This window comes from Rana temporaria, chromosome 4 (assembly GCF_905171775.1).
Source record: "Rana temporaria chromosome 4, aRanTem1.1, whole genome shotgun sequence".
In the NCBI taxonomy this organism is placed as follows: domain Eukaryota; kingdom Metazoa; phylum Chordata; class Amphibia; order Anura; family Ranidae; genus Rana; species Rana temporaria.
Window position 1 is genome coordinate 76,180,021 of NC_053492.1, and position 288,358 is coordinate 76,468,378.

Sequence of the window (288,358 nt, forward strand, 5' to 3'; positions counted from 1 at the left end):
TTTTGAGGGCGTACCTGTCTGGTTAAAAAACTGTATGGTCTTGGCCACTGTGCTGCAGCTCAGTTTCAGGGTCTTTGCCATCTTTATGTAGAGCAACAATTCCTTTTTTCAGATCCTTAGGGAGTTATTTGCCATGAGGTGCCATGTTAAACTTCCAGTGACCAGTATAAGAGAGAGAGCAATAACACCAAAATGTAACACACCTACTCCCCCATTCACACCTGAAACCTTGTAACATTAATGAGTCACATGACACCAGAAAGGGAAAATGCCCAATTGGGCCCCATTTGGACATTTTCACTTAGAGGTGTACTCACTTTTGTTGCTAGCGTTTTAGACATTATTGGTGGTGTGTTGACATTATTGGTGGTGTGTCGAGTTATTTTGAGGGGACAGCAAATTTACACTGCTATACACTCACTACTTTACATTGTAGCAAAGTGTCATGTCTTTAGTGTTGTCACATGAAAAGATATCAAATATTTACAAAAATGTGAGGGGTGTACTTACTTTTGTGAGATACTGTAGGAGCAATTCTTTTTTCAGTTACTAGTCAGGTTGCTTTAACTGATATTAAATGCGGATCTAAACTCCTCTCTTTCAAGTTAATATAATAATATTCACGTTTATACAATAGTAAAAATACAATACAATAAGAAAAAAAATCTCTCTCACATCTGAACAGTGTTTATAAACACTTTGTCAGATGTCCATTTTTTCATAGCAGTAGCTGTAATAGCGGCTGTATTTACACAACAACCCTCAGCTGTCATTTTGACAGCTGGGAAAAGCGAGAAAATACAAAAAGAAGGGAGTAGCAGCAGGGCAGAAGGATGGGACATTCTAAACACAACCTGTGTACTTCAGTGTAGTTTTTTTTTTCCTGGTGTCCAATACGCACAACTGGTTAAGAACCTACTTTTTCCATTTATTTACTTTTCAAAGAATTGGCCAAACCTCAGGATATGTACTCAAGAAAAAAATAAAATAAAAAAAATCCATCATGGCCAAGACATACATTTTCTTTTATAAACTTCATAAAAAAATACATAATGAATTGGAAGAAATTGATCAAATCATCTAAAACACACATAAGGAACAAAAGAGATAGAATGACAATAAAAACATTAGCAGTTCTGTAGTAATCTCAGTTTCAATCTTTCAGACAGTGGCAGAGGGCTGTCTACAGAAATGATAGAGTCATCACCACTATCCTGCTCGTCTTGTGCCTTTGTTGAAGACTTGCACTTAGGACTCAGAAAGAGATCTTCTTTATCAGAGCCAACATCTTCATTGGACAAATAAACAGATGCTGGTGTGGTGGAAGCCATTTTGCTCAGAGGAGCCATTTTTTTAGTGCCGACTGTCTTGCTTTTTGCTACAGGTTTACTTTGCTCGTCCTCATCTTCACTAGACAATGCAATTTTATGGCAGACGGTCTTCTTTGGCAAGGCTTTTTCCTTAGCTTTGAGTGGAACATTGTTAATTAGGCTACTGTCCGATAGATTCCTCACTGGGGCAAGAGTAGACTTCTTCACAAAAGAGAAGGTTTTTGTTGTGGGGCGTTGAAGCACTTGAGCGCTGTTGCTGGTTCCGGCCAATTTTGTGACCACAGTATTGTGAGTTTTACTTTTTTGAGGGCTTGGCTTTTTTAACAACTTGATATGTCTTTGTACATTTTCCTTTAAATTGTCACAGTTATTTTCAGAAATACATTTTTTCTGTTGATGTTTATCAAGGACTTTGGGTACAGGTACCAGAGAAAAGTTCTTCTCATTGAGTTTTTGTGGGTTCAAGTCTACAGTCTGTCTGGCATTTTTCAACAGTATTCTCTCTCTTAAAGGTAACTTTTCAGTGTGTAAGATGCTAGGAGAATCAAGATTAAATGCAGGCTTCTGATCAGCTGTATCCTTGAGGCTGGGCTTACGTGGTTCTTGATTGCTGTTCACCAAAGCTAGAATTTGTGGCTCAGGAGCAACTGCCTTGTCCTCAGAACCATGCGCCTCATTACAGCCCTTACGAAATTCTGTTTGAGGCGACATACCAAATGAGGTGGCTTCCCAGTCAATGCTACTCAAATTTAAGTCTGAAATCAGCGATGAAATATTGGGTGATGACACCAGGGGTTCTTCTCTACTGCTTATTACTGGGGAAAAACAAGGATTAGGACATGTCTCTGTGTCACCTTTAGTGAATAAAGATGCTGTCAAAACATTCAAGCCTGTCTCATTGGGTAACACTGTCAGAGGTGGCCTAGATGATTCTAAGGAGAAGAGTAAGCCATGCGAGTCCCCAGGGCATTTAAGACTGATGGGAGGTAAGGGGACATCGTCAACATTTAAGACCGGTGCTTGTGAGGGTGGTGACTTTTCCAACGCTGGAGTCAAGCTCATTTCAGACAAAAGAGAAGCGACATCATCCATGTTAGGAAGGACCTTGGAAGTTGGCTTGCTTTTCTTGCCTAGAAAACAAAATATTGGGAAAAAGAAACTAAATAAAAACTTTCTTGTATAATCAAGAGCCTGTTTGTCAGTGGGAACAATCTGAATATAGGCCATTTCATTAGAAGAAGACTTTGCTAGCATAAGCAAAAAATCTGTCCACAATGGCCGCCGGCACGTCTGAGCCTGCAAATAATGGTTTCTCAGTATAATTGACCAGCCTCTAAAGTGATGCAGAAAATGGATGACGGCAAAAATGTGCTTCTTGAGCCCATTAGCTCAGCTACAAAGTGTCAGGAGTTTTATTGGATGAAGGTAGCCACAGTCTAAAAGCGAAAATAATAGCAGGCGCTCAGTGCAAGTACCTTCAGACATTCAACATCGAATTTTTTTTACTGCAAATAGTCCATCGCAGTCTGGCAATTTCCTCCTAACGTCACTGATATTTCAGCATTTTAAAATCGAATAAACACAAGCAGACAGAGGAAGAGGAGCACTGGAGTGATCTGAGGGCTCCAGACAACTTACTAAACTAGACATTAAGAAAATACAAATGCAAAAAGGGAAATGTGAATCTGTAATAGACTGATCAGAATGTCATGTTACTAGTTTACTTATATAAATAATGGGATTATGCACCCCAATGTAAAAAAATAGAGGAATTTATTTAGTTTTTAAAGCAGACTTGCATGCAGTTTTGCTCATACTTATGAATCCCATGCATACATTTTACATGCTAGATTAGAATAAGTTTCCAAGCAAAGCTCTCATCCCTTATAAATCAGAATTGTATTCACCCAACTCTGCCCATTGTCCCTCACCAAGGATACATCCATAAGTGACACCCAGTGACCCAGCACTGCAAGCAGCCAAAAGGAAGTGTCTACATCACGGCAGTGACATGTACAACCCAAAAATGACTGGTTTCCTCAGTGATGACAGACTGCTCTAGAACTGACTTGTAATGGGACCATAGATTTAGAAAAGTAAAAGGCGCTTTTAGTTTAAATTTTTAATTTTAAAAGGAACATTGTTGTTAGTGGGGAAAGGTACTTCATACCCAGAGTTCATCTTTAAAGGCCAAGTTCACCTTGAACTCTGGAAGATTTTTCCCCCTTAATGACCAGGCAATTTTTTAAAGTTTAAACCAATGTGTGTTTTTTTTTGTGATAATGAACAAAAAAAGTCCAAAAATTCAGAAAAAACCCAACCCAATATTTTCTACTTTCTGCTATAAAACATATCCAAAAAAAAAAAAATTTCCTTCATAAGTTTTCGCCAAAATGTATTCTGCTACATGACATTGGGGGGAAAAAAATTCAATAAGTGTATATTGATTGGTTTGAGTAAAAGTTAAAGCATCTAAAAACTATGGTATAGATCAGGGGTGGCCAACCAGTGGCCCGGGGGCCACATGTGGCCCGCGGAGCCCTCTGATGTGGCCCGCGACCTCCTGCTCTGGAATGGTGGGTTGGCAAGCCCAGATCGCAGGTTGCCGGCCCGCCATACCACAGCATCAGTGTTGTGAATGAAGCTGGTGGTAGAGGGAAAAAAACAGCTGCAGAGCCCCATAAGCCAATGCTTCCTCTACAGTGCCAGCTTTTGCCACAGGTGGAATCTATGGCAAAGTTCAGCTAACCCGCAGGATAGACGCAGGTGCACTACGCTGCACCCGCGGTGTGGGTAAACCGAAGCACATCAGTGTGAAAGCAGTCTTAGGTCCTTTTCACACGATCAGCCCGACCAAATGGGACCCTCAATTCACCTCTATAGAGCGACAGATGTCCATTTACGCCCGCCTACCTCAACAGAAGGGAATTCGTCCCCTTCCATCTGGGCGGATCGTAGGGCCTATAGTGTAGCCGTGACCTGTCATCCGCCCGCTCTGCTCATTGTGGCCCTCGACTGGTTACCAAGTTGCTTAAGTGGCCCTTGCTCTTCAAAAGGTTGGGCACCCCTGGTATAGATACTGGCATTTTTATCTATTTTATTTTTTATACTACTAATGGCGGATCCGTGACTTATAGTGGGACTGCGAGACAGTCTGACACTAACTGACGCTGGGGAGGAACCGACTACCACTGACACTAATACAGGAATCGGTGCTAAAAATATACACTGTCACTCTACTAATGACACTGGCTGGGAAGGGGTTAACATCTAGAGCGCCCTGTGTTTTTTTACCTACATAGGGCTCTCTTCTGTCATTTGCTGAGCCAATCAGCGGGTGCCGGCTGTAAATCATATTTGCAGGTAAAAACTGTGCATGTATTATTTTTAAAACAGGAACCTGTAAAGTATTGAACCCATCAGCAGATTGTGGGTGCATTGTCAGGCTCCTGCAAGGACGGTCTACAGTTCTGTGTCCATACCTCTATAAGAGCCGACATTTTCAGAGCTGTAGGCAGTGTAGATGAACTACGAGCTTCTTCAATTAAAACGACAAGTCTGTCTGCTGTGGTGGACAGGGTCACCATATGGGACACACACTTCTCAGTTTTGAAGACTTATATGCAAGTTATTGGCCATACAAAGTGTATGGGGGCCTGTGTACTTCCCTAGGGAACATGTATCAATGTAAAAATAAAAACTATATAACAATATAACAATATATATATATATATATATATATATATATATATATATATATATATATATATATCTTTCTCTGGTTGAGGGGGCTAGACACGTGTTTAATTTAGTCATTTCTTTCCATGATGATTTTCTATTACATCATACTATAACAGTGCACTATATGTGTATTTTACTGTTCCTATTGTAGCAGCCTGCTGCCCCTGTTGGGTTGACGCTGCTTTAAATTTAGAAAGGACTCTGAGTGTTAGTTAACTCAGACATGTATAATTTGGGCTAAATATGGCTTTTGTTTCAGCCGTGGCTGTGCTGAGAGTGACTACCATTGTTTGTCTGGGGTGTTACCACCCAGGCCAAGGGTGGCAGCAGCCAAGTCAGAGTGATATTGGGTGTCCCCCCTCGGCAGCCAATCAGTGGGGGTTGGTTGTCCCGTTGTGCATGCTGGGGAGGGGTACTTAAGGAAACAGACGCCACGGAGCCGAGGTCGTCGATCCTTGGTCTGTCGTCCCACCATCTTGTGGCCTTGCTGGCCGGGGGGTGCCTGATCCTGCAAATCAGGCTCCAGGACCACGTTGGTCCGGGGTTGTGATCTGTTGAGTAGGCCCAGTAAGCAGACTAGGTTTACGGTTTCAAGGTGATCCTGTGCTGTCCGTCCTGGAGGGAGGAAGCTGCTTGATGAAGGACCTATCTTGGAGAGGACCAAGCTGGAGGCTGGTATCTCGGGAGAGGCCTGGAAACTTCATCGAAGGATGCACCATGTACTGAGAGGCTTGATGTGATCGCCTATCAGACTTGAATTCTGCAGGAATTAACCTAAAGAGATCCGGTTGCTGAATCCTGAGCTAGGTGATTCTGGACCGAAAGTGTCTCAACTCAAAGGAAGGTCTGTGGCAGAGACTGTACTTTGTTCCGTGCACCACTCTGGTTGCTAGGCCGGTGAGAAAGTCCTATATGGGTGCGCAATACCCACTCTCACTAGAGTGGAGACGAAAGCCGTGTTGCTGGAAGCAGAAGTGTTTCTGGATTGAAATCTTGCACCTGAACCTATCTACTTGTTACCCTTCCACCCTTTTTCATCCACTTCAAATAAATCTTAGAAAAAGAAGTGTAAAGTGTGGACATTGAACTTTCTCAACTCTCATCTACCACCCTAGATGGCGAGAAGATAGAGGTAACATGCCGCCCGAAAATATCCAGCAGATCCTTCGGGGGAAGTGCTACACTATTTTATTCTAAACTTTTTCATCTGTGATGTATATGCAAACATGCTATGTTCTTTTCTTTGGCTTGCAAAAACTCAATAAAGTTTGTTCACTGGTTAAGAAAAAAAAATCTCTCTCTCTCTCTATTAACCACTTCATCTCTAGAAGGTTTACCCCCTTCCTGACCAGGGCATTTTTTAACGTGAGGAAGATAGTAGGTCGGTCAAGTAACAGACAGATATTTGGATGCAGTTTATGGATGAGGTGGGAAAACGTAGAGTAGTATACAAAGTGTGTTATGTTATATAGACATTTCCCAGACTTACTTTTCTGTTTTAGCAGCTCAGCCTCCAATCTGTCTTTTTGGAATAACTCTACAATATCGGGGTAAGCTGCTGTGAATAGGCATTCATCCTCAATGGTGAGTAATGGAGCATTAGGTGGATGATCGTCAGGAAAAACAAAGCTGCCTAAAAGTGGAAGAAAGGATTCTTATATCAACATATATATAGATAATTCTAATAAATGCCAACAATAAAGGATGTTGAATGCTGTGCTTGTTAAATATATTACCATATCAGTTCTCTGCAAAGTAAATAGGTGACATCAGCCACAGTTATTTTATCCGTCTCAGAGAAGAGTCAAAATCACTACAGCCAGTGAGAGCAGCCGGGTAAACAAAAATAATGCTAAGCTTTTGAACTTTGTGAACCTGAAGTGAAAAATATTTCCAGATACATTTCTTATAAAATTAACTGACTAATCAATACCCTGAACAAGAATTACTATTTGCCTTGAATCCTTCCTTAAAGCGGAGGTCCGCCTAAAAAAATAAATTATTAAAAGCCAGCAGCTACACATCCTCGGTGAGGGAATCAGGAAGTGATGCATTGCGGCTTCACTTCCCAGTTCCCTACTGCCCATGCGCAAGTCGCGCTGCACGTCCTCACTGGTCCCTGCTGTCTTCTGGGACCTGTATGTTTCCCAGAAGACAGCAGGGGGGGGGGGGGTTGAGTGGCGTAACCCCCACAGGGGTCTATGCCCAGAAGTGGGTGCAAATACCTGTATTAGACAGGTATCTGCACCCCCCTGAAGGGTGCCAAATGTGACACCGGAGGGGGGGGGGGGTTTCCAAAAAGCAAAAAAATCAGTAAAAAATTATTCCTTGCATACTGGGAGTAGCTGGTGCCATTGTCTCATCAATTTTTGTGTCAAATATATTCTGCAGCAGGCAGAGGCCCCTCCTGATTGATGGGGCTGAGCTGTGGAGGTCCCAGGATCCCACCGGATGGAGAACAAACGAGAGGAGGGGCTTTGACAAGCCTACTTCAGCTCAAGTCTGTTTACCATGCTTGCAGGCATTTTATCTTTTACTTTTAATTTTTTAATTTCTATTCAGACTTGTATTCACGTTTTATTCCTTTCCCTCTGCCCTGGTACCTCTGTTTACTTCCAGTCCCCTAAGCCTGATTGAGGGTCTGAACCCTCATCAATGGTATAGCAGGGGGATACGGTAGAGGCGATTCATTGTTGTTTGAATTCATATGACATGGTTGCAAAATGACGTTTCTTACTCCCCCGATACGATCCCCCTGGTTTGTATGTCTCAGAGTAACTCCCCAGACGGATATAAGGGAACCGAAGGTGGGTTCTCTATAAGTGTTGTATTTACTGCCTGTATGCTTCACATGGTTTTTCTTTTTTGTATGTTATATGCAAAATATCTTCAAAATAAAGATTACATAAAAAAATATATATATATTCTGCAGCAAACTTAAAAATACTGTATTTATCGGCGTATAACACGCACCCTAACTTTAAGAGGGAAGTTTCAGGAAACAAAACTTACCACAGCCCCCTGCGTATAACACGCAGGCACAGTTTACCCTCTATTTTCAGGGTAAAAAAGTGAGTGTTATACGCCAAAAAAAAAAAAAAAAAAAAAGAAAAAACAGTACTTGCCCAAACTATCACCAATACTGCTCAGCAGGCATCTCCTTGACATCAGGCTGTCTTTCCTCGAGTGTCCCGGAACTCCTAAATCCAAGGCTGCTCTTGTGTGCCTGACCCCTACCTCCTCACTGTGATAGCCAGACTCAGTAGTCATTATTGAGCATTAAAATGGGAGGGGGAAGGGTGAGAATCTTGACCCAGGAAGCGGTTACTAGAAAGTTGTGGATAGAGGTGAGCTTTAGGCCCCTTTCACACTTCTACAACTTGTCCCACGATTTGGGACTGCAAAGTAGCATGACAAGTCGTTCCTCATGATTTCCAATGACAATCATTCATATTCGTGCCGACTTCAAAGTAGTCCCTGCACTACTTTGGTCCAACTTTTCGAGTTCAGGTTCATAGACCAAGTCTCCCTGAAATCGTGGCCGCGAAATCACGGTAAAGTTGCGCAACTTTGAAGTCGTGGTAGTGCGAAATGGGCCTTAATGTTTTCGAATACTGCCTTGTAAAGTATGTTTTTCATAGTTAAAAAAAAAAAAGGAAGAGAAAAGACCACGGGACCTTTCTGAAGTACCTCCTAGGTTGCATGTATTAGTAGCCGAGAAACTCAGCTAAGATTAACCCTCACATTTGATTAGATAAACTCAGTACTGGCGAGAGGCGTGCATTACTGGCAATTCTTTGTGGATCACAGATCCAGCTGTGATCAAACTCAAACTAGAAACATAAGGCAAGTGTAGATTTCTGGTAAGGTGGAGGTGATCATTTATAATTACAAGTCAAGTGCCATCAGGAGATTTTTCTTATCGCCTCATGATGGTTCATCCATCTTCTCTTTCTTACACAAACCTGGTTTCACCCATTCAATTTCGTAGCATGGAATCCCATTCCTGACTCTTGTCTTCATAATTCTGAAAAAGAATAAATTAAAACAATGTTATTACCATTAACATATGAGAGGATATGAAATTCTTTTGCACTTTTTAAAAATGTTCTTAAAAGTTAAACTCAATATATAAAATAAATGCTAATAAATGAAAAAAAAAAAAAAGTAAAGTACTTAAAATGCCACTAGTATAAATACAGTGGGCCAGATTCTCGTACCTTTGCGTCGGCGCAACGTAACCCGTTTACGTTACACCGCCGCAAGTTTTCAGTGTAAGTGCCTGATCCACAAAGCACTTACCTGTAAACACATCCGGCGCAAGCCCGCCCAATTCAAATGGGGCGTGTACCATTTAAGTTAGGCGCGCTCCCGCGCCAGACGTACTGCGAATGCTCAGTTTGGAAATTCCCGCCGTGCTTTGCGCGATGTGACGTCATTTTTTAGAACGGCGACATGCGTAGCGTCCATTCGTATTCCCGGACGTCTTACGCCAAAACAAAAAAAAATTGAAATTCGACCCGGGATCGACGGCCATACTAACATGGCTCGACTAAAGTTAAGCCATGTTAAAGCAGGTGTAAATTTGCGACGGGAAAAAATTACTAGCGACGACGTAACGAATGCGAAAACCGTCGTGGATCGCCGTAAATGCTCATTTGCATACCCGACGCAGGAAAACGACGCAAACTCCACCCAGCGGCGGCCGCGGTATTGCATCCTAAGATCCGACAGTGTAAAACAATTACACCTGTCGGATCTTAGGGCTATCTATGCGTAACTGATTCTATGAATCAGTCGCATAGATACTCAGAGATACGACGGCGTAACTCTTCTGTGAATCTGGCCCAGTATCTTTATACTACAGGCAAGTCTACAAATATCTATATTTGGCTTGATTTCACCCTTTTGTAAACCGCTGTACAGCTACACTCAAACTGCAAGAGGGAGGGACAACATCAATAGCAAATCAGGTGCTAACTAGAAACAAGCCGAAAGAAAGAGAGAGCAGAGAGATGACCTAATCTATTTGCTGCTCCTTCACTGACCAGGCTGTTTGTCTGGAGTTCAGTTTCATGGTATACAATACTAGTATTGATTGGTTGCCATGGCTGATACATCCACATTTTCTGTACTACAAGCCAGGACTAGACGGTGCTATAAGTAACAACATCAGAATATCCCTAATAAGTGCTGAAAGTTTTCTTTAAAAGCCATCAGTGATATTCAGACTCCTGGGATAGATCTGACTCTGCCCGAGGTCTGTGAGGAGGCCTGTAATGCTCTTTACCTGGTCGCCTGAAGCTGTGCATCATGTTGCCTGCCCGCTTTCCTCTCTTGCATGTCATGGTACGTCAGAAGGCCCAGAATCTTCTCGCAGGCATAATGCTTGGGCCACTCCATCCTCTCCAATGCAAAATTCTAGGAAGTCACAGAGCAAATACTAAAATAACATATTACAGGATATGGATTATACAGGGCAAGTAAAACTACTTTATGCTGACCCCCAAACCTAACCAAGACTTTAACCCTTGCAGTGCAGGGGCAGCCTATTCTTCCTTTCCCTGGGGTTCAGCTTTAAAGTGTTTGTTAACTCTCCCCCCCCCCCCCCCCCCCCCAAAAAAAAATCCAGATTATGTTTCCTCAAAGCATGTTATACAGCACAGTGCTTTTGCTGTGTCATTTGGAACCCTGTATACCCTAAAAACCCAACTGATCCTGCCTAGCTATACCCCCCCTCTGCAAACTGACCACGATAATCATGGCTGCCAAGCCCTGACATTGTGGTCCGTCTGGGTGCTTCTGTCATCCGCAGCCCTGCTATCAGCAGCTCTTCTGTGTCTGTCTACTATGTGCTCCCCCCTCGTACCTGTGCCCCGCCTCCCCCCGCTGCGCTCATATTGGATAATAAATCTTCTCATCCCCTCTGTATCATAACATGTGTCCCTGTATAATGTAAACAATCCACTTACCTGTATAAAACACAGCTCCAGGCACTTAGATGATTGTCGGTGTGTTCTCTCTCTCCCCAGCCAATATATATATATATATATATATATATATTATATATTATATATATATATATATATATATATATATATATATATATATATATATATATATATATATATATATATATATATATATATATATATATATATATATATATTTATATATTGTGTATTGTACATTCACATAAAGCATATATTGGACGTAGCTTCTAAGCAATAAGCATTTGAATATTTTCAGTACAGAATACAATCCACAATCCGATATACATTCGAATACAGAAATAAAGAAAAAAGAGGAATGAATTCAATCATACAGAGTATAGCCTACTATACTCTGTATGATTGAATGCATTCCTCTTTTTTCTTTATTTCCGTCCATGGTAAAGAATGATGGTAATAATGAACTGGCTACGCGTTTCGCAACCTTTTGCCACTCATCAGGAGCATAAGGGATGAAGGGGCAATTTTTTCAGATCAGTGAATATCAAACACAACACAAAATCACTGTAAATCTCCCTTGGTCTGGGTCTCCATGCAAGATCTCGCCTCATAGCATTTGAATGATCATGAGAACAGTGAGGAGTCAGCCCAGAACTACACGGGAGAATCTTGTCAATGATCTCAAGGCAGCTGGGACACCATAGTCACCAAGAAAACAATTGGTAACACAATACGCCGTGAAGGACTGAAATCCCTGCAGCGCCTGCAAGGTCCTCCTGCTCAAGAAAGCACATGTACAGACCCGTCTGAAGTTTGCTAATGAGCATCTGAATGATTCAGAGGAGAACTGGGTGAAATTGTTGTCGTCAGATGAGACGAAATTCGAGCTCTTTGGCATCAACTCCACTCACATTTGACACCTTTCAGGGGGAGGGGGGTGCAGATACCTGTCTGAGACAGGTATTTGCACCACTTCCGGGTTCTGACTCCCGCAGGGAATCCAGCCTCGTCACCTCACCCTCCGCTGTCTTCTGGGAAAAACTGTTCCCAGGAGAGAGCGGTGACCAGCGACAGCGCGTCGCGATCCTCACGCATGAGCTGTAGGGAATCGGACTTTGAAGCCGCAAAGCTTCACTGCCTGATTCCCTCCCGGAGGATGGCGGCGGAAGCAGCCAAGGACCGAGCGATGCCTCGGCTGCTGACATCGCGAGCGCACTGGACAGGTAAGTGTTCATTTTTTAAAAGTCAGCAGCTGCCATATTTGTAGCTGCTGGCTTTAAAAAAAAAAAAAAAAAAACGGTGGAACCTCCGCTTTCATAAAAGGTTTTCTACTCTAAAAGAAAAAAAAAAGGGAATAGGGAATCCAGCAGGGTCTGCTGTCAGATTGCCCAAATGGTGACTGAAGCCGATTGGCTGCAGTCAAATTTTTTCCACCCAGCTCCTTAAATTTCTAAATCGACTTTTGCCAAGCCTGGTGGTGTTGGCAGGGAAATCAATGGCTCGAATTTCAAAATCCCATGTATGGCCAGCCTAACTCTGAGAACCTTTGCCCTATTTTTCATGTGTACAGAGTGTATTGCAGTAAGCTGGATTACAACCAAGTTCTCTCCAGGACACATGAGTATTCGATCCCCAGGTGGAGGTCCCCTTTTTCCTCTCGTATTTCTGCTGAGCTGTGCAGCCAGGTGCTGAGTGGAGGAATACAGAATATAAAATGTGTTCTTTCTCCTCTCTGTTTACAGCAGGATACTTCCACTACTTCCTTCCTAGAGGCATGGGAATTCTCTGATGTAGTTAATGATATTCTGGAAATCTAATTATAAATATTAATAATACTTTGCAACTAATATATTCCCAGGTGCCTTATAGTACCATATAGAGTAAACATGAATAGTTTAACAGTAGAGAATGTGTGTCGAGGCAGAAGATATAAGAGCTCTGCTCCATTACCTAATAACTGATAATCATGTTTTCAAACCATGTTCTTCATCTTGCAGGAGCAGTTCAGCCAAAAGTTGTTCTTTAGTTATAGGTGAAGACTGGTGAAACAGAGCAAAGATATACCTGTGCTCAAATCCCTATAGCTTGTACATGAACCATCAGGTGCTAAAGAGGTGTGGCCACATATTAACACTACAAATTCTAGATGAACCCTCTGCACACTGCTGTACACCCTTTCCAGAAAACTATGCAATGAAAAACAGCCGTAGCATCTGCAGTGGCAGAGCAGAGTAGGACTGGCAGGAAGAGGAATTTCTTTGACGCAGTTAACCAGCTTAAGCATGTATTGCAATACGTGTGAACTAAAACCCCTGTTTTTCATTGCGTAGTTTCCTGGAAAAGGTGTATAGCAGTTAGGGATCGATCGATTATCGGTGCAACTGATATACTTTTTCAGAAGTATCGGTACCGGTCAAAAAATTGACCGAGATTACCGATATTGCTTCAAGGGGTTTGCTTTATTGTAATAACAAACGATGTGGCTCAGCAGCCGCTTGGCTGTTATTACAAGTAGCAGGAAGGGACGTACCCCGTCGCTCGCCTGTCCTCTCCCGTCCCATCGGGAGGCCCGAGCAACCAGCCGGCATGTCCGCTGGCTAGCCAAGGACCCAAACAAAGCCAATGCTTTGTTCGGGTCTCGGATCTAGTAACCAAGAAGCGTTGTCATGACATCCCTTCTTGGATTACTGGCATCGGCGCCAGTTTTAAAAAATATAGTATTCAAAAACGCTGATCTTGACGTTTTGAATACTTGCAGAGGTACTCCATAAAGAGTACCTGTCATTGCCTGTCACAAGGGATGTTTACATTTCTTGTGACAGCAATAACAGTGCTCATTAACAAAACATGTAAAAGGAACCGTGTACATTTTTATTTTTTTTAAACCACTTGCCGACCGCTGCACGCCGATATATGTCGGCACAATGGCAGCGAAGGTTCACTTTTTGTGTGAACCTCCACTTCAAGAATTTTTAAGTTAGTTTGATCTACTAAAATTGGAGCACTCGGAATCTGGTGCAGCTGTGAATGGAAACCAATCAGCTTTTAACTTCAGCTTGTTCAATTAAGCTTTGGCAATAAAACCTAGATGCTGATTGGTTTCTATGAAAAGTTGCAGCAGATTTTGCACTCTCCAGTTATAGTAAATAACCCCAAATGTAAGAAAAAAATACAGATTGTCAAAAAGTGCACCACAAATCATATACAGTGTACAAAGGATATCATATAAAGAAAAATACACTTACAAGCCTCAGAGACAAGGGCCCAGATTCAGGTAGATTTGCCCATTAATTACACCTGTGCAGCTCAGCTGAATTGCTCTGCACCGGGGCAATTTGGCAAGATTGCCACCTGATTCAGGATGCCTTTTGTGTGGTAATTTGCTCCTGTGTAAAGCAAAATTGAGGGCGCAAGCGAAAGTGGGTGTGCCCCTATGCAAATGATGGTCTGTCCGCTCAGCAGTGGCTTGCGCCCGGCGCACGCATGCGCAGTTCGACCGCTCCCGTGTGCGCATGCGTGCAACTGCGCCTGTCCTACTTTCTGGGCAAATCCTGCCCACCTGCTTGCACTGAGCAAATAAATAGGGGCAGACCTGCGCAGGTCCTGTGCAAAATTATATCCTGCTTTTTCCACCCCCCCCTGAGCAAGGTAATTTTGTCCTTTATTGGAGATGGCACCTCCTCAGAGTAAAAAAAAAGAGGAAAGCAAACTTTAACTCCGCTGAGATGGAGGTAATGCTGGCGGCACTCACTCGCCATACTACTGTGCTGTATGGTGCCCAGCAGAAGCACACCACCGTAGCCCAAAGGAGGGCTATCTATGATGCCATTACTTTGGACATAAATGCCCTGGGCAATGAGGAGAGGACCTGGGAGGACATTCAAAAAAATCTGAACGATATGCGTCGTAGGGTCCTGGATAAGCTGGTGATTATCCGGAAACATACCAGGGGCACGGGAGGAGGACCAGCCTGCCCAATACGTTTAAATCCGGAGGAGGAGATCATATCTCAAAGTTTGTCGCTGGAGCAGGTGGAGGGAGTTCCAGGATATGACTCCACTGTTGGGGACTTGGGGAATGGTAAGTGTGTTTTATCTCATATTTGCTGTGTATCATGGGAGGGGGTAGAAGTGAACATATGAGGGGGTAGAAGGGAACATGTAACAAGTGTGTTTTATCTCATATTTGCTGTGTATCATGGGAGGGGGTAGAAGGGAACATGTGACAAGTGTGTGGCTCCAGCAACATGTGTTTTTTTGTGTCATCCACAGATGTTGAGGATGAAGCTGGGCCGTCGTCGGCTGCAGGGCGACCCACGCCATCCCCACATCATCAGGTGGTACAGTCAACCCCCATGGAGATACTGGCCATGTTGGTGGAGGAGGAGAGTGAACATAGGCCAACTATGGAGGAGGAAGTGGAGGAGGAGTCTATTGACCTCCACCTGGAGGACTCTGTCTTCCTCCAGGAGGATCCCACCATCCCCGACCTCCCCACCACCCCCCCGACCATCACGTCATCCCCCTTCAGGGCAAGCCCCTCCAGTGTCCCTCCCTCCAGTGTGGCCCCCTCCCCTTCTCCCTCACTACGGGCCCCAGCCTCTCCTCCCAGGAAGGCTCTTTGCAAAACGAGGGGTGTACCCTCCGTCCTCTGAGAAGGTCTGCAGGAAAAACAGGGCCGGCAGACCCGCCATCTAGGGGACATGGTGGGTGATTTGAGGCGGGTGGCGGTCAGCCTGGCATCCTCCTCCTTCTCTGTGCAGCAGGCCCTCACCCTGCATGCTGATCGCGGGGGAAAAGAGACACCGAGAGCCTGGAGGAAGTCAGCGCAAACTGTGGAGCCATGGTCACCTGCATGGTAGAGCAGCAGGATGCCACCGCTTTGCTCACAGCGGAGGTGAGCAGGTTGGCAGGTGCGGTGGAGGCCAACCCTGCCGCTGTGCGGGAGGAGGGGAGACTAACCCGGCGGCACCAGAGGAACACTACCACCCGGCAGCTGCGGATGTTGGCACAAACCAACAGCGTGCTCACCCTCCTGGCCAACGCCATGGAGGGCAGACAGGCACCACCTGCCAGGAGTGAAGAAGTAGGGGTTGATGCTCCTTCCCCCCCTCCATCCCCACCCCATGCTCCATCCCCACCACAGGCTCAACCACGCCGGCTGAGGAGCCAGGGCACCCTTGGCACGAGGATGTCTAAAAAATAAAAAAATATTATTTTCATGTGCCTTTTTTTTTTTTACATATCCCTTGGTGCTCAGATAAGGAGCTTTTTCTATTTAGTTTGATTATGCTCATATGATTTTTTTTTTTGGGATATTTATTTTTTGCTCAGATTATGAGCTTTTATATTTTTTATTTATGCTCAAAGTTTGAGTTTTTATTTTATTTTGTAGTCCCTACACACGGTGAGGAGTGTATACTACAGTGTGACTGGTGTGTGAATGGGGGGGGGGGGGTGTCACTCCTGCTGGAAAAGGGGTGTCACCCTCTGCCATGTGAAAGGTGTATGAATGGACAGCAACATAATTGGAGCCTTGACGCGGCGTTGCTGCTCCCTAATACCATGGGGTATCCTTGGGTCTAATCCAATTTTGGGTGCATGTGGGGTGTGTGTGCTAGGGAACACAGTGGTGTGCACGCGTGCATTCTACTTGTGACATGATTAATGTGTGTGTTTAACGTGCAAAAAGACGTTCCACGAGACCACTCCTGACTGCTCTTCCCTCAGTAGATCGGGTAGAGTTGCTTGGGCGGGGGGTTGTGTGGTTCAGGGGTCAGGTCATCACGTATGTCAATCTGCAGGCCCCTTCTCTCGGCAAAGTTGTGCAGAATACAACATGCCCTGATGACCTTGCATACAAAGTTTGGGGAATACAACAGGGTCCCCCCGGATTTATCCAGGGCTGGACCCTGGACTTAAGGATGCCAAATGTGCGTTCCACCACTGCACGGGTACGTGCGTGAGCTTCATTATATCTTTCCTCTCCTGGGGTTTGGGGGTTCCGGAATGGGGTCATCATATGGGGTCCCAGTGCATATGCCGCGTCACCGGGAAGAGAAAAGACAGGAGGATGTTAGTCATGCATGTGCCCCTCGTGATGTCTGCATCATGGGGGGGGGACAGTCATACCTGACACCCATGTCACTCACCAATCAGCCAGCTGTCCCCATACATGTTCTGTTCAAATTCGGTGGGGATGGGGCTCTGACGGTAGATGAAGCTGTCATGACAGGACCCGGGGTGTTTGGCACGGACATGCCATATGAGGCCATGGGCATCCATTATGACCTGGACATTGATGGAATGCCAGTGCTTCCTATTACAGTATATATGCTCTAGGTCACGGGGGGGGGGGGCGTAGTGCCACATGGGTACAATCAATGGCCCCCACAGTGCGTGGGAATCTGGCAATTTGATAGAAATCTGTGATTGCCTTCTGCCGCTGGACCTCCTAGGTGGGTTTGATGAACTGGTGGGACATGCGTCTCAGGATTGCGGGGACAACCTGGTGCACACACCTGCTCATGGAGGATTGGGACATCCCAGCCACCATTCCACCTGTGCGCTGAAAAGATCCACTTGCCAGGAAATGCAGGGTTGCCACTACCTTGACCAGTGGCTGCACTGCATGTCCACGATGTGTCTGGCTGGTGATGTCATCATACAGGATTGTGGCTAATTCCAGGATGACTTCAGGGCTGAATCTAAACATGCGATACACCTCCAAATCACTCATGTCAAAGATGTTCCTGCGCACTCGGTATATCCTCTCCCGTGCCCTCCTACGAGTCGGTTCACTCAGTAGTATTGCTAGAACCATGGCTGCGCCTGGCATGTTGGCACACAGATGTGAGGTCCAGAAAGTGTGGGTGCTCTGCTTGTTCAGCTCGTCCGTATTGGTGCTGCTGTAGTTGCTCTCCAGCTGACCTGTGGCCATCTGTTGCTAACTTGCCCCTGCTTTTATAATGTGCAAGTTTGCCCGGGCCGAACAGCTTGCGCGCTTGTTGTGCAAACTGCGCCTCACACGCGCAGATTTTTGAATCAGCGTTAGTTCCTCATTTGCATATTTGCTGAGGGAAAACAATGAGAGCGCAAGTTGCACCCTGTGCAAAAATGCCCATTAATTGCGCCGGGGCAGAGAAACTGCGTCCCTTGAAAAATGCCTAATTTCAGGCTTAGCTTGTTTTCTGGGTCATCCGCATATTTGCCTGGGCGCAAATCTGTACTTGCGTGGCGCATATCGCGATTGCGCCCGCGCAAGTCGTACCTGAATCTGGGCCAAGGTTATATAAATCACGCAAGTTGAAGGTATTTTAGCAGCTGTGCATGGTAACCAATCGGCTTCTAACTTCAGCTTGTTCAATTAAAGAGTAACTCCACACTTGTTGAGAAAAAAAAAAAACATTCCTCCTGGGTGATCTATGTACAATGCAAAGATTTTAACAAACTTTGTTGCAGATTCCTACCTCTTGTTGTTCTGAAGAAATAGCCGTTTGTCTGTGTCCATGTGCATCAAGATAAAAAGCCTTCTGTGTGGAGTAGCCCACTTAATACTCACCTGAGCCCCATCTCTGTCCAGCAATGTCCATGAGGGACTCTGCCATATGGGTCTCTCCTGATTGGCTGAGACTCAGCAGTGGCGCCACTGGATCCTGTTGCTGTCAAAGTCAGTTAGCCAATTAGCGGAGAGAGGGGGCGGGGACGGAACCGGGGCTCTGTGTCTGAACAGACCACAGGGAGCTGTGACTCGGCTCGGGTGCCCCCATAGCAAGCTGCTTGCTGTGGGAACACTAGACAGTGTGGGAGGGGCCAGGAAAGCTGACGAGGTACCCGAGAAGAGGAGGATCTGGGCTGCTCTGTGCAAAACCACTTCACAATGCAGGCAAGTATAAGACCCAGTTCACACTGGGGCGACACGACAGGCGGCTCAGCCGCCAGACGTGTCGCGTCCCATTCTATGCAATGGAACCGTTCTAATAGGAGCAACGCAAGTCGCTCCGACTTAGAAAAAGGTTCCTGTACGACTTCGGGGGCGGCTCGGGGGCGACCTGCATTGACTTCAATACAGAAGTCTTTTTGCAAATCGCCTCTGAAGTCGTCCTCAGGACGACTTGCAGAGTCGCCCCTGAAGTCGTTGCGCTGCTGTGTGAACCGACTCTGACGATTGTTATTTTTATGGAAAAAAAAAACGAGACTCCATGCATTAACTGATAAGAAATCACCAAACACCAATCGTTATAGGATGGCAAGGAGGAAAGTTTCCACCTAAGGAGAATTTCTTTACTAGCGTAGAAAGAGGCATAAAAGAGTAGCTACTTTATCATGTTTTTGAAAAGGAAGAGCATAATAAAATACTCAAGAATTGGACAGGGGGGTCAAGTAATATAGATAAGTGAAGTGCTTTGAACATTCTAGTGGCGATTTGACCCCAGTAAGCCATTCCACACTGTTAAGTGTACAATAAGGAATCTATTGATTTTGCTCATTCAGGATGCTAGGCTGAACAAACAAAAACTGTATGCGTGTGGCCAGCTTTAGATTTCTCAATACCTGTATTTCTAGGAGTTTTCCCAGGACTGCACTCCTTCAATAGGACCAAGAAAAGAATCACCAAAAATAAAAAAATGTTAAAGAAAAGTTTTTTGCCAAACTGTAGGAGTAAAAATGAAAACCAATCAACGTATTCTGAAAAGAAAAAAAAAAGTGGAATTCTGACGCCTTGGAAATAGAGTCACCGAAAAAAAGCCTGGAGATATCTCCTCCTAGAGAGCTTACCATGAGCATTACAGATATGGAGGACCCTGATATTTAAACCTCTCAACATTATGATATAAAACACAAAGGCAGAAAGCCTAAACTGCAGGTAAAAGTCTATGCCATTTCGATAAAACCATCCTCTGACTGACTTCATACAAAGTTACATAGGACTGTATAGATCAATGATAAGACAGAACCATAGTGGGACCATGAATATAGTTGGAGTATGAGTAATTCTCTGAGGTGATGAGTGCACTGGCTTGTAGTATCCTCCTAGCACTTGAGCAAACCTAAAGACAAAGGAAAGCCGGCAGCTCGATCTTCTGCAATGAATACATTGATAAATCTAGGTGTGGTACAAATTAATACAGGGCTTGCGTATTTCGGCGTGTGGGCTGTTATATGGCTATGACTAAGGGTTCATGCTGAAATGCATACTCCCTGTATTATTTAGTACCACACTTGGATTAATCAATTAATTAATTACGGAAGATCGAGCTGCCGGCTTTCCTTTATCTACATAGTCGGACCCTGGTCAACTAAGGACATAAATAAGCTACCATAGCCTGTATGGCTCAAAGTAAAAGGGCAATAAAGAGACTTATTGAGCCATCTTTTTGATTCAATTTTTAAAGTGGTTGTACATCTCAGATATGAAATAAAGCATATCCCCCTAGAGTGTGTACTTGCCTCAACTAAGAGCACCAAGTTATTTTTCTGTCAGCTGCTTTGTTCCTCTGCTATCAGCATGAATAATTTCTGACAAGTTTTCTCTGACACCAAGAGAAAAATAGTGATAGGGGGAGGGATCTCCAGCAGATTGAAAGCCTCAGCTCTGTTCCTGTGTGCTATGTGAAGGGGGGGGGGGGTGTCCCTTCCATTCAATCAGCTCTCAGCCGTGCAACTTCAGCTCTCCACCCCCTCTTTTTTTTTTGAACCCGCAAACAAGCTTAAAAAATTCTGCACTTTGACAGGATGAGAAAAGAGAAGACTGCAGATAGACAGGTACAACTTATGTAGGAGAATTTGTCAACTTTTTATGTATCATCTGAGGCCAGTCACTTCCCTGGGTATACGTAAGGGTTCACAGCCACTTTAAATACAGCCGTATGTAGAATTTGTGCATATCTATTAAAGAAAACTCTTAATGAAGTCTTCAGAGCAAGCTTAAATTCTATAGCCTCACAAGAACATGAATAGGCTGACTTAGATCTGAGCTGTGGTGGAGATATATTGATCATCACTGCAGAAGTATATTAGCATGTTGTGGGTCAGTAGTGAAGAATTTCAGCTGGGCATTTTAATAAGTTTACCTGGAAGCAAGGTAGACTAGGCCGGACCCATCGGATCACCTTTGATAATTTGTCTTTGTTTACAAGGAATTCCTGGATAACCTGTAATATTTAGGAAAGAAAATTGAAAGCCATATTTTCTCCATATTAATAACTGTGGTATTGACAGGTTGGTTACTCTACCTCGTGGTAAGGAAAGCCTTCACGTTTTCTTGCCTTCCTGCAGATCATAAAACAAAGATTTTCACATAAAAGGAATAATAGATAGTGGTAACCCTGCCCTGCTCTCATAGTTGAAACATATAAACACACACATACGTCTTAAAAGTATATTCCAAGGGGTTGTTCTTTTTTTCTTCTTCAGACTTATGCCACTCACATGGGCAACGGTAATCATAGTCATGCGGCTCGCAATATCGATCGCTGGCACACAGACTGCATCCTTTCCGCTGGTGTTCCTTAGCTGAACCTTAAAAAAGGAAACACAGCAGGTTTCTTTTAACCCAATTCTTTTTTTTAATGGTATTAAAAGGCAAAACATAAATTACATTTAAATTTAGCTTTTGCATTTTGGGGGATATATTTAAAGAGACCGCATTGCAAACACTTGGAGAAAAAAAAAAGCACAAAAACATTAAAAGTACAAATGATTTTTCTTTACTTGCAACGTGCCTTTGAACTTTCTAGAAAAGTTGACTTGTCCAGATGAGTCAATTCCCTAGCACCGCCCTTGTCTTGTATCCTAGCCCTCTCCGCTTCTGGGAGTGTCTTATTACTGTCTGTGCTGGCCTAGCTCCAGGGGAGAAGCAGAGAGGAATACTATACGAGTGTAAGTTGAGTGACAGCTCTGAGTTGTATTTTTTAGGGCTGCTGACTAGAGCTGGGCGATCCCCCCCCCAAAAAAAATAAAGATAAAAAAAAAAAAAAACAAAAAAAAAAAAAACACTTGAATAACGATTCGAATCAATTTTTTTTTTGATGGACACCGCGCCGATCCTGAGGAGCTGCGGGCAGGAGTTTTTAGGCGAGTCTGCGGCTTCGGCCTAGTCCGCGGCGTCCAGCAGTTGGATTATGCCTTCACATTCTACTGCCCTCAGATGTCTCTCTCTGTCTTTATTGCTTCAACAGAGTCCTGAGAAGAGACTGTACCCATTTGGCAACAGATGCATATTACTGATAAGCTGGCCATGGATGGTTCACCAACTGAAAAAAAAAAAAGCGAACAAACAGATTCCTCCTTTCACATACACACACGAGGTGGATGGAGAAATCTCACCACACTAGAGCTGCACGATTCTGGCTAAAATGAGAATCATGATTTTTTTGCTTAGAAGGTAGATCACGATTCTGTCACGATTCTCACGGCGTAACATCATCTTTCACATTAAAACAAAAGAAATTCCTTGACCTTGGACCGTTTGCGTTCGCCTTTTTCCGGCGGAAAGTTACCCCTGCTATATGAGGGGTATGTGCGGCGTATCCTATGTTAAAGCGGGGGTTCACCCTTAGAGGGCACTTTCCCCCCTTAGATTCCTGCTCGTTTTCTCTAGGGGAATCGGCTATTTATTTTAAAATATGTGCAGTACTTACCCGTTTACGAGATGCATCCTCTCCGTCGCTTCCGGGTATGGGCTTCGGGAATGGGCGTTCCTTCTTGATTGACAGTCTTCCGAGAGGCTTCCGACGGTCGCATCCATCGCGTCACGATTTTCCGAAAGAAGCCGAACGTCGGTGCGCAGGCGCAGTATAGAGCCGCACCGACGTTCGGCTTCTTTCGGCTACGAGTGACGCGATGGATGCGACCGTCGGAAGCCTTTCGGAAGACTGTCAATCAAGAAGGAACGCCCGCTCCCGAAGACCCATACCCGGAAGCGACGGAAGAAGATGCAGCTCGAAAACGGGTAAGTACTGCTCATATTTTAATACAAATAGCCGATTCCCCTAGACCGAACGAGCAGGAAGCTAAGGGGAGAATTTTTTTTTTTTTTTTACAAATGGGTGAACCGCTTTAAGTATGGCCGTTGTTCCCACGCCGAGTTTTGAAATTTTGACGTCGTTTGCATAAGTTGTTCGCGAATACGGCCGGACGTAATTTACGTTAACGTCGAAACCAATGACGTCCTTGCGACGTCATTTGGAGCAATGCACGCTGGGAAATTTTGCGGACTGCGCATGCGCAGTTCGTTCGGCGCGGGGACGCGCCCGATTTAAATATTACACGCCCCCTACCTGCCGAATTTGAATTTGGCCGGGGGATTTACTCTACGCCGCCGCAACTTTACAGGCAAGTGCTTTCTGAATAAAGCACTTGCCTCAAAAACGTGCGGCGGCGTAACGTAAATCAGATAGGTTACGCGGATCTAAAGATCCGCGTAACCCATCTGAATACGGCCCATAATCTCCATCATAGCTATCACTTCTCATAGAGGCTCTCATGGGCAAGGTGCACCGAGACAGATTCTGGAACTAAAAAATTCAAGTTTATTACCGGAACGGGACTAGAGGGTAAACCTTTCAATGGGGAAACTTGTTCCAGTGACAACTGTCAAAAGATTTCCCTTTCTTTAAAAAAAACTTTCTTGTATGTTTTTTGGGACATGAAGAGAAGGAAAAATCTTAATAGAACAGATGCAAAAAATATAAATCAAGCAGAATAAAAAAAAAATAAAAAAAAAAAATGTGGTTTTAGCTATACTTTAAATGTTTCCATACACAAAATTTAGTAAGAAAATCAAGCTCTCAGATGGTGATCAGACAGCCTATGAGATGAATCATGGAAATGTTTTAGCTCGGCACTTACTATGCAGATCATTAGGGAATTAGCAAACTCTTGTTCCATTAGGAATCTATGAAGATGTGACAAGCGCAATCTATTATCCAGGCGTTCCATAACAGAACGTAAACAACTCATTTCCAGTCCATAAAACATGGCAGAGGATGCGGCTATATACCTGGATGACAGCAGACAGAACAGTGAGCGGTCTTCTTGGCAGATTTAGGGGCAACTGTGGGATCATCAAACTGCTTCCTCCACTGGTAAAACCTGTGAAGAAGAACATCGTCATGCCTTTGAGCAAGCTGGAAGCAACCAATGTAATCAATCATTCCTAAACTCTGGCATTATCCAGACTTAAAGGAAACCTGTATGGCCAAATATGTAGGTTGCCATTGGGGACCTTTCATTTCTAATCAAGTGTTTCTGGGCTATTGTGCTGACCTACAAACATATATACCAGTGATGGTGAACCTTGGCACCCCAGATGTTTTGGAACTACATTTCCCATGATGCTCATGCACTCTGCAGTGTCTTTGAGCATCATGAGAAATGTAGTTCCAAAACATCTGGGGTGCCAAGGTTCCCCATCACTGATATATACAGACTTCACATGCTAAATGCTGGTTCCAGGTCAGTGACTCGGGTGTTACTGAAGGAAGACACAGCCAGCGGATTAACAAAAAAAGTACAGAAATCTAGCTTTTCTGGTCTGCATTCTAGGTTAGGGAACCAAAATTCTAAAGCTACACTCAGTCAAATTACTAAATACACAGATAAAATACATATTCTTAGATTGTAAGCTCTGACAAGCAGGGTCCTTCGATTCCTCTTGTACTAAATTGTATTGCAACTAGAAGGTCTGTCTTCATTTTGTAAAGCCCTGCACAAACTGCTGGCACTCTATAAATCCTGTATAATCTATATATATATAAAACTCAACGTGTGTGTGTGTGTGTGTGTGTGTGTGTGTGTATGTATGTATGTATGTATGTATGTATGTTCCAGCATCACGTCCAAACGGCTAAAGATATTAACATGAAACTTGGCACACATGTTACTTATATGTCAGCAACAAACATAGGATAGGTGGTTTAACCCTTACCCACCCCCATTTGCCATGGTCGGGGTTTTCCTTTAAAGTCCCATTCAACTCTATGGGAAATACATGTTACTTCATAACTTCCAAACGGCTGTACATATTTCGATAACACTTGGTCACATGTTACTTATATGTCCACTTAAACTATAGGATAGTTAATTTATCCCTTAACTACCCCCATTTGTGAGGGTCGGGGTTTTTGTTTAAAGTCCCATGCAAATCAATGGGAAATGTATGTTCCCACATAACTTCTGTACGCCTGGAGATATTTCAATAATACCTGCTACACATATTACTTATATGCCAAATAAAAATATATGACAGTTAAATTAACCCTTACCTACACCCTTATATAAAAGAAGGGTATATTTATATTACTATGATTTTCCTCCCCAAAAGGTTAAGATAGGAAGACCGGGCAACGCCGGGTATTCAGCTAGTAATAATAATAAATGGGAAAAGTTTTACCTTCCAATAGGATTTGTAATTTTGACTATTAAAGTCCTGATATGTGCACAGTTCAGCCAGACCGTAAAGCCAGATTTTTCCTTGGGTTCACACACACTTTAAACCAGGGTTGCCCAACCAGTGGCCGCAGAGCCCTCTGATGTGGCCCGCAACCTTCTGCTTTGGGATAGCAGGTCTGCAAGCCCAAATCGCAGGTTGCCGACCCGCCATACCAGAGCATCAGTGTTCTGAATGAAGCCAGCGGTAGAGAAAGCAAGTAGCTGCAGAGGGAGCAGAGCCACATAAGCGGATGTTTCCTGTATAGCTCCAGCTCCAGTCACAAGCGGAGTGATACCAAATGCTATCTGCCTGGGACAGCAACAGCAGGGGATACCTGAATGAAAGACTGTTATTAAAGGCAAGTTTATCACTAAAAACTGTGTATATTTGGGCATATCTGTTCTGCACTGGTCACTGGGCTGCTTTCAAGCTGATCCGCAGGTGCAGTGCAGTGCACCTTCGGGTTACCTGCACACAGGTCATAGACTTCTGTTACCTGCAGGTTTGGTGTGCTTTCAGAAAGTGCAAAACACCCACAGGATATAATAGATAACAATGGCAAAGGGCAGCTAACCCAGGAAAGCCACAGGTCCACTGCAGCACAGCAGTGTGAAAGCAGACTTGGGCCCATTTCATATGATTGGTTCAACCCACACAGACCCTCCATTCATCTCTATAGAGCGGCAGATGTGAACAGACTTGTGTCCCATTTGCACCCACCTACCCCCAATCCAATCCATGAAAAAACCCAGAAGGGAATCCGTCCCCTTCCATCTGGTTGGATTGGATGGGAGGGCGGTGTCCGTGTGCGCTCTGAATGTACAGAGCGGACACAGATCTGTCTTCCGTTCGCTCCACTTATTGTTGCCCGTGAACGGTTACCAATTTGCTTATGTGGCCCTCGCTCTTTAAAGGGTTGGGCACCCCTGCTTTAAACAATACTAAAGTTGCTAAAAAATAGTTCTTTAGCTTTGCAAATTTAGTTGAGCAAGGTTTTTATATTGAAGTAAGGCCTTATGCACACAGGGCATCTGTTTAGCCTTCTGAACCATATATTACAAAAACAGTAGGTATTATTTGAATTTAAAGTGGTTGAAAATGATTTGTTTCTATAGGAACACTCCTGAAGGCATGCTCACAAGTCTCGCTGTCTGTGTCTATTGACACAGACAGCAGGACTCCCCCCCCCCCCTTACTCAATCATTGGTTTTGATTGACAGCAGCGGGAGCGATTGGCAGAGCAAAGACAGAGAGACCAGAAAGTGAGGGGGGGAGAAGAACTGCCTAAGCTTATATACAGATTTCAAATGCTGCCAATTGCTGTACCCCTCAGGAATGTTTTAGGAAACTGAGAACGGTTGTACTAAAATATATTTGGGCACATAAGCGACCAAAGGATCTCTTACACAGTGTTAGCGAAGGGGAAGAAAAATGGGGGACTAGCAGTACCTGACTAAGTACTATCGGGCAATTATCTCACAATTAGCGGATTGGATACACAATAGAGAAGCTGGGTGGGGATTTAACTGGCACAAAGTAAGGTTAAGTTACATAAGATGGTATGGATTCCAAGAAGAGAGAGAATTTGCTAAAAGTACAAATTTAGGAACACTTTTAGGGTATGGGATGGCCTTTATAGGCTACTAGCTGAATACCCGGCGTTGCCGGTCTTCCTATCTTAACCTTTTGGGAAGGAAAATCATAGTAATATAAATATACCCATCTTTTATATAAGGGTGTAGGTAAGGGTTAATTTAACTGTCATATATTTTTATTTGGCATATAAGTAATATGTGTAGCAGGTATTATTGAAATATCCCCAGGCGTACAGAAGTTATGTGGGAACATACATTTCCCATTGATTTGCATGGGACTTTAAACAAAAACCCCGACCCTCACAAATGGGGGTAGTTAAGGGATAAATTAACTATCCTATAGTTTAAGTGGACATATAAGTAACATGTGACCAAGTGTTATCGAAATATGTACAGCCGTTTGGAAGTTATGAAGTAACATGTATTTCCCATAGAGTTGAATGGGACTTTAAAGGAAAACCCCGACCATGGCAAATGGGGGTGGGTAAGGGTTAAACCACCTATCCTATGTTTGTTGCTGACATATAAGTAACATGTGTGCCAAGTTTCATGTTAATATCTTTAGCGGTTTGGACGTGATGCTGGAACATACATACACACACACGTTGAGTTTTATATATATATATATATATATATATATATATATATATATAGATAGAAGTGGGAATATAACGGACCTTTAATTACACTAATAGACACAAATTATTTTAAACCCAGGAAAGAAGAATAGTTGTATTTTGTTAAATGGGCAAAAAAAAAAAAAAAAAAAGGAGGTTATACAGATACAGGATGTGATGAAGGGAAATACAATTTTCACTTTTTTTTTTTTACTTAATTAAAAGGGGTTGTAAAGGTATAATTGTTTTTCCTAAATAGCTTCCTTTACCTTAGTGCAGTCCTCCTTCACTTACCTCATCCTTCCATTTTGCTTTTAAAATGTCCTCATTTCTTCTGAGAAATCCTCACTTCCTGTTCTTCTGTCTGTAACTCCACACAGTAATGTGAGGTTTTCTCCCTGGTGTGGAGTGTCGTGCTCGCCCCTCCCTTGAACTACAGGAGAGTCAGGATGCCCACTAACACACAGCTCCTCTCTCTATCTGCAACGTAGAGAGCGTCCTGACTCTCCTGTAGTCCAAGGGAGGGGGCGAGCACGACACTCCACACCAGGGAGAAAGCCTTGCATTACTGCGTGTAGTTATAGACAGGAGAACAGGAAGTGAGGATTTCTCAGAAGAAATAAGGACATTTAAAAGCAAAATGGAAGGATGAGGTAAGTGAAGGAGGACTGCACTGAGGTAAAGGAAGCTATTTAGGGAAAAAAAAAAAAAAAAATTGGACCTTCACAACTCCTTTAAGACAAAAATTGTGAAGTTTGCCATTGAATAGATGGAGGTAAACACAATTATTGCACTTTTCACAGCCACTTCCACAACCGCTACAAGGAAAAGAAAATCTGAGAGCAACAGAGAATATGTTTAGTTCCCCCTAAGCAAAGCAAAGTATATCTTAAATATATAATATACTGGTGAACAAAGTTTTATTTTTATGTGTTTTTTTTTTGTAGGGTGGGCAATAAATTTGGGGCGATTGATGGGTGTATTCTAGAATTTAGATTTATATGGATGTATTTGATATTGTTGAAAGAATAATAATAAAAAAAATAAAAAAAAATCCCTAACAGGAAACCATCCACAGAGTTTGCACGTTCTCCCTCTGTATGCATGGGTTTAAGTTTCTTCCCACACTCCAAAGGACATGCGAGCAAGTTATTGGAAAAATCAAAAGGAAAAAACAAAAAGTCTCAATGATGCCAACAGAGAACAAAAAAAGTCCCAACAAAAACTTCTATTTCTTCTTGTTTGGCAAGTTATTGGCTCCTGTCCAAATTGTCCCTAGTATAATAAAGTACATTGTATACATACACACACTCTGGGCACAGTACCTCTTTACATTACACCTGACCTACACAGGAGGGGCTATGGAAAGAAAAGGTGTACATTAGGGTGTCCTTTTATGAAAGTGCGGTAAAATACCGCTTTTCAGTTCTCAGTGCCTGTTTATGAAGCTTTGTAGATCGGTTCTCATGTTGAGATGAGGAGCGATCTACAAACGGCTGGAAACTCCTGAGAACGGCTTCTCTCACTATAATCTTGCGTTATGTAGCGGGATTACAGTATGAGGAAGTGAAAAAAACAAAGGTTGAACACGAATCGGCACACATTATACATCACATATTAATAAAATAATAAAGTTACATTCCCACCAAACAATATACATTAACCTAATTATTTAAAAAAACATTGTTTTTATCAATATTTAAAGCTCATACATGTGCCTATTTAAATGTGAATGGTGTATAGCAGGGGTCTTGAATTAAAATTCAAGGAGGTCCGGTCACTAAAATTTTCTTTGGGCCGAGGTCCGAATCTCAAGTCCCCATTTTTCCCCATCACAGCGCCCCTTTATATCAGGTGCCCCCATCACAGCGCCCCTTTACATCAGGTGTCCCCATCACAGCACCCCTTTACATCAGGTGTCCCCATCACAGCACTCCTTTAAATCAGGGGTCCCCATCACAGCATCCCTTTAAATCAGGGGACCCCATCACAGTGCCCCTTTACATCAGGGGTCCCCATCACAGCACCTCTTTACATCAGGTGTCCCTATCACAGCACTCCTTTAAATCAGGGGTCCCCATCACAGCACTCCTTAAATCAGGGGTCCCCATCACAGCACCTCTTTACATCAGGTGTCCCCATCACAGCATCCCTTTAAATCAGGGGACCCCATCACAGTGCCCCTTTACATCAGGGGTCCCCATCACAGCACTCCTTTAAATCAGGGGTCCCCATCACAGCACCTCTTTACATCAGGTGTCCCTATCACAGCACTCCTTTAAATCAGGGGTCCCCATCACAGCACCTCTTTACATCAGGTGTCCCTATCACAGCACTCCTTTAAATCAGGGGTCCCCATCACAGCACCTCTTTACATCAGGTGTCCCTATCACAGCACTCCTTTAAATCAGGGGTCCCCATCACAGCATCCCTTTAAATCAGGGATCCCCATCACAGCATCCCTTTAAATCAGGGATCCCCATCACAGTGCCCCTTTACATCAGGTGTCCCCATCACAGTGCCCCTTTACACCAGGTGTCCCCATCACAGTGCCCCTTTACACCAGGTGTCCCCATCACAGTGCCCCTTTACACCAGGTGTCCCCATCACAGTGCCCCTTTACATTAGGTGTCCCCATCACAGTGCCCCTTTACATTAGGTGTCCCCATCACAGTGCCCCTTTACATTAGGTGTCCCCATCACAGTGCCCCTTTACATTAGGTGTCCCCATCACAGTGCCCCTTTACACCAGGTGTCCCCATCACAGTGCCCCTTTACACCAGGTGTCCCCATCACAGCACCCCTTTACATCAGGTGTCCCCATCACAGCACCCCTTTACATCAGGTGTCCCCATCACAGCATCCCTTTAAATCAGGGATCCCCATCACAGTGCCCCTTTACATCAGGTGTCCCCATCACAGTGCCCCTTTACACCAGGTGTCCCCATCACAGTGCCCCTTTACACCAGGTGTCCCCATCACAGTGCCCCTTTACACCAGGTGTCCCCATCACAGTGCCCCTTTACATTAGGTGTCCCCATCACAGTGCCCCTTTACATTAGGTGTCCCCATCACAGTGCCCCTTTACATTAGGTGTCCCCATCACAGTGCCCCTTTACATCAGGGGTCCCCATCACAGAGCTCCTTTACATCAGGTGTCCATATCACAGCACTCCTTTAAATCAGAGGTCCCCATCACAGCACCCCTTTACATTAGGGGTCCCCATCACAGCGCTCATTTACATCAGGCATTCCCATCAGAGTCCCTCTTTACATCAGCTGTCCCCATCAGAGTCCCCCTTAACATAAAATGTGCCCATCAGCGTGCCCCTTAACATAAAATAAGGGTCATACTGATGGGCACATTTTATGTTAAGGGACACTCTAATGGACAAGTTTTATGTTAAGGGACATCCTGATGGGCACATTTTATATGAAGGGGCACTCTGATGGGCACAAGAAAATGTGCCCCTTAACATAAAATCTGCCCATCAGAGTGCTCCTTAATACAAAAAGGGCCCATCAGTGTTGCTCTTAAAATAAAATATGCCAATCAGAGTGCTCCTTAACAATAAATGTTCCCATCAGCATGCCCCTTAACATAAAATAAGGGTCACGCTGATGGGCACCTTTTATGTTAAGGGGTACTCTGAGGGGCACATTTTATTTTAAGGGGCATGCTGATGGGTATATTTTTAATGTGCACACTGATAAGCATATTTTGTTAAGGGGCACACTGATGGACACATTTTGTTGTGCCCATCAGAGTGCCCCTTAACATAAAATATACCCATCAGCATACCCCTTAAAATAAAATGTGCCCATCAGAGTGCCCATTAACATAAAAGGTGCCCATCAGCGTGACCCTTATTTTATGTTAAGGGAAATGCTGATGGGAACATTTTTTGTTAATGGGCACTCTGATGGGCACATTTTATTTTAAGGGGTACGCTGATGGGTATATTTTATGTTAAGGGGCACTCTGATGGGCACAACAAAATGTGTCCATCAGTGTGCCCCTTAACAAAATATGCTCATCAGTGTGCACATTAAAAATATACCCATCAGCATGCCCCTTAAAATAAAATTCGTCCATCAGAGTGCCCCTTAACATAAAAAAAAGGTGCCCATCAGCGTGACCATTAATGACAGCACAATTACAAAAAAATCTGCCCATTCGTGACAACTAATTAACTTGTCACATACCTTGCATGCTGCGCGATAAGGAGAGCCCGGGAAATGCGAGCAGCAGGGGGGCGGGGCGCGCGTGACGTCACGCCCCAATCTCGCAAGGAGAGCCAGGAGTGGACCCGCATGCAGCAGGGGGCGGGGCACGCACGTGACGTCACGCCCCTACCTCGCGGCCCGTGACTGCTTGTCTTCTCCGCTCTCAGCGTCACTGGTTGCTGGGGAAACCCGCGGCCCCAGCAAACCAACGCTGAAATTTAAAATGATAATGGCGGTCCGGGCAGAAGCGCCACCCGGGCCGGACTCGGACCGCGGGCTGCCATTTAGTGACGGCTGGTGTATAGTATATGAATGGAATCCCACATATGTAATGCAGCTATACACCATTCATATACATGAAAAATACATTTATAATCATTTTTTTTTTAATAAAGTATACAAATATAAACCCGTATAACTGTAATAGAACAGTCCACGTGTAAAACATTTTAGGGTTTACAATTTTTTTGTTACCAATAAATTAGAAATGATATAAAAATGACTTTAATAGCACTTTAATGCAGGTAGAATTTAGAATACATATACATATACATACACACATATATATATATATATATATATATATATATATATATATATATATATATATATATATATATATATATATATATACATACATACACACACACACACACATATACATATATATACACACACATACACACACACACACACACACACACACACGCACATACACACACACATACACACACTATAAATTCCTAACCTGATAATTTTGGGGTGTGTAATAGTGGGGAAAATGTGTTCTGACTGTATGGCTGCTTAACATCAGCTGAACATGTTCTCAGCTGATTACCTCAGCTTCATAAACTGTGTATGACCTGAGATCAGTGGTGAGAATCGGGATCGCCGCTGATCTCACTTTCATAAAAGGACACCTAGGTGCCCTCTTTGATATAGATGATGCGGTTTACATTTAGGATTCCATCTTACCTCTGTAGCACACTCTCTCCATTCAGAGACCTGATGAACTTCAGTGCCATTTCCCTTCCAATGCCAGGCAAGCCCTCAAAGAAATAAAATGTACACACATTTTAAAACGACTCAATAAAACAAAATAACAGAAATTGTAACCAACAATGACAACAGTGTAGGTTATGGTGAGGAGTGTGTCATTTTCTTTTACAACTACATAGACATCAGTAAACAGATCTGCTGCACATCAGACAAATCTGATTACTTTCAATCCCAATTCTGAAGACAGCGCCAGTAAGGGAGCCCAAATTCAGTCAAACAGTATCAGGATTTGCCCGATCCAACACAAACTGCAAATAAATAAAACCATCTATACTAGACTCTAGAGTTTGTCGGGATGTACCAGGGAGGCTCTCACCCTGACTGTATCCCGATATTGCGATTTCTGTTTTTATCCACTATAGCACTACCTAGAGCTTGCATGTTCTCCCTGTGCCTGCGTGGGTTTTCTCCAGGTACACCAGTTTCCTTCCACACTCCAAAGACATGCAGGTAGGTTAATAGGCTCCAGATTAAAAATGGCCCAGTATATGTATGAATGAATGTGAGCTAGACACCTTAGATTGTAAAGCTCCTTCAGGGCAAGAACTGATGTGAACGTATTTTTTAGAATATATATATATATATATATATATATATATATATATATATATATATATATATATATATATATATATATATATATATATATAATGTGTAAAAGTGCTGCGCAAATTGACGGTGCTATACAAGTACCTGTAAAAAAAAATTATAAACAGTATATGTTATATGCAAATACCTTTTATTCAATGAAATTTATGCATTTATACTATGCACCCATTAGTATGTCATCTCTGGTGTCACTTGGATGCAACATTAGTCACCCATATGCACTTTCCATTACTTTCTAGAGTACCCCAGGACAAAAAAGTATTGCAAATCAACAACTTAAAGGAACACTAAAGGTTCGTTTTTTATTAGATCAATCGATTGCTGTAAGCTAGAGCATTTAAATATCACTTACCTCGTTTTTCCTTTTGACTTCCAAAATACAGTAATCCAGGTTTGAAAATGCCATTTCCTGTCACTCCTCTTCTTGCTTTCCACCAGCATTTGAGACGTTTTTCATGGTGGAAAGCAGAATGTGCTCACCCCCTCCCTATGACTACAGCCCTGCGTGAAGATGCTCTCTTATCCCTCACAGGCATGGAGGCTAAGCATAATGGGAACTGTAGTTCCCATTAGGCCGTGATGTAGCAAGAATGAATGCGCACCGCAAACCAGGAAGTCAGTGAGAATAACGATTCAGGAGTGATGGAGGTGAATAAAACAGATCGATTTCAACAGGTATCAAACTAGTTATAATGCAAAACATTACTTTTTACTTTATAAGCTACTGTCAGACTTTAATTTAAAAGGAAAATATTTTTGTCTTTACAACCCCTTTAAAGTGGAAGTCCATGCAAAAACTAAAATCCCTGCATCTATAGACACCACCGATCTAACACTAACCTCATTAGCCCTGTAAAAAAATAAATAAAAATTGTATACATACCATTTAACCCAACCCAACCGATCTCCAGCAGTGGAAGCTCTGCAAAAGATATGGCCGACAATGGCTGTGAAATGAATGGGAAGTGACGTCACCCATAGACTTACTATGGGGCTTCCGTTGTCATTGGTGTCCTCTGCACCCACCTCCACAGCGAAGCTGCGGCTGACAGCTCAGCATGGGATCCAGTTGTATTGGTTCGGAGCGGCTTAAAAAAAGGTATGTATACTCTTTTTTTATATACAGGGCTAGAAAGGTTAGTGCTAGAACGCTGGTGGCTATAGATGCAAGAATTTTTTTTTTTTTTTTTATACCTTGGAGTCTGAACTCGGCACCCCCCACACACGCAAGCCTCACAACTGGTCAATGCACTCGGCAAAAACAGACAGTGGCTGTAGTAAGGCTTGGCAAATGAGAGGCCAAAAGCATTAGCCTCTAAAACATGGCCTTACAGTGCCTTGAAAAAGTATTCATACCCATTAAAATATTCCACATTTTGTCATTTTACAACCAAAAATGTAAATGTATTTTATGTGATAGACCAACACAAAGTGGCACATGATTGTGAAGTGAATGGAGAATGATAAATGGTTTTCAAATTTATTTACAAACATTTTTTAATTTTGGAAAAGTGTGGCGAAGAATAAACAATATGTGTATAAAGTCCACAAATTATATGTTCATCAATGAAATTGAACATATAGAACCTCCACCAAAGTTTCAGTGTGTAGATACGGAAAAAGCACATCACACCACCGCGCAAACAATCCGCTTACCAGAACAAAAACGTTATGGGCATGTAATCAAATAACGTGCAGGTCAATGGCAATCGCACTTCCAACAGAGTGTACAGGTGAAAACAGTAATCCACAGGCAGCATCAATGATGAAATAACATCTCGAATGTCATGAAGGTCCAAAAGCATACATTGCGTTCATCAGCAGATATATGGTCATAAAATGCAGAGAGGAAACGACAATAGTGAAGCCCGTTGGATAAAACCAATAAGCAATTTATTGTGTGGTACTTACAAACAGACAGGTAAAAAGGGCATCAAAGAATATAAAAATCCGCGGCTCATAGCGTACTTGTGTCGGTCAGCCTTACACGTTACATCCTATGGGGATATCTTCTGCCTCTGAGCTCATCCTGCAATGTCTATTGTTGGATTTTGACGCTCTCCATCCATACCACAGGAGTCTGATAAACTCCCCATTTATCTTGTATATGTTGGGTAAGTTCTATTGCCATGTACCTCTATCCCTCTGGGAGAATCATCAAGTCTGAGATTATTTAACCACTTAAGCCCCGGACCTTTAGGCAGCTAAATGCCCAGGCCAGGTTTTGCGATTCGGCACTGCGTCGCTTTAACAGACAATTGCGCGGTCGTGCGACGTGGCTCCCAAACAAAATTGGCGTCCTTTTTTCCCCACAAATAGAGCTTTCTTTTGGTGGTATTTGATCACCTCTGCGGTTTTTATTTTTTGCGCTATAAACAAAAATGGAGCGACAATTTTGAAATAAATATCCCCCAAAAACATATAGAAAAAATTTGTTTTTCCTCAGTTTAGGGCGATACGTATTCTTCTACCTATTTTTGGGGGAAAAAAAAAAAAAAAATCGCAATAAGCGTTCATCGATTGGTTTGCGCAAAATTTATAGCGTTTACAAAATAGGGGAGTTTTATTGCATTTTTATTAATTATTTTTTTTACTACCAATGGCGGCGATCAGCGATTTTTTTCGTGACTGCGACATTATGGCGGACACTTCGGACAATTTTGACACATTTTTGGGACCATTGTCATTTTCACAGCAAAAAATGCATTTAAATTGCATTGTTTATTGTGAAAATGACAGCTGCAGTTTGGGAGTTAACCACAGGTGGCGCTGTAGGAGTTAGTGTTCACCTAGTGTGTGTTTACAACTGTAGGGGGGTGTGGCTGTAGGACTGACGTCATCGATCGAGTCTCCCTATAAAAGGGATGACTCGATCGATGCAGCCGCCACAGTGAAGCACGGGGAAGCCGTGTTTACATACGGGGAGCGATCGCGATGGGGCGGCTATAAACGAATAGCCGCGCAGTCGTCCCGGATCGCTCCCCGCGGGTATCCGACCCCCGCATGTAGCCCTGACCCGCGGAAAGGCAGGGACGTACCTGTACGCCCATCTGCCTGTACGTGCCATTCTGTGGACGTACATATACATGCGGCGGTCGGGAAGTGGTTAAACAGGGTCCATTGCATTTGGCTCTGGATTTTTGATTTCCAGTGTTTCCATATTAATAAAGTACTCTGATGCGCTCCCGTTATATTGTTTATTAGTTCTGATATTTTATGGATTCAGTTTTGTCTTATATTTGTATGTCTTAATTGTACATTTTCTCTTTTGCAGTTAATATTTGCCTTGCTGCTCCTGCAGAAGCATCTAGCGAAACATGTAGAGACAAACAGGCACTTTATAGTTACATTTAGCCCTATATGTAAAATTGTAATATTTTGTTGATTTTATATGCATAATTTTGTACCTAAAGCAGTGGTTCTCAACCTTCTGGTGCCGTGACCCCTTGATAAAATGTTCCAAGTTGTGGGGACCCCTAGCAGTAAAATTATTTTTGTAGCGTGGGTTGTTGGCCCCCAAGGCAAGACAAGTCATTTGCACCCCTAACTCACGGATATTTAGCGCTCTCCGAGTCCCTTCCACTCACACAGTATTAAAACCCCTTCTGGTACATTTTAGGATGTACCACTCTTTGTTCTGATCTATTTTCTTTCCCTTTTATCCCCCTCTATCCTTATTTCTTGTTTTTTCCCCCCCATCCCTCTCTCTAGCCGTCTTTTTCTTGTTCTTTGTCTTCCTTCCCCCCCCTTTTCCTTTCCCTTTCATGTATTCTCCATTTTTATTGCTTCTCTTACTCCTTGGTGGGGGGGAATGGGATGAGTACCAATACTGGTTGGAGTTCTGATTACTGCAGCCAACTTAGGTGCTCTTGATCAAGGTCATCTGCTGATCTGAGAACTGTAGTGGGGACTTTTAATGGCACCTATCACAGGTAGGGTTAGTCACTGTGTCTCTGGCTTCACCGTGTCTCCGACTTTGTGCATAGCTCCTAACTGTCCCTGATTAGGAGCAATGTCCCTTTGTCCCTAATTCCTCCTCATTTGTCCCTCATTTTGGTCTGATCCATATTGATGTATATCATGGGTCTTCAAACTATGGCCCTCCAGTTGTTGAGGAACTACAATTCCCATCATGCCTAGTCATGTCTGTGAATGTCAGGGATGTGTAGTTCCGCAACACCTGGAGGGCCGTAGTTTGAGGATCCCTGATGTATATAAAATGCATTTTTTATCCATCAAAAAGTTTTTCAGCACCAAACCTTTCATCTGTTTTCTAAATTGCTGCAATTGTAAATTCTAAAAGCCAATATAAAGGAATAGTAGTGGTTAAAAAAAAGCACTTGTGGGATTACCCAATCTTATCTTTTTGTACAATTCTCCTTTAAGGGGGTGTGTCCTATGCCTGCATACATTTGCCGATAGGTGTCCCTCATTCTCATCTCAAAAAATTGGGAGGTATGTTTGTGGTATCTTGTAGCAGTGACACATATGCTGAAATCAGGAGATGGGGTCTCCTCCAGCCCCTTTCCACTTCACATTTCTCACCAGTCAGCTGTCCTCTAGTCTCTGCCCCCCAGCTATGCTGTGAACTGAATGGGCAGCTGCGCCGAGTATGAGTGGGCGGCCGTGGGCTCCAGGGACAGCCCTGCTGGGTGGCCGCAAAAAGACTGGAAGAGCGGCGCGGGTTTCAGAAACAGACATGGGTTTGGTGACCCCTGGCAAATCATCATTCGACCCCCCCAAGTCAACTTGTTTACTCTTTTTATACCTTTGATATTAAAATTATACATTTTTACTCATTAGTGGCACCACAAAAATGCCCCTTCCTACTCTTCTACAAACTCTTCAATTGGGATGAGGTGCCTTGATCTCTTGTGCTAGTGTAATTATTCTTATTATTTCATGGGCAAAGTTTGGCATGCATTTGTACTCAGCCCCACCTCAGTCAATACTTTGTAGAACCACCTTACACTGCAATTACAGCTGCAAGTCTTTTGGGGATGTCTCTACCAGCTTTGCACATCTAGAGAGTCACAATTTTGCCCATTCTTCTAATCAAAACAGCTCAAGATCTGTCAGATTGGATGGAGAGCGTCTGTGAACAGCAATTTAAGTCTTGCCACAGATTCTCCAATTTGGATTTAGGGCTGGACTTTGACTGGGCCATTCTGACACATGAATAAGCTTTGAGCTAAACCATTCCATTGTAGCTCTGGCTGTATGTTTAGGGTCGTTGTCCTGCTGGAACCTCTGCCCCAGTTTCAAGTCTTTTGCAGGCTCTAAAAGTTTTCTTCTCAGATTGCCTTGTATTTGGCTCCATCCATCTTCCCATCAAATCTGACCAGTTTCCCAGTCCCTGCTAAAGAAAAGCATTCCCACACAGCAAGATACTGCGACCACCATGTTTCACGGTAGGGATGGTGAGTTCAGGGTGATGTGCCGTGTTGTTTTCCGCCACACATAGGGGCAGATCCACGTACATCGGCGCATTTTTGCGTCGGGCGTAGCCTATCCAAGATACACTACGCCACCGTAACTTACTTTTTTTTTTTAATCCTCAAAGAATTTGCGCCGTAAGTTACGGCGGCGTAGTGCATCTTTGGCGGCGTAAGGGCGCGCAATTCAAATGGATGTGATGGGGGCGTGTTTTATGTAAATACGTCGTGACCCGACGTAAACAACATTTTTTTTCAACGGCGCATGCGCCGTCCGTGGGGGTATCCCAGTGCGCATGCTCGAAATTAAAACGGAACAAGCCAATGTTTACGACGGTGACGTCATTCTACGCAAATCCCTATTAGCAAACGACGTAAAAAAATTCGACGCGGGAACAACGGCCATACTTAACATTGAGTACGCCTCATAATAGCAGGGGTAACTTTACACTGGAAAAGCCGAACGCAACCGACGTAAAAAAATGCGCCGGCCGGACGTACGTGGATCCCCGTAACTAGCCAATTTGCATACTCAAAGCGGAATTCGACGGAAACACCACCTAACGGCCGGCAGAAAAATGCACCTAAGATCTGACGGCGTACTAAGACGTACACCTGTCGGATCGATCCCAGATGCAGTCGTATCTTGTTTTGTAGATACAAAACAAAGATACAAAGCGGGAAATTTAAAATTACGCGGCGTATCAATAGATACGCCGGCGTAATTCTTTTGTGGATCTGCCCCACAGTGTTTTACTTTTAGGCCAAAAAATAAAATTTTGGTCTCACCTGACCAGAGCTCCTTCTTCCACATGTTTGCAGTGTCCCCCCACATGGCTTCTTGCAAACTCCAAATGGGAATTCTTATGGCTGTATTTCAACAATGGCTTTCTTCTTGCTTCTCTTCCATTAAAGCCAGATTTGTGGAGTGCAGGACCAATTCTTGTCCTGTGAACAGATTCTCCCATCTGAGCTCTGGATCTTTGCAGCTCCTCCAGAGTTACCATGGGCCTCTTGGCTGCTTCTGCGATTAGTGCCCTCTTTGCCCGGCCTGTCAGTTTAGGTGGACGGTCATGTCTTGGTAGGTTTGCAGTTGTGCCATACTCTTTCCATTTTCAGATGATGGATTGAACAGTGCTCCGTGATGTTTTTTTTATAACTTAGCACTGCTTTAAACTTCTCCACAACTTTACCCGTCTGGTGTGTTCCTTGGCCTTCATGATGCGGTTTGTCCACTAAGGTTTTCCAACAAACCTCCGAGGGCTTCACAGACCAGCTGTATTTATACTGAGATTAAATTACACAGATGGACTCAATTTACTAATTAGGTGACTTCTGAAGGCAATCGGTTCCCCTAAATTTTAGTTAGGGGTATCAGAGGGGCTTAATACAAATGCAGGCCACAATTTTCAGATATTTGTAAAAAAAAAAAAAAAAGCAATTTATCATTTTTCTTCCACTTCACAATTATGTGCCACTTTGTGTTGGTCTATCACATAAAATCCCAATAAAATACATTTCCATTTTTGGTTATAACATGACAAAATTTAGAAAATTTCAAGGTACTGTAGAAACACCGTTTTTTCATTTAGCCCATAGGCTGAGCTAAAAAAAAAAAAAAAAAAAAAAAAAAAACATATTTCTCCATCTACACTAATCATTGCGAATTGATGAATCTTGAGCTCTGGGTATTGTATTTGGAATACCTGAGCACCAACACCTGGCTGTCAGAATACCTGATTGGATGCAGGCACTGTTTGAATGGCAATTTTATGGCCGGCTCCTTCGATCTTTCAACTAAGGGATGTCACGCGGAAGGGTGCCAACAGGAGCCAACTTAAGAGCAAAGTGTGGCAGCTTAATTAGAACGGTAAGAAATTCGCTCTCTCTATGGACAGCTTCAGCTGAAGATCTTTAAATAATTTGGGATTTTGTGCGGAAATGGGGCAATGTACTAGCAAATGCTGACTTCATAGGTGAAAGAGGTATTTGCATAATAGAGAAAACAAGGGAGCTCCACAAGTTTAAAGGGTCACTAAAGGAATTTTTTTTTTTAGCTGAAATGACTGTTTACAGGGCATAGAGACATAATAGTTAACTGATTCCTTTTAAAAATGATTAAAAATAGATAAAAAACAATCATATAATGTGCCTGCAGTGTAGTTTCGTTTTTGCTGTTGTTTGCTGGTTCTCTGATGTACAGAGAGTCACTAGAGGGCAGTCAGCCAATAGAGAGCAGGGATACTTTGTCTAAAACTCCTCAGCACCAATCCAGTTTCGTTTTACACACAGTAATCACACCTCCTTGATTAGTGACCACCGTGAGAAATCTCCCAGTACTGTGGTTATCAGGAAACAGACAACCAGGAAGTGTCCAGAACAGAGAGGATTTACAGCAACATCAAAGCAAAAACGAACAATGAGGACATGAAACCAGGACTGCAGTAAGGTAAAGGAAGCTATTTAGCTAAAAAAAAAAATTCCTTTAGTGACCCTTTAAGTGTGTTGGACTTCAGAATTGTATTTTGTGCAACAACCACTGTATTTACTAGAGATATATTCTTCAACCAGTAGATTACAGTGTTTATAAGTTTTAGCTGCATTAATGGTATGTCTTTTCTCTGAATAAAGTTCTTGTTTCCTGTCAGCAGTTAAGCAGCAAAGCCCATGTGCGACTGTCTGTTCTGTAGGGTTATATACAGAGGCCCAGGTTCAGGTAGGACTTACGCCAACGTATCTTCTTATACGCCGCGCAAGTCCACGAATGCGCCGTCGTATCTATGCGCCGTATTCTTGAAACCAAATACGCCTGAATTCTGGCTCCATCCGACCGACGTAAGTCTCCTACGCCGTCGTATCTTGGGTGCATATCTACGCTGGCCGCTAGGGGCGCTTCCATTGATTTACTCGTCGAATATGTAAATGACCTAGATACGCCGATTCACGAACGTACTTGCGCCCGTCGCAGTAAGCTATGCTGTTTACGTAAGGCGTACGTCCGGCGTAAAGTTATCCCACCTAAAGCAGGGGTAAGTCATGTTAGGGTATGGACGTCGGAACAGCCGTCGTATTTTACGTAAGTCGTGCGTGAATGGGGCTGGGCGTAGGTTACGTTCACGTCGTACGCATTGAGCCGTCGTATCTTATGGAGTATATGCGATGTGATTGCACGCATGCGCCGTTTGTTCGGCCATTCATTTACATGGGGTCACGGTTAATTTTAATACAACACGCCCACTACCTTCCTAGTTTGAATTAGGCGGGCTTACGCCGGCCCATTTACGCTACGCCGCCGTAACTTAGGGAGCAAGTGCTTTGTGAATACTGGTCTTGCCTCTCTGTTACGTCGGCGTAGCGCATATGAGATGCGCTATACCCGCTCAAAGATACGCCGCTGTCTGTGAATCTGGCCCAGAATTTCTAACAAAGTGACCGAGAGGGGCATATTGTTACATGTCAGTGGCAGATTTCTATCAATAAAGGAAACCTTTGCTGACATTGCAAACTTCTTCTGAAAATACTGATTGCCAGCATGTCATAGACTTTATTATTTCCTGAGGCACTGAGCCAAAATAGTAAGTAAATCAAAACAGCTTATTTTAGATCGACATTGAGGACTCTTTTTCATCCTCAAGTGACAGTGCTGAGTTCCTGAGCATCCAATCACCAGACACCAGAGCGGTCATGTGGGTGGAGGAAAATAGTCTCATGCTCCCACGGTACTTGAAAAATTGGGGTTGATTTACTAAAAACTGGAGAGTGTAAAATCTGGTGCAGCCCTGCACAATAGCCAATCAGCTTCAGCTTGTTCAATTAAACATTGACAAAAAAAATAACAAATGGAAGCAGGTTGGTTTGTATGCAAATCTGCACCAGATTTTTGCACTCTCCAGCTTTAGTAAATCAATCCCATTGTGTATTTTCTGCACTCCCAGGAGCCAAGTAGAGCACATGTATGTGAAACTGGTGGTCCCAATAGGTTGTTTTGACCTATGTGGGCAAAGCTCATATTCAATAAAAGGGATCAGTGCTATTCTGAAATCTGAACAGCAAAGTAAGCCTGAACGATAAAAATAATGCCACCAAAGAGATTTTATTTTTCCTCCACTACTTAAAAGGACTCTAATAAACACAGTACATCTGTACTAATGAACTGAACAAAGTGATTTAATTGGGATTTCTCAAACATTAGCAGATAGGAAGTGCTCAGGAGTCATTAACACTTGAGAGCAGTCGGATGGAAAGGTGTTGCCCATTTAGCACAGGTATGACAAACAGCAGCAAATTGGAGCCAGATGTCACCAAAGCCTCTGTCAACCTTCTGCTTTATATGGGCAAGAACTGGCAAAACATTCACATTAATGACTCCTGTCTGGGAGAGAAGCTACCGCCTGTTCCCAGCTACATCCAGCGGGCAATTCTGCTCAGGGCATGATATTACTGAACTGATCTTATTACACTAAAAGGATAGAATGTAAGGAATTGTCAGTCTATTTCTCAGCTGGACACAACTGCACAAGCAGCACGCTGATATCAGCTGAATAATGAAGCAGAAGAATAATAATGCAAACCACAAACAGTAAATGGCAGTTGGATGGATCACTTGTATCACTAAATGTGCAGAGTCAAGCAGTGGATGAGAATGGGCAGACTTCCATGGCATACAACAATCATTTTAAAAAACAACAGCAATCAATTGAAAAAATAAATCAGTTTGGCTGGATGACTATTTCCCTGCCAATGATTGGCTGTGTTGCTTGCTGCTATTCAATTCCACAGATTTAACTTTCAGCAGCTGGTCTAGCATAACAATTTTATACGATTGGCTGCGCTCATTTAAAGCCCAACTGAACTTTTAGTTAAAATCAGCTCAATACATTGGACCTGCCGCAAAACAAAAAAGGCGTAGGTTTGTGAGATGGGGCCTTAAAAAGGAGGCGGCTTAGCTGCTGTTTTAGCACCCCCCCCCCCAATCGCCCACCTAAAATCTACAATACAGCTGCTCATATGCCATAGTCGCAATGCAAGAATTATGAACAAAGCATATCTCTCTCTCTAGTGTGTACTTATCTCAATCCAAATCCAGAGCACTTAGCATTACAGGGCAGCAGACAGAAATGATATCTGACGCCATGAGAAAAACAGGTCACAGGGGAGGGAGCTCCAGCACACAGCATGTGATTGACAGTCTCAGCTATGTTCCTGTGTGAAGGGGGGGGGGGGGGTGCCTCCTTCCATCCAATCAGCTTACAGAGCTCTCCTCACTGAGCCCTGCAGTGTGTAATTTCAGCTCTCCGCCGATGCTTTTTGACAACTCAAACAAGCTTGATAAATTCTACACTTTGAAATGATGTAAAGGAGGTAAAACAGGTAAAACTTATATAGGAAGATTTGTTTAATCTCTGTGCATCACCTAAAGCCAGACACTTCGATGGGTATAAGTAGGGTATAGGGTTTACAACCACTTTAAAAAGGAGAATATATAATCACATTGCAATGTGTGAGTTTCAGCCTATCACACCCATGTATACAGAGACACTAAACCCCAGGCTTATGTGAACGGAGCCAATCTCCAGGTCATGGCTGTCAGGAATAGATCAAAAACATTATTTGCCAACGTGTGCAAGGTGCTTAACATTAATGCTTGTATGTCTTAAAGGAGGGCATCGCAAACACCAACATCATCTACACAAAAACTAAAAATGTTCTTTAAGAAGAATAATCATTCATGTTATAAAATCCAGAGTACAGTTATGGCCTCTCCGCCACATCAGAATGCAAATGATGAGTGGTTATATTAAAATAAAAAAAGGAGACATGGTCTTTAATAGACTGTATCAAGAGATCTCATACAGTCTGCGTATTTCTTATTTTTTTCCTTCGTTTTACATCAACTCACTTTTGGAACATAATCACATCCCAGGAGGATTGCCATTGCAACTAGTGACTCTCGGTTCAACCCCAGCTTATCCTTAATGGCAGATGCTTCATAACAATCCACATGAGGATCCTGCAATAAGACAAGAAGAACATAGATTAGACTGTACTTGGAAATAAAAAGAAAAGATATATTTTTACACCAGCCATGTAGGTAATGGAAGGGGCCGGGGGGGTTGAGGCAATCGCGCAGCACGGCCATCTTAAAAAGAACACACACACACAGCCTTGAAAAAGTATTCATACCCCTTGAAATTTTCCACATTTTGTCATGTTGCAGCCAAAAACATGAATGTATTTTATTGGGATTTTATGTGATAGACCAACACAAAGTGGCACATGATTGTGAAGTGGAAGGAAAAACAATAAAATGATTTCAATTTTTTTTTTTACACAAAAATATCTGAAAAGCTCGGCGTGCATTTGTATTCGCCCCCCTTTACTCTGATACCCCCAACTACAATCTTTGGAACCAATTGCCTTCAGAAGTCACCTAATTAGTAAATAGAATCCACCTGTGTGCAATTTAATCTCAGAGCTTGATCTATTTTACAAAGAAGAATGGGCAGAAATGTCACTCTAGATGTGCAAAGCTGGTAGAGACATCCCCCAAAAAGACTTGAAGCTGTAATTGCAGTGAGAAGGTGGTTCTACAAAGTATTGTTGACTCCGGGGGGCTGAATACAAATGCACACCACACTTTTCACATATTTATTGTAAAAAATTTGAAAACCATTTATTATTTTAAGGATAGATAGAGATATAGAGAGATAGATAGGGTAGATTGATAGATATATTAGGGCTGTCACTGATTACAATTTTCATGTTCGATCAATTTTTTTTTTTAAATCGACCAATTTCGATTAATTATAAACACACATACAGATCCAACTACTTTTAGCTGATCTCCTTGCATTGCAACTCTGCATTAGTCAGTGGTAAATGTGGTATACACTATACACAATAACCCGACACTAATTTGTTTCCACAATCCATGACAAACTTCACAGTTCACACAAATACGTTTTGAATTCAAACTGTAGCACTGACGCAAGTCATTTTTTCTCATTAAACTTTAAGAAAAACGTAGAAAGTTAGTTTAACTTTAATTATAGAACGTATCTAGTATATTGACTGTCAGTCACTTTATAATAAGCAAGTAGGCATCACTTTAGCCAGTCACGCAGACATATCGGAGGGTTTACATTTTCTGGAAGCAGATATGATTGCATTTTATTGACAATATACCCTGAAGAACTGAACAGTCTTTCGCACGGAACAGATGTTGCCGATACACAAAAAATTGTCAGCACAAAACTGCTTAGGACAGGAAACAATGGTTATTTTTGCCCCCTTCCCCTGATGGAGCATGGTGCATCCTCCTGCTCCACAGATGCAAAAGTACCTCAATGGGTGCAGTTTGCTCGCATCCAGCAGGGTAAGTCTCACTGTCCAGGCTGTCCGGTGACGTCAAGAATTTTGATCGATCAAAAAAAAAAAAAAAAAAAACCGAGGAATTAATCTTTAATTTCCCCAGCCCTAATATTTATATACATTTTTTTATCTACATACATACACACATACACACCTATATATAAATCGGCATCATTTTTTTTCTAATCATATATTTTACTAGATCTATTATGAATTCCAAAAATGTATTTTATTCTTCTCTCTTAGGCTGGGTTCACACTGATCCGGCCGCAGGTCACAGCAAGGCTTCTGGCGCTTCCCTGTTCACTGGTCCGGTGCAAATCAGGTCTGCATTTTTTGCACCTGAAAACAGAGCCAATCCTGACTGTGGCAGCCCTGGAGCTGTGCGAACCGATTCCATTGCAAGCCGGTCACACTCTCCTGTCATGCGAATTGAATGTGAAGAAACTCGCATCCGATTCGCATCAGTGTGAACCCAGCATTAAAGCAAATGCACTGAAGGTATATGAAGAATGCTATTGTAAACCTGCCCTTTTTATAAATACTAGTTGCCTGGCTGTCATGCTAAACCAGTCTCTTCAGTTTTTCAGAGGCTCAAGCCTAGAACAAGAATCAAGTTAAAAATACTCAGACTTCATTCCAATTTCCCCAATATGAAACTTTTTACTGGGTCAACGTCTCAAAAAGCACTGAAGCCAGACACAGCCAAGAAACTTGTATTTTTTTAAATTGAATCCTCGTTCCTCCTGTATAGGTTACCTTTAATTAATGGTAGGTAGCATTTGCTTTGCATAATATATAGAAAATGGGTGTAACCCTCAACATGCGCAAACCAGACAAAAAAAAAAAAAAGATATAAACCAATTTATGTGAATAAACTAAATTACAATATATACAAATTTTATTAAAATTATTAAATGAAGGTAAATATGCAAGTGTGTATATACAATGTAAACCTCTGGAGCTGGCCATTGTAAGGTAAATGGCAGCCTAAAGGACGGTGAAGCAAATATTATTAACCACTATCACAGGATGCTCAAAGAAAAACAACCCTAATAAAATACAGAATAGATCAATAAAGGGCATCAAATCGTTTTTTTTTGTGTGCAGAGCCACTAGGTGTCTCCAGCCAAATTTAATTAATGTTTCCTTATGGATTCCCACACCAATAGTGTATATTCAGTGTCTTCTTCCGCCAACATTTAAGCACACAGCCCACTCGCCAGATATATATGACCCCATTACAAGTAGTCACTAACAGCATTTGAATAAGGGAATGCCACTCTCAAAATGGTCCTTTTAACCGGTCTAAGGAGCTGACCCAGGATGCCACATCTGCTACTAACCCCTGATCATTTCAGACGTTACTGACGAAACGTGTTGGTTAGGATCTGCATGACACGTCACTTCCACCACTGTGGAACGCAGGTGAAATGCAAACCGGCGTCCCTGCTTTTAACAAGCTGTATCTGTTTGTCAACATTGTATTTGCAATTCTTTTATGCGTGTATTTTAATAAACATTCCAAACTGAACTAGAGAGGCATTTTTTCCCCTTTCTGCTTTCCTGTGCGAGACTTGATCTAGGTCCAGGTATATGAAGGTGTAGAAGCATTAGTGGCTGATGTGGCATCCTGGGTTGGCTCCTTGGACTGGTAAAGAGGGCCATTGAGAGTGGCATCCTCTTATTCAAATGTAGTTTGTAATGGGGTCATATATATCCGGAGAGTGGACTGTGAGCTTAAATGTTGGTGGAAGACGACACTGAACATACACTATTGGTGTGGGAATCCATAAGGAGACATTGGGGTTCATTTACTAAAGGCAAATTCACTTTGTACTACAACTGCACTTGGAAGTGCAGTCGCTGTAGATCCATGGGGGACATACAAGGAAAATAAAAAACAGCATTTTTAGCTTGCACATGATTGAATGATAAAATCAGCAGAGCTTCCCCTCATTTCAGATCTTCCCCCTCAGATCTACAGCAACTGCACTGCCAAGTGCACTTGCAGTGCAAAGTGGATTTTCCTTTAGTAAATCAACCCCATTGTTTGCACTTGGTTGGAGATTCCTGGTGGCTGTTTAATGGATACTGTCGAAAAAAATATTTGATGCACTTTATTGATCTATTTTGTATTCTATTAGAGTTGTTTTGATTAAAGCATCCTGGGAGTGTGGTTAATTATATTTGCTTCACCAGCATTTGCTTTGCAAATCAACCCTTCACATCGTGGACAGCACAACGACTTAGTGATCAGCACTTCTGCTTTGCAGCACTGGTGTCCCCGGTTCAAATTATGATCAGTACCGTCTGCAGGGAGTTTGTATGTTCTCCCTGTGCCTGCGTAGATTTCCTCCCCATCCAAAGTTGTAAGTGAATTGGCCCGAATGTGTGTGTACATATATGGTATGTATGGGAGATAGGAACCTTTGATTGTAAATTCCTTGGCAAGGACAAATGTGAATGTAAAGCACTACCTACAACGATGGTGCTATATTGTAAATTATATATATATGTAAAAATCTCTCTATATAGATATATACTGTAATAAAGCTAAAGTTTACAGATGAATGCTTGAAACAACTGTATGCAATGCAAAATAGCTACTTAAAAGGGGTTGTAAAGTCTCATGGTTTTTCACCTTAATGCATTCTATGCATTGAGGGTGAAAAAAGGGATTTTTATTAACAGCTTACCTGTAAAATCCTTTTCTTGTAGTACATCACGGGACACAGAGCAGCATAGCCATTACATATGGGTTATATAGTGTACCTTCAGGTGATGGACACTGGCACTCTCCGACAGGAAGTTCCCTCCCTATATAACCCCCACCCATAGTGGGAGTACCTCAGTTTTGTAGCAAGCAATATGCATCCCAAAATTCCCCATAAGAGGGGTGGGAGCTCTGTGTCCCGTGATGTACTACAAGAAAAGGATTTTACAGGTAAGCCGTTAATAAAAATCCCTTTTTCTTTATCGTACATCACGGGACACAGAGCAGCATAGCCATTACATATGGGATGTCCCCAAGCAATGCTCCATGAGGGGAGGGAGACAACCAGAAAAAAACAAACAAGAGGTGCCACCGGACAAGAGGAGATTAAACTGCGGCCCGCAGTACCGCCTGCCCAAAGGCTGAATCAGCGTTCCTCCTAACGTCCATTTGATAAAATTTTGCAAATGTGTGGACAGATGACCAGGTTGCTGCCCTGCAGACCTGAGCCATAGGGACCTGGTGATACGCTGCCCAAGAGGCACTTATAGCTCTAGTGGAATGAGCCTTAACCGATAAGGGTGGACTCTTCCCCTTCAGGCCATAGGCCTGAATAATCGTCTGCCTAATCCACTTAGCAATAGTGGCCTTAGACGCTGCCTGGCCCTTCTTGGGCCCTTCCGGCAGAATGAATAAGACGTCCGTCTTACGAATCTGGGCTGTAGCTTCCAAGTAAATCTTTACAGCTCTAACTACGTCCAAGGAATGTAGTAACCTCTCTTCCTTAGAAGAAGGCTTTGGAAAAAATGATGGAAGAATCACATCTTGATTAAGGTGAAAATTTGATACCACCTTAGGCAGGAAGGACGGAAGCGGCCGCAAAACGACCCTGTCCTTATGCAATAATAAATAAGGTGCCTTACATGACAAGGCTGCCAACTCCGACACCCTTCTGGCAGATGCCATGGCCACCAGAAACACTAGTTTCCTAGTCAAAAGGACCAAAGGAATCACGGACAAGGGCTCAAAGGGCTGCCTTTGCAAGGCCGATAGAACCAAATTTAGATCCCAAGGATACAGGGGAGCTTTAATCGGGGGATTGACCCGAATAACACCTTGTAAAAAGGATTTCATTAAGGAATGGGCAGCCAACGATCTCTGGAAGAAGACCGACAAGGCAGACACCTGCCCCTTGATTGTGCCGACCGCCAAACCTTTTTCCACTCCCAACTGTAAAAACTCCAGGATTCTCCCAATAGTATATTTGCGGGGATCCCATTTCCTAGTTTCACACCAGGTAATATAGGCCTTCCACACCCTATAGTATATTAACCTGGAAACTGGTTTTCTTGCGTTTATAAGGGTAGAAACGACCTGCCCTGAAAGGCCTCTGTTTCTGAGAATCAGGGACTCAGCCGCCAGGCCGTTAAATTTAGGGCCTGTAAGGCAGGGTGGTAGAATGGCCCTTGTGAGAGGAGGTCCGGACGTAGAGGGAGGACCCAAGGCTCCTCTACGGTCATCCTTTTTATCAAGGAGTACCAAGGTCTTCGGGGCCACGCTGGGGCCACTAGAATCGCTGGCTTGCGTTCCCTTTGAATTCTGTGAAGAAGACGGGGTAGCATCCGTATTGGAGGGAAGGCATAGATTAGCGCAAACTGATGCCAAGGACACACCAAGGCATCTGTCCCGCAGGCCAATGGATCCCTCGTTCGAGAGACAAAGTTTGCTACTTTGGCATTGAATCTGGACGCCATAATGTCCACCTCCGGAGTACCCCACTTCCGGCAAATGACCTGGAACACTTCGGGATGGAGGGACCACTCCCCTGGGGACATCTGTTGGCGGCTGAGGAAGTCCGCTTGCCAATTGTCCACCCCGGGGATAAAGATAGCTGAGATGCAGGGGACATGGGCTTCTGCCCATGAAAAGATCCGATCTACCTCCCTTTGGGCTGCCTGACTCCTGGTGCCACCCTGGTGGTTTATATAAGCTACGGCAGTGGCATTGTCGGATTGTACCCTTACTGGGGAGCCCTGCAGAACCTCCGTCCAGCCCAAAAGAGCCAACCGAGCTGCTCGGATCTCTAAGACATTTATGGGTAGGGCTGATTCTGCCCTTGACCATTTCCCCTGTAGGGTTAAATCGTCTAGGACTGCACCCCAACCTGATAGGCTGGCGTCCGTGGTTACTATCCTCCATGAGGGGGGATTGAACGATCTTCCTTTCAGAAGATTTTTTGTGACTAGCCACCAACACAGGCTCTGCCTTACCGCATAGGGAAGGGAAATGGGAAGATCCAAGGCCTGGAGTCTTTTGTCCCAGGCCGTGAGAATTGCTCTCTGTAGCCTCCGAGAATGGATCTGGGCATAGGGCACTGCCTCGAAGGTGGCCACTAGCTTTCCCAACAGGCGCATGCAGAGGCGTATAGATGGCCTTGTGCTGCTTAGGACTATGTGGATTAACTCCTTTATCGAGTCCACTCTGGACTGGGGCAGGAAGATCCGTTGTTGTCTTGTATCTAAAATCAGACCTAGATACTCCAACCTTCTTGTGGGCTGTAAAGCCGATTTGTCCCGGTTTAGAACCCAACCCAGGGACTCTAGGCAGTTTACTGCTAGCAACACTGCCCGATTTAGACCGGCCGCTGAGTGGTCGACTACCAGAAGATCGTCTAGGTAGGCCATGATCAGAATGCCCTGTTCCCTTAGGATGGCTAATACGGGGGCCAGGATCTTCGTAAAAACCAGAGGGGCCGTGGCTAGTCCGAACGGAAGAGCCACGAACTGATAATGCCGATAGTTTAGGGCAAAACGCAGATACCTGTAATGGCCTGGGAAAATCGGAACGTGCAGGTATGCGTCCTTTATATCGATGGAGGCCAAGAACTCCTTTCCTTGGAGGGCGGCCACCACCGAACGAATGGACTCCATTCGAAAAGACCGGACTCTTAAAAAGCGGTTTAATAACTTTAGGTCCAGAATAGGCCTGACGTCGCCGTTTGGCTTCGGGACAACGAAGAGGTTTGAGTAAAACCCTTGTCCTTGCTCCCCTGCTGGTACTTCCATAATCACTCCTTGAGACAGGAGTCGCTCTAGGGCGGACAGAAGCGATGCCTGTCTCTGAGGGTCGCCTGGAAGTCTTGACATTTGAAAGTGAGGAGGGGGGAACTCCCGAAACTCCAGCTTGTACCCCTGAGTTACTGAGGACAGAACCCATTGGTCGGTAACTTGGGCCCCCCACAACTCCGAGAACAACCGGAGTCTTCCCCCCACTCGAGAGAGTGGGGGCGCCCCTTCACAAGGCTGCCTTAGGGGCAGCCTTAACCGGCTTACGGTTCCACGGTCTCTTGTTCCCTGCAGCTTGCCCCTGGGGCCTGTTTGCAGCTGCGCGTCCAGGAGGCCGTCGATACTGCCTAGAGAATGAGGGCCCTGGAACTGGAGAGGTTGGGCGCTTAAAAGAGGGACCTCGGAACCTTTTCTTAACCGGCAAAAGGGTGCTCTTACCACTAGAGATCTTTTGAATATATTTGTCAAGATCTTCTCCAAACAATCACTCTCCTTGAAAGGAGAATCCTGTAAGGAGTTTTTTGCAGGGGGTTTCTGCAGACCAGTTCTTTAACCAAAGTAATCTTCTCATGTGGACCAAATACAGGGATAGGCGGGACGCCTGTTGGATTGAATCCTTGATAGCGTCTACCGCGAAACATAAGGCTCTAGGTAGATCGGCTAAGTCCTGAGCCTGTTGAGCCGGGAGGTCCTTTAGGGCCTGCTTGGCCTGGTCTTTTAAAGCCTGGCAGACGCCAATGGCAGCTACAGCTGGCTGGACCACTGCCCCCGCTGTGGAAAAGGATGCCTTTAGTAAGGTCTCAAGCCTTTTATCCACAGGATCTTTGAACATGTGAATATTGTCCACTGGACATGTTAAAGCTTTATTGACACATGATATGGCTGCGTCAACAGTGGGGACAGCCCATTTTTTTGAAAACTCCTCCTCTAAAGGGTACATAACTGCGAACCTTTTAGGAGGCAAAAAAATCCTGTCTGGCTTAACCCAGTCCTGAAATATCAGGTCCTTTAACAAAGGATGGACCGGGAACACCAGGTTGGCTTGGGGCGCTTTTAGGGAGCCCAATGAGGACACAGCGGAGGCCAGAGGCTGAGGCAAAGGCATTTTAAAAGCTGACCGCACCATATCCGTTAAGGACTGAACCCACAATTTTTCTGCGTGAGAAGCTGAAAAAGGTTCTTCTATAGTAGAATCTTCAGAACCCAAATGGTCCAGATGATCCTCAGCCTGGTCTCCTGTATCTTCCAATTCCTCAGTGGAAAGGACATCTTCCTCAGGAGATTCAAACCTGGGAGACGGGGACCTAGCCCGCTTCTTCCCGGATAAAGAGGCCGTAATAAGAGCGGCCATCCTCTTTTCAAATCCACCCAAGGTGGAGGCTAACATCTCTTCCGTGACATAGGAAGGAGTTGGTTGAATAGGGCCCGCCATAGCACCTAGCAACCCCGATGGCTCACCCAGGGCAGCAACCTCCGGATCCTCCGGGGAGGTAGGGGCAGGTGGATTCTGGGAAATATCCTCCGAGCCCGATGGGGAACCCTTCGGCTTTTTAACACCTTTAGCATTTTTAGCGTTCCCTGCACCCTTAGGAGCCATAATAACAAATCTGAGATACTCCGCTAATATACAACTAACTGTAATAGCTGGAGAAAAACACACATTTAAATAAATGAGGAAAAAAATTTAGGCTAGGGTAATGTTAGACAGAAACTAAACTTCCCAAAACCTAACAAGAGATAGCAATATTGAGCCCCAAGGGCTTAATCATATCCTAATATTGCTTCCCTTAATGCTGGGCTAAGAGAGTACCAAATATTAAGTACTCTGACTGCTACTTAGTACACCGGCTTTTCAGAGAAAATATGAGCTTAAACAGCTCTTTAGCAAGGTGTGTACAAAAAAACGGCCACTAGGTGTCACTGTGTCAGCATAACATAGGCAAACCTATCCTGCTCAGCTCAGCATCGCTGCTCCGTGTCCCTTCACAGCCTTCAGCAAACTGACAGGCTAAATAGTTTTTCCCTCTAATGTACAGAGGGGAGGGAACTCCCTGGGCGTCCCCCGCCCCTCCACGCAGCGTCGGCCTATAACAGTGCGCGCGCACGCGCGCGCGCGCTCCCGACGCCGCTCGCAGGAAGCAGATCCATGTGGGGAGAGGAGCCCGGGAGCTGCTGGAGACACACAGACATCAGGAAGTAAGTAATTTAAACCTGACATGCTCCTTTTTACATTTCATGGAGCAAAACACCTTGTAGCAGCAGCAGCAGTCTATTAGCCCAGCCAGAGGAACAGTATACCTGGGTGTTTGAGCCATCCAGTCATGCAGACTTTGTGGTTTCTCTTTTAGCCCATGCACAGAGGCATAAAAAAAGGCTTTTCCCCAGAGTCCCCTGTGGGGAGCCCACTGACAAACCAAGTTCCGTAGGCCCCCCGCTTACCTTTCCACGCCGCAGGGTATTGCTCATGCAAGAGGCCCAATCTTCCCCCTTCACCGTGGGTATGGTCATAGACCTTCAGGGACCGGGGTCCAAGTCAGGAACACCACACACCTGAGCCTATACAGCACTACTGGCAGCAGGTATTCATAGGTTAAAAAACCCAGTCCTGGAACCCAGAGTCCAGCCCTCCAAGGAGAGGCATTATAGGCAAAACCCCATCCACGAATTGGGGCCCGGGTACCGTCCACTTTGGCTATGAAGCACCTTGGACGGATCCGGTCGGCTGGCCCTGGTCCCAAGGACAAACTGCAGGCACAACCTTCAACGTGCACCAACACCTAAGACACTGGCGAAAAAACTGAGGTACTCCCACTATGGGTGGGGGTTATATAGGGAGGGAACTTCCTGTCGGAGAGTGCCAGTGTCCATCACCTGAAGGTACACTATATAACCCATATGTAATGGCTATGCTGCTCTGTGTCCCGTGATGTACGATAAAGAAATCCTGTGCTTCAGCGAACACGAACGTTCCAGTGACTAGCACAAGCCCAGTGGCTCCAGTCGTTGTCTCGGGTCCTCATTGGATAGATTGACAGCAGCAGGAGCCATTGGCTGCTCCAGGGAGACCCTGCCTAAAGCTGTGTAAGGCCCCATTCACATTGTAACGCCGCGTACGCGGCGTATTTTGCAGCGATTAGTTTACTTTTTTTTTTTCACAAAGAATTTACATTGATGTCTATGGCCGAACGCCAATGCCGCCTGAAAAAAAGGGTCCGGGACTTGTTTTCAGGCGGCAGGCATACAGCGTTTATGAGATGTGAACCATCTCATAGACATCAATGGAAATTCTCCCCTCCAGCGGCACGAGCGGCACGCTTCAGGCGTTTTGTCGCCTAGGTGTGAATGCAGCCTAAGGGGCCCCAAAATTTGTGATGGCTGCCCTGCCCGCACAGGTTCCCCCATGGAAAGCGTCTCTCTGTGGGGGCACTTGAAGGGCCAGGAGCGCCGACGGGGCACCCCAAAAAAGGAGGATTGGGGCTGCGCTGTGCAAAACCCTTGTAGTATATGTTATACAAATATAACATGTTTGTTATCTAAAAAACGTAGCAGAATTTCCAACCACTTCCAGTCTAAACTTGGAGGCCACAGACTGCTGACATTCTTCAATTTGTGATAGATTGTGAGGCATTATGGGTGCAAAAATGGTGACAGTCATTGGGCACCAGACACTTCCTGGATTAAAAAAGAGGACGTCTTTTAACAGTCCTTTTTATATTTTGCATGGGAAAGAGGGTTAGGGCCAGGACACCCTTAAGTAGTTGCAATTTTAATAGGCAGACACAGAGACTTCAATAGAAATGCAGCTGTACAGGGAAAGGCCCCAGCAAGGTGCCACTTCTGCATGTGCAGGTTTGCTGTCCCCCATGGCAACAGTGTTTAACACTTCCTGACGCAAAGTTCAACAGTTCTTTCAGCTTTACTACAATGTCCGCTTATAGCTCCTCAGCCCCTTGAGCTCCTAGTCTCTCACAATACTTCGGCCGCCGCTGGGTGGAGTTTGCGTCGTTTTCCAGCGTCGGGTATGCAAATGAGCTTTTACGGCGATCCACGAAGGTACGCGCGTTCGTTACGTCGTCGCTAAGTTAGGCCTGCTTTTTCACGGCTTAACTTTAGACGAGCCATGTTAAAGTATGGCCGTTGTTCCCAGGTCGAATTTTAAAAAAAACTTTTTTTTTGCGTAAGACGTCCGGAAATACGAAAAGTACGTTACACACGTCGCCATTCAAAAAACACGTCGGGGCGCCTGTAATTTCACGCAATGCACGTTGGGAAATTTCCTAACGGAGCATGCGCAGAACGTTCGGCGCGGGAACGCGCCTAATTTAAATGGTACACGCCCCATTTGAATTAGCCGTCTTTATGTTACACCGCCGTAAGTTTACACACACGTGCTTTGTGAATCAAGCACTTAAGAGGAAAACTTGCGGCGGTGTAACTTAAAGACGATACGTTACGCCGCCGCAGTTCTCTATGAATCTGGCCCTAAAATCTTATATAAAAAAAAAAAAAAAAAACACTTTCAAATATTTATGTAATTCCAAAAGTAATTTCCATATTTTTACAGAAAATCTGCAGCTTTCATTAAAATAATGAGTGCCATAAAGACCATTGTTCAGGCACTCCCCGTTATAGGTTATGAACGTTCTGTCCTCGTCTTCCACTTGTGCCCTTCCGCTGTCACCTGGGCTTCCAATCGAGAGTACAAGTGGCCAATGGGGACTAGGAATTGCATTCCGGCGCCTGGGCTTTTGTTAGCAAATTCACTGTTGCAGGGACATACCGGGACATACAGTTCTGGGCACCAGACAGGTAGTTTGTTTTTTTACACTTAGTCCTCCTGCAGGCAAGCAGCCAAAGCTCACTTGTCAGGTGGAAGTATTTGGGTGTCTTCGCTGCCGCCCGATTGCTTTCCACACAAGTGGGTCCTTTAGACCCTGCATGTCTCATTGAAGAGAACCTGTCAACAACAAACATAGGGGACGTTTTGTTCCCTATGTGATGAAAAAAAAAAAAAGTTAAGTAAACATACATTTAAAAATAAATAAGTTACACCCTGCAGTATCCGCTGTAACTAATCTTGAGAATTACATTATTTTGTAATATTGCATATACATATTTTGCAATAAAAATTAAAAAAAGTTACACCCAAGCACATAAAATATTGATGTGCACAAACTGTCTTAACTTTTTTTAGCTGGCTCTTGGATTCAAAGCAAATTTGTCAAGTCCTGCCATACAGCCATCGCTGGAGTGCATATGGAGAGGAAGCGATTGCGTGAGATCAGTGGCAGTAAGATGCAACAAAAGAAAGAAATTATGAAAGTATTTTTTTTTATTTTTTTAAATGGAAATTATATATTATACCTAGTGCCTACATATTCAGTTAGGGATTCATTGTAAGGATTATTAACAAATTTTGTTGCAGATTCCTACCCATTTTCTCTCTGAAGGAATAGCTCTTTGTTAGGTCATGTGTGGTGCAGGACCGATTCTGAATGGGAGTGACTAATTCATTACAATCAGCTAATGCACAAGGCAAATTTTAAACTGAATGACTTGTTTTACAAGGTAAGGGTTCACATATACTTTAAAATTACAATTTGGCTTGTGAAGCAATTGCTTTTCTTTTGGCTATGTTTTTTACTTGCAGTGTTTTTTATTAAAAGACGATACAAAACAAGAGAAAACAGGCACCAAACAATTTCAAGTACAGTCAAAACCATAATGATCTGGCAACCAAAAAAAATAATAATTATGCAAGACCAGTAGTTGAATCTCAGGATACATGTCAAGATGCCAGACTAAGGCCACTTTCACACGGGCGCCTCCGTTTTGCAGAATCCGCTTGCTCGGTGGGTGGATCGCTCCTGTAAGAGAACTGCTGTTCCATGTCGGGCGCACGCATGTGCACATGCTATGGCTAATAAAATTGTGCACAGGAGAACAAGTTGCATATGCGCCAATGCGCATAAGAATGTGCGCACTGGCAGGAGAATTTCTACAGTCCCCATTGGCACCAGACGGCCTACTCTGGCTCCTGCTCAGTGCTGACTGGTATCCATCCATTTCCATGCTCCCTGCTTGATATCTGTTGCTGACCTGGCTTACCACTGACCTGACCTTGGATTCTGTTTATGCTCTTGATTATCGGTTTTTGACTTTGGCTTACTCTTGACCTTGCTCCTGTTCGATGCCCTGGTACCCCGCTCGCTGCTGACTCCAGCTATCTTGCTGGCCACGCTTCCATCTCCTGTTTAGCTCCTCATTACCTCAAAGTGCTGGCTGTCCCTCAACCCAGCTCCAGTGGACACAGTGTGTGCCTGTCTCCAGACTAAGGAGAACCCTGGCAAGCCACGTATCCTGAACATGCAAGCCTGGGGGACTGCCCCTTTAACCTCAGCTGAACTACTCTGCATCGTGGCAGTTTCTGACCTGATGTTCTGCCTGAATCACTGAGTCTACAAATCCTGCCACAAGCTCCGCACTCATGTTCCTCCTGTCCCTTGGCACAATCTGTTGCACTCTCAGTGGGGCTTGGGCTGGAGATACAAGAGAGGCCGACCTGGTCATTTCAGTCTCCTACCAGGTATGCGACAGCTCTGCTGATCCCCATTGAGCAGGCGGATGACGACAGGTCCATCTCCGCTCACTGTGCAGAGTGGAGACGGACACAGTCTCCTCTATGGGGAAATCGAGTAAAAACGGACTGCCAGTCCGTTTTCATCTGATCCCGTTAGATCTGCCAGATGGATGGAAAATAGGATCACCATCCCATCTGGATTTTGCGTGCAGGATTGGATCAGTAAGCGGTGGATGTCAGCGGAAATGTCACCACTGATATCTGCCGCTCCATATGGAAGAGTGCAATCAGGTCCACCTGAATAACTGACAGGCGGACCTAATCAGACAGCCCGTGTGGAAGGGGTCTTATGCATCATACACAAAACATATCTCCAATGTTCAGCAGTAGACTAGAAAGAACCAATCTAGCATAGTTATTTGGCTATAATGTATATAGCAAAGTGGAGTTACCCTTTAAAAAGGTGTCAACAAGAGATGTCATTTTTGTAATTTTTTATTTTTTTTTATTTGGTTAATGAGAAGGCACGGTCAGTAAAAATAGAAATGGGAGGAATATGGGATTGGTAGACAATGGAATTGAAGGATGCTACCTGCACTGCTGAAGTGCAGCACCCATGGACACAGATCATCACTTGATCTGACATTATATGGACAGAATATCCATCGGTCATCTCATATTTATGGATAAGCTAACCTAGCTAGTTCTTGCAGAAACCAATTCTACTGAATGTGTGTTTGTGTTATGGAAATAAAATTGTAATTTACACTGGCAGAGACAAGAAAGAGAAGGACTTGGTGCAATATTAAGAATTCATAAGATAACAAATGTGCCTTTAAACCTCAGATATGTACATAGCAACATTGCCACCTACAGAGGGATAAGTGTAATGTTTTTGTATGATTTATGTCTTCATGCTCATCAGTTGCTCCACATTACTTTACATATTTAAGTATAAATGAAAAAGTAAAAAACAAAAAAAAACAAAAACAAAAAAAAAACAAAAAAAAAATAGAATGCTGCTAGCCAGGGAGAGTTCTGGTTCAGGGGGTACCTCTTCTTGTTAGAGTTGATTCATAAAAGTAGTTTAGTTTAGACAAGCAGGACATAAATCTCAGCCAGGACACTATCTGCAATGTGTTTGCTTGTACTCAGTGCATGTGAAGGTTTCCCACATACCAAATACAGGTTAGTAGGTTGATTGACTCCGATCCAAATTAGCCCTAGAATGTGTATGGCTGCATGTGTGATGGGGATCTTAGGTAGTAAGCTCCTTGAGGGAGACAGATGGGAATGCAGAGTATGTAAAGCTCTGCATAAAATTGTAACACAAATAAAATAAATACATTTTGATATACTGTATATACACTGCTCAAAAACATTAAAGAAACACTTTGAAAACATATCAGAGCTCAACAGGCAAAAATCTCATGCTGGATATCTATACTGATATGGACTGGGTAATGTGTTAGGAATGAAAGGATGGCACATCATTTGATGGAAATGAAAATTATCCACCTACAGAGGGCTGAATTTAAAGACACCCCGAAAATCAAAGTGAAAAAATTATGCAGCAAGCTAGTCCATTTTGCTGAAATTTTCATTGCAACAACTCAAAATGGTCCTCAGTAGTTTGTATGGCCCCCAAGTGCTTGTATGCATGCCTGACAACATCAGGGCATGCTCCCAATGAGACGACGGATGGTGTCCTGGGGTATTTCCTCCCAGATCTGGACCAGAGCATCACTGAGCTCCTGAACAGACTAAGTAGCAACCTGGCGGCACCGGATGGACCGAAACATAATGTCCCAGAGGTGTTCTTTTGGATTTAGGTCAGGTGAGCGTGGGGGCCATTCAATGGTATTAATTTCTTCACCCTCCAGGAACTGGCTGCATGCTCTCGCCACATTGTCGTGCACCAGGCGGGACCCAGCAACCACTGCACCAGCGTAGGGTCTGACAATGGGTCCAAGGATTTCATCCCGATACCCAACGGCAGTCAGGGTGCCATTGTGTAGCATGTAGAGGTCTGTGTGTCCCTCCATGGATATGCCTCCCCAGACCATCACTGACCCACCACCAAACCGGTCATGCCGAACGATGTTACAGGCAGCATAAAGTTCTCCACTGCTTCTCCAGACCCTTTTACATCTGTCACATATGCTCAGGGTGAACCTGCTCTTATCTGTGAAAAGCATGGGGCACCAGTGGCGGACCTGCCAATTTTGGTGTTCAATGGAAAATGCCAATCGAGCTCCACAGTGTCCGGCAGTGAGCACAGAGCACACTAGAGGACGTTGGGCCCTCAGGCCACCCCAATGAAGTCTGTTTCTGATTGTTTGGTCAGAGACATTCACACCAGTGGCCTGCTGGAGATTATTTTGTAGGGCTCTGGCAGTGCTCACCCTGTTCCTCCTTGCACAAAGGAGCAGATACCGGCCCTGCTGATGGGTTAAGGACCTTCTACGGCTCTGTCTAGTTCTCCTAGAGTAACTGCCTGTCTCCTGGAATCTCCTCCATGCTCTTGAGACTCTGCTGGGAGACACGGCAAACCTTCTGGCAATGACACGTATTGATGTGCCATCCCGGAGGAGTTGGACTGCCTGTGCAACCTTTATAGGGTCCAAGTATCGCCTTGTGCTACCAGCAGTGACACTGACCCTAGCCAAATGCAAAACTAGTGAAAAACAGTAAGAAAAGATGAATAGGGAAAAGAAATGTCAGACACCTCCACCTGAAAAAACATTCCTGTTTTGGAGGTCGTCTCATTGTTGCCCATCTAGTGCACCTGTTAATTTCCCCCTATCCCAGGAGTTCTGATTCAAAAGTGTTCCTTTAATTTTTTTGAGCAGTGTATATATTTGTATTAAATAAAATTGGGAGTATTTTGTAACCACTTTAGGATCAGACCTTTTCTGGCACTTTGTTTATATATAACACAATCAGTATTTTTTGCTAGAAACCATCTTAGAACCCCCAAACATTACATATCTTTTAAAAGCAGAAGCCCTAGAGAATAAATTGCTGGGTGTTGTAATCGTTTATGTTATTTGCGCTGTGGTTTTTCAAAACGCAATTATTTTTGGAGATACAGATTTTTTTTAATTGTAATGCAAAAACACAATACATGACCCGTTTTTTTTTTTTTTACCAAAAAAAAAAAAAAAAAAGAAGATGTTGCACCGAGTAAATAGTTACCGAACATATCACGCATTAAAATTGCACGCGCCCGTGCAACAGCGACAAACGTGTTAAATTTAACTATCCATAAAGCCATTACAGGTTACGTTTAGATTTACACAGGAGGTCTAGTGCTAGATTACTGCTCATGATCTGACATCCGTTGTGATACCTCATGTGTGGGAGGATAGCAGCTTGCGTGTACGTGGGACTAACGTGTGTGTGTGTGTGTGTGTGTGTATGTGTTCACCTTTGTGCGCAAGCACTTTACATTTTTTTTTTTATTATTTAATTTTAAACACGGTCGCTTTCATTATCTATTTATTTTCATCACTTTTATGGCTGTCAAGGCATGTAAACATCCAAGTACTCTTTATGAAAGGATCTGGGGTCAGATGTTATGATGTCATCTCTGAATAAAGCTTTGAACCCATTCTGGATATCTTTGGTGTGCTGGTGGCATACTTTTCATAATTTTGCTTAGGCTCCCAATCACGTGACCGCTGTGAAAGCCCATTTAAGGGGTCCACAGCAGCCACCAGAAAAATAGGTTTAAAAAAAAAAATTGCAACATATTACACAAATATATGAAGAAAAAAAAAAAAAAAAAAAATTGTAACAGTGGCTAAAAACAAAACATTAGAAAGTACAGTGTGAACCACTGCTGCTGTAAAGCTTAGAGCGCCATCTAGTGTAGTTAAATGAGAGCTTCAATTTATACCAAAAATGTTTGAGTAGAGCCGTTCTGAACAAGAAAACACATACAGTACTTTACACAACTTTTTTTAGAAGCCAGGTGGGCTGACCATATGGCAAATTAGCTCCCAATAAAGAAAGCCAGAAGGCCTTATTCACATGGAGTCTTTGGTGCATTTCTAAAGTGGGTAAACACATGAATGGAGAGAGTAAATGTTTGGAACAAGGCCTATTCATGCCATTCAGTGCTTTGCAGTATGTCATGCCTGTTGGACTTTACTGTAGTTCCTTTATTAATACAATGTTTCCTGAATGAGGCCCTTGAAAATGTAGAGTGTAAAGGAGACCTCATTTACTGTCTTGGTCTTCTCTGCTATGGAAGTTGTGCTGTGTCAGTTTTGCTCTGAAGAAGCAAGCACAGTGCCTTGAAAAAGTATTCATACCCCTTGACATTTTCCAACATTTGTCATGTTACAACCAAAAACGTACATTTATTTTATTAGTATTTTATGTGATAGACCAACACAAAGTGGCGCAATATTGTGAAGTGGAAGGAAAATGATTTTAAAAACTTTTTACAAATAAATAAATATGTGAAAAGCGTGGTGTGCATTTGTTTACAGCCCCCTTTTCTCAAATACCCCTAACTAAAATCTAGTGGAACCAATTATAAAACAAAAGGTTTGAGCATGTACCCACCCGCTACCTCTAATGATATCCCATATGTACTCAATTAGTCACTTCCACAATTAGAGGAGTCACTGCCGTAGCCAATACGATGCATACAAAACAGAAGGGTGTTATCCAACAGAGGGGTTAAGAATGGTACCTCATTGTGTAATTTTTTCACTCCATACTGAATCCATGGTCCATTACTGCCATTATGTTATACCCCAACATTATGGGTCCCATCTTCATCGTGGGCTCTCAGTTTCATGGCCAGGCGGTCCCATCATATATACATACAATTCTCTCCTTCTCCCTCACCTCTTTATATGTGTCTCCCTTTTTCTCTTCCCCTTCTCTCCCTTCTCTGTCTTCCCCTCTCTCTTTATCCTTGTGGCATGCACCTCCATATTTATATTATGCCCGCAGTGAAGGGCAGTATGAGCCTCAGTATCTGTTACACAAACCTAGATTTCAGTATGGGCATTCAACTCTAATAAAATTCTATGAAATCTCATAGTGCTCCTCTGTTTGTTTTTGGATATTGCTTACGCTTAAACCCTACCTAAGGTAAAGAGTGGATGCATGTATATTCATGTCTCCACATCTTACTAGGCAGAGAGAACTGGGTCCATTTGCTGACATAAGTGCCTAGGGATGCGCATTCGCGCATATACGTAGCAGTTTTAACTCCCCGCATACATGTATTATTGTACAACTGCGGTGGTGTTTGTATTGCAACAGCCTACATATATGTTTGTCCCTCGTTGCGTAATGTTGTGTCAGGTCTTCTGTGTACTGGAGGAAATGTTTTTAGGCATTATACTAGTAAGCACCACAAGTCTATTCCCCAAACACTCCGATTTGTTTTTTTCTTTATCACCGATAGGGGACAGGCGCGCGCTGTCCAGACGAAGCTACGCACCTACGTTGCGAAACGCGTTGACGTCATTGGGCGACGGACGCCACCATAGCAAACGCCCTCAGCATCGCGGGAACCGAACTGCCTTTGAAACCTGAGGAATCAGAGGAGGAGGAACAGGCACGCATGGACTGCAATACAGGGCAGTGACCCCCGACCTTACCCTCACAGCTACAAGGCACCTGCACTCCCCGCAAAGCATTCAGACGCGCCACCCTATGCGGAAGAAGCGAACCGCAACTCATTATACTACAATAGGCAGCTTCTTAAACAGCTGGTCTCTCCTGCATTAAAGGCTGCAGCGCGCAGACGTATCTGGAGGATCGCAGACGCTGCCAGCAGCAATTTTACTATGCAGTGATGGGAGAACATTCCAATACAGGGTAGCCTTGAATTTATCTATCCAGCAGCGGGTAAGATCGTTCCTTTCTTACTTATATTGTATCTTCAATAGGAACTCGGGGGCCTACTCATGCCCTGCATTTGAGAAAGAAAAGTAACTCTGATGCTAATTAGCATAATCACAGGAATGATTTATAGTGCCTCATTCTAAGTTCCCTCCTCCTACTCCCCCTAACTGGAAATCATAGGAAAAAATAAAAGGGACTACATTTGTTTTGCCCCCTTTTTTTCCCTTTTTCCTTGGGGGATTTCTTTTCCTCACAGGTTGTTACACCTACAAAGAACTGTCACCCTCATTGGATGCCTCTTTTTTTTACCACAATCGGGTCTTTTTTTGAATGACAGGATCTTTGTTACATACTACTAATATTTTTTGGCAAGCCCCCTCATCACACGGTGCAGCCATCACCTGGCTCATTCAGTTCCTCCTTGCAGGGCCATTTCTGATCATTCCTTATAACTAAATCTCTTGGTAATTCATTTGGTCGATTTTGGCCAGAATCCTCAGCAGAAATGCTCCACTAGGCGTCCGGATCGCCTTTACTGTTGTTTTTATGTTTGTCTATTGTCTGTGTTTACATGTGGTACCTGTGTCACACCTCTACGAACCACGTTCTTTAGTGTGGCATTGACCGGCCTTATTGGTAGGTTGTTTAACAGAGCTTATTAGCTCTGTTGGTATTTATGTCCTTTTGATATCCCAGTCTATTTATATTTTGTACCATTTCTATTTATCAAATAAACAAATATTTTATATTAATACTTGCGTCCGTCCTTGCCATAGTAGCCCCCTTTTGTTGTCCCCAGAGGTACCATTCTTAACCCCTCTGTTGGATAACACCCTTCTGTTTTGTAGTGGAACCAATTGCCTTCAGAAGTCACCCAATTAGTAAATAGAGTCCACCTGGGATTAATTTAATCTTAGTATAAAATACAGCTGTTCTTTGAAGCCCTCAGGTGGTTTGTTAGAGAACCTTAGTGAACAAACAGCATCATGAAGGTCAAGGAACACATCAGACAGGTCAGGGATAAAGTTGTGGAGAATCGCAATAAGTCTATATCAATTGGTTTGCGCAAAAGTTATAGCGTCTACAAAATAGGGGATATATTTATGGCATCATTATGATAATTTTTTTTTACTAGTAATGGCGGGGATCAGCAATTTTTAATGGCACTGCGACTTTGTGGAGGACAGATCGGATACTTTTTTTGGGACCATTAACATTTATACAGCGATCAGAGATAAAAATAGCCACTGATTACTGTATAAATGTCACTGGCAGGGAAGGGGTTGAAGCTAGGGGGTGATCATGGGGGTTAAGTGTGTCCTAGGGAGAGATGTTCCTGATCACTAGGAACAGCAGATCTCTCTACTTCCCTGGCAGAATGGGGATCTGTCTGTTTACATTGACAGATCCCCGTTCTGGCTCTCTGAGGAGCGATCGATCACAAGTTGCTGGTGGACATCACATTCGCAAATTGGCTCCGGCGTCGTGCCCCTCATAGCGACGCTATACACCTACTGCGTTTCGCGCAGGGGAGCCAAGCTGCCGCCGTATAACAAAATCAGCTGATCACGTGGTAAAGGGCCCGCTGAGATTAGCCCTTTATCCTGCTCTGCGATCAGCCGAGTCCAAAGAACTCAGCGATTAAAAAACCATGGCGCACGAGAAGAGGACGAAGTACATGGACGCCCTCCCAGCATTTGAGGTCTGTGTTGTAGCAGTCATTCGGCTATAGCGTGGACGTCAAGTGGTTACCCAAAAGAAACAAAAATAGATACAAAAACCTCATATACCTAGAGTCGATCTATTCTAAAGGAAGGCAAAAAGCCGTAAGGCATGGTCCAGAGAGTGAGACAAAAAGTAAATAAAAAATCCTTCACAATTCCCAAAAACAATTGGATTTGCCCAGCTCTGATAAATGTTGTTATAACCTATTAGGGTCATACTGTAAGCTTCACAGCAATTGTAAAATGAACGAAAAAAGTCATACCCATGCACATTCCATACCTTCACATTCATGGTGAAATTTCTATAAACGGTCTGCGCTCCGTAGAGGAATACATCTCCATCGTTGGTAATACATCCATCCACGTAGCCCTTGGCATTGAGATAAGCACACATTGCTTCAGCTTCCCCAGCTGCTTGAACCCAAGGGACACCCAGGCAGTCCAACATACGGAGACACTACAGACAGACAGTACAAGGCAGATTGTTTACCATAGAGGTCCAGTCACTAAAATTCTTGACTTAATAGGGCACAAGTCAGCACTAGCAAATCACATACCATTGTTAACAAAGAGTTACATCTTTATCGAAGCAAAGAAAGAAAACTGCCGCTCCTGAGCTTTAGGCAGACATAAAAGACACACCAATTAATTTATTCATTTTATTGTATTGTATATATATGATTCAACTAGTGCAAGAACCCGAATCCACCTGGATCTCAGTCTCTTGTATTCTCCTGCACAGTGTTCCTGGAAGAGGAAGAGGCACTACTAGGAGACAGATATTCTACATGCACATGTGCCAACAGGGAACATGCAGACAGGAGAGAGCAGTGCGAGTAGATTGGTACACTCTCACGCTGTGGGCTGTCCAGGCTATTGCTTAACCACTTAAGCCCCAGACCATTATGCAGCTAAAGGACCTGGCCTCTTTTTGCGATTTGGCACTGTGTCGCCTTAACTGACAATTGCGTGGTCGTGCGACGTGCCTCCCAAACAAATTCGACGTCCTTTTTTTCCCACAAATAGAGCTTTCTTTCGGTGGTATTCGATCAGCTCTGCGGTTTTTATTTTTGGCGCTATAAACCAAAATAGAGCAATTTTGAAAAAAATAAATGCAATATCCCCCAAAAATAATTTTATATATATATATATATATATATATATATATATATATATATATATATATATATATATATATATATATATATATATATATATATATATATATATATATATATATATATATATATAAAAATGTTTTTCTCAGTTTAGGCCAATACGTATTCTTCTACATTTATTGATTGGCTTTGCGCAAAAGTTATAGCGTCTACAAAATAGGGGATAGTTTTATGGCATTTTTATTAATATTTTTTTTTTTTTTTTTAACTACTAATGGCGGCGATCTGCGATTTTTATCGTGACTGCGACATTATGGCGGACACTTGACACATTTTTGGGACCATTGTCATTTTTACAGCGATCAGTGCTATAAAAATGCAATGATTACTGTATAAATGACACTGGCGGTGAAGGGGTTAAACTGTAGGGGACGCTGTAGGGGTTAAGTGTGCCCTAGTGTGTGATTCTTATTGCAGGGGGCGTGGCTGGGCGTGTGATGTCAATGATCGTCGTTCCCTATGATAGGGAACAGACGATCAGTGACAAGCCACCAAGAACAACAGGTAAAGGTTTGTTTACACTTACCGTATTTTCTGGCGTATAAGACGACTTTCTACACCCAAATCATGCTGCCAAAATAGGGTGGTTGTCTTATACGCCGGGTGCAGAGGCCGGCCGGGTGATCGGTACCTGTTAAGGAGGCCGCCGGATCGAGGCGAAGCCCGCCGGGTGCTCGTTACTGGGTGAAGACGCCGCCAAACCCATGCCTGGTCCCTCGGTACTGCTATTGCGGCCGTCGGGTGCTCGGCAATGCTGTGTATACAGTGCACGCCGCTCAGCCAATCCTAGCGGCGATGCACTCTGTTGCTGGATGAAGCCTGCTCGGATTGGTGCGGCGCAGGCTGATGATGTCACAGCCTCTGCCAATCCGAGCAGGCTTTGCATCCATCAACCATCTAGTCAAATGCATTGCCTGCCGTGATTGGCTCAGCGGTGCACACTGTATGCACACAGTAGTCACCTATAATGTATTTTTTTTACAAACGGTTTGAGCTTCTTACATCTTATACACATAAAAAAAAAAAAAAAAGAAGAACGAATGTTGGCAAAGCTCTGAAAAGGTACAAGATACTATATCTAATTACAAATGAGCAACGTTTAACCTGAAATAATGTCTGTATATTTTAGGGTATTAACATATTATACTGCAGTCTTCTACTACAAAATCATTATTATCATATACTGCAGTCTTCTACTACAAGTATGAAGTCCTACATCAAAAGTTTTATGGTACCTTTAAATCAAATCTGATGTTTTTTTTTATGTTTCTGATTTTTTTTTTTTAAATGGTGGTGTTGTCTCGGAAGGGGGTAGTCTTATACGGCGAGTATAGCCCAAAACCCAAGTTTTCACTGGAAAAATAGGGGGTCGTCTTATACGCCGGAAAATACGGTACCTCTCCCCATTCTTCAGCTCTGTGACCCGATGACGGGACACCGGCGCCGATCGGGTCCCGGAGCTTCGGACCGGGTCGCAAGCGCGCCATGCTCGCGACCCAAGGCTGGGTTCTTAAAGGGGACGTACATGTACGCCCTTGTTCCCAGCCGTGCCATTCTGTCAATGTATATTGTTGTGCGGCGGTCCACAAGCGGTTAATGTGGATCTTTAGTGGGAAAAAGTTGCTAACAGAATAGACTTCTACTTCTTACATGCCTGCTAGAGAGTTCTGTTACCGCCGGGAAAACCAATCGTGTGTACAAGGCATTAGAGTGTACAATGTGCTGCACTTGTGCAGGTCAGTGTACAATCTCAGCATGGGGAGGGATAATGCGTGTCAAGTCACCAACCTGCATGTACAGTTTGGCAAAATTACTGAATAGACAAATACAAATAATTTGGCAGGTTGAACAGAGTCTCTCTCTCTCTCTCTATATATATGGACTACCCCCATGTATGTATACAACACACACTACTCATTTACTCACTTGTCATCTCTCGCCTTAACTATTGCAACTCCCTTCTCATAGGCGCACCTTTTCATAGGCCACGCCCTCTTTAGTCTATCATGAATACTGTTACCAGACTCGTCTGTCTTACCAACAGCTCAGTTAGACACTGCTCTCCGCCAATCCCTCCACTGGCTTCCAAATTGCCCAGCAAATTCAATTCAAAATACTAACAACGAATACAAAGCAACTCACAACCCTGCCTTGAGCTACATCATCAATCTCATCTCCACTCCTCTCCAGTCCTCCCAAGACACTCCTGCTCTCAAGCTCCCTGGTCACTTCCTCCCATGCCTGTTCTCCAGAGCCTCTCCCGTCCTCTGGGACTCTCTACCTCAGTCTGACCGGCTAGCCCCTACTCTGGCTGCCTTCAGGCAATCCCTGAAAACTGCTCTCTATAGGGAAGCCTATCACGCCTCCAACTTAAGCAAGCCATACATGGAGCAAAGGTCTTTCCTGCAACCACAGTGTTGACAGGGGAAACCCTCCGGCCGAGCCATTGTGTTCTTCTGGCGGGAGGTAGGGGAAGCTGTTCCAGCCAGGAGAAGACAGTGATTTACTGCTAGCGCCTATATGAGCCTCCAATGATATTTAAATGTAAAATATGGTAGGCTGGTTGTACCAAAGTTCATCGATCAACTTGGTACATTCAGTGGATCTATATATGGTTTGAATATCGGTCCGTTAAGCAGGTTTCGAACTGTCTATGGATGGCCTAACTGAACTTTTATCACCTCTATCAGCTTTTCCACCAGTTATAATCTTTTGTACTACTTGCCCCACCCTATTAGATTGTAAGCTCTTGTATTTTATTGTAACTGTACTGTCTCCCTTTATATTGTAAATCACGGCACATACTGTCGGTGCTACATAAATCCTGTACAATAATAATTATCAGTGTACGCTGGTACATTAGCTTCCAAATTGCAACTCATCTTGTTCATAAACTGAAGGGGGAAAAAAAAAAGTTAAACCAGCAACACAATAAGCTGTATGTTCAGGCTAAATCTATGGACTGAAAAGGTCAAACGACAGGTAAACCCTACCACATATTGCTCAGCAGTGTTCCCAAAAGCCAAATAAAGCCAGCTGCAGATATTAAGAGGATGTAAGAAACGTGAATACACCGCTCCTAAAGCGCCGCTGCCCATTGAAATCGCAGCTGTAGCTGCGCTTTTAAACCTTTTTCGGCCGCTAGTGGCTGAAAAGCGCCACAAAAACTACGGTAAAGCGCCGCTAAAAATAGCAGCATTTTACCGCCGACGCCCAGGCGCTGCGAGTGTGAAAGGAGTCTTACGACCAAGAGACACAACAGAAAGTATGCAGAAACCTCCTGTTAAACTGGCTGTGACAGGTACAAGTATTCCCATTGGAACTGTACATTTGTGAATCTTCATCACTTTCTTTCCGATGACAAGGATCAAGACAGATCTGGAGGGTCAGTTATTCCTGCCAGAACACAGACAGCAATATAACTTTATAGGAGGTTCCAACCCCTCACTACTCTCTCCTAAACGTAATAAACATCGATCTGTGTTCTGTTGAGAAGGTTCACCTTTGCTTTCACAGAAAGTGAGAGGAAACCTCTACAAAGCGGGAGGAGTTCCCCCTCTTAGACAGCTGTCACTTGAAAAGGTGTCCCCATCGGAAGATCTAACCCTCCCTCTTGTTCTGGGGACAACAGTAAAGATTTGGGACTTCAAATCACTTTCTGTCTCTGTGACGACAGTCACAGGACAAAGAGAAGAGGACTCTTCCTAGAAGGTATACAGACACGAAAAAAAACTTGACGGATTCTTTTCAACTAAAAAAAAAAAAAGTTGTGGCTACACATGCATTTAATTTAGCTGACTAATCCAAGATGTGAACCTAACCAACATCCCCTGTACTATCATACCAGTTAAATTCAACTGTTTTGTCATTGGCAGTGCTAAGAATTTTTACCAACATAACAAAAACTCTGTGCCAAAGAATCAGCATCAAAATGCCCATGCTAAACGTAAAATGACATCTCAAGTTGGCAAATCTGCACATACCTCCTTCAGGACAGACTTGAAATAGGAGCGTCCTGGCCTGGATGTAACTGGCTTATTGGTTGGGCCGTATCTCATCGCGTTCCTCTTGTTCATAGTGTCAGCTTTAACTTTTGGGGCTTCTCCTTCTGTCACAAAGACCAGCTTCACGCCCATTAGGTTCAAGGAGGAGACACGGAAAAAGACATTCCTGTTGGAAACATAATTAGGAAATGACATGTCCATTTTGTTTCTTAGATATGCTCGGGAATTTTATTAAATCAATGTAAATAATCCTGTCAATGCATGTACATTAACATTTTTTTTTATATAAAAAAAGGGTTCAGTCTCCAAACATACATATATACACACGAAGACAAAACAATTTTCCATTTACCTATGCAATCTCCGCTTTTATTAGTATACCAAGACTGCACTTTAATAGCCCTGTTACCATGCAAGCCTATCAACCTGCTCAGGTGATGACGTTTTCTCTCCAGTGGACATGCTCATGACAACCTTGCCTGAATGACACTGACCATCATGTAACCTGGAAGACTGAGGGCATCTAGTGGCAGAAAATAAGTACTTTTTTTTTTTTTTTTTTTCAACAGTTATCAAACCATCAATAAGTATTTTAGTGCAAAAAAATATACACACTAAAATGTATTTTAATGCACACATACACAAAATATACACCAATTTTCTGAAAATTATAAAAGATGAGATTGTATCAAGTATGTTGAGACAAATCTGTCCACCTGCAAAATGTACGTACATGCATCCTAGGTTTTTGTATTGTTGAAATGGCTGTAAAGGCTCAAAGTTTTTTACCTTCATGCATTCTATGTTTTTTGTGTGCAGAAGCTCCCTAATACTTACCTGAGCCCCATCTTGATTCAGCAATGTGCATGAGAGCAGTGGGTCTCTTCCTTCTCATTGGTCGAGACAGCAGCTGGAGTCATTTACTCCCGCTACTGTCAATCACAGCCAGTGCGGCAATAAGGAGAGCCGGGACTGGCCAAGCAACGCTTTATGTTTGAATAGAGACACAGAGCAGCAGCTTGGGAGCGAGCCTGCTCGGATGCCCCCATTTGAAGCAGCAGAGAGAGAGAGAATCCATTTAGGGCCTCTGTCTGTTTAAAAGCCATAGACTCTGCTGTGATTGGTTATAGCAGACTAGCAGGTTCAGGGCCAAAACGTGACAACAAAATTGTGCTGAAGCAAATCACAGCAAAGATCAGGCAAAGTGAGTGTGCACATGTAAACCCTGAACAGGCTGGACGATGTACATCTACATGATCCAGTCTGCCCATGCCGCCCTGCTGCAGTAAATGTACTGTGACCAGGTGGCAAGCGGTTAAATAGGTACATTTTACTATGGATTCCATTATATAATTAAACCTCTAAAACCAATTGTTGTTAGATCAACAGCTTGCTGATCACACCAATGTTCAGTGAGCTGTAGATGTGAACATTGTTTCAGGGGGTCCTCAAGATATAATTTTTTTTTTCCCCCCAAGGGTTCCTTTGAGCTAAAAGGTTGAGAAAACCCTGACCTAGGAGACGCATCTAATGACAGGTCACTGTACCAGGCCACTGCCAGTACCATATGATTGCTGTGACCAATCACAACAGTAAAGGACAATTATAAACAATGAATGGTTGCTTTTCATTGTGTACAATTGTCTTGCTAGCTGTGATTGGTCAAAGTGATCACATGGTACAGAAAAGGGTCAATCACAGCCCATGTGTACCATAGTATTAGCAGTGGCCAAACACAGCTAATCACAACAATACACACTGAATGAATACATTTCATTCAGTAAAAATGGTTGCTTATGACAGTAAAATTCAATGGTATAAGCCGGGGATATGCAATTAGCGGACCTCCAGCTGTTGCAGAACTACAATTCCCATGAGGCATAGCAAGACTCTGACAGCCCCAACATGACACCAGAGTCAGAAGCATGATGGGACTTGTAGTTTTGCAACAGCTGGAGGTCCGCTAATTGCATATCCCTGGTATAAGCAATAAAAAAATTCTGATCTCTTCCCCTTGCATGACAATGCAATTGTCACTCAAAGCCGAAAATTGTCCTGGACAGGAAGGGGGTGAAAGTGCTTGGTATTGAAGTGGTTAAACGTTACCTAAGATGAGGTTTGGCAACAACTCCAATCATCTGCTTTACAGACTGAGCTTCACAGACCCAAATACTCAAATCCACTGCAAGAGTCTTCCCACTGAGGCTCTGGAGAGGGACATGCTTCTTCACCGGCTCCAGGACCGGCCATAATTCATGAACACCCATCTTGATGAGTCACTCAGCTGAAAACAAAAAAGAAGCAAGTTATCTAAACTGACACTAATGCATTCAGGAAAAGTAATGTACTAAGGCAGCACTGGCACTAATGGATGACTAGCAGCACCATGTTTCAGAGCATAATTCTAGATGGGTACTGCAGCACAAATGTTGATGCAAACACAATGCAGTAACCCATTGAGAAAGCAATGCTGAATATGAGCTGATAATATGCCTCGTATAGTAGCACCCGAGCAGCATTGCACTGAATGAGTCAAGAGAAAAACGCTCTTAGACATGAGCCCTAACAGTGCGAATAGCACTGCAGTGCACCATCATGTTACGGGGTACCATGACTTGCATTACCACAATACATAAACGTGGATGTTTTTTTCAGGTTTTTATTACTGTCTGTCTCTCAGTTGGGGAGATTCCCTCACACATTTGTCCCGATGATCACTTTCACCAGGACTAAAAACGTAAGGGAAAATCCAAAACTGGAACAATAATTAGGGGTGAACCGAATGGAAATGTTGCTGCGTAAACCGGAAATGAAGGATGCACCAGGCCAAAAACCAAAACCGAAAATTACAGTTTTAAAAAAAAAATGTTTTTATATAAAAAATATTGTATTATATTCAACTTTTTAATATCAATTTAAATTAATATGAATTTATTGCACTAAAGACCAACAATGAAGGTCAAGAAAAATGCAGTTCGCAGTCTCCAACCATCTCTTGCATCATGTCCGCAGTCTCTAACCAGGACTGGGCATGCCAGCGTGACACTCCTGCAATGGGTGGTACCCAGGGCGGACACTGTTCCCTTCCGGTATCGGCCCAAAAAAAATTAAATTAAATTAAAAAAAAAAAGGAGGGTTTTCGGACGATAATTGTCAGCAGCAGAAATTTCGGTTCAACTCCAACAATAATGGAGGGAGTCTCACAAATGGGATACTTGTTCAGTGATAACCATCTACCACAGCATTTCCTATCCTTTTAAGAGATCTCCTCCTGACCTGTTGTGTTACAATAAAGGGAGTGAAGTAAAATCTCCAAAACAGAAGCAAACCTTTAAAAATAAAAAGCATTAACAGAGGTTTTGCTACCTACCTTATAGAAATAAATAAAAAGCTTTGGCTCGTTTTTGTATTATTTATAATCCGTGGTGGTGCAAAAACCTAAAAAAACAAATAAGAATTAAAGTGGAAGTCCAGTCTAAAATTTAAACCCTGCATCTATAGCCACCAGCATTCTAACACTAACCTCTCTAGCCCTGTAAAGAAAAACCTTAGTTAGACTTACCGGTAACGGTATTTCTATGAGTCTTTCAGGACAGCACCTGGAGAGAGCGCAGCTCCACCCAATTCCCAGGAAACACTGCAGTCAATGCTATAACTTCCGCCCTCTTCCACCATGGCCTCAGTTGTTCACGAGTACCTCCGGCCACGCTGAAATTAGATAAGCAGAACATAGAAACTACACACATTAGCATATATATATATTATCTTTAATAATAAAAGGGTGGGTTATCGGTGCTGTCCTGAAAGACTCATAGAAATACCGTTACCGGTAAGTCTAACTAAGGTTTTCTCACCTCGTCTTTCAGGACAGCACCTGGAGATGATAACCGAGTACTTACTCTAGGGTGGGACCACCGCTTGCAGGACCTTCCTGCCAAAAGACTGCTCTGACACAGAGAGCAAATCCATTCTATAATGACGAGCAAAGGTGGAAAAGCTTGTCCACGTTGCCGCTTTACAGATGTGTTCTGGTGAAGCTCCAGCCCGTTCTGCCCAGGAAGTTGCCACCGCCCTAGTAGAATGGGCCATTACTCCCGGAGGGGGATCCAAACCTTTAGCTTTGTATGCCTCATGGATAGCCATGCGTAACCATCTAGCCAGAGTACTTTTGGAAGCCCCATGCCCCTTGCGGGATCCTGAAAACAGAACGAAAAGCGAATTCGCCTTTCTGTACTCGCTAGAGACCTCTAGATAGCGTCTAATGCATCTCCTGACATCTAAGGAATGGAATTCCCTCTCCTTCGGACAAGAAGGAGTTGGACAAAAGGTAGGTAACACTATTTCCTGCGTCCTATGAAATACTGACACTACCTTCGGAAGAAAACTCGGATCAGTTCTTAATACTACCCTATCAGGGAAGATTGACAAAAAAGGCTCCAAAACGGAAAGCGCCTGAAGCTCGCTAATCCTCCTCGCTGAGGTGACCGCCACCAAAAGCACCAATTTTAAAGTTAGAAACTTTACAGAGGCGTCTACCAGTGGTTCGAAAGGTTTTTGAGTCAAACCCCCCAGGACCACTGATAAATCCCACTTGGGGAAAAATTTAAACGGGGAAGGCCTAGCCCTGGCTAAGGCCTTAAAAAATCTGATGACATAGGGCTCTAGAGATAAACGTCTCTCTAGAAACACTGACAAAGCCGCCACCTGTGCCTTCAAGGTGCTGGCTGCCAGACCCTTATCCATACCGTCTTGTAAAAACTCCAAGACGGAACAAGTATTCAAAGGAGAATAATTTTTACCTTCACACCAAGAATTGAAACCCTTCCAAGTCTTGAAATAGATGGCCCTTGTGACCTCTTTTCTGCTACTAAGTAGCGTATCTACCAAACGTTTGGACAAACCCTTTCTGCTAAGAATTAGCTCTTCAGTAACCAGGCCGTGAGTCTTAACCGACTCACGTCTGGATGAAGTAGAGGACCCTGAAAAAGTAAATCTCTTCTGACTGGCAAAACCCAGGGATCTTCTACTGTCAGTTCCAACAGACTCGAAAACCAAGGCCTCTTGGGCCAGTACGGGGCTATCAGGATCAGAGTAGTCTTCTCTTCCTGAAGCTTCCGTAACACTAAGGGAATGATCTGAACCGGGGGGAAGGCATAGCACAGGCGGAAGGGCCAGCGTTGAACTAACGCATCTAGACCCTCTGCCTGGTCCATTCTGTTTAGAGAGAAATAAGCCGGAACCTTGGCATTGGACTGGGCCGCGAACAGGTCTATCTGAGGAGTTCCCCACTTGTTTACTAGCTCTTGGAAGACCTCCGGGCATAAACACCACTCCGATTCCAGAACCCTCGTCCGACTTAAAAAGTCTGCCAGCAGGTTTAGGCTGCCTTTTAGGTGTACTGACGATAGGGAAGCCAAGTTCACCTCTGCCCAGGACAGAGTCTGTAAGGCCAGACTGAGGAGTACTTTGCTTCTCGTGCCCCCCTGTCTGGAAACATACGCCACTGCTGTGGCGTTGTCTGACAGAATCTGGACATGTTGGTCCAGAATCAGCTCCTGGAAGGCCCTTAGCCCTAACCAAATGGCCCTGAGTTCCCTCCAATTGGAGGACCTTCTGGACTCTTCCCTCGTCCAGGATCCCTGTGCCATCTGCCCGTTCAGGTGAGCACCCCATCCCCACGAACTTGCGTCCGTAGTTAGGACCCTTGTAGTGAGGAAGGACCAAGACAGACCTAGGCGCATATTTGCCTGGCCTCTCCACCACCAAAGTTTCCTCTTCACTGAAGACGGAACTCTGAATCTCTTCTCTAGGGATTCCCCATGGGTCCAATTCTGAAGGATCACCTGTTGTAGGCCCCTTGAATGGAGACGAGCCCACTGCACCGCCGGAATGGCGGCCGTGAGTAAGCCCATTGTGGACATGGCTGAGCGCACAGAAATCGGCACATTCGTCTGAATTGTCTTCACCGCAGCCAGAACTTTCTCTATCTTTTCTTCTGGTAGAAAGATTTTCCCCTGAACAGTCTATAACGTATCCTAGAAAGACTATCCTCTGAGAGGGCACTAGATTTGACTTTTCTTTGTTCAGGATCCAACCGAGCCCTTCCAAATGAGCCTGGGTCCTCCTCAGGTCCAGGAGAAGCTGCTCCTCCGACTTGGCGAACAGCAGGAGGTCGTCCAAGTATGGAATTATAGAAATCCCCCTGAGCCTTAGGGGTGCCAAGGCCTCTGCCACCACCTTTGAAAAGACTCTGGGAGAGGAGGAAAGGCCGAATGGGAGGGCTCTGAATTGAAAATGTCTCACTCCACTCTCTGTTCTGATGGCTAGACGCAGATAGCGCTGGGAGGAAGTCCTGATCGGGACGTGCAAATAAGCATCCCTTAAATCTATTGATGCTAGAAAGCACCCCAGGGGAAGAAGCTTTCTCACCGAGTATATAGAGTCCATGCGGAATCTCTTGTACCGGATAGCTAGATTCAGGACCTTCAGGTTTAAAATTAACCTGAATTTGCCCGACGGCTTCTTTACAAGAAATATATGGGAATAACAGCCCTCCCCCTGTTCTCTCTGGGGAACTGGCGTAATCACCCTCTGTTGGAGAAAATCCTCCACTAATGTCAGCATAGCCCGAGACTTCTCTTGCTCCCTGGGCAATTGGGTCACATAAAACCGCGACGGTGGTTTTCCCGAAAACTCCAGTGCGTATCCCTCTGCAATCAGTTTGAGTACATACGGACTGGACGTCGCCTCTGCCCACTGTGGAAGGAAGGCTTGGAGCCGACCACCCACAGCTGGGAGACCGTCACTGGGGCTTAGCAGGTTGGCTGGGGGAGCGAAACAACACCCCAGGCTTCCCGCGGCCCCTCTGGGACCGCCAGGGTCTACCACCCTGACCTCTTTGTGCCTCCTTAGGACCCTTGGCTTGGAAAAAAGGACGAAAATTTTTCTTGGGCCCCGAATCTACCTTTTTTAAAGGAAGAGCCTTCTTTCTATCCGCCGTCCTATCCAGGACGGTGTCTAGTCCTGTGCCAAAAACCAAGTCTCCTTCAAAAGGTAACCCACACAGTTTCAGCTTAGAGGCTGTGTCCCCCTGCCAGGTCTTAACCCATAAGGCCCTTCTGGTTGAATTTATCAACGCCGAGGATCTGGCGGAGAGCTTCACGGATTCAGCCGAAGCATCCGCTATATAGCCTACCGCCTTCATAAGGACTGGAAAGGACTCCAAAAGCTCTCTACGAGAGGTACCGGCCTCGATGTGACCCTTAAGCTGATCCAGCCAATGCTCAAGGTTTCTGGCCACCACAGTGGATGCCATAGCTGGTTTAAGATTAATCAAGGAGGTATCCCAGGCTTTTTTGAGCAGGCTATCTGCTCTTTTATCCAGGGGATCCTTAAGGGCACCTGTATCCTCAAAAGCTAGGTCCGTATTGCGAGAAACTTTTGAGAATGCTGCATCCAGTTTAGGCCTTTTATTCCAGGCCTGCGTTGGATCCTCATCGAAAGGAAATCTCCTTTTCAGAGATTTAGAAAAGAAGGGTGCCTTCTCTGGGTCCTTCCATTCTCTTTTAATTGTCTCAGACAATACTTTATGTACCGGGAAGGTACGATGTTTTACCTCATCCAAACCCTGGTACATCCTGTCATGCAAGGACAGCTGAGTCGCATCTTCCTTAATGTTTAAGGTAGAATGAATTGTCCTTAATAGGTCATCAACCTCCTCTAAGGACAGTTTATAGCGTGAGGAAGAAGTATCCCTTTCTTCTTCATCCTCCGCCTCTGATCCTGAAACCATATTTTCAGGTTCCTCCTCCTCGGACTCACTGTCTAACCTTCTAGATGTGGAGGGGGTACTGGCCCTGGCCTTAGATCCTTTAGTCGGACCCTTGTCCAGGAAGGAGCGAAAAGACTGGAAAGTCTGGTGCAACTCCTCCCTAAATGAAGAGAGCAACTCCCCCGCTCCCTTAACGGTGGGCTGCTCAGAGGCCGAACTAGTAGAGGCTTCCCCCCTGACAATCTCTGCAATACAAGTTTTGCATAAAGGTTTGGTCCAGTTCCCTTTAAGGGAAGCTTTACAAGTAGCACACCGCTTCTTGGAAGGAGGAGGTTCTACCACTTTAAGTTTTTCTTTAACTTTCTGAAACGACACAAAAGGACAACAACGCTATGTTTAACCTTTGTACGCCAGCCAACAAATCACACAAGTGCACACAGCTAGTGAACAAATAAAAACCAGAACCCATCACCGCTGTACCAGAAAACTACACGCACCCACAGAAGTGACTAGGGTGAGTGAGGCAGGCTCCCCTCCCCCGAAGGGGCAGAAAAGAGGGACATAACAACACCCTGGTACATTGACCCTCGCTGGGTCTCCTACCTGGGCCGGGCTGGTGCTTGTGGCTCCTGCTCCCGCCACCTCCGCTGCGTCTTCTGGCTCCATGGTCCCAGAACTCTGCGGGCGTGCGACAGCTTTTTTAAATCTCCCGGGTTCCTCTCGCCGCTGCGAGACCCGAAAATAGCACCGCCGAGGCTCACTCCTCCTCCTGCGTTCCAGGCGGCCGGAACCGGAAGCCGCCACGCGCCGCCGGAAGTCCCGCCTCCACCCGGAAAGGACGTCACTACGCCCTCCGCTCCGGAACCTCGTACGCCGGAAGAACGGCACCTGACCGCCCCCCCCGCAAGCTACGATGCCCGGACTAAGGGAGCGGGACCTCCAGCAGCCTCTGTCCTCGCCGGACCGAAGAGGAGAAGCACCCGACCTTCACCCGCGCGTCAGGGGAGAAGTCGAGTCCGCCTCCTGGAGGATCACCTCCTAACACCTAAAACACCGGTATGCTCAAACAAAATCCACCTTCCCCGCCTGGGGAGAGAACAGCACACCCCTGGTTCCCTGCAGCGCTTCCACCATGGCCGGAGGAAACACTACAACAGAGGCCATGGTGGAAGAGGGCGGAAGTTATAGCATTGACTGCAGTGTTTCCTGGGAAGTGGGTGGAGCTGCGCTCTCTCCAGGTGCTGTCCTGAAAGACGAGGTGAGAAAAAATTGTATACATACCTTTTCTGCAGGCGATTCGACCCGATCCCATACTGAGCTGTCAGCCGCAATGTCTCTGTAGAGGTGGGTGCAGAGGACATGTCTGACAAAGACGAGTTCTCTGCACCCATGGTAAGTCTATGGGTGATGTCGCACCCCATTCATTTTACAGCCATTGTCAGCCATGTCCTCTGCAGAGCGGGTCGGATTGCCTGTAGAAAAAGGTATGTGTACTCATTTTTTCTTTACTGGGCTAGAGGTTAGTGTTAGAATGCTGGTAGCTATAGATGCAGGGATTTTAGTTTTAGCATGGACTTCCACTTTAAGTGTACAAAACAAACATACCTTGACCACACACACACACTAAAAAGTGCACTTAAGGTTGTGCTTTATCCACCCCCAAAAGGGGGTAGGATCAGTCCTTGATCCCCAAATGGCACAAGGCTCCTCACAGGGACATAGGGTTCCACTGGTCCGCCTAGCCAGAAGGCCTGGCAGACCCCGTTCTAGGTCAGCCAAAGCTGACCATCTAATACTAGATCGAGGGGGTCTCCCAAAAAAAAAAAAAAAAAAGACCCCCCTCCCCCCAGGGGCAAGGGAGGCAGGAACCCAAGGGGCACACATCATCCCCCTAGATGTCACACCCTCCATCTTAGTGAGAAAAATTAAATAAAAACACAGACACACACACACAAAGTGACAAAACAGTGGATATAAAAGAAATAAGTGGCTGTGCTAGGCCCCGGGGCCCGATAACAAACATTGCCACAGACTTAAGCCAGAAGGCCTATCCCTAAAAGGCACAGTGCATAGAAAGTGTTTGGAGCTGTGACCATGTGGCAGTTCATACAACGAGGTCCCGCACCCAAGGACGACCTCTCCCAGGGGGCACAGACACTGCGGACTCTCTGCCTTCCCAGCCCATGGCCAGACAAGGTAGATCTACTCAAACCAGGAGGAACTGGGCCTATCCAGCTTTTCCAGAGGAATTACTTCTAATCCCAGACAGCCTAAGGGTGCCCAGGTTTCTGTTTCAGCTGGTATTAGCCTTCAGAGCCCCCCATCATACCAGCAGGGATACTACTGTAGCTACTAGCTAATCATTCCAGCTCCATCCAAACCAGAATGGCAGCACAGCACCCCTACTGGTCACTGAAGAACAGTTATACTTGATCTTAGCCAAGCTTTGTGCTCCAACAGCTTACTATAGGTGCAGAGTGAACAATGAAGGCTGGAAATGAAGATCAAAGGCCAGCAAGATGTGTTTAAGAAACCAGCATGCTGCAACAACCTTCTTTATAAATCAACCACTTCCTACACTGCCTTTCTAATAGTGACAACAGTGAACAATGTCTGCCTAATTTGAACCTGATTATAGTGGTGCAACGAAATATCGGCTGCTGAAAATTAATCGGGCAAAACTGTGTTTTTGGCATGCGACCGAAAGAAGAAAAATGCCTACAATGGAGCGTCGAAAAAAGGGAAGGGTCCATCCTCCCCTCCCTCCTCCTCACACAGAGCGTGATCTCCGTGTGCCACAGAGCCAAATTGTCCAGGTGGCAGCAGTTACAATGTCCCGCCTCCTATGATAGACGGCATACTGATCCAATGGCGGGACACTGAATCAGTGTGACGTGATCTCAGGAGGCGGGACATTGTTACTGCGACTGGCAAGTTCAAAACCGCTGCATCCGACGTGCACTGGTAGAGGCTGCATTGATCTCTTGCATCGTGTGTGGAGTCTCTGACCATCTCCTGTATCATGTCTGCAGTCTCTGACCATCTCCTGTATCATGTCTGCAGTCTCTGACCATCTCCTGTATCATGTCTGCTAGAGGTGCACCGAATGGAAATTTTGCCAATACTATTAGCAGTGCGTTTAAGTAAGAGATTGCAGACATACAAGAGATGGTCAGAGACTGTGGACATGATACAAGAGATGGTCTTGACCTTTCTTGCACTAAAAGGTGCCAATAATGGCCAACAATAAAATCATATTATTTATATTAAATAAAAAAGTTGAATACAATTATATATAAAAATATTTTTTTTAAACTGTAATTTTCGGCAAAGTGCATCCTGCAGATTTGGCACCAAAACTTCCATTCGGAGCCCCTCTACCAGATTACAGTCTCAACAAGGGCTGCATGGGAGTGGGTGACAACACTGGACAGCAATTTGGGAGACAGTTGTCATCCCATTACAGAAAGTACAAAAAGAAAAATTACCGCGCTAAATACCCTAAATAAGCTGCAACTAAAAAGTGGTATACACACCAAGAGTACAAGAAAGAAAATGTAGTTGCGCTGAAAAATAATAAACAATACATATAAATTGTGTCAGTGTCCAAATATGTAATCACAAATAAGGCGAGTTCGATCTGAAACCACATAGGCGATGAAGGTCCTATTATTCAAGGTTATCCAAACGAAGAAGTGCAATAAAATTATTCCACATGTGAGTCAACACTGATAAACCACCACCGACAGAAATCACCATAAGGGATGCAGGCTTTCCAGATGGCAAGCATAACCAGCTTGCGGCTGTAAACCCCAGCCCGGGCCTTGGTGAAGGGACTGCAGCATATACCGGTACACTATGGATCCTCCAGGCAACCGTTGACGATAGTAGAAACCCGGAAAGAACAAGGCTCACAATAGTGAAGAACCATAAGATCAGAGGTGAATTTAATAAATAAAAAAACACTTACAAGAATGTTACTTCATAAAAGCATGGGATAAAATTAGTTAAGCCGGCCGGCTCATTCGAAAACCCGTCCACACATGACCGTAACGTCACACGACAGCACGTCTCCTCTCCCGACGCGCGTTTCGTCACACCAACGTTGTCGTGCTGACGTGTGGCGTTACGGTCCTGTGTGGACGGGCTTTCGAATGAGCCGGCCGGCTTAACTAATTTTATCCCATGCTTTTATGAAGTAACATTCTTGTAAGTGTTTTTTATTTATTAAATTCACCTCTGATCTATTGTGAGCCTTGTTCTTTCCGGGTTTCTACTATCGTCAACGGTTGCCTGGAGGATCCATAGTGTACCGGTATATGCTGCAGTCCCTTCACCAAGGCCCGGGCTGGGGTTTACAGCCGCAAGCTGGTTATGCTTGCCATCTGGAAAGCCTGCATCCCTTATGGTGATTTCTGTCGGTGGTGGTTTATCAGTGTTGACTCACATGTGGAATAATTTTATTGCACTTCTTCGTTTGGATAACCTTGAATAATAGGACCTTCATCGCCTATGTGGTTTCAGATCGAACTCGCCTTATTTGTGATTACATATTTGGACACTGACACAATTCATATGTATTGTTTATTATTTTTCAGCGCAACTATATTTTCTTTCCATTACAGAAAGTGCCTGAATATTGACCTTCGTGGCAGAATTACTAGCTTATATTTTTCATTGGGGTCCAGTCACACTATATGCGTTGGGCCACACAGAATAGCTTGGCCCAATGCATTGACAAGTCAGAATATAGAATAATTGGATCTAAGGTCCTCGAACCAGAGAACCAAGAGGAGGAGGGGGCCAAATAGGACTATTACGGTACTGATACAAAAGGTAAGAAGTGAAAGTAAATATTTAAAACAAGAAATACATTTTATTTAAACACAGACAAAAGAAAATACAAAATTAAAATGGTGATAACCATCTACAAAACCAAAATAGAGGTCCCCAGGGGGGGGGGGGGACAGCACGATGGGTTGAAGGTTATGACAGTCTCAACTAGTTTCACGGTGTATACTGCTTCATCAGGAGCAGATCTAAAAATTATTAAACAGTGAATCAATAATTGAATTAAAAAAAAAACAAATGGGGGAACATCGGGCTGACCTGTTTACCTAAAAAAGTCCCGCCAGGGTAGAAGAGCGGGCACAACCAAACAGAGTCCCGTACAGTAGCCAGGGGGGACACGTGTGGAAAGACCTACTTGTCTATTGTATAAGATATAAAAATATATGAATTAACATCTCCAGAGCCAAACCTAGAGCAATTAGGGATTGTGTAACACACATGATCACAATCATATATTTTTATATATTATACAATAGACAAGTAGGTCTTTCCACACGTGTCCCCCCTGGCTACTGTACGGGACCCTGTTTGGTTGCGCCCGCTTTTCTACCCTGGCGGGACTTTTTTAGGTGAGCAGCTCAGCCCGATGTTCCCCCATTTATACATTGTTGTTGTTGTTTTAATTCAATTATTGATTCACTGTTTAATCATTTTTAGATTTGCTCCCGATTAACGCGTATACACCGCAAAACTGGTTGAGACCGTCATAACCTTCAACCCATCGTGCCGTTTCCCCCCTGGGGACCTCTATTTTGGTGTTGTAGATGGTTATCACCATTTTAATTTTGTATTTTCTTTTATTTGTGTTTGAATAAAATGTATTTCCGGTTTTAAATATTTACTTTCAGTTCTTACCTTTGTATCAGTACCGTAATAGTCCTATTTGGCCCCCTCCTCCTCTTGGTTCTCTGGTTCGGGGACCTTAGATCCAATTATTCTAATCTCAAGGCTGATAATCACAGACCCCCATTGATTATCAGCACAGCCCCCATCAGATGTACCCATCAGTGCCCCATCAATCCCTACCAACATGCCAATCAGAGCCCAGCAGTAACAACTGTCAATACCTCATCAGTGCTGCCTAACAGTGCCCATCAATGCCACCAATCCCACATATCAGTGCCACCTGAGTGCCCGTCAGTGAAGGAGAATACAACATTTTATGACAAAGAAAAAAAAATAAGTTTTATTTCAGCCTTTGTTTAGAAAAAATAATAAAAACCCCAGTGGTGATCACATAACACCAAAAGAAAGCTCTATTTGGGGGAAGAAAATTATAAAAATGTAGTTTGAATACAGTGTAGCATGGTCGCACTACATGTTTATTTAATATCAAGTGGCAGCAGAACATGATATTACAGACATGGTACAAGGGATGGCCAGAGATGTCGGGCGCGCTACGAGGGATGGCCAGAGACGGCGTATGTGTGGTGGTCAACTTTCCAGATATTGGGGTTCTCAAATGTAGCCCACTACATACCCAAAAGGGCCAAACCGAAAAAAAAAACAAAAAAAAAAAACTAATTTTTTATTATCTGAGACAACAGACACATGATATTTCAGACACGGTGTACAAGGGATGGCCAGAGACGACGGACGCGCTACAGGAGACGGCCAGAGACAGCGGACGCGCTACGGCCAGAGACAGCGGACGCGCTACGGCCAGAGACAGCGGACGCGCTACGGCCAGAGACAGCGGATGCGCTACGGGGGACGGCCAGAGACAGCGTACGCGCTACGGGGGGCGGCCAGAGACGGACGCGCTACAAGGGACGGCCAGAGACGACGGACGCGCTACGGGGGGACGGCCAGAGACGCCGGACGCGCTACGAGGGACGGCCAGAGACGCCGGACGCGCTACGAGGGACGGCCAGAGACGCCGGACGCGCTACGAGGGACGGCCAGAGACGCCGGACGCGCTACGAGGGACGGCCAGAGACGCCGGACGCGCTACGAGGGACGGCCAGAGACGCCGGACGCGCTACGAGGGACGGCCAGAGACGCCGGACGCGCTACGAGGGACGGCCAGAGACGCCGGACGCGCTACGAGGGACAGCCAGAGACGCCGGACGCGCTACAGGGGACGGTGGACATGCTAGTAGTTGTTGGAGACTAGGAACATGCCTCAGGAGACTGAAGACATTACATGAGACTGATAGAAGTCATTGCTATAACAAGGCAATAAAGAAACACAGATTAATGTCTGCAGGGGGCCATACAAATAGTGACAAAGGGCCACATGCAGCCCCCAGGTTTGCACAGCAGAAGTATACCCAGCCATGATCACAATGTGGACACAGACTAACTAATGGACATAAACAAGTCCTCGGGCTTCCAGGACAGGCACTACTATACACATTATACATAGGTGTGTTTCCTTTATGAACATCGATCACAATGAGACACACAGTGTATGACAGACCCGCTCACCTTCCAGCGGGACACACACAGCCCAGACCCCCGATCACAGTGTCACTCAGTCCCCTCTTCTTCCTCATTCGCATTGTTTATGTTCCGGCTTCATGACTTCCCGCCACACTGATTTGAACGGGATGACCTGTCAGGCCACTCAGTTGTACTTCCGCCAGTGCAGCAACCCCACTTCCGGCAGGCAATCACATGACCGAGGACGTCATGTGTGAGCGCTCTATAGATTGCGGTGAAGTGGATTTCTTGCAGTGGTTGGGGACAGGTGATGTCCCGCTGATTCTGCACTGTGATTGGTCATGGTAGAAGAGTAGATAATAAAGAGTCTCCTGTATAAGGCTTATTTCCTGCGAATAGGATCTATATACGTCCATGTTCTTTGTATCAGTGTTCTCCTCTATAATCCCAGACAGCAGTGTGTGGTGGGGGACAGAAGAGCCTAAACACATCAGATCAGAAGAGTGTCCCCAGAAATGCGTTTACAAGGGGGACAGATTTAGGCACCTGCATGAGAAACACGCAGAACAAGTCCTTGACCCTTTTTCACAAATGCACCTCACTGAACTGCGTTCTGCTGCAGCACCATGCAGTTTGAAGCATGCGCCAACGCACATGTCTAGCAATGCTTGGGAATAAATGGCAGTACCGCATACCTCCCAACATTTCAAAAATCCACTGCGGGACATCTTGTTGGGGGGGGGGGGGGGGGTTGCCACGTATCTCAGTTGTTAAGCGGGGGGTTGACGCGATCGAAGTTATTCAGCGGGGAAGGTTGCCTACCTGTGCACACAGCCTGTCAGGTTCTCCTCTTCTCTTCAGCTGCCGCAGACCACACAGCGCTCCGCCCCGGTAAGGGCATGTCTCCCCTCTGACCTTCTTCTTCCTGTGCGGGAAAATTAACCCCTGCGCGGGACTGGGAAGATGCAGTCTGTGCGGGAAGTTCCCGCAGAATCCAGGCGGGTTGGGAGGTATGGTACCGCCTGTGTGCTAAAGAATGGTGTGTCTCCGGGAAGTGGGGAGAGGATACCTGTAAAAATACAGGTATCCCCCCCCCCCGAAGGGTGGCACTGGAGCAGGGAGGAGACACTTTAAAGCTGTCAGCAGATTGGTCTCTAAAAACTCAGCAGTGCCTAAAACTGGAGATCAACTGAACATGTGTAGAGTAGGATGAGACAGTGTGTTACTGGATTTTAAACACCTATTTTTAATGTTTCCCATAGCTATACCCGCAAAAGGGGCCAGCCTGAAGTCATCTTTTTCTTAAATAAAGGGCCGGGACGCAGGCATTAGGAATTTAGTAGTAAACAGTGCCTGTGGTCCAGTGCTTGTCTTCCCGCCGGGGCGGCTCATTTGGATATGGAAGCCAGCCGTGGTTTCCTGTGGAACCACACTCGGCTTCCCACTGCGCATGCCTGAGCTTGTGCAGCACTTTCTGAATGGTTATGCAGCCTCCTGGGACATGTGCTGTGTTTCCTGAAGGCTGCAAGAAGGGGCGGGGCAAGGGTCGTCCTCCTCTCCTAACCAAGGATTGGGGAAGTTGGAAGAGGTACAGATAAAACCTGCAAACCCCCCCCCCCCCCTTTAACTTTCAGCTTCCGGCACTGCGTCGCTTTAACTGAAAATTGCGCGGTCGTGCGACGTGGCTCCCAAACAAAATTGATGTCCTTTTTTCCCCACAAGTAGAGCTTTCTTTTGGTGGTATTTGATCTCCTGTGCGGTTTTTATTTTTTGCGCTATAAACAAAAAACAGCGACAATTTTGAAAAAAATACAATATTTTTTACTTGTTGCTATAATAAATATGCCAATTTAAAAAAAAAAACACATTTTTTTTTCTCAGTTTAGGCCGATACGTATTCTTCTACATATTTTTATTAAAAAAAAAAAAATCGCAATAAGCGCAAAAGTTATAGTGCATACAAAATAGGGGACATGATTATTATTTTTTATTATTTTTTTTTTTACTAGAAATGGCGGCGATCTGCGAATTTTATTGGGACTGCGACGTTATGGCGGACACATCGGACACTTTTGACACATTTTTTGCGCCATTCACATTTATACTGCGATCAGTGCTATAAATATGCACGAATTACTGTATAAATGTGGCTGGCATTGAAGGGGTTAACACTAGGGGGTGAGGAAGGGGTTAAATTATATTCCCTGCATTGTGTTCTAACTGTAGGTGGAGGGGGGGTGACTGGGGGGGGGTGACCAATCTGTGTCCCTATGTACAAGGGACACAAATCGGTCTCCTCTCCAGAGACCAGAGATGCTGTCTCTGTGTGAGCCGGCAATGAGAGATGATCTCATATGTTTACATATGAGATTATCTCTCATTGGCCGCACAAATCGCATCGCAAACGGCCACTCTGATTGGCCGTTCGCGGCGATCTGTAATTGGCTGTGTCCAAGGGACACGGCCAACACAGTTTCCCCGCTGCGCGCTCTGAAGCGCGCACGGGGAACGCCCAAAGGGGCGGACGTCAATTGACGTCCTGTTGGATATTCAGATCCGCGCTGTAGCCGTCATTCGGCTATAGCGCGGGTCTCAAGAAGTTAAAGTAGAGTCACCTTCTACACGTATTATGTTTACCCTTTATCTCAGAAAATAAAGACCACTGAGACAGGGAAGTGCCGGAAGACGGCGAGCGGGCAGGAGGGTCACAGTGGCTGCATTTGATGGGCACAGTGGCAGCGTTTGATGGGCACAGTGGCAGCATTTGATGGGCACAGTGGCAGCGTTTGATGGGCACAGTGGCTTAGGGTTGCCACCTTTTCTTCAAGCCAAACCCGAACACTTTAGCGGCACAGGGCACGTTTTTTTTCGTAGTATACACAATCGGATAATAAAAGACCTGGAGCACCTTTGGGTGCCTCAAGGACAGTGGTATCGCAGCGCGCTGCGGCAAACAGTGGGTGTGGCCAAACTGCTCTTGCTGACATCGTGGCTCCCCCTCAGTGATGCCAAACCTGCCCCCAGACAGCGGCCCGCATCTCCCGAATGGCAGCAGATTTTTGTGTGACTACCTCAGTTACTTGGGGAGCCACAGCCCAGTCTAAATAATGTGTCTGGGTTTCAGGCAGACTGAAACCCGGACACAAGATCCCAAACCCGAACTGTCCGGGTGAATCCTGGACAGGTGGCAACCCTACAGTGGCTGCGTTTGATGGGCACAGTAGCTGCGTTTGATGGGCATGGCACAGTGGCTGCGTTTGACGGCACAGTGGCTGCGTTTGATGGGCACAGTGAAGCTGCAAATGATGTGTTTTTTTCCGAATTTGTTTGCACCCCCCAAAAAAATTGGAGCATCAGCCGTCACTATCTCTAGAACAAGAATAGGAGAAATCTCAAATGGGGGACACTGGTGAGTCCTGGTGAGAATCAGGAATTCCCCTTTTATAACTTCTGTGCAAAAGGAAGTTATAACCCTCTATTATTCTCTCTAAAATTGAAAAAAAAAAATTTGACTTCAGTTTAATTTTAAACGTTCATAAACCATTCAGCAAGTATGGGTCAATGTGGTCTCCGGTAAAATGGCGCCCGGGCTGCAGACCTCCTCTGTCGAGTGGTGTAGTTTTGGTGACGGGAGGAGAGCTCTGCCTGACTGTGTCACGTGATGGAGGAATGGTGGGCGGGACGCAGAGTGTAGCGCGCCCGGTAGTGGCGCAGTTCGGGAAGGTTTGAATGTAGTGAGAGAAGTAGCGGCAGTCACGTGACAGCGGCGGGCCCCCGGTGTGCCGGGAACGTAACAGGTAAGTGACAATATGAGCGGACCGGCCATGTATGCACACTCTGCGAGCTCCCTCCCCCTTTTTGTGTCGGTAGTGTTCTCTCCGGGGTCGGAGGAGCTGCGTGAGGAAAACAAGCTTTATTTATAATAAACATTACCTCAGAGGGGGACAAGGTGGCTGACCTCTCTGGCGCCTGTGTTGTGTGTGGTGCATTTCCTTCTACACAAGACTGCATATAACCAGTTTGGGTCCTACTGGATTATTTTATGCTGGTTCTGGTTCGGTGACTCGGGGGTCCATCACACCGAGCCACCCAATCAGATCCAGCGCTGGGTTCTGCCATTCCTGAAGGGCGACAACGCTCGCCATGAGCAATTCTCATTCCTCCATGGGCCCCGTCACCCCTGAGCGCTGCGTCAACTGACGCTGGGACGGTCTTCGGGGCAGAATTGTGCATTTTAGGCTCTTAAAAAAAGGCTGGAACTCCCCTTTAAAGTTTATTAAAAGTCAGCAGCTACAAAAAGTGTAGCTGCTGGCTTTTAATAAACAGACGCTTACCTGCTCCACGGCTCCAGCGACGCGAGGGGGGGCGAGGAGCGGAGCCCCGGCCGGCGCGTCGCTGGAGCCGTGGAGCAGGTAAGTGTCTGTTTATTAAAAGCCAGCAGCTTTTAATAAACTGTGGGCACCCGGCAGTGACAGCTTTCGGCTTCACGGCCGGGCACCCACTGCGCATGTGCGAGCGGCGCCGTCCGATTGGACAACCGCTTGCCTACAGGGAGGGGCTGCAATAAGGCTTTTACGTCAAGTAAATAGATACCAAACGTCTCAAGTCTAAAGGCCCGTACACACGGTCAAATAATATGAGGTAAAATTTCATCTGCCAATTTTCTGATCGTTAATATGCTGCTTTTGACAGCCGATTACGAATTTTCGTTAGACAAAACTGGATGTGCAGGTTCCAAATTATTTGTTCTTTTCATTAGTACGGTTTTCTGCCCCAAAAAAAAAAGAAAAATCTGAAGAGCAGGATTAGGCACGCTCAGAAATGAAAGAACACAAAACAATTCAACACATTACATCACTTCTGACTTGAAATTTTCTGATGGTGAGTTCCCTCTTCACTTTCGATTTGAGACTAATGCCCCATACACACGATCGGATTTCCCGTCAGAATAAACTCTGAATTCTGCTCAAGCTGTCTTGCCTACACACTAAATTCCGACCGTCAAATACGGTGACGTACAACACTATGACGAGCCGAGAATAATGAAGTTTAATTCTTCCGAGCATGCATGTTTTTTTTCTCCGTCGGAAATTCCATACAGAATTTTTTTCCGTTGTGGAAAAAAAGAGAACATGTTCTCTTTCTAAGCCTGTCTGGAAAAAAGTCAGATGGGGCATTCACATGGTCGGAATATCTGATGAAAAAATTCCGTCTGACTTTTTCCATCGGAAATTCTGACCGTGTGTACGTGGCATGACATCCAACAAAAAACTGACGCAAATTCATTCAATAATCTGACTGTGTGTACAAGGCTTTAGACCCCCATACACACTATTCGATTTTCTGCAGATTGTTGTCTTCAGATTTACCAAAACCTTACGGGTCTGCCTGATTGCATACAAATTTAAACTCCTAAGCCCCATACACACCATCAGATTTTCTGCAGATTTTTGTCTTCAGATTTACCAAAACCATATAATATGAGGTCAAACCTTAGGAGTTTCAATTTGTATGCAATCAGGCAGGCCCTTGCACTACATGGTTTTGGTAACTCTAAAGACAAAAATCTGCAGAAAATCTGATGGTGTGTATGGGGCTTTAAGGTTTGACGTCCCATTATATGGTTTTGGTAAATCTGAAGAGAAAAATCTGCAGAAAATCTAAGATGTGTATGGGGCCTTAGACCTCATGTACCCAGGGCATTAAAAGAGATGTATGTGTTTTTTAAGAATCTTGCTTACCTAGGTGGATTCTGCATCTGCCCCCCGGCGCCTCTAAGACTGATAATCAAGCAATTGGACACTGCTGATGGCTCGGTACTCAGAGATCCCCGAGCAGAGAGCTGTAGACTGTCAGTCAGCGGCTCTCTGCTCTGCCCCCTCCTCACTCACTGGAGTGCTGGGTTGTGGAGGAGGCGGGAATGGCAGTCTCAGTGGCTCACTGATATGCTGAGCCAGGTGTCGGTCCAGGCACTCAGTGGATCGCTGATAGGCCGAGCCAGGTGTCGGTCCAGGCACTCAGTGGCTCGCTGATAGGCCGAGCCAGGTGTCGGTCCAGGCACTCAGTGGCTCGCTGATAGGCTGAGCCGGGTGTCGGTTCAGGCACTCAGTGGCTCGTTGATAGGCTGAGCTGGGTGTCTGTCCAGGCACTCAGTGGCTCGCTGATAGGCTGAGCTGGGTGTCGGTTCAGGCACTCAGTGGCTCGCTGATAGGCTGAGCCGGGTGTCGGTCCAGAACTCAGTGGCTCGTTGATAGGCTGAGCTGGGTGTCTGTCCAGGCACTCAGTGGCTCGCTGATAGGCTGAGCTGGGTGTCGGTTCAGGCACTCAGTGGCTCGCTGATAGGCTGAGCCGGGTGTCGGTTCAGGCACTCAGTGGCTCGCTGATAGGCCGAGCCGGGTGTCGGTCCAGGCACTCAGTGGCTCGCTGAGCCGGGTGTCGGTCCAGGCACTCAGTGGCTCGCTGTTAGGCCGAGCTGGGTGTCGGTCCAGGCACTTAGTGGCTCGCTGATAGGCTGAGCCGGGTGTCGGTCGAGGCACTCAGTGGCTCGCTGATAGGCTGAGCCGGGTGTCGGTCCAGGCACTCAGTGGCTTGCTGATAGGCTGAGCTGTTTGTCGGTCCAGGCACTCAGTGGCTCGCTGTTAGGCCGAGCTGGGTGTCGGTCGAGGCACTCAGTGGCTCGCTGATAGGCTGAGCCGGGTGTCGGTCGAGGCACTCAGTGGCTCGCTGATAGGCTGAGCCGGGTGTCGGTCCAGGCACTCAGTGGCTTGCTGATAGGCTGAGCTGGGTGTCGGTCCAGGCACTCAGTGGCTCGCTGTTAGGCCGAGCTGGGTGTCGGTCCAGGCACTCAGTGGCTCGCTGGTAGGCTGAGCCAGGTGCTGGTCCAGGAATGTGGGCGGAGCCGGACTCTATGGTGGTGATGACGCCCGAGCCTGGACTGGCTCTGTGATGTCAGCAGACAGCGGACTTCAGCCCGCTGTCTGCTCAAAACGGGCCACAGGAGTGCAGAACGAACTACACTCAAGCTTTGACTGTCCTTTAATAATGTGGCTCTTTGGCTGGGTTCACACTTATGCGATTTAGATGCGGGTTTCCCCAGATCCTATTCGTGTGACCACGCAGCTCTGGGGCGGCTGCAGTCTTTGGCTCTTTTGTGCGTCTTTGGCTTTGTTTCAGGTCCAAATTCAGGCGCCTGAAATGGGGAACAGGGACGCACTAGACCTCCTGCTGTGACTCGCGGCCGCAGCTAGTGTGAAATCAGCCTAAAGCCTCGTACACACGTTCGGATGTCCATCGGACAAATCTGTGAATTTGTCCGAAGGGCGCTGGCTGTTTACTTGTTCTGCATACACACGGCAGAACATTTTCAGCCAACGTTCACCAAACGACGTGGTTTTTCAGCTCTTTATCGCCACTGTTTGGGCAACTTCTGCTATTGTTGTCTGATGTTTAGCATTGGTTCTGAGAATGCGTGTTTGTACTTTGGATATTAGTCTGACAACAGTTGTCCGATGAAGCATACAGACGTTGGGATTATCCGGCAAAATACGTCCGTCGGAATATCCAATCGTGTGTAAGGGTGAGGGCCTTTAGAGACATTTTATTTTGTGTTTTTATTTTTATTTTTATTTTTTTTTCTGATACCTAAATGCCCCTCTATGTTAGTCTGTGTCCTTGCAAACACAGGCATTTAGAGGTAAAAATATCAGGAGAGAAGTGTTTTGCCATAAAAAAAACATCAGATGCAACTATGCGCACCTGAATGCTAGGCATAATTAGCGATTGAGGTTTCATTGATTCCTATGGCCAGAATAAATGTAATATGCTATTAGCCATTTGCTGCCTGTGCTATAGCTGGAAGACTGCCACAGCGGGGGGAGGCTTACTTTGCCGGGAGGGGGTACATGGACATCCTCCCTTGATCGCGCTGCCTGCATGTCACACTCTGTGATCACCGAGCTCTTAGCCCCCGTTCACACCTAGGCGTATATACGCCTGTAGTGCGACGCCGCTGCAGCCCCGAGACGCCAGAGGGATGATTTAACATGCACCTCTATGGAGATGGTTCACGTCCCGGACCTTTTTTTCAGGCGGCGTTCGGCATAGGAGATGTGAACCATCTCCATAGAGGGGGTGAGGCTGCATTCACAATCGCGGCGTTTTGTCGCGGTACAAAACGCCGCAATTCGTGGGACAAAACGCCGCGATTTTGTACGCCGAGGTGTGAATGCAGCCTTAGGACTCGACTGATCACAGATTGGGGTAAAGGGCCAATTACAGCAGCCCTTTTCCACATGATCATCTGTGTCCAATGACAGCTGATCACGGATGTAAACACAAGCTTTTCTTTCCTCATGCTGATAGCTGATAACCAGCTTGTGTTAATGGGACATCAGCACTTATAATTGGGGCTCTGATTCTCAGTGCAGTCCCACCAGTGCTGCCAATCATTGCTCATCAGTGGGCCTTGTCGGCGCACATCAGTGAATGAGAAAAATTACCTGTTTGCAGAACTTTATAACAAACTGACAATTTTTAAAAAAAAATTTTTCAAAATTTGTAACCTTATTTGTTTAGCAAAAAATAAAAAAAAAACCGTGGTCATGAAATATCACCAAAAGAAAGTTCTGTCAAAAAAAAATTAATTTGGGTAGTGTTGCATGACCGCACAATTGTCATTCAAAGTGCGACAGCGCTAAAAGCTGAAAATTGGCCTGGGCAGAAAGGGTGTAAAAGTGCCCAGTAGGCAATTTGTTAATGCTTTTTCCTCCCCTGAAGCACTTGTGTCCAGGGGATGAATAAAAACGTCCTATGTGCATGAGGCCTTAAAATTGCGCACACCCATGTAATCAAAAAAATACTCTGGTACCCAAAATTCTCCATGGGCCACACTTTCAAAGTATTTATAGCAGAAATTGACACATTTAGGATTTAGTTAGGACTAGTTTGTTTTTAACTACCAACCGGGCACTTTCACCCCCTGTGTGCCCAGGCCAATTTTCAGCTGTCACACTTTGAAAGACAATTGCTTGGTCATGGATCACTGTACTCGGTGTTGTCAATGCATTCTATGCATTAAGATGAAAAGCCTTCTGTGTGCAGCAGGCCCACTCGGCCCCCCTAATGTTTTCGGAGCCCCATCTCTGTCCAATGATGTTGAGGTCCGAGACTCTACCTCCTGATTGGCTGAGACACAGCAGCGGCACCAATAACTCCTGCTGCTCTCAATTAAGGATGAGCTCCAGCGTGTTCGCATGGTACATGTGCAGAGCCCGCCAGAAGGCCTGCGCTAATCACAGCCAGGGAGACATTTCCCAATGCTCGGCTGCAGAAATCAGGAAATGTCTCCCTGGCTGTGATTAGCACATCGCCGTGCAGACCTTCTGGCGGCTCTGCGCGTGTACCATGCGAACACGCTGGAGCTCATCCTTACTCTCAATCAAAGTCAGTCAGCCAATCAGGAGAGGGGGCGGGGCCAGGCCACAGCTCAGTGTCTGAATGGACACAGAGAGCTGTGACTCGGCTTGGGTGCCCCCATAGAAAACTGCTTGCTATGGAGGCACTGGGCAGGTGAGAGGGACCAGGAGCACAGAAGAGGCGGATCCAGGTTGCTCTGTGCATATCCACTGCAACAGAGCAGGTAAGTAGAACATGTTTGTAAAGGAAAAATAACAATCAGTTTAAGAAGCATGTACCTGTATATGCAGCTGAGGAACTGCAAGTCTCAGCTCCAAGGAGAATCGTTTTGTATGGGTTTATGTATAAAATACATATATGGTGTCTATCATTATAAGTGAAGTATTCAAATCTTACCCAGCTCAATTAGTAAGAAATTAAAGTGATTGTAAAGCCTTGTCTTTTTTCCTAAAAAATAATAAACATGTTATATTTGCCTGATCTGTTGCAGTAGATTTGCACAGAGCAGCCCAGATCCTCCTCTTTTTGGGTCCCTCTTCTGTGATCCTGGCCCCTTCCTCCTGTTACGTTCCCCCCACACCAAGCAGCTTGCTATGGGGGTACCCGAGCCGAGTCACAGCTTGTGAGTGAGTGAACAACTTGTATAGCGCAACAATTGCGAACTGAATCGCCTCTGGGCGCTTGGTATCCCTTTTACTTTTGTTTCTCCCTCAGAATAGGTGGGTCTTAAGTTTTTTTCTGAAGGCCAGGTGATCAATTTCCATTCGGATGTTAGTTGGTAATGCATTCCACAGGCGGAATGCAAATCGACGTTCTCCTTTAGTCTTGTAGTGGGCTTTGGGGATTTGTAGTCATTTTTGGTTGGTTGATCCAGGGCTCGACAAATCCCGGGCGCCAGGTCGCCATGGCGACTAGAAATGGGGCCCTGGCGACTTGGCTTGGAAGGGGGGGCAAAAAAAAAAAAAAAAAATATATATTTTTTTTTTTTTTTTTTTTTTTTTGAGCTGGGGCCATCTGGTGGTGAGCCGTTGGTATTACAAGTTATTACCACCAGATGTGAGCTGGCGCCATCTGGTGGTGGCCGTTGGTATTACAAGTTAAGCATTACAAGTTAAACAGCAATTCTAATGTCATTTTTCACTATTTTCACTGCCATCTTCTTCCCTCTAATTAGAACCCCCAAACATTATATATATTTTTTATCCTAACACCCTAGAGAATAAAATGGCAAACGTTGCAATACTTTCTGTCATGCCGTATTTGCGCAGTGGTCTTACAAGCACACTTTTTTGGTGAAAAAATTACACTTTTTTGAATTAAAAAATAAGACAATAGTAAAGTTATCCCCATTTTTTTTTTTTATATTATGAAAGATAATGTTACGCCGAGTAAATTCATACCCAACATGTCACGCTTCAAAATTGCGTCCGCTCGTGGAATGCAGACAAACTTTTACCCTTTAAAATCTTCATAGGCGACGTTTAAAAAAAACTACAGATTGCATGTTTTGAGTTACAGAGGAGGTCTAGGGCTAGAATTATTGCTCTCGCTCTACCAATCGCGGCGATACCTCACGTGTGTGGTTTGAACACCGTTTACATATGCGGGCGCTGCTCACGTATGTGTTCGCTTTCTGCGCACAAGCTCGTCGGGACGGGGCGCGTTTTCTGGCTCCTAACTTTTTTACCTGGCTCCTAGATTCCAAGCAAATTTGTCAACCCCTGGGTTGATCTAAGCACTCGATTGGGGTTTTGTTGTTTTATTTTCTCACATAAATATTGGGGCGCACTTCCATGTACACGTTTGTGCGTTAGGCATAGGGCCTTAAATGTGACTCAGCTTGTGGACATAGAGTAACCTCAGGTAAGTATTAGGGGGACTGCTGCACACAAAAGGCTTTTTATCATAATTCATAGAATGCATTAAGATAAAAAAAAACTTCTGCCTTCACAACCACTTTAAATGTTGATTTGGACATTTATGTTACGCTCAATAAGGGAATTTTATATTGGAGAGTGCGCAACTTTTAAAGCAGTAGTAAACCACAGAAAAAAAAAGAAACTAAGAACCTGCAAGACAATTGCATCATGTGCTAGTATGCATCGCATACTAGCACATTATAAAATCTTTATCTTAGAAGGAAGTCCTGCAGTGGCGCCCGGTCACTGCTGAAAGAGCTGACATGTTCCCTCTGCGTTTCTTCCAGGATCGCTGGCTCTGGCGATGTCAGTTGCCAAAGCCGCAAAAACGTCACTCCCGCGCATGCGTGTGGGAGCTGTCCGTTCCGGCAGGCAGGCTATTGTACAGATTTACTGTTCTCGCCATCCCGGAGTTATGCTTCTACCTTCTGTTCACACTATGAAACACACAGGAAGACGCTGTGTGACACGCATGCAATTCACTGTGGTGAGATTGGAGCCCATCCATTTAAAAGTAGTGCATGCACCATGTTTGGAATGCACTGGAACTGAATCGCATGGTACTTTTATGCCATGCAGTCCAGTGCAGGCAAATGCACTGCTTTGATCTACATTTGGGGTGGCTTTACCATTACATTAATACCGGCTGGTGTGCTTTTTGAACACGGTGTGGGAAATGTGCACAGATCGTAAGTTAACAGCACCGTGTTCTAGTGTGAACCCAGCCTTGCAGGGATTGTAAACCCTCACTTTGTAAAACAACTCATTTGGTTTAAAATAAAATAACTGTAAAATAGAAATGAAAGACAAAGCATTTGTGTAAAGAAGCATACAGCATCGGTCCACCGCTGGCTCTATGACTGAGAACTGAGTGATCAAACACCGCCGATCGCCTGGTTCTCGGAGCTTCGTGAGCAGAGAATTGGTAACTGTCAGTCACTGCTGTTTGCTCTGCCCCCCACGCTCACTGAAGCGCTGAGCTGTGGAGGGACGGCAGGCTCTCAGCGGCTCATTGAGAGGCTGAGCTAGTCGCTGGTTCATGCATGTGGGCGGATCCCGACCATATGATCACTATCTTTCCCCATGTTTCTGGACCAGCTCTGCTTCAGCCTGCCGTCAGCTGAAAACGGGTCACAGGAATGCAAAACAAACTACACTCCTGTGATCCACAGGAGAAGTACAGCCAAACAAGCTTTGGCTATACTTCTATAATAGAAAAGCAGAGGGACTGGCAGGAACACCAGGGATTTCACACAAAGGAAGCAATACAAATAATAGAACAGGATCTTTGCCAATGTGCTAAAGAAATGTTTAACCAAAATACAAATAATCTTTGTTACTTGAAAGCAATGTTGCAATATTCAGTGAGTAAACCTCTGGCTGACTCAACAATATAAGGCAATGGGGATTACAATACCTGTCAGTTTTTTTTTATTACTGTCTGTGTGTGCCCCAGTTAAGGAGATTACCCCTCTATATTTTTCCTGTTTGCCAGTGTCATTAAAAGTAAAAGAAAACCCCAAATTTTGCGTTGTCCCAGAAAAGTAATAGAAGGGAAACCTTGGGTTCCCCATTGCAGGGATCTACTCTCACTTCCTGTTTGGCTATAGGACAGGAAGTGGGGGGAAATCTCTGCAATGGGACACAAATGACAAAAAAAATCTGACAAGGGTTATAACTCTCCCTTGCTTTATCCAAAAAGTACTTATAGTTCTAATTTAAAACTACATTCATTATACTTTCATAAATCATACTTTAACCACTTAAGGACCGCCTAACGCTGATATACGTCGGCAGAATGGCACGGCTGGGCACAATCACGTACCTGTACTTGATTGTTAAATGCCCAGCCGTGGGTCATGGGCGCGTGCCGATGGCCCGGTCCGAAGCTCCGTGGCCGCGGGACCTGCGGACCCGATCGCCGCCGGAGTCCCGCGATCGGTCCCCGGAGCTGAAGAACGGGGAGAGGTGTGTGTGTGTGTGTGTGTAAACACACCTTCCCCGTTCTTTTTCCATCAATCAGTTTTTATTGAGTTTATCATAAACATTGAAAGACAGTGTGTACATTGTTTACAGCAGGGCTCGACAAATCCCGGTCGCCATGGCGACTAGAAATAGGGTCCTGGCGACTTGGCTTTGAAGGGGGGGCCAAAAAATAAATTAATACATGTTTGTAAGCTGGCGCCATCTGGTGGTGGCCGTTGGTATTACAAGTTAAGCATTACAAGTTAAACAGCAATTCTAATGTAATTTTTCACTATTTTCACTGCCATCTTCTTCCCTCTAATTAGAACCCCCAAACATTATATATATTTTTTATCCTAACACCCTAGAGCAGTGATATGCAATTAGCGGACCTCCAGCTGTTGCAGAACTACAAGTCCCACGAGGCATAGCAAGACTCTGACAACCACAAGCATGACACCCAGATGCAGAGGCATGATGGGAATTGTAGTTTTGCAACAGCTGGAGGTCCGCTAATTGCATATACCTGCCCTAGAGAATAAAATGGCGATCGTTGTAATACTTTCTGTCACGTCGGATTTGCGCAGCGGTCTTACAAGCGCACTTTTTTGGGAAAAAATTACACTTTTTTTAATTAAAAAATAAGACAACAGTAAAGTTATCCCCATTTTTTTTTAATATTATGAAAGATAATGTTACGCCGAGTAAATTGATACCCAACATGTCACGCTTAAAACTTACGTCCGCTCGTGGAATGGCGACAAACTTTTACCCTTTAAAATCTCCATAGGCGTTGTTTAAAAAATTCTACAGGTTGCATGTTTTGAGTTACAGAGGAGGTCTAGGGCTAGAATTATTACTCTCGCTCTACCAATCGCGGCGATACCTCACATGTGTGGTTTGAACACCGTTTACATATGCGGGCGCTGCTCATGCATGTGTTCGCTTCTGCGCGCAAGCTCGACGGGGCGCGTTTTCTGGCTCCTAACTTTTTTAGCTGGCTCCTAGATTCCAAGCAAATTTCTGTTTACAGAAATCCGTTGACATTTCAAAATACAAATATAAGGCTAAAATATAATTTAACAGGAAAATCTAGATCACAAATCATATGTTAATAAATACATTGTAATAAATACATTCACAGGAGTCACCAATACCATACCCCCAGGAACCCAACTGGGGATCTCTTTACCTTCCCGGAGGTATGTCACAGGCCACCTTCCCCGTTCTTCACAGGGGCGCTGTCATTAACCACTTCCTTACTGGGCACTTAAACCCCCTTCCTGCCCAGAGGACTTTTTGCGATTCGGCACTGCGTCGCTTTAACTGACAATTGCGCGGTCGTGCGACGTGGCTCCCAAACAAAATTGACGTCCTTTTTTTTCCCCACAAATGGAGCTTTCTTTTGGTGGTATTTGATCACCGCTGCGGTTTTTATTTGTTGCGCTATAAACAAAAATAAAGCGACAATTTTGAAAAAAATATATATTTTTTTTACTTGTTGCTATAATAAATAGCTCAATTTTTTTTTTGTTTTTTTTTACATTTTCCTCAGTCTAGGCCGATACGTATTCTACATATTTTTAGTAAAAAAAAAAAAATCGCAATAAGTTTGCGCAAAAGTTATAGCGCCTACAAAATAAGGGACAGAATTATTATTTTTTATTATTTTATTTTTACTAGTAATGGTGGCGATCTGCGATTTTTATTGCGACTGCGACATTATGGCGGACACATCGGACACTTTTGACACATTTTTGGCACCATTCACATTTATACAGCGATCAGTGCTATAAAAATGCACTAATTACTGTTTAAATGTGACACTAGGGGGCGAGGAAGGGGTTAAATGTATTCCCTGGGTGTGTTCTAACTGTGGGGGAAGGGGGGTGACTAGGGAGGTGACCGATCTGTGTCCCTATGTACAAGGGACACAGATCGGTCTCCTCTCTCCCTGACAGGACGGCAATGAGAAATTATATCATATGTTTACATATGAGATCATCTCTCATTGGCCGCAAAGATCGCCTACCAAACGGCCACTCCGATTGGCCGTTCACGGCGATCTGTGATTGGCTGTGTCCAAGGGACACGGCCAGCACAGAAGTTCCCCGCTGCGCGGGAACGCGGAAAGGGGCGGCCGTAAAAACACGGCGCCCCAGAGAAGTAGAACCACCCTGCGGCTGTATATAGTGGTACGGCCGTCGGGAAGTGGTTAAAGGGTCACTAAAGGAAATTTTTTTTTTTTTGCTGAAATGACTGTTTACAGGGTATAGAGACATAAAAGTTAACTGATTCCTTTTAAAAATGATTACAAATAGATACAAATCAATCATATAATGTGCCTGAAGGTTAGTTTCACTTTTAAACTGGTTTCATGTTCCTGTGAACTAGAGAGACCCACAGAACAAAAACAAACAAATCCAGGGCAGTGTTTTGTTTTTAAAATGAATCGGATCGGTTCTGTTAAGTTTTAGACACACAGTAATGACAGCTTAGACCTACAGTGAAAAGCTCCCAGTACTACGGTTATAAGGAAACGGACAACCAGGAAGTGTGGAGATCACAGCAGTTTTACAGCAACATCAGAGCAAAAACGAGCAATGAGGACATGAAACTAGGACTGCGGTAAGGTAAAGGAAGCTATTTAGCTAAAAAAAAAATCCTTTAGTGATCCTTTAATCGTCTGTTCCCTGATATAGGGAAAGGTGATCAATGACATCACTCGTCCAACCCCGCCCCCCTACAGTTAGAAACACATGAGGTTACACTTAACCTCTTCAGCGCCCCCTAGTGGTTAACTCCCAAACTGCAAGTGTCATTTTTACAGTAAACAATGCATTTTTATAGCATTTTTTGCTGTGAAAAAGACAATGGTCCCAAAAATGTGTCAACATTGTCCGATGTGTCCGCCATAATGTTGCAGTCACGAAAAAAATCGATTTAAAAATAAAATAAAAAACTTAATGCAGGCAATGCATTGAGGTTAAAAAAAAAAAAAGAAGTTTGTTTTCAGAAACACTTATGTCCCTTCCACTAGCTGTTCCCCACCCCCAAATACTTACCTGAGTCCTCTCTCATAGCAGCGCTGTACCCAGCTGGTCTGTGCTCTCTTACTGCTCTCACAGAACAGACTGAGAGCAACTGCAGCCATTGGCTCCTGCTGCTGTTAATCAAATCCTGTAAGGGAGCAGGGGGCGTGGCCTAGCCACACTGTGTTTATGGACACGCATAGCCTGGCTTGAGAGCATGCCCACACATGTGCCCTCATAGTTTACTATAAAAGCACAGGCAGGAGAGGAAAACATATTTTATTTTAAAATGAAATTATTAAACCCAAAATCAAAACTGTATAGCAGTTTACAAACTGGGCTGTGTTCATTTTTCTTTTAGGCTTTTTTCCCCCCTCCATTTTCCCCTGGTGATCTGGCCAATAACACACCTCCTGTGTTGGTGTCCCCCACTCTGGATGAATGAGCACAGGAGGCACCCGTGGACAGAGGCATTGTCAGTCTGGAGTGAGGGAATTTTTAGAAGTACTAGAAAATGTAGATACACTAACAAATTGAAGACAAACTGCAGCTAATACTTTTATAATCAGTTACAGCAAACATTTTTTTTCCTTTTGGGATAAAAGTTTTCCATAAATGAATACAATCCGGTCATTTTAAGCACTCCTGCCAGTGTTAAATGGTTTCTCATCCCTGTAACCGCAACAGAGCTTTTCTGTTGAAAAACATATAGAAGGAAGACAAAAAAAAATATAGTACAGCCATCAGATCTAAGAATTGGTAAGCTGCAATATAATTATTATTATTTATACAGGGTTTATATAGCGCCAACAGTTTCCGCAGTGCTTTACAACATGGGGGCAGACAGTACAGTTACAATATAATGTTTGCTTTTAGGTTTCTTACTCCATTGACTACTTGCCGCCTGCCCACAGTAAATTTACTGTGGACGAGCAGAACATGCAGGCCGGACAAGGTACCTGTATGTTTCCCGCCATTCTTCCAGGTTCTATGCACGCACCCCTGCCTACCCGTGCTGTGATTTGACATAGCAGAAGTTTGGCAGCAGATTTCAGCCAATGATTTGGGCTGAAATCAGCTGTGTCCAATCACAGACAGTATTTACAAACACACACAACTGTGTGCATATGATCAGCGATCTGGCTACTCTCCCTGAAAAACTGAAAGAAAACAGCCAGATAGTAAAGTAAAATCAGCGCACATTACACATTGTAAGGCACACAGTTAACCCCTAGATTCCCCCTAGATGTTAGCCTCTTCCCAGCCAGTGTCATTAGTACAATGTCAGTGTACAGTATTATCACTGTGTCAGTAACCCTCCCAGATAGTGTCACTCTAAAAGTCGCTGATCACCGCCTTTACAGTGTAGTGTCTATAGCTGTGTAAATTCCAGTATATATACCATATTTTGTAGATGCTATTGGTTTTGCACAAACCAATTAAAGTGGTTATAAAGCCTTACAGACCACTTTATGCTACAGGTAAGCCTATAATAAGGCTTACCTGTGGCTACTAGGGTTGCCAACTCATCCCTTTAAAACAGAACACATATTAATTACACAGGTTCTGTGGCTGATTAAGGAGGTAATTAAACTCACTTGGTGCCTTATTTGCATTAAATTAGCCTCAGAACCTGTGTAATTAATATGTGTTCTGTTTTAAAGCGATGAGTTGGCAACCCTAGTGGCTACCCCGGATATCTCCTAAACCTGTACGATTTGGGAGATATCCCCTGTCCCCTGCATGTCCCAATGTAACCAGCACATATGCACTGGGGCAAACTGAAGCAATGGCACATATGTGCCGTTGCTTCAGTCCTTGTGTCGTTACCAGCGGGTCCCGTGTGCATACACCAGACCCGCGATACCCAGAAGTAACCCCCGGGAGAGATGACACTGCCGGGGGGAGGGGGGGGAGACAAGGACCACTGTGGGAGCTTCGATGTCAGGCAAGTAATTCATAATGAGCTGGTATGCTACATACCTCCTCTGTGCAGTTGGTTTTGCACAGAGTGGCCCTGATTTTCCCCTTCTGGATTCCCTCAGCGGCGCACCAGGTTCCTTCTCTTCTTGAGTGCCCCCTTGGAGAGCCGCTCTCACTCGGGGCACTTGTGCGCTCCCGTGTCCTGCTCCTGCGCTGCTATCAATCTATCCAATCGGGACCTGAGACACCGGCTGGAGCTGGTGTGCTTATCCCCGTCACTGGAAAGACTGAGTTCAGGTAAGTAAAGGGGGGCACTGGAGGGCAGCTGCATCACAGGAGGTTTTTCACCTTAATGCATAGAATGTATTAAGGTAAAAAAAAACAAAAAACACAAGGGTTTACAACCCCTTCTAAAATAAAAAAACCTTCTGCCTTTAGAACCACTTTCAGCTCGTTCAATTAAAGTGATTGTAAAAGATCACCTTGTGAAACAACCCATTCAGTTTAAAATAGAAATGAAAGGCAAAACATTTGTGGATAGATATAAAAAAAAACATATAAATACCTTTTCTCCATTTTTTTTTTTTTATAAGTGATCGCATGCCCTCTGTTCTCAGCTGCATAAGAGCTAGGGGGAGGAGAAGCAACAGTACAATGAGCTTTCCAGTGAACGTGTGTGGGGTGGAGGGGTTTGGCTCAGGACAAGTCTGATCATTGGAGAAGAGCAAACTGAGTTCTCAGCACAGCTAGAGAACTGACCAAGCTGTGCTCTCCTGCCTAGTGTGGTAAGTTTTTAATTGGAAAGCAATGGGACTGGCAGGAACACTAGGAATTTAACACAAAGGAAGAAATACAAAGAGAGCAGGATATTTTTTTCATACAAGTACATGGTGCAGCAGGCACATATCAGGAATATGAAATGTTGGCGTAACCTACTCTTTAAGCTTTGACAACCAAAATCTGGAAGCTGATTGCTTTCTATGCACAGCTTCACCAGATTTTGCACTCTCCAGTTTTTAGTAAATTAACCCCTAGCTGTCAATTCTTACACCAGCACTTGCAGTGTACTTTGGTTGCTGCTGGCTCCTGCTCTTTTCTGAGTTTCCAGTCTTCATAGGAAAGGGTGGACAGTGCAATCTCCAGTCAGTCTACCAGCCTAAAGTTACACATAAACCCTCCTATCGTTTTCAGCCAAGGAAGCTCCCATCTTTGTCTCTGTTTAATCTACAACTGCCATTATGCTGCATGTAGAATGTGCCTTATTTTCTTTCTTTTTTTTTTACAGCAATGGGCAAAAGAAAGGAAACCAGCCCACTGGGTGCCTCTGGACACGGTAAAAGAGCAAGGCCAGATGATGATGATCAAGATTCTTCTTCTGGAGAGGGGTCTCAGGCAGTAAGTGCAAGCTTTTATGTTTCTCTGCTCAATTGCATATAATGGCGTAAGGGTCAGTTGGTATGCGAGTTTAATTTATTACAGAAAAAAAAATCCCAAAGGTTAATTTTGTCATCACAATAAAAACGTGATCCTAAAGTATAGTTTTTTGTTTCTTTAACAACCTCAATACAGGGCACTTTCATCCACTTCCTGCCCAGGCCATTTTTCAGCGCTGTCACATTTTGAATGACAATTGCACGGTCATTCAACACTGTACCCAAATGAAATTTTTATATTTTTTTCCCCCACAAATAGAGCTTTCTTTTGGTGGTATTTGATCACCTCTGCAGTTTTTATTTTTTGCGCTATAAACAAAAAAAAAGCGTAAATTTTGAAAAAAATGCAATATTTTGTACTTTTTGCTATAATAAATATCCCCCAAAAATATATAAAAAAAAAACATTTTTTTCCCTCAGGTTTGGCCGATACGTTCTACATATTTTTGGTAAAAAATATCACAATAAGTGTATATTGATTGGTTTGCGCAAAAGTTATAGCGGTAACAATATAGGGCAGGGGTGCCCAACCAGTGGCCCGGGGGCCACATGTGGCCCGCGGAGCCCTCTGATGTGGCCCACGACCTCCTGCTCTGGGATGGCTGGTTGGCTGCCATCCCAGAGCCCAATGTTGTGAATGAAGCCAGCAGTAGAGGAAGCAAGCGACTTTTCAGAAAGTGCACCACTGCTGCAGGATATAATAGACGTCTATGGCAAAGTGCAGCTAACCGCCGGGCAAACCTCAGGTACACTGCGCTGCACCCACAGTGTGGGTAGACCGCAGACCATCAGTGTAAAAGCAGTCTTAGGCCCCTTTCACACGATTGGTCCAACCCAATCGGACCCTCCATTCACCTCTATGGAGCGGCAGACTTTTGTCCATTTACAGCCGCCTACCTCCAATCCAATCTGTTAAAAAAAAACAGAAGTGGATCCCACCCCTTCCAATCCGATTGGATCAGAGGGCCCATAGAGTAGATTGGGGGGTGTCGGTTTTGCATATGCAGACTGGACACAGACCTGACAACTGCCCACAACGCTCATTGTGGCCTGCGACTGGTTAATAAGTCGCTTAAGTGGCCCTCGGCCTTCAAAAGGTTGGGCACCCCTGATATAGGGGATAGATTTATAGCATTTTTATCATTTTTTTTTTTTTTTTACTAGTAATGGCGCGATCTGAGATTGTTATTGTGACTGATATTCTGTCGCACACTTATGACACATTTTTGGGACATTCACATTTATGCAGCGATCTATGCTATAAAAATACACTGATTACTGTATAAATATGACTGGCAGGGAAGGGGTTAACACTAGGGAGCGATCAAGGGGTTAAATGTGTTCCCTAGGGAGTGATTCTAACTGTGGAGGGAGGGGACTGACTGGGGGCAGTGACCGATCGGTGTCCCTATGTACAAGGGACACACCATTGGTCTCTTTTCCCTGACAGGACGTGGATCTGTGTGTTTACACACACAGATCCATGGCCCTGCTCAGTTATTGGGCATTCGCGGGTGAAGACGTCATATGATGTCCGGACAAAACGAGAGCCTCATCGTCCCACCAACGTATGACGGCAGGCGGTAGGCTAGTGGTTAAAAATAACAAACATGTTATAAGTACCTGCTCTGTGCAGTGATTTTTGCACAGAGCAGCCTGGATCCTCCTCTTCTCAGGTCTCACACCGGCGCATAGAAAGCATTAAGACCCCTTTCACACTGGGACGATGTGGGCGTTTGCGGTAAAGCTTTTCAGAGAAGAAAGGGTTAAAAGCGCAGCTGCCAAAACGCTTCAGCAGCGCTGCTCATTGATTTCAATGGCAGGGGCGGTTTAGGGGAGCTTGCAGGACTCCCTCCCCCCCCCCTGTCCTGCAAGCGTACCGCCCCAGTGTGAAAGCTCTCAGACTTTCAAACTGGAGAGGCTTGAAAAGCGCTTTACAGGCGCTATTTTTAGTGCTAAAATGCCTAAAAAGCACCCCAGTGTGAAAGGGGTATAAGAGAAAAAGAACTTCTGCCTTTACAACCATTTTAAGCCTGATACACACAAGTATTTTTTTTTTTTCTCGTTCAACCCAGCGGGCTGAGCGATAAACTGAAGTGTTCAGGAGGAGACCCCAAACTAACAATCCAATATTAGAACACAATAGCTCAGGGGAGGAGATCGCTGTACTGACAGGTGGATGGCTCCCCCGCCAGAACATACTGATCAATGTTTTCAGTCGTTGGCTGAGAGCATTGATCGGTTGCTGATCTACAGACCTATTTATTTTTTTGGGCTACTTTCACACTGATGTGCTTTGCAGGCGTTATAGCGCTGAAAATAACGCCTGCAAAGCGCCCTAAAAGAGACTCCTTTCACTCCAGTGTGAAAGCCCAAAAACCCATCCATGACAGCTAAAACTATTGCTTATACAGGATTGTTGTAGTTGATCAAGCATTTTTTGCATACTGTCACCAGTTAGTATCCCTTTTCATTGCCACACCAGTCATATTATGACGTTGTACTGCACTGGTGACAGTATGTAAAGGAAAGAAAAATTAATTTCAGCATTTTCCAAAAATTAACAAAAAATTACAACTTCAAAAACTTGCTCTGCCTCTTACTAAATTCCTCAGACTGTTTTCTTTTCAAAAAGGGGTCGTTTGGGGGGAATTTGTACTGTCCTGGCATTTTGGGGTTGCAAGAAATGAGATGGATCAATTTACAAATATGTATACCATAGTTTGTAGACGCTTTCACACAAACCAATTGATATACACTTATTGGGATTTTTTTATATACCAAAGACATGTAGCAGAATACATTTTGGCTTAAATTTATAAGGAATTTTGATTTTATTGGATATGTTTTATAACAAGGTATAAAAAACAAAATATTTGTTCTTTTCATTTATATAATAATAAAAAAAAAACACCAAAAGAAAGCTCTATGTTCTCCTCCTGTGTGACTCAGGTTATACGCACTGTGGAAGCAAAACCCTCTGCCTTTAAGTAGGGTATGTCATTGGAAGGATATTGGCTTCATTTCTATTTTTACCCCTTTAATATTGCCCAGGCCAATTTTAAGCTTTCTGCGCTGTCACGTTTTAAATGACAATTGCGCGGTCATGTAACGCTGTAGCCAAAACACAATTTTTATTTATTTTGGTGATATTTGATTTTTTTTGTTTTTGTTATACAATGTTGTAAATACGTTTTCACTGATGGGCACTTATAGGCGACACTGATGGGTGGCACTTCCAGGCATTACTGGTGGGCACTGAGTGGTACAACTAATGGGCACTGATTGGCAATACTGATGGTCCTGGGTGGGTATACCTGGGGATCCTGTGTGGGCTTACTTGGGGGGGTCTGCTCTGATAATCAGCGCAGACACTCTCCCCGCAACGATCGTCTCTTCTCTACTCGGGTCTGATAGTGCGAGTGGAGGGAAAGCCGATAAACGTCTCTTTCTGTTTACGACGTCCAGTCAGGATAACAGAACCACTTTCTGGCCGTCGTTCTTCTATGTGTCAGGCGGGAAGTAGTTAAACCCCTGTTTTGTATTCGCTATGTTTAGCACTGTTAATGGTTATCAATAAGAATGGATTGTCATGTTGTACTACATTGACATGTTGCATACCTTAAATAAAGAATGGGAAAAAAAAAAGCTGTATTTGTATGAAAAATTATATACATTGTAGTTGCATACAAGGTTGCATTACCGCGCATTTGCCAGTTAAAGTAGCATAGTGCTGAATAGCAAAAAAAATGGCCTGGTCATGAAGGGGAAAAACCTTCCGGGGGTCAACTGGTTAAACACTGTTGCTATTAATTCTTTATTTTAATCCTCCTGTTCTGAAAGTTTTTTTTATGTTGCGACCTGCACAGCATCAATTAGCGCTGTGCAAACAATGATTCATACATCAGCAGTGTACTGGAAACTCCTCCCTCAGAACATTCCCTGAGGACAGGAAACATCATATGCCTGCTGTTCAGGAATTATTAAATAAGGTTTTTTATATCAAATGAAATACAATGGTATGATCTTTATACGTAAATAGAGGGGATAATGGCATTTAAACATTGTATGTTTAGTATCACTTTAAAAGTAGGCGAGGGTCAGTGATCCTGAAGATTTTTGCGATACATTTATGTGTGTGCTTGTGTTTTTTTTTTGTTTTGTTTTTTAGTTAATATGTAAAAATATACACACATGTCATACTTACCTCCTCTGTGCAGTTGGTTTTGCACAGAGCAGCCTGGATCGTCCTCTTCTCGGCTCTCTCTTTTCTGCTTCTGGCCCCTCCCTCCCCTTATTGGCTGACTGACTTTGACAGCTACGGGAGCCAATCGGGAGGAGTGTCCCAGGCATTCGTGGACATTGCTGGAGAGAGGAGAGATGGGGTGGATAATTGGGGAGGAGGGGGGTGTGGGGGAGGACTTGACAAACTAAAGGTTTTTTATCTTAATGCATAGAGTGCCGAGGCACCTAATTTTACCACCAAAAAAATGGGAAAACGCATTGACTCGAGTGTAAGCCTATGGTGTTCATCTGCATGCCTCACTGTGTCCATGTCCATGCCTCACTGTGCCCATGCCTCACTGTGCCCATACCTAGACTGATGTTTAACATAGGAGTCTATGGAAGGGGTACCCGGCTTTGAAAAATCGGTGCTCCCCAGCTGTAGGTCCCCCAGACAACAAACTTTGCACACTTGTAGAGGATAAATGGGGCTACATGTGTGCCAAGTTCTGGGTCCATGGGACCTACGACCAGCCGGTACCGGGTCCTCAAACTCACTGGAGAAATGGCTGTTTATAATGGGCTACATGTGTGCCAAGTACCAGGAGCCCACGGATGCCCAAAGATCCCCAAAGTCACTGGAGAAATGACTATGGTAGGGGTGCCCGGATTTGAAAAATCAGTGCTCCCCCGCCGTAGGTCCCCCGGACAACAGAATTTGCACACTTGTAGAGGAAGAGTGGGGCTACGTGTGTGCCCAGTTTAGGGACCTACGGACGGCTGATACTGGGTCCCCAAAGTCCAGGACTTCAGGCGCAAAAAGGTGACTCGAGTATAAGCCAAGGGGGGCATTTTTAGCACAGAAAAATGTGCTGAAAAACTCGGCTTATACTCGAGTATATACAGTAACCTTCTGCCTTTACAACTCCTTTAACCCAATAACTGTGAAGAGAACCCAGTGCATCCAAAGCCAGGGACCTGCAGTGTAGGAGCCTTCAGAGTGACAGAGACAATTTTTTTCCAGTTGCTAATCAATAATCAGAATGTATCAAATTGATCATTGTGTCGAATAAGCCTGTTTGAATACACCTTCAATTTGTGATTAATGTGTAGGTCACTGCTGATGTTGGGATCATTGAAAGCATTTCCCTGAAGAACTTTATGTGTCATGCAATGCTTGGACCCTTTCGATTTGGACCAAATGTCAACTTCGTTGTTGGGAACAATGGAAGTAAGTGCAGCTGTCACCTTTTTATAATTAAAGTTTGTCTTTTTAATGGCAGCCTGATAAGCTTTCCGTTTTATATATATATATATATATATATATATATATATATATATATATATATATATATATATATATATATATATATATATATATATATATATATATATAGTGTGTGTATGTATGTATGTATGTATGTGTCTATATACAGGTCATTCTCAAAAAATTTGCATATTGTGATAAAGTTCATTATTTTCTGTAATGTACTGATAAACATTAGACTTTCATATATTTTAGATTCATTACACACAACTGAAGTAGTTCAAACCTTTTTATTGTTATAATATTGATGATTTTGGCATACAGCTCATGAAAACCCCAAATTCCTATCTAAAAAAATTAGCATATCATGAAAAGGTTCTCTAAACAAGCTCTTAACCTAATCATCTGAATCAACTAATTAACTCTAAACACCTGCAAAAGATTCCTGAGGCTTTTAAAAACTCCCAGCCTGGTTCATTACTCCAAACCGCAATCATGGGTAAGACTGCCGACCTGACTGCTGTCCAGAAGGCCATCATTGACACCCTCAAGCAAGAGGGTAAGACACAGAAAGAAATTTCTGAACGAATAGGCTGTTCCCAGAGTGCTGTATCAAGGCACCTCAGTGGGAAGTCTGTGGGAAGGAAAAAGTGGGCAGAAAACGCTGCACAACGAGAAGAGGTGACCGGACCCTGAGGAAGATTGTGGAGAAGGACCGATTCCAGACCTTGGGGGACCTGCGGAAGCAGTGGACTGAGACTGGAGTAGAAACATCCAGAGCCACCGTGTACAGGCATGTGCAGGAAATGGGCTACAGGTGCCGCATTCCCCAGGTCAAGCCACTTTTGAACCAGAAACAGCGGCAGAAGCGCCTGACCTGGGCTACAGAGAAAGTACTTTTTTCGGATGAAAGCAAATTTTGCATGTCATTCGGTAATCAAGGTGCCAGAGTCTGGAGGAAGACTGGGGAGATGGAAATGCCAAAATGCCTGAAGTCCAGTGTCAAGTACCCACAGTCAGTGATGGTCTGGGGTGCCATGTCAGCTGCTGGTGTTGGTCCACTGTGTTTTATCAAGGGCAGGGTGAATGCAGCTAGCTATCAGGAGATTTTGGAGCACTTCATGCTTCCATCTGCTGAAAAGCTTTATGGAGATGAAGATTTCATTTTTCAGCACGACCTGGCACCTGCTCACAGTGCCAAAACCACTGGAAAATGGTTTACTGACCATGGTATTACTGTGCTCAATTGGCCTGCCAACTCTCCTGACCTGAACCCCATAGAGAATCTGTGGGATATTGGGAAGAGAAAGTTGAGAGACGCAAGACCCAACACTCTGGATGAGCTTAAGGCCGCTACCGAAGCATCCTGGGCCTCCATAACACCTCAGCAGTGCCACAGGCTGATTGCCTCCATGCCACGCCGCATTGAAGCAGTCATTTCTGCAAAAGGATTCCCGACCAAGTATTGAGTGCATAACTGAACATAATTATTTGAAGGTTGACTTTTTTTTTATTAAAAACACTTTTCTTTTATTGAATGGATGAAATATGCTAATCTTTTGAGATAGGAATTTGGGGTTTTCATGAGCTGTATGCCAAAATCATCAATATTAAAACAATAAAAAGGCTTGAACTACTTCAGTTGTGTGTAATGAATCTAAAATATATGAAAGTCTAATGTTTATCAGTACATTACAGAAAATAATGAACTTTATCACAATATGCTAATTTTATGAGAATGACCTGTATATGTCCTAGTCCATGCCAAAGCTGCCTGCTTTAAATAATGTTTTCTAACTTTCCCTAGGTGGTAAGAGTGCTGTTCTTACAGCTCTGATTGTGGGTCTGGGCGGCAAAGCTGCTACAACCAACAGAGGTTCATCAATAAAAGGATTTGTCAAAGATGGACAGACGTAAGTCCTAATCTTCTTTTTTTTTTTTTTTTAATCCACTTTATTTTTCTTTTTTTCTTTTTTTTTTTCTTATTTCATACATAGATATGCCTAATCGGCATCCCTTGCATTTCAATTGACATACGTTATACAACATTTTTACATTTCTATAATATTCCAATGTACGTCTCTATATTTTTATATCCCACCCTCCTAATCTATCATTGTCTTAAACCATTTATCACTGTGCAGTATTTGTGGCCTTTTTTTGTGAGGGGAGGGACTTGAAAATCTGTTAACTTTCTTTTTTCCTGGATGGCTATAAAGTGGTTCTGTACATTATAAAATAATCTACAATATTATCTGTATCTGTGGCTCTCTTTCTGTCTCCCAACAGTAAAGTGATGGGGCAAATATGTTCTGGAGAGAACTCCAGAAAATATAGCTTGGAAAAGTCGGTAGAGAGGGTGGTTTCTAAACTCGTCTCTGAATGAATGAAAAAATGAATGAAAAACGTATAAAGCGCGGCGCATGCGAACTGAATCGCTTCTGGGCGCTAGTTGTTCGTGTCTCATGACATCAAAAGAGCAGAGTTTTGATCTGTCTTCTGAAAGTCAGGTGGTTTTCCTCCAACCGAATGCTGGTTGGTAAAGCGTTCCATAGTCTAGGACCCTGAAAAGCAAACCTTCTTTCTCCTTTGGACTTATATTTGGTTTTTGGTACCCTGACCAGATTTTGGTCGGTGGATCGCAGAACGCGATTGGAATTGTGAGGTTCTATCTTGTCGCAAAGATATTGCGGAGCCTTCCCATGGATGCACTTATGTGTCAGGCAGAGTGCTTTAAATGCAATTCTGTCTTTTACTGGCAGCCAGTGAAGGGTTCTCAACGAAGGTGAGATTGATTCCCATTTTTTTTTCCCAGTCACCAGTCTGGCGGCCGTATTCTGAACGACTTGCAGACGGGAGATTTGGTACTTTGGGAGTCCGAGGTAGAGGGCGTTGGCATAGTCCAGTCTGGAATTCACGATTGTTCCCACCACGACTGCTACGTCTTCTTTGGGGATAAATGGAATAAGTCTGCGTAGTAGGCACAACAGATGGTGCGCTCCGCTGACTACTGACCCTATTTGTGCGTCCATTGTCATGAAGGTGTCGAAGATGACCCCAAGTCTTTTTACTTTGGAGCTAGGGGTGAGCTAGGGGTGATGATTTGGCCCAGAATGGGCGGGGGTGTCCAGGTTGTTGCCAGTTGACTCTTTCGGCTGGCGTGAAACATAAGGAGTTCTGTTTTTGAACTGTTGAGTTTAAGATAACTCTTTGTCATCCAGTTTTCTATCAAAGAGAGGCATTTCTCTAAACTGGGATGATGATCCTTTTTGTTGCAGATGCGAAAATACAGTTGCGTATCGTCTGCATAAGAGTGATAGAGTAGTTCTTGGCTACTGATAATATCAAAGAGAGGGCGAAGATAGATGTTGAATAGCACCGGTGACAGGGGGGATCCTTGGGGGACTCCACATGACACCGTGCGTTTTTCCGACTTGAAAGAACCCAATTTAACTGTTTGTGATCGGTTTTCAAGAAAGGAAGAAAACCATGGTAAATCACCTTCTGCGACTTCTGCTACCGTGGCTAGTCGCATCAGTAACAGTTTGTGGTCTACCGTGTCAAAGGCTGCGCTTAGGTCTCTGGGTTGCCCTTTCCCAATTATTGATTTCCAAAAACTATGGTTGGCTTAAAGCGTTTGTTAACCCCCAAAAAATTATAAAATATATAAAATGGATCCTGCTCCTTTAAAGCATGTTGTATGACACAGTGCTTGTCCTGTGTTATTTGGCCCCCTGTAACACCTAAAAAAAAAAAACCTGTCTGATCCTGCCAGTTTTCTACCCTCCCCTCTGTAAACTGACCACAGTGCATCATAACTGCTGAGCCTGACACCGTGGTCAGTTTACGTGCCTCTGTCATCTGCAGCCTGCTATCTGATCTCCTCTCTGCTCCTGTGTCGCACACAGAGGGGGACACTACAATAGGAAACAGTGCTGATGGTGTATACATTTTAACAACCACTTTAGTGTCTGTTCACTCTTTACTCTCTGTACCTCTCTTTTTTTTCTTTTTTCTTTTTTTTTTTAATGGATGGAAATAACAGAATATTAGGTAATTGCTACCAAAGTTATGTATCAGATCCTACCAAAATGCTGCAAAGACTTAAAAAAAAAAAGCAAAAAAATAACAGACTTTACTGATAAAAAGGATGACACAATGATATTTAACACATGCCCTCAATGACGCAGTTGTGACTAAACATGTAGGGCGGAGTCTACTTAACATGCCGTTGCCACGCCTGTCCTGCTGTGTACACAAGCTGTTTTTACCTCCATGGTTTTATGTTACTTTTTGGATTGATATGACATGCCCGTTAACACAGTGATATTATCCATGATGAGAATACGTTTTTTTTTTTATATTTACCGAGTTATCACTGAATCTGCTGTATCTCTGATCCCTGTGTTTGGACGATATGTGCGGCATCATACAAACATCACATTGGGCGTTTGACTCCATAATAGAGTCCTTTAACTCTGGTAAGAGTCCATCTTATCATGGTGGTGAATCACATGGTGGAATTGGATCACAAATGAATTGGATCACACTTTATGATTGCACGGATACTTTCTCACTGGACTTTTTTTTTTTATTGCGTATATATATCTCATTTTTACTCATCACTTTGGACTATTTACATTGAAGTGTTATATTTTTTGAGTGCATTTATACGTATTATTTTCACTATTGTCGCAACATTTTTTATATATTATTTGGATTGCACAGTATTTCTGACTGGTTTTGCTAGAAGCTATTGTTTGTCAGCTCGTTATCGTCCCCATTTCTAATGTTATTTAAAACATAATAAAAAAAAATATTCACTCACACTTTATTCAAGTTAAAATCATATTTTTAAAGAAATGGGAAATATGTACAGAAATTCCTCATACATAAGTATCTCCAAAGTGTGTTGGTACCACATTACATAGTATACAAGATTGCACCAATCACATATATGGTCCCCAAGGTCGATGTGTTTCATGTAAAGCTTTTTCAGGACCCTTTCCTTAGGATCCAGTGAGAAAGCAAACCTGATGCCTACAGCTGCTGCAGCACCACAGGTGGATGGAAAGGAAATTGCTCTATTTATTTATCTCCCCCCCCCCCACCCATCCCATCAACAATGGCTGCAGCACTTCTGTATTCTGCCGGCAGGGAGCTATAACTGGCAGCAGTGATTGCGTGCAAAAAACATGGCAGGTTGGTTGTACTGTAGTCAATCAACAGATTTGACTTTAGTAAAACCAGCCTGCTCATAGATGGATTGAGTTTTGTCCAGTCCCCCCTTCTATGCAATATTTTTTCCAAAGACTTTTACTAAGGAGGCAGTTCTTCTTTTTTTTTTTTTTTCAGGTCTGCGGATGTATCCATAACATTGCGTAATCGAGGCGCAGATGCTTTTAGACCTGAAGTGTATGGAGACTCTATTGTTGTTCAGCAGCATTTAACTATAGATGGAAGTCGCAATTATAAACTAAAAAGTAAAACAGGTATGTAATGGTAATGATGACACAAAGAGTTGCTAGGTCAGCACAGTGACTGTAAGTTTTTTTTTTTTTTGTGATCTCATATAATTGGAATAGAACCATTGGAACATAACAAGCTCTTCCCCCTACCATACATGCTTTCTACTTTTTGTGCTTTCCCACTGCCACCATGTCATAGTTATGAACAGAGAAAGTTACTATGCAGCGTTCACTTCTGACAAACAAAGTTGTATTTAAGTAATACACATAGTAATGTCAGTGTAGTAGTCAGTTTGAGTATAATATTGTCTTATAGTGACTTAAAAAGGGAAAATGTGATTGGCAGTGTCTTGAGGAAGAGAAAGGGGGACCTGTAGTGAGTGGATGGTGTTATTAATTTTCACTGATGCCTTCAAGGTAAGTGTTCTGGTGGAAATCTTGTTGACATAGTGAAGTGTGTCATCCCTCCTTTCTACCTCAATACCCTAAAACCTTCTTGGGTGCAACTTTTATCAAAGCATACTTGAATGACAGTGAGGGACAGGCTTTTACAAACTATAAAGCCTGGTACACACTATAAGTTTTAGGTTGAACGGGAAAAACTGCCATCTCTGGTTGGTGCCGCTGTAACGATGCAAAGTTAGTGCAGTGATCTCCCCCACTGAGCTGTTGTGTTGTGTCTGACAGGGGGACTATTCCTCTGCCAGAACACTGCGATCAGTGCTCTCTGCCTCTGGCTGAGAGTGCTAATCAGGAGTCGGTCAGCTGCTGGTTTTCCAGTCTGCTTGTCCAACGGAAGCCGGCTAAACAGCTGGCTTCTGATGGGCAGACATACACACAGGCCGAATGTCAACTTTATTTTTTTAAACTGGTCGATGTCTCCCAACATTCATCCTGTATGTACCAGGCTTAAGACATCTAAAAGATTTTCTTATCTAACATCTGGTTTTATTGTTTTTTAAAGGAACCATTGTTTCGTCAAAGAAGGAAGAACTTGTCTCAATCCTAGACCATTTTAACATACAGGTAATGCGTAGGTTATTTCACAATAGTAGTTTTAGTGTGGCCATACATGGTAAAAAAAAATTCACTCAACTAGCTGGTCGCATATAAAAAAAGAGCCAGTTCCCCCATCCTAAACGATTGTAGTATTTTACTCCGCGGGCATGGGGCCTTATCCACCGTCAGAATATAATGATCAGTGCTGCCGGCTATAGCTGATGGCCCTGATCGTTCAGGAAAAACCCAAAAGGACGGTAATAATCAATTAATCGAATTCTATACAACCAGGGTGCTCATACATGTACTGAAATCCGTCCAGTCTCTGCTAAACCAGACAAATTGAGATCAATAGCCGGCTTAACCACTTAAGCCCCGGACCAATATGCTGGCTAAAGACCCAAGGGGTTTTTACAGTTCGGGACTGCGTCGCTTTAACAGACAATTGCGCGGTCGTGCGACGTGGCTCCCAAACAAAATTGGCGTCCTTTTTTCCCCACAAATAGAGCTTTATTTTGGTGGTATTTGATCACCTCTGCGGTTTTTATTTGTTGCGCTATAAACAAAAATAGAGCGTCAATTTTGAAAAAAATGCAATATTTTTTACTTTTTGCTGTAATAAATATCCCCCAAAAACATATATAAATTTTTTTTTTTCCCTCAGTTTAGGCCGATACGTATTCTTCTACCTATTTTTGGTAAAAAAAAATCGCAATAATCGTTTATTGGTTGGTTTGCGCAAAATTTATAGCGTTTACAAAATAGGGGATAGTTTTTTTGCATTTTTATTTTTTTTACTAGTAATGGCGGCGATCAGCGATTTTTTTCGTGACTGCGACATTATGGCGGACACTTCGGACAATTTTGACACATTTTTGGGACCATTGTCATTTTCACAGCAAAAAATGCATTTAAATTGCATTGTTTATTGTGAAAATGACAGTTGCAGTTTGGGAGTTAAACACAGGGGGCGCTGTAACATTTAGGGATCACTGTGTATGTGTTTACTAGTGTAGGGGGGTGTGGCTGTAGGAATGAGGTCATCGATCGAGTCTCCCCTATAAAGGGGATCACCCGATCGATGCGCCGCCACAGTGAAGCACGGGGAAGCCGTGTTTACACACGGCTCTCCCCGTTCTTCAGCTCCAGGGAGCGATCGCGACGGAGCGGCTATAAACAAATAGCCGCGTCGTCGTCCCGGATCGCTCCCCGAGCGGACCCGACCTCCGCATGTACCGGGGGGGGTCCCGATGGGACCCCCCCACCCACGTCTAGGCAGGCACGTACAGGTACGTGATTGTGCCTTTCCGTGCCATTCTGCCGACGTAAATGTACATGAGGAGGTCGGGAAGTGGTTAAGTTACAGTGTCAGAAACTTCAAGTAGACATTAGAGTGGTATAGGCTCAAAAACATCTTTCATCTGTTGAGGAAGCTTTTAACCTTCAGGTTATACTACTACCTACAGGAAGATTTGACACACAGGAACAAAGAAAATATCTCTTACTTTAGGCTTCATTTACATGACCATAAAAATGTCACTGATGTTATCTAGGCGAAAAGTTCCTGCGTAATGATCAGTGAAATACTTACATATAGATGCGTTTAAATGCACAAAGATTTGTTTTCATGATATTTTATTTTCCCCTTTTATTTAGACTTAAAGGGGTTGTAAAGGTTTGTTTTTTATTTTCTGAATAGGTTACTTTAAGCTAGTGCATTGTTGGTTCACTTACCTTTTCCTTCGATTTCCCTTCTAAATGTTTTTTTTCTTTGTCTGTCTGAATTTCTCACTTCCTGTTCTTCCTCAGTAACTGGTTTGGCTGACTAATCCCCAGCCAGAATGGCTCGGATAATGGGGGCAAGTTTACTGAGGAGAAACAGGAAGTGAGAAATTCAGACAAAGAAAAAAACATTTAGAAGGGAAATCGAAGGAAAAGGTAAGTGAACCAATGGTAGACAAATGAAAACTGCATTTGACCAATCATAGGACAACTGAACATTTTGTCTTCTACAGCAGCCAAATTGGTTCCACTAGCTTAAAGGAACCTATTTAGAAAATAAAAAACAAACCTTTACAACCCCTTTAATTTACACACTTACAAACACATATACATGTGTTTATACGCATGAAGCGTCATGTTTACACACATGTGTAAATGGCTCCATTGAAAACAATGCAGCTACATACAGATCCCTCATTAAAAAACGCTTATATACGTATATTTGTATGGCTATGTGAATGAAGCCCAAGGTGTAATACCACTTTTGTTGAGAAAAATAAAATCTCCTCTGGGTGATCCTTGTACATTTCTGGGATTTTAACACATTTTGCTGTAGATTCCTCCCTTTTTCTGCTCTGAGAAATAGTTGTTTGTTTCACAGTGTCCTTTGCAGACTGATTTTAAAAAGGAGGGTTTAGTTCATGATGCGCTCATTACTTGGACGAGACCAACTTCAGAGTCTGATTCCATTTAGGAGTTTTTAAAACTAAAATTCCCATTGTAGGGAATGCCTACAATTTAACTTGTATTTTCTGGGAATATTAGACTTTTGGGAACTAATTACACAACTAAAAGATAAAAAAATAATAATAATCCAGTGATGTTCTGTACTCCATATTGCATTACAGCAGCTACAGATTGAAAAGAAAAGGGTACTTTTAATAACAATAAATAACAGAATTTTGCATGTGTAGCAAGATTATGTTTTATGCTATTTTTCATGAAAGTGGTGTTGTCCTTTTAAGCCTATACGTTCCCCAACACAGCTCAGTGCCAACAAGCTTGATTTTAGGCTTGTGGGGGGCGGGCGGTCCTGCTTTACTTGTGCCCCCTAATTATATTGTAACCTATAGGCCCCTAGTTCACTTATGGATTCTGGAGCTGCTTGCATTGCTCCTCATCATTTTGCCACCATTTGCAAACTGAAGTCATGTCACCTTCTGCTCTTAGACAGTCTGTTCTGCCCTCTGGGTCTTTTATTTTTATTACATTTTTTAATTAAGTTCTGTTGTGTGTGGCAGGGTCTGGGGTCTTTACCATGGTCATTCTTTGAGCTCCAGGCAGTCTCCAGTTTTTCTGTTGTGTTTTTTAGTATGTTAATGATTTTTTACCGTGTTGCCCACCCCTCAGTTGGACTGCTTTTGGATGACCCAAGTTTAGAACGAAGAGCTAAGTGGGAGGGGATTTTCTGAGCTGGCCTACATTTTGCCAGTTTCTAGTCCTCCTGTAAGCAGCAATGTAACACAAATGTTATACACCCTTAACAATTTGCTTTGTCACATTAACCCCTTCCTGCATAAGTGTAAAACAAATGTTAATGCTTGAGCATAATTTTGCAACTTTTACATCTGTTAGTAAAACTGTACATATCTTCGCAAACTTTGTGTATATTGGTGGGTGTGTGTGTGTGTGTGTGTTTGTGTGTGGTTTTTTTTCAGGACACATTATGCTTTCTTTTGGTGGTAAATGGTTATGGAAATCTCCTGATTTTATACATTTTTTTTTTCTTGCTATTACCATAATTCACCACCAAAGAAAAACCAAAAATAAATTCTCTTCCTGCTGACGATCACAACGATACCTCATATGTGTATGTTGTTGTTTGTACCCGTAGTAGAGCCCAGACACAATGGTGCACATTTTGCATTTTTTTTTATCCTGCCTAAAACACACAGATACATATATATATCTCTTTTTAAATTTGACCCAAAGAATGCAGACCTTGACCTTTGACCCCAACCTTGACCCTTTGCCCTGACAAACTTTTATCTTGATAGTTTTTTCTCTTTTGTTTTTGTTTATTAATTTTTATTTTTGTTTTCTTAATTTAGAAGAGGCAGTAAACACAGGCATGAGCTCACAGGGAATGAACACTGTGATAGCTAATCAGAGTCTATGACAACGATCAGGTGACCTGGACCCGGGAGTCCCGGTGTTCTAACGATACGGTTCCCCTATCGGATAGGGTGCAGGCTGGAGTGTGCAGGTGCAATCCGAGCCGACGGAAATCTACGAAGCTGAATAGCTGTTTGTCAGCTGTAGACAGAGAATTCTTAATAAACAGGGCGCTCGCTCCCGATGCCCGGGGCTGGTTATACACGCCGCTTTCCGCTTGCTCTATACAGCAAGGGGCGGATGGTTTTCTGAAAGGGGCGGATATGGTTATAAGATGCTGCATGATGGCCAGTGTTTTTTTGTAAGGGGGCTGCTCAATATCACATCCGCCCCTTTGAGAAAAGCACTGGCCATCATGCGCCATCTTATAACCATATCTGCCCCTTGCTGTATTGAGATCTGAGCATTTATAACTATATCCGCTGCTTTGAGAAAAGTATCTGCCCCTTGCTGTATAGAGCAGCGTGTAAAACCAGGCCTGAGCATCGGGAGCGAGCGCCGTGTTCATTGTGCATGCTCCGTCAACAGCTGTTCAGGCTCTGAGATTTCCGTGGCCTCCGACTGCATAGTCGAGGCCGAACCCTATCCAATAGGGGAACCATATTGACAAAACACTGGGTCCTGATTGTTTTTACGGGACCAGGAATTCTTGGCACACGCTCCCCACACAAAGATATACACAAATATGCAGCCCCACTTACTTGAGGCTGCATATATGTGTACGGTAGGTGTTAAACTGTGCTAATGAATCCTAGTTGGAGCCAAACTTTAGCTTATAAGTACAAGTATTTATACATATGCTTAAGGGCTCTTTCACACGTCCGTTCAGTTTTTCAGATCAGTTTTTTTTTCATCAGTTGATCCGTTTTTCCATCAGTTTTTCATCAGTTTTTGCATCAGTTTTTCCATCCGTTTTTTCATCCGTTTTTTTTTTTTTTGGGGGGGGCTTTTTACATAGAAAAACGGATGTTAGCGGAACGGATGATAAACGGATCATCCGTTAACGTCCGTTTTTCGTCCGTTCCGTTTTTTAGACGGAAGAAAAATAGGGTTTTCTTCCGTCCAAAAAAACGGAACTGAACGCAGACGGATGCTAACGGACGTTAGCGGATGCTCATCCGCTAACGGACGCTAGCCCATAGGGAAGCATTGCGGTCCGTTAACGGACGTCCAAAAAACGGACGAACGGAACGGACGTGTGAAAGAGCCCTATTTTTCTTCCGTCTAAAAAACGGAACGGACGAAAAACGGACGTTAACGGATGATCCGTTTATCATCCGTTCCGCTAACATCCGTTTTTCTATGTAAAAAGCCCCCCCAAAAAAAAAAAAAAAAACGGATGAAAAAACGGATGGAAAAACTGATGCATAAACTGATGAAAAACTGATGAAAAACTGACGAAAAACTGATGGAAAAACGGATCAACTGATGAAAAAAAAACTGATCTGAAAAACTGAACGGACGTGTGAAAGAGCCCTTAAGACGATTTCTTTAGCTGCCAGGCACTGTTGCAATTCATCCTTCAATTTCACAATGTCAACAACTCTGTTCACCTCTCCCAGTAGTAACTCGCCAGCCTTCTAAACTGACATGTAAACACAGAATGCTGACAAATGGCAACTTGAGGATGGATTGCTCTGCAGTTGCCTATAACTTTCCAGGTGGGCAAGGGCTTGTTTTAAAGCTTATTTATTACTAGTTAACGAACTTCTGCAGGTAGTGATTATTGCACAGGTCTCAAAAACCATTTTGCTAGAGCTTAACTTTCTGTTAATGTGGTTTTAACTACCTTTTAATTTGTAGATTGACAACCCAGTGTCTGTTCTAACTCAAGAAATGAGTAAACTGTTTTTGCAGTCGAAGAATGAATCTGACAAGTACAAGGTGAGAAGAGTTCTAATGTATTATGAGTTTTCTTTTTCTCTGATACAAGGTACATACTGATACTCAACCGATCGCTTCAGCATCCAGTACTGATTGCTTGACTGTAATGTATGCTTCTGATAATTTTTTCAAACAATGAATGCATAATACATTTAAAATATGTGATTTATTTCTGCTTTAATTTCTCCTCTAACATTCCAACATACTTTTACTCTCATTTGTTCCTGGGCAAGTATAATCCATTGCAAAGATGGCTGCCTTTCAAATATCCTCATTTGTATGCAACAATTTTCATAGTACCAGGCTTAGAACCTTGTTGAGCTGTTAGGTTGTGTTACTATGGTTCCTGCAGGTCACTATGATGAGATAAGATGGATCTCATTTCATTCCCCTGCTCCAGTGCTATGTGCATGGGTTTTATTTATTTTTCAATAATCCATTTTAAAGCCGGCATCCCCTTCGGGATTGTGTAATCCCTTAATTTATCACGGGAAAGCGGCAAATTCTCAGTACGGTACGTCAAGATATGGGGCAGCCCTTCAGACCTATTGCTGGCCATTGCTTTTAAGCTAACCATATGGATATGTTTACAGGAGAAAGCACAAGGTTTTCTGGCACATGCCCTAACAAGAAACAACAAGGATCTCTCTGTATTTCAGAGGTTATAAAGTACATATTTGTGACTATTCATATGTACTGTGTAAGCTATTTAAAAGCTATATGCATTATGCATATAGGTTGGATATTTGGCTGCTGTAGAAGACAAATTATCAGTTGTCCTATGATTGGTCAAATGCAGTTTTCATTTGTCTACCATCTACAATTATGGCTACGCAGTAGCTGTTTTTCCATTAACTATAGATAATGAAGGGCAGTCTAACCTGCTTCCAGGGTCAGTTAAAGTGGAACCTAGCCTAACTTTTAGAAAACTGTGAGCAGGCAGCTTTTTATGGCAGATGAGATGTGCTATGTCTCTTCTGCAATCATACAAACTAAACTTCCTACTTGCAGTTTTCTACTGAATGTGCACTGAATTGCAAATGCGCAGCTCAGGTTGCATAACCGGCGCACTCTGGCTGTGCTGGAATCACTGACTCCAGTGCACACGCTTGGAATGACATCATCCCCTGCTGGCCAATTAGGAGGCTGAGATTCTGTGGGGATAAGGACAGAGGCCAGTGAGAGATGCAACTGCTGCATCATTGGAAGGTAGAGGTGAGTATACTGGGGTGTTTAGTTTGGCTTTAATATACAGAAAACTTTATCATGGATTTTTTTTAACTTGCATTTTTCTGCTTTAGTTTTTTATGAAAGCTACACAGCTGGAACAGATGAAGGAAGATTATTCCTACATCATGGAAACAAAGGCCAGAACAGATAACCAAATTAATTTTGGTGAAGAGGTAAGTGCTCACAATGACTTTACTGGTGACCGTGCAGGAGACAAATAGGTAGATTCAGGTAGAGTTAGGCCGGCGTATCAGTAGATACGCCGACCTAACTCAGAATCTGCACCGTCCTGTGTTTAAGTGTATTCTCAAACAGAGATACGCTTAAACATATCTAAGATACGACGGCTTGCGCCGTCCTATCTTAGGATTCGGCTCTATCCCACGTGTTGTTACGCCTGTAACAAGATGTCTCAAATTCCCAACCAAAACCTAGTCTTCCTCTCATCTTCATTTTTTATCTGGTTGCCGTGGACCGTATTAACTTCTGTTAGACATTTTTAAAATGGATGCATTATGTGATGCTGGTTTTTAAAGCCTAACTATATACAGTATATTGTGACTTTAAATAGCTAGCCCAAACAATTTCCTTTACTAATTAATGCAGCGGCTGTCAGCACTGTCTAAACTGTATGGAGCACTGGCTCCATACAGTAAAAAGCATTGTGCTCTAGCAGCGGTACGAGGACATCCCGTCCCATTCCCAAAACCAAATGGAGTCGGGCTGAGCGCTGCTCAGCCATTCACAGGACATTTGTGATTTTATGTATGAATACGGAAGGCTTCCGCTGATTGGTTTAGGTGGAGATCACAACCCCATTTGCTTGCCTCTCCACCTCAGCCAATCAGAGGATACCTTGTATTCGTTCCTAAAATCACAACACTGTATACTGTTGGTAGCTGATGCATATAGCACTGACAGCCGCTGCACCAATAGTAAACAAAATAGTTTGAGCCATCTTGGCAAACTATTTAAAGTCATTCCTGTGAATTGAGTTTTAAATGGCCTGTGCCTCTTTAAATTCTTGACATTTTGTTTTCTATTCCTTTCAATTTAGAAACTGCAAGAGCTTAAGCAGGATTGCATAGTAAAAGAGGATAGATTTAAAAATCTGGCATCCTTGGGTGAAATGAAGGAGAAGTTAGAAGATCTCAGCCGTAACATGGCCTGGGCAGTGGTAAGACTTTTTATGCATTTTTAGTTGGCATTGGTCAGTAAGTCTATCCTTTTTCAGTATTAAAGATGAGAAAAATATATGTACATGTGAGAGACATGGGGAGACGTATATAATGGCACACTAGGGTCATGGTTTTGGTTGTGGGTATCGGGAGGATACAGCCATATTTGTAGCTATATAGAAGCATGTACAATGTAAGTTGGTGTAAAAAAAGGGAACACATTTGTACTGATGGACTGTACACTTTTCTGTGTAATGTAACTAAAGGTCTGTGAATAGCGCAACTGCTTTTCTAAAACAGAAGGTAATTAAATTTCCACTCAGGCTTGAGATGAGACTTGGTTATGTTTTAATGGTAACTTTGAATGTGGAACCATTAAATGCTTCTGTTCTGATCATATAGAGGTGGCAGTAATATTAGATCCCTGATTGTAGATGCGTTTTTTCCATCAAATCGTTGGTTAACTGTCATCTGTCATAGTCATGTTATTTATATAGGCTGTTTTCAGACAGATGAGTTTTTTTCTGCGTTTTTACCACGCTAAAAACCCAATCCCTTTAAGTCCTATGGAGCTCCTAACAGCACTGCGCTGCAGGTGTGGTGCGTTTTGAAAAACTGACAATGATGTCATTAGTTTTTGGGATGCCAGCAGGTGCACAATAAAAACATGTGGCTTTGTGTAACTAAAAGGCGAGTTTCATCCGTGTGCTGGCTTCTATACAATTTTTGGGCAATTTTTTGATGTTTTGCCAAGGCACCCCTGAAGAAACCTGAAGGCACCCCAGCGTGCCTGGCCATTCTGGTTGAAAAAGGCTGGTCTAGGAGACCACTTATCTGAACCAAGGACCATTTATACAATGCCAAGAACCCATTAAACATTCAAGGGATTGAAAAGGCTTAAGCTGAAGTTTAGTTAAAAACTGCGGCTGCATACTGTAATATTCTCAGTGATGTTGAAGACCCCCCCCTCCCCTGTAGCTGTGGCTAATGGCAGCGGCTATGACTGAGGAATTGTGCTGCTCATGTTCCCTATCCTGGCTCTTTGGGCATTCACAAAACACTTACTATTCTCCTCCCAGAATGCAACGTGTCATACAATTTGTCATCATGGAGATATGTTTGTCCTTCATCATTTGTATTTAGATTTGACATCTTTTACATACATTTGAATGCAAGAGATTGATCCATTTCTTTTTTTTTAAGATGGGTCACTGTTTTGATAAAATAATGCCCTATGGTCATCAAATATTGCATTCGGGTTATTCCCCTGGAGGAGAGGGTTATGATTTAGTTAAAGTTTCAAGGTATCAGTAAGTGCTGTGGACGTTAAATACAAAAAGAGGGTTCATTCCTGTGATCTGCTGTTCTGCCAAGTTTATGAATCGATAAAGAAACCGCAGGTATTTCCCCGGTGTGTCGTCATACATTTATTGTGCATACCTAAAGAAAGGTGCCTTTAAAAAAAAAAAGCCTTTGTTCTCACGTCCCTAGTTGCCCCTATATGTTACCTTGCATGTATTCTGGCACTGCAGCCTCATTCAGTCTCTTGTCTGTGCCTTGTAGTGCCATAAGGATCAGAGGTAGTAACCATAGATCTTATTGAGGGACAAAGGCATCCAACACACCTAAAAAAGGTAAAATTAAATAAGGCTAGAAGGTGGGAGACATGGGCCACTGAAGTGAGTTCTAAGAGCTACCTTCTTTTAAATCAGTGATTCTCAACTCTTGTCCTCAGGACCCACTAACAGGCCAGGTTTGCAAGATAACTGAAATATATCACATGTAATATAATTTGCTACTCAGTGATTGCAGTATTCAAGTCTGTATTTCCTTCCCCATGGTAATACTTAAATTCTGGCCTGTTTTGGGAGGATTTCTTAAAGCTTGTTGCTTTAAGGTAGACCCTACACAGTGCTAACATCTTTTCCTGCAACTACAATCTCCCCATTAACACAGTGTTGACAGGGGAATCCCTTCCGCTGAGCAATTGTATTCTCCCAGCGATGGGTTGGGGTTTGGGAAGCCGAAGCTGTAAGACCCAGCAGACTGGTTGTACCCAAATTGATCAATCGATCAACTTGGTACATTCAGCCTGGCCATACATGATTCGAATCTCAGCTGGTGCCTGCTGAACCGGCCGAGATTCAAACCATCTGTGGCCGTCTTAAAGTGGTAGTAAACTCTGTACTACCACTTTTACCTACAGATAAGCCTATAATAAGGCTTAGCTGTAGGTATAAAGAATATCTCCGTACCGTACAGGTTTAGGAGAAATTCCCCTGACAATGCGCCGCTGACTGCAGCGGGGATCCTCAGCTAAAGGCTCGGCTGCCGCCGGGCCTTGCCGGAAAGAAGTCTCCCGCAAGCATGAGCGGGAGTGACGAACGACATTGCCGCTCCAGCCACTCACATTGCTGGAGTAGCGATACCCGGAAGACACGCCGAGGCAAGATGACATCTCCCTCGGCCTGGACCAGGTAAGTTCCCCACACCTCGTTCCAGGGTAAGTATTTCATAATGAGCTAGTATGCGGTGCATACTAGCTCATTATGGCTTTTGCTTTTCAGGTATGGGAAAAAAAAAAAAAAACAGCAGCGGGTTTACTTCTGCCTTAAGACTTTATAAGATAAGAAGGATATCGGATTAAATTCATTCATGGAATTTCTTTACAGGCCACATTTTGTTCTTTCTTTTAATGATTAGCATAGAAACTTTGTCCATTTTATATTCTAGGTAATCGAGATGGAGAAACAGCTAAACCCAGTTAGGGAACAAATAGCTGCAGAAGAGGGGCGCACAGTGAAGTTTGAGCAGAAGATCAGTGAATGGCAGGTATTGCATAGATCTTGTGTCATATTGTTATGCTCCATGAAAAATCGTCAGTCAGAAACTGAGACTGTGTGTGTGTGTTTTTTTTTATTTTTATGTAAATTAAAGTGGACTTGAGCGCTTTGCTCATGCATGTAATAGAAAATAGTCACTTTTACCAGACACAAAATGTAAGTAGATGTATGAAAATCACCACCAATCCCTTTAGCATTTACACGTCACACTTGGAGTACATGGCAACTGTGCCAAATCACTTTACTGCTTTCACTTTCTGCCTTGTACAACATAAATACTAGGCATTGATCAAATGGTCTTTGGCTACCTGGAGTGTTTTTGTGTCTCTTTTTTCTAATAAAACAGATACCAGGATCAGGTCAATAGTGTATCACCACTGAGCAGCGCCACAATGACAGAAGTGACATTTTTGCCAGTGGTTGCTGGTGGGTTTTTCTTTTGGGGGGTGGCAAACAACCACCCCCACCCCCCCCCTGGGTGGCTGGTGGCGCTTCCCTAACCCACCCCCCCCCCCCCGGGTGGCAGCAGCTCCGGTGTCCGCTCATCCAGTGGCTTCTGTGTGGCTTCTCTCTCTCTTCCTCGGGCAGCGGGGTGCAAACAGCGGCTCCGATGTCCGCTCATCCAGCAGCTTCCTGTCTGTGTATCTCCTCTTTCTTCTTTTTTTAGTTTATATCTTCTTTATTAATTTTCTTCATAGTATAAAAACAGATTACATCCATATAAAATCTTAATGTTATCTTTTTCTTATTACTCATATAGCATAATCTTTTCAATATCAAACATTTATTCAATTTCTTTCCCCGCCCCCCCCCCCCTCCTCTTCTTTGCTATCAGGGTTAATAATTTTTCCCTTTCATATGGGGTGTCCCATTTTTTCCAGCCAGGGGTTCCATGTTTCGCCGAATTCCCTGATGTTCCTTCTCTTAATATATACTACCTTCTCCTTCCATATTGTTTCGGTTACTACGTTGATCCACTCTCTTACTGCTGGGGGATTCTCTGCTTGCCACCTTTGGGTAATTTGTTTTCTTCCCTGAAAGAGGCACTTTAGCACTGCTTTTATTGTACTGGATACTCTGCTAATTTCTTCCCCCAGTCCCAAAATGCACGTTCTGGGGTCCATCTCCAACTTTGTTTTATATATCTTGTGTATGACATTAAGGATCCCTTGCCAATACCTAAACAATTTTGGGCACCTCCATAATGTGCATCAGGTCCCCCGTGTCTTGGCATCTAGGGCAACTCGCGTCTACTCTCCACCCGAAGTTAAATAATCTTTTTGGTGTATAATACGTCCTGTGTATCATCTTCAGGAATGAAAACTTCTGTGCGGGCGAGACTGTCACCATGTGTCCTCTCTCCAATATCTTCCTCTATTGTCTATAGCCCCCAGATCTTCCTCCCATCTCTCTCTACTTTTAAGCTGTTCTGGGCCCTCAATGCTTCATTCACATTAACATGGATAGATTTCCGAGATATACCCCTTCATCTCTCTACTACCTCCCAGTTTTCGTGCGATGGGGGTCCTATCCCACGTTGGACCTACTCTATCAAACTGGACATTTAAAGCATGTCTAATTTGAAGATATCTATAAAACGTATGGTTTGGTACGTCATATTCCTGTCTTAAGGCGGAAAGCGTTTTTAAAGTTCTTCCTTTGTATAGCTGAGCCAATCTAACTATCCCCTTTACTGCCCATTCCCTGATTTCCCCGACTGGCTCCATATCCTGTAAGTTCCTGTTATTCCACAGGGGCGCATATTCTGTTACACCACCCTGTCCTCCCAATGACCTTACTGCTTTCCATACTTTAATGGCCATCTTGACCGTGTTTTTTTTTTTTAAACAAATGAGTTGGCTTCCAACACCTCTACCACTGTTTTATGGGGTGCCCCAAAATCATCAGGCCTCCGTTTATGTCCCCTCCTGGCTCTGTTCTTACTCCTATATGCTGCAATTGTGCTGCCAGGAAGTAACAACGTGGATGTGGTATTGCCATTCCCCCCTCTTATTGGTAGTTGTAGGGTTTGTAACCTGATTCTAGCTTGTCCTCCTTTCCATATTCGTTCTCTAAACAAGGTGTCTATTTTCCTGAACCATTTTTTATGGATCCATATGGGTGCGTTATGCAACACATATAATAATTGTGGCATCCACAACATTTTGATCAGATTACATCTCCCCGCGACTGACAGCGGGAGATGCCGCCAAATTTGAATTTTATTTCTAAATTTGGACAGTAGGGGGACTAATTTATTCCCTATATATTTGTTAAGATCACTTGTTCTATGTATTTCATACTCCCCACTATCTCCAACTGTGGGATTTCTACCAATGTCTGGATCCTCATTGGGTCTACCGGCATTAATGCTGATTTCTCCCAATTTATGACCAATCCTGAGAGTCTTCCAAATTCTCTAAAAATAGTCATTGCCTGTTTAATGGAGTGATCCGTGTCACCAAGGAAGAGGAGAACACCGTCGGCGTAGAGAGCAATCCTCTCTTCCCCAGTCGGTCTCACGAACCCCTCCATTTTTTGTATCCGTTCTTATTGCAGTGGCCAGCCGTTCCATTGCTAAGACAAACAGCAGGGGTGACAATGGACACCCCTGCCTCGTGCCCCTCTTTAACTGAACCTTAGCTGAGTAATCATTGTTGACTCTAATTCTCGCGCTAGGGCCGTTGTACAATATCTTAACCCACCTAATGAATTTTGGACCAAACCCCAAAATTTCCAAAACATGCCAGATATACCCCCATTCCAGGCTGTCAAAAGCTTTGACCACATCTAGGGACATTACTGCTCTTGTGCCTCCGTTCTCTATTGGCATTTGCAAATTAAGAAATACCCTTCTAATATTCATGCTAGTTGATCTGCTTGATATAAATCCAGTTAGATCTTGATGTATAAGTCTCACGACAATTTTATTTAGCCTACCCGCCATTATTTTAGCCAATATTTTAGCATCTGCACAGAGAAGGGAACTAGGACGATATGATGTTGTATCTAAAGGGTTCTTCCCCTCCTTGTGCAGTACTATTATTGTAGCTTCAGCCATGGAGGTGGGCAACTTCCCCCCTTCCATCGCCCAGTTAAATACTTTAAGAAGTTCTGGGAGTAACACTTTCCCATAATATTTATAGGTTTCCACCGGAAATCCATCCGGTTCGGGGGATTTTCGATTAGCCATTTCAGTAACTGCTAATTGAACCTCTTCAAGGGTTATTGGGGCCTCCATTTGCTCTTTCTCTATCTCCATGAGAGTCAGTAATTCTAAGTTCTCAAAAAAACTTCCAATTCCTCCGCTCCCGCCACCCCTTGTGACCTATATAACTTATCATAATATTCTCTGAATGTGTCTGTAATCACTGACACCTGTGTGGAAATTTCTCCATTAAGTGTGTTTATCGCGGGTACCACGGAGGGGGAGGAATTGATTCTTACTAGGTGGGCCAACATTCTCCCGATGCTTTCCCCCTCCCCAAAGGCAACTTGCTTTTGAAATAATCTCTTGTTCTCTGATTTTCTTATCATTTCAACCCTATACTCCTGTTGCTTGTTTAACCATATTCTTTGTTTCTCCGGTATTGGGTTCTCAATATATTCCTTCTGAATTCTCTAGTTCCATCCTAATCCTATTTTCCCATTCCCTTGATGCTTTTTTAATTTTCGCCACTTGTTGAATACATAGGCCCCTGAGAAATGCTTTCAATGCATCCCACATCACTCCCCTCGTCACAGTTCCTTCATTGAACTCTATAAACTCTTTTAAAGTGGTTGTAAACCCACTATTTGGACTTTTACCTACAGGTAAGCCTACAACAAGGCTTACCTGTAGGTAAGGAGAATATCTCCTAAACCTGCACGGTTTAGGAGATATTACCCCCGCAATGCGGGCGGCGCATGCGCAGGGGGGACTCCACGGCTGAAGGACCGGCATCGCCGGACCCTGCCGATTTTAAATCTCCCGCGCGCACGCGCGGGAGTGACGTCATCGCCGCTCCAGCCAATCACAGCGCTGGAGCGGCGATACCCGGAAGACACGCCGGAGCAAGATGACATCCTGCTCGGCGTGGACCAGGTAAGTGGTACACACCTCGTTCCGAGGTAAGTATTTCATAATAGGCTAGTATGCGATGCATACTAGCCTATTATGCCTTTTGCATTGCAGGTTTGGGGGAAAAAAAAAAAAGTTTATGCGGTTTACAACCGCTTTAATTTTGATAATATCACCTCAGGATCCCCCATTGGTTCAAACCATAACGGGCTAATTTTCCATTCCCTACCACGCCTTCTCCCCTCTAAATTTACCGTTATTGTCACCAGTGAGTGGTCTGATACCCCTCTGGCCTGGTATACTATTTACCTCATTATTTGAGACGCTTCCACATTACCCAGGACTAAATCTATCCTTTTTTTTTTTTTTTTTAAGTGTATTTTGTGCGTGTACTCGAGCCCCTGGGAGATACTGTGCTGTGTGAAGTGTTTTAACACTTAAAGTGCTGATTTCTGCCTAGTCACACCCCTTGAATAAGATGTGTGAACCGAATGATATTGGTATTGGAATTTCCTATTCTGAACTTGTTTCTTAATTTCATTCGTATAGTGTGTCTCCTGTAAGCAGATCAGCCCCACCTTGTGCGCTTCTAAGATATGAAATACTGCTGCATTCCCCATTCCAGGATCCTATTTTCAATTTTCTATCCTGCATTAAATCGCCTTAAATCATAACAAAAATAGAACAAATAAAAAAATTTCAGCAACAACACAGGGCACTCTTATACTTCCTAAAAAAAAAAAATACCCTTAAGTACCCTTTGATAGCTCGCCCTTCCCTTTTCCCCCTCCTTCCAGCACCTTTCTAGGTAATCCCTAAGGGCTTTTTTTGTGATCGGACCATATACACCCCCATTTCTCCCAATTCCATACTCTCCCCTCCCCCCCCCCCCCCCCCCATACCTCCCTCATACCAAATTCCATTGCAATACACTCCCCTCTCATTCTGTATCCCTCATAGGGTATGTGTCTCACCAAACACATCTATAATGCTTATTATTCCTTAACCTCCCTGTATCTTTTCTTTAAGCTAAATGTCCCTTCATTTTAATAAGAGCTGGTCCTTTTTGTCCTCCAACCATGTCATCGCGCCTTCTGCAGAATCAAAAAGAAAGTCCCGTCCAATCCTGCCACCCGCAGTCGCGCTGGGTATAGTAGGGCATATGTTAGATTAAACTTTTGCATTTTACGTTTGACTTCAATAAAACTTGCCCTCCGCTTCTGCAGAAGGGGTGAGAAATCTGGGTACAATGAAACCTTCGACCCTTCACACAAAATTCTCCCCATCTCTCTACCCCTTCTCAGTAGCGTTACTTTATCCCTATAATTTAGGAATTTCATCAACATTGATCGTGGACGTCATCCTGAGGGGGAGGTTTAGTGGGAACTCAATGGATTAGTCCCTTCGCACTTTTCCAGCAGTCCCACCACTCTTACATTATCCTTGCGGTTTCTGTTTTCCATTTCATTAATTTTTTCCTCAAACTTGCTCATTTGTTCTTTCATTATTTTGACCCCCTTGCTTTACTGGGTATAGGTCATCCTCTATTTGAGAAATTCTTCCCTCTGCCTCGGTTATCCTTTCATTTGTTTTTTGGAGCTCTTGTCGCACTGAGATTAACTCCTCTTTAACGCTCTTCATCTGGTCACACATCTCCCCCAGTGTCTGGTTGCATGTATTAACCACCAGGAATACATCATTTAATGTGGGGGTGCCCTCCTCGATTGGATCTGATACTAGATCTATCATGGTCCCTTTATCAACCGTAGCTATATTTTTATTGCTGACATTTTTAGCGATGGCTACCGATTTGTCCTTGACTCTTCCTGTCGTTTGTTGTTTTAGTCTGGGGTAGCAGCCCCCCTTTAACAGGGTATGGTCTGATGTATGCGTAAATTTCTCTATCTTGGCAGCTGCTGCGCTAGCTGAACCGTTTTTATCCTTTTCCGTAACTGACCGTAGTGATTGTGGCCCCGACATAGCTGCTGTTTTTTTTTTATTGTTAATTATTTCCTTCCCCCACTATCTAACTCAATGTTCCTTTTTTCCAAAAAAAAAGAAAGGGGAGGGCGAGGGGAAAAAGGAAAGAAAATAACCCTTTTCTAGGTACTCGTGGTACTCCAATATGTCCAAAGTCCATTAATGGCAACGCAAGTTTTAGTATGGGGGGGGGGAGAGAGAAGAGGAAAAAGTCAATAGCTTAAAACTTCCGGACTTTCCAGCTTTTTCACTTTATACATAAACGATATGATTGACCAGATCAGCATCTTCCCCGACGGCCAATCTAATGAATTAAAGGCTATTCCAACTTTTTTCCCCGCAAAGGAAGAGATATAATTCCTTTCCCTTACTCAACAGTGGGGTAGCCAATTGGAATCAAAGCGCAGGGGCAAAGAAAAAAGTTCCAGGAGACCACTTTTGTATACCGTGTGCACCGTCCATATATTGTGCACTGCAGGTGGTGTATATCTATTAGAGCTGCACGATTAATCGCGGAGAGAATCGCGATCTCGATTCTCCCCACCTGTGATCTCCCCGCGGGATGACCCGCGATTCTTATGTGTCACCGCCATTCCACGTAACCAGCGTGGAACGCAAATGCCGCCGACATCGGAACAGACGTGAGCAGCCTGGGCTTCTCTCACAGTTCAATACAACTCTAGTGTGTATCGATGCGCCACCCAGTGGTTGCCGGCGGTACTGCTTCTGATGTATTTATCTTTCTCACAGTTCTGTACAACTGTGTGTATCCATGCGCCACCCAGTGGTTGCCGGCGGTACTGCTTCTGATGTATAAAAAACAGACCAGGGATATGTCTATATTGTTAAAGACCATATAACACCTATGAAAAAAGCAAAATCAAAGTTTGATTCTGCTTTTTTCAAAGGAGTTATATGGTCTTTAATATTATAGACATATCACTGGTCTGTTTTTTATATATTCGTATTTTCAAATAAATCGCAGGTTTATTTATTTGGGGGGGTTTCTGGCAATCAATTTTTGAAAATCGTGAGAGAATTGTGATCTTTAGTCTAAGCAAAAGAATGGCGATTCTCATTTTGACCAGAATCGTGCAGCCCTAATATCTATCCATATAGACAGTACACCACCTGCTATTTTACTACATGCAGCACATTATATACCAATTGTTTCCAGCATATCAGTACCATACTATGCACTGTACTCTTCTGTTGTTTTTTACTCACAAGGATTTACTCGGATGACACAGGTGGTTTCAGGTTTTCAAGTTTTACCCTTTTCCAGCGCCTTCTTATATTCAGACATAGCCGACCTTCTTCCTCTTATGCTCTGGTATATACTTGCATATACTCGCTTGTGCCTCTGTCCAGAGCTTATTCCTCAGTGCTGCACTGCTCTCCTCCGCTCACCCTGCCGCCAAAAAAGTCCACTGCCTCCCCTACCTCCACGGGGGGGGGCCCTCTCCAATAGCCCAGCTTGAGGTGTCAGTATCAGACCGCCGCCAGCCTTCGTTCCGCTGCTCTCCGAGCCCCTCCGGTCACGTGACTCCGGCCGTCCAATCAGGAATGCCAGAGGAATAAGCGTGCAGCACAGCGGTACAGGAAGCTGTACGGGGGAGTCGACAATCCAACAAGCGTCCAGCGGAGGATGCCGACCAGGGGGCACACGTCCCCGCCTGCTCCTGCTCAGTCCCGCACAGTAAGCTTGGCTGCTGCTGCTTGACTGTGTATATCGCAGATCGGTGCTACTGATCCTTCGGTCCTCTAATCCTTCGAGCAGGGAGTTACACATAGGGCTGACCACTGGCCTGAGGGAGACACACACCTCGCTCCACCTCACATCCTCACTCTACCATCCGGTCACGCCCTATTGATAAAAAATAAATCTGCCCTCTCTCTTTCTTAGAGCACTAGGCATCCACAATAGGATCGCCTGATGCATTGGCCAATCGGGAAACGGGTCTCGCCACTAGCCTCCTGATTGGCGGAGAGGAAATTTAGTGTGAAAATAGCTCAAATTTATTTGCCAACGTCACACAACTGGGGGGGATCGAGGGCATAGTGCCTCTGGCTCTAATCACATGCTTCAAAATTTGTAATTAGACAAATGGACTGGTACTGAGAATGCTTGCACACATCTGGTTAAAACCATGGCTGTAGACTTTCAGATACATTTGGATTGTTCCTGTACATATTACTATTGTCTGTGAGTCTAGCTTATGAATTTTTTACTCATTGTTAAGTTGAATCTGATGTCTTCTTGGATTTCTCTATGAATACATTAATGAGATTATCCTGTTGCCACTGCAGCTAATGGTGTTCGTTCCACTGATTGCTTCTACTTACAAAGCAAACAAATATACATGCAGATATTGAATTGTTTCCTGAGGCCCTGTTGGAGTGGTAGGACCTATTATGCTACAGTCTCTAATCATAAGTGATTGGGCATAGCTTTAAAGAGTAACTCCACTTTTGTTAAGAAAAAAAAACATTGATCTGTGTATATTATAACAGTGCAATCAGAGCAAACCTTAGTAATATAAAATGAGATGAAAATCACCAGCTGAAAACCTGGGAAATTCTGAGACCCAATAACAAAAATGTGCAACACATAAAATTATATGATAAGTGTCCATATGTGATAAAACCAAAGGACGTGATAAAATGATAAATGTAAACAGTCCACAGCCAGAAGTAATCTTCAAACAGATTGTTATCAATAACCCAAGGTGAGTAGAGGATAAACCCATTGAGTGAGTAGAGTCCACCACCAATCACACGGTTGCTTTGCTCACCTCATTAACTGACCCCTGTACCACAGAAGGTCAGAAACGCCTTTTTCCCACTAACCTGGGAAATTTGGTATATAAGGAGATGATCACTTGTTTCAGCTACCAAGAACTGTACCGGCATCCATATGGCATTAAAACATGAAAAAAGAGAGGATCTAAGTGCTCATTGAGTATAAAACATGACATGCTTTATTAGTATAACACTTACTAGTTTCCTCATCTTGGTTTCAGCAAAAGAGCAAAGCAAACAGCCAAACAGAAACAGCTGAAGGAACACGCGTCCCGCTCGGATGGCAGTGGGTGACGTCAGAGTATGTGGCTCCTCCCCCCGTAGCGCTGCGTCCTCCGGGACGTAGTCAGCAGGGTGGAGCCACGGCGTCACCCGTTTGTGGCATAAAAATTAATACAATCATCCTTCTTTAAATTGAAGAGAAACCAATCTTGACAATAGTGCAATGTGGAGAGCAATTGCTTTAGAATAAGAATGGTTAAGGTTTGTTGGGCCAATGACACCCCAGCCATTTGAGTGTACCCAGTATAACTTGGTAACATAATCAATTTATACAGTAATATATGTAGGCCAAGGAATAAGGTAAAAAATGGGTATGTGTTGGTTGTCTCCTACTCTGAGTGTCAGGATGGGCTTGTGTTGTAAATTATATGGCAATCTGGGGGATGATTGGGTATTATTATTATGATAAATCACAAGAATGGGGAGAGAGACGTGAGGATATTAAGTACAGAGATTTTATAATTGTCAATCGGCTGGATTCTAATGAGTAAAATGGCAGGATCTGCATCGCTTTTAGGTGTAATTTTTCCCTTTGGGAGCTTCTCGCCAAAAATAGATTTTTTGTTGCAGGGAATGCCCAAAATCGGACTTGTTTCTTAGTGCAGACTTCTGAAAAAATCAGTGAGCCAATCACACGGGTAGGAAATTACTTTGCTGGGGAGCATTCTGTACACCATCTGTGTACAAAATGCATCCAGGTAGCCATATTGTATTGCATTTTGCAGAAAATTATAGAGCTGCAAATTGAAAAAGAAAGGTAAATTTTAATAACATTCAATTACAATATGACTTGTGGGGGCAAATGTTTTTGCTGTGTTTTTTTTCCCCCCTGCAATTTGTTTACTAACAAAAGTGGAAGTTACTCTTTAAATATAACTACCCTTGGCATCACCTCAGACCTATTGAACAATGTATGCCAGACACTGCATATTAATAGTTAATACCATCAGTAGAGCATGCATCGCACAGAAGGAGTTTTCCTTACTTTGTTTATTTGATGTGAGTATAGTTTTAAAATGTTAATACACTGGAAAGGAATCTTAAAAATGGAACCTCTGCTGTTTGGATTCAACCCCACCCCCCACCCCAGTGTCACATTTGGCACCTTTCAGGGGGGGGGGGGGCCCGTCTAAGATAGGTATTTGCACCCACTTCTGGATTTAGACCCCCACATTATCTGCAGGAGTCTACGCCACGTAAGGCCCCCCCACTCGCTATTTTCTGGGAGACATACGGGTCCCAGAAGACAGCAGGGACCAGTGGCATTGAGCAGGCAGTAGGGAACCAGGAAGTGAAGGCCTGTTTCCTTTATCGAAAATGACAGTGGCAACACCCGAGAGCCGAGCGATCGCTCAGCTACGGGTGCCGACATTGCGGGCGCACTGGACAGGCAAGTGTCCTTATTTTAAAAGTCAGTAGCTGCAGTATTTTGTAGCTGCTGATTTTAAAAAATTAAAAGATTTTTAGTGGACCTCCACTTTAACCACAATATGATAATTGCTTTCTTGCCTTTTATACACAATAGGGATTTGTTGAGGGAGAATGTCATATTTGTTGGGTGGAGGTTGTCGCATTACCATGTATTTGATGGTTTTAACAAAACTTTTGTTCTACATGATGTAACATTTTAACTTTTTTTTTTTTTGATCCTCAAATGTATTTGCAAAAAGTTTTTAAGTGATGGTGTTAGACCAGTAGTTGATTCTAGGTACAGTAGCATTAAATAAATTTATTTTTTTCAGGAAAAAGTTAACAGTTGTGATGGAAATTTCCGAGATATACAGGGGAAGCTGGAAATGATCAGCCAGGAGGCTCAGGCATTGAAACCACAGTGCTTAGCATTAAAAGATGATGTGCAGCAAAGGAAGAAGGCCTACAATGAATCTGAGGTATGTCCCTCAACTAGACCTTTTCCCCTTTCTTGGTGTGTTTGTATTCCATTGGACGTTATCACCAAATTTAAGCCCCCAAATCACCAATAATTGTAGCAAAGAACTTTAAAGAGCATGCAACTCTTGGAACCACATAAAAAAGGTTATTTTTAAAAGCTTAGACCCGGATTCACAGAGAGTGGGCGCACATTACGCCGCCGTAGCGCAAATTATATACGCTACGCCAACGCAGCGCAGAAAGGCAAGCATGGAATTCACAAAGCAAATGCTGCCAAAACTGCGCTGGGTTTCGAAGGCCTAAGTCTGCGTAGGTGGAAGTGGGCGTGAGCCATGCAAATGATGGGCCGAGCGCCAGACAGATAAGTATCACCAACTGCGCATGCGCCGAGACGAGGATGCATCCCTCTACGCATGCTCATAACCATGTCGAAACAACTGCCTAAAATACGCCGGATCACTGGCTACGGCGTTAACGTAACCTACGCCCCGGCCACACACACACGTCCAAAGTAAAATATGCCGGCTTGTGTTCCCTGGTGCAGACCTTTGCATGTCTGCTGCCGGGTTACACCTCCTTTATGGGTCTTAACTTTACGCCGAACGTACGACTTGCGCGCACATCGCGTAGCCTGTGTCAGGCGCACGTACATTCGTGAATCGCCGTATTGCCCTCATTTGCATATTTGAATAGAGAATCAATGGGAGCGCAACATGCGTCCAGCCTAAATATGCGCCCACACTACGCCGGCGGGATGAAGCCTGTTTTTAGGCGTATCTTAGTTTGTGGGTCCGGCGCACTGATACGACGGCGCACATTTGCACTTACGCGGCGTATCTTGAGATACGTCGGCGCAAGTGCTTTGTGAATCCGGGCTTTAGAGTTTATTATACAAATGTTAAAAACACATATGGCACCATACCCAACATTCTAGCACAAGGGTATATATTACACCTGACTACAGAGTAAAGAGAAGTATTTTGTGTGTCTTCTCAACGCGCTTCGAATAGTCAACATTTTCATCAGGAGAACATGTGGACGATATCCATTTGGTTGAATCCAATCGTTTAAGAGCAATAGATGTATGTTTATACTGAAGACCACTAAATGTGGACCATCCTTTCCAGAAAGGGGCACAGAGGAGTTGCAGAGGACTGAAGAGTACCCAGCTCTTGCACAAGGGATGCCAAAGATGGCCGCTACGCCTAAACAAACTATTAAAGTAGTACTATAGGCAAAACTTTTTCTTTTGGCATTGGATAGAGCAAGGGAGGGTTAAAACTCCTGGCAGATTTTTTTCTCCATCTGTGTCCCACTGCAGAGATTTCCCTTCACTTTCTGTCCCACAGCCAAACAGGAAGTGAGAAGAAATCCCTGCAAAATAAAGTAATGGTAAGCTCTGTTACACCACTTATACCTACAGGTAAGCCTATAGTAAGCCTTACCTGTAGGTACTGTAAATATCCCCTAAACTTGCAGTTTAGGAGATATTCAGAGTGCATGCAGCCGGTGACATCATGGGCACATGTGCAAGTGCAGGAGTGACGTCATTGCACTCCCAGCCACCAGGGGAAGATGGAAGCTCTTTCAGTGGTGACAGAGTGGTGCTGGTGGGCTTTGACTAAGGTAAGCGTTTCATAATGTGCTAGTATGCAATGCATACTAGCACATTATGACATTGCCTTGCAGGGATTTTTTTTCCCCACCATCTGCGGTTAATACCGCTTTAAGGGAATTCCTTGGGGACCCCCAGGTCACCAGAATCAGTGTCCCCATTGAAAGATTTCTCTTACTTTTCTGGGGATAAACCAAAATTTGGGATTTTCTTTTACTTTCACTTTCAATGATGATGGTAAACAAGTCAAATAGAGAGGGTGAATCACCCTAATAGGGGCACAGACCGCAATAAAGACTGATGGGGGTTCTAATCCATCTCCACTCTATGCAAAACCTACAAAAGTTGCCTTTGGTTATAATTTAAACCCAATTTCACAGAAAGTAGCTGACAAGTCACATGGGGTCCAAAAAAGGAGTCCAATTTCAGAGTACAGTTCAGAGGGTGATTGATATCAGTCATATTGAGCATGCAATGCTCCAACTTCCATGTGCAAAATATCTCCAGCACAAGACAGTACTCTGAAATTGGACTCCTTTTTTTGGATCCCATGCCTGGGATTGATGGGTCCACATTTAGTGGCCTTCAGTATATAGATACAGTTTTGTTCAAAATTATTCAACCCCCCAATGCTGTAAAGGGTTTTAGGGAATTTAGTGTACATTTGTAATTGTATTCAGAATGAAATCCTACAAGGACTTCTTAAAGAACCATATGCAACTAAAATGACATCAATTGGTTTTGTAATACAGTAGTAAATGTTTATTTTGTGAATTCTTCATTTACACAATTATTCAACCCCTTAAAGACTACCACTCTGAAGAACAGAGGTTCATTGAAGTGTTTTCAATCAGGTATTGAAAACACCTGTGGATGTCAGGGAGCAGCAATAAAGCCTAATAAGCACCAATCAGGCAGCTTTAAAATGATTGTGATACTCAGCTCCTTCTAGACATTTACTGGTGTGGTTACAAACATGGTGAAGTCAAGAGAATGGTCCGGGAAGACAAGAGAAGAGGTGATTACTCTTCACAGGAAGGGCAATGGCTATAAGAAGATTGCAAAGATGTTAAACATACCAAGAGACACCATAGGAAGCATCATTCGCAAATTCAAGCCAAAGGGCACTGTTGAAACACTACCTGGTCGTGGCAGAAAGAAGATGCTGACTTTGACTGCTGTGCGCTACCTGAAGCGTAGAGTGGAGAAAAGTCCCTGTGTGACTGCTGAGGAACTGACAAAAGATTTGTCAGATGTGGGTACTGAAGTTTCTGCTCAGACAATACGGCGCACACTGCGTAATGAAGGCCTCCATGCCAGAACTCCCAGGCGCACCCCCTTGCTGTCTCCAAAGAATAAGAAGAGTCGACTGCAGTATGCAAAAGTTATGTGGACAAACCACAGAAGTTTTGGGATCATCAGCAGTCATGTGCTCCCACTGAGGAGACATAAAATGCAATGTTGCAGTTAGGACTGCAGTTTACACAGAGCGCCTTGACGGGGCCTGCAGCTTACACATGCATTTGCAGATGTGTGCAACTAAGCCTCTGTTTTTAACGCACCAGTTAGACAGGGGAATTTGGTTGGTTGCTGATTGGTCGGTAAGTTTGAGCCTGGATATTCTATGTTTTTTGTATGTTTATACGCCCATTCCAGCGCTCCTTATTATACCATTCATAGGTAGGGGCAGTGACTATTGTTTGTTGAATTTTTGTCATTGTGGTCAGGCAACGCACTAGCACCTTTGCTTCCATGTGCTTAGTGTGCAGTGTGTTCCTGCCCCTTTATTGAGGGCTGGGCTCCTCCAGTCACCTGCCCCTTATCTATCCATCAGCAGTCATGTGCTCCCACTGAGACATAAAATGCAATGTTGCAGTTAGGACTGCAGTTTACACAGAGCGCCTTGACGGGGCCTGCAGCTTACACATGCATTTGCAGATGTGTGCAACTAAGCCTCTGTTTTTAACGCACCAGTTAGACAGGGGAATTTGGTTGGTTGCTGATTGGTCGGTAAGTTTGAGCCTGGATATTCTATGTTTTTCACAGAAGTTTTGGGATTGTGTTCTGTGGACTGATGAAACAAAATTAGAAGTGTTTGGGCCCATGGATCAACGCTATGTTTGGAGGAGGAAGAACAAGGCCTATGATGAAAAGAACACCTTGCCTACTGTGAAGCATGGCGGGGGGTCAATCATGCTTTGGGGCTGTTTTGCTTCTGCGGGTACAGGGAAGCTTCAGCGTGTGCAAGGTACCATGAATTCTCTTCAGTACCAGGAGATAGTGGATAACAATGTGATGCAGTCCATCACAAACCTGAGGCTTGGGAGACGTTGGACCTTTCAACAGGACAATGATCCCAAGCATACCTCCAAGTCCACTAGAGCATGGTTGCAGATTAAAGGCTGGAATATTTGGGAGTGGCCATCGCAGTCACCAGACTTAAATCGGATTGAGAACCTCTCGTGGGAATTAAAGAAAGCAGTTGCAGTGCGCAAGCCTAAGAATGTGACTGAACTGGAGGCTTTTGCCCATGACGAATGGGCGAAGATACCCGTAGATCGCTGCAAGACACTTGTGTCAAGCTATGCTTCAAGTTTAAAAGCTGTTATAACTGTAAAAGGATGTTGTACTAAGTACTAAGATTGAATGTCAACTGGGGGTTGAATAAAACTGATAATGATGTGAGCACAGAAAAGACATTTGTGGTCATTTCATTATAAATGTTGTTATATTTGTCTGACCTACACGTGCCTCTTTGATTTAATTGTAAGCAGGATGACTGAATGATCAAAATCAATGTCAAACTGGCCAAAACAATCAATTTCAGTGGGGGTTGAATCATTTTGAATACAACTGTACATCTGTTGCTCCTAAAACGATTGAATTCATCCAAATGGATTTTGTCCACATGTGCTTCTTATGAAGATGCTGACTATTCGAAATGTGTTGAGCATACATGTGGAATGCTTCTCTTTACTCTGTAGTCAGGTGGCAGATGTAAGCAAACCCTGTGCTAAAATATTGGATAGGGTGCCATATTTGTTTTTAATACTTGTATAATAAACTCTGGGCCAGATCCACAAATATCCTGCGTAACCACGATCCACAAAGCACTTACCTTGAAATTTGCGGCGGTGTAACTTAAAGCGGTGGTTCAACCTGTTTTACAACATACAATCAATTCAACTGCTCTGCAAAAACAATGACCAGACAATTTTTTTTTTTGGAGCGCTCCTTACTCCTGTCGACGCGCTCTGCTGTATTCGCGCGTCATCTCTTAGCTAGAGGTCGGCACAACGGGGCGTGAACTTCTTACGCCGGCCATTGTTATGGCAACCATGCCGTGTTGACGGCGACGCTCGCCGTCAACACTGCACATGCGCGGGATCGAGCAGTGAATGCTGGGAGGCCAGCATTCGCCCTCTCCCTGAAGAAGACCCTGTCGGCTTCACTATGCCCACAGGTAAGATGGAAACGTCCATCGCCTCGGGATCAAAAATATATTTTAAACAAATAAAGCGCATAGGACGGCTTAACGAGCGGGACACCCTGTTAGTGCGGGATTAAAGGTAAGTGCTGTGGATTAGACAAAAAAAAAAAAAAAAGATATCCAGCGGAACCACCGCTTTAAATGTGTCCGGCGCAAGGCGTGCCGAATCTAATGGGGCGAGTCCCATTTAAATTAGGCACGCTCCCACGCCGGACGTACTGCGCATGCTCCGTCGGGTAACTTACCCGACGTGCATTGCTCTAACAGACGTCGCTCCGACGTCATTTGCTTAGGCGTTAACGTAAATGGCGTCCAGCGCCATTCACGGACGTCTTACGCAAACGGCGTAAAGTAAAAAATTTCGACGCGGGAACGACGGCCATACTTAATAGGGCTTAGTCAAATAGGACTTAGCCCTATTTTTACATGGCGTAACTCGACGTAAACAACGTAGATTTACCGCGACGTGCCCGTCAGAACGTTCGTGGATCGCCGTAAGTGTTCATTTGCATATTCTAGGCCGGCCGGCCTAGAATTGCATCCTTAAGATCCGACAGTGTAATTCAATTACACATGTTGGATCTTCTGCCTATCTATGGTAAACTGATTCTGTGGATCAGTTCCATAGATAGAAACAGGGATACGACGGCGTATCCCTTTTGTGGATAACCCCCTCTGTTTTTAAAAATAACTTTTTCAATGTAGTCCCAAGATTCGCATGCCCTTTTAAAGTCCTTTTCTATAATTATTAGTGGGTTTGTGTATGGTATTTAGGATGTGGGCATGTAGTGACACAACTTTTTTCTAAATTTGTTACAACTGTAAGCCCCTATTCACAGTACTGCAGCGTGACGTCAAGCGTTCCACATTTGCACAATTTTTGCACATTAGGCAACCCATTCATTTTAGTAGGATGCCCAACACGTGGCAAAGAAGCTCATGCACCCTTTTAACCTCTTCAATACCAGGCACTTACGCACCTTCCTGCCCAACCCATTTTCAGCTTTCAGCGCTGTCGCAATTTGAATGACAATTGCGCGGTCATGCTACACTGTACCCAAATGAAATTTTTATCCTTTTGTTCACAGAAATTGAGCTTTCTTTTGTTGGTATTTGATCACCTCTGAGATTTTTTTATTTTTTGCGCAACAACTAAAAAAAGATCGAACATTTAGATTTTTTTTTTTTTCTGTTAATTTATTTTTTTTGTAAATAAGTATGTTTTCTTCTTCAATTACGGGCACTGATATGGCTGCACTGATGGGCACCGATGATGGTCACTGATAGGCGGCACTGATGGGCACTTATGGGTGTCACTGATAGGTGGGCACTGATGGGCATGGTTGGTCACTGAGGGGTGATACTGATGGTGGCATTGCTGGGCATCACTTTTTTTTTAATGTTGTGCCCATGTTGCCAGTCTGTGCCCATTTGTGGGCACTGATTGGCATCGATTGAGAAGATTTTTTAACATGTGGATGGCCATGGGGTAACATGTGGAGGGCCATCCAAATGTTGCCCCCTTCCCTGGTGGTCCAGTGTGGGCATCTGCGGGGGGCTACGCTGATAAACAGCGTATACCCCCCTGTCAGGAGAGCCATCGATCGGCTCTCCTCTATTCGCGTCTGTCAGACACGAGTGAGGAAGAGCCGATCAATGGCTCTTCCTGTTTACATCGTGATCAGCCGTGATTGGACACGGCTGATTACGTGGGAAAGAGCCTCCGCCGGAGGCTCTTTACCGAGATCGGAGATACAGGTTGTCAGACTGACACCCCGCATCACCGTTTGCCGCGATGCGCGCCCCCACGGGCACGTGCCGGCATGTTATCCTGCTGGACGTCAATAGACGTCCAGTTAGGATAACTGAACCACTTCCCGGACGCCATTTTTGTGCACGTTATCAGTTACAACATGAGCTATTTGATGACGGTTGGGCTGGGAGAACAAACAAGACCTGTAAGGCCTCATGTACACTGCTGCTGGTAAATGGACATTTAGGAGCAGTTGGGCATTTTTTTCAGCTGCCCCTGAACTCTCCTCTCTTATCAGTACATGTACACATGGTCGTTATAATATATATATATTTTTTTATAAACTCTTCTTCGACCTAAACGCGGCTAAATAGACATTTTTTTTAGACGCCGATTTCTAGCTGTCATCAAGTTAAATGATTCAGAAGAGATTTGAACAACATCCCGTCTGCGTGAAGCTGAACTTCAGCAGAGGAAATCTGGTTTCCTGTCGCTGCAGACCGGGTTCTAAGTGGCAGGGCTGTGTAAATCTCAGGAACTAATGATTCAAATTCTTTGGCATGTTTCATGTGTGTGTTAAGCTAATCAGCTTTAAACTAAAAATACTTTCTTTTTAGGTCCTATTTAATAGGCACAGGCTGGAACTAAGACGTCTGGAAAGGGATGCACAGCAGCTGCAGATGCGCATTGAAGAGTTGCAGAACAGGTGTGTGTGTGTGTGTGTGTTTTGGTTTTTAGAGATTTGGAACTTATTAAAGGCAATCGGTACCTGAATTTAACCTTGGACTAGCTCTACAGCAAAGCTCAGACTAAGCACAGTAAGCCAGTCAGTTGTGCCCATGTGCTAAGACCATACTGATTGAGAGGTTAGAGCAGAGTTGACAGCTGAGCTCAATAGCCTGCTGCTTATTTCAATAACCAATCACCCCAAGTTCTCCATTTTTAGTGTGCAGACAGCTGTCATTTTTTACTTGCAGTGCACTGCAGTGAGGGGAGCGGTGTGATGTGCACCTTAGTGCAACGCATTATTTTCTTTTGGTTGTGTCGCAGTGTGAACAGGACACATAGAAAATATGCTTTTCATTCAGTGCAAAAAACACGGAGGTCTCTGCATGTCAGCGAGTCCTAAGTGTTGCTTAATTGCAGCACAGAAAAATCAGGTCCTGTGTCTTTCCAGACCACAGTGCTGTACATGTGATTTTAGTTATGACACCAGACATTTTATGGCTTGATAGTTTGGTTGAGAGATCAAGCAACATCATGCCTTGATTGTAACTATTTTGGGAAAAGGTTAAATCGCTGGGTTTGCTTACGCTATACCTTCTTGTGGCCTCTGATATTTGTCTATAATAATAAAGATAATGTCTTCACAATAAGTTTGTTTGTTTTGTAGCGCTGATAATGCTTCTGAAGAAGAAAAGATGGAGAGACTGAGACAAATAGACCTGCTGAAGCATAAAGTGATAGAACTAGCAGCTCAAGACGTCACAACTACTGAGCAGATGAACCAGTTCCAGCATGCAATATACAGGGACAAAGAAGAGCAAACCAACCTGCTGTATGTTTCCTCTTCAGTTTCATGCAGATACATGAATGTTGTTCTTTTAAATCCTGATGTCAGCCAAGTTCTGTACCTCTGCAACATCTGTCAAGTTTTTAACCACTTGCCAACCGGCTAACGCCAATATACGGCGGCAGAGTGGTTCGTTTACACGAATGGTGGGGAAACCGATGCGGGTGCAAGCGTGATCGTGTGCACAAGAGCAGGAACAGGGATTTATGTGTGTAAACACATCCCTGTTCTGTCAGGGGAGAGGAGACATCTTTTTTCCTACTAAGTAGGAACAACGATAGGTCTCCTCCCCCAGTCAGTCCTATCCCCTCACAATTAGAACACTGGAGAGGGGGGAGGGTGGGAGATAGAAGAATTGTGGATAAGCCAACATAGTAATTTAGAAAGCGGAAGAATGTATACAATTTACAGAATATAATACACATGTTATATTAAGACTATGTAAGATTAACTGGAACTATGTGAAGAAATATGAAAAATAAAGAATTTATAAAAAAGAGAAATAAAATAAAAAACAATTAGAACACACATTTAACCCCTTGATCGCCCCCTAGTGTTAACCCCTTTTTGGCCAGTGAAATTTACACATTTTTATAGCACTGATCGCTGTATAAATGTCAATGGTCCCAAAGTGTCCGACCTGTCTGCCGCTATGTCACAGTACGGCTAAAAATCGCAGATCACGCCATTACTATTAAAAAAAAAAAATAATAATAAAAATGCCATAAATCTTTCCCATAGTTTGTAGAAACTATAACATTTGCGCAAAACAATAAATATAAGTTTATTGCGATTTTTTTTTTTGTGTAGAAGAACATATATTGACCTTAACTGAGGAAGAAATTTAGTTTTTTTAAAACATTTTGGGGATATTATAGCAAAAAGTAAAATATATATATATTTCAAAATGTATGCACTTTTTTTGTTTATAGCGCAAAAAACAAACAAACACAGGGGTGATCAAATACCACCAAAAGAAAGCTCCATTTGTGGGGGGAAAAAAGGATGCAAATTTTGTTTGCGTACAGCGTCGCACAACCACGCAATTGTCAGTTATAGCGACGTATCTCAAAAAAATTGCCTGGTTTATTAAGCAGCCAAATCTGTAATTGGTTAAAGCGGGATTCCACCCGCAAATTTTTTTTATTTTTTTTAAAGTCAGCAGCTACTAACAATGTAGCTGCTGACTTTTAATAAGGACACTTACCTGTCCTACTTGCCCGCGCTGATGGCCCCCGATGCCGATCCCACGATCGATGCAGGTCCCACGCCGCCATTCACACTAGGGGAAACAGGCAGTAAAGCCTTACGGCTTCACTGCCCATTTCATACTGCGCGGGTGAGTATACATTTTTTTTTTTCACATTTTTCTTTTTAATTTTTTTTATGATTTTTGGCCAAATGTTTTTTTTCTGGGTGGAACTCCACTTTAATGACGTCCTTGGGTCCCCATTTGGAAAGGATGTTACCTCACTTCTTGTAACCCTGTCATTGGAATGTAAAATGCGGTGCCGTCTCACCCAGTAGAGATCCAAACAACTTTTTTTTTTTTAAACCTCTTTTTAGCTAAGTGAAGAAGATGGCATCTCTGTCCAGGTCCTTTTGCTATCTGTGTCCCTATTGGGTTGATTTGCTTTTTTCTTCTTGTTCTGGTAATAAATTCCCTGTGTGATGGGGTCCCACCAGAATGGAAAATAAGAAAAAAAGCTTCCCAATGGAGAAACAGCAATAACGCATAAGCAGCTTCAATCTGTTTTTAGAATGCATCACTTTTATTATTTCTCAATAGTTTTATTGATTGACAAAAAAAAAGTGTCTTGCACTCCTTTGGAGAGTGAGGCCGCGTAGACGCGATCAGTCCATCCAAAGACAACGGTCCGAAGGACCCTTGTCATCGGTTAACCGATGAAGCTGACTGATGGTCTGATGTGCTTACACACCATCAGTTAAAAAAACGATTGTGTCAGAACGCGGCGACCCAAAACACAACGACATGCAGAAAAAAACTTTAAATGCTTCTAAGCATGCGTAGACTTGATTCTGAGCATGCGCTGGTTTTTAACCAATGCTTTTGCATACTAACCATCGGTTTTGACCTCTCGTTTTATCAGTCCATCGGTTAAATTTCAAAGCAAGTTCCAAACAGTTCTGTCTGGAGCCGAGCATGTGTCTGGATAATAAAACAATGGGGGCTATTTACGAAAGGCAAATCCACTTTGCACTACAAGTGCAAAGTGCACTTGAAAGTGCAGTTGCTGTAAATCTGGGGGTAGATCTGAAATGAGGGGAAGCTCTGCTGATTTTATCATCCAATCATGTGCAGGCTAAAATGCTGTTTTTTATTTTCCTTGCATGTCTCTCTCGGATCTACAGCGCCTGCACTTCCAAGTACACTTTGTACTTGTAGTGCAAAAGGGATTTGCCTTTAGTAAATGACCCCCAATGTCTCTTAGAACAGGTAGAAGTCATTATTTGGCTAACGTTTCTCCAGTCAAAGCATTTGTGATGGGCTTTTACTGCTTCAGGAACCGTCTGCCACTGAAAGGCAACTGAGAGCAGTCAACTACAAAATGGTAAAATTCACGAGACATCTTAGCTGATGGGAAGTCTTTTGAGTTTTTTTTTATTATATTATTATTATTATTATTATTTTTTTCAATGAATTTGCTGGGGTGTTTTTTTGTGTTTTTTTAACATGTTTACTTGCTCACTGCTCCATATATTGATCATTGTGTTTTCATAGACAGATCTCTAAAAGCTTCTAGGTTATCATTAGATTTAGAAATGTGATTAGCATTCCTATTTAAATTTGCAATTTATTTTGTTATAATTAATCCTAAAAAAGGCAACTCGTGTTGCCTCAATCTCAATGTATGCTCGCTGGTCCTCAAATCAACTTCTGTGTGGACAGGTTACGGGCTTGGGTAAGTTAGACCTAAAAAAAAAGGTTTGAACGGTGGCTGCTATACCAATGGCATATGTAAGAAAAGGAAATTTTCTCCCAAGGGCTTATGTGCAGCAGAAACAATTATAAATATTTACACATGGGTAAAAGGTATAATTAATGCCATATATGGCACCCCTTTTGGTGAACTATATACAGTATGGATATTGTGACTAGTTGTGTGAATACCACTTTTATTGTATACCAGAGCTCTGGTTGTCGTTTCCATGTAAATGTATGCATTTTCCCTCATATCCTACATTTTATTATGTAACATTTTGATACTTTTTGAATAAAATTAATTATACCTTTTACCCATGTGTAAATATTTATAATTGTTTCTGCTGCACATAAGCCCTTGGGAGTAAATTTTCCTTTTCCTGGGTAAGTTGGACCTTTCCTTCAGAAAAGGTTACATCCGTGTTGTAGTGTAAGATGACACAGTACCACAGCTGAAATACACGTTTAGGTCTTCCATTATTTTGGTATTTCTGCTATTCAATTTCAACATCAAAGATCTTTTTCACTTTATATGACTTCCTGTTTGATTGTCAACAGTAATCAAGAGCGGGATCTCAAATATCGGATGGATAGACTAAGAAGGCAAATAAGGGAATTTCAGGACAGCAGAACAGACAGACTGAAGAGATTTGGCCAAAATATGCCATCTCTTTTAGCAGCAATTGATGAGGCCTTCAGACAGGGCCGTTTCAGGAAAAAACCCATTGGACCTTTGGGTATGTTCTGTAATATTTTATCTTGAACTACATTTGGTGAAAGTGTTTTTTTTTTTATGAAGATATTTCTGTCACACTTCTGCGTTTGAACTGTGGATATCAGCTAAAGTATGCGTTTTGAAAGAAAGAGGGAGAACTCCGCACACCAGGTGGGAAGTAGAGGTAAGTGCCTACTTACCAGACCACCATGACCCTTTGTTTTAAGAAAAGGTCAGGTGGAGCGTTGGTACAGTTTATGGCCTGAGGTCTGTACTAGTACCTGGATGGGTGCTACCATCCAGGTAAGCTAAGAATGACATGTTTCTTATTAAAAAAAAAAAAAAAGAATGGAAACCTTTAGTGTCCCTTTTAAAGTATTTAAAAAAAAAAAAAACATTTCTCTTTCGTTCATAGACGGACACAGCCTTCATTGACCTTAGGGTTATGCTTCTTCCTACCAGGAGATTTAGGCAGAATTCTACAGCACTTAAGGTGTTAAAAACTTTCCTTCATGCCGCTCCTCCCAGGGGGCGTGGCTCCCCCAGGCATAACCCACACCCTGCTTTAGCAGCCTCAGTTTGTTTTCTGCCTAACGACAGGAGGTCAAGGCTCTCTCTGGAGTTCCTGGACTCTGGAGTTTTTTTCTGGCGATTTTTCTCGCTTTTTTATTATTTTGTTTCTGCATTTTGAATCCTGCGATTCTTCTATCAACAGCCGACTGGGTGACAGGCTGGGTCCTCGACCCTTGTAGTCCCCCCATGTTCGGCCTTCGAGCGTGTGCCGGCCCTCAGCTCAGCTTTGGGACGTCCACGACAGGCCCCATTGCTCCAGGGGCGGCCGGGGAACTTTGGTTCTAGGGCACACATATGACCGGTCTCTATGGCTTTGTCACAGTGTGTCTGGCCGACAGCCATGCCGTTTACGGACGTTGGTTCTGTCTGGGATACCTCTAGCCGGGTAGTCGCAGGACGGGTAAGTAGTGGCCCCTTACTCAGGTAAGTGGTCTGGCTGGTGTTTTCCCTGGGGAGGTCGACTGAGGGTCCGCCCTGCTTTCCTCTCTCCCCTTCCTCCCCCTTCTTCCCCTGACTGGGTAGTGGCTGTGAAGGGGGGCCTCCTGGGTTTTCTTTATTACCACCGGGACCCGTGTGTTGTTGGGGGACTGTGTATGTTACTCTGGGGGGTGCTGCTGTGTGCTGCTGTGTTCTATGAGTTGATTTTTACCTCAGACAGCGGCCATCTTGGAAATCTCCTTGGTAACGCTGTGATTCTTTCCTGAGGTGACAGACAAAGCACAGCCAGTGCTGCTGTGTTCTATGAGGTAATTTTTACCTCAGATGGTGGCCATCTTGGAAATCTCCTTGGTAACGCTGTGATTCTTTCCTGAGGTGACAGACAAAGCACAGCCAGTGCTGCTGTGTTCTATGAGGTAATTTTTACCTCAGATGGTGGCCATCTTGGAAATCTCCTTGGTAACGCTGTGATTCTTCCCTGAGATGATTCAGCACAGCCTCTGGTCTCTTCTACCAGTTTTAGTGCTGTTACAGTTTTAGTGCTGTGAAACGCTGTGAATCTTCCATGAGGTGAAGACACATCACAGCCAGCACATCAGAGCACACCTCAGGTTTTTCAGCTCCCTCTGCAGCTGGGTGGGTTGGTGAATACCAGGGGCCCCCATGCTCTGCAATAGCAGCAAGGAGGTGACCAGTGTTTTTTTTTTTTGTCCTGCCTTGCAGGGTTGGTGACTCAGCGCTGACACTATGGAACTCAAGCTATGCCTGAGTTAACCCTTAATGCCCCTTCCCCTGCCACATCTGTTATGTTGGCTGTCCTGGGTTTCTTGCCAGGTTTGAAGCAGCTGGTGCCCGGATGGGGGGTAAAAAAGCGCCCCCTCCCTGAAGCCTGCTTCTGGGGATGACACAGAATCGCTGTTTTTTTCTGGTTCTGTTATGTCAGGCTGCGGGTTTTAACCCTTATGGATAGTGAGGATGACTCTGCTGCAGTCAGTTGCTGGCAAGAATTTGTTGGAGCTCTTGTTTCTGCGGTGCGTGAGACTAAAAATTGAGGATGTGGCGGAGACACCTCCGTGTCAGTACCAGCAGACTACCACGCACCGCTGAAGGGTTTCCTTGTGTTCCTTATTTGGACTATATGTTATACAAGGAATGGGATGCACCGCAAAAAGTTTGTCAAAAAACTTTGCAACCTGTTACCCCCTTGAGGGGGGCTTTAAAAAAAACAAAATAAACAAAAAACAAAGTAGGTCTCTCCTCCGCCAGTGGATCCCCCCTGTGTCCAGACTGCGCATGGCCACCATGTTGCCTGTGAAAGGGGCTCCTGCATTTCAGGATCCCGCTGATAGGAGAGTGGAGGCCGTGGCCCACTCCCTATTCACGGTGGTGGGTTCGGCGGTGAGGCCGGCTCTGGCCGGGGCCCTGGTCAGGCCCCGACTTAAAGGGCGAAGCTCCTGCTGCAGGAGCTGGAAGAAGGACCTCTAAGGTGGCCTTGGTGATGGCCGTTAAGGGTGAACGGTCCTTTTGGGTCTTCCCTGACTGGCATCATTGAGGATGCCACGGGTGGTAAGCGCATGCTGTTCCCACAGTCTGGGAAGGGCTAGGGACCTTCGCCCTGTACAAGGACCCTCCTTGCCTACCTCCGAGCGTTTTTTCGCTCGCCCTGTGCGGTGGGGGTAGGTCTACATGGTGCTTGAATCCCCGCTGCGGGGTAGCAGCGCACCTGATACCGCATGCCTAACAAGTCTGCGGACATACCTGCTTCCGCCTGAAGGTCTGCTCCCGCCCGTGTCTCGGGTGGGAGACTGGCTTCGCATTGCGAAGTGTTTTCCTTGGGGTACAAGATTGAGTTTCTCTCTTGTCTGCCAAACAGGTTTTTTCCCTCCGGCTTCTGGCCTCCTCCGGTTCGCCGGTTGACTCCGTCAGGGGCTGTCCAGGATCTTCTGGTCAGGGGAGTGATTGTGCCAGTTCCCTCGTTGGAACGGTCTCTGGGTTTTACTCCATTCTGTTTGTGTCCCCACGGAGGATGGGGCCCGGTCGATCCTGGGCCTCAAGTCCCTCGTTTTGTTTTGTCAAGGTGGTGTCGATTCGCTTGGTAATAGCGGCACTTCATCAGGGGGATTTTCTGGCATCCTTGGATGTCATAAACGTGTACCTGCATATCCTCAAACCACCGGAGATTCTGTGCTTTGCGGTCGGGGGGGGGCCATTTTCAATGGTGTCCTTCCCATTCAGCGGGTTTTCGCCAAGGTGCTCGTCCCGATACTGGCCCAGCTGTGACAGCGGGGGTTTGTTATCATGGGATGTCTGGACGACATTCTCCTACGAGCTTCTTCGAGCTCTGCATTGGTGGAGCCGTGTCTATCACGTGTCAGGCTCTCCGAGTGTTCGGCTGGTTTCTGGATTGTCCTGAAATCAGGGTTGATTCCGTCTCAGGGATACCTGGGACTGGTCCTGGATTCCTCCGGGGCGGGAGTGTTTTTCTCCTAGCGGAAAAACTTCAGACTCTGATATTTGCTGTGCAGTAGTTGCAGACCCAGAAGCGGTCATCTCTGCGATTCTGCAGGAAGGTTCTGGGTCAGTTGGTAGCCTCTTTCGAGGCGGTTCCGTATGCCCAATTCCACGCCAGGGTACTACGGAGGGAACTGCTGTCACGATGGGACTAGCTTCCGTCATCTCTGGATTACCAGATTCAGTTGAGTCATCTGATCATGTCTCCCCTGGTGTGGTGGCTGGCGTTTCCGGTGCTTCGGGCCGGAAAGTCATTTTTCTGCAGGCCACTGGACAGTGGTCACGACGGATGCCAGCCTCTCCGGTTGGGGAGGGGCGCTTGGGGCACCCAGTCAGCCCAGGGGCACTGGACTCAGGTGGAGTCCTGCCTACTGATCAACGTTCTGGAGCTCCGAGCAATCAAGCTTTGCCTTGCCAGGTGGTCCCTGGATCTACAGGGCCGACCGGTCAGGATCCTGTCCGATAACACCACGTCCGTGGCGTAGGTTGATCATCAGGGAGGCACACGGAGTTCTGTTGCAGCGACGGGGGTCGCGCGCATTCTTTCGGTGGGCCGAAGGGTCCGTTCCGGCTCTATCGGCTGGGTACATTCCGGGAATACGGAATTGGCTAGCCGACTACCTAAGTCGCACTGCACTGGGCCAAGGAGAGTGGTCTCTCCACCCGCAAGTGTTTCGAGGTCTGTGCCGAAAGTGGGGCACTCCGGACGTGGACCTTCTAGCGTCCCGTCTCTATCGGTAGGTGCCACGGTTCGTGGCCAGGTTTAAGGACCCGTGGGCGGACGCGTCAGGCGCGTTGGTGGCTCCTTGGGGTCGCTGTCGCCTACTTTACACCTTCCCTCCTCGGAAGCTTCTTCCTCGCCTGCTGCGCAGAGTAGAAGCTGTAGGGATTCTATCGGTCCTGATTGCCCCAGATTGGCCGCGTCGCTTCTGGTACGCGGACCAGGTGCGTCTGCTGGCAGACGCCCCCTAGCGTCTTCCCCTGGGAATTGATTTTCTGTTACAGGGTCTGATCTTCCACCCTGTTTCACAGCCACCGGCCTTAGCGGCGTGGCTGTTGAGAGCCAGGGGCTTAAGGACCAAGGCCTATTGGGCTTGGTGGTCTCTACCGTGCTGCCTGCACGGAAGGCTACCTCACGTAGGTTTTTTCCTCATACCTGGAAGGCCTACTTCTCTGTGTGTGGGGAGATGAACTGGCACTCTCGTACATGCGTTGTGTACAGGATTCTGCTGTCTTTGCAGCAGGGAGTGGTTCAGGCTCTCGCCTTACGTACGGTTAGGAGCCAGATTTCTGCTCTGGCTGTTTTTTACTTGCAGCGACCCTTGGCATCGCACTCCTGGGTGCGTGCGTTGGGTCAGGGGGTCTGGCAGGTGGCCCCTCCGGTGCGCCCTCCATTACCCCCATGGGACTTGAATTTAGTCCTTTCAGTGCTTCGGGATGCTCCCTTTGAGGACATTCGGGAGGTTTTTTGTTTATTGTCACAAAAGGTAGCAATTACCTCGATCAGACGGGTGTCTGTCTGTTCTGGCGGCCTTGTCTTGCAAGGCTCCCTGCTTGGTCATCCGTAAGGATGAGGTGGTGCTGCGGCCGCAGCCGTTTTTTCTCCCTACGGTCGTTTCGGCTTTTCACTTGGATGTGGACATTGTTCTTCCATCCTTATGTCCTCAGCCGAAGAACCCGAAGGAGGCCACTTTACATTCTTTGGATGTGGTTCGGGCCCTTCGAGTTTACTTGTCGGCGACAGCTCCGTTCCGGAAGTCGGACTCGCTGTTCGTGTCTGTGTCCGGTCCCAGTAAGGGCCTGGCAGTCTCGTCGGCCACCATTTCCAGGTGGATCCGACAGGTTGTGCTTCAGGCCTATGCCCTGAAGGGCGGGCGCCCCCCTTTCGGGTCATGGCGCATTCGACCAGGGCGATCGGGGCCTCTTGGGCTTTCCGACACCAAGCCTCTGTGTTACAGGTGTGTAAGGCTGCGACCTGGTCGTCGGTCCACGCTTTTTCAAAGTTTTATATGGTGGATGTGAGTGCATCTTCTGATGCCTCCTTCGGCCGCAGGGTGTTACAGGCGGCAGTTTACGGTTGGAGTTCCTCCGTTGAGTAACTCCGGTTTTTGTTTGGGGTGTAACCTGTTTTTGCTGTGTTATTTTTCCCACCCCTCGAATTTTTTGACACTGCTTGGGGACGTCCCTAAGGTCAATGAAGGCTGTGTCCGTCTATGAACGAAAGAGAAAAAAGGATTTTTGTACTCGCCGTAAAATCCATTTCTCTGAGTTCATGGACGGACACAGCACCCACCCCTCCTTTGTTTGTACTGCTTGTTACGAACTGAGGCTGCTAAAGCAGGGTGTGGGTTATGCCTGGGGGAGCCACGCCCCCTGGGAGGAGCGGCATGAAGGAAAGTTTTTAACACCTTAAGTGCTGTAGAATTCTGCCTAAATCTCCTGGTAGGAAGAAGCATAACCCTAAGGTCAATGAAGGCTGTGTCCGTCTATGAACTCAGAGAAATGGATTTTACGGTGAGTACAAAAATCCTTTTTTTTTTGTACACATCTTCAGGTTATTGGTTATATCAGGGGTCCTCAACCACCGGGCCGTGGCCTCTCTGCATGAGGTTCCCATATGTAGCCCATGTTCACGATGTTGAAGTATTTATGATTTTTTATTTATTTTTATATATACACACCTTTTAGGTTATTGGTTTTATTATGAGGGGGTAATGTTGCACAGCACTATTTGAGAGTACCTATCTATCTCTGGTGCTAGGTGCATGTTAAACTGACATGTAAAAAAGACAGCTGCTTTGTAGTTGTGCAACACTGCCACAAAGTAGTTTCCAGTCTTAGTGAGTTCTATGTCTGCTTTATTTTTTTTATTTTTTTAACATCAATGTTTTTATTGTGGATGTAGGTTCTTGCATTCGTCTAAAAGACCCACAGCTTGATCTTGCTGTGGAAAGTTGTCTGAAGTCCCTGCTCCTTGCTTTCTGCTGTGATAATCACCAAGATGAGAGAACTCTGCAAAATCTGATGTCAAGGGAATTCCCGCATGGTCAACGTCCATCAATCATTGTAAATGAGTTCCGAGACCGAGTTTATGATGTCTCACAACGGTGAGAAGATCAACATTTTAGTTGCTTTAAATTTGTCTTTTTTGTTTTTATTCTGTTACAAAATACAGTGCCCCCACATTATGTGAAATTCTATGCCCAATTCAAAACTATTTCTCTGGCACTCCAAAAAATAAAAATTAATATCAAGTACTGGAAACCGCTGTTCTGCAGTGGTCACCGCTGCATTTTAACTTTTGATGTGCGGTCAATTACTCTGCAGGCAGTAAGATGTCTTAAATCTTCCCAATTTTGTAGGCGCTATAACTTTTGCGCAAACCAATCAATATATGCTTCTTGTGTTTTTTTTCTTTTTTTTTACAGGCCTAAACCGATGAAAATTGTGTGTGTATATGTATATGTGTATATGTGTGTGTGTATATATATATATATATATATATATATATATATGTGTGTGTGTATATATATATATATATATATATATATGTGTGTGTGTGTGTGTGTGTGTGTGTGTGTGTGTGTGTGTGTGTGTGTGTAGAAAAAAAAAATATATATATATATATTTGGGGGGGGGGGGATATTTATTATAGCAAAAAGTAAAAATTTTTTTAAATTGCCGCTCCTTTTTGTTTATAGCGCAAAAAATAAAAACTTCAGAGGTTATCAAATGCCACCAAAAGAAAGCTCTGTTTGTGGGGAAAAAAAGGACATAAGTTTAATTTGGGTACAGCGTTGCATGACCGCACAATTGACAGTTAAAGCAACGCAGTGCCGTATTGCAAAAAGTGGCCTGGACATTAAGGGGGTATATCCTTTGGTCCTTAAGTGGTTAAAGCATGTTATACAGCACAGTGCTTGTTCTGTGTAATTTGGCCACCTGAAATACCTGGTTGTACCTGCCACTTTCTACCCTCCCCCCTGTAAACTGACCACAGAATCTCATGGCTGCTAAGCAGTATATACCAGATTTCAGAGCCCAGACCAGCCGGCTCTCTCCACCTCCGACTGACATCCGTGGGGGATCCTCGGCCCCGCTAGATCTAGCTGTCGGATGAGGAGAGAGCCGGCCAGTCACGTGAGCACCGATCGGCGTTCTGAAATCTGGTATCTACTGCATTTTTTTTTATAAATTGCACACAGGGGCACCGGTCATTAGGAGATAGTGAGTATAGTATAAACGTGGCTTAACAACCACTTTAACGTATCTTTAATGACTTATTTAGCTTGGTCTTTGCTGCATCCATCACCTCAACCCAGTTTTTTATAGTCCCCTGGAATTTGCGTATACCCATATCCTTCATTTGTCAATTTTGTGTGATGATTTCACAGAAGTCAGGACTTCATGGGCCTGGTTGTTTATAGTGGTGAGGATGCCTGTGGGAGGGAGGAATAATTTTTGTATTTTTCTACTCTACACAACCCCAAGACTGATTAACTTGTCAAATCTGGTTATGGGGGGGGGGGGGGGCACATGATAATCGTTTTTACTGTTGTCTACTGTACAGTTCAGCTTTAAAAAATAACTCCACTTTTGTTGACAAAAAAAAATTCTGATTTGTATCTTTTGTTCTTCAGAAGAACAGAAGAAATAGCTGTTTGTTTGTCTGTATCCATGTTCTGACTGAATCTATATGGGTGTGGTTTTGAAATGATCAGCTAGCTGCTGTCCCTGCAGGGCTCTGAGGAAAGTGACAAAATCTGCATCCCTTTTAGACATGATTTCCCTTTGGGAGTTTCTCACCAAAAATAAAATTTCTGTTCCAGGGAATTCCAAAAATCTGATTTGTATTAGTGTAGACTCCTGGGAAAATCAGTGAGCCAATCACACAGGCAGGAAATTATGTTTTTGGGGATATTCTGTACACATTCTGTGCACTGAACACCTCCAGGTAGCCGTATAGGATTGCATTTTACAGAAAATTACAGAGTTGTTGCAGATTGAAAAGGAAAGATCATTTTTAATAACGTTCAATTACATCATGACTGTATGTAGCAATTGTGTACACTATATCAAATGTTTATTTGCTATTTCCCCCCCCCCCCTACAAAAGTGGAGTTACCCTAATAAATGATGTGTAATAGAATATTTGTAGCAGTTAAAGCTGACATGCGTATATTCTTATTTAGTGCTGCTCACCATCCTAATTACCCAACTGTATTCACTGCTTTGGAGATTGAAAACCCTGTGGTTGCCAACTGCCTGATTGACATGAGGGGAATCGAAACAGTGCTACTCATTAAGGTATTTTGTTTTGCTTTATGAAATCACTATTGCTGCGGTAGTTTGCCAGTCATTTGTCTGATCTGTGCCATTTGCTCATAAAACATGAATTGTAGTATTTTTTCTTTCTAAGCTGTCCTAATTTAATTTTAAGACATTGATTTTCAAAATGATCGCTATGCTTATTATTTGCAAGTCTCACTATCTTGACGTGGGATCTATTACCTTTTTTCTATGGCTACCTCTGTAAAAAAAATAACATATGTTTTAAAGGAAATGTCTGTGTTTACAATGTTTCACTGAGGATCTTTTATCAGAATAATAGTGAGGCTCGAGAGGTAATGCAGAAGAGACAACCACCCAGAAACTGCAGAGAAGCTTTTACTGCGGATGGAGACCAAGTGTTTAAAAACCGCTACTATTCATCAGACTTTGTCCGATCCAAATACCTGAGCCGAGACGTGGACGTGGAAATCGGGTGGGTACATATTTGCTTTTTGGTTTTGTTCTCGTATCAAATAGTGCAGGGCTTGACAAATTTGCTTTGAAGTTAGGAGCCAGTTTGTTTGTTTTTTTATAACTAACAGGGCTTTATTTTTGACGATGAAGATGGCAGATCTTGAATTTGCACATGAAGAAGACTGAAACCAGCTTCCATTGATGTCCAAGGCCCCATACACACGAGAGGATTTATCCGCAGATACGGTCCAGCGGACCGTATCCGCGGATAAATCCTCTCGAGGATTTCAGAAGATTTCTATGCGATGGGGTGTACACACCATCGCATTGAAATCCGCGCTGAAATCCTCTGGCGATGACGTGTCGCGCCGTCGCCGCTATTATGACGCGGCGACGGGCGCGACGCTGTCATATAAGGAATTCCACGCATGCGTCAAATCATTACGACGCGTGCGGGGAATCCCTTTGGACGGATGGATCCGGTGAGTCTGTACAGACGAGCGGATCCATCCGTTGGAATGGATTCCAGCAGATGGATTTGTTGAGCATGTCAGCAAATATCCATCTGCTGGAAATCCATCCCAGGGGAGATTTATCCGCGGATAAATATCCGACGGAGTGTACACACCATAGAATCTATCCGCAGAAACCCATTTGATGGGATTTATCTGCGGATAGATTCTATGGTGTGTATGGGGCCTAAGGCTAAGTTCACATTTATGTGCCTTTTTAGTTTGTGCAGATCTGCAGAAAGGCACTACGGGTCAATTTAACCTTTTTTCCTCTTCCATTCATGGACGGACAACGTAACAATTGACCTTAGGGTTTATCATCCTTCCTTTCAGGAGAGACTAAGCATAAAAAACAGCACTTCAAGTGTTAAAACACTTCTCAGTATAGCTCCTCCCAGGGGGCGGGGCCCCCGGGTATATCCCTCACTCTGCCTCAGCAGCCCCAGTTTTTTTCTGCCTAGCATCAGGAGAGACATGGCCTTCTGGAGTCCAAGTACTCTGGGATTTTTTTGCGATTTTTTCGCTTTTATTTTGTTTTGTTCCTGCATTTTTGATTCTGAGGTCTACTATCAACTGCCGACTGGGTGACAGGCTGGATCTTGATCCTTGTAGTCCCCCCATGCTTGGCCATCGAGCGTGTGCCGGCCCTCAGCTCAGAGTCGTCCACGTCATGCGCCGTTGCTCCAGGGCTGGCCGGGGAACTACATGTTCCAGGGCACACATATGACCGGTCTCTATGGCTTTGTCACAGTGGGGTAGATTCAGGAACAATTTCCGCCGGTGTAGACTGAGATGCGCGGCGTAAATGCCAATTTGCGCCGGCGTATCTCCGCGCCGTATTCAGCAAACAATATTACGCCGTAACGTAGATTTTTTTTTTTTCGTTTGGACCTTTCCACGCCGGTGCGGCGTGGGCGCCCATTTACGCTGGTCTGAACTAGCGCGGCCCTGGTTTTTCTATTTTAAATATGCAAATGAGGGAGTTGGTCCGATTCAGCAAATTAAGAATTGCCGGTGCAGGCTACTCCCGGTGCATGTAACTCTGGTTTGCAGCGGAAAGTTACCCTTTATAAAGCAGGGGTAACTTTGCACCAAACTTGCAGAGGTCAGCTGGAGAGCAGCTAAAGCAGCGTTACAAACGACCTGAGCAACAACACTTGCTGGACAACACATAGAGGCGGTCCCCATGTTGGGAGAGGCCCTCAATAATTACAGCCCTCTCCTCTGGGCTGAAATTGGTCATCTGCCCACCTGAGGATTCCTCATCAGCCATAACTGCCCCACCACAATGCAAACCACCTAGCTTAGAAAAAAAAAAGCTTCAGTACATTTGCACCTGCAGGGCGGAAGTCTGGGCTGATTCATGGACTGGGCGTTGGTAGTGGGTCGGCGGAGCTCAGGGATCACGCCGGGGCGCAGTTCTGAGCATGTGCAGATTGGGGCATTTACCCCTGGATGTCACTGAGCATGTGCGGTCTAAGATGCGCCCCGGCGTGACCCCTGCGCCAGGCTCCCCGCTTCATTAGCATAGGGAGCCACCCATTTTATTCTACCCCGCCTTACGCCGCGCTACGCCGCCTTACGCCGTGTAAAATCCGCCACGCCGGGGCAAGAGACAGGAAAAAAGTTTCCTGAATCACTAGCATGCCTCTCTGCGCTGCTCCGGCGCAGTGTAAAAAAGATGCACTGCGCCGGACCAAAGATCCGCTGATGTTCCTGAATCTGGCCCAGTGTGTCTGGCCGACAGCCATGCCGTTTAGCGGACGTTGGTTCTGTCCGGAATGCCTCCAGCCGGTGATCGCAGGACGGGTAAGTAGTGGCCCCTTGCCCTGGCAAGGTGGTATGGCTGGTGCTTTCCTGGGGAGGTCGAATAAGGGTCCGCCCTGCTTTCCTCTCTCCCTTCCTCTCCCTCCTTCCCCATGCTGGGTGGCGGCTGTAAGGGGGGGGGGGGGGGCCTGGGGCTCTGTCACTACGGGGGCTGTGCTGCTGTGTGGTGCTATTAATTTTTTGTAGTGCCTTTCCTTTTTCACCATTAAGGGCTTACTTTTTTAAGATTCATTGGTGTGCGGCTGTCCATACCCTGTCTTCAAGTTTTTGCCTCATGCATTGCAGGCACCTGTTTCTGAGAGGACATTGATTGCTCAGGTGTGCTCACCTGGAGCAGCAGCTTCTCCCTTCTTATTAATTTTTGTTGTACTGGAGTTGCTGTGTGTTCTGGGCTGTGTTTTCTGCAGGGCTGTGGAGTGGGAGTCGGGGGAAATTTTGGGTACCTGGAGTCGGAGTCGGCAAACAATGCACCGACTCCGACTCCTACTAAATTTAGATTGGAATAAAAAATAAAAAAAAGCAAGTTTAACTGTCCCAATTCACAAAAAGTTATAATTAATGACTTCTCTACTGTAAGAATAAAGGCCAATGCATGCAGTGCCTCACGTAACCGCAAAACGAACACGTTAAGTGACCGTGAAGAAGCATGCTTTTCATGTGCTTCACTATATGGCACGCAACGCACAATTAGGAGCTGCAATACTTATACTTTCCATAGTGTTGTGTTCTGCTTTTACAGGGAACGCATGTTAGAGAACCAGTAAGTGTTCAAATAAAAAAATTCCAACAGGAGTTTTATAAAGCACTAAAAGAAGTTGAAAAGTATGATCGCTCATCAAAACTTACTGTTGAAGAAGCCATCCTTGTTTATCCAGAGATCGTTAGTGATGTGGCCAGAATAGTTACTGCAATGCCACCCACCCAAGTCAGTGTCGAAAGATTATTTTCAGCCCTAAAAATAATAAAGTCTGACTTAAGAGCCTCTATGAATGAGGATCTGGCAGAGGCAATTCTCTTCCTTAGAACTCTACATTGAATTGATTTGCATTTGCTAAGCCTAGAACTACATTTCAAGATTAATATAAACCATTTCTAGGTTTTGCAGATTTTGTTTTTGGTTCATTATAGATAAGCTTTGTTTTTGTTCTAAAACAACCAAATAATGTGGTTTGTATTTTTGAACTGGTAAAGATCCTGTTCCTGATGTTTATGCCTGCTGCTACTATCCAGCCACTTGATTGTTTTCATTGTGTTTATCTTTTGCTTAAACTGTGCAATACAGTAGACTGTTGGCTTCCCAGCCAGTAGTCCTGTGGTAGGTTGCGTTTCTTTCCCTCAAGGAATGTATAAATACATTTGCATATTAATACAGAGGAGTCGGAGTCGGGGAGTCGGAGTCGGAAGTACTTAAAACTGAGGAGTCGGAACATTTATCTACCGACTCCACAGCCCTGGTTTTCTGCTGTGTCACTGTTGCTTTTAAACACGTGTATGGCCGCCATTTTGCAGCCCGCGAGTTGCTTCCTGAGGGACGGCGCAGAGCGGAAAGCGCTTCAGCAGCACTACAGCCTGGCCGGATTGTGAGTTACCTGGGGGTCCCCTGCTCTCTGTTTTGCGGCCGGGAGGGTGACCTGTGGGTCTCTGCCTTGCAGTACTGGGGCGGCATAGCGGTGGGTCAACATGGAGTCTGAACAGAGGCTTCTACCCCAACCATGCCTGAGTTAACCCTTAGTGCCCCTGCGGTCTCTGTAGAGCCCATACGGCAGTCCCTTAGGCGTTTATCGCCAGGATTGAAGTGACAAGCGGCCAGAAGGGGGGTAAAAAACCCCTCCCTGCGCCTGCTTCTGGGGACGGTTCTGACACGGAACCATACCCTGCTGCTGGCTCTGGTTCTGTCATGTCAGATGTTGCAGGCTTAGCCCACACGGTCAGTGAGGATGACTCTGCTTCAGAGTCAGCGCTTGATAAGGCGTTTTGTTGGAGCTCTTATCACTGCGGTGCGGGATACTCAAAAACTTGAGGACGGCGGAGACATCAGAGATGCTGGTCCCTTTTGGGTTCCGCACGCCGCCCCACACCGCAAAAGTGTTTCCTTGTGTTCCTTACCTGGACAAAATATTATACAAGGAATGGGATCGGCCGCAGAAAGTTTTTGATGTACCAAAATACTTTGCGGTCCGTTATCCTCTTGAGGAAGACTTTAAAAAAAAAAGTCCTCCGTCAGCGGACCCCCTTGTGTCCAGACTGAACAAGTCTACCACGTTACCTGTGGAAGGGGCTCTCGCCTTTATGGACCCCGCAGATAGGAGAGCTGAGGCTGTGGCCCGCTCCATGTTCACAGAAGTGGGGTCGGCAGTGAGACCGGTTTTGGCTGGAGCTCTAGTGTCACAGACAATTACCGAGCAGGCAAAGTCCCTGCTGCAGGAGCTGGAGGCGCATAATGCTCCTGAGCTCTGTGTGGGCCTGGCTGACCAGTTAGTGCAGGGCCTGCAGTTTGTCTGTGAATTGGCCCTTGATACGCTCCTCTTGCTCTCCAGGGCCTACGCAGTGGTACTATGCCACCTTGAGTGGCTAAAGCGTTGGTCTGCAGGCCAAACCTCTAAAAGGTCCTTAGGGGACTTAACCTTGAAGGTTGCACGGCTTTTTGGGGCGTCCCTGGATGACATCATTATAGATGCTACAGGGGGTAAGAGCACTCTGCTCCCACAGTCTGGGAAGGGTAAGGAGCCTCGTCATAAGCGGAGTCCCTCCTTTACCTCCCCCAAGCGCTTTTTTTGCCCCCCCAGGTGCGTCAGGAAAACGTTTTCCAGGGTGCTAAGGCGCCCGCTGTACATCAAAAGCGCACCTGGTACCGCAAGCCCAACAAGCCTGCGGACAAGCCTGCTTCTGCATGTAGGTCTGCCAGCACCAGACACTCGGGTGGGGGGGCGACTTTGCGGATGCGCGGCTCGGTGGAGATCCCTCTTTCCGACCGCTGGGTTTGCGAGGTAATTTCCTCGGCGTACAAGAAAGAGTTTCTCTCTTGTCCACCAAACAGATTTTTCCTTCCAGCCTCCAGCTTCCACCGGTACGCCGGGTGGTCCTGTCAGGGGCTGGTCAGGATCTGCTTGTCAGGGGAGTGATTATACCAGTTCCTTCAAGGGAACGGTTTCAGGGGTTTTTACTCCAATCTGTTTGTAGTTTACTCCCCAAAAAAGGAAGGGGGTCCGTCCAATCCTGGACCTTAAGGCCCTTAAAGGATCACTAAAGGAATTTTTTTTTTTTTTTGCTAAATAGCTTCCTTTACCTTACTGCAGTCCTGGTTTCATGTCCTCATTGTTCGTTTTTGCTTTGAAGTTGCTGTAATTCTGCTCTGATCTCCACACTTCCTGCTTGTCTGGCTCCTCGCTGTGTGTCTAAAACTCCTCAGAACCAATCAGATTCATTTTAAAAACAAAACACTGCCCTGGATTTGTTTGTTTTTGTTCTGTGGGTCTCTTTACTTCACAGAAACATGAAACCAGTTTAAAAACGAAAGTGAAACTAGAGGCACATTATATGATTGAATTTAATCTTTTTTTAATCATTTTTAAAAGGAATCCGTTAACTTTTATGTCTCTCTATACCCTGTAAACAGTCATTTCAGCAACATATTTTTTTTTCCTTTAGTGACCCTTTAACTCCTTTTTCAAAGTGCAAAGGTTCAGGATGGTTCGCTCTGTAGTGGCGGCTCTCCATCAGGGGAACTTTGGGGCGTCCTTGGGTACTCAGGACGCGTACCTGCATATTCCCATACGCGCAAAACACCAGAGGTTTCTGCGTTTTGCGGTCAAAGAGGACCATTTTCAGTTTGTGGCCCTCCCCTGCGGCCTGCCTTCGGCACCACGAGTATTCACAATGGTGATCGCTCCGATTCTGGCCCTGCTAAGGCAGCGCGGAATCGCTATTGTGGGATACCTGGACGACCTTCTCCTGAGAGCTTCTTTAAGCTCAGTCTTAGGAGAGGATGGTCCATCACCTGCCAGCCCCTCCAAAAGATTCAGGTGGCTACTGAATGTCCAGAAGTCAATGTTGGTACCGTCTCAGCGACTGGAATACCTGGGGTTGGTCCTCGATTCCTCAGAAGCAAGTTTTTCTCTAGACGGAAGAACTCCAGACACTGCAAACTGCGGTGCAGCGGTTAGCGACCCAGATGTGGTCCTCACTTCACTTTTGCAAGAGAATTCTGGGTCCCATGGTAGCCTCTTTCGAGGCGTTTCCGTATGCCCAATTCCACACCCGAGTGTTAGAGAAAGAGATTCTGTCACGTTGGGACAAGCTCCCTTCGTCTCTGGATTACCAGATTTGGGTGAGTCGCCTGGTCAGGTCCTCCCTAGTGTGGTGGCTGACATCTCCGGTACTTCGGACCAGGAAATTATTCCTGCCGTGCTATCGGACAGTGGTCACGACGGATGCCAGCCTCTCCGGCTGGGGTCGTTCTGGAGTGCCCAGTCAGCCCAGGGGCGCTGGACTCAGGAGGAGTCCCGTCTGCCAATCAATGTCCTGGAGCTCCGGGCTATCAGGCTGCGGCTCTCCAAGTGGTCTCTGGGTCTGCAGGACCGTTCGGTCAGGATCCAGTCCGACAACGCCTCGGTCGTGGCGTATGTCTACCATCAAGAGGGCACGCAGAGCTTGTCCGTGGCGGCGGAGGTTGCACACATTCTCTGGTGAGCCACAAGGTACGTTCCGGCTCTGTCGGCCGTGTGCATTTTGGGGGTGCAGAGTTGACAAGCAGACTACCTAAGTCGCCAAACACTGGACCAGGGAGAATGGTCGTTGCACCCGGAAGTGTTTCAGAGTTGTGCCAAAAATGGGGCACTCCAGGCGTGGACCCTCTGGTGTCCCGTCTCAATCGGAAGATGTCACGTTTTGTGGCCAGGTCAAGAGACCCTTCGGCGGACGCGTTGGTGGCACCGTGGGGTCACTATCGCCTAGTCTACGCCTTCCCTCCTCTGGAGCTTCTCCCTCGCCTGTTGCGCAGAGTGGAAGCGGAGGGGTTACCAACAATCCTGGTCCCTCCGGATTGGCCGCGTCGTTCCTGGTACGCGGACCTGGTGCGTCTGGTGGCAGACGTCCCTTGGCTTCCACCCCTGAGAGTAGATCTTCTGTCGCAGGGTCCGATTTTTCTCACCCTGCTTTAGGCCCCTTTCACATGTGCGGACCGTATGTCCGCATTTTCATCCATCCGTTTGCGGATGAAAACGGGACATACATTGGCCCCTATATGATTGCGGGTGTCAGCGGATGAACAAGTCCGCTGACCTCTCCTGAAAATGCTGTTCACCTGGCTGTCATTGTCAATTACAGACATCAGCAGTTTAAACCATCAAGTCAGTGCTGCTATATCTGATATACATGGTAGATTTGGGACCACAGTAACAGACAGGCAATTGGCATTTCCAGAAGGATTGTCGTGTCAGTCAATGCATTTCTTTCACTGCAGGTTCCCTTGCCCGATGAGCAGTACATAAAGTCCTCCAACACACCCATAGCCTATATCTATACCCTGCACCCTCATGACATGGGAGCCTCAAGGCAGCCATGTGCGGTATTATCTCCCAAGGAGCCTGGCCCAATAACAGTGATCCCAGATCAGACAGAAGCCATGGTGCGGTCCTGGTACACGCACCTCACATCCACTACAGCCAGCATGCGCCAAATACCTCCATGGACCTTGCAAACGCGATCAAAATTCATCAAGACCCCGCCCCTTTCCCTTTGAAGTCTCTACTCACCCCACCCATCCACCCGGCCAAAACAAACCCTGTGCCTTGGTTCACACTGGCTCAGCTTCAAAGCCGCACAGCACAACTTCATCGTGGCTTGCATACCAATTGAACAGAAGTCAATGCAAGCTGCTGTGAAGTCGCCAAGTAGGGCAAGAACCTTTTTCTAAGTTGAAGTGACTTGGGTCGCTCTGATTAGAACAGTCCCATTGCACCTAATGGGGCGCGACTTGTCAGGCGACTAAGTAATAAGTCACGCCAGTGTAAACCGGCACTGCTGCGAGCTCGAAGCAGGGCTAAATGTAAACAAAAAAGCATCTGCCCAGCGCCCAGAACTGCATGTCCCAGGAGTTGGGTGGTAGGAATTGCACATCCCTGCTTGGCGGTGAGTGGGCTGGAGGAAGCCCAGGCTCCAGGACACGGTTTCTGGTTGTCATGGTGTCTGGGGTTTGTCGAGCCCTAAAATAACGCATTTGCAGTTGATCCTAACAATTAAAAAAAATTCTGCACTGAGGAATGATCTTCAGGCTTCAGCACATTGGAGTACACACTCATTCTGACTTTTTAATATGCATGTTTGCACCAGAGCTGATTTTTTTTTTTGTTTTTTTCCCCCCATTTTAAATCCAGATAACTAGAATTTTAGGTGGCAATGGCAACCCAGCACAGAGAACGGCACAGGTTTACTTTAATTAGACATCAATCAATCTGAACTTGGGAGAAATTTAATTATCTGGTTAAAAGGCCACTAGATGATTGTTTTTTTTATGAATTTACAGCTATATAATTTTCCATTTTCTCAAGTTTGTGTGTGCAGAATGAATATTTTAATGTTTTCTGCAGGCACTTGGAAGGAGAAGTCCAAAATGTGTCCTCCCAACTATACACAATGCAGCAAAGGGTTCTTTCCTTAAAAAGTGATATCATGAAAAATGAAACCCTTCTACAGCAGCATCATGGCACAAAGAAAACGATACAGGTAACATTAGAACCCAGCTTTATATATGAAATGCTAATAAAATAAACTACAAAATGATTGCGCTCATTTAAAATGATTTTATTAAATGAATCACTTATATAAGCGGCTAGCAGTTTCCTGGTAAAATAACATAAATAACAATAAAATGCAGCGCTTAATCTAGTGGAAATTGAATCTACCAGGTGAGTAAAAGATAAAATAAATGTAATATTTAAATACAAATGCAGTCCATAATATCATGAGCCATAAAGTTCATTAAGAGTCCAGTGATGAGAATCCAAACGGGTGTCCCAATGAAGGATACACACTGACCCTTACCCCAAACATTTTACTACACGAATAAAGTGGTCAAAAAAGCATTGATTACAATGATGGGCTTCAAGCTGTCAAAATCCTGAGATTTCACAATGGCTATAAACATCAGGCTATAACTCTTCTTCTTTCTTTCTTGACTTTTATTAAATCGACACTCACCTGTCACACAGTCCATCGATGCGGCCGCACGGAGCCCCCTCCTCTCTGCCGTCAAATCTACTGTGGGCACCCGGCCATGACAGCTTTCGGCTTCATGGCCTAGTGCGCACTGTGTTCTGCCATTGGCCAGCCAATTTTCTGGGACCTGTGTTGTGTCCCAGAAGATCGCTGACACTAAGGGGCTGCCTGGACAAGAAGGAGAAAGTGGGACAGGAAGTCTGACTAAAAAGAGGTTACACCCCCCCCTCCCCCTTCTAAAAAATGACATGCCAAATGTGGCATGTCAGGGGGCAAGGAGTGCTTAAAGCGTAAGTTCCACTGGGTGGAACTCCGCTTTAAGGGGGTGAAGTTATTTTTAGTTCAAAGCAGTTCCAGTAAATGTTTTGTTTATTAAAAGTCAGCAGCTACGAATAAAGTGTATCTTCTGACTTTAAATTGAAAGTAGTATTGCCTGTCCACGGCGTTGGCAATTTTACTGTGGGCATCCGGCTGTGACAGCTTGCAGCTTCACAGCCGGGCGCGCATGTCTCACTGAGCTGTCCTGCATAGCCGGGCAATCTTCTGGGACCTGTGATGTGTCCCAGAAGATTGCTTAGAGGAAGGGCAGCCTAGGCGGTGGGAGCGCATCAGCAATCGTGATGCTTCGCCGAATCGTTGACCAGATAATCGAATCGTGAGACCAGTGAAGATGCGCACCCCTAATGTACAATGCCTTTTAGGAAGGAAGGTAATTTTTTCCAGTTTGTAAACCCTAGCACTAGTGTTTTCCGGATTCATCTTTTTAAGACCGAGTACCAATACTTTTTTTCAAGTACTCGCCGATACCGATTACCGATACTTTTTAATCTCATGTGACAGTGGCATATGTGTCAGTAGTTTTTATTTTTATTTTTTACAATTTATTTTTTTACAATGCTTTCTTTTTTTTTTATTGGGGGGGGGGGGGTGTAAGTGTCGTGTTTTTTATTTTATTTTTTACAAGTATTTTTATTATTATTTAATAAATAATATTTTTTTTTATCAGCCCTGCTTTGGTGAGATATCAGGGGTCTTAACAGACCCCTGACATCTCCCCTTTGAGACAGAGAAAGGGACTAGAGACACAGATTTCCCAGTCCCTTTCTCAGCAGCCTCAGCTGCGCTGAAAAAGTATGGGGAGAGGACAACGGCTCCTTTCCATTCATAAACTGAAACATTGTTGACAAAGTTTACGATGTTTCAGTTATGTGAATGGACAAAGTCAGTGATCACTGACTCTGTACACTCGGAACGGTAAGGAGCCGGATTTACCGGCTCCTACCTACGCTCTCCATCCTGACAGATCGAGGGGGTGGAGGAGGAGAATGGAGGGGGACACCAGTACAGAGGGGGACAGCAGCATGGAGCGGGATATGGAGGGGGATATTGAGGGAGAGAGCAGCATGGAGCGGGATATGGAGGGAGAGAGCAGCATGGAGGGGGATATGGAGGGAGAAAGCAGCATGGAGGGGGACAGCAGCAGAACGGAGGCGGTCTGGAGGAGGATACAGGGACAGTCATCAGTGATTGTGTGGGAGAGTTACAAGCACCGATCACCGCTGATTTCACTAAAGCAGCCTGAAAGCCACGGGGGGTGGTGTATCTTTAGAGAGAGAAGCGGAGAAACGGCTGTCAGACTGTCCAGATATCGGGTGAAGCATCGGAGCATTTGCCCGAGTACAAGTACTCGGGCAAATGCTCGGTACCGATACTATTATCGGGACAACCCTACCTAGCACCTTCACTTCAGTCTTTGTTTTATAGCCTAAGGCTGACCATACATTATACAATTTCCTTATTAAATTTTCTTTAGATTTACCTTCAGCTATGTATTGTAAGTGTCTGCCGGATTGCATACAAATTGAAAGTGTTTAGGTTCGACCTCATATTTTATGGTTTTGGTAAATCTAAAGGAAAATTGTATAATGCAGCCTTATAGTTGGCTTTGATGTTTTTTGTAGTTTGCATTTTCGACTGTTTGTTATTATTACAATACTTCCACTTGTCCTATACTTTACTTTTTTTTAGGGCTGTTACTGATCAAAATTTTTCTGTTCGATTAATTGTTTTTTTTTTTAAATCGATTAATCGACTAATTTCGATTAATTATAACGCACATACAGATCCAACTACTTTTAGCTGATCTCCTTGCAGACTGATTCCCAGTGCAGCTACCAACCACTGGAAAAATGGATAGCAGGATACAAAAAACACACAAAGGCAGCGCTCGATGGGAATAGCATTAAAACTTTTATAGTCTTCAAGTAGGTAACCAAATAAATATTGCACTGGAGATAAAATCGATGTAGCTACATAAACTGTAAAAATGGTGCGAGTGATACCAAACGGTACCAAAAGCAGTCATAAAAACATGTAGCTAAGTATGATACTGGTATAAAAATGTGTACAACGATACCACTGCTGAATCTAGATGAGGAGAGGTTAACATCAGTCTGTCGGCATGTAGATGTCCCATGAAGGGAACTATCACAACTCCCAGTGGATGGCTGTAGAATCCCAGGTTGATAGAGGGAAGTGTAACAGCCCTTGCGTGTGGCAGATAGTGAGGTCCCGCCGGCATGCAGATATGAAGGCACAGCAAAGGAGCCCTTCAGATGGACACTGCAAGCCCCGCCAGTGTCTGTGACGTTACTGGATCTCCGACCGAACTCCCTGAAGGCCCAGAAGCCGGCGGAGAGGTGAGTACTAATCAAAAGAATTTTAATCGATCAAAAAAATTAAAGATTAATCGACTAATTAAAAGTTTTTTTGCACAGCCCTACTTTTTTTGTAATAATTTGAGCTGAATAGCAAGACATGTCTTTTTGCAATATGTTTAATAATATGGAAGGTAGTAAGTGACTAATGTTTATGATAAAAAAGGATTTTCGATTGTCTTGGTTTTCTTTTATTGTTATAGGACCAACTCAGAAAATCTAATGCTCGTATAACAGATCTGGAAAGTGTAGAGGAGCCGTCATCTAATGACATTTCAACATTGGTGAGATGATTTTTGATATGTAAATAAATCTCAAAAGAAATCATACTTTGTTATAGTTGCCATTTCATATTTACATGTCCTATTTATTAAAGCGGTTGTATACCGCTGGACATTTTTTCTTTATGACTTTAACTTGCAGGAAGAAGAAAATAATGTGCTAGTATGCATCACATACTAGCACATTATGTGAAATGTACCTGAAAACTAAGCTGTTCCAGCTCTAGAATGTCATTTTTTTGCTTCCAGGTCTGCAGGCTCTGCTTTGTGATTGACCGGAGCCGCGATGACATCACTCTCGTGCATGCGCGTGGCAGCCGCCGTTCACGGCACGGTGGTCAGAAGGAACGGCACCCTTGGCCTTTCCTTCAATGCGCATGCTCCAGTGATGTTACTAGCTGCATTTATCGTAAATATCTTCTAAACATTACAAGTTTAGGAGATATTTGCACTACCTATAGGTAAGCCTTAAAGGCTTACCCATAGGTAAATGTTAGCAGAGGAAGTTTAATTCCTCTTTAAAGCAGAGTTCCACCCTAAAAATGAACTTTTATGAACAGCTTGCCTTTAATGCAATAAAAAAAAAAAAAAAAATCTTACAATTTTTTTTTTTTACTCACTTCTATTTCGTAATCTGCCTAGTTCCTAGTCCGCGGTGGTAGAACTTTATATCCTAAAACCCCATCGACTCCTGGGAAATGATGACACTCATTTCCCAGGAGTCTCTGGGCATTACTGTGCCTAAAAATCCCAGCATGACCCTCTCCCTAAAAAACAGGAAGAAACATAAACTGGGCTTCATAATAGCCACAGCTATGATGGAAAGAGCCCTGAGATGATATCAGGTAAGTTTTTGCAACTGTTTATGTGCTTTATTAATATGTTTTAATGAATATTCATAATAATGTAATTGGATTGCAAAAAAATAAATAAAAATGTTATGCCCGGAACCCCACTTTAAGGGACTGATTTGAAGGAGAAAAAATAATTGCAAACATTAAGGAGCAGAGCCCAGTCATGTGACCTGTTAAAGTTGCATGACTCTCTCCTCCATGCATGGAGCTGTGTTAAAGCGGAGGTCCACACAAAAATGGAACCTCCGCTTTTCGGCTTCACTTCCTGATTCCCTTACTGAAGATGGTGGCAGCATCCGGGGGACGGGTTGGCCTCAGGTGCCGACATCGCAGGCGCCCTGGACAGGTAAGTGTCCTTATATTAAAAGTCAGCAGCTGCAGTATTTGTAGCTGCTGACTTTAAAAAAAAAATTCTCTTCCGTTCATGGACGGACACGGACACCTTTGGGTTATATCCGCTTCCTTCCAGGAGAGTTAGGCAGAAAAAAAGCACTTTAAGTGTTAACAACACTTTCCTCAGTGCAGCTCCTCCCAGGGGGCGTGGCTCCCTGGGTATAACCCACACCCTGCTCTAGCAGCCTCAGTTTTTCTCTGCCTAACGTCAGGAGAGGACAGGCCCTCTAGAGTCCTGTACTGTGAAGATTTTTTTGCGATTTTTATTGTTTTGTTCCTGCATTTTTGAATCCTGTGATTCTTCTATCAACAGCTGACTGGGTGACAGGCTGGGTCTTGACTCTTCTAGTCCCCCCATGTTCGGCCATCGAGCGTGTGCCGGCCCCCATTGCTCCAGGGGCGGCCGGGGAACATCATGTTCTAGGGCACACATATGACCGGTCTCTATGGCCTTGTCACAGTGTGTCTGGCCAACAGCCATGCCGTTTAGCGGACGTTGGTTCTGTCTGTGATACCTCCAGCCGGTGGTCGCAGGATGGGTAAGTAGTGTCCCCTTGCTCAGGTAAGGTGGTATTGCTGGAATTTTCCCCTGAGAGGTCGACTGAGGGGTTTCCCTGCTTTCCTCTCTCCTTTACTTCCTCTCTCTCCTTCCCCCTTGGGGTAGTGGCTGTGAGGGGGGGCCTTCTGGGGTCTCTTTATTGCCACCGGGGGCTGTGTGTGTGTTTTTACATACAGGTTCTGTGTGTACTGGGTGCTGTGTCACTGTGGGTGTTTTTAACTGCGCAACGGCCGCCATTTTGCCGTGGTCGCGCTTTATATGGCTCGGCGGCCATTTTCCTGGTGTTTTTTCATCATACGGCGGCCATCTTGGATTTCGTTTGGCCTCATGCGGTCGTTTTAGTGCTGCAGGAAGGCCGCGAATCTCCCGGGGGTGAAAGACGCTGCGCAGCCGGCTCCAGTGCACACGTAGGACCTGTCTCAGCTCGCGCTGCACCAGGTGGGGTGGTGAGTTCCCTGGGGGCCCTTGTCTCTATGGTAACGACCTGGAGGAGACCGGTGGGTGGTTCTGCGTTGCAGTTCAGGGTGACACAGCAGTGGGGCCCTGTGGTGCCTGCTGTCCCTGCATTGCCTGAGTTAACCCTTGGTGCCCCTCCCCCTGCCACATCTGCTGAGGCAGTGTCGGCTGTCCTGGTGGTGTTTTCTCGCCAGGTTTGAAGCGACTAGTGCCCGGATGGGGGGTAAAAAAGCGCAACCTCCCTGGCCTGCTTCTGGGGATATCTCTGACATGGTATCTGTATTGTCAGATGATGCAGGCTTAACCCACGCGGACAATGAGGACAATTCTGCTTCAGGGTCGGTTGCTTATGTTGGAGCTATTATTTCTGCAGGCCTGATACTCAGAAACTTGAGGATATGGCGGGGGCACCTGGTGTGCCAGTCCCTTTTGGGTTACGCAAACCGCCACGCACTGAAAATGTGTTTCCTTGTGTTCCTTTTTTTGGACAGTTTGTTGTACAAGGCATGGGATACACCGCAGACAGTTTTTGCCTTTGCGATCCGTTATCCCTTTGAGGAGGACTTTTTTTTAGGAAAAGTGGGTCTCTCCACCGTCCGTGGACCCTCCCGTGTCCAGGTTGAGCAAAGTCACCACGTTGCCTGTTGATGGGGCTCCTGCTTTTAAAGACCCCGCGGATAGGAGAATGTTGGCTGGGGCCCGCTCCATCTTTGCAGTAGTGGGTTCGGCTGTGAGACCGGTTTTGGCCGGGGCTCTGGTGTCACAGTCTCTGACTGGAAGGGCAAGCTTTTGCTGCAGGAGCTGGAGGAACAAGATGCTTCCGAGACCTGTAAGGACCTGACTGAACAAATGGTTCAGGGTCTGAAGTTCGTCTGTGAGTCGGTCCTGGATACGCTCCCCTTGCTTTCCAGGGCTTCCGCCTATGCGGTGGTACTGCGCCACCTTGTGTGGCTGAAATGCTGGTCTGCAGACCAGTCCTCAAAGAAGGCCTTAGTGGATTTACCCTTTAAGGGTAAATGGCTTTTTTTGGGGCATCCCTGCATGGCATCATTACGGTTGCCACGGGTGGTAGAGCACGCTGCTCCCACAGTCTGGGAAGGGCAAGGAGCCTCGCCGTTAGCAAGGGCCCTCCTTTACTACCCCCAATCGTTTTTTCCGTGTGCCCAGTGCGGCGGGAAAAAAGCTTGCAAGGTGCTAAGACCCCCGCTGCGGGGCAGAAGCGCACCTGGTACCGCAAGCCTATCAAGCCTGCTTCCGCATGAAGGTCTGCCCCCACCCGTGTCTCGGGTGGGGGGCTGGCTTCGCGAATTTGCGGCTCGGTGGAGGTCTCTTCTTTCCGACCGTTGGGTTTGCAAAGTAGTTTCCTCGGGGTACAAGATAGAGTTTCTCTCTTGTCCACCAAACAGATTTTTTCCTTCCAACCTCCAGCTTCCTCCGGATTGCCGGAAGGCTTCGTCAGGGGCTGTCCAGGATCTACTGGACACGGGAGTCATTTCTGTCAGTTCCCTCGATGGAACGGTTTCAGGAGTTTTGCTCCAATCTGTTTGCAGTCCTCAAGAGGGTAGGGGTCCGTTCAATCCTGGACTTAAGGGCCCTCAATTGTTTTGTCTAGTCGATTCGCTCGGTAATAGCGGCACTCCATCAGGGGGACTTTCTGGCATCCTTGGATATCATGGATGCGTTCTTGCATGTTTCGCATATGCTCAAAGCACCAGAGATTTCTGCGTTTTGCGGTCGGGGTGGACCATTTTCAATTTGTGGCCCTCCCGTTCGGCTTCAGTCTGCTGTGGAGTGGTTGTCGACCCAGAAGTGGTCGTCTCTTCAGTTCTGCATGAGCGTTCTGGGCCTGATGGTGGCCTCTTTCGTGGCGGTCTCGTATTGCCGATTTCACACCAGGGATCTACAGAAGGATATTCTGTCTCGTTGGGACAAGCTCCCGTCTTCTCTGGTTTACCAGATTCAGTTGAGCCATCTGGTCAAGTCTTCCCTGGTGTGGTGACTGACATCTCCGGTGCTTCGGACCGGGAAGTCATTTCTACCTTGTCGCTGGACAGTAGTCACGACAGATGCCAGCCTCTCCGGTTGGGGGGGCGTTTGGGACACCCAGTCAGCCCAGGGGCGCTGGACTCAGGAGGAGTCCCGCCTGCCGATCAATATTCTGGAGCTCCGAGCAATCAAGTTGTGCCTTGCCAGGTGGTCCCTAGATCTGCAGGACTGACCGGTCACAATCCAGTCCGACAACGCCACGGCCGTGACGTACGTCAATCATCAGGGAGGCACACGGAGTTAAGGTGCAGCAACGGAGGTTGCGCACATCCTTCGGTGGGCCGAAAGGTCCATTTTGGCTCTGTCGGCCGTGTACATTCCGGGAGTACAGAATTGGCAAGCCGACTACCTAAGTCGCCAAACACTAGACCAAGGAGAATGGTCTCTACTCCCGATAATGAGTCTGTGCCAAAAGTGGGGCACTCCAGACGTGGACCTTCTAGCGTCCAGTCCCAATCGGAAAGGGGCCACGGTTCGTGGCCAGGTCGAAAGACGCGTCGGACGCGTTAATGGCGCCTTGGGGTCACTATCGCCTAATTGACGCTTTCCCTCCTCTGAAGCTTCTTCCTCGCCTGCTGCGCAGAGTGGAAGCCAAAGGGATTCCAACAATCCTGCTCGCCCCAGATTGGCCGCGCTGTTTCTGGTACGAGGACCTGGTGCGTCTGGTGGCTGACGCCCCCTGGCGTCTACCCCTGAGAGAAGTTCTTCTGTCGCAGGGTCCGATCTTCCATCCTGCTTTGCAGTCGCTGGTATTGTCAGCATGGCTGTTGAGAGCCAGGTGTTGAAGGACCGGGGCCTATCAGGCGCGGTGGTTTCTACCATGCTGCGTGCACAGAAGTCTACTTCACGGAGGATTTACCTTTGTACGTGGATGGCCTACATCTCTGTGTGAGGAGATGAAGTGGCACCCCGTATATACGTGGTGTCCCGGATTCTGCTGTTTTTACAGCCGGAGTGGATCAGGCTCTCGCCTTGAGTACGGTCAAGTGTCAGATTTCAGCCTCTGGCTGTTTACTTTCAGCGACCATTGGCGGCGCACCCCTTGGTGCGCACGTTTGTGCAGGGGGTCCGACATGTGGCCCCTCCTGTGCGCCCTCCACTGCCCCCATGGGACTTGAATTTGGTCCTCTCTGTGCTTCAAGATGCTCCCTTTGAGGACATTCGGAGGATCCCTTTGTTGTCTGTCACAAAAGGTGTTTTTTCTGGATTACATCAATCAGACGGGTGTCTGAACTGGCGGCCTTGTCCTGCAAGGCTCCCTACTTAGTCATCCATGAGGATAAGGTGGTGCTGCGGCCGCAGCCTTCTTTTCTCCCAAAGGTTGTTTCGGCTTTTCACATTAATGAGGACATTGTTCTTCCATCCTTATGTCCTGGCCGAAAAACCAGAAGGAGGCCACTTTACATTCCCTGGATGTGGTTCGGGCTCTTCGAGTGTACTTGTCTGCTATGGCTCTGTTCCGGAAGTCGGACTCACTGTTCGTGTCGGTGAATGGTCCTCAAAAAGGGTCTGGCGATCTCGTCGGCCACCATTTCTAGGTGGATCCGACAGGTTGTTCTTCAGACCTATGCCCTAAAGGGGCGGGCGCCTCCCTTTCAGGTTACGGCACATTCGACCAGGGCGATCGGTGCCTCTTGGGCTTTCCGACATCAAGCCTCTGTGTTACAGGTGTGTGAGGCAGCGTCCTGGTCGTCAGTCCACACTTTTTCAAAGTTTTACAAGGTGGACGTGTGTGCATCTTCTGATGCCTCCTTCGGCCGCAAGGTGTTACAGGCGGCAGTTTAAAGTTGGAGTTCCTCCGTTGAGTAACTCCAGTCTTGTTTGGGGTGTAAGCTTGGTTGCTGTGTTGTTTTTCCCACCCCTCAAAACTTTTGACACTGCTTGGGGACGTCCCTAAGGTCAAAGGCTGCTGTGTCCGTCTATGAACGGAAGAGAAAATAGGATTTTTGTACTCACCGTAAAATCCATTTCTCTGGGTTCATGGACGAACACAGCACCCACCCCTCCTTTGTTTGTACTGCTTGTTACGAACTGAGGCTGCTAGAGCAGGGTGTGGGTTATACTCGGGGAGCCACGCCCCCTGGGAGGAGCTGCACTGAGGAAAGTGTTGTTAACACTTAAAGTGCTTTTTTTCTGCCTAACTCTCCTGGAAGGAAGCGGATATAACCCTAAGGTCAAAGGCTGCTGTGTCCGTCCATGAACTCAGAGAAATGGATTTTACGGGGAGTACAAAAATCCTATTTTCAGCGGACCTCCGCTTTAAGCAATGAAAACTCTGTTGTGCATTGCTGATTCCACGTTGTGGCTTGCATTTTATAAAATGGGGGTGAAATGCACATCAAAGCAGTATAACTGAGTGCAGGTATTAACCGCTTCACGACCGCCGCATGTATATGTACGTCCTCAGAATGGCACGTACAGGCATATGGGCGTACATGTACGTCCCTGCCTTTCTGCGGGTCAGGGGTCCGATCGGGACCCCCCTCCCGGTACATGCGGCGGTCGGAAACCCGCGGGGAGCGATCTGGGATGAGGGCGCGGCTAGCCGCCCCCTCGCGATCGCTCCCCGGAGCTGAAGAACGGGGAGAGCCGTATGTAAACACGGCTTCCCCGTGCTTCACTGTGGCGGCTGCATTGATCGTGTCATGCCTTTTATAGGGAGACACGATCGATAACGTCAGACCTACAGCCACACCCCCCTACAGTTGTAAACACACACTAGGTGAAGCCTAACTCCTTCAGCGCCCCCCTGTGGTTAACTCCCGAACTGTAACTGCAACTGCAAACTGCAATTTTCACAATAAACAATGCAATTTAAATGCATTTTTGCTGTGAAAATGGCAATGGTCTCAAAAATGTGTCAAAATTGTCCGAAGTGTCCGCCATAATGTCGCAGTCACGAAAAAGATCGCTGATCGCCGCCATTGGTAGTAAAAAAAAAAAATTAATAAAAATGCAATAAACGCTTATTGCGATTTTTTTTACCAAAAATAGGTAGAAGAATACATATCGGTCTAAACTGAGGAAAAAAAGAAATTTTATATATGTTTTTGGGGGATATTTATTATAGCAAAAAGTAAAAAATATAGCATTTTTCCAAAATTGTCGCTCTATTTTTGTTTATAGCGCAAAAAATAAAAACCGCAGAGGTGATCAAATACCACCAAAAGAAAGCTCTATTTGTGGGGAATAAAAAAGGACGCCAATTTTGTTTGGGAGTCACGTCACACGACCGCGCAATTGTCTGTTAAAGCGACGCAGTGCCGAATCGCAAAACCTGGCCTGGGCATTTAGCTGCTTAAAGGTCCGGGGCTTAAGTGGTTAATATTTACTGTTTTGTTACAGATATCCCTATTATGTCTCAATGTTAATAATTCATTGCTGCCTATGGATATGTTCATCGTACAATAATTGCATGCATTTACACCGAATTGGTTTTGGTGGATCTGTCTCCTGATTTTAATTTCTTTTTTTTTTGTGTGCAACAGGAAATTGAATTGCAGGAAGACAAGAGAAAGATTGAGCTGGTGAGGTTTCAGATGGAGGAGACTCAGAAGAGCATGGAACACCTAAAATCTCTGCTTGTGAACTCTGAGTGTCAGTATGAGAACATAAAAAAGAAAATCAGTTCTGTGTCTGAGTTGGCGGATCCAGTAAAGGTATATACTATGTGTTTTTTTTTTTTTTTCAAAACTATAAAGTGAACAAATCTTAAAGATTCATGCTTTTCAAGAATCTATAGGGTACATGTCAGCATTAAGGTGGAAGTTCACTGAAAGCGCCCGGCTTTAGCAGTAAAACGGCGCTAGTTTTTGGGGCGTTTTTTGGCCACTAGCGGGGCACTTTTAACCCCCCGTTGGTGGCCGAAAAAAATAGTTAAAAGCGCCCATGTTGCGGCTTTTGGAAGCGATTTGCAGGCGCTTTGGCATTCATTTCAATGGGCAGGGCTTTTGGAAGCAGTGTATACACCACTCCCGCACCGCCCCACAGATGCTGCTTGCAAGCGTGCTGTCCCAGTGTGAAAGCGCTCGGGCTTTCACACTGGGAACGCATGAGAGGCACTTTACAGGCGCTATTTTTTAGCACTAAAATGCCTGAAAAGCACCCCAGTGTGAAAGGGGTCTTAAAGCGGAGCTCCACCAAGGAAAACTTTTTTTTTTTTTTTTTAAATGCTGAGAATATACCTGAGTCCCTGTTGCTAGGCAGATCGTCCTAATCTGCCACTTCCTGATCCGCGGTCCATCTTCATTCTTCTGTTCCTCGGCTGCCTCCTGTGGAATGGTGGAGCGGAGTCTTCTGGGACATTGTGTGTGTCCCAGGAGACATCATCCATTCAAAGCGCGCCGCTTGGCTCGCGCATGCGCAGTAGGGAATCGGGCGGTGAAGCCGCAAGGCTTCACTTCCTGATTCCCTGACCGAGGATGGCGGCGGGGCAGCCGAGACCCGAGCGTTTGCTCGGCTTCGGCTACCGTCAATGCGGGCAATGCGGGCACCCTGGACAGGTAAGTCTCCTTAGTAAAAATCAGCAGCTACAGTGTTAGTTTGGAGGTCCGGACTATAAGTCCCATGGAGTATCGCGGCAGTCTAAAGCGTACGCAGACCTTCCTTTGGAGATTATCACATATCACTGCTGGATTAACCCCCTTTGGAGATACCCTTATGGGAATGCTGTTTATGACCTTATCTAACAGAGGGTCATATTGGTGAGGTGAGCGGCCATTACTACCATTGGTGGAGGTGTTTCTACTCATTACCACTCTACAGCACCTGCATGATTTCTACTCATCACCAGTCACTTTTAGAAAAGATTTTACTATGGACTTTCTATTATTGGATTTTTAGCGCTGCACTATCTACTTTATATTTATGCTCAGGAATTTTATTAATTGAATCCTAGTGTTCAGCTGCTTGTTGTTTTACGTGTTTATATTGCGCTGATTATACCTTATATTTTGTACAGTGTTAGTAGCTGCTGACTTTTTTTTTTTTTTTCACCAGACCTCCGCTTTAAAATTTAACTATGGCTAAACCTACTCCCACACCCGTTTATAAGACTATTTTAGCTCCCCAGTGAAAGAAAAAATGGTTATACTTCTGAAGTAGCTCAGGTCCGGTCACATGATCAGGTCCCAGCACCAGTTTCAGTGTAGAGGAGGTGCAGCAGACAACATATGCCCCATAGTAAGCCTGTGGGTGACGTCACCACACAGGCATTTGCAGCTGTTGTCCGCAATCTCTCTTCTACATGGAAGCCGCTGCTGGAGAGCTTGTGTAACCAGACTGGCTTCAGAATGCATACGTATAAGCATATTTTCTTTCAGAGTAGATAAAATAGTCTTAGAATCGGGGTGGACGTAGGTTTAGCCTTAGATTTTGACTGAACTTTCACTTTAAGCTATACCTGTTAAAGAAGATTGCAAACACTCATCTTACCCACTGCTCTTTCTGCTAACTATCCCTTCAATCCTCAGAAATCATATCCTCAAGTTAGGGAAAATAACTCTTCTTGGTGAAGAGTTTGTCTTCTTGGTCCCCTGCAGCTCTTGCTTGTTCTTCCTGACAACTGTCACATAGACACTAATGTGCAGGCTGCCATCCAATCAGATTCCCCATCTGTCTTTTTTTAGTGGACAGGATCGCATGTTGCCAAGTGTCAAGACACATGTCCATTGACATCTGCCGCTCCATAGAGGAGACTGGAGGTTCCTATCAGGTCCACCTGATAAAACTGACGGGTGAACCCAATTGGTCTGCCCGTGTGAAAGGACCACACACATTTTGTAACATGAGATCAAGGGTACACAGAATTGGATGACAATTGGCTGTAGTCCCACCGAGAAACAGTATGAGAAGCCCCCTAAATCATACATTTTGCATAGATTTCTAATATGAGCCGTGTTGGCGTATTTCATGTTTTAACAGGTTACACCCAAACTTTTCTTTTTTTCTGTTATGAGAGAAACCTGGAGGCTGTCATCATTTGTTAGTTAGTGGCCTGGCTGTCATGTTGAGAAAACAGCTTTAGTACATCGAGTCACTGACCCAAGAGAAGTAAGCAGACTTATGATTTGAGTCCCACGTTCCTGATCATCACACTTCCCTTGGTGTGTATTGAAACCAGTGAGTCAGAACAATTGCCTTGCAGCTAGTAGTTACTGGTTAGTAGATTTATTTTAATTGTGGCATTTGGGAGATGGCATTTCAATCAAAAATCAGACACATTTATAGAGCCATTGATCATGTTCTCAAACTTCCAGCTGTTAATATGAGATGTAATCTGTAATGTTTTAGGGGTGTTGGCTAACAGGGTCTTTGGATATTACCAGTGTTGATTTATTCTGGAAATGTGTTTTTTTTTTTTTCTCAGGAAGAACTTCATAAAGCAGAGCAAGAGGTAGATAATTGTAAGCGTCATAGGAAACATTATGAGGAAAAGCTCCGCCAGCATTTGCAGGGAATAGAGAAAAACAAGCGTGAGTTGAGGGTCAAAGAAAGTGACTTGGAGGTAAGAGATAATAACTTTTAATTATTTGGCTTACAAATTCTCCAGATGCCATTAACTTTAAATTACACAGGGCAACACTTTTTTTTTTTTTTTTTTTCTTTGCTGATTATGATAGAACACATTTATTTCCAGAATGACTGACTGTATCAGGTATGAATTTTGAGAAATTAACTTTCTATCAACCGCCGACTGGGTGACAGGCTGGGTCTTGACTCTTGTAGTCCCCCCATGTTCGGCCATCGAGCGTGTGCCGGCCCTCAGCTCAGCTCTGGGTCGTCCACGACAGGCTCCTATGCTCCAGGGGCGGCCGGGGAACTAGGTGTTCCAGGACACGCATATGACTGGTCTCTATGGCCTTGTCACAGTGTGTCTGGCCGACAGCCATGCCGTTGGTGGACGTTGGTTTTGTCCGGGATACCTCCAGCCGGTAGTCGCAGGTAGGGTAAGTAGTGGCCCCTTGCCCTGGCAAGGTGGTAAGGCTGGTGTTTTTCCCTGGGGAGGTCGACTGAGGGTCTGCCCTGCTTTCCTCTCTCTCCTTCCCCTGACTGGGTATTGGCTGTGAAGGGGGGCCTCCTGAGTTTTCTTTATTACCACCGGGGCCCGTGTGTTGTGGTGGACTGTGTTGTTACTCTGGGGGGTGCTGCTGTGTAGTATGAGGTGTTTGGTGCATCACTGGGGATTTTAAACTGCGCCACGGCCGCCATTTTGCCATGGTCACGATTTACATAGCTCGGCGGCCATTTTCCTGTAGCCTGCTGGTGATTTTTACCTCACACGGCGGCCATCTTGGAAATCTCTTGGCCTCTTGTGTCAGTTTTAGCGCTGTGAAACGCTGTGATTCTTCCCTGAGGTGACAGACGCAGCACAACCAGCACATCAGAGCACACCTCAGGTTTTCAGCTCTCTCTGCAGCTGGGTGGGGTGGTGAGTCCCTGGGAGGCCTCTGCTTCTATTTTTGCAGCCAGGAGGTGACCGGTGGGTTGTTCTGTCTTGCAGTACACAGCGGTGGGGCAACATGGAACCTGAACCTGGTGTTTCTGCCCCAGCAATGCCTGAGTTATACTTTAATCCCCCTGCTCCTGCCGCATCTGTTGAGGTAATGTCGGCTGTCCTTGAGGCGTTTCTCGCCAGGTTTGACGCAGCTAGTGCCCAGAAGGGGGGTACAAAGCGCCGCCTTCCTGACCCTGCTTCTGGGGATATCTCTGACACAGACTCATTAACTGCTGTTGCTTCTGGTTCTATAATGTCAGATGATGCAGGCTTAACCCACGCGGACTGTGAGGATGACTCTGCCTCTGGGTCAGTAAATGATAGGGAATTTGTTGGAGCTCTTATTTCTGCGGTGCGTGATACTCATAAACTTGAGGATTTGGCGGGAGCACCAGATGTACCGGCCCCTTTTTGGTTCCGCAAACCGCCTAGCACCGCAGCTAGTGATATTTCCCTGTATTCCTTATTTGGAGCATTTGCTATGTAAGGAATGGGATACGCCACAAAAAGATTTTGCTGTTCCTAAAAACTTTGCGGTCCTTTATCCCTTTGAGGAGGACTTTTTAAAAAAGTGGGTCTCTCCTCCGTCAGTGGACCCTCCTGTGTCCAGACTGAGTAAAGCCACCACATTGCCTGTGGAAGGTGCTCCCGCTTTTACGGACCCCACTGATAGGAGAGTGGAGGCTGTGGCCCGCTCTATGTTCACAGTTGTGGGTTCGGCTGTGAGACCGGTCGTGGCCGGGTCTCTGGTGTTGCAGACACTGACTGAAAGAGCAAAGTTGTTGCTGCAGAAGCTGGAGGAGCAGGGTGCTTCCGAGACCTGCAAGGACCTGGCTGAACAATTGGTTCAGGGTCTAAAATTTGTCTGTGAGTCAGCCCTGGATACGCTTCCCTTGCTTTCCAGAGCCTCCGCCTATGCGGTGGTGCTACGCGGCCTTGTGTGGCTGAAATGCTGGTCTGCGGACCAATCCTCCAAGAAGGCCTTGGTGAATTTGCCCTTTAAGGGTGAGCAGCTTTTTGGGGCGTTCCTGGATGACATCATTAAGGATGCCACAGGTGGTAAGAGCACACTGCTCCCACGGTCTGGAAAGGGCAAGGAGCCTCACCGTAGGCAAGGGCCCTCTTTTACTACCCCAAAGCGTTTTTTTTTTTTTTTTTGTGCGCCCAGTGCAGCAGGAAAACGTTTGCAAGGTGCTAAGGCACCCGCTGCAGGGCAGAAGCGCCCCTGGTTCCGCAAGCCTGCGGACAAACCTGCTTCCGCATGAAGGTCTGCCCGTGTCTCGGGTGGGGGGCCGGCTACGCAAATTCGCGGCTTGGTGGAGGTCTCTCCTCTCAGACCGTTGGGTTTGCAAAGTAGTTTCCTTGGGGTACAAGATAGAGTTTCTTTCTTGTCCACCAAACAGATTTTTTTTCCTTCCAACCTCCAGCTTCCTCCGGTTCGCCGGCAGGCTCTGTCAGGGGCTGTCCAGGATCTTCTGGTCAGGGGGGTGATTGTACCAGTTCCCTCGTTGGAACGGTTTCAGGGGTTTTACTCCAATCTGTTTGTAGTCCCCAAGAAGGAAGGGGTCCGTCCAATCCTGGACCTCAAGGCCCTCAATTGCTTTGTCAAAGTGCAAAAATTCAGGATGGCGTTGATTCGCTCGGTGATAGCAGCACTCCATCAGGGGGACTTACTGGCATCCTTGGATATCATGGACGTATACTTACATGTTCCCATTTGCACAAAGCACCAGAGATTTCTGCGCTTTGCGATCGGGAAGTACCACTTTCAATTTGTGGCACTCCCGTTCGGCCTGGCCTCGGCACCACGGGTTTTCACCAAGGTGCTCGCCCCGATACTGGCCCTGCTGAGACAGCGAGGGATATCTGGACGACCTTCTCCTGAGAGCTTCCTCAGGCTCAGAATTAGAAGAGGTTTATCACGTGTCAGACTCTCCAAGAGTTTGGCTGGCTTCTGAATATCCAGAAGTCAGTGTTGGTTCCGTCTCTGCGTCTGGAATACCTAGGGCTAGTCCTGGATTCCGCGGAGGCGAGAGTTTTTCTCCCAACGGAGAAACTCCAGACGCTGCATTCTGCGGTGCAGCAGTTGTTGACCCAGAAGTGGTCGTCTCTTCGATTCTGCATGAGGGTTCTGGGTCTGATGGTGGCCTCTTTCGAGGCAGTTCCTTATGCCCAATTCCACACCAGGGAACTACAGAAGGAGATTCTGTCACGTTGGGACAAGCTCCCGTCCTCTCTGGATTACCAGATTCAGTTGAGTCAACTAGTCAAGTCTTCCCTGGTGTGGTGGCTGACGTCTCCGGTGCTTCGGGCCGGGAAGTAATTTCTGCCATGTCACTGGAAAGTGGTCACGACGGATGCCAGCCTCTCCAGCTGGGGGGGGGGGGGAGCGTTTGGGGCACCCAGTCAGCCCAGGGGCGCTGGACTCAGGAGGAGTCTCGCCTGCCGATCAATGTTCTGGAGCTCCGAGCAATCAAGCTGTGCCTTGCCGGGTGGTCCCTGGAGCTGCAGGGCCGACCGGTCAGGATCTAGTCCGACAACGCCACGGCCGTGGCGTACGTCAATCATCAGGGAGGCACACGAAGCTCGGCTGCGGCGCTGGAAGTAGCGCACATCCTTCGGTGGGCCGAAAGGTCCGTTCCAGCTCTATCGGCTGTGTACATTCCGGGTGTTCAGAATTGGCAAGCCGACTACCTAAGTCGCCAAACACTGGACCCAGGAGAATGGTCACTTCACCGGGAGGTGTTTCGGAGTCTGTGCCAAAAGTGAGGCACTCCAGACGTGGACCTTCTAGCGTCCCGTCTCAATTGGAAGGTGCCACAGTTCGTGGCCAGGTCGAAGGACCCGTGGGCGGATGCGTCAGACGCGTTGGTGGCTCCTTGGGGTCCCTATCCACTGATTTACACCTTCCCTCCTCTGATGCTTCTTCCTCGTCTGCTGCGCAGAGTGGAACCCAAAGGGATTCCAACAATCCTGATAGCCCCAGATTGGCCGCGCCGCTCCTGGTACGCAGACCTGGTGCGTCTGGTGGCAGACGCCCCCTGGCGTCTACCTCTGAGAGAAGATCTTCTGTCGCAGGGTCCGATCTTCCACCCTGCTTTACAGTCGCTGGCTTTAACGGCGTGGCTGTTGAGAGCCAGGTACTGAAGGACTGTCAGGCTCGGTGGTCTCTACCATGCTGCGTGCACGGAAGTCTACTTCACGTAGGATTTACCATCGTACGTGGAAGGCCTACATCTCTATGTGTTAAAAGATGAAGTGGCACCCTCGTACATACGTGGTGTCCAGGATTCTGCTGTTTTTACAGCGGGGAGTGGATCAGGCTCTCGCCTTGAGTACGGTTAAGAGTCAGATTTTGGCTCTGGCCGTTTACTTTCAGTGCTTCAGTATGCTCCCTTTGAGGAAATCCGAAAGATCCCACAGAAGGTGTTTTTTCTGGTAGCAATTACTTTGATCAGACGTGTATCTGAACTGGCGGCCTTGTCTTGCAAGGCTCCCTACGTGTGTACTTATCTGCTACGGCTCCTTTCCGGAAGTCGGTCTCACTGTTCGTGTCGGTGGCTGGTCCCAGAAAAGGTCTGGCAGTCTCGTCGGCCACCATTTCTAGGTGGATCCGACAGGTTGTGCTTCAGGCCTTTGCCCCGAAGGGGCGGGCGCCTTTCTTTCGGGTTACGGCGCATTCGACCAGGGCGATTGGGGCCTCTTGGGCTTTCCGGCATCAAGCCTCTGTGTTACAGGTGTGTAAGGCAGGGACCTGGTCATCGGTCCACACTGTTTCAAAGTTTTACAAGGTGGATGTGAGTGCATCTTCTGATGTCTCAAGGTGTTACAGGCGGCAGTTTAAAGTTGGAGTTCCTCCGTTGAGTAACTCCGGTTTTGTTTGGGGTGTAGCTTGGTTTGCTGTGTTGTTTTTCCCACCCCTCAAATTTTTTGACACTGCTTGGGGACGTCCCTAAGGTTAAAGGCTGCTGTGTCCGTCCATGAACGGAAGAGAAAATAGGATTTTTGTACTCACCGTAAAATCCATTTCTCCGAGTTCATGGACGAACACAGCACCCACCCCTCCTTTTGTTTGTACTGCTTGTTACGAACTGGAGCTGCTAGAGCAGGGTGTGGGCTATACCCGGGGAACCACGCCCCCTGGGAGGAGCTGCACTGAGGAAAGTGTTAACACTTAAAGTGCTTTGTTTCTGCCTAACTCTCCTGGAAGGAAGCGGATATAACCCTAAGGTCAAAGGCTGCTGTGTTGTTCGTCCATGAACTCAGAGAAATGGATTTTACGGTGAGTACAAAAATCCTATTTTTTCTGACACGCTGCATTGAGTTCAACGGGCTAAAAGTGTTTTTTGCTGCTGATTTTTGTTTGTACTCAGTGTCCAGTGCATTTCGCTGCAGTGTCCAACAATAGTCAGCCAGCATTGATGAATTACAGTTGCCCTGATACAGGTTTTTCCATTGCAGCAATGTCCTAGTGAAATCTTTTCATCGTGTTTGTCACCGGCAGGACCTAGATTTTCAGGAAAGAAGCCCAAGTGTGAATGCAGAAAATAAATCTTCAGTGACTTGTTGCACTTTATGTTCTTGTATGCTGTAAGATGTTTGGCATCCAACTCAATGTAGTTTTGTGCTTTGTAGTTGCCAAGAAAATTCTCAGGCCATTTCCTCTGGCCCCAATAACAGAACTTCGAACTTATCATTGATGGCATATTTAATCTGTGGACCAACAAAAATGCCTTCCTTAACCACTTAACGCCCGCCGCACGACTATTTGCGTCCACAGAATGGCACGTACAGGCAGATGGGCGTATATATACGTCCCTGCCTTCTAGCGGGTCGGGGGTCCGATCGGGACCCCCTCCGCTGCGTGCGGCGGGCGGCTTACCTCCGGGAGCGATCCGACTCGAGGGGACGGCTGTTGGTTTCTGTCCGCCCCCTCGTGATCGCTTCCAGGCAGTCCTGTGAGCCGCCGCCGTGTCACTTCCTCTGCCTGTAAAATGTAAACATAGGCAGAGGAAGTGATGCAGCTCTCATCTCGGCGGTATTTTCAAACCGCCGAGATGAGAGAAGAGTCGCAGTAAGTCGCACCCAACACTAAACTGACACCAGTACACATTTAACCCCTTCCGATCACCCCCCCACCCCCTGTCACACTGTCACTGAATGCAGTGATCATATATGTACTGATCACTGCATTTAGTGTCAGTGTGACAGCCAGTTAGTGTTAGGTCCAGGGTAGCCCCGTACCCCCCCCCCCCCCCCAATAAATTTTTAACCCCTTGATCACCGCCCTAGTTAACCCTTTCACTCCCTATTGCCACCCTTTCACTCCCTATTGCCAGTGTCACTAAGCGATAATTTTTCTGATCGCTGTATTAGTGTCACTGTTGCCGCTAAGAAGCAAATTTTTTTTTTATTGCGATTTTTTTTTTTTACTAAAGACATGTGGCTGAATAAATCTTGGCCTAAATGTTTGACTAAAATTTAGTTTATTCAATTTTTCTTATAACAAAAAGTAAAAAATATTGTTTTTTTTCCAAAAATGTCGCTCTATTTTTGTTTATAGCGCAAAAAATAAAAATCGCATAGGCAATCAAATACCATCAAAAGAAAGCTCTATTTGTGGGAAGAAACGGACGCATATTTTGTTTGGGAGCCACGTCGCACGACCGCGCAATTGTCTGTTAAAGCGACGCAGTGCCGAATTGTAAAAACGCCTCTGGGCATTTAGCAGCATATTGGTCCGGGGCTTAAGTGGTTCAAGAGAAGTCCAGTCAAAGCTTGTTTGGCTGTACTTCTCCTATTGATCACAGGAGTGCAGTTTGTTTTGCATTCCTGTGACCTGTTTTCAGCAGAGAGCAGATTGTGTTTAGGAACGGGGAGAAAAACAGCTAGTGGGGTGTTTTATTTTTTTGTTTGTTTGTTTTTTTTACCCTAATGCAAAAAATGCATTAAGGTAAAGAATAATTTAGAACCACTTTTTTTTCTTGGCATCCACTATTCTTGGAAACATCTTTCTCAAATATCGAAAATCTTCACCTTTCTTGTTAATCACTTCCACATTTTTCTGTTATGGAACCAAATTAATTTGTAGTTGGCATTTCTTTTTAATGTAATGCAACTGCCTTGCATTGCTGTCGACATTTTGCATATGTAACAGTACTTGGTATATCCTAGCAGCAGGGCCACTACTTTTTAGATCTCCACAGATAGTCCAGTTATACTTGGTGTACTGGGTGTGTTTCAACAGTTCCTTGTTTTCATATTCTGCTTTTATGTGAACAGTAAAGTTCTAAAAAAAACAGTATGTGATGGGGTAAATTTTAGGGTTACAACGATGCCATTTTTTTTTTTAACCGGCGAGTACAAGTACCAATACTTTTGGTCATATACTCGCCAATACCTTTGCAGTGCGATTTGAGCCCTTACAAGTTTAATGGACTCTAATTGCACTGCAAAGAATCGCATGCCATTTGATCAGGAATGAGGTGCAATTCCTATCTGAATCAAATGCGGTTCTGTGTGAACCCAGGCTGATTTACTATGACAAGCCTGGGTTCACACAGAAGCCGTCGGGGGGAAAAGCTTGTGATTCGGCCAGGAATTGCACCACATTCCTGTTCAACTTACATGATTCTTTGCAGTGCGACTTGAGCCCATTAATTTTGTATGAACTCAAATCGCATCGCAAAGGAACCGGTTTCAGGTATCGGAGCATCTGCAAGAGTACTTGTGCAGATGCTTAGTATCGGCACCGGTATCGGTGTAACTCTAGTTACATGCAATTTTTTGGTGATTAGCAGCCAAAAATCTATAATAGGCACCAGAAAGTGTTTGGGAAACGATATCTTGTCCAGTGTTTATTTATTATAAAAAATGGGACATTTTCTGCATTTAAAGGAGTTCTCTGACCTAAAACTTTTAACCCCCGCTGTGCCCGGGCTGTAAAAATATACAAAATAAACTGTCACTTACCTGCCTTTCAGAGAACTCCTTTAATTGAATTTGATTATCGTAAATTAGAGCTGTGGCCAGGCTATAAACATTTTAAATATGTACATATATTTAAAAAGCAGAACTACACTCTGAAATTGCAAATTAAAAATAGGGCTTTCATACACCCTTGTGATTAATCAAGGAGGTCTCCCAGTTGCTTTGCGAGCACATTGCAATCTGTGATTTTCTATGATTTGTTTCAGCTCTTCTGGCTACACTGTGCAGAAGTCATAGTCTTTTCACGTCGTCCTTGTTATCCTATATTGACATAAGGGGCAGAGACCATCACTACATAAGACAATGTGGCTCCTCCCAGTCCCGACTTTGTGTTCTCTCTTTTCATTTCTCAAAAGAACAGAGGTTGGGGAGGGGTTAGGAAATGCCCAGGTACAGGCCTAATATGGAATGAAAAAAAATCCTACAAGTTACATTCTGTGAGGAAATGATTACATCACTTGGGGGGACGGGAAGTGGCGTGACCCCCGCGGGGGTCTATGCCCGGAAGTGGGTGCAAATACCTGTATTATACAGGTATCTGCACCCCCTCCCCCCTGGTGCCAAATGTGACACCGGAGGGGGGGAGAGTTCCAAAAAGCGGAGGTTCTATTTTTGTGTGGGCCTCCGCTTTAAAATGATTCTTATGCCCCTACTATTATACCCTCTACATAATTCCCCAATAGTCCTCCATGTTCTGACTGGTCCAATCTATCTTTCAGTCTCTAATCCAAAACCATAGACCACCAAGAATTAACTAGAACAGCTCCAAAAACCCAAAGATGTAGGTGGTTTGAGACTCCCTAATCCATTACGTTGGATTACGTATTACGTTGTGGCCCAGTTGAAACACCTTGTGGGTACCTTTCACTCTACCTTAACTACTCCCTCCAGCTCCCCACCATCAGCTACTAGTATTATTTAAAAATGTATTGGATCAAATTCTGTTCCTGAAGGTCAGGAGGCTGGGATTTTTAACAAATCCCATAAACAGTATAGAGCTGCACAATTAATCTTTAAAACATTGTGATCTCGATTTAACCCCCTCACAATCTCTATAGCAGAGTTTGTCAATTCCTTCATATAAGTGTAGAGACTGCTCACTCAGCTGTCAAAAGAAAAAATCTGGGCAGTCTGCCATGTTTTTAACAACATGAAACATTGTAACTAATGCTTCCTTCTTAGATCAAAGGGATAAACTTGTGTGTAAATGCAGGAAGTTTAACCACTTAAAGTCTAAATCTTTTTCTGACACTTGTTTCTTAAGTTAAAATCAATATTTTTTGCTAGAAAATTACTTGGAACCCCCAAACATCATATATTTTAGCAGAGACCCTAGGTAATAAAATGGCAATAGCTGCAATATTTTATGTCACACTGTATTTACCCAGTGGTCTTTCAAACGCAACTTTTTGGCAAAAATACACTTCAATGAATAATAATAATAAAAAAAACGGTAAAGCTAGCCCTATTTTTTTTGTTTTAATTTGAAAGATGATGTTACGCCGTGAGAATCGTGATCTATCTTCCAAGCAAAAAAATTGTGATTCTCATTTTAGCCAGAATCGTGCAGCTCTAAAACAGTACTCCACGTATAATTTAATGCACAAAATTTGGTATAAAAACCTGACAGTTGCATAAGGTTGAGGGGTTTACTTCGTACAGCCCGATATGGGGTAACCAAACATACGATGAGATGGCCAAACTGGAGCAGGACGCTAGATGGAAAGCATATGGGGTGACCCATTTAGCTCTAATCTTTAAACAGGGGAACTGATTACCCTTTTCAGCTTTACAGGAGAAATTTTTCCTCCCCCAATACATGCGATTCTAATATGCTCAGTTACAACATGCAGTTAGAGCCCAGGGAAGGGACACACAGTGGGCCTTGTCGCCAACTCCGGGTTTTCCGTCTGATTTCCTCAGTCTCTGATTCTACGGGGTTTAATATCTCAATGGTACAGTATGCTGCTGAATGACTTTCTTGATACACACCCTAATAGGGTGAGACATAAATAGGTGAGAGATGTAGGTCCATTGTCAGGGAAACTGTGGCAACGGGAGCTGCAAGCTGTGGTGTTAAGCTCCATGATTTCCTTGCAGAAGTTATCCCAACTTTATATAATACTGAGCGCACTTCACTCCAGCTATTATGGGAATTGCAGAACCTCAGTGTTATAGGTGTCAAAGGGATGGGGGGGGGGACCTTATTCACCTCCTCTGGAGGTGCCCAAAGCTATACCGGTACTGGACAGAGGTTCTGGGTACCCTTAATAGGGTATTCCAAACTAAGATACCCCTAGACCTGAAATACTGCTGAACATTCTTAATGACCTTATACTGGAAGAATACACACAGGTGACTCTCACTTGTGCTCGCTTTCAAGCCCCTGGAGTACTGCCATTGCAATGGGAAAAAACCTGGGTCCCCTTTCCATCGGCAGTGGGTGGCTAACATAGGAAATGCCCTTTTCTTTGAAAAATATGTTTACCAACGTAAAGGTTGCCTGGGTAAGTTTGAGTGGCTATGGGCGCCTTGCTTAGAAACCACTGGATTGAGCCCCCGAGAGTTGGTGCAACTGCGGGTGATGCAGGGTCTGACTAGACCTGTATAATGGGTGGCAGACAAAACACTGGTCCAACTTTGAAAGATATGACAGATGAAAATGGGTAGCGTGATATTAGTAGCATATGCATATATGGTATGTATGGATATTTTAAATTGCGCAAAAAGTTCCAAATGCTGTAATGTAACCTGTGCATTGTTTATCATGATGGTTCTGGATATGCTGCTGCGAAATGCATATTGTTGCTGAACTGTAAATTGAATAAACTTTTCTGATTTAAAAAAAAAAAAATTGACCTTCTCTATGGTCTTATGTGTGTCTCTTGGAAAAATGCACCGGAATTTTTTGTGCTGTGAAAATTGTTTCTTCTTCTTTGTGTCTGTATTTTATATCGCACAAAACGTTAATACAAATTACTTAAATGAAAGGGAAAAAAAGGTTTCCTACATCGCCTCACTTATTCCATTTAACATTATTCAAATATTTTTCAGGGTAAAATCTCTCAAGCAAAGCAGATTTATCCTGAAAGAATTGAAGTCACTCAAAGTGCTAAAAGTCTGGATGCAGAAATTAACAAACTGAGAGCAAAGATCAACTCAGAGCGCGAACTTCATGGAAATCGAGAAGAGATTATAAAGTAAGCTAACGGTCTAAATGAGAGAGGGAGGGGGAGGAAGACGGGCGCCAAGCCGGCAATAGTTGGGATGAATTGGAAGTCACCGTGTATGCACATGCACTTTATTCAATGAACTGCTTTTTGAATGGACTTATGTCATACATCGATCCACACTTTTTTGGGGCGTATAGTGCACTTTGCAGCTATTTAATAATTTTTTGCACATATCTGATTGCTTATTTTACACATTATTTTCATTGCACTTTGTGTCGCTTGTTTTGCACATTGAATGATGACTTAGCTTTGTCATTATTGCATTGTTTTTCCTTAATGAAAAGTGTCCTCTAGAATTATTGCACTTTATTGATTATTAAGTAAGTGCCACGTCTTTCTACTTTTTTATTGATTTTAGTGTGAGAAACACCCTTGCATGTTGGCAGCTACTGACTAGCTTATTTGTTTGTGGTTTGCACATTAGTACCTTTATTTACTTATACATCATAAAGATACTCTCCATCAATCTTATTGAAAGTTTATGGACACACACAACAATCGTGTGGCGGACAGTACTTCCTAATTTGCTTATTAAGCAATGGGAAGAAAAATAAATTTTGAGTTATCGAAAAATGTAGGTAAATTGTGCACAGTTACTCCATGCATCTTAGTACTGCCGAAGAGGCAATACATTTTTACTTGTTTTACCTGAAGTTCTCTTTTCATATTCATCATTATGCAAGTCATGTCTTTTACTTTATTTCAGAGAATACCATGCCTCAAAAGAGAAATATCAGGAAATGGATAGTAAAGTTAAAAATCTTAAGAAGTTTGTTAAACTGTTGGAAGACATAATGACACAGCGATATAAAATGTACCAGCAATTCCTCAGGTAGGCCTACCTTCTAAAGTCTTATGTTGCCTTTAAATATGCAATTTTTTCCCTAATTTGTTTTTTTAAACTTTTAAAGTGATTCTAAAGGTAGAGGTTTTTTTTATCTTAATACTTCTATGCAATATGTTAAAAAAAACCTTCTGTGTGTAGGAGCCCCCTCAGCCCCTCCTAATACTTTCCTGAGCCCGATCTTGCTCCAGCGATATTCACAAGTGCCTCAGCCGTCCGGGACTCTCCCTCCTGGATGGCTGAGACACAGCAGCGGCACCATTGGCTCCCAATGCTGTCAATCATTGGCTAACTGAGTATCAAGGGAGAGGGGGGGTGTGGCCTATCCCGGGATCCGTGTCTGAATTGACAAGGAGCTGCAGCTCAGCTTGTCGTTCCCATAGCAAGCTGCTTGCTGTGAGGGCATTCGACAGGAGGAAGGGGCCAACCGGCGAGGGAAACCGAGAAGAGGAGAATCTGGGCTGCTTTGTGTAAAACCACTCTAGAAGGAAAGTATAACATGTTTGTTATTTTTTAAATTAAAAAAAGACGAGACTTTACAATCATTTATCAGGGCAGTATGGTATGAAACGGTGACATTGAGTTTAAGACGTTTGATAAGCGTTCTTAAAGGTATGCCCTAGAGAGCCACAGCATTTTTTATTGATCCTAAGTTACATATTGAGATATGCACTAGGTCTAGGGAATCTATAACATTTTAGTATTTAATAATTGAACATTCGCAAAGTGCAAAGAAATCAAAACTGAGTTTTGATTCAACTGCCTCCTATATAGACTGATAGGGATTTTAAGCAAGAAATAAGAGTAAGGAATATAGAAGGAAGAGGGGGTTTGTAAAGGATTCCAGAGAGAAGTAGTGGGTATGGGTGGAGAGGGGAGTAGGAGAGTGGGGCCAAGCCTAGGTCTCTGCCAGCTTTCATTAAAGACTACAATTACTCTTAGGTCCAAAAGCAAGTGAGCAAAGTCAGTTTGTAAAATTGTATTAATCCAAGGTGTCCAGGTCTGCTTGAATTAAGAAACAAAGGCCCGGATTCACAGACAGCAGCGCACATTTATGCCGCCGTAGCGTGTCTCCTTTACGCTACGCAGCGCAGAGAGGCAAGCACTGAATTCACAAAGCCAGTGCTCCCAAAACTGCGCTGGGTTTCCTAGGCGTAAGCCGGCGTAGGTGGACGTGGGCGTGAGCCATGCAAATGAGGCGTGACCTCATGTAAATGATGGGCCGATCCACGAACGTACGTCCGGCCGGTGCATTTTTTTTTTTTGCGTCGTTTTCGTTCGGCTTTTTTCGGTGTATAGTTAAAGCTGCTATATGGTGGCGTACTCAATGTTACGTATGGCCGTCGTTCCCGCGTCCAATTTTGAATTTTTTACGTTGTTTGCGTAAGTCGTTCGCAAATAGGGATTTGCGTAGAATGACGTCACCGTCGGAAGCATTGGCTTTTTCCGGGTTAATTTCGAGCATGCGCACTGGGATACCCCCACGGACGGCGCATGCGCAGTTAAAAGAAAAACGTTGTTTACGTCGGGTCACGACGTATTAACATAAAACACGCCCCCATTACATCTATTTGAATCCTGTGCCCTTACGCCGCCAAAGATACACTACGCCACCGTAACTTACGGCGCAAATTCGTTGAGGATTCGGAAAAAAAAAATAAGTTGCGGCGGCGTAGTGTATCTTAGATACGCTGCGCCCAGCGCATTCTTACGCGCAGGTACGTGGATCTGCCCCACAATGTTTTGGCAAATTTCATGAGCGCTTATTTTATCACACATGCAGCATTGCTTTGTCAGGTTGCAGGCTTGAAGTGAACACATTTTTCGTTTAGACATAGAGTAAAAGGCAACAGTTGAGTAGCAGCCTGCAGTATGATCAACTGTGGCTTTGCTGTGACCTGTATAGTAACCACTTTACCTCACCCATACTGCACATCTGACCATTACCTACTTCTCCATCCTCCCACTAGAATAGTAAAAACTGTAAAAATATATTTATAAATTTAAATATTTTTTTTAACATACGCTCGCCAGTCAGTATCCTTGATCACCGCCACACCAGTCATATGACGATTCTGTACCGCACTGGTGTCAGTACAGTGTGGGGGGATGGGAGGTATTTGTACTTTCCTGGCATTTTAAGGGCCTCAAGAAATGGGAGCAGCCGTCAGTACATCAGAATTGATCAATTTTCATATACTGTGTATACACAGTATACAATTTTTTATAGACACTGTGGGGCAGATTCAGAAAGAGATACGACGGTGTATCTCCTGATACGCCGTTGTATCTCTGAGTTCTGTCGGTCGTATCAATGCGACTGATTCAGAGAATCGGTTACGCATAGATATCCCTAAGATCTGCCAGGTGTAAGTGTCTTACACCGTCGGATCTTAGGCTGCAATTTCAGGCCGGCCGCTAGGTGGCGTTTTCGTTTTTTTTACGCAACGAATATGCAAATGAGGATTTCCGCCGATTCAGAAACGAACGACCGCCCGGCGCATTTTTTTTACGTTGTTTGCGTTCGGCTTTTTCCGTCGTAAAGTTACCCCTGCTATGTGAGGGGTATCCTATGTTAAGTATGGCCGTCGTTCCTGCGTAAAATTTTGAAATTTTACGTTGTTTGTGTAAGTCGATTCAGAAAAGGGCTGGACGTAAGTTACGCTCACGACGAAACCAATGACGTCCTTGCGACGTCATTTGGAGCAATGCACACTGGGATATTTAACGGACGGCGCAGTTCGTTCGGCGCGGGGACGCGCCTGATTTAAATTTTACACGCCCCCTAGCCGCGGAATTTAAATTCCGCTGGGGGATTTACGATACGCCGCCGCAAGTTTACAGGCCATAAGGAATAAAGCACTTGCCTCAAAAACTTGCGGCGGCGTAACGTAAATGAGATGGGTTACGCTTACCTATATGAATCTGGCCCTGTAACTTTTACAATAACCAGTTAATGTACACTTTTTTGTATTTGGGATTTTTTTTTTTTTTTACCAAAGACATGTATCAGAATAAATTTTGGCCTAAATTTATGAGACCCTTTGGGTCTCTGGGGGGGATGCTGAAGGCGGTAACGCGTTTCAGAGGCTCCTTTGTCAAAAACATTTTTTTTTTCTTTTCTTTTCTTGTTTTTTTTTCTCCCTGCTAGAGGGATAGGACAGGCTCGTACACTGACAGTCCTTGCGTTTTTTTTAATCCTTCACACTGTGGACAACCCTGCAGTGTTTTCATCTTGCATCCACCAAGATTTTAACATGCAAGTGTACTATTTTTGTTTTTATGAAATAAATTATTTTATGATTCTAATGAGGACCTTGCGCTGCCATTTCATTATTATTTGAAATGCCACAAAAAGAAAGCTCTACTTATGAAAATTATATACATTTAAGTTTTGCGTTGCCATACAATTACCAGTTAAAGTAGCACACTGCTGAATAGCAGAAAATGATCTGACCATGAAGGGGGTAAAACTTTCTGGAGGTTAAATGTATCTCAAGTTCTTTTTTCAGTTCCTGCCTGGAAATAGACCTGGAAATGGACCAGGTAATACCTGCAAAATGTCTGTAGATACTTGAGCCCTCCATAAGGCTATATCCTTGTGTTCTGCCATGGTGAAGGAGGGTACAGAGCACTAGCTCCTTAATCTCGATGTTCTTAACACCCCTTGCTACTTTTTCTCCCTGAATAAATAGAGATAGAAAGTGAAGACCAGGCCTTTATTTTGTGAAGGGCGGCATATGCCACGGCTTAGGACACCAGTTTCCCTAGGTTAGCTGTCCGCACCTTGTTCTTTCATTCCAGAGCATACAATGTACTGTACAACTTTCCAGCTTACACATAGTGTTTGAGATTGAGTAATAAAGAATTGTTTTTATAGGCAGGCATCTATTAGCCTGTGGCAGCATATGATTGAAAGCCGTGATCAGGAAAGCATTAAATGAATTTGTTACAGGAATTGTTTACCTTCCCACGGAAGATATAAAGAGCAGAATTGTACCACCTGTCTTTGTTCACCAACCAAGAAATGTTCCAGTTCAGGCTGCACCTAAGCAGGTCTACAAGGTGTGATTTCTATATGCACCACTGGGGGGCCACATAGGTTATTGCTTTTCATGTCCTCACTAAGGAGAAAAAAATTGTCAGTTCCCAGTTCTTATCTATTCCTTGTCTGCATATTTAATTTGTGCTGTGTGACCCGTATAAAAATGTCTGCATTATTTGCCTGTCTGCTTCCACTAGCCTGCTTTGTATTCAGTGCTGGTTAACCCTCTAAATGAATTGATCTGTATTAATTCTTTCTGCGTTATCCTGTGAGTGACGCAGTGAATATCCTTACTGTAAAGGCAATGTGAAGAGACAGCATCTGTATTCATGATACCATTGTGTGTGGTGAAAACGATCTTAGGGTGACATTATATTTAGTCATGGCCCAATGTCCATTTAATTGATGTAGCTGATACGGTCTCTGCTAGGACAGTTGCAAATCTTGTTACTTAACCTTGGCTCTTCTAAACGCCCAAGGACTTCATCTCATAGCATGAGCTAGGAGAAAAAGAACAAACGGAAATGTTGCACTAATGTAATAGCCAATGTCTTAATTCTAATATAACAGACTTATTTTTTTCCTTATTCTGTCTTGCACAGATATCTAAGTTTGCGATGCAAGTTTTACTTTGACTCCTTACTTTCCCAGCGAGGCTACTCTGGAAAAATCTCATTTGACCACAAGAATGAGACGCTCTCTATTACCGTAAGTACATCACGAGGTGTCTGCATCAGGGCATACCATACTTCTCTTTTAACGCTGCCGTTAACTTGTAGATAGTGAATGTTATTCAATAACCACACTGAGAACATAGCAATGCAGTTGTGGATAACAATGATACATGGACAGGCCTTACTTCAGTTATCCAATCATGTCACAGAAAAAAAATATGTTTTCCGTCTACAGTATTTAGGTTTTTCATCTTTACATTATGAGGTGTTTAAAGTAAACACAGCCATAATCTGAGTGAATGTTCTCAACTCCTGTTGGCAAATCATCATCATTGATTCAAGTAGCTCAGATTATTCTCTTGGGTAGGAAAACAAAAAATAACTTCCCCTGCAAGTCAATGTCATGATGTGCCAGTATGCACATTATACAAGACTTGCCTTAAATCGAAGCCCTCCAGCGGTACGCTGTCACCGCTGCTAGGGCTTCCATATTCACCCGGTCTTCGTTCCGGGTTTGCGACCTCCGGCTACATGAGTGGCCAGGAGTGCGATATGCCGGACCTTCAGAGCACATGCGCCAGTGACTGCATGCAGTGTGAATATCTCCTAAACAGTGCAAGTTTAGAAGATATTTACAGTACCTGCAGGTAAGCCTTACTTTAAATTCTCTTGCTAGTTTTCTTTTTTTTTTATCACGATGTTTTTATTAAGACTTTCGTATAAAGCATTACAAAACAAAAGAAAAAGATGTTGGGCGATACACACGAAATACACGATACACTCAAGATGCACAACATACTTTGCACGCAATACAGTACAAGGAAGGTAGTAAAGAACAGTACCATGTTACAATATCATTAACACAATCTAATCATTTCTTGGGCCAGATAGACCAACATTTGTCAAATCGACAACATTGTAGAGAATTGATTGCAATCAAACGTTCGAACGTGTGGTTTCTATGGACTACTCTAACTATATCAGAGAGATTCGAAGTTATATTTGTTTTCCAAGTGCGCAGAATGGTCGCTCTTGCTTCTAGAAGGATGTGGCTGACAACCGGTCTATGCTCTATGAGAAACCGTTCTACGCCTAGATGGAGAATTGCCAATGCTGGAGAGGGTTGGGTCAAATTTCCCGTCAGAGAGGAAATAAAGGAGAAGACTTGGTTCCATAGACTCCGTATATTCGGACAGTGCCAAAACATGTGCAATAGATTCTCTTGCTAGTTTTCTGATGGATGCTCTTATAGGTGGTGAATTTTTATAAAGCAAACGATTGAAGTGGTTGATTTAGAGGAATTTAAAGGAAGTACTAGAAAAAAAAGCATCAGTTGAGCGGAACTGAAGCAGAACACAGTTGTCAATGACTGCAGAGGAGAAGGAAGGGACATGTATTTGTCCTTGTGTATGCCACTTTACACTGGCAGTAAAATCAATAGAATGCATACAAAGTGTCAGATTAAGAAGTGGCGATCTAAAAGCATTATACAGGATTTATATAGTGCCAACAGTTTTGCACTGCGCTTTACAATATCAAGGGAGACCATACAGCAGCAATACAATTCAATACAAGAGGTTTAGGAGGGCCCTGCTCTAAATGGCTTTCATAAGCTGAAGAGTAAAACGTCTGTCAAAAGCAATGGCAAGCATCCATTTTAAGGCCCTTTTCCCATCAGCATTCATGTTGTGGTAAAAATCTGTGGTTGAGCCATGGTTTTACTGCTCTCCTAGGGCCTCGTACACACGACCGGATCTATCCGCTGGGATTGATCCGCGGATCAGTTCCAGCGGACAAATACGGTCGTCTGTACGGCCTAGCGGATATATATCCGCGGAGATTCGTCCGGCCGATCGATTTCAAGCGGATAGAAATTTCTTAGCATGCTAAGAAATCTATCCGCTTGAATCGTGTCCAGCGGATTGATCCGGTCGTCTGTACAGACTCACCGGATCAAGCCGTCCGCTCGCATGCGTCGTAATGATTCGACGCATGCGTGGAAGTACTTACCTTCCAGCGTCGCGCACGCCACCACGTCATCGTCGCGGCGACGGCGCGACATGTCACCGCGGATGTATTCCGCGCGGATTTTGATCCGATGGTGTGTACAATCGGATCAAAATCCGGAGGAGGAATCTCCGCTGGAAACGGTCCGGCGGACCGTTTCCAGCGGAGATCCCCCCGTCTGTACAAGGCCTAAAACATACAGCTGGAGGGGTCTGTGCTGCAGTTGCAGGGCATAAGTTCCATTTTAAGTTGCCGTTCTACAAAAGAAAAACACGGCAAAAAAAATGTCATCGAGGAGGTGGCAGGATCTCCTTCTTCTGAATACCTAAAAAAGACACCATGGATTGTTTTCCGGAGAGAGAGAGCCACAGTGTGAACCTAGCCTTACATTTGTGTAAACCCTACATGTACAGGGCCATGCTGCTGTAGAGTAAATGAAACACCACTAGAGGTCCTCACAGTTTATGGAATGGAAAAACTGGTGCTGCGATTTGTTTACCATTCAAGAAGGTAATACACAGTGACAAAAGATCTGTATTGTGATCATTGGGACCTAAATTCTATCATAACACCTGTATATAACTTTACAATTCAGATTTAGATTTTATTCTTTTCACTAAATCAGAACAGAGATAACTGTTAAATAGTGTTTAAAGCAGAGCTACAGAAAAATACACATATTCAATTGGAATGCTGTACATGTATATGAACTGTTATGTCAGCAGGTGCGTTTTTTTTTTTTTTTTTTTTATCTTTACCACCACACTTGTGATCCAGGCTGGCCCTGCTTAACAGTCATGTGCAACATCATCCTGTAGCCGCTAATTAAGGAAATACAAGCCCGCCGACTGGACAGTGAAGCAGCAGCGTTAGGCTGGGCATAGGCTGATGCTGTTTTTCAATTTGTGTGGTCCTCCCTGTTCGATAGAGGTAGATCGTTGGATACATTTTTGTCAAATGGTCCCAATGGAAAACTGTTGACAATCAGCAGAAGCAGCTGTCGGAACACAATGTCTCAGCAAAAACTGTTGTTTTTTTCTTTTTTGATCAACCCATTGGCTGAACTAAAACAGCTGACAGTCTATGCCCAGTTTAAGATTAGGACCACCTCTCTGCCTTCTGTTTCTGTCATCATGTCTATTGTTGGTCACATCCCAGCCTCTTTCAGCTGCTAATACTACCCAAGAATCCCTGCCGAAAGTTAAAAAAGTCTACCCAATTTACCAATAAAGTAGAGTTGCAGCTTAAAGTGAATCTGTACTCTGTTAAACTTGTAAACATCTAGCACAAGGCTTTTAGTTTTACTTTGTTACTTGGGACTGGGTTTAGGGATAACCTCTTACCAAGATAAAAAATTAAACAGAGAGGGGCACAGAAGGGGGTTTTCCCTATTCATCTTCTAGGAATGCACATTGAAAAGATGGATCCATCATCTAGATGAGAAACGTAACTCCCAGAGAATCCCAATATTGATCCAATCTTATGTTTTCCTGCTTATTATCTGTGTTTCATTTTCATGTGAATGTCCCCCTCCCTACACAGTTGTTTAGTGTTGGCTGGGGGAGTCTTGTGATCTGAGGATGATGTGACTGGTGAAAAATTCTTGTTTAACCACTTGCCAATTCTAACATTTCTCCTATATATGTAAAAAATTTGCATATTTATTTATTTTTTTGATAGAAAATTACTTAGGACCCCCAAACATATGTTTTAAAGCAGAGGCCCTTTAGAATAAAATGGTGGCTGTTGCAATTTTTTTATGTCACACAATCTTTGCACAGCAGTATTTCAAACGCAATTTTCTTACTTAAATAAACTTTAATGGATTTTAGTGTGATAAAATACCCAATTTTTGGGTAAAATATAAAAGATGAATGATATGCCGATTGACTTGATGCCTAACATGTCATGCTTTTAAATTGTGCATGCCTGTGAAATTACGACAAACTGCGGTTCATTAAATTATCCATAGGCAACATTTTAAAAGCCTTTACAGGTCCCCAGTTTAGAATTCCACAGAAGGTCTGGTGCTCGAATTTTTGCTCACTCTCTGACCTTTCAAGTGATACCTCACATGTGTGGTGCGATCGCTGTTTACATATGTGAGTGGGACCTACATACATGTTTTCATTTGATTGAAAATTTGAACAACTTTAAAATTCAGAAAGGGAGGCAGTCCTCCCCCCCCCCCCCAGACTTGGACAGACTCAGGGGTATGCAAATGGTAATAGACACAAGTCACTTTCCATCCACCTCCAAATTTACCTGCATGGAACTTCCACACAAGTCTGCCCAAAAAACTTTCCTTGTCAAAAAAACGTGATAGGGGACTTGTGCAATTTAACAGTGATGATGTTCTGTGCAGCAGAAGCCTATATGAAGGTGCAGCATTTTTTTGTTAATGCTGCTGCAGAAGCTTACATGACATAATGTGGTGTCTTTATGTGTTTATACCGTGGCACTTGTCTTGACATTATGCGCAGTGATGCATTAGATGTGGTGTCATGTGTTTTTAAACTACAAGCCTTATATAGGACATGATAATGTAGTGATACAGTATTGTAGGCTTCAGTTTACAGCACAGGCCCCATGCATGACATCTTGGGTAATGACTCTAGTTTTAAGCCTCACCCCTAACATTTCGTTTTATTGGAATGTCTCTGCAGCATACAGTATCTCACAAAAGTGAGTACACCCCTCACATTTTTGTAAATATTTTATTATATCTTTTAATGTGACAACACTGAAGAAACAACACTTTTCTACAATGTAAAGTAGTGAGTGTACAGCTTGTATAACAGTCAATTTGCTGTCCCCTCAAAATAACTCAACACGCAGCAATTAATGTCTAAACCGCTGGCAACAAACGTGAGTACACCCCTAAGTGAAAATTTCCAAATTGGGCCCAATTAGCCATTTTTCCTTCCCTGGTGTCATGTGACTTGTTAGTGGTAGAAGGTCTCAATTGTGAATGGGGAGCAGGTGTGTTACATTTGGTGTTTTCGCTCTCACTCTCTTACTGGTCCCTGGAAGTTTAACATGGCACCCCATGGCAAAGAACTCTCTGAGGATCTGAAAAAAAAAAGAATTGTTGCTCCACATAAAGATGGCCTAGGCTATAAGAAGATTGCCAAGATCCTGAAACTGAGCTGTAGCTTGATGGCCAAGAAGACCATATAGCGGTTTAACAGGACAGGTTCCACTCAGAACAGGCCTCCTCATGGTCGACCAAAGAGGTTGAGTGCATGTGCTCAGCATCATATCCAGAAGTTGTCTTTGGGAAATAGACGTATGAGTGCTGCCAGCATTGCTGCAGAGGATGAAGGGGGGGAGGGTCCATCTGTCAGTGCTCAGACCATACTCTGCACACTGCATCAAATTGGTCTGCATGGCTGTCGTCCCAGAAGGAAGCCTCTTCTAAAGATGATGCACAAAAAAGCCTGCAAACAGTTTGCTGAAAACAAGCAGACTAAGGACATGGATTCCTGGAACCATTTCCTGTGGTCTGATGAGACCAAGATAAACCTATTTGGTTCAGATGTTGTCAAGTGTGTGTGACGGCAACTAGATGAGGAGTTCAAAGACAAGTGTGTCTTGCCTACAGTCAAGCATGGAGGTGTTGAGTGTCATGGTCTGGGGCTGCATTAATGCTGCCGGCACTGGGGAGCTACACTTTATTGAGGGAACCATGAATGCCAACATGTACTGTGACATACTGAAGCAGAGCATGATCTCCTTCCTTTGGAAACTGGGCCGCAGGGCAGTATTCCAACATAATGACCCCAAACACACCTCCAAGATGACCACTGCCTTGCTAAAGAAGCTGAGGGTAAAGGTGATGGATTGGCCAAGCATGTCTCCAGACCTAAACCCTATTAAGCATCTGTGGGACATCCTCAAACGGAAGGTGGAGGAGCGCAAGGTCTCTAACATCCACCAGCTCCGTGATATCCTCATGGAGGAGTGGAAGAGGACTCCAGTGGCAACCTGTGAAGATCTGGTGAACTCCATGCCCAAGACGATTAAGGCAGTGCTGGAAAATAATGGTGGCCACACAAAATATTGACACTTCAGTGTTGTCACATGAAAAGATAATAAAATATTTACAAAAATGTGAGGGGTGTACTGACTTTTGTGAGATAATGGATGTGTAAGTCCATACTGTAGTACGTTATTGCAGTCACTAAAGTGTATTTTCTTCCTTTCAGGTCCAGCCTGGAGAAGTCAGTAAGGCTTCATTATCTGACATGAGATCCCTATCTGGAGGCGAACGATCATTCGCAACTGTTTGTTTTGTTCTTTCTCTATGGTCGATTGCTGAATCGCCTTTCCGATGTCTGGATGAATTTGATGTATACATGGTAATGTTCATCTGTTTTATTCAGTTTATTTATCTTTTAAAATTGCTGCAAGCACTGAAAAATACCTGACAGAAATTCATTGTGCTCTAAACTGCCTGTTTGAGCTGACAGCATTTAGTGCCTTTTGCTGTATAGAAATCCCAAGCAACGTTTTCAGCTCTGCCTGCTGGATTGCAGAACTCCTGCCTGTCACTCTCCACATGCATACATTTATTTATGTCATGGGTATTAATCAAAGGTGCATAGTACTGTGTATTGCTAAACATTGCATTTTTTGTGGCTCTAATGTAAAGGAAAAATCCTGTCTATAATTCACCCTCCTGTCTAGTGTAATGTTTAGGTGGCAATTTGATTTAATATTTATTTTATTATGCCTTGCAGGACATGGTGAATAGACGGATATCCATGGACATGATACTTACCATGGCCGATTCTCAGAGGTTTCGCCAGTTCATTCTTTTAACCCCACAGAATATGAGGTAACACATTTATAATACTTAAACCGTAGACAAACTTGGGGAAGAAAATATTTAGCTCATCTGCTGAGCTCCCAGTAACCTGTGGCTTAGCAGGGAGAAAAATGTGCTCTCAAGGCTGTGCCAGTCCTCTCAATGTAGAAATCCCCATCAAACGGGAACTTGCTGCTCATCATTGGCCATTTCATCACAATTTGGGTCATCCCTTTTTGGTTTTTGAGTTTATTTGGTTTCTTAATGTCTGATTTTTGTATCTTTTTGATTCTTGTAAACCTATCACTAGTGTGTTACTTACCATGTGGTTTACATGGATATCTAGTTCTTTATTTTTCATCCCTTTTTATAATATTCATATGACTTTGATTTAGGGCTAATTCAGCAAAATAGAAACTTCTAAGGCATATGATCCTTGTTCTGCTGGGCTTTGTAGTCATCCTATTATAAAGGAAAATCCACAATATGTGCAGTGTATCTCCATTTTGGTGTTGGCTAATCTTTATATATTGTTTATTATTTTTTTATTATTATTTATGTGTATATTATTTTTATTAAGTTAAATCAATTGTTCCTCAGCCCTTTTCTGCATCCCTTACAGTTCTGCCAGCGGCTGCATCTGTTGTTCCATTGCCCCTAGCAGACCTTTCTGAATGCACAAGGCATATTTCATTTCCTGCTTCCTTACAGCTTTACCAGTAAGCTATGGTATAAATACTGCAGATGATTACATGGTGGGCACACTTGTTGGAGGCTGCTCTTCGTCATTTACTTGGTTCCCACACTGTCAGAGGAATTTTCTTTCTTCCTGGTTGCCGCTTGTACATTGTGGACTGGATTCCCTGCATCTGTGATACTGTGGTTCCAGCAGCAGACCACCAGATTGACATACTCGTTGAGAGGTGCTTATTCCTCTAATGCATGCCAGTTACTGCCATAATTTGGCTTTTAATTCAACAATTCTATTATACGTCGCCTATTCTAGTGATCTTTTTTTTTTTTTACTACATTTAGATAGCACTCTGTTGGCTACACTAGAGATCTTTCCAGTCTCCTTAGGTGCTGCACTGAGTGTATTGGAGCCAATAGAAACTAACTCTTGATGCACCTGTGATGGATTATTATGGTTTATCTGCTTTGTATCTACTGAGTAACTCATGCTTCACTGCTTGCACCATTATCTGATTTTTTTAGTTTATTTTGTAGTTTTCAAAGTTGACTTTTCCGTAATGTTACAAATCTGCATGCACATTCCTGCAACAACAAACAGCATTAGAACAATTTTCCAAAAAAGCTTCACTTTTTATCATGAAAAAGCAGTCCCTGAGCTCCAGTCAATGACTGCCTAGGCTGAGATGAGGTCATCATTCTGTTGCAGGCAGAAGGAATCTTTTTACCTTTTATTAATCAGACTTCATCATCAAAACTATTTTAGTACATAAGCGCCTGTTCAGACCAGTGCGATTTGTTGTGCATCTGCTATTGCGCTTCAATGCAGAACAATGGAAATTACTTTATTCTCTATGGTGCCCATTCGCATCAATGCAACATGATGCATCACATTTTTTCCAAAAAGGAGCAGCTGTTTTTGGTGTTAAATGGTTTTGACCCTATAGACATGAACAAGAGCACATAAAAAATGTGGTAAGTGGATAGGGGGGAACTAAAGCGCTAGCTATTACTAACCAAATGAGATGAAAATGTGCTGGCAATCAATACCTTAAATCATGAAAAAAACCCAATGCAGCTCAAATCGAATTGGTGCGAACAACAAAAATAGTGAATGTAAAAGTGGTGTGATGAGCGCAAAGGAATGTAAAGATAAGTGAACAATATATCAAAATAAAAGTTTACGATCCTCTAATCTAGAGGAAAAATAACTCCAATCACCATGCGATGGCGTGAGATATGTGCTAAACACAAAAAGTCCAATGAAGTGATAAATGTGAAACTAAAAAAATATATAATAATATAAACAATAAAATGTCCCAAATAGCATCAATCAATAAAGTGATACGTGTGAACGTGCTGGCAGCGATGGAGTGATCCAGTTGTATAAGGTGAACAATGCCCGATGATCGGGCTCACAAAGCGCTTACCTCCCTCACAGGGAAAAACAACATCGAAATCCCCAGCTGGACTGTCCCACAGCTTCTCCAATGAACGACCGCCGTCCTCTCGATTGTCCTCTCGATTGTTCTCAGGCGCGTGTCCTCACCTCTGTGTGTGGTTCTGGTCTTCTCAAAGATGGCGACTCAGTATCCCAGCAAACACAAGATGATAAAGGAAGAAAAAAAGGGGGCTCCAATAGTGAAGTAATTCTCACGAATGTTTAATGGATAAAAAAAATCTGCATACATAGCAGAAAAACTTTCAGGAAAACAAGATGACATGCAGCAGTAGTACGGACGAGATGCCGCAGCACTTCCGGTATTGCTAGATACGCCTTACGCGTTGCGTCACGTCACGTGACTTCATCAGAGGCTGGGGATTGGTTGAGCCCGCTCTTCTTAAATAGAGCAGCGAACGGAAGTTCAAAAGCGGCCATTTTTAATGCTGGATGCCCTTAGGCCGAGCCGCGGCCATTTTGAATGAGGGAATACACACAGCAGTCTTTAATAAGAAGTTGGCAAAACTATAGCACAAATATAAATCCAAATACACGAGCATATTGATCGATGTATTAACTGGACTTGATTGTGAGCTACAAAAAAAGGGGGATTGCACATATAAACAAATGGTTATAAAAGTGCATGATAGGAAGACCAGAGCATATCGTGAGCACGGAAGGTCACTTAACCGTTCTAACGGTAGATCCCAGTCTGTGCTGAATCCGATACGGGAAGAAGCAATAAGCTTCTCATATATATAAAATTGCATGATAAAATAATAAATAAGTTAAAATATATAATGTATAACAATATAATATATTAGTATAAAATGGGTCACCGCCCAAAATGGGTAATGTAAATGTAAAATATAATAAAATCCGCCCTGGCTCAAAAAAATTGCCCAAAATCACACAACCTGGTATATGCTGGTTGCCATTGAATATTTTGGGCGGTGACCCATTTTATACTAATATATTATATTGTTATACATTATATATTTTAACTTATTTATTATTTTATCATGCAATTTTATATATATGAGAAGCTTATTGCTTCTTCCCGTATCGGATTCAGCACAGACTGGGATCTACCGTTAGAACGGTTAAGTGACCTTCCGTGCTCACGATATGCTCTGGTCTTCCTATCATGCACTTTTATAACCATTTGTTTATATGTGCAATCCCCCTTTTTTTGTAGCTCACAATCAAGTCCAGTTAATACATCGATCAATATGCTCGTGTATTTGGATTTATATTTGTGCTATAGTTTTGCCAACTTCTTATTAAAGACTGCTGTGTGTATTCCCTCATTCAAAATGGCCGCGGCTCGGCCTAAGGGCATCCAGCATTAAAAATGGCCGCTTTTGAACTTCCGTTCGCTGCTCTATTTAAGAAGAGCGGGCTCAACCAATCCCCAGCCTCTGATGAAGTCACGTGACGTGACGCAACGCGTAAGGCGTATCTAGCAATACCGGAAGTGCTGCGGCATCTCGTCCGTACTACTGCTGCATGTCATCTTGTTTTCCTGAAAGTTTTTCTGCTATGTATGCAGATTTTTTTTATCCATTAAACATTCGTGAGAATTACTTCACTATTGGAGCCCCCTTTTTTTCTTCCTTTATCATCTTGTGTTTGCTGGGATACTGAGTCGCCATCTTTGAGAAGACCAGAACCACACACAGAGGTGAGGACACGCGCCTGAGAACAATCGAGAGGACAATCGAGAGGACGGCGGTCGTTCATTGGAGAAGCTGTGGGACAGTCCAGCTGGGGATTTCGATGTTGTTTTTCCCTGTGAGGGAGGTAAGCGCTTTGTGAGCCCGATCATCGGGCATTGTTCACCTTATACAACTGGATCACTCCATCGCTGCCAGCACGTTCACACGTATCACTTTATTGATTGATGCTATTTGGGACATTTTATTGTTTATATTATTATATATTTTTTTAGTTTCACATTTATCACTTCATTGGACTTTTTGTGTTTAGCACATATCTCACGCCATCGCATGGTGATTGGAGTTATTTTTCCTCTAGATTAGAGGATCGTAAACTTTTATTTTGATATATTGTTTACTTATCTTTACATTCCTTTGCGCTCATCACACCACTTTTACATAAAAAATGTGTGTGCATGCCTTTTGGCATGGTGGTCTTCTACAAAAGAATGCATGGAGCGTGAAACTGCATCAAAAAGAGGCCCTACAAAAAACACTGAGGCATGATTATATAGCAGAACTAGTGTGATCCTGGGCTTACAAGGGGAGAGTCTAAAGCAGAGTCAGAGAGCCAGCATCTCAGCCCAGGAGGTAGACTGTGACTGTGGATAGTGCCTGAACAAAGATGGTGACATGCTTATGGAGAGAGAAAAAAAAAGCAGAGGAAGGCATTGTAAAGGAGTTTTGTGATATCTGAGAGGCGATACATAACCTGTTAAGCATACAAATTACATTATTTAGGCAGCACTTGAAAAAGTCAGAGGAAGATTTAATCAGTGCTACTTGGGCTTATAGATGGACTGGGTGTGTATACGGTTTTCTATCATTTCCAAAAGAGTACTTGTACGTGTTTTGAATGGAAAAACTATAATTTATAGGCAGTTTTTAAGACTACCGTCATGACTATGCATGCTTTGCATTGCCAGTCAATTCACCCAAATGGGCCTCCAAAAAGCCCCAATGTGTGAAAAACATACGTAAACTTTTTGTGCTACAGTAGGTGAAGCCGATTTTGTGTCAATCTCGCTCTCTTTCTCAGCGAGATTGAGCACCTACGAGCCCCATCGCGGGAGCCAGCGCCGAGCTGGCTTGCCGCGATGGAGACAGAGCCGTCATAGAAGCGACGGGAGATCCGACTTGGATTCCCGCCAATTCTACACGTGTGCGGCGTTTGTTATGAATCCTGAGGGGGAAGTCCCCGCCGGATTTTAAATAAAAATCCGGCATGGGTCCCCCCCCCTCAGGAGCATACCGGGCCCTTAGGTCTGTTATGGGTTGTAAGGAGAGCCCCCCTACGCCGAAAAAAACGGCGTAGGGGGTCCCCCTACAATCCATACCAGACCCGTATCCAAAGCACGCTACCCGGCCAGCCAGGACGGGAGTGGGGACGAGCGAGCGCCCCCCCCCCCTCCTGAGCCGTACCAGGCTGCATGCCCTCAACATGGGGGGGTTGGGTGCTCTGGGGCAGGGGGGCGCACTGCGGCCCCCCCACCTCAGAGCACCCTGTCCCCATGTTGATGAGGACAGGGCCCCTTCCCGACAACCCTGGCCGTTGGTTGTCGGGGTATGCGGGCGGGAGGCTTATCGGAATCTGGGAGCCCCCTTTAATAAGGGGGCCCCCAGATACCGGCCCCCCACCCTAAGTGAATGAGTATGGGGTACATCGTACCCCTACCCATTCACCTGCAAGAAAAGTGGTAAAAACACAAATAAACCACACAGTGTATTAAAATATTTTATTTTTCTGCTCCGGAGGCCGCCCCCTGTCTTCTTTATTAGCTCTTTTACCAGGGGGGGCTTCTTCTTTGACGTCTTCGGGTGGGTGGGGGCCGCCGTCTGGTTCTCTTCCACCGCCGGGGGGGGTGGCTTTTAAAAAAGCCCCCACCCCCCCGGCGGGTTTCCTCCGGCGTCTTCGGCGGGGCTCTTCTTCTTCCGCTATCCCGACGGGTCTTCTCAACTCTCCGGGGTTCTCCTTCTGTCTTCGCCGCTCTCCGTTGTTGACTCGTCGCACCCCGGTTCTTCGTCTCGCAGTCCGGTCCCTTCTTCCGTGCTGTACGTCTTCTTCTGTGCTGTGAGTTCTTCTTCCGCGCTGTGACGTCATGTTCTTCACTTCTCTTCTTCTCCCCATGTTGACTCGCCGGTCCTCCTCGCTGAAATGACGGATGCGCGCCTTGCATCGGACCTATATAGGCCTCGCAGTCCCATCATGCTCTGTACCTACCCATGTGATACCTACCCACGTGGGTAGGTATCACATGGGTAGGTACCAGAGCATGATGGGATTGTGAGGCCTATATAGGTCCGATGCAAGGCGCGCATCCGTCATTTCAGCGAGGAGGACCGGCGAGTCAACATGGGGAGAAGAAGAGAAGTGAAGAAAATGACGTCACAGCGCGGAAGAAGAACTCACAGCACAGAAGAAGACGTACAGCACGGAAGAAGGGACCGGACTGCGAGACGAAGAACCGGGGTGCGACGAGTCAACAGCGGAGAGCGGCGAGACCCCCCGGATAGCGGAGAAGACCCGTCGGGATAGCGGAAGAAGAAGAGCCCCGCCGAAGACGCCGGAGTTAACCCGCCGGGGGGGTGGGGGCTTTTTTAAAAGCCACCCCCCCCGGCGGTGGAAGAGAACCAGACGGCGGCCCCCACCCACCCGAAGACGTCAAAGAAGAAGCCCCCCCTGGTAAAAGAGCTAATAAAGAAGACAGGGGGCGGCCTCCGGAGCAGAAAAATAAAATATTTTAATACACTGTGTGGTTTATTTGTGTTTTTACCACTTTTCTTGCAGGTGAATGGGTAGGGGTACGATGTACCCCATACTCATTCACTTAGGGTGGGGAGGCCGGTATCTGGGGGCCCCCTTATTAAAGGGGGCTCCCAGATTCCGATAAGCCTCCCGCCCGCATACCCCGACAACCAACGGCCAGGGTTGTCGGGAAGGGGCCCTGTCCTCATCAACATGGGGACAGGGTGCTCTGAGGTGGGGGGGCCGCAGTGCGCCCCCCTGCCCCAGAGCACCCAACCCCCCCATGTTGAGGGCATGCAGCCTGGTACGGCTCAGGAGGGGGGGGGGGCGCTCGCTCGTCCCCACTCCCTTCCTGGCTGGCCGGGTAGCGTGCTTTGGATACGGGTCTGGTATGGATTGTAGGGGGACCCCCTACGCCGTTTTTTTCGGCGTAGGGGGGCTCTCCTTACAACCCATAACAGACCTAAGGGTCCGGTATGCTCCTGAGGGGGGGACCCATGCCGGATTTTTATTTAAAATCCGGCGGGGACTTCCCCCTCAGGATTCATAACACGCCGCACACGTGTAGAATTGGCGGGAATCCAAGTCGGATCTCCCGTCGCTTCTATGACGCGCTTGCTGGGATGTGCTGTCACTATTCCAGTGAGTGTGAGATGCCGGCGAGATCTCGGCACCCTGTCGCCGAGAATCAGCGCGACGCTGTCGTGCTAAAAGCACAATATCACAAACACCTACTGTAAGTGCAGTGCACCACAATCAGTTACTGGTGCATTCACATCTGTAAATTGTGGTGCTTAACCACTTCCCATCTGGCCCAATTCTGACACTTCGCTCCTACATGTAAAAATCTAAAAAAGTACACACATATATACCGTATATACACACACAGACATTTTTGTAGCAGAGGCTTTATAGAATAAAATGGTGGGTGTTGCTATTTTTTATGTCACAAATGCATTTGTGCAGCGTTTTTTCAAATGCAATTTTTGGGGGGGAAAATACACTTTAAAAAACAAAACACTAGATATATATAGAGCTATGTGTAAAAGATGATGTTGCGCCAAGTAAATAGATAACATGTCATGCTTTAAAATTGCGTCTGCTCGTGGAATGGCGGCAAACTGCGATGCTTAAAATTCCCCATGGGTGATACTTTAAGTGCCTTTAAAGGTTACCAGTTTAGAGTTGCACAGGGGGTCTGCTGCTAGAATTATTGCTCTTTCTCTGACGTTTGCGACAATGCCTCACGTGTGGTACAATCACCGTTTACATATGCGTGCAGGAGTAACGTATGCATTCACATTTGCACATAAGCACGGTAGGATGGGGGTGCTTTAAAAAATATATAATTATTATTGTTTACTTATTTTATGCAAAAAAATTCTTTAAATGTTTTTTTAATTAACTTTATTGCTACCACAAGGGATGGACAACATCCCCTGTGACAGCATGGGCCGTTACAGGTCCTCTTTATGGAGAGATCTGGGGTCTATTGGGCCCCAAAGCTCTCCTCTAGCCTCCCATGCAGCCGATTAGACACAGAACGGTCCAATCGGCAGCTTTCCTGGCTGCTAGCAGGCAGGTAAACAGAGAGGCAGGACTGGAAGTGAGGAACTCCCGGTTTCCGGCATTACAGAGAGAGAGGGGACAACATTCGTTCCTCTCTCTGTTCAGGGCAGCAATTACCGTCAACCACATCGCTTCTGGTTCCGCAATGGGACGGTAGAGCCTGGGAAGGGCAGGAGTGGCTGCGGGTGGGACCCCCTTCCGCCACCCGCAGAAGTGATCGAGTGGCTAATCGGCCAGACGGAACACTTATGCCTCCTGGGAATCGCCGGCTGAAAACAGGCATACTGGCATGATGCCTTTTAGTAGGTGCAGGCATCATCCTGGTATAACTACTGAAACCTCAGGCCGTCCATGGACGTCCCAAACCCGGCAAGGATAAGTTCCCCATATTCAGAGTGCAACATGTCACATGTTACAAACAAACCTTCCCTTGTTCCCAATCCCCCCCCCCCCTCGCTCTGACAGCTAGTGGGGACCGTTTTTTTTGGGCTAGTAATTTTAATAGCTTCTCCTTTAAATAAAAAAAAAAACAGGGTTCCTCTTTAATTCGAAAAGTAACACATTAGTGTGATGTGGCAGATTATTGTTAACACGTTCAGATATACTGGCAACTCGTGTCAGGCTTACATGTGAAGCCGTTCTCTACTCCTCACCAAGCGATTGAGCGTTAAAGTAGATAATGCGCCCTTTACCGATGGCCTTCCAAGCTGCCTTAACGGGAAGCCAGAATTTCATTTGATAACACACTATGCTTTGGGGCTGCTTTAATAAAGCATGAACTTTGAAAAAGAGACACAATTTCCGCTAAGCGAGCAGATTCTTAATGGATGTTCTGGCATGAGAGCTGTGCTTAGAGCTTTCTGGGGAATATTCTAGTGCCACCGTCTTTGCATAGTGTCTGCAGTCTGTCATGGCTTTTAGCTCCTCCCTGTTTAGGGAGTACTATGTAGAATAGAGAGTCAGAGAATGGCAACTGGGATCTTGGTGCCATGACAGAATCCGGGGTTAATAATGGCTAGGATTTTGCTCCTTTCCAGGTACGCTAAAGAGGTGGGGGGGACAAGTTCTCTGCTTTTTGAAGCTTTTATGAAAAGGTAATTGCCACCTTTGCTTCAGATAAGTTAAAATAATCTTTTGGACCTCATATCTGTTAACCCAACACGAACAGACATTTAATTTCTTACGATCTCTCCCGTGATTTTGTATTTATTGGAAATATCCCTGTGTACTACGTTTTAAAAGATAGTGTTTCAGTTTTGTTGAACTGAATGAAATGTTGTATTCTAAAAATAAAATAAAAAAATAGATCAAAGTACTTTGAATCAATAATATAGTGTAAAGAATACAGCAGTCTACAGAATTTAATATATAGCACAGTGCAGCAGATTGTAGTGCATTAGACAATTCTGCCATTAAAGTGATACTAAACACACACTGTTTAATTTACATTAACCCTTCACTTTTTGTATGTGGATGGTGGCAGTGTAATTATTTTAATAAAAAAATATATATATATATATAAGTACCGTATATACTCGATTCTCCCTGACTCACTGTTCACATCTGCAGCCTCATGCACCTGATCTCCCGGCGCTGTGACATGCAGTCTAGTCTGTGGCTGTCCAGTGTAACAAAGCCCCGCCTTCCGCCTATCACAGACGAGTAGAAGACTGACTCACTGCTGGAAAACTGAATCAATGTTCCGTCATAGACCAGGAGGAGGGCGGGGCATTGTTACACTGGACGGCCGCCGACTAGACTGCATGTAACAGCATCGGTGTTCTGGAGATCAGGCACGGTGAGGCTGCAGATGGGCATTGTTGACCCTCTTTTTCCACTTAGAGTAGCTGCTTCATTTCTCACCCTAGAGTCAATACGTTTTCCCATTTTTTTATGGTAAAATTAAGTGCCTCGGCTTATATTCGGGTCAGCTTATACTCAAGTATATACGGTAAAAATGTTTCCCCTAATGGATATACAGCTGTCACATGACCCAGATTTTTCCCAGTCTGTAGGGAAGCAGTGGCAGGAGGCGCTTCTAGTCCTTTGCGGCTGATCACATGTTCCAAAGAAGAAAAAAAAGGAATCCCTTGGGATGCAGAGTTAAAAGAATTTTTTTTTAAATCGATAAACTATTTTAAACATATGTATATTTTTGAAATTTAAATATTTCTTCATTCTTGGCAAAAATATGGTGTGGGTGGATTTCTGCTAGTAGCAGGCTGTGTCACGCCCCTCCAGCCTTTGTCTTAGAATAAGATGGAGGTGAAGCCACCATCAATCTACATGTATTATCCCGCCCCCATTGTGTTTAGCTAGTTAGTTGGTATGGAGGAGGGAGGGAGTGAGTGGGCTGTCATTTACCATGGTATATACACCCACACGAGGGACTCTATAGTCACATAAGCTGCTCAGATGTGATATGAAGGAAATGCTCAGGGTAGAAAATACACTGAAAACTGAGCATGTGCAGAGCTGCCAACACGGCTATACAAAATCCCCAAATGCACTGGGGACATGGGCAGGAGAGGGAGACAGCGAACAGCAGGATCATCCAGTTTTTTTTACAGAATAAGGATTCCATAGTGACTGAGTGAGTGAACAACATGTAATACGCCATTTTTTTGATAGTTTTTAATAAAGTGGATTTAATGACAAGGGACAACTGTGTGGTACAGATGTGTGTGTGTGTGTGTGTGTGTGTGTGTGTATAATTACAGTGGAGAAGTTAGTAAGTGAACTTGTGACCAGTAGCAGCAAGTGGAAGATGTGTGGGTACTCCTCCCATGTTCTCATTAACCTCTTACCAGCGTCAAAAAGTGTGCTTTAATTGCCCGCATACTGCACATTTGTGTCTGCGTGTCCAAGGTTTCTGTGCTGAGCGTGCAATCACAGCATTCTCTTAACACAGTGACCAAGCTATCATAGGCAGCTCTCCCATTCTCTAGTAATGATTGGGAATTGGCTCTCAAATGTGACCACAGTGACAGGCAGTCTTGGAGGTGATGTGATCAGGGAGTTCCTCCAAACCACTGAGTGTAAAAATCCACTGACACCACTGCGGTCTTGCTTTGTCCATCCTTTAAGGTCAAAAAGCATCACGGGTCCAAGCTGACCTGACTTTTACCAGCAAGTTCTAGCACTCCAGAAAAGATCTCTGGAAGTCTTGCATACTGTCTCAGAAAGTACTGGGGTCAAAGTAATAAAGATCTAGTGGTGATCAGACACTCCGCTTTACTCACCCAAAACTTTCTCGTTTTGTGCAATTTTTTTTCTTTGTGTTTCCAAATTTTAAATGTATTCCACAAAGATGTGGAAGTGGTCAGTTTTCCACTGCTCATCACTCACTGCTAGCAGAATAGAGTAAAATAAACCTCTGCAGTGTCTCAGCCTACTTTGCAAATGCTGCAGTCCTGTTTTGTGATTGCTTTCTTTGAGAATAAGAAAACATAACAGGTCTTCTGTACCGTAGACTAGCAGATGACAAACACAAATCATAACGAACGTGGCTGTTCATGTGCTCCTCATCTGAGTGTATTGCTTGTGGCAGAAACCACCACACGAGCTGTTTGAGATATCAGAGATGCTGCAGGTTTCCAACACTCTGACAAGCAGTTCCTTACACGAGGTGCCAGAGGGGATGTGCCTGAGAGCATCTGCCATTTACTATTTTCCTTTTCATCTACACTGTGCAGAAAGAGAGAATGATGTAAAATGATAGCCATAATGGGAGCTCCCCTTCCAACATTATACGAGTTTAGACAAGCCCAATATAGAAATAAGAAAAAAAAAAATAGAAAGGGAACTACAAATGTGGGCATGCATATGTTAAAGATGACAGTGGTTGGGGGAAAAAATGTCAGGACAAGACCTTCCAGCCTTGAGTCTTTGGCATAATCCGGAGTCTCTTTACAAAGACTGGTGCAACCATCTTCATAATGTAATTATACTGGAAAGCAAATGTATGGTATCTATTATTATTAATATTAAACAGAATCTATATAGCGCCGACAGTTTACTCAGTACTTTACAATATAAAAGGGAGACAATACAATAAAATACAAGAGGATTACTAGGGCCCTGCTCAGGAGAGATTACAATCTAATAGGGTGGGGCAGGTGGTACAAAAGGTTGTAACTGTGGGAAATGAGCTGATGGAAGTGGTAAAAAAAATTGTTAGAGGTGTGATAGGCTTCCCTGAAGAGATGAGTTTTCAGGGTTTGCCTGAAGGCAGCAAAAGTAGGGGATAGCCAGAAAGGTTGAGGTAGAGAATTCCAGAGGATGTCCAGGACTCTCCCTCCTCATTGGCTGAAATAGCAGCGGGCGCCAATGGCTTCCTCTGCTGTCAAAGTCAGTGAGCCAATGAGGAGAGTGAAGGCGTGGGGCAGAGCGTGGCTCAGTGTCTGAATGGGCACACAGACCAGTGGCTCAGCTTGAGTGCCCCCATAGTGAGCTAATTTTTGAAAGGTACCCGCTCCCACTTCCTCTCGGATCGCCTAGGCCCTTTTTGGACGCAGCTTCCACAGTTAAGGTCCTATTTAAGATGTATGTGCTGAGCAGAGATACTGAGGATTTCACCGTTGTCATGATCCAACCGTTGTCTTGATCCAACCGTTGTCTTGTAAGGGCCCTTTTTACACCGAACGCAGTTGGCTGCAGTTTGATACAACTACATAGATAGCCCAAAACCAAGGTAATCATATGGGCAATAGTACACATCATTGCAGTGCAGTTCAGCGCAGTTAACCACTTCACGCCGATATACGTCGGCAGAATGGCACGGCTGGGCACATCAACGTATATGTACGTTGCCCTTTAAGCCCAGCAGTGGGGTCGCGCCCACGGCGCGCTCCCGTGACCCGGTCCGAATCTGCTGGACCTGTGGACCCGATCGCCGCTGGAGTCCCGCGATCGGTCCCCGGAGCTGAAGAACGGGGAGAGCTGTATGTAAACACCGCTTCCCCGTTCTTCACTGTGGCGGCGTCATCGATCGTGTGATCCCTTTTATAGGGGGACAAAATTGATGACGTCACACCTACAGCCACACCCCCCTACAGTTGTAAACACATATTAGATCACACATATCCCCTTCAGCGCCCCCTGTGGTTAACTCCCAAACTGCAACTGTCATTTCCACAGTAAACAATGCATTTTAAATGCATTTTTTGCTGTGAAAATGACAATGGTCCCAAAAATGTGTCAGAAGTGTCTGCCATAATGTCGCAGTCACGAAAAAAATCGCTGACCGCCGTCATTAGTAGTAAAAAACATTTTTTTTATAAAAATGCAATGAAACTATCCCCTATTTTGTAAACACTATACATTTTGCGCAAACCAACCGATGAACACTTATTGCGATTTTTTTTTTTTAACAAAAAATAGGTAGAATACGTATCGGCCTAAACTGAGGAAAGAAAATGTTTTATATATATATTTTTGGGGGATATTTATTATAGCTCTATTTTTGTTTATAGCGCAAAAAATAAAAACCGTAGAGGTGATCAAATACCACCAAAAGAAAGCTCTATTTGTGGGAAAAAAAGGACGCCAATTTTGTTTGGGAGCCACATCGCACGACCGCGCAATTGTCTGTTAAAGCGACGCCATGCCAAATCGCAAAACCTGGCCGGGTCCTTTAGCTGCATTTTGGTCCGGGTTTTAAGTGGTTAAAAAAAAAAAAAAAAGAGAGAGAGAGAAAAAAAGTAGAGCGTGCTGCATTTTTCTGTATCCTAAATGCAGGGAACACGTTTCAAATTCACCACACCGTGCCTCTTTAAGCCAAGCCCAAAAACATATAGAAAAATGCACTGCAAAGTGCAGCACAAACTGCGTTTAAGCGTGTGCCTCAAGTGTCCTTCAAATGCATGCAAACATGCAGTCAAAAACTTGGTTATGTGCAGTTTCTGGTGTGAATGGGCCCTTATTAGGTTCTATTGTGTAACGTAGACACTTCTATACATTTTATAGTGATTTTTATTTTTTGTGATTGCTTTCTTTGAGAATCAGAAAACATAACAGGTCTTTTATGATTTTTATTTTTTCTTTACTCGGAATAACATAATTAATCACTGTTTTATTGAGTATCCCTAGGTAAGTAATCCAGAGCATCATTCTCCAGGGAAGTGCAGTTGTTAATTCTGTATGTAGTTTCTTAATTATTCTTGACATGACCCATTTTTATGTGCTGTTGAGTAGCAGCTGGTACAGAACAGGAATTCTCTTCTTGTCTGTTTCTTGCTACATGAAGAAGCAAAGCCAGGGCTGCATGCTATTTTTAGGTAAAAACATATAGGGCTTTGGATTTCCTTGCTTGGACTTTTTTCTGCATTTGATTCCGTTTGTCCATTTTTTTTCTCCTTTAAAGCCAAGAGTAGGCTGTGTAGCAAAGTTACTGTGAGGCTATTGCAAGGCTTGTCTCTTTTGGGCCTCATGCACACTGAGCATTCATTTTGCTTTTCGAGGCGTCTGGCCTTTTTTTTTTCTTTTGTGCCTAAAAGCCCCTCCATGTCTATAGAAGAAAAAATTGCAGCGCTAAATCAAATTATGAACATATACCATATTTATCGGTGTATAACACACTTTTTTACCCTGAAAATCGTGTAAAAATAGTGCATGCGTGTTGTTCGCTGATCTTTCAATTTGGGCTGCATTCGTTGGGGAGGTGGGAGGAGTGCAGTCAGATTACATACAGTGAGAATCTCCTGTTTACTAGGCGGCATCTGTAATAGGAAGTCATGTCTCCAGGGCTGACATTGGACCATTGTCTATCATGGCCAGCCCAGGATTTAGTATTAAACAGGCCGCCATATTCTTGGGCCAATTAAAGCCTGGTACACACTATCATTCTTATTAAAAATAAATTTAAACCAGTGGCCTGAATGGATTGGGAATAAAAAAAAGCTTGGCAGGAGATCCTGTACAATCTGATGTTGAGTACACCAATCTACCCACTGAGCTATTGTGTTCTGCCCCGCTCCCAGCACTGTCAACCATTGGCTGATCGGATGTCGATCAGCAGACCTTTTATAGTCTTGCCCCTTCTACAGACTCCGGACACACAGGCAAAATGTCAGGCGGTTTCTATTGAACTGGCCGATGGCGCCCGATAATCTGCCCGTGTGTATGGCCCTTTAGACATAAAGCAATTAACCTACTAGCATGTCTTTAGGGTGTGGAAGAAAACCCATACAAACACGGGAGAATATTCAAACTCCATGCAGGTAGTGTCATGGTTGGGATATAAATAGATGACCCTACACACAAAGTTCTAACCACTAAGCCACTGTGCTGCTGCTGAACTATAGAAATAATAACAAGACAGCACTGATTGTAATGTCCTTTGTTACTTTGCAGCTCCCTGCCATCCAGCAATCTCATCCGAATTCTTCGAATGCAAGATCCTGAACGAGGACAAACTACATTACCTTTTTTGCCAACGAACCAGCAAGATGAGGAAACAGAAGATTAAATTCTTCAGCATGCTGCCTGAAGACCCTACCTAAGTGAATGGAGAAGATTATAGTCCATTTTAAATGCTGTTTGTCACAATTTCAGACATATCAAACAGAACATAGGCTGAAAAAGGCACCAGTAGAGGTTACCTTCTGTGAAATTTTGATTATTAAAAAAACAAAAAACGATCAGCTGCTCCAGGGATATAAGCAGTTGAAGTTGTATACAAATTATACACTTTTTTTCAGGAAAGGCTAAGACTGGCCATAGAGGATCTTTTTTTATTTTATTTTTTTTATTCAAACCAGTGGCCTGAATGGGAATAAAAAAAATGTTTGAGCTCTTAAGAGCTCAGATTACCAAGTAGGTTGATCATAAAAAAAATTGAATGGATTTCCCCCCATCCACACAAACGAGGTGGATGGAGGAATCCTCCACCTTGGGACATCGTATTCTGACAGTGGGGACTCCTCTTCTGTCAGAATACACTAATCAACGATGCAGCTGATTGTCTGCACCCCCTAATTGAATGAAAGTTTTGCAACAGGCCTGTTCGACTGAAGTCAATCGTTAGACCTTTTTCGAGTGGAAACCATAAATAAATTGGAATTCAACCTGGCCCCTGCTGAATCGAAAATATGTAGATCCATCTATGGCCAGCTTAAGCTTTTCCCCTTCATGGAAGGGGAAAACTGCCGCTCCAGGTGAGTGCACTGTGCAATCAGTGTCCTCTCAGATCCAAATGGGTGCTGGCAATGCACGAAGCAAAACTTGAAGAGGAGATATGGACAGCCGCACACCAGAAAAACCTTAAAAAGGTGGCCTTTAATGGTAAAAGGAAAAAAGCAGTACAAAGCACAGCAAGCAGTGGGGTATATAGCTGACGCGTTTCGCACTAGGCTTCAGTGCTTAGTTGACTAAGAACTAAACCCTAGTGCGAAACGCATCAGCTATATACCCCACTGCTTGCTGTGATTTGTAGTGCTTTTTTCCTTTTACCATTAAAGGCCACCTTTTTATGGTTTTTCTGGTGTGCGGCTGTCCATATCTCCTCTTCAAGTTTTTTTTATTTTCCCCTTCATGCCTCTTGTTAGTTAGTAAAGTTGTGTTATACCTCTTATCTTATTGTTCATGGAAGTTATAACTTATTATGTTAAGTTGAACTTTTTCAGGAAAGGCTGAGGCTTTTCAATTCCTTCAGCTTCCCATCCCTGGATCCACATGTTGGTTACACATGCCTTTTTCGGTGGAGGGAATGGTTGAGCACATGGGGGAAAGAAAAAGAAAAAAAAAAGAAATACTCAATTTGAATGGCCTACATTTGTGACCGTTTTACTTTAAACGAATTGTGCAATACATTGGCCCCACAGGTTATGTAGGTGTGGGCAGCCAGCAGCTGAGGAACTTCCATTTCCAGCAAGCTTTACCACTATGTGCAGACCATGATGGTGCCAGGCTTTCCTCAGCAACCATAGGCCTCAAATCCCAATGACCAATTTCTTAAAGCACAATTGAACATTCAGTTTAAATTGGCTAAATATATTCCGATGCATCAGCGTCTTCTCTTTTTTTTTTTTTTCTAAAGCAGCCAGTGCATTCTTCCTGCCAGCAGTTCTAGAGCAGGAAATTGACTTTCTGTGCGGAGGCAGTGGGCTCTCTTCAGAGGTCTAACACACCCCTTTCTGAGTCAAAGCTATAGCTCTGTAATTGACAAGACTCATGTTCCTTGCAAATGATAGAGCTCTGACTTAGGCGGGTAAATCCCTGAAAATAAATCCCTGCTTCCCCAGAGAGAGCAAGGGTCCCACTCTGCAGCATTGCTGACAAGGGGCAAGTTTTTGTAAATAGGCCGTGGCTAATTTTTTAAAGAAAACAATATGAGACTTTGCACACTTTCTCTTTTGACGCACCTAGAATGTATTTAGCCAATTTGAAGTAAACGTTCGATTGGTTGGGCTATAATACAAAATCGTGGCAGTGCCAAAATATAAACAGGTATGCACATGAAAAATATTACAGCTCAGCATGTTCCTCCCTCAGCCTTGAAAAGTAGATGTTCCTCCTGCCCTGCATTACACAGTGCCTTACCATGTAATAATCAGGCCTTGACATTGACACATGGGGACTGTGCCTCAAGCCTAGTACACACTGGCCAAATTTAATAAAAACTGGCCGACGTTCAGCCCATGTGTACAGCAGCAGGTCCATCAGAAGCCCGTTCGTCTGGCTTCTGTCATAGGGTCATGACGTAAAAAGGTCTGCCGATTTGGCCATTGTCTGAGGGTGCTGACCGGAGTATTCTGCCTGGGGGGGCGCTGTCTCCCTGTCAGACCACAATAGAGCAGCATGGGAGATCGCTGACCTAACATTGGATTGTTAGTACAGACCTTCGCAGTCAGTTCCCCCCCCCCCCCCCCCCATTCTACCACTGGGTTGAAAAAAAAAAAAAAACACTAGTAGTACGTATGAGGCTTTAAGTTATACATATGTTGGCCTACAGAAGCTTCAGTTTGCATACCTACTTCGGTAATGCACTCTACCCTATTGCAAGGTTAGGTCTTACATCGGAGGCTCTCAACTTTGTCATCCATATCTCAGTTTAACGATATTTCTGTTTTTGTATTCGCCTGTTCATATAACAAAACTTTGTATATCACAGTTTTTTTCTGTACTTTTCTTACTGGGTTCTGTAAATATTTTGTGTATTTTATATTTTCCATGTTTTGTTCGAATCCTTGGAGAATGCTGACAGCTTTCAAAAGTTTAAAGTTGAAAAACTGTTTTAGCTATTGTTTAATAGTAAAGTTATTTTATTTATTAAGTTGGTTTGTATCTATATGTAGCATAACAATAATCGCACATAATCTGACGTATTTTAAGGTAATGTTTGACATTTAAAGGAGAAGTCCAGCCTGAGCTCGTTTGGCTGGGCTTCTCCCATGGGTCACAGGAGTGCAATTCGTTTTCAGCAGAGAGCGGTCTAAAGTCTGCTCTCTGCTGACATCACCAAGATCAGTCCAGGCACCACATCATCACGACAATAAAGTCTGAATCTGCCAGGTGCCTGGATTGATACCCGTCTCAGTGAACGGCTGAGAGCCTGAGACAGGCGCTCCCCGCCCCTCCCCAGCTTAGCGCTCTGGTGAGAGCAGGGGGGCAGAGCTGAGGGAACTGAGCCATCGGCAGTGTTCGATTGCTTGGTGCTGGGGGACAGATGCAGCATCTGACCGGTAAGTATGATGGTAAAAAAAAGAAAAACACTTCTCTTTTAAATCTGAACTCCAGTTCTGTTTTTTTATCTAAAAAGCGCAATTCACAATGGTTGTTAAAAAAACATAATATTAAAGTGGGGAAAAAAAAGGACACCAGGTAGCCTCCTAGCACAGTAAGCTTAATTTAGTGTAGCAAAAATTAAAATTGTCACACTCCCAAGTCTAGGTTAAAAAAAATCGGCATGTATCAAAGTGGAGTTCCAGAGACGGAGAGTCGGGTCTTCAGGTTGAAGCCTCTGTGAAGGTAACCACAGATGCTGGAATGGGTGCCTCCACATCAGGTAAACATCCAAACCACTCCTGTTTGTGTCCAATCTGCAAGGAATCACAGGAAACCTGTTTCAAAGAGAACGTCTTCCCCTTCAGTTTGGGGGAGAAAAAATAAATTCCCTCACTTCAATACTCACCACCTGTCTGGTACTGTCCCATGCAGACTTGCCACTCTTCTTCCAGGATACCCAACCTACTTCCTGGGAGCCCAGGCTGTCATTGACATGCCCCCTGGGGGCACTTCATATGGCATCCTGGACTTGCAGTACTGCCGGACTGAGCAGTGCTCACACATCATTGAGTACCATCCACCACTGCCGCCTTAGCGGAAATAACCCAAATTTCACAAGCCCCTGGGGGGCACATCATAGCACAACTGAGCAGTGATCACATGTTTGGTAGCACACAATGCTTTTGCCTTGGATGGCGAAAAAACCCTAATGTCACCAGGTTGTTAATGCATCAGTTTGGAGGGGGACAAAGAATGCTTGGAAAGGTAGGGAAGCTTAACTAGAAGTGTGTAGACAGTGAAGTCTGTTGGCATGCTTGTGCTAGGTCAATGCTTCCATAGTGAATGAATGAAGACTTAAAGAGATCTAGAAGCTTGCACTTTTTGAAAAACAAGTCAGCAATGGCTCCTCCCACTTATGGCTGTCTTGGCAGGCTCCCTTTATTATAGAGTTGGGTGATACCTTGCCCATCTGTGTAGATTACAATTGCACACACTGTGGACAGATCAGGTCTTGTCTTAAAGCATGACTTTTTCTGCTTCTACCAACAATGAACAGTACAAGTCTCCCTCCTCGTGGCAACTACCCTTTGGATTGTTCAGATTCCTGCACTGCTTCTAAAGGCAGCTTCGTTCTCCATCGGCGCCAGTACTCGCTGGGCTTTCCCACGGGTGATCCCACCCTGTTACCATCTGCCTGTTACTACAGACTTCTTTGTGAGTGTATTTTTATTGCATCATTGTGTCTTTTATAATGAACTGTGCTACACCAATGGCAGCTTGGCGCCTCTTTCCCTCCCCTCTTCTATTACAAGACTTTGCTACTACTTTCCTTTAACCACTTGAGATCTGCGCTATGGTCGAAAGACGTCCACAGCGTGGCTCTCAAGTGCCGGGTGGACGTCCCTGGATGTCCTGTTGTTGTTGTTCCCTGGGGGCGCGCAGCGGGGAAACAACGTGCCCAGCGCATCGTTCGGGAGCCGATGCGAGTGCTTGGCGGCCGTGATGTCCGCCAGACACATCACGGCGATCGTCGGTGACACAGCAGAGACGTGGAGCTCTGTGTGTAAACACAGAGCTCCACGTGCTGTCAGGGAGAGAGGAGACCGATCTGTGTCCCTTTACATAGGGACACAGCATCGGTCACCTCCCCCAGTCAGTCCCCTCCCCCCACACAGTAAGAACACAATGAGGGAATACATGTAACCCCTTCCTCACACCCTAGTGTTAACCCCTTCACTGCCAGTCACATTTATACAGTAATTAGTGCATTTTTATAGCACTGATCGCTGTATAAATGTGAATGGTCCCAAAATTGTGTCAAAAGTGTCCGATACGTCCGCCGCAATATCGCAGCCCTGACAAAAAAATCGCAAATCGCCGCCATTACAAGTATAAAAAATCATAAATCTATCCCCCATTTTGTAGGTGCTATAACTTTTGCGCAAACCAGTCGCTTATTGCGTTTTTTTTTTTTTTTTTTTACAAAAATACGTCGAAAAATACTTATCGGCCTTAACTAAGAAAAAAAATTGTTTTTTTTAAAAAAAATTGGGATATTTATTATAGCAACAAGTAAAAAATATATATATATTTTTTTTTAAATTGTCACTCTTTTTTTGTTTATAGCGCAAAAAATAAAAACTGCAGAGGTGATCAAATACCACCAAAATAAAGCTCTATTTGTGGGGAAAAAAGGACGTCAACTTTGTTTGGGAGCCACGTCGCACGACCGCGCAAATGTCAGTTAAAGCGACGCAGTGCCGGAAGCTGAAATTTCGCCTGGGCACGAAGGGGGTTTATGTGCCCAGTAAGCAAGTGGTTAAACACTTGCAGTTTAGATTACCCCTTTTTTCTGTTTTGAGTTGGTGTCAGCGAGTAAAATCATCCACAGATGATTCTGTATTTGGATCTTGGGCGGCAAGATCTTACCACCTGCAGCCATTACTGTGGGGGGGGGGGGGGCTTTTTTATTAAGTAGAGGGGTATAGATCATTGTGTAACCATAGGTTTTTAGGCTCGTAATTAAGGAACCCTATACTTTACATTCCAGATGCAAAATGTCTGTTATTTTTGAACATGTTTAACGGTCAATAGTTTTTTATTGAAAGTATTTAAGTATCCCATACAAGCAGCCAAGATATATAAAAATACAGGCTGAGCCTTTTACGTGAAGCATGACCTTAAATGTCCTTAATCCGAAATTCAGTACACGATCTAGTCACACACACAAAAAAAAACTAGAGGTGATGACACTTCTGTATAAGACAAGACATGATCATCATATATCAAAACACTACAACAGGTAAATAAAACAAAACAAATTGGCCACACTGGAAAATAAGGTCACAGAAAAAGCCAGGGTTGAAAACAAGAACCGAAAGAAGAGAAAGTGAGAAAAGTAGAGGAAAAAAGTCAAGACCTAATAACCACAGGAAGAAAAACCTCCTAAGTGGTCACCCGAGACTAAGTGACCGCTCCCCCACAATTATTTAGCTGCCCAACAAAAAAACAATCACTGGGTAGGGCGTGGTAAGCCTGCCGGGGGGGGGGGGTCATTCAGCAAAGCAATTTGAGCAGAGTTGCCTAACCATTTGAAGAGTGAGGGCCACTTAAGCGACTTGGTAACCGGCAGTGGGCCACAATGAGCGGAGGGGGAGAATGACGGGTCCATGTCCACTCTTCATATGCAGAGCGGATTGGAGGTAGGCAGGTGTAAACTGACACAAATCAGCTTACATCTGCCTCTTCATAGAGGTGAATGGAGGGTCCACCTGATAAACAAACAGGTTGACCCGATCAGACTGATTGCGTTAAAGGGGCCTGAGGCTGCTTTCACACTGATGCGCTGCGGTTTACCTGCACAGTGGGTGTGTCACAGTGCACCTGTAGCTTTCCTGCGGGTTAGCTGCACTTTGCCAAAGAATTCTATTATATCTTGCAGGTGTGGTCTACTTTCTATGTGTAGTCTAGAAGTCTATGACTCAGTAGTGCAGGTAACCTACAGGTGCACTGCGCCTGTGGATCAGTTTGAAAGCAGCCCAGTAGAGCCAGCGTAGAGAACAGATATGCCCATTGCTGTTTGATTTTAATTAAATACTAACCTTAATGTTCACTTTTTCCTCAGCATTCCTGCAGGTATGGCTCCCTGCTGCTGTCACCCAGGCAGGTGTGGCTGCTTGCTGCTGCTGTCCCCTAGGTGGGTATGACTGGCTGCCTGCTGCTGTCCCCCAGGTGGGTATGGCTGGCTGCAGCTTTCCCAGGTGGAGTGTATTTGATATCACTCAATCTGTGACAGGAGCCGCTGCTATACCAGAAACATGCTTCCTCTACAGCCAGCTCAATTCTTCACACTGATGCTCTGGGATGACGGGTTGGGCAACCTTGATAAATGCCCTGTGCAATCTGGATGGGATCAGAATAGTGTCCCTACAGCTTAACCTTCGCTGTAGGGCAAGCATATAGGATCCCTAACATGTGAAGAAAGTGTAGTCCACATTCCCAGGCCTCCAAGACCTGAGACACATAAAAACACGATACAGAATCAAAGGGCCCTCCTGGTGGGCACCACCATCCCAACAAGACTGCAAAAGAGAAATTACATTGACCACCCTCCTGATTTGATCTGGACCCTGTCTGTTTGGGATAAATCCCCACCTTATCTTTATGTATATAACAGCCAATGAAGGAAGACAGCTGGTTAGCAAGAACCCTCATAAATAACTTAAGATCATTATCAATAAGAGAAATGGGTTGGTAGTTACCTGCCTCCCCAGGGTTCTTGTTGGGTTTAGGTACTACAGAAATATACTCCATATTGGAAAAGATCCAGGTGAGTACCCACAGTCCCGCACACAGGACATTAAAGAACTGAGCCATATAAGGAGTCAAGATATCCTGGAATTTACTTTAATAAAGTTTCTGGGAGGCCATCAGGTCTTACAGCCGACCCAATTTTTGTAAATTTGGGTGCTGCTAAGATCTCCCATTCTGTGAAAGGGGCCTCCATACGATGTTCAGTAGTAAGTGTAGGGAGCAAGACACTCTCCAGATATTGCGTGCACACTAAAGAGACCTTTCCAACTAGAGCTTTATATAGCAAAGAGTAAAAACTCTGAAAGGCCTTATGGGTTCAGGACACCTTAATTTTTTATTTTTGGATGTTAAAACTTTGGATCTTGGGATTCAACTTATGAGCTAGCAGGGACCCTATCTTGTCCTTATGCATGTGAAATGTTGTGGATGACCAGTGTGCACTCTTTTTGTTTCTTGTCCATGCTAAATTATCTTTCAGCCTAATCTTATCAATCTGCTGAAGAGTAGAGGGGTCTGGGTTATGTTTATATACTTTAGCCCAGGTTCATACTGGGCTGCGGGAATGAAGCCGTGCGAGTTCAGCTGAACTTGCACGATTTCACTCCCGTTTGTCAGTCCTGATTTCGGCTGCGATTTCAGAGACACCTGTGCAGGTTTCTGCACAGATGTCAATGTAAATCACAGCCCGAAATCACAAAAAGTAGTACAGAAACTACTTTTTGAAATCGGTGCAGAGCCACACCGATTAGGATGGTGCAATTGCCACCGATTTTACATGTCATGTCGCCTTGTGGGCCATTCAAATGGACACTGGATAGACATCATCTGTAAGATTGTCCTGAAAATATTGCTGAAGGCTGATCCATGCACCAACAAGGATCAGACGAGAGATGCATTCAGTCTCCACTTAAGAGGGTGCAAGGAGGGGAAGAGAGGGCAAAACATATTTTGACACTAGTGCGTGATCAGATCACACAGTGGCCTTAATAGTGGCCTCATGGATCGTAGGCGCCAGAGTACACGAGACAAAAACATGATGAATGCATGAGTAGGTAGAACAAAGGGCCTAATAAAATGTATAATCCCAGCTCGAGTGGTTAGATTCCTGCCACACAGCTACATTAAGATAACATTTTAGCCACGCAAGTGCCTGCCCTAGAGGGCTATTTAAGAGAAGCTCAAGCAGGGTTTGATTAATCCGAGCTCAAATCTAGAGCAAGGTTAAGCCTTGCACACACACAATCGGATTTTCCGCAAACAAAGCATCAGACTTTTGTCCGAAGGGCGTAGTGACGTATTGGACGTACTACGAGTCTTTAAAGAGGAAGTTCAATTGTCAGGCACCACCCTTTGGGCTCCTGCTAATTTTGTGTTAGTAGAATGTTGGTGAGTATTGATTCACGCTTTTCAGTTCGTGATTTGCAATTCGTTTCCGAATGGTCGTTCGTTAACCAGCCATGTTGCGCAATCGGAGGAGAGAAGGTGGTATCATTGGGCTTGGAGTTATTGCTTTGACCCAAGTCCAGGAACAGGAGGAGGAGTTATTGCTTTGACCCAAGTCCAGGAACAGGAGGAGGAGTTCTTGGACCAAAAATCGGTTGCTTAATTGTGACCAATTATGCCATATGCCTTTGCTGCGGGATCTCCAGGAGAATAATTCTGATGAAGGACCCCTGCTTTCACCGTCTCTTTGCATCGTTGACTCCCTATATTAAGAAGCAGGACACATACATGAGGCTTGCCATTACTCCCGAGCAAAGGCTTATAGCCACCTTGCGGTTCTTGGCGACAGGAGAAGTCTCCACGACCTCAAGTTTACAGCTGGGATCTCCTGGGACACATTATTCCAGAGACCTGCTCAGCCATTATTCAAATCCTGCAGAAGGAATATATTCGGGTAAGTTTTTGCCTTTAACATCACATTATGTGTATTTAATGTTTGCTAATGTATTGTATTAAATTCTTGATTCCATAATTACTAGGGTTGTCCCGATACCACTTTTTTAGGACTGAGTACAAGTACCGATACTTTTTTTTATGTACTCGCCGATACCGAATACCGATACTTTTTTTTAAATGTGTCCCCAAATGCAGCCATGTCCCCCCACATATGCAGCCATGTCCCCCACATATGCAGCCATGTCCCCAAACATATGCAGCCATGTCCCCAAACATATGCAGCCATGTCCCCAAACATATTGCAGCCATGTCCCCAAACATATTGCAGCCATGTCCCCAAACATATTGCAGCCATGTCCCCAAACATTTTGCAGCCATGTCCCCCATATATGCAGCCATGTCCCCCACATATGCAGCCATGTCCCCCACATATGCAGCCATGTCCCCAAACATATGCAGCCATGTCCCCAAACATATTGCAGCCATGTCCCCCATATACGCAGCCATGTACCCAAACATATTGCAGCCATGTCCCCCACATATCCAGCCATGTCCCCCCACATGCAGCCATGTCCCCCGTACCTAAATGATGCCGCCGCCGCGCTAATCACCACGCGGGGAACATTACAGTCAGCTTTCGTTTGAATAAGCTGTTTTCCCTGCCGCGCTGTGTATAGAGACACTCCCCCTTGCTCGCGATTGGACAGATCCGTCCAATCCCGAGCAAGGGAGAGTGTCTATGCGCGGCGGGGAAAACAGCTATTCAAACGAAAGCTGACTTTAATGTTCCCCGTGCGGTGATTAACGCGGCGGCGGCTTTGCGATATACGGCGGGGGGGGGGATCGGCAAGTATTCTATTTAGGTATCGGGGGTATTTGCGGGAGTACAAGTACTCCCGCAAATACTCGGTATCGGTCCCGATACTGGTATCGGTATCGGGACAACCATAATAATTACCATTATTGTAATTTGCTGTGAATGTCCTCTTTGTCCTAATGCATGCTGTATGCTTGTTCTGCTCCTTTTTTGTCCTTCATGCATATTTTCCTTCTCTAACCTCCCCAGCATGCTATTCTGGGCCCATACACACCTAGCCTAGTAACTTAAAGTGGAGTTTCCATCCCAAAAATATTTTTTCATTATTGTGCTCATTAGACCTAAAAAAGAAAAAAATTTACTCATCTGGAAATGCCTGTTGCTATGCGGTCCCACGAAATCTGCCTTTGGATCCACCTAGGATTCTGACATCATCTCCCTCTAATGCTCCTGGGAAATGTGTGTCATCATTTCCCAGGATGCAGTGTGCAACCCAATTATCACTCCCCATCCAAGACTTCCAGGAAGTAAGTGCTTGTGAGCTTCACAATGCCCACAAGCAAAATGACAACGGTGTGGACATAGTTTTATAAACTATCTTTTTTGAATAACTGCGGAGCGGCGGCGGATTGTAAAATAGTAAGTGACCGGATTTATATTATAAAAACGCAGGATGAAAGGACATACATTTAAAAAATGCTAATTGTGGTTGGAACCCCGCTTTAACAATGTTTTTTGTCAGCTACATTTTTTGGCTTACCCTAAACACCCCTAAAATATGTACAAATGTTATTGTTGTCCTCATTCAGGCAGAGTGCAAGAAGCCATTTTTTGGGGGAACAAACTCATTTGGAACCCTCCCTCCCCCCCAAAATGCTACATCAACAGATACAAATACTCTATCTGCTGAATTTGCAAAATCCATACATACTATACCTCTTTTGTGGTCATATTTCATAACTGTATTGTTTATCCTTATCACAGGAAGCACCATCATGGCTAACAGAGGACAAAATTTGAGATAGACTTGGAAAACTTAACATTAATAAGTCACTAAGACCAGATGGCTTGCACCCGAAGGTCCTTAGGAAACTCAGTCAAGTAATTGCCAGACCATTGTTCCTAATTTTTACTGATGGTCTACTAATGGGAATGGTACCAGTTGATTGTAGAAAAGCCAATGTAGCACCAATATTTAACAAGGGGCCAAAATACATTCCTGGGAATTACAGACCAGTTAGCCTTACATCAATAGTATGTAAGCTCCTGGAGGGGATGATGAGGGACTACATTTTTGGAATGAAAACTGTATCGTTGGCAGTAATCCGCATGCATTCATGAAGAATCGTCCTTGCCAAACCAATCTATTAATCTTCTATGAGGAGGTGAGCTGCCATCTTGATAAGGGAAGGTCCGTAGATTTGCTGTATCTGGATCTTGCAAAATCATTTGACACAGTTCCTCATAAACGTTTACTGTACAAAGTAAGGTCCGCTGGCATGGACTATAGGGGGTGAGTACATGGATTGAAAACTTGCTACAAGGGCGAGTTCAGAGGGTAGTGATAAATGGGGAGTACTCGGAATGGTCAGGGGTTGAAAGCGGGGTCCCCCAGGGTTCTGTGCTGGGAGCAATACTATTAATTTGTTCATAAACAACCTGGAGGATGGGATTAACAGTTTGATCTCTGTATTTGTGGACAATACTAAGCTAATCAGGGCAATAACTTCGCCACAGGATTTGGAAACCTTGCAAGAAGATCTGAACAGATTAATGGGGTGGGCAACTACATGGCAAATGAGGTTTAATGTGGAAAAATGTAAAATAATGCATTTGGGTGGCAAAAATATGAATGCAATCTACTCACTAGGGGCATAATCTCTGGGGTAATCTAGGATGGAAAAGAACCTAGGGGTCCTATAAGGTGACAGGCTCAGCAATGACATGCAATGCCAAGCTGCTGCTAACAAAGCAAACAGAATATTGGCATGCATTAAAAAGGGGATTAACTCAAGCGATAATTCTCCCACTATACAAGACTCTGGTCCGGCCTCACCTGGAGTATGCTGTCCAGTTCTGGGCACCAGTCCTCAGGAAGGATGTACTGGAAATGGAGCAAGTACAGAGAAGGGCAATAACGCTAATAAAGGTTCTGGAGGATATTAGTTATGAAGAAAGTTTGCGAGCACTGAAATTATTTTCTTTGGAGAAGAGACGCTTGAGAGGGGATATGATTTAAATTTACAAATACCACACTGGTTACCCCACAATAGGGATAAAACTTTTCTGCCTCTCCCGCTTAGGGGAAGGGTGTCGTCTTCATGGGGAACGAGAGTTCCCAGAATGCCCAGAAAATGGTTGGTGCCACAGAGGAGAGAGGGGACATGTGGGCCTCCCAGAGGGGCAAGATCCAGCTGACAGTGAGGCCCTTGGGGGCAAGCCATCCTGTGAGATGAGGCTAAGTCATAGTAATAAAGCCTACCCCTCAGTAAAGGTGGAAAAAGTTTTGCATGTTGGTATACATGAAGAGTAAATAGAAGGGGAACAACCATCTATACTTGGTTTCCTTTGCATTAAGGCCAAAAGACTTGGGACTACAAAGTCACATGACAAGTCGTACCCCATGATTTCCAATCGTCTCCTCCAGCTTAATCTCAACGGTGTCTATTCTGGCCCACAGCTCCCTCATATTCACCGTAATAGCCATAGTGATCTGCTGCGCCATCTTAGCCAGGCCCTCCCTAGCAACTTAGATGGTCTGCAGCCTCCAGTGGGATAGGGCTAAGAGCAGAATCCGGAATGGCCGGATTGGTGAGAGACGGCAGGGGTTGTGATTAAAGCAGATCATCCAGAGTCTGCTCAATAAGTGATCCAGTCGATGCCGGGGAAGTCCGGTAACTTGCTGTGCGGAAATACGGGGGCCACCGTTGAAGGTTTTATTCGCCCAGCCAAGTGCACAGCTCCGAGATCCAGTGGCCATCTTGGAAGCTGCGCACATAAAACTTGTGTGAAACCTGTGAGGGATAAATAGGAGAGGGGTTAAAAAAAAGGATGTAATTCAAGGTTTCTCATATGACTGTTCTTTTCTACACTGAGAGCCACCCATTCTGCTCTAATTTTAAAAGGGTTAGAATCCATTTGACAGAATATCTGAGTTTTCATTGGAGTGTTTGTAAGCCAACATGCCCAAGTCCAAAAAGACGCATTTCAGAGCAGATCTCTATTGCCTCTTAAAATAAAAGTGTGGGATATAACAAAAACAAACCTACATTCTGGCCTAGATGGCTACAGCATGGAGCTAAGCTGCAGCTGTCCCTTGTCAACTCTATTCTGAGAACTGAGTGATCAAAGACCGCTAATCGCTCAAGAAAATTCTGTGTGCTCTGAGCACAAAGTGGTATCTGTCAGTCACCTGCTCTCTGCTCTGCCCCTCCAGCTCTCACTGGATCGCCGGTGGCTCTGTTTTGCAGCTGACAAGCTGAGCCAGCTGCCAGTCAGGAATCTGGGGGGATCCTGATATTGTCTGGATCCCTGCAGAGCTTGGACCAAGGCTGTGACATCAGCTGACAGGGGAATTTAGCCTGCTAACGGTGGAATCTGGGTCACAGGCGTTAAGAACTAAGTGCATTCCTGTGAACCCCAGGAGAAGTAGGGCCAAACAAGCTTTGACCCTTTTTTTCTTTACAGAATACAAAACTGTACTCTTGAATTGTATTTTTTGAAAAATAAGTGGAAATCCACTCCAAAACATGTCGTTATTTTTTTTTTAAATAAAGGTTTCTTTAGGGTGGAATATTTAGAGGCTTTTTATCAAATGATTACAACAGCATGACGTTGTGCAAGCGTAAACCACAAGGTTTGATCTGCTGTGTAGTAGGTATATACAATCTGGCATTTTTGACAAAAGAGCCTCTCTTGTTTATAGTTTTCTGCCTATTGCTGGACAGATAGATACTTGGAGTACTATTCATTTATTTTCAGAGTGTGATCATCAGACTAGATGACCACCATCTGCTATTATTAGACATGCTGAGGTGGTCAACACAAGTGAATTTTACAATGTTTTCCTGGTTGACACTCCATGTGAGCAGATGCTATGTTTCACTGCATCGTTGTGATTGACACTCTTGCTTGGACCCTCATTTTTTTTTTCTCTCTGCTGTTAACTGTGAGGAAAATGTAAGCTTCACAAGCTGTGGACTAACATGAACTATGTCTTTCGGTAATATGTTATATGTGGTGAAGGCTTTTTATGCATCTACCGTGTTTCCCCGAAAATATATTATATTATATTAATTTTGGCAACAAAAAACCCAGTAGGGCTTATTTTCAGGGTAGGTTTTAACATATTCAGGAATCCCCAGTTTGAACAAACTTAAAATGCCCAAATCCTTTCTTTTACAGTAGAACACAATACAGAATGTGTGTGCCCCTGCAATTCAACAGTGCCAAACACCTCAGCTTTCCTCCACCTCTCTCTGCCACCAGCGAGGGACCCTGGCCCCCCTCCTTCTGTAATGCTCGAAGCAGGGAAGAGAGCACACCAGCATGTGAAGAAAAATAATCTGTAAATATCTTGTGGAGTAGCCATGCTGCATACCGCACACAGTACCGTATGACATGTTGATTGCAGAGGCTCTGCACCGTACCCGCCAAAGCTCTGTGGAGGGAGGGGGAGGACGAGATCCCCAACAGACAGGCGGGAGAAGAGGAGACCAGGGGGAGATTAGCTGAGCGCCACTCTGTAGCAAAGTCATCTGACACTGCTAGAGACAGAGTCACACACACAGCACACTGCCGTAATAGGATTATACCATGTTTCCTCTAAAAGCACTCAATCACGGCGAAGTAGGGCTTATTTTCGGGGTAGGGCTTATATTGCAGCCCTCCTGGAAAATAGCGCTAGGTCTTATTTTCAGGGTAGCTCTTATTTTTGGGGAAGCATGGTAGTAAGCTTGGAGCATAGGTCACCTGTCATATGACAAGTAGAGACAGAAGGAGTAACAATGGACATGATTTAACATAAGTGTCTGACGCCAACCAACTTTTGTTGACAATGGGGCATTAACCCACTATCCTGGTGCCAAGATATACTCAATGACCTCTCAGGCTCTGCTACCAAACCTTTTTCATTGTAAAGCTACATTAGGCTATCTGATTTAGCCTATGGCATTTCCTACAGATTAACAGTAGATCCTGGGTAAAGTGCAATGCCTGTATTAGAAAGTCGGAAGTTGGAAAGCCCACAATGATATCAGAAATCATTAGTGGAATATCCATTTTCAGTATACTTATGGTGGCCTAATAAATGTGGGTGATGTGGCATATTCCAGCATATTTTGCAACAGGCTAGCTATAGAGAAATGGGAGCAGCTGTTATCTTGTGGCCACATCCACTGCTGAATATGTAAGAAGACTACAAAGGTAATGGTGATAACAAGGAGGAAGGGAAGGAAGTCTTCATATCCATCAGTCTTAGTGAGCCTCCCCCACTCCATGGCAAACGCTATGCTTTCCTCTTTTTTGCTCTACAAATAAGAGCGCAGATGTGGCTGGATGCTATGGCAACAGACATATTTGATAAATGGGGCCCATTTCAGCTCTCAGCATGCTGGAATTGGAAGCAGAAAGCAGGGTGTGCTGTGTTACTGGAATTTACCCCAGTAGCCAAGGTGTTCCAGTACCTTAGAAAAGTTCATTCTAAAGTATCCGTCTGCTCTGATTCCTTAACCATCCAAAGCACACATGTCCAGCCACTGGCAGCTGCTTAAAAGGCCAGGTGTTTTATTCTGGCACCGATTTATCACTTCTCTACCTAATGCCCAAACCACATATCTGGGAATAACTGGAAAATCCTGCACAGACCTGTCCTTGCAGTCCAGTTTCACCCAACCTCTCTACTGGACAGCTGTAACAAAAAGGAAACATGCAAATTAATATCGGACTTGTGCTATTGTTCAAACAGAACTCCAGTAAAAAAAAAAATTGATCATTAAAAAAATAAAATAAAGCTTTTTCTGCCTCAATCCAGGGCAGTCCTGCATATTACTTATTTTCTACCATCATATGTCCTTTGTCTTTCAGGAAGAATGACCATCTTTCCCTTAGCTTGTACATTGAAGAAGCAGAACATTGAAGTGGTTGTATGGGCTAAATGCTTTTAACCTTCATGCATTCTATGTACAACGGTAAAAACCTTTCTGTGTGCTGCTCCCCCCACAGCCCCCCTAATAATCACCTGAGCCCCCTCTCGATCCAGCAATGTGCACGGGACCCTCGACTTTCCTGGGTTTCTCTCTCCTCATTGGCTGAGACACAGCAGCAGGAGCTGTTGGCTCCCACAGCTGCCAGTCAGTCAGTTAGCCAATGAGGAGAGAGTGGGGGTGGGGACAAGCCGTGGCTCTATGTGTCTTATGGACGCATAGAGCAGGGTTCGGGTACAAGCAAGCACAAGTGCCCCATAGAAAGCGGCTTGCTATTGGGGGCACTGGTCAGGGGGCAGGAGCCAGGAGCACTGGGGCGGACTCGAGAAGAAGAGGATCGGGGCTTCTCTATGCAAAATCATTTTAAAAGAAAAACACCTTTAACTACATCAATACCAGGCATATTTTCCCAGGTCAATTTTAACAATGACAATTAAGCGATTATGCATCACTGTACCCATATGATTTTTTTTTTCACACAAATAGATTTTTCTATTGGTGGTATTTTATCCCCACTGGGTTTTTTTTTTTAAACAAACAAAAAAAGACTGAAACATTTTGAAAAAAACAAACGCGTTTATCTTAGTCTCTGTTATAAAATTTTGAGAATAAATTATCTTTCTTTATAAGTTTAGACCAAAATGTATTCTGCTAAATTTTTTGGGTGAAAATAACCCAAATCAGTGTAATAATATTTAGCCTGGAGGAAAGTTATAGAGTCCGCAGACTATGGTATATATAAGGTGTGAACCTGCAAAGTTGGGAGCCAGATGTGGACGTGGATCAAGGCATTTGCTCGCAGGGTACCTATGCCACCTAATGGAGGACAGCAACATACTTTTTAGAGGACTCTCTGGGTAATACCATACTTTCTGGTGATTAGGAAGGACATCCCCTTTATAGCTTATGGATTGTAGCTCATTGGACCCAGAACTATACAGAATGGCGATATGGGTGTTGCTTGTGAGTGGCATAAATGCAAGGGCCAGGTACGCTGGCTCTCTTTTCTCCTTGAGCCCAGCTAGGACACAGAACACTGAGGACGAACTTACGCCACGTATCATCTCTACTCTTTGTTTCTATATGCTCTGTAATATTCTTTTAGATTAATATGACTGTTGATTCTTGGAGCATTGTGTTTATTTTATCGCTAATTTTGTTATTCTATTACCACCATTAATATTATCAGAGTTTTGACAGACTGGCTAATTATAGGAATAGCGGAGGTAGTACATAGTTATAATTTAAATATGGTGGAGCCAAAACCAACCCCTATTTATTTCAAGGTGCTTTCTGAATTCCCATCCCTGCAGAGTAATACCTTTTTCATTAACATACAGTATATCCATCCTGCTCTAGTCTGTGTCCTCCCCTCAGTGTTTGGACCAGAAATGACAAACAGTAGAATGAATTTTTTTAGTCCAGTTGGGATAAGATGGGAGAAGTACAAAAATATACGTTATTATCCATCAACCTTCATAAGGATTTTCAATCCCTTTTCTTGCCGAAAACATTTAAAATCACTAGAAGAGAAAGCAATTTCCTCATTCATTTGAATAGTTCAATAATGCCCTTAGGACTAGTTTACACTTGCTTCAAAACATGGCTTTAAACACGCTTTGTTAAAGCTCTCTGAACGCCAGTCAAAGCCCATGTCACTAAATAAAATGGTTAACTTACAGTCCTATTTACACCTTGCTTTTGCTTTGCTTTGGCTTTGCTTAAAAAATGATATCCCATGTCGCTTTAGTGGTGCTTCGAAGCATCTTTAAAGCCTCCATAGAAGTCTGACAAAGCTCACTTGAAGCACCACTGAAACATCAAAAAGCATGTTGAGGCGCTTTAATGTGTGTTGAAGCTAAAGCAAGTGTAAATGAACCCTTATACCCCATACACATGTGCGGGATTTCCGTCGGGAAAAGGTCCCGTCGGAAATTCCGAGGAGAAAGCCGAGTTTTAGTCTTTCCCCTACACACGGCCGGCTTTGACCGGGAATCATTTCACCCCTTGCACCTCAGTCTTGTCATGTTTTTGAGTTCCTGTCCCTGACCGTCCACCCATTTTTATCTTTACAGTCTCCGCCTATTGGCATGTTAATGTGCTGTATTACAGAAGCTCCAACTATCCAAAAAACAGAGTCTGAGATGAGCCTCTCTACTGCTCGCATGTGAAGAGCTATCTGATGTGCAGACTAGGCTAGCTTCTCATTTCTAGAAATATGTTTTAGTATAGGACAGAGATGAAGGACTTGTATGGACTGTGTTAAGGGACCATACTGTATTGTCATATGGATAGCTTTAAACTGTATTGAGGGTAAATTTTGGCATGTGATTCTGCGGCGTCTTTGTCCTCTCACCATCCAGCATTGTAGCCTGTACTCTGCAGTATAGTGCCCAGTGTAGCGTGCACTGTGTTAATGAAGCGCAGAGTCAGAGCCGCCATGTACGTGTACATTCTGTGCAGCTGCTACTGCAATGCAGGCACATCCATAAAGTCCTCAAGCTGAATTTCACCCTATAAACCGGCTTCTCGACTGTTCTTTCTGCATAGATCAAGTCCTTTACAGAGTTTGTACAAGGTGATAAGATGCTGCGTTATCAAAAAAAATGTTAAAAAAAACATTGACGCAGATCTTGATGCACACTCTTATTTTCTACTTTTCTGATTGTTTATTGAAAATGTATAACGTTCGTGATACACAAACAAGTTAGTAAGAGGTATGAAATATATAGTTCACAGCTTTATAAGCCTTACCTATTAAAATTTCTTCCATAATCCTTGGAAAATTATAGTTTAAAAAAAAATTGGAGAAATGTTGGTTGTTTTTTGGGTATGTTTAAAGATACCTGTCATTTGTGTTCTTACCTAGGCAAAAAACTTCCAATGAGGGAGCCAGACACCTGGACTACTATCTAGTTTCAGGTCAGTCTTGTCAAAAGCAGTGGAGCTACAACAAAAACTGGTGTGCCTACTCATTTCCATTTTTTTTCCTGTGCGTGTGTGTATATATATATATATATATATATATATATATATACATACATACACACACTGATCGGCTATAACAATATGACCACCCACCAGTACCCGTCGAGGCATGGACTCCGCTAGACCACTGAAGGTATGCTGTGGTGTCTGGCACCAAGCTGTCAGGATCAGATTATTTAAGTCCTGTAAACTGCATTGTGGGGTCTCTATGGATCAGAGGCGGTTAATGACCTTCAACTCACTAAATCAACACCTTAAACTTGTTGTATTCCTCAAACTATTCTTGAGTTCACCAGATCAGGCCACCTTCTTCGATTGCTATGTGGTTCAATTCTGATGCTCACGTGCCCATTTTGGGAATTTTTTAGTTGTGGACATAGGCCAACATGGGCACCTCACCATTCATCAGCTGATGCAGCCCCCATACCCAACAAATTGCAATGCACTGTGTGTTCTAACACCTTTCTATCAGAACCCGCATTTACTTTTTCAGGCAGTTGAGCTAATAGTCTTCATTTCCCATGTGCATTAATGAGCCGTGGCCTTGTCACTGGTTTCCCATTTTTTTCCTTCCTTGGGCCACTTTTGGTAGATCCTGACTTGTGCAAACTGGGAACATCCCATAGGAGCTGCAGTGTTGAAGTTTCTAGTTGTCTAGCTATTACAATTCGGCCCTTGTCAAAGTGGCTCAAATCCTTATGCCGCATACACACGATCGGAGTATCCAATGGTCTAAAATCCGATGGATTTTTTCATCAAAATTCCATTCATGCTGTCTTGCATACACACTGTCAGACTAAATTCCGACCGTCCAAAACGCGGTGACGTAAAACACTACGATGAGCCGAGAAAAATTAAGTTCAATGCTTCTGAGCATGCATCGACTTACTTTCTGAGCATGCATGGATTTTTCTCCGACGGAATTCCACACAGACGATCATAATTTCCCATCGGTCCGATGGGGCCCCCTCACGATTGGAATTTCCGATGAAACAAGTCCATCTGACTTTTTTCATTGGAAAATCTGATTGTGTGTACGCAGCATTGCACTTTCCCATTTTGGCTGCTTTCACCTAGATCTGCATGATTCTGGCTAAAATGAGAATCGCCATTTTTTTGCTTAGAAGATAGATCATGATTCTCTCACGATTCTCATGGCGTAACATCATCTTTCACATTAAACAAAAAAATTGGGCCAACTTTACTGTTTCATTTTTTTTGTATTCATTGAAGTGTATTTTTCCCCAAAAAATTGCATTTGAAAGACCACTGTGCAAATACAGTGTGACATTATAATATTGCAACAATCGCCATTTTATTTCCTAGGGTCTCTGCTAAAAAAATCATATATATAATGTTTGGGGGTTTACAAGTAATTTTCTAGCAAACCATTCGGATTTTAACTTTGTAAGAAACAAGTGTCAGAAAAAGGTTTAGACTTTAAGTGGTTAAACTTCCTGTATTTACACACAGAAGTTTTATCCCTTTGATCTAAGAAGAAAGAGTTACAATGTTTATACTTATCTACTAGCACAGACAATGTTGTTAAAAACTTGGCAGACTGCCAGACTGAGCAGAGAAGTCTACACTTGTTACATGAAAGAATCGGGAAACTCTGCAATAGAGACTGTGAGGGGGGTTGAATCGAGATTGCGATTTTTTTAACTATTGTGCAGCTCTACTTTCACATCCACAATGCAAATGTAATAAACTACTTTATATATTACAGCTTACCAGTTCTAAGATGTGACGGCTGCATTATTTATTTATTTATTTTTCACCTGGTGCTGCTGCCAGTAACACTTCCTATCGTTGGTTGACAATGCTCACGTACCAATCTGTATCTATGGGGAAATGGTGTTGTCACCCCAGAACAGGAAATGTGTTAGGACTACAGAAGACTTTTCTATAAAGTAGGGGGAGGTGTTCGGTAAATCACAGATACATCTAGAAACAATGCAAACCAGTGAGAATCGGTAAAGGGAGAGTGCACAGGACAGCATTGGATTTCTGACATGATCAAACAGTATTTTATTTTTGCAGTTATAACAAAACACCAGTTAATGGTAAAATCAACAGACCATAAGGAAGCGCATAGAAGGTTATTTGAGCACACCGTACTTTGATGCAGTTATGTGCAGCTAGCGTGAATGAATCTAAATCCATTGAACCTTGTATTGTGGAATATGGTCATTTTAGCTTCTCTCTATACTGCCCATTTTGGCTGCTGGCGAGGTGGGTAGAGTGTAACAGAGCTCTGAGCTGAAGCAAAGCCATAACCTTCCAACTAACCTCTCACCCAACAAATTAAATTAAAAATACTAACAACTACCTACAAAGCCATCCACAATTCTGCCCCCAGCTACATCACTGACCTAGTGTCAGGACCGGGATTTGAACCTGGGACCTCATCTGTGTCTGGCAGTGAACCTTCTCACTGAGCTATCTGGGATGCTGGGCAGCTCCCTGTCTGATCTGCTGGACAAACCCATCTGATCCATTGAACATTCCTGCCTTGTGTCTTGATTGCATTGAACCTTGAACCCCTTGCTCCTCCCACAGACTTCCTATAAAAGCCTTGTCTCTGCACTTCCTCTTTGCCAGGTTATTGTGCCTTCCCAGCCAGTGCCTTGCGATTTGTCTGCTCTGCTGCCATTGTATCTGCAACCACCTGTGTTTGACCCTCGGCCTGTTCCTGGGCTTCTCTATTGCCTGATCCCAATCTGCAACCACCTGTGTTTGACCCTCGGCCTGTTCCTGGACTACTCTACTGCCTGTATACCTGTTCTGTCACTGCTATAGCAATTGGCCTCTGAGCCTGACTCCAGACCGTGACAGAATAACCTGGCCTAAAACATGGAGGCCGCTATAGCAAAGGCTGTGGCTCCTCTCAGGCAGCAACTTTTGGAGCTCCAGCAAGAAGTTCTGTTACTGAAAGGTACAGTAGGCCCAGCCCTGGAACCAGCATGCCCTGAGCCATTTGTGGTGATGCCAGAGAGGTTTGATGGTAGCCGTGCATCATTCTTGTGCTTCAAGGTGGATTGCGAGCTGTTGTTTGCTCTTAAGCCTAGGACCTATGCCACCGATTATATAAAGGTTCGCGCTACTATCAACCTGCTCACTGGACCAATCAAAGCATGGGCTCATCAGGTACTACAGGAAAGGAGTCCAGTCTTGGACAGCTGGGAAGCATTTATGTGAGCTCTGGACTCTCACTGTACTGTAGCCAAGAAAACCAGGGTTCCCAAGTCTGCTCCTAGCTCATGTGGCCTACGGGAACCCAGGGACAGGAATACCCGGTACAGATACGACTCTGAGCCATCCCAGTATGTGCCAAGCCGTGAAGCCCTAACACCACAAAGCCTTGGCATTCCTGTGGATATACACACACCTATCCTGGAAGATGTGGAACCAATGGAGATCGGGGTCATCCAGACCAAGCTGTCTAAAGGTGAAAGAGAGCGGAGGAGAGGCTATGGCCTTTGTTTCTATTGTGGAGAAAGAGGTCACCTTATCTCCCTCTGCCCAACTCGCCCACCTCGACCAAAGGTTCTTCAAGTGTGTACTATTGGGACTCATCATGCTATCCCTGCTGTTCGGCCTGTGAACTGCCAAGGTTGCTTTAAGGCCTGTCCGTGTTCGATGGCACAAGTGGGTTCCCAGACTACGGTGGTCAACGATACCAGTGCCCCTCTTGAACCTGCAACCAATACCCCTGGGAAACCTCTACCATCTGGCCTAAAGGCATCTATGCATCTTCCTGACAACAGATCAGTTCCAGTAGTCAACCCACACTCCACAGTGGTAAATACAGTAACATCACCCTGTCCTGCCAAAGAACCACCTCCTGCTCCAGAAACATCTTCGCTACTCCTTAAGAAAACGCCTGTTCCTGATACCGTCACCACTTCCGTAAAGTATGGTTTCATCACTAATTCCTGTCCTGCCAAAGAAGTTCTACCACCTGACTGTATGTATGCCTCGAATGGCACCCTTATCCGTAAGCAGGAGCTGGAGATGTTTGAAAAAGCCTTGCAAGCGAGGAGAATCTCCCGGGCAGGAACTTCTGAAGCAATAATAAGGTTCACTCCCTAGATTAACAAAAGTATTCCACCAGAGGTTTCCTCACAAGCCAAGTCCTAGGACGTCCGGAGGACATCCTGAGAGGAGGGGAGTACTGTCAGGACCGGGATTTGAACCTGGGACCTTATCTGTGTCTGGCAGTGAACCTTCTCACTGAGCTATCTGGGATGCTGGACAGCTCCCTGTCTGATCTGCTGGACAAACCCATCTGATCCATTGAACATTCCTGCCTTGTGTCTTGATTGCATTGAACCTTGAACCCCTTGCTCCTCCCACAGACTTCCTATAAAAGCCTTGTCTCTGCACTTCCTCTTTGCCAGGTTATTGTGCCTTCCCAGCCAGTGCCTTGCGATTTGTCTGCTCTGCTGCCATTGTATCTGCAACCACCTGTGTTTGACCCTCGGCCTGTTCCTGGACTTCTCTATTGCCTGATCCCAATCTGCAACCACCTGTGTTTGACCCTCAGCCTGTTCCTGGACTTCTCTATTGCCTGATCCCAATCTGCAACCACCTGTGTTTGACCCTCGGCCTGTTCCTGGACTTCTCTATTGCCTGATCCCAATCTGCAACCACCTGTGTTTGACCCTCGGCCTGTTCCTGGACTACTCTACTGCCTGTATGTTGTTGTTCAAGTGATACTGCGCTGGTCTAAAAAATTTTGTGGAAATTAAATTGATTTAAATAGTAACACAATGTAAATAAACGAATATATATAGTTGCTGCTGCAGCAAAAAAAAATGTTGGATAAACATCAAGTGCAAATATAAAATAAAATTATGCTGCGCTGCTGTGGTATGACTTAAATACAGTTTCTATCCCAATTGTATCACAAAATTAGAGATATAACCGTATATATATACAAACAATGAAAATAAAGTGACTTAGTGCACACAATAAAGTGCAATCAATATTGAACAAAAGTCCCAAAGAAATTTCAACAAAACTCCAAATTCTGTGCGGACATAAATGCCAGAAAGAAAGGTGCTGAAAGTAGTGTCCAAGTAGCAGGATAGATGAGAAAGCCACCACCTCCTATCTATATCCTGCTTACCGGATGGGATGGATCCCTATAATGAGGAATCAAATGCGCTTGTGGCTTTACAGCCCAGATGGTAATCAATCGATCCAGCAAGCAAAGGGTCCTCACTTCTTAGTAAGCAATCTAGCTTTCCCCTTTATGTTCACATTACCGCTCTCCAGCAAGTCACCATGTAGATATCTGTTGGGGTTCAGGGTGGGACTCCCCGATCCTCCTGTACAATCCGGTGGGTGAGTGTGGCAAAGGAGCTAACAATCAGCCCGTCAATTCCAGGTTCAGCTCTCCCGGATCCTCCACTCAGCCAAGACTCAGGGAGAGCTCTCCAGGTGGGGGCGGACACGCCCCCACCTGGAGAGCTCTCCCTGAGTCTTGGCTGAGTGGAGGATCCGGGAGAGCTGAACCTGGAATTGACGGGCTGATTGTTAGCTCCTTTGCCACACTCACCCACCGGATTGTACAGGAGGATCGGGGAGTCCCACCCTGAACCCCAACAGATATCTACATGGTGACTTGCTGGAGAGCGGTAATGTGAACATAAAGGGGAAAGCTAGATTGCTTCCTAAGAAGTGAGGACCCTTTGCTTGCTGGATCGATTGATTACCATCTGGGCTGTAAAGCCACAAGCGCATTTGATTCCTCATTATAGGGATCCATCCCATCCGGTAAGCAGGATATAGATAGGAGGTGGTGGCTTTCTCATCTATCCTGCTACTTGGACACTACTTTCAGCACCTTTCTTTCTGGCATTTATGTCCGCACAGAATTTGGAGTTTTGTTGAAATTTCTTTGGGACTTTTGTTCAATATTGATTGCACTTTATTGTGTGCACTACTGCCTGTATACCTGTTCTGTCACTGCTATAGCAATTGGCCTCTGAGCCTGACTCCAGACCGTGACACCTAGTCTCTGAATACCAATCTAATCGTTCTCTTCGTTCTTCTCAAGACCTCCTGCTCTCTAGCTCTCTCATCACCTGCTCCCATGCTCGTCTCCAGGACTTTTCCAGAGCCTCTCCAAACCTATGGAACTCCTTACCCCAATCTGTCCGTCTATCTCCTTCTCTATTAGCTTTTAGGGGATCCCTGAAAACCCTCCTGTCAGAGAAGCCTATCCTACCCACACCTAATAACTGTATTTTCATTTTGTCCATCTGAACATCCCCCACAGCTACTACCCTTTGTTCCACTTGACCCTCCCTTCTAGACTGTAAGCTCTAACAAACAGGGCCCTCTGATCCCTCCTGTATTGAATTGTATTGTGACTGTACTGTCTTCCATGATGTTGTAAAGCACTGCGCAAACTTTTGGTGCTATATAAATCCTGTATAATAATAATAATAATAATAACTAACTGCATTCTGGTTCCTGTGCCGAAAAAATACAAATTGCTTACGTTGAATGCATACACCTTACAGCAAAGAGAAAAGGTTGCATGCGCTCAGGATATGAAGTGTGGAAAGAGATCATGAGCAGTTCATGAATGTCCATAATATCTAAATATATATGGATATGAAGGAAAGTCTGTATCCTAGCCTCACAGGCTCATCCAGGGGACAACAAAGACTAGGGCAAGTTCTTCCAGGAAAGAAGCCAACTCTGTAGCCAAGATAAAAAGGAAGAGAAGAGCACCTCGAAGTGCAATATTTATTGGTACAATGGACACAACGCGTTTCAGAGCATGTGTGATGTGCTACACAGTCATGCATGCTCCTTTCTCAAGTTACAAGGGGAAGGCCAAAAGCCCGGTTTAAATGCTGTTGTAAATCATCAAGACTGCCAACATACTTAGTACGCCATAATAACATATAGCTCTTACACATTGTCAAGTCTTGCCTTGAATATATACCACCCCTGGTTGGATTTGATTATATTACTAGGTTATTTTATGAGATTACATTATTAGTTTTTCTTTCATTCATTTATTTACATTGTTATACATAGTGTACCATTGATGTTTTATTACGGTATTTTATTATTATGATATTTTAATAGTGTCTTTAGACACATTGTTCTATAGGTTCTCTATTAAAGCGGGGGTTCACCCTATCAACGAAAAAAATATTTTTTTTTTCTTTTACCATAAAATCAGGCATTGTAGCGCGAGCTACAGTATGCCTGTCCCGAATTTTTTACCCCCGTACTCACCTTGTACGCGTAGATCGAAGATACCGGGGAATGGGCGTGCCTATGGAGACGGAGGATGATTGACGGCCGGCTCTGGGGCGTCACGCTTCTCCGGAAATAGCCGAAATAGGCTTGGCTCTTCACGACGCCTGCGCATAGCCTGTGCGCAGGCGCCGCGAAGAGCCGAGACCTACTCCGGCTGTCTTCGGGGAGAGTGACGTGCCAGGGCCGGCCGTCAATCATCCTCCCTCTCCATAGGCACGCCCATTCCCCGCGGGAGCCGAAATCTACGATGTCCGATTACAAGGTGAGTCCGGGGTTAAAAAAATCGGGACAGGCATACTGTAGCTCGCGCTACAATGCCTGTCTCGATGGTAAAATCAAGCCAGTGAGGGTGAACTACCGCTTTAAGGTCACTATCGGTTTCATCTATTGGTAGCGATTCTTATTTACTATCGTGAATAAGACAAAAATCAACCTCTTTATTTACATGATTCAACCCCTTGTTCCTCTTCTTCAATTGTATTAATCAAAATTTACTACTGCATTTAACCACTTGCTTACTGGGCACATAAACCCCCTTCGTGCCCAGGCGAAATTTCAGCTTCCGGCACTGCGTCGCTTTAACTGACAATTGCGCGGTCGTGCGACGTGGCTCCCAAACAAAATTGGCGGCCTCTTTTTCCCCACAAATAGGGCTTTATTTTGGTGGTATTTGATCACCTCTGCGGTTTTTATTTTTTGCGCTATAAACAAAAAAAGAGCGACAATTTAAAAATATATATATATTTTTTTTACTTGTTGCTATAATAAATATCCCAATTTAAAAAAAAAAAAAATTCTCAGTTAAAAAAATCGCAATAAGCGACTGGTTTGCGCAAAAGTTATAGTGCCTACAAAATGGGGGATAGATTTATGTTTTTTTTTTTTTTTTTTTACTTGTAATGGCGGCGATTTGCGATTTTTTTTTTTTTGTCAGGGCTGCGATATTGCGACGGACGTATCGGACACGTTTGACAGAATTTTGGGACCATTCACATTTATACAGCGATCAGTGCTATAAAAATGCACTAATTACTGTATAAATGTGACTGGCAGTGAAGGGGTTAACACTAGGGGGTGAGGAAGGGGTTAAATGTATTCCCTCATTGTGTTCTTACTGTGTAGGGGGAGGGGACTGACTGGGGGAGGTGACCGATGCTGTGTCCCTATGTAAAGAGACACAGATCGGTCTCCTCTCTCCCTCACAGCACGTGGAGCTCTGTGTTTACACACAGAGCTCCACGTCCTGCTGTGTTACCGACGATCGCGAGTGTCTGGCGGACATCGCGGCCGCCAGGCACTCGCATCGGCTCCCGAGCGATGCGCCGGGCACGTTGTTTCCCCGCTGCGCACCCCCAGCGGCGCGCACAGGGAACAACAACAGCAGAACGTCCATGGACGTCCACCCGGCATTTGAGAGCCGCGCTGTGGACTTCTTTCGACCATAGCGCGGATCTCAAGTGGTTAAACTGGGCTCTTGGCCATCCCCTTGTAACTTGAGAAAGGAGCGCGCATGACTTTTTGTCACTTTGCGCATGCTCTGAAGCGCATTGTGTCCATTGTATCAATAAATATTGCACTTAGAGGCGCTCTTTTTTCTTTTTTTATACACCTTGCAGCTCTTGTACACAGGCGAATGTATTGGGGAAAAAAACTGGTATGGGTGAAATATGGCAGGAAGTTGCCAACGCTGACCTCTCTTTCTGAAAACACTAGTTGCCTAGCAGCCTTCTGACCCGTACAAGCATGCAGTTAGGACCGCTGACTTTTCTCTAATGCCGCATACGCACGATCGTACATTCCGACAAAACCGTAAAAAAATTTCAGACGGAATGTTGGCTCAAACTTGTCTTGCATACACACAGTCACACAAATGTTGGCGGAAATTCCAATCACCAAGAATATGGTCACGTACAACACTACGACGAGCCAAGAAAATTTAAGTTCAATGATTCCGAGCATGCGTTGGATTGATTCCGAGCATGCGTAGGATTTTTGTGCGTCGGAATTGTATAGAGGCGATTGGAATTTCCGACAAGAATTTTTGTAGTTGGAAAAATTGAGAACCAGCTCTCAAACATTTGTTGTCGGAAATTCCGACAGCAAATGTCCAATGGAGCCTACACACGGTCGGAATATCCGACCAAAATCTCACATCGAACATTTGTTGTCGGAAATTCCGATCGTGTGTACGCGGCATAACTCTCCTGACTTTTTCTAGGTCTGTGATTTCACAGTCAGTGTAACAGCCAGGCAACTAGCATTTTTAGAGAGACATAAGCAACAGTAGCTTTCATATTTCCCTAATGAAAGATGTTCTTTAAATCATTTTTTTTTACAAGGTTCTCTTTAAGAATTGCATTTTCCATTGTGACAGATCGGTTTTTAGGTATCCAAAACAATGTTCACTAATCCGTTTCCATTTGCTAATGTGTTGTGGTCTGCACACACAGCAACAACTTTATTTGTGTACATTAAGCTTAGTAAATTGTTTTCAGTCTGACAGCTAATCTCTTGATATAAAACTTGGGATCAAGTTGTTAAATGATAAGCCAGCAATATTTACTGTCTGACACACAATGCAGCTCTTATTGAACAAATACTTTAACCAATGGTGCAGATTGTAATTTTTAAAAACACGAATTTAACAACTTTATTACAGTACTGCTCACCCAGGACTCACTGATCTGCATATTGTACTTTTTAATAACAATACGCCAAATTTTAGGATTTTTTTTTTTTACCCTTTACTCGCTAATGTGACAAAGACTGAGGGCCAGATTCTCAGAAGAGTTACGACGGTGTATCTCAGGAAACACCGTCGTATCTCTGTTTCTGAGCCCGGGTATCTATGCGAGTGATTCCAATCTACTGGAAGAAGTCCACGATTCCCACTCGTAAGGAATAGATTAGCGGGGTGAATGCAGTCCGAGAGGCTGAGGACACTGGGTAGCTACCTGTAAGGGCTTCCGGGACCGCTTTCAGTGCACCTGGGCGCCCTGGACTGAATATGTTTATGACCCTAACCAGGTACCCTATATCTTAGATATTGCCTTACTAGAGCTGGCAGACCCCACACTCAAGCCCCGCAGGTTGGTGGGAACTTTGGGGACAGTGGCACATCCCCCAGGTGGGTCATAGAAACTGGTCTTTCATACACAGATACCCGGGTTCTGACGTGGTGTGCTCGGTGTGGACGAAGCTCCTTCCTAACTTGCAGGTAAATCTGGACCAACCACCCTTACCTCTCCCCTTTTACCCTCTCTATCTCCCTCTTTTTCTTTCCCCCTGTTACCCTTTTTCTTTTCTGTAATTTTCAAAAGTTGAAAGTTTTGAAATAGATGGGCCTGTATAAATACTTGTAAAATAAAGATTTCATAAAAGCATTAATATACAAAATCAATTTTTTAAAGCGGCTCTTCAGTAATTTTTTCAACTTTTCATCTATGAAATCCTCTACCTCTGTTGTTTTAACTTTGGATAGTATTTTTTTTTTCTGCCAGTAAATACCTTATACAGCCCACTTCCTGTTTCTTGTCTGGCCATTAGGCTTATGACTTCAGGCACAGCTCTCTCTCTCACTCTTGTGAGAGTTTGCCAGGGAGGGGGATGAGTCATACGAGGGCCAATGAAAGCTGCAGATCTGGAGGTGTGTCACTGTGTAAATCCAGGAAGTGAACAGCTTTAGCTGCCAACAGTTAACATGGCTGCAATCAGACTTAGTGGAGGAAGATTTCTGAAGCATATTTGGCAAGTACACAATAACAGTATATATAAAATAATAGGCAAAGTGGTTGGAAGGAAGCTTCAGAATGGCAAAGATGTTTTTATTACAAATTATGTGAGCAGACTGCAGTTTCACTTTAAGTATTAAGAAAAGGGACTAACATTTTTTTATTACATTTCCTTTTATAGAACCACTAAATGTAAATAGGAAGTTATATAAAAATTGTTAATGCTCACAACCAGGTAGGCAAAAGTATTTCCATAAATATATGTGATTGTCACCGGCGCAAAAAACAGGTTATATTATATTGACCTGCTGCGGTACTGTGTAAACCTCCAAAAAGGTTTGAGTGAAAGCAGAAGAATGTGGCTACTGCGCTGGTCTAAATACGCGATGACACAAAATGGTAAATTAAATCTAATACAATAAAGTGCTGAATCCAGTGCAGTGATATGCGTGATAAAACACAATAAATAACTATACAAATAAATAAATAAGTAAATAAATTGCAATATCCAGCTGTCACAAGCGTGTACTATTGCGTAGTGCTAAGTGCAACTACTGTGCCACCAAACAAGATTTAAATAAGTAGATAAATAACGATTAAAAATCTCACAAGCATGTGACTAAATAAATATCAAAATTTCATCCTGTTAAACATATGAGATATATACGTGATACTGTGTTGCAACTAGTTTACCAACAAACAGATCTGAATGAATATAAATATAAATATGGATATAAAGTGCAAAGTCATAACATATGTGCAAAAAGCTTTTTAAAGTTCATGTGCCTGCATAACACAACTCCAAGATTGCCTGGAAAACCAGCAACTTGTCAGTTTGGAATCCAGTAAAGGGAAAACGTTTTTATGTGGTAATTTGTCCTGGAGTTATATCTCATACATCTAGGGTGCAGCTATCTCTTCCACCCGACGGAAACAAGTGCTACCACCACCAACTGCTGAAATACACACTCACCAGACCCCAGCTGGTAATAAGCCCAAAGCCTTATTCCGTTATGATCGATCGTGTCCTCTTTTCCTCTCTCACAAGATTTTCCTTTGTGCCTCAAAAAACAGGGGGCTCATCATAGTATAGTATGTTTTAAAAAGGTTTATTTCTTTAAAAATATTTAAAATCAAACTACTCACAAAGGAGGTGCTTTAACCAGTATTTGGCAGTATCGGGTTTGGACAGCCGCTCACCAGCTTGTCTTTGGGTTGCGCGCCCGGCTCCTGCTATACTTGTGGTTCCGCTGGTCAGATGTAGCCCCTCTACGCGTTTCGTAAGTCTGCGTCATCAGGAAAGCTTTCCTGATGACGCAGACTTGCGAAACGCGTCGGACCAGTTTCCGCGGACATGTGTGTAGGGCCTACCGGACAGTTTTCCGGCCTAGCGGACAGGTTTCCAGTGGACAAAAGTTTCTTAGCATGCTAAGAAACTTGTCCGATGGAAGCCTGTCCGTCGGACATGTCCGATGGTCAGTACGACTCATTGGACATGTCCGCTGGCCCGAAATCCCGAAGTGATTCGACGCATGAGTGGAAGCATTGAACTTCCGGGTTCGCGCACGTCGCCGCGTCATTGTCGCTGCCACGTCACCGCGTATTCTGTCCGCGGGGAATTGTGTCTGATGGTGTGTACACACATCAGACCAAAATCACCCAGCAGACATGTCCGATGAAAACGGTCCGTGGACCGTTTTCATCGGACATGTCTGGTCGTGTGTACGAGGCCTAATAGATGTTTCCCTATTCAGTTGAATAGTGAGTTGAATGTCATAAAGACCGCTTTCACGCTGGGGCCGCGTTCGCGGTAAAGCGCAAGCGCACCACCCCAGTGTGAAATGTCACACTTTAATGAATTGGAAGTGGTTTTCAGGAGCTTAGCAGAGGATATTTCCAGTGCTAAAGTGCCTAAAAAAACGCCCCAGTGTGAAAGGGGTCTAATGGCTACTAACTATACCATGACCTGGATAAATTAAAACCTTCAGAGACAATGAAAAAACATATAAACAACTTAACTGAAATACCTTCTTTCCTGAAACATTCACATATTTATTCATTTATCCACAAAAAGTAAAACACAGTTGCAGAACTAGCTGGTTTGAAAAATATACATTTCAATCATCCATGATTAGTGTAGCGCCCTGCTCCTGTTGAGTAGGCGCTATTTGTAAATTTAGTTATCTGAGCTGTAGTTTAGCTCAGAATTTTATGGCAAATTATAGTTTCTGTTCCAGTTCAGCTGCATTGCACATTTTCCACCTGACTGTGGGTGTCGCTGTCACCAGGAGTCAGGGTTTGAAATGCAATGGGTTGGGTGTATTGGGTGCCTCTTGCCCAGAAACAGCCTAGTGGCGTGGTCCCCGCCGCTGTGCATTCTGGGGAGGGGTACTTAAGTGACGGACGCCGTTCTGGCGGGGTCTTCCGATCCTGACGGCCTTGGGGATGTGTTAACAGCCTTTTGGTCTCGGGGCCTGCTGGCCCGAGGCTCTGCTACTGAGGGTAGGCCCAGGAGTTTCTGGGGCCTATTGGTTCAGGGATGGTCCTGTGCTGTCTTCTCTGCAGGAAGAAGCCAAACAATTGAGGATTCAATTAGAGGACACATCCTGGCTAATCTGCCTCACAGTGCAGTCGATTTGGCTGAAAGATCCTGGCACCGTGAGCTGTGTAATTTCTTTGAAACTTTGCAAAGTGCGTGTATGGTTACATGATCCTGTGGCAGAGGACCATGTAACAACTCGACGGCATTCATCAAGTCTGTGGCAGAGACTTTTGAACGAGCTTCGCACCGGCTGCCAGGTCAGTGAGAGAGGCCTGTCCGGGGGTCGCTGGGTCCAGTGTGGAAACGGTTGTCCTCTGGATCCAATATCATACCCGCGATCCGCAAAGCAAGGTACCTGAATCTTCCCTAACCCTCTACGCCTCTGACGGAACTTGTTTAATTAAACCCTTGAAGAAAAAGAAACCAAGTGTTGGTGTGGACATTTGTAACTCTTCAAGAAGGACCCCTAGGACAAGCATGGTGAACAGTAAGGTAACGGCAGGCCCAAATCTAAACCAGCAGCTCCTGCGGGGGTAGTGCTACATTAACATGGTCCAGCTTGTAGCTTGCTTGCTGGTCTTTTCAGGCAATAGTGATGTAATTGTCCATCTGTTCTATCACAACTAAACAAGGCCCTAAAAAACTAAAGGTTCATCTGAATATCTGTGTATTTCTGATATGGTGTACAGTAGTGTTTTAGTTTTTGATCTAGTGTCCTAAAATGTAAAAATTCCCACCACTGCTATTATTGCGATTTTCAACCGCCCTCTCGGATTAAAGTTGCTCCATCAGCAGCTGCAGCCAGTAGCTTAAGCACCGATCTTTGTATTCTGACAGTAGGAGAGTTTCCCCACTGTCAGAGTACAAATAGCCCAGCCGGAAGGATTCCCCCATCCACCTCAAATATGTGGTGAAATCGATTCAGTGTATGGCCAGTAGAGATGGGCTTGGCATGTTCGAAATCCCACATACCTTTTTATTTATCACACTTTTTCGACACATTTCTCATTGTATTCACATGCACCTGTGTCACTCCTTCACTCTTCACAGCCGATGATGTATAAATTCTGTTATTATGTTCTTACTCTGTACCCTTATGATTAAGCCCCGGTGGGTGGGACGAAACATGTCGGGGAAATGGCCCGAGATGCGGACTTGACTGAGGCTTTCACATTTGTACATCCACACTAGGACTGGCTGTGGGGAGCGGCGGTTTCAGGCTAAAATTACTTAGTTTGCTATTTTCGTCACACTTCTCTACACTTTAATATTGATTGCAGAATATAAATACCTGTTCTCTTTGCAGTTATCATGTCAGATTGTGTGAGATGCATCTTTTCTCTTATGTTAATATTGGCATCTTATGTGGCGCTCTTCCCGTAAAAATAAACAAAGCATTTCCTGCTCATTAAGTGCACTGTATTGATCACTGATAATGTAAGTTGGGTTGTGGCAGTTAATTCACCATTATCAGTGAAGTGTACCTGCTATTTATACAAGCAGGCTTTTTAAAGCCTCTGGCTCCAACTTCCCTGGGTCCGAAGTAGTAAAGTGCACCTGTTATTTTGGAGGAAAGGATATATCACAAATGAGAGGGTTTTAGAGTAAGAGGGATATTATGCCCTGCCTCCTATAACAAAAGCTTATAAAGTTAATATGTAGAAGCTAGGACTACAGTACTGTGTCATTTTAGTTGCTTTTAAAGTGTTTGTAAAGGATATTTGTTTAAAATAACAAACATGTCTATGCTTACCTGCCATTTCACAGAGTGGCCCCAAACCTCCTCTTCTCGGACCCCCACTGGCACGCCTGGCTCCTCCTCTCTGGCTAGTGCCCCCAATAGGAAGCTGTTTCCCATGGGGCACTTGTGCAGGCTCACTCCCGAGCCCCGCTGTCATTAGTACTCCGTCATGCTTACATATATAGGGAAATACAAGACGAGCAACATCCCATAGCATAATTCCATTTATTAAAATCGATTAAAAACATACAAGTTGCCACTCACAATGTGAAAATGCTCACGTTTTATGAGCTACATGCGTATTTATATCTGACAAACGCAAGGGAAATGCAAATGTCAGAGATATATGCGCTTGTAGCCTGTGTAATGGGAGCATTTTCACATTGCGGATAGCAACTTGTATGTTTTTAATCCATTTTAATATATGGAATTATACTATGGGATGTCACTTACAGTAGCTTATATTTCCCTGTATATGTACGCATGATGGAGTACTGATGATATATAGGAGACTTGACCTTTCAAATAAGAACAATGGGAACAGTTGAAAGAGAAGCAGTTGATCTTATGCAAAGCGCTGATAATTTATTGTTCTGGTGAATGTGGACACAAAAGAGGGGAGCGTGGAGTGTTGCACTTGAAGCATTGGATTTATGAACTTTGAAGCACTGAGCAATTTTTGAAGCATATGACCTTTATTCATACATTTTTTTGAATTTGTATGAATTTATTCACAAGCACGGAGCACTTTTTATGTATTATATCCCACCTAATGTGATTTTCTGTATATGAATTTAGGTAATTGGGTAGAGAACACGGAGCACCATATTATGTATTAAGTTAATTTGCGTACTGGAGCACTTTATTATATATGTAGCGGTAATACCGCACATATTTGTTGGTGTATATTTCAACTATGTATTAAATTGTTTGTCTGGAATTCCAGTTTAAGGTCGCATGGCAGCTGTAAGGAGCACAAACTTTAAAAGAGTTGGGTTTTTCCTACACTGATGTCTGGTTGTTGCCATTTACGGAAGCTGGTGCATTTTTATGAAACCCTCATGATATTAATTTAGTACGAAAAAGGGCAAAGGTTCATAACCTGTAACAACCAACTGGGTATCAACCTAAAAAGTTTTGCCCCTGCACACTACTATACACCATTTAAGTAAAATCAGGTATTTTTGGTTCACAAACTTTGCTATATATGTTCAAATCCACCAGGAGAAATTATTAAATCACTGTTCCAATGCAACTTCCCATGATATAAGTAAATATAGCATATGAATAAGCGTATGTATCCACCACGTGAAATACTGTGTTTAACCAAAAATATATATCTTGATTTTCTAGGATGGTTGCAATATAAGCCCTACCCCAAATATAGGCCCTAGTTAAAGTCCTTGTGAAATCATGTAATCTACACTGTAAAAGGATTATATAATGTCCAGTGTGTGTCTTTATGTAACATCATTGTAGAAAATACCTTATTTACAGCGCCACTGGGCACTTATGTGACCTGCCGGAGCTCTCCTCTTTTCCTCCTGGCTGACGTCAGCAGCCCCGCCCTCTGCAGTGCTTGGAGCGGGGCTGCATCAAACGGGGATCTCTGCATTTCCCTCAGCAGGGCTCGGAGCAGGGAAGAAGAGCTCCAGCGGGTCATGTGAGCGCCCAGCAGCACTGTAAATAAAGTATTTTCTATAATGTTACATAAAGACACACACTGGACATTATATAATCCATTTACAGAGTGGATTAAATGATTTTACAAGGACTTTAACAAAAGTTTATTTTGGGGATTACAGAGAGGCTGACTCCTGAGCTGACAGGGAGGGAAAGATGGAGAGAGGATCGGGGACAAATAAGACATCCCCTGAAAATAAGTCCTAATGCATTTTTTGTAGCCAATATATATATAATAATTTTTTTTTTTTTTCCGGGGAAACACGGTAGGTCAGTACTCCTGTGACTCCGCCATCATCTATGCACTCACCAGAGGTACATAATGATCATGCCCATCATAATCCTCCTGATGTTGTTTGGTCCCTCACGTTTCCACACAATCGTTCCGATGTGCCACAACACCGCTTAAAACATTGCAATAAATGAGCTCACCACATGGAGCCAAAGGAGCAGTATAAAGTGTTGTATTTATTGCATCCACAAATATAAATTACATAAAAAAGCTGAAGCATACATATAGCATTTCACATAAAACAAACAGTTGGCCGAACTTACTAAGGTGGACGCCAAACCATAAAACGAAAGCAGCGGTATGACGTCAGCATGTAGGTCCCACCCAATCGTATTTCGTGCACTTACGTCCTCAGGGGTTCGGCCTTCTACTGATGCCAAAATTTGGAACCTCTTAAATAGCCCAATGATCAGCAGAAATTACAATCATGGAAACTAGAAAAAATAAAAAAAGCATTTCCCAAAGCCGGAAGTAGCGTTTCTGCCATTTTCCTGAAAGTCCGATGCATACTATAGACCAAAATAAAATAAAAAAACGAATTTAGCTACAAGTAGCATTTTTATGGAGATTGTTTTTTTCTGGATTACAATTTTTTATTTTGAGCGCTGCACTTTTTTCTTGTTATCTTTACTGTGTTATGCGCTTATTCAGTTGGAGGTCTTTTTGAATTCTTTAGTACCTTCTCAACCTAACTTTGTTGGTTCTAAGCCCTACTTCATAAAAGCCATAGTTTCCATACACTGCACTGATGATGGCCAAAAAAAGCCTGAACTAGCATTGTGCAGTTTAGAATAAATGGCTCTGTAAGAATAGGGGTAAAAGAGATATACTATATATTAGGGTTGTCCCGATACTAGTATCGGGACCGATACCAAGCATTTGTGCGAGTACTTGTCCTCGCACAAATGCTCCCGATGCCAGATCTGATACCTGGAAGTCGGCGGACGGAGAGGGGGGGGGAGTCAGTGGGGTAGAGTAGGGGGTCCCGTGGAACGAGAGCAACAATTAGGCCCCATACACACCATAGAATCTATCCACAGATAAATCCCATCGAATGGGTTTCAGCGGATAGATTCTATGGTGTGTACACTCCGGCGGATATTTATCCGCGGATAAATCTCCCCTGGGATGGATTTTCAGCAGATGAATATTTGCTGACATGCTCAACAAATCCATCTGCTGAAGTCCATCCCAACGGATGGATCCGCTCGTCTGTACAGACTCACCGGATCCATCCGTCCAAAGGGATTCCCCGCACGCGTCGTAATGATTTGACGCATGCGTGGAATTCCTTATATGACAGCGTCGCGCCCGTCGCCGCGTCATAATCGCGGCGACGGCGCGACACGTCATCGCCAGAGGATTTCGGCGCGGATTTCAATGTGATGGTGTGTACACGCCATCGCATAGAAATCTGCTGAAATCCTCGAGAGGATTTATCCGCGGATACGGTCCGCTGGACCGTATCCGCGGATAAATCCTCTTGCGTGTATGGGGCCTCAGGGGGGGCGCCAGGCAGTGTGTGTCACTGCCGGATCCGTCCCCCTAATGTTGGCTTCCTGTGTCCTTGCGTCTGGTGCCCTGTGATTCGCCAACGGCACAGCGGGGCTATCGGCTAATACAGCGGGACTGGCCTATCCGTGATCATGGCGGGGCTGGCCAATCCGTGATCATGGCGAGGCTAGCCTATCCACGATCATGGCAGGGCTGGTCCCGCCTCCGCCTAGACTCCGGACTGATGTGCTCTCTTCCCCTCCTTGAGTCCCCTCTGGTCCCAGACACTGATGTGCTCTCTTCCCAATATCCAGGCTCCCCTTCTCCTCCAGTTCCGGACACCGATGTGCTCTCTTCCCCTCCTCCAGGCTCCCCCTCTCCTCCGGACACCCTCTCTTCACCTCCTCCAGGCTAATGGAAGACGCAAGCTGCAAGTGAGACTCAGCCAGAGAGAGAGATTAGAGAGTTTAGACAAGTCCGTATTGGTCAGTATAGGAATAGTGTAGTGGACAGAGCAGTGGTCAGTGCAGTGTAGTGGACAGTGGAGTGATCAGTGTAGTGCCATCCATCCGGCAGTACCATCCATCCGGCAGTGCCCCCTGTCGGTGCCCAATATTCAAATTGTCACATGACATTAAAAAAAATGAATCGGTATCGGCGAGTACTTGAAAAAAAGTATCAATACTTGTACTCGGCCTTAAAAAAGTGGTATCGGGACAACCCTACTGTGACGGACTTTTATGCAAATATCAAATATGCTTCAGTCTAATTCTCTCCCTGCTATTTTAATGCTGTGTGTTAGATGAAAAGGTGATTTCATGTGTGACTCATCTCTCTGTGAAGACTGTTAATATGTTAAATAAGGCTAGCTTTTGAAAGGCCTTTAATTGTGTGATAACACTGTCTAAAACCTATTGATGCTCAGAGGTGTGAATAGGTGTCAAGCTGCATGCGGAGACGAAACGTCTGCCTAGGAAACTCAGTGTGTGAAGGTGGTTTGTTTGATGCCATTAATTAAGGAATGTGCAGTGATTAGACATGATAATTATAGGCCGGTGCCGACCTGTCTAGAATGTTTTAGTAATTAGCCTTAGTGTGTGATTAGGGGGGTGGAGATCTCATTGTTGCTTTAATGCCTGGTACTGTATATAAAGCTGAGAAGAAACCATTAAAGTCTGTCTTGTTCCAGCATTAAGCCTTGGCTCATGTGTGGATGATTCGGTGCTTTTCTTTTATGGGGAGAAGGGACTGCTTGACGGGGATATCATTCTAATTCCGTCACACCTACTATATATGCATGATGCTGCCTGTTGTAATAAATTGAGGAATAACCCTCTTATTTTTGTAATGAGACATGAATACCTTTTTGTTCCAAAAATACTTTACATGCTTTAATGGACATACAGTATAGTGATAATATGGGGCAGGCAAAAACTGCTGGGAAGAGCTACAGACTCGGGTCTGGCCAAGAGCTTGCACTATTAAAGGAAATTAAAATAGGTCTGTGTTTTAAATCCAGTTTAAGTTAAATGGTTAGTTCACCTTTCCAAAAAAAAAACTTCAGCCATGCCTTCTCTCTGCTTCCCTCTCCTGTCCTTTTCTAGCTGCATTACCTAATATTGGTTCCTCCGCACTAGGCAGGCCAGCGTAGTTGGGGTCTAGCATTTCCCTTCTCTACTAAAGAAAGCATTTTTATTACTATCCGCACTCCTGTTAAAGAGTTCTCATCACTTTCAGCCTTTGTTCCTGTTGGATAATTCTCCTCACTTCCTGCCCTTGTCCCTGTTGGAGAGTTCTCACTTCCTGCCCTTGATTCTGTTGGAGAGTTTGCCTCACTTCCTGACTTTATTTCTGTCAGAGAGAGCCTCTTTATTTCCTTCTTTTGTTCCGGTTGTAAAGTTTTCCTCACTTCCTGTCTTTGTTTCTATTGTAGAGTTCTTCCCATTATGCTTCAGTATGTCACAGTACATGTTTGCATTCATGGTTCCCTCAATGAATTGTAGCTCTTCCGTGCCGACAGCACTAATGCACCCCCAGACCATGACACTCCCACCACCATTCTTGACTGTATCTTGTCTTTGTACTCCTCACCTGGTTGCCGCCACACACGCTTGACACCATCTGAACCAAATAGGTTTATCTTGGTCTCATCAGACCACAGGACATGGTTCCAGTAATCCATGTCCTTAGTCTGCTTGTCTTCAGCAAACTGTTTGCAGGTTTTCTTGTGCATCATCTTTAGAAGAGGCTTTCTTCTGGGACGACAGACATGCAGACCAATTTGATGCAGTGTGCGGCATATGGTCTGAGCACTGACAGGCTCACCCCCCCACCCCTTAAACCTCTGCAGCAATGCTGGCAGCACTCATACACTGAGAATGTGCACTCAACTTCTTTGGTCAACCATGGCAAGGCCTGTTCTGAGTGGAACCTGTCCTGTTAAATGGCCATTGTGCTGCAGCTCAGTTTCAGGGTCTTGGCAATCTTCTTATAGCCTAGGCCATCTTTATGTAGAGTAACAATTCTTTTTAGATCCTCAGAGAGTTCTTTGCCATGAGGTGCCATGTTGAACTTCCAGTGACCGGTATGAGAGAGTGAGAGTGATAACACCAAATTTAACACACCTGCTCCCCATTCACACCTGCGACCTTGTAACACTAACGAGTCACATGACACAGGGGAGGGAAAATGGCTAATTTGGTCCAATTTGAACATTTTTACTTGGGGGTGTACTCACTTTTGTTGCCAGTGGTTTAGACATTAATGGCTGTGTGTTGAGTTATTTTGAGGGGACAGCAAATTTACACTGTTATACAAGCCGTACACTCACTACTTTACATTGTAGCAAAGTGTCATTTCTTGTGTTGTCACATGAAAAAATAAAATACATTTTTTACAAAAATGTGACCGGGGGTGTACTCACTTTTGTGAGATACTAGACGTGTGTGTGTGTGTATATATATATATATATATATATATATATATATTAAAGAAAAGTGGCCTACCCCTTAAACTGAAATAAAATGGAATCAACTTATGTATAAAGCTACTGCAATTATAAATCACTTTGTTCTTGTTTTTCCATCCACGTAAGCGCTATGTCACCTCAGTAATCAGACCGACAATCAAGATTTATAAGATTATTTGCTGTTTACAATTGGCTTGAGTCAGCGCACATGCAGACTGCAGCACTGGCCAATTATCAGTCTTGTGTACATATCAGTGTATAGTCAGCAACAATACAGAGCGTGTAACCATTCTCCGGATAAAACACTCCAACCATCATTATTCCTCATGAACACAGCAGTACGTGAATGGAGGGGAGCGTTGATCATTTGCTGCATTGACAAATTGCTGCATAATATAAATGCCTAAGAGGCAATAAAACACAACGCAATCTCAGAACAACATTCAGCCTCACAGCTCGCCACAAGCCAGCTGGCTACCGGTGCAGCAGCAGGACTGCTGGACATTTCATTTGTCATTGTTAGTAAAACTGCCGAGATGCCAGCTAGTATTTTATGGGAAGGACATTTAAAGGGAAATCTTAATGTCTTTTCCGTGAGTACACATCTTTAGTTATTGTCATTCAGGATTTATTGCCCTGCATAGTGTGGCATCTTATTGTTTTAGGCTCATCATACACATTTACAGTCTGACCCTACAATCTACCAAAACAAAGTAACATGAGAGCCTACTATATAATCAATCTGTATCCAGCCAGTCACTACATTGTTGTTGGTAGATCTAAAGGTGATTTTATAGTAATGTGAGTGGTGAGCTTAAAGCGGAGTTCCACCTGAATTTTTTTTTTTTACATAATCGCATACCTTTAACCACTTAAGACCCGGACCTTTAGGCAGCTTAAGGACCCGGACAGTTTTTGCCATTCGGCACTGCGACGCTTTAACTGACAATTGCGCGGTCGTGCGACGTGGCTCCCAAACAAAATTGGCATCCTTTTTTTCCCACAAATAGAGCTTTCTTTTTGTGGTATTTGATCACCTCTGTGGTTTTTATTTTTTGCGCTATAAACAAAAATAGAGCGACAATTTTGAAAAACAAAACAATATTTTTTACTTTTTGCTATAATAAATATCCCCCAAAAAATATATTAAAAAAAACTTTTTTTTTTCTCAGTTTAGGCCGATACGTATTCTTCTACCTATTTTTGGTAAAAAAAAAACGCAATAAGCGTTTATCGGTTGGTTTGCGCAAAATTTATAGCGTGTACGAAATAGGGGATAGTTTTATTGCATTTTTATTTTTAAAAAAAATGATACTACTAATGGCGGCGATCAGCGATTTTTTTCGTGACTGCGACATTATGGCGGACACTTCGGAAATATTTTAAAACATTTTTGGGACCATTGTCAGTTTCACAGCAAAAAATGACAATTGCAGTTTGGGAGTTAACCACAAGGGGGCGCTGATGGGGTTATGTGTGACCTCATGTGTGCTTACAACTGTAGGGGGGTGTGGCTGTAGGTGTGACGTCATCGATTGTGATTCCCTATATAAGGGAACACACGATCGATCACACAGCTCTCCCCGTTCTTCAGCTCCGGGGACAGATCGCGGGACTCCAGCGGCGATCGGGTCCGCGAGTCCCGCGGTCACGGAGCTTCGGACCAGGTCGCGTGCACGCGCCTGGGACCCCACGGCTGGGCTTAAAGGGCAACGTACTTATACGTTGATGTGCCCAGCCGTGCCATTCTGCCGACGTAAATCGGCGTCCTTAAGTGGTTAAACCTATAAAGAAACATTTGGGGAAATATTTTTTTATATATACTTAAAGCGGAGCTCCACCCAAAAATGGAGCTTCCTCTTTTCGGAACCGCCCCCTCCGGTGTCACATTTGGCACCTTTAAGGGGGAGGGGGGTGCAGATACCTGTCTAAGACAGGTATTTGCACCCACTTCCAGGAGTATGGAACTGCGGCAGTCATGCCCCTACCCACAGCCCCCGCTGTCTTATGGGAAACATACTGTTCCCAGGAAAGAGCAGGGACCAGTGATGGCGTGGCGCGCTATTCGGGCATGCACAGTAGGGAACCGGGCAGTGAAGCCGCAACGCTTCACTTCCCGATTCCCTAACCGAGGATGGCGGCGGGTGCAGCCGAGGGACGATCGATTGCTCGTCCTCGGCTGACGACATAGCGGGCGCACTGAACAGGTAAGTGTCCATTTTTTTTAAAGTCAGCAGCTGCAGTATTTGTAGCTGCTGGCTTTTAAAAAAAAAAAATTGGTGGAACCTCCGCTTTAGCAGAAACTGTTGCTATGTAGTCCTCCTAATCTGCCACTTCCTGGTCTGCAGCGCTCCTCGTCACTCCCCCCCACTGCTGCTCCTGGGAAATGTGAGTCATCATTTCCCAGGAGTCTAATCAAAAATTTTGTTCTTTCCCAACAGGAAATTATGCGTTTTAAGGCGGTTGCCATAACAACAGGGCGGGACCTTCCTCCATTGCCGCCAGTTGTTATGGCAACTTTTGCAAACAATCGGTGCTACAGCAACCAGAGAATCGGGAATGGTTACCCAGCATGCACCTTACCATCGCTAATCCTGGAAGAGGTATTGAGACAGGCTGTTGTCGGAAAATCCGACCGTTTGTACGCTCCATCGGACAATTGTCGGATTTTCCACGGACAAATGTGGGATAGCATGCTTTAAAATTATCTGCCAACAAATGTGTGTTGTCGGATTATCTGATCGTGTGGACACAAGTCTGTCGGACAAAACTCCAAAGTACAAACATGCATCACCATAACACAACATTAGTAGAAGTTGCCCAAAGTGTGGCGCTAAAGAGCTGAAAAACCACGTAGTTTCGCGTTTGTTGACCGACAATTATTTTCCATTGTATGCAATACAAGTTCCTGGCCAACGCCCTTCGGACCAAAGTCATACGATTTGTCCGATGAAAATCCGATAGTGTGTACGAGGCTTTAGAGACTGGACACTCACTGCAAGGGAGCAGCGCAGCAGTGATAATGCTCATTCATAATGACTAGCCTGCTGACAATAACAATGGAAGCCAAAGGCTTTGAATAGCAGTGTCGCACTTCTGGCTGTGAGGTAGAGTCATGTGCACATCAAGAGTGACCAGAGACCATGGGCGTCTGCTCCATAGGGCAAGGGGGGTCGTTTGCCCCCCCTGAAATTGCCAGGGAGAGCCAGGAGCAGGGCCGAACTGGCCCTGGGGACGATTTAAGCGGTGACTGCAGCGCTCCCCTCCCCTCTAGTTGTCCCTTATTAAGAGTGCCTGTCCCTCTTCTGGAATCAAATCCATTTGTCCCTCATTCCGAAAGGTTCCTCTTTTAGACCTGAAATAAATATACTGTCAATATAGTGTAGTGTTTCAGTCAAGGGAAAGAGGTGCTGTGTAATGTGAAGGGGTCCAGTGATGCAGGGTGCTGTGTAATGCAAAGGGGTTCAGGGGTGCAGGGTGCTGTGTAATGTAAAGGGGTCCAGTGATGCAGGGTGCTGTGTAATGTAAAGGGGTCCAGTGATGCAGGGGGCTGTGTAATGTAAAGGGGTCCAGAGCTGTGAGGTGCTGTGTAATGTAAAGGGGTACAGAGGTGCAGTTGTGGAGAGGGGGTACACAGTAGTGACACAGAGATATTGAAAGATGCAGGGGGCACAGTGGGGTGTTTTTACATTTTAACGTGGGGGCGCTTTTAACCCCCGCTAGCGGTCGAAGAAAGGGTAAAATGCGACTTTATCGTCGCTGCCAAAGCGCCCCCCTCTGAAAAAATTTCAGCGGATGCCCATGCCAGAGACAATTACAAATATTGTAGTAGTGGTAAAAATAAACGTATACTGTGTGTATTTAAACTCTGTTATGTGTGGATAGAGTTACACTTTAAAATGCATTAAGGTTGTAATGATCCTTTGTGTTTCTTCCTGAAGGTGCGACTCATTATTTTGCTGTACATCAATGTCTTGATGATATTCACAGGGTTCATTTGCATGCTAATTAGGGTGATATTGCTTGGCTGACTCATAAGGAAGCACTGAAGCTGGTAACGAAGACATGTTTGGATGCTGAAAATACTATGGCCCTTTGTTTAATAAGGCAACAAGCAATGCGTAAGGTGCACTAAATATGCATTAAACATATTTTAGTACACTGTCTACACAAAGCTGCTGGTTTACTATGGTGTATGACTGTTTTACGTACCGTGACTTTTAAGGATAAATGCACCTTCCATGAAAACCATGTTTCACAATTTCAGTCCTCAAGGCGCCCCAACAGGTCATGTTTTTATTATTTCCATTATTTTGCACAGGTGATTTGATCAGTTTCACTGCCTTAGTAATTACCACAGCCTTTTTATCTGAGGGAAATCCTGAAAACATGACCTGTTGGTGCACCTTGAGGACTGAAATTGAGAAAAACTGCATTAAAAGGATCTCGCATACTACACACTTTAGTACCGTATTTATCGGGGTATTGCACGCTCCGCAGTATAGCGCGCACCCCTAATGTTGACCCTAAAATCCTGTAAAAAAAACATTTTATTACATTTTACTACTTACAGTTTTGGTGTCTTGCCCAGCGGCCTCGTGCGGTCCGCCATCCGTCCGCGGCCTCGGTGGTGTCCTCCCGGCTTCTCCCGCGCTGTCTCCGTGTCGAATTCCCGCTTCCCACGCTCAGTTTGAAGCCTCCGCCGACATATACTGAGCGCCGTACACTCGGGTATATTCGGCCACGCTCGGCTTCTCACGCATAAACGTCACAGAGCGTGACTACGAGCGAAGCCGAGCCTGGCCGAGTGTACTGCGCTCGGTATAGGTCGGCGCAGGCATTCAAACTAAGCGCGGGAAGCGGGTATCGGCGTATATCGCGCACCCACGATTTTACCCTGATTTTCAGGGCAAAAAAGTGCGCGTATACACCGATAAATATGGTATATTTACCTGATCTGTACCATTTTCCATTTGTGAACAGCGCCCCCTCACCAGGTATGGTTGCAGAGCCACACTACACCCTACCATATGTATAGATGAATAGTTTGCTTTGTGTACTGGACATTTTAGATTAGGGATGCACCAATACCAGGCATTTGTGTGAGTATTGGTACCCGCCCAGATGCTCCCGATACCAAAACCGATACTTTGTGGTGCTGAAAACTAAACAGACTGATGACATTAGGTAAATAGATCACAAACTCATGCAGGGAGATGGGAGTGTGCCAGTGAGGCACTGTGACTCACAGGTTCCATAGTTGACTTTGAAATGGCCGCACACCACTGTACATCAAAATCCTTTTTATTTGGACATCCCAAAAACTACAGAAATCAGAATGCTGGGTAGAAGCATTTTGCACACTTCACGTGCGCTTAGTCATTACCTTGGTAGTGTGCCAGTGAGGCACTGTGAATCACAGTTGACTTTGCTGAGCCTGGTGGAGTGAACGGCTGCCTCTAACCAAGGAGCTTCTGGGGGCGGGTAGTGGCTGACAAATCACGGGTCATTTGGCGCTCCCTCATTTTACTGTCTCTATAGTGTAGCACTTCCGCCCCCGCCCCCGCTCCTGGCATTTCCCCCCGGTCGGCGGTGACGAGCCGTGTTGGCAGCAGTAATTTCCTAGTGCGCTGGCCGTTGCTGACTCCGTTCATTAATCTGGCATCCTTTGGGCTCGTCACCCATCCCCAAGGGCTCCAGGGTTAGTGGCACCTGTCCACTCCACCAGGTTCAGCAATCGGCTATGGAACTGTGAGTCACCGTGCCTTACTGACGCACTACCATCTCCCTGCATGGGCTTGTGATCTATTTACCATGTCATCAGACTGTTCAGTTTTCCAATAAATAATTGCTGCTTTGAATGTATCTCTGAATTTTGTAAGGGTCCAAATTGGACCCTTAGATCTACACACACGCACGCACGCACATTTCCTTGCAGTGTGATTTTGCGCCAATTTTTTTTGTATTGATGCAAATTGCACTGCAAAGTATCGATACTCTGTATCTGTGAGTACTTGACTGAAAGTATCGACGATAAAAATGGTATTGGTGCAACCCTACTTTAGACCATAAGACCCTTTTTTGCACTTGTTCCTGATGGTACCCATTGACTGTCCCTATGTGTCCTCTGTGAACTGGGTGAGCAGTGCAGATCAATGGAGCAGGATTGTGCACAAAGGGAACCCTTAAAGGATGAGGTCTGTCTGGAAGCCAATTCATCCCAGTGTTTCCACCACCCGCAGTGCGTTTAGATGGTTTCCCCAGTCTCTTACCTCATTTGAAGACCCCTACAGGTCTAGTTGAGCCTTCAAAGCATACAAGTGATATTAAGGAAAGCCCAAAACCAGCCGATCAGTGACTGAAATTTTTTTCTTTCCAAACTCCTCAAAGGCCAGTTAACATAAAATGAAAGAGGGGGGCTCCATGGTGTAGTAATTCAAAGTAAATTATATTAAAAAACATGTAATCACTCACAGTTTAAAATTGTGTCATTCAGCTCCAAACTAATCGGGAAGTGACGACACCTGGTTCCTCTGTGATGCGTTGCGTCACTGAACACGTGACTTCATTAAAGAGTATTGAATTAGATGTCACGCTGTATGCACATGCACTTTTTTTACAATGAACTGTTGTTTTTGAAAGGACTTACTTTCAAATATATCTCAAATATATTTGATATATATTAAATATATTTCTTTGCATTTTATGGCGTTTTTGCACAGTTAATGAGGACTCATTTCTATTATTATCTTATTGTTTGTGGTATTTTTATGAAGAGAATCCTCTGAAATTATTGCACTTTATTGAATATAGATTACAGATTATTATATAAGTAAGCGCCACATTCTTCTACTTTATCTATTTTTAGTGTGTAAACATAATGGCAGCTACTGACTAGCTTCTACATTATTTGTTTATGGTTTGTGCATTAGTACTTTCACATACATTTACTCACAGCTACCCGCTGTACGTCTTGGATGAGTTCTCTCCTGAAGCTTTCCCAACACTTAAGGCTGCATTCACACCTGAGCGACAAAACGCCCGACGCCGGACGCTTCTGCCGCTAGAGGGGAGAATTCCCATTGCTGTCTATGGAGATGGTTCACATCTCATAGACGCCGAACGCCTGTCGCCTGAAAAAAAGTCCCGGACCCTTTTTTTCAGGCGACAGTGGCGTTTTCCCATTGACAGCAATGGGAAGACTTTTGAAAAAAAAAAAAAAAATTGAAAGTTTACACCCGCGGCAAAATACGCCACTACCGCCGAACGCGGCTGTCGCTCAGGTGTGAATGGGGTCTAACAGTCCCCGACTGATCAAGAGTCTGCTCTGGTACTCCTTCAGAACTCCGTCCCTTCGACACTTGCCTTCGGCAACAAGAGCGGTTGACCCTCTGGCAACTTCTTAATGCCAACTTCCTATGCCACCTGGCAACAATCAGGCTGCCCTTGGGCTGAGCCCCTTTACGCGTGGCTAGGCCTCAGGCCTGCACCGTTGTTCCGCACACATCCAGCCAGGCCACAGCCCAGTTGGAAAGAACCCCAATCACCCGACTCTCTCCCAATACTCTCTCCCAATTTCATGCTACACATGAAAATTGAAAGCTCACTCTATTGAAAGCCCCCAACCCCAAAGTCAAATCAGCTAAGATGTTTTAAAAATAAAACTATTGGAAAAAAAAAGGCAAAATATACTTACCTTGGTCTCAGCTTCTGACACTTTCTCAGGTGCAGGTGATGTTGCCGTGCCTCATGGCTATCAAATGGCAAAGCTTGGGCTTCAAATCCTTGATGGCCCGGTTTTCCCAGGGGACTGCAGTCAGGCACTGTAATGTTATCTGGGCTTCCTTGAAGTGTCAGAAGATAATGCCCTGTACACATGATCGGTCCATCCGATGAAAATGGTCTGATGGACCGTTTTCATCGGTTAACCGATGAAGCTGACTGATAGTCAGTCGTGCCTACACAACATCGGTTAAAAAAACGATCGTGTCAGAACGCGGTCACGTAAACCAAGTACAATGGCACTATAAAGGGGAAGTTCAAATCCAATCCAATGGCTCCACCCTTGGGGCTGCTTTAGCTGATTTTGTGTTAGTAAAAGACGATTTGCGCTTTTCTGTCTGTTACAGCGTGATGAATGTGCTATCTCCATAACGAACGCTAGTTTTACCAGAACAAGCGCTCCCGTCCCCTAATTTAGTCTGAGCATGCATGGATTTTTAACCGATGGGCGTGCCTACAAACGATCGTATTTTTTCTATCGGTTAGGTATCCATCGGTTAAATTTAAAAACAAGATTGCTTTTTTTTAACCTATGGATAAATAACCGATGGGGCCTACACACGATCGGTTTGGTCCGATGAAAACGGTCCATCAGACCGTTCTCATCGGTTTGACCAATCGTGTGTACGCGGCATAACACCAAGGTCAAGTTTTCACAAAGGCTTTATTTCAATGGCTTTTTATTTGCCTGCAGGACTTTTGGCGCTCTTTCAAAAAAAGCACCAAGACTGTGGGACATAAAAGAAGTCTATGGCAAAACGCGGCTAGCCAAAACCAGAGGTACATTGCACTACCCTCACACTGCGGCCAAAGCACAGTGGGGCAGTTGGAAGCTGCCCTTATTAACCACTTGCTGCCTGTATAACTTACTTTTGAGGCTGCAAGGTGTCACTGCTGTGCCGGATCACATACCTAGTATAGGATCCGACACTTCCGGGTCTGGGGCGTGCATGCGTGGCACTGGCAGGCCCACTCCCGTTGTGATTATACACAGTAGGAGCTGATCTGCTGGTACTGTGGACTCGATGTCCACTGGCACCCACCGACCATTTGGTACAGAGGCAGAATGGAGGTCTGCCTATTGTTGCCCTGGGTGAATTGTTAATGTCTAATCGCCATTATTGTACATAGGTATAAATATATATTACGATAACAGTATATGTGTGGTGGGGGAGAAGTTCTGATAGATACTTTAAATAGGCTGACAGTTAGGGATTGCATATATCTATTTAGCACTCTCTGTATTTGATATGCATGATTGCTTTGTATGAAGGTGGCCGGAGACGACCAGTCTACTACATCTTTTGACATACAAAGCAAGTCAGGAAGAAATCACAGTGGGAAAGGTTTGCACTTTATGGTGTCACCTGGAAACGACTGTACTCTTTCATGAATAGACAGGAGGTCTAACTAGCTAGAGGTAATTAGTTTAAACTTCAAGCCTATTCATCCCTAAAGATAGAAGGAAGTTGCCCATATTTGGAAAAGGCTATTTCAGCCAATCAGAAGTGACATCAGGATTATAAAGTCAGGGGGTCTCATCAATAGAATTAGAGAGAGATGATGAGAACTTCCCGGGCCCGGGATGTCAAGGTAACATCAGAATCTATCTTCTCCCCTGCACTTATTTACTTTGTCATAATTTGTTTTCTTAATACTTTTAGTGTGATGTGCTTATCTTGTATTTGAAACTAACTTTTATTTCCCTTACTTTAAAACTGTATATGTATGCAGTATGTTAGATAGCTAATATCTTTTCTCTAAATAAATGTGTTATGTTAAAGCTTTTCACTCTGGTCACAGAACCCTTATTTTAACCATATATCGTATATGCGAGATATTAAATCTTAAATATACAATATAATAATAATTATTAATATAATAACAAATATTAAGATCAGAAAGCAACAGTGGCGACCACGAAGGGACTACTTTTAACACAATGGCGTCCATACACTCCCTCGGATACCTCGAGAATGACGTGTACAAGGAAAGGCTGCACCTCCCCGAAATGCTCATTCAAGTTCAAGGGCGATGGAAAGCACCGCACACTGCCTGCTGCACTGTCAAAGACAATAGATACGTATGCCGTTGTGATGTGTTTGAAACTGACACCCCAGTCTGTGGTCTAAACAATGACCCGGATCCCACAGCCAACGTAGCAAGGGACCCCCAACTGGAAAGTCCACGCCAACCACCTCAAGAAACCATTCCACGTGAAATGGAGGCTAACTGCCCAGTGAAGTGGTCAAAATGGAGAACACCAAGCACAAGGGTCACCTACCACATGGATGGACTGTACTGTGTCGTTACCAATCACCAGACATTCCTCTATGGGGGTCAGTCGTGTCCAAATACCCTATCCAAATTTTTGCTTCATTCCACATGAGTACAGTACTATTGGGCAAACTATAGAAACCCCATACCAGTGTGGACATCATTGAGAGGACCCCTGAGGTCCCAGATCCTAGCACATACATACCCCATGTTGATGTAAAAATGTATACTTTGTCAGTAAACCTCCACAATCAAATTAGTAATGATATGGTGAAAACCGAGGAAAGGTTAAATGAACTTTTACATGATGGGGATTTTAGCTTAGTCACCACTAGGACCTGGAGGGAAATGGGATGAAAAGGTTTTCTCATATTGCAATGTGGGGTATTGATTTTTATGACGGGCATGGTGATATATCTTGGCTGACTTCTAAAAAAAATGGCAGAGGGAGAAACTTAACATTCTAATGGATATCAGACATAAACAATTACTCACTTAAAGTGTGGCCTAGTCTCATCTGTCTCAACTGGCCACAAGGGGTCATCTGTTGCCCTGGGTGAATTGTTAATGTCTAATCGCCATTATTGTACATAGGTATTAATATATATTACGATAACAGTATATGTGTGGTGGGGGAGAAGTTCTGATAGATACTTTAAATAGGCTGACAGTTAGGGATTGCATATATCTATTTAGCACTCTCTGTATTTGATATGCATGATTGCTTTGTATGAAGGTGGCCGGAGACGACCAGTCTACTACATCTTTTGACATACAAAGCAAGTCAGGAAGAAATCACAGTGGGAAAGGTTTGCACTTTATGGTGTCACCTGGAAACGACTGTACTCTTTCATGAATAGACAGGAGGTCTAACTAGCTAGAGGTAATTAGTTTAAACTTCAAGCCTATTCATCCCTAAAGATAGAAGGAAGTTGCCCATATTTGGAAAAGGCTATTTCAGCCAATCAGAAGTGACATCAGGATTATAAAGTCAGGGGGTCTCATCAATAGAATTAGAGAGAGATGATGAGAACTTCCCGGGCCCGGGATGTCAAGGTAACATCAGAATCTATCTTCTCCCCTGCACTTATTTACTTTGTCATAATTTGTTTTCTTAATACTTTTAGTGTGATGTGCTTATCTTGTATTTGAAACTAACTTTTATTTCCCTTACTTTAAAACTGTATATGTATGCAGTATGTTAGATAGCTAATATCTTTTCTCTAAATAAATGTGTTATGTTAAAGCTTTTCACTCTGGTCACAGAACCCTTATTTTAACCATATATCGTATATGCGAGATATTAAATCTTAAATATACAATATAATAATAATTATTAATATAATAACAAATATTAAGATCAGAAAGCAACACTATGTAAACAAGGCAGATCGCCGTTCTGTCAGTAGGGGAGGTATGGATCCTGTGTCCCTGCAAAGCAGGGACATGGATTCATGCCTTCCAATAGCAAAAGCACCTCCCACAGCACACTAAAACACTGCTCAGGCACACAGTTAACCCTTTGATTGCCCCTGATGTTAACCCCTTCCCAGCCAGTGTCATTAATACAGTGACGGTACATTCTTTTTAGCACTGATCACTGTATTAGTGTCACTGGTCCCGAAAAAGTGTCAGTTAGTGTCTGACTGTCCACAATATCGCAATCCCACTGTATGTCGCTGATCACCGCCATTACTACTAAAATAAATAAATAAAAAATATTCCACAGTTTATAGAAGCTAAAACTTTTTTGAAAACCAATCATATGCTTATTGGGATTTTACCAGAAAATATGTAGCAGAATACATACATTATACAGAATACATTGGCCTAAATTGATGAAGAAATTTGATCCTTTACTTTTTTTTTTTTTTATTGGATATGTTTTGGATATGATAGCAGAAAGTAAAAAATATTGTTTGTACTTTTTTTGTTTATAGCGCAAAAAATAAAAGCAGCAGCGGTGATCAAATACTACCAAAAGAAAGCTCTATTTGTGGGGGGAAAAATGCCATCAATTTTGTTTTGGTACAACGTTTCACGACCGTACAATTGTCAAAGTAATGCAGTGCCGTATCTCAAAAAATTCCATGGTCATGAAGGGGGGTAAATCTTCCGGAGCTGAAGAGGTTAAAAAGTAAAACCTTTTTTCCCACTTGCAGAATTGCTGAAACTAAACATTAGCTGGATTCAGGTAGACAGGCGCATCTTTGAGGTGGCGTAGCGTATCGTATTTACGCTACGCCACCGTAAGTCAGAGAGGCAAATGCTGTATTCACAAAGCACTTGCCTCCTAAGTTACGGCGGCGTAGCGTAAATGGGCCGGCGTAAGCGGGCCTAATTCAAATGAGGATGAGGGGGGCGTGTTTTATGTAAATTACTCGTGACCCGACGTGATTGACGTTTTTTACGAACGGGGCATGCGCCGTCCGTGGTCATATCCCAGTGTGCATTGCTCCAAAGTACGCCGCAAGGACGTATAGGTTTCGACGTGAACGTAAATTACGTCCAGCCCCATTCACGGACGACTTACGCAAACAACGTAAATTTTTCTAATTTTGACGTGGTAACGACGGCCATACTTAACATTGACTAGGCCAGCTATTTGTTCGACTGACTGTACGCCGGGAATCGCCTTACGTAAACGGCGTATCTTTACTGCGACGGGCGCACGTACGTTCGTGAATCGGCGTATCTCGCTGATTAACGCATTCTAGGCGTAAATCAGCGTTCACGCCCTAGCGGCCGTCGTATCTTAGCTAGGTTTAAGTGTTTGAGCATACACTTAAACATACGACGGCTTAGATTCCAAATTACGACGGCGTATCTACTGATACGCCGGCGTAACTCTTTGTGAATCTGGCTATCTGTGCGGATCCAAGGATGTTGGTCTACAAAAGAACTAATGAAAATACAATCTAACAATAGTATAATGTTACAATGTATTTATGAATAAAGTCTGCAAACCTAAAAAAATACTTTTCGAAAAAAACTTTTTTTTTATAGTTCCGCTCATAATAAAGTGAGGAAATATACAAAAAACACGGTACATTTCCTTAATTAACTGACCAGAAAGGTTTCTGCTCAGCCAGCTGATGTCTTACAAGGGTGACAGTAACATTAAGCAGATATGCACATAGGAAACAGCAGGAATGGAAATGAACAGGATATGATATGGGAAAGGCATTATTTACACTTGTCAGGACTAATTGGCTTATACAGTATTCTTAGGTACCTTAAGAACTCTTAGGACCCATTCACACTTATGTGCTGTGATAACGAAGGGTAAATTGTGTGGTTTAAAGAAGAATTCCAGGTATGGCGTTTTTTACATAGCTACATTGATCCAGCATGGACCAATATAATTATATACCGTATTTGCCGGCGTATAAGACGACCCCCTAATACACTGCAAAAAACTGTGGTTTTATGGTCTACTCACCGTATTAGACGACCCCCCGCCGCCGCCGGGTGCTTTGTAAGGCTGTATGGAATGCCTTTTCAAAACGAAAATGCCACCGCCGCCGGGTGCTGTATGTAGTCTGTATATGCGCCGCTCAGCCAATCCCGATGCACTCTGTTGATGACAGAGCATGCTAAACCTGCTCGGATTGGCAGAGGTTATTACTCCAATCCAAGCAGGCTTGTCATCAACAGAGTGCATCGGGATTGGCTGAGCGGCACAGAATACAGACTTAGAGTGCCTAGCGGGCTGAAATCGAGTGAGCAGCTGCTATACCCGGCGTATAAGACGACCCCCGGTTTTTGGCTGTGAAATTCCGGTGTAAAAAGTCATCTTATACGCTGGAAAATACGGTATATATATATATATATATATATATATATATATATATATATATATATATATATATACCGTATATCTGAATGAACGAAAGACTCTTTGACGAAGGTGTACGAAAACCAAGTGTCAGAAAGAACGAAAATACGAAAATCTGAAAGAACGAAAAACAATTAATTGCACAAGTTTAACAAATCAATTACATTTGGATAATTTTGTTTTTCGTATTTTTGTTCTTTCCGACTATTCGTCATCACTGAATATAAAGAAATAATGAATGCATTTTTGTTCCTTAACCACTTCAATACCAGGCACTTCCCTCCCTTCCTGCCCAGGCCAATTTTCAGCTTTTAGCGCTGTCACAATTTGAATGACAATTGCGCGGTCGTGCTACACTGTACCCAAACTACATTTTTATCATTTTGTTCCCACAAATAGAGCTTCCTTTTGGTGATATTTGATCACCTCTACGGTTTTTATTTTTTGCTAAACTAATGAAAAAATACCGAAAATTTTGAAAAAAAAATAATGTTTTTCTTTGTTTCTGTTATAAAATTTTGTATATAAGTAAGTTTCCTCATTCACTGATGGGCACTGATAGGCTGCACTGACAGGCACTGATAAGGTGGCACCAATGAGATGGCACTGATGGGCACTGACGCTGGGTACTGATAGGTGGCACTAATGGGCACTGACGATGGGCACTGACAGGCAGCACTGGTGGGCAGGGCTTTTTTTCAGGGGAAACTTGGGGGAACTCAGTTCCACCACCTCTGGCTCAGACCCATTGGTGCCTGCTCACCACAATCACTTGTAAACACAGAAGTCTGGTTTCTGTATTTACAAGTGACAGCTCTGCACTCTGTGTGTACCCCCCGGAACTCTGCACTCTTTATGTAATGCAATCCTGGTATTTAATTCCCCTTTTAAGACACTTCTACTGTTTGTGAAATTTGAATGGGGTCGTGGTTGAGTTCCTGCACCTATTTTATGAGAAAAAAAGCTCTGCTGGTGGGTGGCACTGATAGGCGGTACTGATGGGCACTGATATGCGACATTGGGCACCGAAAGGTTGCACTTATGGGTACTTATCGGTGGCACTGATAGGCAGCACTGCTGGGCACTGATAGGCGGCACTGATGGGCACTGACAGGCAGCACTGATGGCTGGCACTGATAGACTGCAATGATAGGCATCACTGGTGGCACTGGCAGGCATTTTTGTTTGCCACTGATTGGCAGCTGCCTGGGCACAGATTGAAATTTCCCTGGTGGTCTCGGGTAGCATACCTGGTGGTCCAGTGTTGTGGCCTTCCCTGGTGGTCCATCTGAGAGGGGGCTGTGCTGATGAACAATCATCGCAGACCCCCCGTCAGGAAAGCAGCCGATCTGTCAGAAGCGGGTAAGGAACAGCCGTTCAACAGCTCTTCCTGTTTACATGATCAGCTGTGATTGGACACGACTGATCACATGGTAAAGAGCATCCATCAGAGGCTCTTTACGTAGATCGGTCAGACTGACACACCGCACCAGCACGGACGTGCAACGGCTGTTATCCTGCTGGACGTCATATGACGCCCAGTCAGGATAACTGAACCACCGTCCGGCCATCATTTTGCTATAGGCCGGGCAGGAAGTGGTTAAATACATGTGCTAGTAACTGTCTGAGGCCTACTAAATTAATCCCAGCTCTACACGCCGACTCCAAAACAACGAATAAAATGAAAAAATCCAAACTAACGAAGGTTGCAAATACAACCAAGGTTCGAATGAACGAAGTCCGAAGTAACAAATGCAGAATTTAAACAAATGGAACAAAATTAATATGAATGCATCCGAAGTTATGAATGATCCGAAGTAACGAATGACAATCATAACGAATGATTCCATAAGAAAAAAACAAATGAAAAAAAAAGAAACAAATTTAATGGCAGTGCACATGTCTACTATGGAGCAATCTGTAGAAGTATTGGAAGCCCATGAGCTGTTTGTTTCTGCTCCTTGTACCAGTGCTGGATGTCAGATGTCATCAGTAGCCAGCAATTTTAGCCTGAAAGCTAGCCAGGACCTGTAGAAGCCACTGATTCCCAGTGCTGTTTATAAGAGTAGCTGGGATGAATAGATGACCTCCCAGACTTGTTTTAACCACTTAAGGACCGCCGCACAACAATATATACGTCGACATAATGGCACGGCTGGGCACATGGACGTACAGGTACGTCCCCTTTAAGAGCCCAGCCGTAGGTCGCGAGCACGCTGCCGGTGGTGCGCTTGCGACCCGGTCCAAAGCCCTGTGACCATGCCCGCGGGCCCTGATTGCCGCTGGTGTCCCGCGATCGGGTCACAGGAGCTGAAGAACGGGTTGAGGTGAGTGTAAACAAACCTTCCCCGTTCTTCTCTGTGGCTTATCACTGATCGTCTGTTCCCTGTCATAGGGAATGACGATCAGTGATGTCACAGGTCCAGGCACGCCCCCCTACAGTTAGAAAAAACACATTAGTACACACTTAACCCTTTAGCGCCCTCTAGTGGTTAACCCCTTCACTGTCATTGTCATTTTCACAGTAATCAGTGCATTTTTATAGCACTTTTCGCTGTGAAAATTACAATAATCCCAAAAATGTGTCAAAAGTGTCCGATGCGTCTGCCATAATGTCGCAGTCACGGAAAAAATCGCTGATCGCCGCCATTACTAGTAAAAAAACGTTTTTTTTATAAAAATGCCATAAAACTATCCCCTATTTTGTAAAAGGTATACATTTTGCGCAAACCAACCAATAAACGCTTATTGCGTTTTTTTTTACCAAAAATATGTAGAAGATTACGTATCGACCTAAACTGAGGGAAAAAATGTTTTATATGTTTTTTTGGGATATTTATTATAGCAAAAAGTTAAAAATATTGAATTTTTTTTCAAAATTTTCGCTCTATTTTGGTTTACAGCGCAAAAAATAAAAAACGCAGAGGTGATCAAATACCACCAAAAGAAAGCTCTATTTGTAAGAAAAAAAGGACGCCAATTTTGTTTGGGAGCCATGTCGCACGACCGTGCAATTGTCAGTTAAAGCGACGCAGTGCCGAATCGCAAAAAGGACCCAGGTCCTTAACCTGCATATTGGTCCGGAGCTTAAGTGGTCAAAATAATCACATTTTGTTGCTTTATAGCCTGAAAGGAAGACACGTACATTTTTTTTAAATTCAGCAGTACTTACTCAGTGCAACTTATAACATCCAAGTAAAAAAAATAACACCAACAGGTTAGAAAAAAAAAAAATCCAGAATCACATTTTTAAGAGGGATTGCCCCCTCCTAAAAAAAAAACGAAAAACAGAATCACCTAACCTAAAAATGACTTTTTGTAAACTCAGTTAGGCCCCTTTCACACTGAAGAGTTTTTCAGGCGTTACAGCGCTAAAAATAGCGCTGCTATACAGCCTGAAAAACACCTGTCCCAGCCTTCTCAATGTGAAAGCCTGAGGGCTTTCACACTGAGGCGATGCGCTGGCAGGAGAGAAAAAAATATCCTGCAAGCAGCATCTTTGGAGCGATGGCAGGAGCGGTATGTATACCGCTCCTTCCCATTTAAAAGGCGCATTGCGGGTGGTATTAACCCTTTATCGGCCGCTAGCAGGGGTTAATAACGCACCGCTAGCGGCCGAATCCCGCGGCAATTCCGACGGTATAGCGCCGCTATTTTTAGCAGCGCTATACCGCCACCGCTCCTCTCTCCCCAGTGTGAAAGGGGCCTTAGGTTTAGCTAATCACGTTCTCAATGGAACACAAAGCAATTTGACTTTCAACTGTGATCAGCTGTGGTAATTTTGATTAGTTCAGCATGAAAAGAGCTTTCGTGGAGCATTTCAGTCCCTGGAAGCAAACAACTATAGGTGGCAAGGCACTGTCAAAAGATCTCTGGGATAAAGTAAAGTTGTGGACAGGCACAAGTCAGGATATGTATACAAAAAATGTCAAAGGCTTTATCAATGCCTAGAAGCACAGTGAAGTCTATTATAAAGAAGTGGAAGGTATTTGGTACAACACAGACCCTCCCCGGATCAGGACGATGCTCCAAACTGGATGAAAGAGCCAGGAGGAAACTAGTCAGAGGGAGGGTTGCAAGACAAAAATCACTTCTCAACAAAGGCCACATGCAGTCACGACTGAGCTTTGCCAAAACGCACCTTGAAGATGACCCAAAGCACACAGCAAAAATTACCACACAGTGGTTGAAGGAAAAAAAGGTGAATGTCCTTGCATGGCCTAGTAAGAGCTCAGACTTAAACCCCATTGAAAATCTGTGGAATGACTTGAAGACTGCAGTCCACAAATGGTCACCCTCAAAGTTAACTGAATTTGAGAAGTTCTGCAAAGTAGAGTGGGCAAATATTGCAAAGTCTAGATGTACAGTTAGTAGAGACATATCCCGACAGGCTAAAGGCTGCAATAAAAGCAAAAAGTGGTTTAACAAAATACTGACGCAAGGGATTGAACCTTTTTCCAACTCAGTGATTCTATTTTTGATTTTTTTTCCCTGACATGTTGGCGTTATATCTTTCACTTCGATGTTATAAGTTGCAGTAAATACAGCTGGACAAAACAAAAAACTGTGGCCCCAGAGGCCTGAAGAAGGAGCACATGCTCCGTAAACGCAGTCCCTCGAGTCACCCGGAAGTGCCGTCATTGACACGGCCCACCGCCAGGGCTGGACTGGGGACGAAAATTTGGCCCTGGACTTCATCCAGACTGGCCTACTTTGACAGGCCTCTCCCATGGCGGCCGGACAACTCCCACTACCCCCCCCAGCCACCCAAGCCCCCTCTCCCCCTTCACTAGCTGTTCTACTTTATTAGAGTAGAATGGCTGGTAATGGTACTCTTATAGGTAGTACCAGTGGGGAAGCTAGACATTATTTCACCCGGGGCAAAGAATCAGTTTGGTGCCCCCCTTATGGGACAAGATTAGGCAGAAGTGAGAAAATCCCAGGCCATAGCTGTTGAGTCAGCTGCCTGTCCCCTCCCCCATGCTCCCCTGTTGTCCCCCTGCTCCTCTGGTCCTCCTGCTTCTTTGTTCCCCCCAGGTGAGCGTTGTGGGAAGGGAGAGACAGAGGAGCGGAGGGGGGTGGCAGTCCGATGTCACTGAAGCCGGCCCACCGGGAAACTCCCTGTAGTCCCAATGGCCAGTCCATCCCTGCCCACCGATCACCTGGAACTGACGTCACAGCCCCGGCTCCCTGGGTGACTGAGATAAAGGAAGCGTCGGCATCCACCGGCGCTACCCGCTTCACTACACCAGATCACAGCCATTCAAAATGACTTTCCTCCCGGATGTTCCATATGTTTACACACTCAATTTTATCTACTTTTGTGAGTATGTTTGCTTTACTTGCTCAATAAATTATACGCAACATACTGCACTTAGAGTGGCGCCTTTGTGTTCTCTCCCCCACCTTAGAGCTTCTCCATACAGATGATTATTCATGTTTATGTCTAAGGAATTACACGCTGGGGAAGGGATGGGGGTTACCTCTGGAGCTGTGATACAAAGACAGGACAAGGTTTCCAAATTGGCCACCAGACACAATATAACTGCAAGGGCATTGATTTATGGCTAAGGGCAGAGCTTTGCATCACCCTACCTCTGAAACATTCAGGACCCCTTCACACCTACCCACTCCTTTATTACACACACATTAAGGCATGGTGATGTGCATATTAATATGTGTTGCAATAATGCAGCCATTTCACTTAAAATGGGTTGCCAAAACAAAATCAGGAACTGCACTTTTTTTATCTCACTACTTAACATGTAATAGGGTCCATTGATCCCTACTGTACAGTGCCCTGGAGTGCCATTTTAAATGAATAACACTCACCATGCTGAGTGACATGCTGCACTGCAACACATGCATAGGGGGGCAGAGGCTGGCTCCACACTTGTGCAGTGCGCATTGTATTACTGCAACACACATAAACGCACAGGGAATATATTTGCTGCACTTTCATTCATTTAAAAAGGCAAACCAATGCATATACACTATATTGCCAAAAGTATTGAGGCTGCCTTCACACACACATGAACTTTAATGGTATCCCAGTCTTAGTCCATAGGGTTCAATATTGAGTTGGCCCACCCTTTGCAGTTATAACAGCTTCAACGCTTCTGGGAAGGCTGTCCACAAGGTTTAGGAGTGTGTCTATGGAATGTTTGACCATTCTTCCAGAAGCACATTTGTGAGGTCAGGCACTGATGTTGGATGAGAAGGTCTGGCTCACAGTCTCCTCTCTAATTCATCCCAAAGGTGATCTATTGGGTTGAGGTCAGGACTCTGTGCAGGCCAGTCAAGTTCCTCCACCCCAAACTTGCTCATCCGTGTTTTTATGGGCCTTGCTTTGTGCACTGGTCCAAATCATTTGGTGTGGGGTTGTTTTTATGGGGTTGGGCTTGGCCCCTTAGTTCCAGTGAAGGGAACTCTTAAGGCGTCAGCATACCAAGATATTTTGGACATTTTTATGCTCCCAACTTTGTGGGAACAGTTTGGGGATGGCCCCTTCCTATTCCAACATGACTGCGCACCAGTGCACAAAGCAAGGTCCATAAAGACATTAATGAGCGAGTTTGGAGTGGAGGAAATTGACTGGCCTGCGCAGAGTCCTGACTTCAACCCAATAAAACACCCTTGGGATGAATTAGAGCGCAGACTGCAAGCCAGGTATTTTCGTCCCAAATTAGTGCCTGACATCTAAGGCCTTGTACACACGACCGAACATGTCCGCTGAAACTGGTCCGTCGGACATGTCCGACCGTGTGTAGGGCCTACCGGATAGTTTCCCGGCCTAGCGGACAGGTTTCCAGCGGACAAAAGTTTCTTAGCATGCTAAGAAACTTGTCCGCTGGAACCCTGTCCGTCGGACATGTCCGATGGTTAGTATGACTCATCGGACATGTCCGCTGGCCCGAAATCCCGCGCATGCGTCGAATTGATTCGACGCATGCGTGGAAGCATTGACCTTCCATGTCAGAGAACGTCGGTGTCGTCTACGTCACCGCGTTCTCTGTCCGCTGGGATTTTGGTCTGATGGTGTGTACACACATCAGACCCAAACATCCCAGCAGACATGTCCGATGAAAACGGTCCGCAGACCGTTTTCATCGGACATGTTCGCTCGTCTGTACAAGGCCTAAAATGCACTTCTGAAAGAATGGTCAAACATTCCCATAGACACACTCCTAAACCTTGTGGACAGCCTTCACAGAAGAGTTGAAGCCGTTATAGCTGCAAAGGGTGGGCCAACTCAATATTGAACCCTACAGACTAAGACTGGGATGCCATTAAAGTTCATGTGTGTGTAAAGGCAGGTGTCCCAATACTTTTGGCAATATAGTGTATACTGTAGCTGCATTTCAGCACTCTACAATGCACATAGTGGGCCAGATTCAGAGAGAGATACGATGGTGTATCTCCTGATACACAGTCGTATCTCAGAGTTAGGCTGGTCGTATCAATGCGCCTGATTCATAGAATCAGTTACGCATAGATATGCCTAAGATCCGACAGGTGTAACTGTGTTACACCGTCGGATCTTACCTGCAATTTAAAAATGGCGCGGGGGGCGTTCTCGCTGATTTACGCTGAGAAATATGTAAATCAGCGAGATACGCAAATTCACGAACATCCGCGGACCTGACGCAGTGTTGTTACGTTTCCGTAGCGGTTTTCCCGGCGTATACTTACCCCTGCTTCTATGAGGCGCAGCCAATGTTAAGTATAGCCGTCGTTCCCGCGTCGATTTTGAATTTTTTTATGTCGTTTGCGTACGCCGATTCAGAAACCCGCGCGCCGCAAGTTACGCTCACGCCAAAACCACTGACGTCCTAGCGACGTCAGTGGGAGCAATGCACGCCGGGAAATTTCGTGGACGGCGCATGCTCATTTAAATCGGCGCGGGGACGCGCCTGATTTAAATAGTACAACCCCCCTAGCCGCGGAATTTGAATTCCGCCGGGGGTTTTACGATCCGCCGCCGCAAGTTTGGAGGTAAGTGGTTTGTGAATTACCCACTTGCCTCTCAAACTTGCGGCAGCGGATCTTAAATCACATAGATCACGCAGATCTATGTGAATCTAGCCCAGTGTGTTTTGGTGTGTTGCACTGCCATTGTTTGTGTGTTTACAGCCCATTAAAAATAAATGCCCAGCCTTAATGCAATGTGAATCCTCACACACAAAAAAACAGGTGTGGAGGACAGCTATTTGGAAATGCAGCAATTCTCTCTCCTGTGTAATAATGAATCATTCATAGCCAACATTCACAGTTTTTTTTCCATTTGTACAATTGTACTTTTATCTGAACATGATGTATGTAGGTCTTCTTTGAAGTTGCTAAAGTGACAGCAAAAGGCATAGGAGCAAACTATACTTGAACAGGTTTTTTTTTCGACCTGCTACCTTATAGCTTGTTCCTGATCTCTAATCATACACGAGGGAACTATAAATATGTTATAATAGTACACTGTGTCTCAGCTATATTATATTATGTTCTTCTTGGCTATAAATACTGTATGTTATATAGTACACTGCGTCTCCACTATATTATACTACAGGGTGAAACTCGAAAATTTGAATATCGTGCAAAAGTTCATTTATTTCCCAAATGCAACTTAAAGCGGGGGTTCACCCTATAAAAAAAAAAAAAAATTTTTTTTTTCTTCTAGCATAAAATTCGGCATTGTAGCGCGAGCTACCGTATGCCTGTCTTAATTTTTTTATCCCCGTACTCACTGTTATATCGTACATAGAAGATTTCGACTGCCCGCGGGGAATGGGCGTTCCAATCCAGACGGAAGGTGATTGACGGCCGGCTCTGGCGCGTCACGCTTCTCCGGAAATAGCCGAAATAGGCTTGGCTCTTCACGGCGCCTGCGCATAGTCTGTGCGCCGGCGCCATGAAGAGCCGAGACCTACTCCGGCTGTCTTCGGGGAGCGTGACGTGCCAGAGCCGGCCGTCAATCATCCTCCCTCTTGAAAGGAACGCCCATTCCCCGCGGGCAGTCGAAATCTTCTATGTACGATATAACAGTGAGTATGGGGATAAAAAAATTAAGACAGGCATACTGTAGCTCGCGCTACTA

At 44.4% G+C, this 288,358-nt stretch overlaps 3 protein-coding genes across 4 annotated transcripts; 2 read left to right on the forward strand and 1 right to left on the reverse strand.

Moving 5' to 3' along the window:
- Positions 1-907: 907 nt before the first annotated feature.
- GEN1 (GEN1 Holliday junction 5' flap endonuclease) lies at positions 908-86,768 on the reverse strand. 2 transcript variants are annotated; one of them, XM_040348557.1, is made up of 14 exons: positions 86,563-86,768; positions 73,617-73,794; positions 71,490-71,676; positions 66,609-66,785; positions 44,898-45,008; positions 32,871-32,944; positions 24,026-24,117; positions 21,393-21,543; positions 21,258-21,294; positions 21,096-21,176; positions 10,363-10,493; positions 9,038-9,099; positions 6,562-6,705; positions 908-2,461 (listed from the first exon to the last, which is right to left on the reverse strand). In XM_040348557.1, the coding sequence occupies exons 2-14, from the start codon at positions 73,775-73,777 to the stop codon at positions 1,128-1,130; spliced, it is 2,742 nt and encodes a 913-aa protein (XP_040204491.1). In that variant the 5' UTR covers positions 73,778-73,794; positions 86,563-86,768; the 3' UTR covers positions 908-1,127. The 2 variants fall into 2 exon arrangements, with proteins under 2 accessions (XP_040204491.1, XP_040204492.1); XM_040348558.1 differs by lacking the exon at positions 86,563-86,768 and adding an exon at positions 74,881-74,903.
- Positions 86,769-90,160: 3,392 nt separating this feature from the next.
- SMC6 (structural maintenance of chromosomes 6) lies at positions 90,161-224,316 on the forward strand. The gene is made up of 27 exons (XM_040348559.1): positions 90,161-90,314; positions 106,056-106,165; positions 111,541-111,658; positions 113,502-113,607; positions 117,050-117,186; positions 118,127-118,188; positions 123,862-123,942; positions 125,244-125,345; positions 126,230-126,349; positions 129,084-129,182; positions 140,060-140,206; positions 147,683-147,771; positions 148,459-148,623; positions 152,141-152,319; positions 158,725-158,926; positions 161,012-161,126; positions 161,423-161,583; positions 170,491-170,626; positions 174,039-174,119; positions 181,913-182,083; positions 184,792-184,929; positions 195,964-196,109; positions 196,849-196,974; positions 201,634-201,739; positions 207,921-208,073; positions 208,455-208,552; positions 224,040-224,316. The coding sequence occupies exons 2-27, from the start codon at positions 106,058-106,060 to the stop codon at positions 224,152-224,154; spliced, it is 3,261 nt and encodes a 1,086-aa protein (XP_040204493.1). The 5' UTR covers positions 90,161-90,314; positions 106,056-106,057; the 3' UTR covers positions 224,155-224,316.
- Positions 224,317-246,488: 22,172 nt separating this feature from the next.
- On the forward strand, positions 246,489-246,833 carry LOC120935627 (protein LDOC1-like). Its single transcript, XM_040347678.1, has one exon. It carries the CDS (start codon positions 246,489-246,491, stop codon positions 246,831-246,833), a length of 345 nt encoding a protein of 114 aa, XP_040203612.1.
- Positions 246,834-288,358: the final 41,525 nt, after the last annotated feature.

Coding starts and splice junctions, on each gene's coding strand:
- GEN1 (XM_040348557.1), bottom strand. CDS start 73,777: ATGGGTGTTCATGAATTATGGCCGGTCCTGGAGCCGGTGAAGAAGCAT. Junction 71,677..73,616: donor GTTGCCAAACCTCATCTTAG/GTAACGTTTAAC, acceptor TGTTTCCAACAG/GAATGTCTTTTTCCGTGTCT. Junction 9,100..10,362: donor GCACAGCTTCAGGCGACCAG/GTAAAGAGCATT, acceptor ATTCTTTTTCAG/AATTATGAAGACAAGAGTCA.
- SMC6 (XM_040348559.1), top strand. CDS start 106,058: ATGGGCAAAAGAAAGGAAACCAGCCCACTGGGTGCCTCTGGACACGGT. Junction 147,772..148,458: donor ATTGAAGAGTTGCAGAACAG/GTGTGTGTGTGT, acceptor TTTGTTTTGTAG/CGCTGATAATGCTTCTGAAG. Junction 161,584..170,490: donor GACGTGGACGTGGAAATCGG/GTGGGTACATAT, acceptor TGTTTTCTGCAG/GCACTTGGAAGGAGAAGTCC.
- LOC120935627 (XM_040347678.1), top strand. CDS start 246,489: ATGGAGGCCGCTATAGCAAAGGCTGTGGCTCCTCTCAGGCAGCAACTT.